The sequence below is a fragment of the Phacochoerus africanus genome, chromosome 9 (genome assembly GCF_016906955.1).
Source record: "Phacochoerus africanus isolate WHEZ1 chromosome 9, ROS_Pafr_v1, whole genome shotgun sequence".
Taxonomy (NCBI): Eukaryota; Metazoa; Chordata; class Mammalia; order Artiodactyla; family Suidae; genus Phacochoerus; species Phacochoerus africanus.
In genome coordinates, this window is record NC_062552.1 from 77018416 (window position 1) to 77251043 (window position 232628).

The following is a 232628-nucleotide window of genomic DNA, read 5'->3' on the forward strand; positions in this document are numbered from 1 at the left end:
AGGCTGGCGGCTACAGCTCTGCTTGGACCCCTAGCCTGGGAACCTCCATATGCCGCAGGAGCGGCCCAAGAAATGGCAAAAAAGACAGAAAAAAAAAAAAAAGATGCTGCTGCTGCTCCTCCTGTTGGAGGGGCTGCTCCCCCTGGAGGGGGGGTGCTGCTTCCCTGGGCGCTGCCACAAGCAAGTGTCTGCAGAAGGAGACACAGACATTCACAAATCTTCTCAGATGCCCCCCCTTTTCTCCCAACTCCCCCCAAACTTCCCCTCTTCCTCCATCACCTTCCCTGGTACCCATGATCCTCAACCCTAATGAATCCAAACCTGTATCTGAGATCCTGTCTCAGAGGGATCTCGGGACAGGAAATGGGGTGGGAGGGGGATGCGGAGCCTTGGCGGCTCCAGGGTGTCCTAGCAGGTGAGTGAGACAGCAGAAGGGGCAGAGCAGGCTAGGGCAGGAAGACCACACAGAAAAGGAGTGGGAACTCTAAGATACTGAGGTGAGGTGAAACTGACCTGTGGTCATGTTAAGTTTCTTCAACACAAGGACCTGAGTTGAGACCCTGCCCAGCACTGCCACGCTATCTGGGGAGTCCCAGATGCCCTAGACTATGCAGGTGAATTCATGTCATTGAGAGTGTTCCTCTTCAAAGTTACCCAGACCTGGCATCAGCTCACCTACAGGCATTCATTCTTGCCAGGTGCGGCCTCTTGAGCCTAGGGTACCAAGAAGAGAGTTGCTTCGGGGCAAAGGTAAGAACAGCTTCTCATATTTGGGGATCTGAATATCTCCAGCCTGCCAAGACCTCTACAAGACTATGAGCACATGCGATGGACTTAATTTTTGGTTTTTTAGGGTCACATCCACTGCATATGGAAGCTCCCAGGCTAGGGTTCGAATTGGAGCTGCAGCTGCTGGTCTATGCCACAGCCACAGCAATGCTGGATCCAAGCCTCGTCTGCGACCTACACCACAGCTCACCGAAATGCTGGATCCTTAACCCACTAAGTGAGGCCATGGATCGAACCTGTGTCCTCATGGTTACTAGTCAGATTTGTTTCCACTGAGCCACAACAGAAACTCCTTTTTTGTTTTGTTTTTTTTTTTTAGGGCTGCAGCTGTGGCAAATGGAAGTTGCCAGGCTAGACAGTTGAATCAGAGTTGCAGCTGCCAGCCTACACCACAGCCACAGCCATGCAGGATTCTTAACCCACTGAGCAAGGCCAGCGATCGAACCCACATCCTCATAGATACTAGTCCGGTTTGTAACCCTCTGAGCCACAGTGGCAACTCCCAGGAAGACTCTTCTGTGTTATCCTACTCCCCTCCTTCCCACCCCCTTCTTGTCCTGGCCCATCCACATTCCCCTATCATAGCCTACGCTGCCTGATGGACTCAGAAGACATGCCTCTCGCTGTTACCATTGTCTGCTATGCCCAACATCACACCAGTCCCAGCCTCAGCCAGAGTGACACCATCATGGTGACTGTGGCATGATGAATACAAAGAAGCAAACAGGTTGGAGGAGGGAGGCCAGGTTGCTCAGCTTCCTATGAAGTGAAAGGACCCACAGGGTGGAACAGAAGGTGCCTCAATCTCTACGAAGAGCTGATAGGGCAGAGAGGCAAGGGTGCTTGGTCCGTCCTACTGCTGTTCCCTCCTTCTGTGGTCATTTGTCCTTAGGACACACTCCATCCACACTCCATGAATTGTTCCATGCCCTGGCTTTCTTCAGACAGCCCTTCAAGAGGTAGAGGGGTTGGCCCTCAGGATCCAGTGCTAAATGAGAGGGGAGGGCTCCCCGCAATGTCAACAGAGGGAACCACTGCTATCTTATTTTTATTTTTTTTTTTTTGTCTTTTTGCCATTTCTTGGGCTGCTGCCATGGTATATGGAGATTCCCAGGCTAGGAGTCTAATCAGAGCTGTAGCTGCGTCTGCAACCTACACCAGATCCTTAACCAACTGAGGGAGGCCAGGGATCAAACCCGCAACCTCATGGTTCCTAGTCGGATTTGTTAACCACTGGGCCACGACGGGAACTTCTCCTCCAGGGTTTTATGACAACTGTTACCTTTGATGGCTCCCAGCGCACTTGACCCAATCAATCACTCTTGATGCCTTCAAAGATTCAGGCTGGTACCATGACCCACATCAGCTTGGGGCAAGTGAGAGAGGTTGGAAGGGACTATCTGCTGATAAAGTGTAACTGAAGCTGTAAGCACGGCTGGCCCTGAGGGATTTGTTCATTTGTTCTGTTTATCTTCCTTTCTCTCAAGCAGGGTCTGGCCTGGATTTGGCCTTGACATCCCTCCCACACTGCGGACTGGGCTGCCACTCTGCACCTGGACAAGGAAGCTCTCCTCAGACCACATGCTGGAAGGCTGCTCCACATATGGGCCCTTTGCCAGTGGGGTGGGTGGACTAGAGAATGGGCAATGAAACCAAGTAGGCCTGAAGAGGCATCTCCTTTTTTTTTTTTCCCCTCTTTTTAGGGCCACACCTATGGCATAGGGAAGTTCCCAGGCTAGGGGTCAAATTGGAGCTGCAGCTGCTAGCCTACACCACAGCCACAGCAATCAATGCTGGATCCCATTCATGCCGCATCCCACACCACAGCTCATGGCAACGCCAGAACCTTAACCCACTAAGCAGGACTGAGTGGGACCAGGGATCAAACCTGCATCCTCATGGATACTAGTGGGGTTTGTCAACCACTGAGCCACAATAAGACCTCCTAGGCATCTCCTTCTTTTTCTTCTTCTTTTTTGCTTTTTTAGGGTCTCGGTTCCCACCCAGGGCAGGGGTTCAATCGGAGCTACAGCTGCCAGCCTACACCACAGCTCCCGGCAACACCAGATCCTTAACCCACTGAGAGAGGCCAGGAATCGAACCTGCAACCTCATGGTTCCTAGTTGGATTTGTTTCTGCTGCGCCATGATGGGCACTCCCCTAGGTATCTCCTTCTGAGGCATCTGGACCAACACTATTTTACCTTCTGCTCTGCCCTTCAGAGTGAATGCTGGAAGAAGGGAAATGGATTCCTGCCTGGAGCGGAGAATCCCCGTGGGGAGATCTGCCATCCCTAGAGTTGTTGCTTCCTTGCCAACCTCACTTCACAGCTGCTTCCTGGGGACAAGGCATCCCTCTCAGAGCCCACACCTCAAGGAAGCAGAGGTCACTGTCTGCTGCTCCTTCTATCAAGGCACAGAGAGAGGAGCATACAAAGTGCAGGTGGAGGAAATCACCTTGGGTCCCATGCAGTCCAGGAAAAGCTATTCAAGTGGGTATCAGAAGTGGGATGGCTATAACAAGCTGGTAAAGTTTGAAAGTGCTCTTATGGTAGTATATCCAACGTGGGTTTGTTTGTTTTTTGTTTGTTTTTGGCTGCATCCATGGCATGCAGAAGTTCCCAGGCCAGGGATCAAACATATACCACAGTAGTGACCTCAGCCACAGCAGTGACAATACCAGATCCTTAACCCGCTAGACCACCAGGCAAGCCCCTATGCAACGTTTTGATGTTCATTCTTTATTGTTATTGAAGTATATTTATTTACAATGTTATATTAGCTTCAGGTGTACAGCAAAGTGATTCAGTATTTTTAGTTTATACTCCATTTAAAGTTATAAAATAATAGCTATATTCCTTGTGCTGTGCAATACATCCTTGTAGCTTATTTATTGATGTTCATTCACTTTTTACTAAGCACCCTATGAGTCCATGACTGACTTAGAAACTACATTTTCCTCAGAGGGAGGGCATGAGCAGGTAACAGGCTATACCTATACCCTGCTACCTAATTCCTTGTGGATACCTGAGTACAATGGTCGTCTCTTCCATCCCCAGGGTTGCTGTGTCAGACTAATGAAGGTACTCAAGCTATTTTTTTATTTTTTGCCTTTTTTTTAAGGGCTGCGCCTATAGCATATGGAGGTTCCCCAGGTAGGTGTTGAATCGGAGCTGTAGCTACTAGCCTACACAACAGCCACAGCAATGCCAGCCAGATCCAAGTGGGGTCTGCGACCTACACCGTAGCTCAGGGTAACACCGGATCCTTAACCCTACTGAGTGAGGCCAGGGATTGAACCCACGTCCTCGTGGATACTAATCAGGTTTTTTACTGCTGAGCCTCAACAGGAACTCCCACTCATGCTCTTACTTACCCACTTGTGACCTGTTATTCTAGCTGTCTTTAGGATTAGCTGGGCCCCCAGGCTACTCTCTGTGGAAAGAAGAGCAAGAAAATCCGACTGAAGCAGCGCTACAGGCTCTGGTGAGCAGAGAAGACACTGGCAGGTAAAGGGATGGCTCAGGCTAAGGACTTACACAGTGGGCTAAGGGAAATGCTTAAGTCCTTTACTTCATAGCTCTCCTCTGAAGACCTTCTGGCCATCCCACTCCTAAGACTGCACCTGTTTCATGAGCGAGGCTCTTCAAGGCACTCTACCTCCACTAAGAGATTCAGGTGTTCCCCATTCAGAACCTGCGTAGTGGCTATAATGATGTGGGTTCAATCCTTGGCCTCAGTCAGTGGGTTAAAGGATCTGGCCTTGCCACAAGCTGTGGTGTAGGTTGCAGATGAGGCTCAGACCGCATGTTGCTGTGGCTGTGGTGTAGGCCGGCAACTGCAGCTTTGATTTGACTCCTAGCCTGGGAACTTCTATATGCCATAGGTATGGCCCTAAAAGAAAAAAGAAATGGAAGAAAAAAAGAGATTCAAATGACTACTTAGGTGCTATTTCCACAGCCCCTTGATTAATAGTCCGGTGTTCACTGTGTATATGCGGAATTCCCCTGGCTGCCCAGGGTCTTCAGTTGGTTTGCTGCACAGGGCCCTGACCCCGACTCTCTGGAAGAAACCTCTAGAAGTTATTGTGGAGGAGCCACAGAATTACCGCAGACTACAGCAAGTAAGATATTCCAAGGAGTTTTCTTTCAAATTCCTGGAGTACAGATGTTTGGAATTATATTGATTAAACACTTATTCAGGAGTTCCCGTCATGGCTCAGCAGAAATGAATCTGATTAGTACCCACAAGGACACAGTTTTGATCCCTGGCCTCACAGTGAGCTGAGGTGTAGGTCACAGATGCAATTTGGATCTTTCGTGGCTGCGGTTAAGCTCTGATTCAACCCCTAGCCTGGAAACCTCCATGTGTCATGGGTGTGGCCCTAAAAAGACAAACCAACCCCCACCCCCAAACACTTATTCATATGTATAGTGTCCTATACAGGGCTAATATTTCAGAAAACAAGGACCCCTAACATGGCCACATGGGGCCTATCATCATGGGACACTTCTCCTCCCAGTCATCATGGACTTGCCCCTCTCTAGGACAAAGGGCTCCTAGTCCCTTTCTTAAGCACCACCCAGGCACCAGGCCTAAACACCACAGTCTCTAATTCCCTCCCAGGCCATTTCCCTCATCGCCAAGTTAGGTCTCCTTCCAACAATTTAGGATGCTGGATGTCTTGGACCTTGGTATTATTCCTTTCAGGTTCTATATCCCCTCTTATTGATTTCCTGTTTAGCTTATTATTGGGATGAGGAATGAATCCTATGTATTAAAAGAAAGGCAGGGCCCTTCACCATTTAAGCCTAAGCGTTATTCCAGGCCAGATATTACTGCTATGTTTCTAGGTTTTGTGATTACCTTGGATCATAATCCTTCCACGACCCATCTAGGCCTGCCAAAAGGACTCTGCCTAATGTTGCTTATCCCAGTGGGTGCACCGGAACTGTGGCCTATTCTTCAGGTGGGACCTTCTGCCCCTTACCATTCACCAGAGCTTCATGGCGCCACAGGGGGGGCCAGCTGAAGGAACAAGGGAGATGTGGTGCTACCCAGAGCATGATAAGGGTTAGGACAGAAATGATTTCCTAGAGAAAAATGGCTGGAAAGTCGATCTGTTGTCTACACATAAGTTCTACTCTTCTCAAAATGCCTCTTTCTGGAGTTCCCGTCGTGGCGCAGTGGTTAATAAATCCAACTAGGAACCATGATCCCTGGCCTTGCTCAGTGGGTTAAGGATCCGGCGTTGCCGTGAGCTGTGGTGCAGGTTGCAGACTCAGCTCGGATCCCGCGTTGCTGTGGCTCTGGCGTAGGCCAGTGGCTACAGCTCCAATTAGACCCCTAGCCTGGGAACCTCCATATGCTGCAGGTGCAGCCCTAGAAAAGGCAAAAAGACCAAAAAAAAAAAAAAAAAGCAGCCTCTTTCTCTATATCGTTACATTAGCCTTGCAATGAAAAAAAGGTAAAAGACTATGGTTCTGAAAATTCATTCTTTATTTTGATACAAAAAATAAACCCTTCAACCTGTAAGGAATGTCAAGTGTTTTCATATTCCTGTAGAGTAAACTTACAGAATAGGAATATATGCTACCAGCTTCAAGGATGTCACATACACATTAGAAAAAAGTCATTGCTATTTTGTTGGGGGGTTTGGCCACACCCATGGCATGTAAAAGTTCCTGGGCCTGGGATCAAACCAGCGCCATGGCAGCAACCCAAGTGGCTGCAGTGGCAACGCTGGGTCATTAACCTGCTATATCACAAGGGAACTCCAAAAGTCACTGCTTTTTGGGTTCTAAAAAACATCAGTGGAGGAAGGAGTAAGTACCTCCATCTCCTGATTTTTCCAAAATTCAAGCTTGTAGTTGAAATCTCACATAATTATGCCAGAAGCTGGTAGGAGTGGCGAAACCACCATCCGAATCCAGGTAAGTTATAAAAACGTGACCTTTTACAGCCCCTTTCTGGAATAGGAAGGCTCTACTTTATACCCCACAGGCCAGCAATGTGTATAATGTATAGATTCCTTTTGGTTATGGTTGCAAAAGTCTTTAAATTCTTTGAGGGTTTGACATGTCTTGGAACGAACCAAGCTAGGAGGCAGACTGATGATCTGGATTCGCTCCGATGGAGGACATTTACACATTTATCAGGAGTCCAGCTGATAGGCTGTTCACGTTGAAATCACCAGACCTGTACTTCAGCGAGTTCAGACAGCTGATTGGAATACCATCCCCATACCTTTAAGTAATACATGCGAAATTCTCATGGTAAAGTTGTGGCCTTGGCTCCAACACTTCTGGTTATCTTCTTTGATTTTAATGCCTGTCAGTCTTTACCAGCTGTAGCAGCCACTGCTTGGTAAAACTTTGCCACAAAGTCTGGCTCACTGATCTCCAGCTGCCTGACAAATTCATTGCGCTCCTGCTCAGCCCAACCTCGAAACCACTGATCCCAAAGACGTAGCTGGCACTCAAAGATACAAGGTGGTCGGTTTGCTCCAGACACACTAAGCTGCTCTAGACTTTCCAGCAGTGGCTGTAATTTTCCTGGTACTGCCTTAGCAACCAGGTCCTGTAGGAAACGTTCACGCTGAGGACCTGACCAGCTGGCAAACCAATGAAGAATACATTTCATCTCCTGGGAAGTGATGTAAGACATTGGAGGAGGGGAAGAGTCAGAAATATTGTCTGGTACCGAGGGTAAGGGAGAAGGGAAAGACAGTGGCATCGAAGAGGAAGATGATTCCAGTGGCATCCTGAAACATAAAAGCACTGTTACACACTCTCTACAAAGAGCAACCAAAATACAGCTTTCTAACAACATAGAATCTTATCACTCTCAATTGGTATCTACAAAGAAAATTACTTTCCACCTATCTAGTTTACAGAAAAACAACAGGGTCCTTTATTTAGGTTATTATCCAGCTACCTTAGCGAAGGCACCCAAGAATAACTGCATATCATATTTGCCAATTTTCCTCTCTCTCTCTCTTTTTTTTTTTTTTTGGTCTTTTCTATGGCTGCTCCTGCAGCATATGGATGTTCCCAGGCTAGGGGTCTAATCGGAGCTATAGCCGCTGGCCTACGCCACAGCCACAGCAACTTGGGATCCAAGCCTCGTCTGCGACCTACACCACAGCTCACGGCAACGCTGGATCCTTAACCCACTGAGCAAGGCCAGGGATCGAACCCTCAACCTCATGGTTCCTAGTCAGATTCGTTAACCTCTGTGCCATGACAGGAACTCCTTCCTCTCTCTTTTTCAAACCCACTGCCTCTCTCCATCATTCTTATAAACAATCTAAAAATAACCAAAACATTCCACATTCTGTGTTCATTCTTTCCCTTTTAATTCTATGTTCCAGGTTGAATAAAGACAAAAAATGATTCATATAGGTCCAACCAAAAAAGGGGGGAGTTCTCTGGTGGCCTAGGGGTTAAGGATCTGGCATGGGCACTGCTGGGGCACAGGTTCGATCCCTAGCCTGGGAGCTTCTGCATGCTGAGGAACCCCCTATCCCCCAAAATAAATATATAGGTCCAACACATCTTGCCTAAAATGAAAAAAAAGGTACACATTTTTAAATTTATCAAGCAGTTAGTTAAGGTCCAGGTGCTAATCATTCCAAAGCTATCACAGTGGGGGAAAAGAAGAAAGGAAAAACATCCTGTATGATGAAAGAGCCTTCTCTGCAATGTGCATGTAACCTCTGAAATATGCCAAGAACTTCATAACCCCCTTATTTTCCTCTATTTCCTGTAAAGCATCAGGAAAAATTAAAAAGCAGATTAAGTGAGGGCACCTTGCCCAAAATAAGATTAACAAAGTAAGAAAAACAGAAAAAGCCAAGTGGTTGTTTATTCAGGACTGAAAAAAGTCTAGTTGGTTTGGTGGTTTAGGGCTCTAACAAGTGTTCTACTGCTGTTGATGTGTGACAATTCATGTCTGAACAATTTTCTTTCATGTTTAATATAATATCTATTGATGCCTTGCCACTGATCCGCATCACTAATGCAACTGGAAGGTCAGCCAACTTGAATTGTTTTCAAATCTCAGTTTGAATCTCTAACAATGAAAACCTTAAAATACTTGTCTGTGACCTATTTACTGTTTGTATTTCTTCTGCTGTAAATTGGAGTATCTGCAGTGACAAAGAAAAGGAAGCCAGAAGCAATTTACGTCAGTTCAGTACCAAAACATTCCCAGTGAGGTTGCCTTTTTCACAGTGGCCCTACAAGAAGCAATTCTTCCTAAGGGAATTTTCTTCTCTATTTCGTGGAAAGGGAGAACTTTTTCCGAGTCTTGCGATATGGCTTTCACGGTAAACTCAAGTTCAATGATTATGAATTGGTTGACAAGCCGGGTCCAAAGACACGGTCAACTTTGGAGGCTACAGAGCCTAGCATTCCGAGGTCCCAAAAAGCAAGACAGCCTCAGCTGGGAGTGGCAGGGTTTCGGAGGGTGGGGGGGTGGCAGCTGTTTCCGTAGGGGAATGGGAAGCTTGCCCTACTGACTAGCCCGCAAACACCGAGTCTGACTCGGCCCAGGGAGGTACTTTTACCCCGCTTACCTCCCGTTTCCTCTCACAGAGGACCCGGAGACCGTCACAACAGCGCTATCCTACCATCGCCGCCGCTTCCCGGTTTCCTGAAAACCCTAAAGAGGGCCAGCCCGGAAACCCACGCACTTCCGGTCCCGGACCAGCCCCAAACACCCAAGTGCCTTAGCGCCTCATCCTTAGGTCCGGAGATAGCCGAATAACTCCGATTATGGGTATGCCAGAATCGAGAGCTTCCGAACAGACTCGATTCAAAGCCTCGGTAAGATGAAGCGAACCGAGCTCTGAAAGCAGCACGAGGGAGGGAGGAGCGGCTGGTAGGATGGAGAAAACCGATTGGTGCCGATGTGAAGACGGAAACACCCGAGCAGTTCCGAAGGAATTCGGGGAATTCTGAGTGGTAATCGCGGGGTTGACTCTAGCAGTGGGCGGGGTCAGCTCGGAACGTTCGAAGGGCGTTGGCGGAAATTACCGAAGATGCCCGAAGCCGTCGGGACGGACCCGAGTACCTCACGCAAGATGGCGGAGCTGGAGGAGGTGACTCTGGACGGGAAGCCTCTTCAGGCGCTGCGGGTGACCGACCTGAAGGCCGCACTGGAACAGCGAGGCCTAGCCAAGAGCGGGCAGAAGAGTGCCCTGGTCAAGCGGCTCAAAGGGGTGAGGAGACTGCGTTGCCGGCGTGTCGGAGGGGAGCAGACCCGGTAGAGCCGAGTCTCTGTCGCGGCGCAGGCGCAGTGTCCGGGCTCGGCGCGAGCGAGCTCAGGCCGCCAGCGCGAGCCTCCGGATCCGCGCGCACGGTGGTTGGCGAGGCTCGCTCTGGAGTGGAGATAGCGCCGGTTCCCGCCTTAACGGTAGCGGCGCGAGCCCAAAATGGGAGGGTGTGCGCTACTCTCCTAGAGTGTCTTAAGCTCCTTCCTCCTTCCCCCACCCCCTCCTTGTTTGTGTCTATGGTCTCGGCGCATGCGCTGCGGAAGGAGTTAAATCCCACTACAACCATCGGCGTTGCTGGCCTGAGGGGGGCGAGTTGGGCTGGGTCGGAGTTAGGGGTATAGTTGGGTGGAGGGGTTGATGGGGTTGGTATCCTTGTCCGAAAGAATAGAATTGGAGCGGTGGGGGGGGGGGGGAGTCTAGTTGATTAGATTAGGTGAAATGAAGAGAAACCTTGATTTGAAGGGACTTGCTTAGGGAGGAGTGTATACTTTATAGGGCTTCCAGAAGCAATTTGAGTGGATGAGAGTTTGGCGAATATTGATGAGAGAGGTGAGACAGGCTGGTTTTGTACATTAAGGTGGGATTGTCAAGAGGTAGGTGAATGGATTGATGTGTATAGGTTTGTAGACGCAGGGAAGGTGAGGATCTCGGTTTTAATTAGTGCTGGTTAGGGTACGTGGCCGAGTAGTACAAATTCGGGCTGTGTTGGCTCAGGGTTACGTTGGCAAACCGTTGCTTATACTGAAGCTGACAGTTTCGTATGTGTATTGGATCAGACCACAGTTTATGGAATCTTTGGTCATTTTGTTTGGTAGCCTCCTCTTTGAAATTCTTATAAATTTGGCAAATCTAGGAGCCACTCTCTTTGGAAACAATACAAGTTCACTCAAGTAGACCTGTTCCTGGGTAACTGACTAAGTAAGTAATTCATTCAGGCCAAAACCTTTTTGGTTTCATGTATTTTTGAATCTAATTTAATTATTTGAAGTGAAGGGCCAAATTTAGAAGGGACATTAGTCAGAAGTGCAGAAGATAATAGGGATTGTAGCACTGGTTCTGTCACTGATTTTATTGCCTAGCCAGGTCACTGATTTTCCCTATGTGCCTGCATTTCACACCTGTACATTTGGGAGCAGTGACCATGGCCATTTTTAGGGGTCTTGTGAAGATGAATGAGAACAATATTAGTAAAGGGCTTTTAGGTCCCTGGAAAAGGAGTACTGTTTAAGTGTGTATGATTGTTTTTAATGTCGAGATTGGGAGAAGGGTGTTTTTTGTTTTTGTTTTTATGGTTTCTGATTTTTGCCCTTCTTTATACCAGGCTCTAATGCTAGAAAATTTACAGAAACACTCAACACCCCATGCTGCATTCCAGCCAAATTCCCAGGTAAGAAAGAAGGTTTATTAGGAGTGGGCTCTTTGGGTGCACAGAGACATGGAACGACAAGATAATTGTATATTTGATGCTTAATTTATCACCAATATTTTCTTAAGTTCATGAGTTGGAAATATTTTCATACTAGGATGGTTGACTTCTAATAAATTCAGGAATCAGGAGCTGCTAGTTAATTTCTGATTCTTAAATGGTGTGTGCAGAATGAGTGGAGTACAAGGCTCTGAAGTCATTTATTTGCCATTAATTTGGGGAAAGTAGTTGATGTCTTTGAATGTAGATATGAAGTAGATAATCAGCAGAGCAGTTTAGGAAAATACTTGCTGATAAGGAATTATTGCGTTGAAATATATTTTCCCAGAATTCAGTCCTTTGGAAATCATCTACCATTACTAGTATTAATACTGACCATGCAGTTACTCCTAATCTTCAGTTGCTCTGTTATTTAGGACAAGAAATCTAATCTTTGAAGAACTCGGTTTCCTCGTATATAAGATGAGAAAAGGTTGGACTAGATCCGTAGTTTTATAATGGCTCTGCTGGAGTTTTGTAGAACTGCTTTTGGAGGCTTCCCAGAAAAATATCTTCTTCCCAGTTGACCAGGGGTTCACATTCACTTCCTAACCTAGATTAGATGTACTTCGGTTTGCTTTGTATATTGAGTTTCTGCATAAGATTTCTTTGGAAGAAATCATTCCCAGTTTTAAGAAAAAAATTCTTAGGAGTTCCCGTCGTAGCGCAGTGGTTAACGAATCTGACTAGGAACCATGAGGTTGTCGGTTCGATCCCTGGCCTTGCTCAGTGGGTTAAGGATCCAGCATTGCCATGAGCTGTGGTGTAGGTTGCAGACTTGGCTTGGATCCCACGTTGCTGTGGCTCTGGCTGTAGGCCAGTGGCTACAGCTCCGATTAGACCCCTAGCCTGGGAACCTCCATATGCTTCAGGAAGCGGCCCTAGAAAAGGCAAAAAAATACATATATATGTATAATAATTAAAAAAAATTCTTAGACTACATGGCCTCTTAAGATTCTTTTCCTCTTTTAACATCCCCTCATTATAGTCTGTCATGCACTTAAAGGAAAAATCCAGGTGTTTGTTAGTACAGTGGTGTGCAGCGCCAGTACTAGATGAAGTCCCAAGATACCGTGGAAAAACAAGAGAGCCTTCCTATTCCCTTGTTACTAGTTCATTAAGCTAAAAGAATCATAATCTAACTAGCTTACAGAAGTTTAGTTAAGTACTTTAACAAGCATAAGAAACTGCATAAGTTAATCGTTTGCCGTTCTATTTCTTTTGCCCATTACATTTTAGTCTTTGGAGTTTTGCTTTTATTAACATAGCCTTTTTGCAACAAATATATGTATTCTCTAGTACTTGCAACCCACACTTCTTCACTGTTCATGAAGTACCAAGAGACTAATTTCTTTTTTTTTTTTTTTTGCCATTTCTTGGGCCACTCCCACGGCATATGGAGGTTCCCAGGCTAGGGGTCTAATCGGAGCTGTAGCTGCCAGCCTATGCCAGAGCCACAGCAACGCAGGATCCGAGCCATGTCTGCAACCACAGCTCACGGCAACGCCGGATCGTCAACCCACTGAGCAAGGGCAGAGATCAAACCCGCAGCCTCATGGTTCCTAGTCAGATTCGTTAACCACTGCGCCATGACAGGAACTCCCTCTATTTTAGATGAATGTAAACATTAACCATGCTTATGGAAGATGACTAATGATATAGGAAAGTATTAAGATTTTTTTCATTTTTCTTTTCTGGATTTCTAATAGGTATTGCTAAGCAAGAAGGTTCTCGGGAGGAGTACTTGTGAAGAGAAGGCTAAAGGGCAGAGGGTGACACAGGAGTCTGTGTTGCAGAAAAAATGGGAAAAGGGGCTTAAGCTCCTGGATTTTAAATATTGTTACCAAAGATTTTTTTCTCACCCAAAGAAAATGGAGTTAGAGTTTTAAATGCTGAACGGACATCCCTTCTTAGTATCTTGCTTTTTTAAGTGCTTTAGTTGAATTTTGGAGATGTTTAACAAAATTTTCTTAGGTAAAGCTTGATCTTTTGTGGCAACGAAAGAAAGATGAATTAGCGTGAACTAGATTATTTTATTTGTTTGGTTTTTAACGGCCTCATCCTCAGCATATGGAAGTTCCTGAGTCAGGGTTAAATATGAGCTGCAGTTGTGTCCCATGCTGCAGCTGGGGCAACACCGGATCCATTAACCTACTGCTTATGGGCAAGGGGTCAAACGGGCACCTCTGCAGCAACCTGAACTGCAGCATTCAAATTCTTAACCCACTCTGTCATAGCCGGAACTCCAAGGAAATTTTAGATTATTTTTAGGTAATTTGAATTATCTAAAAATTTAGATTAAAAGGAATAGTTTTATAGGATTTTAAGTTATTTGTTCATCATTTTTTGTGAACTGAATGTTTTTAAAAGTTGCAAGAAGTTCCTATTGTGGCTCAGCATAACGAGCCAGACTAGTATCCATGAGGATGCAGGTTGGATCTCTAGCCTCGCTCAGTGGGTTAAGGATCTAGCGTTTCCATGAGCTTTGGTGTAGGTCACAGAAGCGGCTCAGATCGAATCTTGCATGGCTGTGGTTGTGGCTGTGGCGTAGGCCGAAGCTACAGCTCCCATTTGCTGCCTAGCCTGGGATCTTCCATATACCGTGGGTGCGGCCCTAAAAAGCAAATGAAGTAAAATTAAGAAGTTATATGTGCAGTTCCTTTTTTTGCCATCTTTTGTGAATCACAGGGCTGTATTTCAGTCCTCAACCTAGGAGTAACTTAGAAAAGGGCCCTCCAACATTTTCATTATCTTTTTTAGGTTCAAATATAAGGGATAGAGCTTTGCTCCATGGAATTTACTTCCTTGCTTTTTCCTGGTTTGCTTTCCTAGACTGTCTTTTTCCATGTCCTCTATACAGATTGGCGAGGAAATGAGCCAGAACAGTTTCATAAAGCAGTATCTGGAAAAGCAACAGGAGCTGCTTAGGCAGCGTCTAGAACGTGAAGCTCGAGAAGCTGCAGAACTTGAAGGTAAGCCCAGACTGTCACTTCTTACAAGGAATTCTTCCTTCTTATTCCTGTCACTGAGTAGATGGGCTTGTTTCACTAGGCAGTTTCAGGAATATAAATCAGGCTGAGTCTGCTACTTTATTTGCTTTGGTAGTTTACAGAGCCAAGTGAGTTAGTTACTATTTACCTTTTGTCAGGAAAGAAGACACTTAATTTGACTCTCTTGATAGAGGAGGATTCCTGCTAACAGATTAAGCTACCCTTTGGAGGAACTAGAGGCCTGATTCTAGGGAGTTTTCTCTATGTACAGTGCTCTTTTTAGTATATACTCTGTATCCATGACTTTGCCTGACCTCCTTCACTCTTCTACATATTCCCACATGCTGAGCCCTTAACACCCTCCCTGCCCCGACCCAATCTGTACTTTGCAGAAGCTTCAGCTGAGTCGGAGGACGAGATGATCCATCCCGAGGGAGTGGCTTCCCTGCTGCCTCCTGACTTTCAGAGCAGCCTGGAGAGACCAGAGCTGGAGCTCAGCAGACATTCACCCAGTATGTATCTCCCTCCCCACTGCACTGTTTTGTCAATCTTCCGTAGTTGGTGGGGGGAGGTAGTTACACCTCCTTTCATGCTAAGCCTCCATTCAGGTCCCAGGGCAATTCTGTGACTGTTATTTGACACCTGTTTTTCATGGAAATTACGTCCTTTTTGAAGTTTGCTTTCACCTCTATGTTGTGTTAACCTCTCAGAGTATTTCATAAGGCAGTATGATTTTTCTTCTCATTTCTGTATCTCTTTAACCTCCTCTACTTCTAAATTTAGCAACAGTCACAACTCTTTTTCATCTCTTCACTGGTTTTGTATATTGTGTGTTACACATCCAGTCATCTCTCCTCCATGGGCATCTGCTGCAGTTTATTGGTTCATTCAGCAAGTTTATACTGAGTGCCTATTGTATGCCAGGTGTGTGCTAAGCACTAGGAGTATATTAGAGAAGAAGACAAGTCTGCCATAATGAAACATACAGTCTAGTGTTTGATGGGTATTAAATAAATTATGTAATTACCTAGAGTTATGCCATGTATTATAAGAGGCAGTGCAGAATATTATATGAACATATCATAAGGAGCTCATACCTAGTGTCGGGAATTGGTTCAAGCAAGATTAATTTTTTTACGTTACTGTTACATAGTATCTCAAGCAAATACCTGTAAGTGCAGTCTTTGTGTTCTTAGGCAGGAACTACCTAAGACAGTATACCTCTAGAACATGCATATAAAACATGTGGATAGTAGGTAGATAAAGTAAACCAATATGTAAATTAATAAGTATTTTGAGGGCGTTCCCATCGTGGCTCAGTGGTTAACGAATCCGACTAGTAACCATGAGGTTGCAGGTTCCATCCCTGGCCTCGCTCAGTGGGTTAAGGATTTGGTGTCGCTGTGAACTGCGGTGTAGGTCGCAGACGTGGCTCGAATCTGGCGTTATTGTGGCTGTGGTGTAGGCCGGCAGCTACAGCTCTGATTCAACCCCTAGCCTGGGAACTTCCATATGCTGTGGGTGCAACCCTTAAAAAAAAAAAATTTGAGTGGTTATTAATGTTCGTGTTCATGGGAAAGATTATCACTCCATATTTAATACTTTTAGAATGTGTGGAAATTGCTGGCTCTTCTGGTTAACATAGAACTCCCTCCTGAAAATAGATTTTTAGGGTATATTTAATGATGGGAGAGAAATAAGTTCTTTTATTTATTTTTTATTTTTTTTTTTTTGTCTTTTTGCTATTTCTTGGGCCGCTCCCTTGGCATATGGAGGTTCCCAGGCTAGGGGTTGAATCGGAGCTGTAGCCACCGGCCTACGCCAGAGTCACAGCAACGCGGGATCTGAGCCACGTCTGCAACCTACACCACAGCTCACGGCAACGCCGGATCCTTAACCCACTGAGCAAGGGCAGGGACCGAACCTGCAACCTCATGGTTCCTAGTCGGATTCACTAACCACTGCGCCACGACGGGAACTCCATAAGTTCTTTTAGAGACCTCGTTTTCTTTCCAGATATGAAAATAGCAGACCATCAGTTGATCCGTTCTTGGCACTCTTTTTTTTTGCATGATTGTAAAGCCAGGAGGAAAGGGAAACTGTTTTATAAATTAGTTGTCAGTGTTTCTTCGCAAGTAAAAAAAAAGCCCCCCAAAATATATTGAATTCCTGCTAGGAATATACGTATCTTCATGCTAGAGTATATGGGGAGTCAGCACACTGTAAAACCTATTAGGGGGAGACAGTTGCAATAAAACAAATAATAAGAGATGATATATTTTAAGTTGCACACAAGAAGTAGAGACACACATACCATCGGGATTCAAAAGACTAAAATTTCTAGGAAGTTCCCTTGTGCAGCAGGTTAAGGATCCAGCATTGCCACAGCTGTGGTGTGGGTTCAGTCCCTAGCCTGGGAACTTCCACATGCCCAGGTGGAGCAAAAAAAAAAAAAAAAAAAAAAAAAAAACCCTGAAAGTTCTCTGAGGACCAGAGGGAGCCCCTTGAAGGAGGTATAGGTTTTGATCTGAGCCTTAGAAATAGGGAGGATTTGGTGTTCCCTTTGTGGCTCAGTGGTTAACGAATCTGACTAGGAACCATGAGGTTGTAGATTTGATCCCTGGCCTCTCTCAGTGGGTTAAGGATCCCGTGTTGCTGTGAGCTGTGGTGTATGTAGGTCGCAGACGCGGCTCGGATCCCACGTTGCTGTGGCTCTGGTGTAGGCCGGTAGCTGCAGCTCCGATTAGACCCCTTGCCTGGGAAACACTGTACGCTGTGGGAAGCAGCCTTAGAAAAGGCAAAAAGACAAAAAAAAAAAAGAAAAGAAATAGGATTTGAATTGGCACAGAGAAGAAAGGGTAATAGCATAGAGATGGGAATGAATAGGATGCTTAATTTAATTTTTTTTAATTCTATTTTTTATTATTATTTTTTTGTCTTTTTGCCATTTCTTAGGCGTCACCCGCGGCATATAGAGGTTGCCAGGCTAGGGGTTGAATCGGAGCTGTTAGCCGCTGGCCTACGCCACAGCCACAGCAACTCGGGATCCAAGCCGGATCTGCAACCTACACCAAAGCTCATGGCAACAGCAGATCCTTAACCCACTGAGCAAGGTCAGGGATCGAACCCACAACCTCATGGTTCCTAGTCTTATTTGTTAACCACTGTACCATGACAGGAACACCTCTCCAGGATGCTTAATTTTAATGGCAATGGTTGGGGGTGGGTGGTCCCATTGTGGCTCAGCAGGTTACAAACCTGACTAGTATCTACGAGGATGCAGGTTAGATCCCTGGCCTTGCTCACTGGGCTAAGAATCTGGCTTTGCAGTGGCTATGGGTAGGCTGGCAGCTGCAGCTCCATTTGGGTCCTTAGCCTGGGAACCTCCATATGCCACCAGTTGTACCCTAAAAAGCAAAAAAAAAGGAGGGGGGGATTTTAAAAAAATAAAGGTAATGGGGGAACCATTGAATATTCTTGACAGGAATATGATTTGATAAGGAACTCTCTTGAAAAACAGAGAACCTGTCTCTGTTCTAAATGTAATTTGAAATGAAAATGAGGAATGGATCCTGAAATAGAAGGTTTTTCAAAAGCAGAGATTTAGAGTGAAGGTGGCTGGTCTCATCAGTGCTTTGTGTCATCAGCAGGATTTTGTCTACTGGCTGTAATTGATGGTGGGGGTGGGGAGAAATAGGTGAAAGAAAAAGGTGAAAAAGAAATAAATGAATATAGTAAGTTGTAGAGTACAACTAACAATCATTGTGTCCTCTTCAACATACTCTATCCATTAATTTTCCTACCTTTAATCTTGGCTACAATATGAATTTCATTACAGATATGGCACACAATTTGTGCAGGGTCCTAAATGGAGTAGTAGTTTGGAGTTCTAGCATGCTCGGTTGAATTGGTAGTAATGCCTGGAGTTTACCCAGAAATTAGATTTTTTTCAGTTGTACAATATCAGTCTGCCATGGGCCAGTAAATCATTAGAATTCCAACTTATTTGTTAGCTTTGGATCTTTGAGGTTCCTTGTTTAGTAAGATTTTGATTAAAATAAGGTTTCTAGTAACATTTTGATAATCAGTAGTGACACTTGAGGACTCTTTTTAAAAAAAAAAAAAAAAATATGGATTCCGGAGTTCCCGTCATGGTGCAGGGGAAACGAATCTGACTAGGAACCATGAAGTTGCGAGTTCAGTCCCTGGCCTCGCTCAGTGGGTTAAGGATCCAGCGTTGCGTGAGCTGTGGTGTGGGTTGAAGACAAAGCTCAGATCCCGCGTTGCCGTGGCTGTGGTGTAGGCCAATTAGACCCTTAGCCTGGGAACTTCATGTGCTAAGGGTGCAGCCCTAAAAAGCAAATATAATAAAATAAAATAAATAAAAATATGGATTCCTGGGCCCTGTCCTAAGATCTTTTTTTTTTTTTTTTTGTCTTTTTAGGGCCGCACATGCAGCATATGGAGGTTCCCAGGCTAGGGGTCAAATCAGAGCTGTAGCTGATGGCCTATGCCACAGCCACAGCAACACAGGATCTGAGCTGAGTCTGCAACTCACACTGCAGCTCACGGCAATGCTGGATCCTTAACCTCCTGAGCAAGGCCAGGGATCAAACCTATGTCCTCATGGATGCTAGTCAGATTACTTTCCCCTGAGCCACGACGGGACTCCCTGGCGCTCCTTGACTTCTTATCTCTCCACCACTTTCTTCAGATTTTTCTAAGGTGTTAGGAGTCAGTATTCACCCTCTGTAGTTAGAAGTTGTCTGGATTCCCTTTTAGATCATGACTGGGTGTACAGAAATCCTCATTCAGTCAATTTTTCCAAAAAAAGCCCACCCTAGGAAAATAGGAAGAAATAAACATTAAAAAATGGATATTCAAAATACAGATTAATGACAATTTGGCTCCAGGGGATCTTAGCCAGCCTTTGGCTTACAAGAGCATGTAGCCCTCATTCCTGTTTCTTGTGTTAAATTTGGATGCTGAGATTCTAAAGAAATGCTAGATAAGTTACTTATAAGGTTAACATGAGTCAGATTTAGGTTTGGCATCACCCTGACTTGCTTTTTAACTCTTGAAATGCATTGATTAACCTGTTACCAGTATTTCCACCCTTTGCTAAAGGTGCTTAGTCTCTGCACAGATTAATATCTGGCTGAGGACACTCACGTGGCCATGGGCACATAACAGAAAATGGCAGCTTTCCCAGAACCTTGTGTGCATCACATCAGCCTCTTTCAAGGAGCTAGAAAAAATTCTCCAATTCTTACATTTTGTATTGCTTTCTAGGTTCTTGTTTCATGTTTCTACAAAGAATCTCTTCTGTTTCTACAGAGAATCTCTTCTTGTTTCACATTTCTACGGAGAATCTCTTCTGTAGGTTTTCCCTCTGAAGTAAAGGATTTTTTTTGGGGGGGAGGGGGGTCTTTTTAAGGCTGCACCTGTGGCATAAGGAAGTTCCCAGGCTAGGGATTGAATCAGAGCTTCAGCTGTTAGCCTACACCACAGCCACAGCAACATGGAATCCGAGCTTCATTTGCAATCTACACCATACCTCATGGCAGTGCCGGATCCTTAACCCACTGAGCAAGGCCTGGGATCGAGCCTGAATCCTCACAGATAACTCGTTGGGTTCATTACCGCTGAGCTATGATGGGAGCTCCCCGGAGTATAGGGTTTTATTTATTTTTTATTTTTATTTTTTTGTCTTTTTGCCATTTCTTGGGCCGCTCCCGCGGCATATGGAGGTTCCCAGGCTAGGGGTCTAATCGGAGCTGTAGCTGCCAGCCTACGCCAGAGCCACAGCAACGCTGGATCCGAGCCGCATCTGCGACCTACACCACAGCTCATGGCAACGCCGGATCCTTAACCCACTGAGCAAGGGCAGGGATCGAACCCACAACCTCATGGTTCCTAGTCGGATTCGTTAACCACTGCGCCACGACGGGAACTCCCGGGTTTTATATTTTAAAAAATGTTTAGGAGTTCCTGTTTTAGCTCAGCGGGTTAAGAACCCAAGTAGTATCCATGAGGATGAAGATTTGATCCCTGGCCTTGCTCAGTGGGTTAAAGATCTGGTGTTGCCACATTTGTGGCATAGGTCAAAGACAGGGCTTGGATCTGGCGTTGCTATGGCTGTGATGTAGACTGGCAGCTGCAGCTCCAATTGAACCCCTAGCCTGGGAACTTCCATATGCCATAAGTAGGGCCCTAAAAAAGGAAAAAAAATTAATGAAATAATGAAAATGTTTATTTTCTGGAGTTCCTACTGTGGCACAACAGGATCAGCGGCATCTCTGCAGCTCCAGGACTCAGGTTTGATCTCCAGCCCGGTACAGTGGGTTAAAGGAGCCAGCATTGCCACATGCGGTATAGGTCCCAAGTGTGGCTTGGAGCTGATCCCTGACTTAGGAATTTTATATGCCATGAGGTGGCCAAAAAAGAGAAAATATGTGTTTACTATATTTTATAAGAAGTAATATATATTCATTAGAAAATTTTTGGAAAAACTAGAAAAAACAGGTTTTTTAAGTCATCAAAAGTCCCACAAACTAAAATAACACAATTTATTATTTTGGTGTATAATTTTTTTTCGTTTTTGGCCTCCCAAAAGTTGCAACCTAAGACATAGCTGTGGCAACACTGGATTCTTTTTTTTTTTTTTTTTTAATAATTTTTTTATTTTCCCACTGTACAGCAAGGGGGTCAGGTTATCCTTACATGTATACATTACAATTACATTTTTTCCCCCACCCTTTGTTCTGTTGCAACATGAGTATCTAGACAGAGTTCTCAATGCTATTCAGCAGGATCTCCTTGTAAATCTATTCTAAGTTGTGTCGGATAAGCCCAAGCTCCCGATCCCTCCCACTCCCTCCCCCTCCCATCAGGCAGCCACAAGTCTCTTCTCCAAGTGCATGATTTTCTTTTCTGAGGAGATGTTCATTTGTGCTGGATATTAGATTCCAGTTATAAGTGATATCATATGGTATTTGTCTTTGTCTTTCTGAGTCATTTCACTCAGTATGAGAGTCTCTAGTTCCATCCATGTTGCTGCAAATGGCATTATGTCATTCTTTTTTATGGCTGAGTAGTAGTCCATTGTGTATATATACCACCTCTTCCGAATCCAATCATCTGTGGATGGACATTTGGGTTGTTTCCATGTCTTGGCTATTGTGAATAGTGCTGCAATGAACATGCGGGTGCACATGTCTCTTTTAAGTAGAGTTTTGTCCGGATAGATGCAACACTGGATTCTTAACCCACTGTGCAGGGCTGGGGATTGAACCTGCTTCCCAGTGTTCCCAAGATGCCACCAATCCTGGATCCTCTTGCACCACAGTGGGAACTCTGGTGTATAATTTTCTAGTTTTTTCTTTGTCTATATGTAAGTTTAAGATATCTGTAATATTCAAATCTTTACCTTCTCTCTCCAATCTGGTTAACTTCCCCCTTTTTTTTCCTTTTAATTCTTGAGCATCTGGGTAGTGACTTTTTTTTTGTCTTAGGGCTGCATCTGTGGCATATGGAGGTTCCCAGGCTAGGGGTCAAATTGGAGCTATAGCTGCCAGCCACAGCAGCATGGGATCTGAGCCACATGTGCAACCTACACCACAGCTTATGGCAACGCCGGATCCTTAACCCACTGAGCGGATCCTTAACCCACTGAGTAAGGCCAGGGATCGAACCTGAGTCCTCATGTATACTAGTTGGGTTCATTAACTGCTGAGCCACGATAGGAACTCTGATGGGAACTCTGACTTTTATTTATTTATTTTTTTTGTCTTTTTGCCATTTCTTGGGCCGCTCCCCTGGCACATGGAGGTTCCCAGGCTAGAGGTCCAATCGGAGCTGCAGCTGCCAGCATACGCCAGAGCCACAGCAACACGGAATCCGAGCCGAGTCTGCAACCTACACCACAGCTCACGGCAACGCCAGATCGTTAACCCACTGAGCAAGGGCAGGGATCAAACCCGCAACCTCATGGTTCCTAGTCGGATTCGTTAACTACCGTGCCACGACGGGAACTCCCCGGAACTCTGACTTTTAAAAAGACGTTAGTTTATCAGAGCAGTTTTAGGTTTGCAGCAAAATTGAAAGGTACAGAGATAATCTCATATGCCCTCTACCCATACATAAGCATAGTCTCTCTTATTAACATCTCCCACATTTCTTTGAAAAGGTAAACCCACATTGACTCATCATAATCACCTGAAGTCCATAGGTGACCTTAGGGTTCACTCCTGATGTTGTACATTCTGCAGGTTTGGACAAACATGTAATGACATATATCCATCATTGGAGTATCGTACCAGGGTATATTCCCTGCTCCAAAATGCCTTGTGCTCTCCTTTACTACAGTAAATCAGCTTCTTTCCCTTATACATGCAAAGGAGCTTTGCCTAAAATTCATGGAAAATGGTTTTTTGTTTTTTTGGTTTTACTCATCTTGTAATTTAATCTACTCCAGTTTTTTGGTTTTTTGTTTTTTTTTTTTGCCTTTTCTAGGGCTGCACCCCCAGCATATGGAGGTTCCCAGGCTAGGGGTCTAATCGGAGCTGCAGCTGCCAGCCTTCGCCAGAGCCATAGCAACACAGGATCCGAGTCGAGTCTGCAACCTACACCACAGCTCACAGCAACCCCGGATCGTTAACCCACTGAGCAAGGGCAGGGACCGAACCCGAAACCTCGTGGTTCCTAGTCCGATTCATTAACCACTGCGCCACGATGGCAACTCCCCTTACTCCATGTTTAAGTTATTAAATTAGGAGTTCCCGTCGTGGCGCAGTGGTTAACGAATCCGACTAGGAACCATGAGGTTGTGGGTTTGATCCCTGCCCTCGCTCAGTGGGTTAAGGATCAGGCATTGCCGTGAGCTGTGGTGTAGGTTCACAGACTTGGCTCAGATTCCGAGTTGCTGTGGTTGTGGTGTAGGCCAGCGGCTACAGCTCCGATTAGACCCCTAGCCTGGGAACCTCCATATGCCGTGGGAGCAGCCCAAGAAATGGCAAAAAGACAAAAAAAAAAAGTTAGTCTTCTACTTCATTTTGTATGTTTCTACTTTTTTTTTTTGTCTTTTGCTGTTGTTGTTATTGTTGTTGTTGCTATTTCTTGGGCCGCTCCCGCGGCATATGGAGGTTCCCAGGCTAGGGGTTGAATCGGAGCTGTAGCCACCGGCCTACACCAGAGCCACAGCAACTCGGGATCCGAGCCACGTCTGCAACCTACACCACAGCTCATGGCAACGCCGGATCGTTAACCCACTGAGCAAGGGCAGGGATCGAACCTGCAACCTCATGGTTCCTAGTCGGATTTGTTAACCACTGCGCCACGACGGGAACTTCTGTTTCTACTTTTAATTGCAGAAGCAAAGATCAGTTCATTGTAGATTGCTGAAATACAGAAATAAGAGAAAAGAACTTGGGTTAGAGCTCAAACCATCTGCTTATTTGCCCTAGTTTAAATACTATTAGTGTAGAACAGGTTTTAATGGATCATTTAAACCTTTTGTATGATATTGTATGTATCTGGAATATAATTGTCTAAACTGGTTTTCATCAATATTTGCATTGCTACTTGATAGTATTTTAATAGGAAAGTTAGAAATCTTCCAGTCCATCTCTTCCTTTTTTCTCATTGAAGACATTAAGATCCAAAGTATTTAAGTGACTTACCCAAATTTACCTTCCTTAGTGGAATGGAAGTGAAAAATTTTTTCCAGTTTTACATGAGGTTATTACTTAGGATGATCTAGATTGGTGGTTTGCAAGCTTGCTTTTTTTTTTTGTCTTTCTGTCTTTTTGCCTTTTCTAGGGCCGCTCCCGGGGCACATGGAGGTTCCCAGGCTAGGGGTCTAATTGGAGCTGTAGCCACCGGCCTATGCCAGAGCCACAGCAACACAGGATCCGAGCCGCGTCTGCAACCTTCACCACAGCTCACGGCAACACCTGGTCCTCAACCCACTGAGCAAGGCCAGGGTTCGAACCTGCATCCTCATGGTTCCTAGTCGGATTCGTTAACCACTGTGCCACAAGGGGAACTCCAAGCTTTCTTTTAACAGTAGAACTTATTTTCCACAAAAAAAAAAATCAACCTAAAAAGCGAAAAAAACCAAAAAATTAAAAAATTAAAAAAAAAAAACAAAACAATCTGTGGCGCAGCAGAAAATGAATCTGACTAGTAACCATGAGGTTTCGGGTTCAATCCCAGGCCTCACTCAGTGGGTTAAGGATCCAGTGTTCCCATAGCTGTGGTGTAGGTTGCAGACATGGCTTGGATCCTATGTTGCTGTGGCTGTGGTGTAGGCCAGCAGCTACAGCTCCCATTCGATCCCTACTTGGGAACCTCCATATGCTGAGGGTGCGGCCCTAAAAGGCAAAAAACAAACAAAAACAAGACATTGAACACTGTCTTGAGCGGTGATTCAGTGACAAAACACCTGACAGAAAATGCTAGACAATTTAAAGGCCCAAGTAGTTATTTTACATTTATTTGAGTTATTTATAATGTGAATTGGCTTTGAGGTATTAAAAATGTTCCAGGAGTTCCCATTGTGGCTCAGCAGAAACGAATCTGACTAGCATCCATGGGGACACAGTTTCAGTCCCTGGCCTCACTCAGTGGGTTAAGGATCTGGCATTGTGGTGAGTCATGGTGTAGGTTGCAGACACACTTTGGATCTGACATTGCTGTGGCTGTGGTTTAGGCCAGCAGCTACTCCTCCAATTTGACCCTTAGCCTGGGAACCTGCATATGCTTCGGGTATGGCCCTAAAAAGACAAAAAAAAAAAAAGTTCAAGAGGTGCCCAGCAGGAATTATCAACATGACCCTGACCCTTGTCTTAGTCTTTTCTTCCATATAGAAGTCAAAGAAATTAATACAGATATGTATTGACCAGCTTATGTGATGATAACCGATTGAATTTTGGTAAGCAGTCTTGCATGATGTTCATGTTATGAGTCTGACTTGGTTTTTTTTCACTTGATAGGAAAAAGTTCCTCTGTTTCTGAAGAGAAAGGTGAATCTGATGATGAGAAACCAAGGAAAGGAGAAAGACGATCACCTAGAGTTAGACAGGTAACTCAATTACTTATAAATATGCCCTTTACCTATTTGAGTAATGCTTTGGATAGCTCCTCCTTCTCTTTTTCCTCAAGCCATTTCAGAGTTTGTGTGTCGGGAATTCTGTACAGTCATCTTTCTCCTCTTTGTCATTTTTCTCATGGTTTATTTTTTTTTTATTTTTTGCTGCTCCCTTGACATGTGGAAGTTCCTGAGCCAGGGATCAAACCCTCACCACAGCAATGACCTGAGCCACAGCAGTGATAGTGCCGCTTCCTTAACCTGCTGAAACATCATGGAACTCCATTTTTCAAATTTTTTGTTTTATAATTTATATCTGCTCTGGCCTTCAGATTTCTAAATGAATATATATTAAAAAAACTTAACTGTGAAAGTTAATAGGCTGATCTTTATTCTAACGCAGCACATTATTAGAAACAATTAATTATTCAGTTAAAACCTTAAAGTTATATGGTATGAGGTTAAGTGAATAGCATAGAGTTTTTTGGTTTTTTTTTTGTCTTTTTGCCATTTTTTGGGCTGTTCCCGCAGCATATGGAGGTTCCCAGGCTAGGGGTCGAATCGGAGCTGTAGCCACCGGCCTACGCCAGAGCCACAGCAACTCGGGATCCGAGCTGAGTCTGCAACTTACACCACAGCTCACAGCAATGCTGGATCCTTAACCCACTGAGCAAGGCCAGGGATCGAACCTGCAACCTCATGGTTCCTGGTTGGATTCGTCAACCACTGAGCCACGACGGAAACTCCAACAGCAGAGTTTTTATGTAGTATAATTACAGCTGTGGAAAATAAACAGTGGGAGGGAGTTCCCATTGTGGCTCAGCAGAAATGAATCTGACTGGCATACATGAGGGCACAGATTCGATTCCTGGCTTTGTTCAGTGGTTAAGGATCTGGCGTTGTGGTGAGCTGTGGTGTAGGCTGCAGATGCTGCTTGGATCTTGCATTGCTGTGGCTGTGACATAGGCCAGCAGCTATAGCTCCCATTGGACTCCTAGCCTGGGAAACTCCATATACCATAGGTGCGGCCCTAAAAACATAAAAAACAAAAACAATGGGAGGAGTTCCCTGGTGGCTCAGTAGGTCAGGGACCAGATGTTGTCACTGTTGTGACACCGATTCAGTCTCTGGCCCCAAAACTTCTGCATGCTGTGGGCACGGCCAAAAAAAGAAAAGAAAGAAACAATGGGAAAAATGTAATATACCAAAATGATAAAAATAACTACATTTAGTGCACATACACACATTTTATAGATATTCCATTTATATTTATTTTCAAAGCTTGAAGCTAACAAACGAACTACTAGTTTCCTTTTGGTCAGTCTCTTGAATCCTGTAAGAGCCTGTATTAGTCATGCGTCATGTCTCCTGTAGCATTTGTTTTCTGTGTTGCTGAAAGCATTTACCCTTCCTGTGTGTGTCTTATGAGATACTTTTTCTCCTCTGTTGATGGTGAGCAAATATACTTGGAGCCATTGAATATCTTTTCTTTCAGGCAAGAGCAGCTAAACTCTCTGAGTGCAACCAGGCTGCTGAGGAAGAAGAGGATCAAGAAACACCTTCCAGAAGTCTGAGGGTCAGAGCAGATCGAAATTTGAAAACAGAGGAAGAAGAAGAGGAAGAGGAGGAGGAAGAGGAGGAGGAAGAGGAGGAAGATGATGATGAAGGACAAAAATCTAGGGATGCACCAGTCCTGAAACAGTTTAAGGAAGAAGAGGGGGAAGAGATACCCACAGTAAAAGCAGTGAATGTGATAGATGAGAGACCCCCTACTATAAGATCTCAGGAGCAGGAGGGTTTAGAGAGAGGAGGGAGAGTTACAAGGTCCCAGGAAGAGGCTAGAAGAAGTCACCTGGCCAGACATCAGCAGGAGAAAGACACAAAAACAGTTTCTCCTCTTGAGGATGAAGAAAGAGAAATAAAACCTTCAAAAGGCTTGGAGGAAAAATCAAAGTCCCCATCCCCTCCTCGACTGACTGAAGATCTGGGGAAGGCCCCTGTTGTGCTGCAGCCAGAACAGACTGCCAGTGAGGAGGAGACTCCCCCACCTTTACTTACCAAGGAAGCATCTTCCCCACCACCTAATACACAACTCCAGAGTGAAGAAGAAATAGAACCCATGGAAGGCCCAGCCCCTCCTGTACTCATTCAGTTATCTCCTCCTAATACAGATGCTGAGGCCAAGGAGCTCTTGCTATCTCAGCATACAGTGCAGTTGGTGGGAGGCCTGTCTCCTTTGTCAAGTCCTGCAGACACCAAAGCAGAATCTCCAGTCGAGAAAGTGCCAGAGGAGAATATTCTGCCTCTAACTCAAAAAAGCACAGTAGCTGAATCCTCAACTCAGAGGAGTCTTGAAACTGAATCAGAGAAATGTGCTCAGCCACTTCCTCTAAAAATTGAGGAGTTAGCACTGGCCAAAGGGATCACTGAGGAATCTTTGGAACAGAAGGAAGGCAGAAGGGCTTCTCATTCCCTTCTTCTAAGCCACAGATTGAAACGCTCAGCTGACTCATCCTCTAGCCGGTCCTCCTCATCTTCATCCTCCAGTTCTAGATCAAGATCTCGCTCTCCTGACAGCTCAGGCTCTCAGTCTCACTCACCTGCAAGATCCAAGCAGAGAGATGTATCTCGGGCACATACTCATGCCAATCCTCGTGGTAGATCCAAGACAGGCTCCAGATCAACCTCAGAGTCCAGGTCACGTTCCTGTTCTCGTTCACGTTCAGCATCAAGCAACAGCAGAAAAGTAAGTATGGGAGAATCCTGGGTGCATTGATGTTCTGGTCTGTACTCCAGTGTTTTTTTAACCCCTGGAGAACCTATCATTTCCAGCAGGAATAGGAAAAGCATCAGTTAGTCCCCCTTTCAGTGATTACTTTCCTCACTCTCACTCTTTTTTTTTTGGTCTTTTTGGGGCACATGAAGTTCCCCGGCTAGGAATCAAATCAGAGCTGCAGCTGCCAGCCTACACCTCAGTCACAGCAACACTGGATCCATGCTGCATGTGCAGCCTCTGCCACAGCTTGTGGCAACATCGGATCCTTAACCCACAGAGCGAGGCTAGGGATTGAACATACATCCTCAAGGATACTAATCAGGTTCTTAACCTGCTGAGCCACAGTGGGAACTCCTTTCACTTTAGAGTCTCATTTTTAATTCATTGATCTCTAAGGGTTCTTTTTCAATTTGAGTCCCTTTGATTGCTAAGAAAGTTGAATCCATTTACCCATTTCCTCCAATAGACTATAAGTTCCATGGGGTTATGGACATGTCTTTTTTCATGTGTTTCCCAGTACCCAGCACCTTGTTGAGACTTAGTAAACTATTTATTGAATAGTCATTGGATAATCTAGTCAGGGAGATCACTAAATCAAACAGGAATAAACCTAGAGTTAAAAATCCAAAGTATTAAAGTATTAAGTTGGAAAACTCAGCGACCTACTGAATATATACAGTATCAAATAATTTGCCTAATTGTTTCATTTCTTTAGTCTCTGAGCCCTGGAGTCTCCAGGGACAGCAGCACCAGCTACACTGAAACCAAAGATCCCTCTTCTGGTCAGGAGGTTGCAACTCCACCAGTGCCACAACTGCAGGTCCTTGAGCCAAAGGAGAGGACTTCCACCTCATCCTCTATCCGAGTGAGGCGTATGAGCCAACCTGAGCCAACTGGAAAGCACGTGACCCAGAGGTTACAGCCTGAGCGGGTAGGATATTATGCCCCCTTCCTAGAGGGAGATGGAGGGATAGTCATGGTTTTCCCTTTTGTCTTAGCTTTAAAACTGAATGCGCAGTCTGGATAAGGCCTGATAGGAAGGTAGAAAGTTGGGGATACCTGTTAGATTCTACTTTGATTTCCAAATCCCTGGCTGATGAAAGTTTTCCAGGAGGCTGAGCAGCAGGGTTCTCACCTTTTGGGCTCTCAGACTTCTTCCTAAGAACATCCCTTTTTTTCTGCCTGAAAGAAAAAGCCTTTTCTCATTTCTCTCGAAGACTCCTAATAAAATGATTACTGAGGAGTTCCCACTGTGGGGCAGTGGGTTATGATCCAGCGTTGCTGCAGCTGTGGCGTAGGTCATAGCTGTGGCTCAGATTTGATCCTTGGCCCCAGGAACTTCCATATACAATAGGTGCAGCTGAAAAAGAAAAAAAAAAAGATTTCTGGCATAGAAATTCCTTGGGCAATATTCCATTTTACTTTTTTTGTGTGTGCCCGCACCTGCAGCATGTGGAAGTTCCTAGGCCAGGGATTGAATCCAAGCCGCAACTGTGGCAGTGCTGAGTCCTTTAACCCACTGTGCTAGGCCAGGGACTGAACTCACTCCGCAATAGCCTGAGCTGCTGCAGTTAGGTTGTTAACCCACTGTGCCACAGTAGGAACTCCTCCATTCCACCTTTTTTTATTTTATTTTATTTTTTGGTCTTTTTAGGGCCACACCTGCGGCATATGGAGCTTCTGAGGCTAGGAGTCAAATTGGAGCTGTAGCCTCTGGCCTATGCCACAGCAATGCCAGATCCAAGCTGCATCTGTGACCTACACCACAGCTCACAGTGACACGGATCCTTAACACACTGAGCGAGGCCAGGGATCAAACCTACCTCCTCATGGATACTAGTCAGATTGGTTTCCACTGAGCCACGACGGGAACTCTAAAAACTTTATTATTATTATCATTATTTTGCTTTTTAGGGCCGCATGTGCAGCATATGAAAGTTCCCAGGTTAGGGGTCAGTCGGAGCTGCATCTGCTGGCCTACGCCACAGCAAAGTGAGATCCTCAACCCACTGAGCAAGGCCAGGAATCTGACCCGCATCCTCATGGATACCAAGTCAGGTGTCAGGTTCGTTACCACTGAGCTGCAGTGGGAACTCCCCATTCCACTTTTTAAAATGAAATAATGAAGATATACAGGTCTATGTGTGGAGCTGGTACTGTATACGCCATGCTCTGCTTTATACCAGCTCCACATTAAAGAAAAGGAACCAGGCAGATTTAAGTATGTTGCTATGTTTGTTTTGCTTGTTTGTCCTAGCAGGGGAGCCCAAAGAAGTGCGAAGCTGAAGAGGCAGAGCCACCAGCTGCCATGCAGCCCCAAACCTCAGAGACTCAGACCTCTCACCTACCAGAATCTGAAAGGATTCATCTCACTGTGTAAGTGATAACTCTCAACTGGGGTATAACACTGCTAGTTTGTGGGGTAGTTCTTCGATCCCTAGGGTTCTTTGGCTGAGTCCTAGTTTCTTCTTAGAACATGAAGGCAGAGCTTTATTTGGACTAAGGCTAGACTTCAGTTACTGTGTTGAAAACTGCCACCAGAACCCTTAAGGTAGTCTGAAAAGTGGTAGTGAGAGCATAAGGAAACCCATTATCTGGGATCATTTAACCAAAATAGTTCCTTTAAGGAGGAGGCAGCAGAGGCTTCTGTTTGTAAATTCCAAGACAGTGTAAGGGAATTGACTAAGGCATTTTAACTGTTTTAATACTCTCAAATCAAATTAAATTTGTAGTTGAGCAGGTATGTTCTTCATTATTCTGAGCTAGGGATTGCAAATTAAACTATTGAGCCAAAATACTTAGCTTCAAAGTCTCATAGCAAATGAAAAAGAAAACCATTGTGGAAATAAGATTCTTAGCTTTTAGACATCAGGGATCCTGTACTGCTTTGGTGACTGTCCTGTGTGGACAGTTGGCCTTTGTTCCATGATTGTTTTAATGACATTTTAACACTAATACTGCCAATATGATTTTTCACTAGTCTAATAATTTTCATTCTTCTTAGAGCTTCAGACTGTCTTTTGCCTTTGATTTTGGAGGGTGGTGGTCAGTGACATGATTTATTATCTCATTTTCTTAAGATTGTAGTAATAGTTTCGTACTCATTACATAGCTTTAGCCTTGGGATATATTGCTACTGTCTATTCTAATATTTTTGACTCTGCTGCCATCTTGTGGCCATTATATTTTTAGTTTGAAAGCTAAAAGTTCACTCTGCTGCCTTTGAAAAAAGTTTTTGTTTTTCCCTTTTGGGATGATGGCTGCATTATCCTTTGGAAAAGGGTTTTTCTTCTAGGACCTTAAAGTGAAAATCCAGCGGATTCTGGAAGGTGTTCACGATTCCCCAGCTACACCATCGATGAGGAAATGGGGTGACACCTTCCCTTTCCTGAGCATCAATCAGAGATCATACCTGCCCTTTCCTTTCCCATCCTGTAGGAGTACACTATATCTTTTCTGTAATATCAGTTTCAAAGTAGGCGTTGACAGCCTGCTACTAATTCGGCCCAAGGAACTGCCTCCTGTACACCTTAAGAAGCAAGTAATTTTCTGAAAAGCTCCTTGATTGCCCTAAAATTCTGTGGGTTTCTGAGATCCTGGCAACAGAGCAGCAGGATCTGTTTATGCTGTTTTGAAGCACCTCTATTTTTGGATTTTTGCATGCAAGTCCAGGGCAAATGAACGTTGGAGTCATATACAGAGTTTTTCTCCTTAAGTAAAGATGGCTTTGATCTTCATTTTATGACTGAGGTCATCTAGTCACATTGATTCTAGCAAAGTGATAGCAAATGGCACCTTGAGTAAATAATGAGATTGTCCATTGTTGCCTAGGCAAGCTCCCTTGGGGCAGCCTATAGATTAGAAATGCTGTCTGAGCTCAGGAGTAGTTCACACACATCCCTTTTACCTGCTTTCCTTCTGCCTGCCTTCCAGATGGTCGATTCAGCGGGCCTAACACAATGACATACCCAAAGGCCTAAACCTGTAGGCTCTTCTGGCATTGGATTTGGTAAATGAGTCTTTGAGAAGTTTGCCTACATTTCTGGAGGCCCTACTAAATTGGTTCACGACATTCCTCCTGGCCTTTCACTCCCCTGGAGTGCTAGTGGTCAGCCTGGTGACCTCTGGACCCCTGGCCAGTCTTAAAAGTGGCATCAACAATGAGTGCTAAATGGAAAAGACCATTTGTGGCTTAACCTTGGTTTTTCTTTCTGTCTCAACAAGAACTCACATGACTTTTGAACAACAGCTAAGGTCTGTTGGTTCAGTAAAGTGTTAAAAAAAAATTAGACTTTACTTCAAGGACCTCTCACCACTTGGAAGAGATTGCCTTTTTTTTTTTTTGCTGTGCTTGGTTAAATCCATTCTGATTCTGATTGTGCCCTGAGGAATTCTAAATTTATGAGGTAAGGTCTCTTTTTCATTTCTTGGGGCAGGAATTTGTGAGTTGTCAGTCCTATTTCATTTGAGCTCTGTTCCATAATCCAATCCTCTGCCTGCTATAGATACAACAAAAATTTCCTCATATAGCAGAAAATAGTGGCATTCTCTTTTTAAATTAAAAAAATAGGGGGAAAAAGGGGAAAGAAAGAGCATAGTATGGGCAACTACATCATCCAACAGTAAATTTGAACCCCAGTTTTTCTAAATACAACCTTGTGTACACAAACCTTGCTGGCATTAACAGCATTGGGCTCTTGGCACTATGCTTATTTGTCCGTTTGACTGAGTAGGAGGAAGGAAATGGTCCTTTAGGCCAGTATGACAGTGTAATTGATACTCCCCATGGGACCTACAATGCCAGTTTGTCAAGTGATGGTAATTTTTTAGAAGTACAATTTGTTGTTATCACCAAGAGTTTGCTTATTGAGGAGTTGGTATCTAAGGACATACCCTCTAAAACCATACTGTCCTTAGTTATCTTGAAACTAGTATGCCTATCATGTTCCTGAGGGTATTATTTAAACCTCACTGCCTAAAAGTAGTCAGATCCCACTGCTTCTTACTAAATTGCACAGCATGTCCTCAGCTCCTTGTGATTTTTCTATAACAACTATGGTTCAAACCTAAATGTCTACAGAAATTTCCTTTCCATTTGTTTCTCTGAATCTCATTTGTATTCAGATATGAACTGTAATATGGTATTATTAGCCTCGAAGTAGTTCTTCTGAGCTGTAGATGTTTTGTGTGCTGTTTAATTATGAGTAGATATCACCCAACCCTAATCCCCATGCAACTTTACCTATTTTTCAAAGATACCAGAAACATTTGTATCAGAACTTAAATAGTGGGAAGAGAGTTGCCTTTTTTCTAAAAGGAATTACAAAGAAAAGCTCTGACATATAGCTAACAAGGCTTTGGGACTGGTCCTGCAAATAGATTGAGTAACCTTTTGGGACAATTTTGGGCTTCCTCTTTTTCTTATGAAAATAAAGTCTTAGGAATTCTTAGATCCCACAGATTTGATTGTGGGGAAATAGATAGCACAAACTTATTGTGTCTTAAGATGGTCAAGGGTAATGTAAAATTCTTATTTTTGAAAAAAATATTTCCATTAAAAGAAAATTCTTCCTCTAAGGAAGCCACTTTTGGAGAGGCATATTGGTCACCGAAAGCACTTTAGGTTAGTTGATAGACAGGGAATATGTACTTGAGGATATTTGAAGGTAACATTTCTTTATAGGGTAACAGTCTCTTTGGGAATTTTATCCAAAGTTACTTCTTAAGGAGAAAACTTTCAGTTTAGCAGCCATTTATTAAAGTATCCACTTGGCGTTCTTGTCGTGGTGCAGCAGAAACTGAATCTGACTAGGAACCATGAGGTTTCGGGTTCAATCCCTGGCCTTGCTCAGTGGGTTAAGGATCTGGCGTTGGCATGAGCTGTGGTGCAAGTCGCAGACACAGCTCAGATCTGATTGTTGCTGTGGCGTAGGCCGGTGGCTACAGCTCCTATTAGACTCCTAGCCTGGGAACCTCCATATGCCTGGGGTGCGGCCCCCAAAAAAAGACAAAAAAAAATTTTTTTTTTTTTTTTTAAATATCCACTGGGTATCCACAGTGACAGCCTTATTGGGAAATACTGAGCCTTCCTTTATGTTAGGCCCTGAGCTAGGGGTCAAAGGATGCAGTCTTTGAAACTGCAGCATGGGAGTGAGGGGCAAGAAAACTAGAGTTATTATAAGTGATGAGGGTGTGGCTGAGAACCTGTCGTACCATTTAGTGCCTTTACATCAGGGAATGGGCAGTTTCTCTTTGAGGACATTCCAAAAAAAAAAAAAATCTCCATAGGTGGCATTGAAAGAGATAATGGCCTATTTAAATGTACATGTGTTTTATGCATATCCTTACCTTGATTTGGGGTGTCTTCCAAGCCAGACTCTTCAGAGCCAGTCCTTATCACACAGTTTCATGAGATAAGTACTGTTATTACCCACACTTGACAGATTAAGAAACCGATACACAGAGAGGATCAGGAACTCACCCAGTATCACACTAGTGTGGGGGTGGGCTGGGGCCTGAATTGAGCCCTAACCAATTTGACACCAGAACTCTCAATCTCACTGCAGACAGGGACCACTAAGTGAAAAGAAACTTTAATGTGTGGTATAAACATTCCTTTAGCATGAAGTTGTGTAAATTTAAGATTTTAAGCAGCAGGGAGGAAACTTCAGTCCTGGTTAAAAGTTCTGGTATTACAAATAATAATACTAAGTTTTTGGTTAAAGCTTGTATTAGTGTTAAACCTTTACTGGCATTAGGATACTAAAGCAGCCAACAAATGAACATTTTTGGGCAAACTCGGAGTGCTTTTTTGAATGGGTAGAGTCAGCTTCCCCTTTTACATTTAGTAAGAAGATACCTGTAATTAATAATTTCCATTTAGTTCCCAGTCACTTTTTGCCCACCAGATCAACCCCCGTGCCCCCCGCCCCTAGCCCCAATAGCACTTCTCTCACTTCAGTTTCTTATCTGCTTCAGAGCCCTCACTTTGGAGCCCTTGCTCCAAGAAATGGCCTTTGTGCTTCAGCTATCCGAGGTCCCTTTGCCCTGTTTATCCTTTTCCTTTATGGCTCCAGCAGACCCTGGGGCAGGGTGACCTTATTAAAGACTCTGTGAAACAAGGTTGTCTGTCATCTCTTCGGAGACACCTCTCCCCTCCTCTGCTGCTAATTCTGAAAGGCACTCTGCTTATCCACTCCTTCCATCTCAAAGAAAGGACTGGTTGGAGTAGGAACACATGGCCATTGCTCCCATTGCTCGGGGTCAGCAACCGGTTACTGTATGGTGATTGGGTAGTGCCAAATCTCATCCCACCTCCCCGCCTTGAAGCAGCTGATCTTGTTTCAGTGTTCCATGCCTCCCCTCTTGGATAGAGGAAGGTGGGCATGTTAAAAATTGCTCATGGCCCTCCACTCTGTCTCTTTCCAACTTTGCCTTTGTTATCTTCCTTCCTAGCATTTTAAACTCACTCCCAGCTCGGCTGTTTCCTTTCCTTCTATTTTCGGGGTTCTTCCAAGCAAGCAGCTGTAACTTTGTCCTCTCCACCCAGCCCCCTCCCCTGCCCCCAGGGAAACAAGGAGAGAGTACCCTCTCCCTGTGGGGTTAGGCTTCGGTGGTTGTAACCCGAGAAAAGAAGGAAAAAGGCCAGGCCTATGAGCCAGCAGTGAGCTCAGAGCGGCCTGCCAGAGGCTGAGAACCTTGCTCACTCAGCGCCTCCCTCTTTTCTTTCCCCTCCCCTGCTGCAGCAGGGCCCTCCCCCATCCGCACACACGGGCTGCTGGGTAAGTGGCAAGATGGCTCCCCTGCATGTCTCCGGCTGATCGCCGCCGCTCCGCCAATACAATAGAGCCAGCCACTACCAGCAGCCTGGCCCTCTTCCTCCTCCTTCTCCGGAGAGACCAAGCCAGCTGAATTCGGGGTTTGCCGTGAGGACTTAACGCTTATCTCTTAAAAGCCAGATCTATTTTAACCTCCCCTCACCACCACCACCACCACCACCACCACCTCCCCTTCCATTTACCATTTTTTGGATCCCCAGTTGCTACATCTTGATTTTCTCTCTCTGGATCGGGTGGCTGGGGAGGAGGTGGTGGGATCTTGGGGCAAGGAAGGTGTTTTGTTTTTTTAATTTTTTGGGATTTTTTTGTTTGGTTTTTGTTATTTCTTCCATTCCAGAAAGGGATAAACAGCACTTCCAGGGGGAGAAAAAAAATCATGTTATCAGAAAGCAAAGAAGGGTGAGAGCTGCACATTTCCATGTATCCCTTTTCCCTACTGCTCTGGCCCACCCCATCTCCCTTCTCTTCCCCATGGCTTTCATTCTGTCTTTCGTTTTGGTTTGTTTTAATCATTCTGCTTTCCCCCTTTGTCCTTCCTGCTTGATTTCTAATTGGCCCCACTTGCCCTCTCTGTGTGGGAAATAGGTATTTTTTGGATAAGCTTTTTCTTTAGATTTAGGCAGTTGAATCTCGTGTTTCTGTGGGTGCCTATTAGCTGGGGGCACAGTTTCAATTTTGCCCTCCCCCCTTCCCGTGCATCCCTCCCTGCCTGCTCTGGGGAGGCTGTTCTGACCTCTGAGTGTCAGTCAGCCTGTCGAGAATGCCAAATTTTCTGTTGGTAGTTATCAACCTGGGGAGACTTGGTTTCTCCTCTCCTGAGATTTAGGCCCTTGATCATCTTGATTTGATCCCCCCACACAGTGTTTGGATGGCAATGGGGGTGAGATTGGAGATAGAAGTTAGGGATTTAGACAGAAAAAAAGAAAATGGGAAGATAGTTTATCTGAAGTGAACCTCTGGGATCTATTGCCTGCAGTGGGAGCTAACTTGTGTGATTCAGTGGGGTAGGGGAGTGGGTTCGGTGTTTGTGGGGGGAGATGCATGGTGTGGGGGAGGGTGTGTCCTGACTGGGAGGCCTGCTCTCTTTATCTTTTGGAAGTTGGAATGAGGGAGTGGGAGAAACTGGGCGAAAGCCGAATGTAAGAACAGTTCCTACACCTCTGAGCAGGTAAAAGTGGTCTGGTTCTTTGAGCTTTCATACTATGTCCGGCAGTTTTCATTTTTCCTTTTGGATTAGAGAGGGTCCTTGTTGAAGCTTGCCCCCTCACCAGCCCTGCTCTCCCTGCAGCCCTGCCCCCACCATTTCTCCATTCCTGGTGTGTCCAGATCCCGTTGGTCAGCAGACTTTACTTACTAAGCAGTTGATTAAACACAAGGTTGGGATCATTTGCCACAGCCCTCGTTGTTCTTTCTCGTCTTTTTAAGGAATCGGACTTCCCTTAGTTTCTCATGCAATTTGGTTAAATGAAGGTGCCTGTGGCCAAGGGCTAGGGAGGCCCTGGGGTTGTGGGCAAATCACAGTCACTTCTGAGGGACTGTTTTCAGAGAGATGTGTCTCTCCTCTTCATATAAGGGTACTCTGGCGAATTACCTCAGAACAGTTGGAGTCCCAACCCCACATGCCACAGCTTTATCCCATCTGTGCAGTGAGTGGATGTGGTTGCTGTGATCTGTGCTCTTTTCCTTAGGAAGATGGGGGCAAGGTCTCTAGTCTGATCTGAAAAGCAGCCCTCCCAATCCCACCCAAGTGATGAGGCATGGGAGTTTCCTTGACCTAAAACCTAACGTCTTGTTCTCTCTTCCCCTTGGTTCTTTCCTGCCCTTCCCTCTCAACCTCACCCCATACTGACAGTGAGGAGAAGGAGGAAGTGACCATGGACACAAGTGAAAACAGACCTGAAAATGAGGTTCCAGAGCCCCCCATGCCTATTGCAGACCAAGTCAGCAATGATGACCGCCCAGAGGGCAGTGCAGAGGATGAGGAGAAGAAAGAGGTAAATATTCAAGCCACCTGCTCGGGTGGGTGGGCAGGAGTGGACCTGGGGGAAAGAGTAGACCACTCTGGTGATCCCTCTTACACAGTGGGATAGCTTAAAGAAGGGACTAGGCAAAGACTTGGATCAGGATAGGGCCAAGGGAGAATTCGCTGGTTTAGTAAGGGAGACCCCTTGTGATGGGGACAGGGCTCATTCATTCCCCTTTCCTTGTTGGGAAAGTAATGCAGTGCAGAGTCTTGGAAGTTTGTAATCACTGGGAAAGTTAATGGCCCTTTATCTAAAACCCAGGCTCAGCTTTCCCTGCCACCTTTTCTAGCTTCTCCCTGTGTTAACCCCTCTAGCTTTCCCTCCTTTTTAAAAGTGTGTTGGAGCTCAACGCCATCTAGTGGGCTTTGGTGGTTCTCAGCTGACCACCATGCTGAGGAATTTTTGTTCCTCATCTGCCCCCCAGTGGTCTCGTTGCAGAGATGTAGCTACTTAGAAGCCACCACCTGAAGGCCCCTTCCCCATTTTTGTGACCCTTCTACTTTTTGGCGTATGTAGTGTGTCCTGCACCCAATTCAGGGGACTCCCCCCATCAGAGCCAGCGAAGTCTTCTTGGCTCTTAAAGTAATTAGAGAACGGATTAGCTGGGTTTGGGAGTAGGGTAACAGGGTGGGAGGGACTGTTGTGTGTGTAGCCTTTCTTTGGTGTGTGTTGCGGGGGTGGGGGCCGGTGAAAGTGATTTGATGTGCAGAATATTATTTATTACAAGGTCCTTCTTCCCCGTAAAACTTTGTCCAAGTACCTCATGTACGGTAATCCGCCCGTAAAATATAACCCTGCCCAACTGGCCAATCGCTGATGCCGCCTCTTCCTCTGGACCCACCCGCTGCTACTGAGCTGCCCAGTCAGAGCTGAGTCTGCTATCCAGGTGTCTTGGCCAGAGGGGGGCATGTGTATGGGATCCTGTGATGGGCCCCCTTTTGCCTCCCTGCCTTGCTTACATCAGGGGGCCAAGAAGAGCACTGTTCTGGAGAGACTTGTATTGAGAAAGCAAAAAGCATTTGGAAAGGGGTGGACTTGCATCATCTCCCTCTTTGGGACACCCCAAGAAGAGCTTGTGTCAGTGCTGGGGCGCCTGCTCATATGCCCTTGCCCTTTTGAGGACTGTGGGTTGCCTTGTTTGCTACAGACTGTTGGGATCCCCATCTAGGGCACCAAGACCTCCTAAAGAGTCAATCTTTGTGATCACAGTGCCATGCTGTAAAATACCGAGTGGGGCTCTCGGCTTAAGCTGTGACGACTAGGAACCCTGCAGAGAAGTCTAGGGTCTGAGCCCAGGGATTTAATGCTGATGACAGCCCAGCCATGTATCACCACTTGCTCATCAGATGGACTTTCCTTTGGTCCCTGTTGTCCATGGTGAAGGGCAGCATGTTGGTTGCTCCAGCTTCTCCTCCATCCCTGGAGGCAGGGGCTCATCCATCCACCTGACTGGAACCACTGTCTCAGCTGGAGTCCCTGAGGAGATGCCACACACCACTCTCAGAAGAAAAGTATTGTGACCTTGCTGCTGAATGTGTGCCAGGTCCTGGGGCTATCCACCTACTACCCCAGGCTGCCTTCAACAGCGGCTCCATGATTCCACTCGGTGAGAGGACCCCCTCCCCAAGTTACAGGCAGAGGAGAAAGGGACTCTGGAGTCATCACCTGGATTCCAAGTATTGGGTGGTGGTATTGCTGCAGCTTGGCCACTGGTGGACATAGGGTCCTGCCTGCCTCTCGCAATAAAAGGCCAGGACCATTCCTGCTACTCAGAGGCCATCTCATCAGGGACTGCAAGATGATGCCCCTACAGGGCCAGGACTGATGTCTCTGCCCCTTTTCCCCCCGTACCCCTCGCTGAGCCTGGCCACCGCCAGTGAACTGTCTTGACATCATGGAAACTGGGCAGCGTCCCCCCACACGTTTCCCTCCCGCCCCCCCTGCGCCCCTGGGAGGACTCTGGCTGTGCCGTGCTGACCACCACGCCGTGCGCCCACCTTTTTTGCCAACCCAACCCCCCACCAATTGCACAGCGCCTAGCAGGGAGGGCTCATTCTGATTGGACCGGCGGTTGACTAGATACAGTACACAGTGAGGTGCGATTGGCTGAACTGAAGATCCCAGGTGTGAGATGGTACCTGGAACATTTGTCATATTCCTAGTTTATTTTCCTCTTTATTTTCTTCTTTCCCTTCTTTTTAAAATCTTTTATTTTAATTTTTTTCTTTATCTTTTTTTTCTGATTTCTTTATTGGATTTATTTATTTATTTGGTTCATGTTTTTCCTGTTTTAATTAAAACTTTTTTTTTTTTTTCTCACTAACTTACCCATCGAGAGCGGCCCAGCTAGGGGTCAGGCTGGCCCTTAACGGAGACCAAGGAGACTTGGTTAGACGACACAAACGGGGCTGGGGGGTGGATGGGAGAAAGGGATTTCATTAAGAGGGTTCCTGCCCTTCCCTTTAGAAGGGTGGTAGGTCTTAGTTTTTCCAGAAATAAGCACTTAAGTCTAAAAATACTTTATTCCTCTTTTTGCTCTGTCTTCCCCTTTTTGCTCTGTCCACAGCCTTTCTCCCACTGAGTATTTGGGGCAGAAACTTGCTCAAAAGCAAGTTTGGAAGATTCTGGTCCTTGGCAGAGTCCCTAAGGCAAAAGCCCTGTTTGGAGAAGAAACAGGCTCTGCTTGAGCTCCATACAGTGGTTGAAAAGTCTGAAACTCCCTGGAGATGGATTACCCTGCATAAAGACCTATCTTTACCAAAGACACCTTTAAATTCTTTCTGCCAGCCCTTGGCTTAGGAGGCTCCTCTCCAGTGAATCTGGTGCTGCCCTTTTCTATAGTGTGGTGAGGATACAGCAGTTAGTCTGCTATCAAAGTCATTTTCAGTGGATATCAGGCTGGGTATTGAAAAAAGGAAGAGGGTTCCTTTTTGAAGTTGCCATCCCAAAGTTGGTTTTCCTTGTTTCCTCATCTTTTCCTTGAGTTAGCAAGAAAGACCTTTAGAAAGACTAGACCACCCAGTTCTGGGCACAGCTTGTTGGGCTTGGCTTCCTCTTGATCCATAGAGACAATGGAAGAGGGCATGGCCAGTGCCTTTAAAGGACTGGGAGGCTACTGAAATTCTTCTTCCAGCTTATTTCTGGTTAAGCTAATACATAGGTATGGTATGCACTAGATGACTTTTCCCTGCTGTGATGTTTGGTTTTATTTTTTTCTCTAACTTGCATTGATTCTGCTTCGTTTTTGCCGTTTGCCGCTTCTGTTTTGGTCTCTGTCTGTCTCTGTGTCTCTCTCTCTCTGTGTCTTTGGAGCCTATGCTAAGACTGCCCCGTCTAACCTCCTTCCCCCCTCTCTGTGGGGTGTGTCTCTTTCTCTTTTTTTTCCCCTTTTCTTCTCTATACAGAGTTCGCTGCCCAAATCATTCAAGAGGAAGATCTCCGTTGTCTGTAAGTCTAGCCCCAAATCCCTGATAAAGGTCTGGAATACCATAAAAATCAGAATTCATAGACAGATAGACACCTATTCTTTCTCAGTGGTGTTCTCGGTTCATCCCCCCTGCCATCCCACCACTCCACTCAGCAAATCTACATCTTTTTGGCATAGGTAGGGTTCCATTTTGAAATTCAGAACTTTTTAGAACATCTCTGTCCTTTTTTTTTCTGTCTTTTTTTGTCTTTTCTAGGGCTGCACCATGGCATATGGAGGTTCCCAGGCTAAGGGTCTAATTGGAGCTGTAGCCGCCAGCCTACGCCACAGCCACAGCAACATGGGATCTGCAGCCTACACCACAGCTCACGGCAATGCCGGATCCTTAACCCACTGAGCAAGGCCAGGGATCGAACCTACAACCTCATGGTTCCTAGTCGGATTCGTTAACCACTGAGCCACAACAGGAACTCTAATCCCCGTCATGTTTCCCCATTCACATTTTTTCTTAGGTTTTATTCCTTCCGTTATAGTTGATTTTTTTTTTGTTCACTTTTTTTTTAAAATCTTTTTTAGGGCCACACCCATGGCATATGGAGGTCGAATTGGAGCTGTAGTTGCTGGCCTACACCACAGCCACAGCAAAGCCAGATCCGAGCCACATCTGTGCCCCACACCGCAGGTCATGGCATCGCCGGATTCTTAACCCACTGATTGAGGTCAGGGATGGAACCTGCATCCTCATGGTTCCTGGTCAGATTCATTTCTGCTTCGCCACGATGGGAACTCCAATTATGGATTTTTTTGATGTCTGATACTGAAAAAGTTGTGGGAAACCTTTGTCTTCATGGATGCTAGTCAGATTAATTTCCGCTGAGCCACAACAGGAACTCCCTTTTTTTCACATTTCTTTTTTAACCCTAATGAGATAACTGTGAGCTCTCATCATTTCTTATCTAGTCCTCCCTGCTTTTATTCTTTCAGATACAAGTCTTCAGAGCCAGGAGTGGGTTTGAGGGATTAGTATAAAATGCTTACTGGTTTATGCATCTGAGAAAATCAGAGTGCCCACACCTCAAACAGTGACATTTGTAACATTTTACCCAATGAGGAACTCTAAGTTGACATAAGTGAAATAGATCTTTATGACTTAAATGTCAATCTGTATAGTATGAAAATTAACGTAAAGCATGACCAGATCACTCACATCTTGAGCTAAAATTAACATTTGCTTGGATTTCAATATCACATAGTCTTGTTTTTCTCATTCCCATGTTGTCCTCAGCCTGTCTTCCCCAGTACTTTAGATTTTCTACCACTAAAAGTTTTAAAACTGTTTACCAGCCTAGTTACCTCCCTGGTTGACTTCAGAGATCAGGAGTTTTCATCTTTCAGGAAGTGGCTCCAGGCCTTCTACTGTTTACTCTGAAGCATGGTTTTCCCCAGTCCTCCAAACGTGATTCTTTAAGTTAACTTTTTCCACTGAAATTCCAGTCGAAGGCTTTCTGTGGGTGTTGTGGTTTAAAACCAGCAGAGGGCCAGAGACCATCTAACTGTGGGGTCCTATTTCTTGGGGACAGCAGCTACCAAGGGGGTGCCAGCTGGAAACAGTGACACAGAGGGGGGCCAGCCTGGTCGGAAGCGGCGTTGGGGAGCCAGCACAGCCACCACACAGAAGAAACCCTCCATCAGTATCACCACCGAATCACTCAAGGTGAGGTGGGAGGGGCCGGGGAAGGGAGGAATGAGATACGTGAAGTGGGAGTAGACATGGGCCCAGTGTAACGGGGTGGGGGGTATCTGTGTCCCAGAGCCTCATCCCCGACATCAAACCCCTGGCGGGGCAGGAGGCTGTTGTGGATCTTCATGCTGACGACTCCAGAATCTCTGAGGATGAGACAGAGCGTAATGGTGACGATGGGACTCATGACAAGGGGCTGAAAATATGCCGGACCGTCACTCAGGTAAGGCACTTCATTGCTTGCACCCCATTGTTGCAGGAGGGGGGCCTTGGATGCAAAGTGGGCAGCTGAGTGAGAAGCTAAGGGAAATCTCCGATCTGTGAGAGGGTTGGGTTAATTGGCCCTTGTAGGGGTCAGCAGGCGACCACATCTAACCTGTTGCCTGTAATAAAGTTTTATTAGAACACAGTCACACCAGTTCATTGACTCTTCTCTGGCTGCTTAAGTGCTATAATGTCATAGTTGAAAGTTGCAGCTGTATGGCTCAAAAAGCTATCTTGCCCTATACAGAAAAAAATTTGCTGATTCCTATCTTAGTTTTCCTTGTGGCAGAGTTCAGGCATTAACAATCCCAGGATCTGGTGGAGGTGAACCTAATAATGAAATCTCCCACCATCTCTCCCTGGGAAACCTGAGGTTGAACGTGCCAATATGGTATTTAAGAATACTTCTCTTACCTGATAACTTGCAGGTAGTACCTGCCGAGGGCCAGGAGAACGGGCAGAGGGAAGAGGAGGAAGAAGAGAAGGAGCCTGAAGCAGAAGCCCCTGTACCTCCCCAGGTCTCAGTAGAAGTGGCTTTGCCCCCACCTGTGGAGCATGAAGTAAAGAAAGGTGGGTGCAGTGTTACAAGTGAAACATGCAGCTCCCTGAGTTCCCAGAACACTTTCTTTGGACCTCTTTTTAAAGCATTGAATGTTTTCTGCCTTGTGTTATAGTGTTTTACACATCTGTCTTATCTTCTCCTCCTAGTTATCAAGCTACTTGAGGGCTAGGTTCGACTCTTTAATCTTTGCGTCTCCATAATGAGGAGATCAGCCTGGACAGTACCTTGCACAGTGCAGGTGCTCGGCACATTTAGATGGAAGAGTGACTGGTAGGGAATTACAAAGTCCTGCTGGAGGTGAAAGAGCCAGCATTGCTCGCTGCTGAAAACCATTCGTGTGCTCTATTTGATAGTGACTTTAGGAGATACCTTAACTCGACGTTCCATTAGCCAGCAGAAGTCTGGAGTTTCCATTACAATTGATGACCCAGTCCGGACTGCTCAAGTGCCCTCCCCACCCCGGGGCAAGATCAGTAACATCGTCCACATCTCCAATTTGGTAAGTCATTGTTTCTTATGGTGCAGTTTGGTTTAGAGTCTGAGCTTTGGACTTGAGTTTCTTAGGTTCAGCTCCTAGATCTGCCACTTATTGACTAGAGTGAGTTTCTTAACCTCACACCCTGTCTCATCTGAAAAATGGGAAGAAAAAAGTATCACGCCACAGGGTTGTCTTGGGGATTTGTGGATGTCTTAGTCAGTGTTACCACTCTTCTCATGTTCCTGCTAGAGGATGCCTGGCCTCACCCAAACCTTGAAGCTGTTCTCCTGTGACAGTGATGTGGGAAATTTTCAGACTAGACACATGAGGGTTTTTAGTTTCATTTCCCACACCTGCGACATGAGGAAGTTCCCAGGCCAGGGACCAAACCCGTGCCACAGCAGTGAAAACAACGCCAGATCCTTAACTACTAGACCACCAGGGAACTCCAGACTATATATATATATGAGTCTTGTTCTTGCCTTCTTCAAGACCCTGAGATTCCATTTTCATTGGCAGGTTCGTCCCTTCACTTTAGGCCAACTGAAGGAATTGTTGGGACGTACGGGAACTCTGGTAGAAGAGGCTTTCTGGATTGACAAGATCAAATCTCATTGCTTTGTAACGGTGAGGAAAAGGAGCTGATTCTCTAAGTTGTGGCGTATATTTTCTCTTGTGACCAACGTTTGCAGGCGTTGGGAAGTGGGAAGGATTAAAGGCCTGTCGTGACCCTCTGCCTTCTCCCTTTTTTCATCAGTACTCAACAGTAGAGGAAGCAGTTGCCACCCGTACAGCTCTACATGGGGTCAAATGGCCTCAGTCCAATCCCAAATTCCTTTGTGCTGACTATGCTGAGCAAGATGAGGTAAGAAACCAAGGGAAAGGAAGCGGGGGGAGGGGGCAGGGGAGGCCATTATCTGCTAGATTCCAGCTGAGATCCTGGCCGCACTGCAGTCACAGCTTCTTTCTCCCCTTGGTTCCTTTAGCTGAACTATGGGGCTTCAAAGTCTGTTCACTGGTACCCGGGCTCCTTCGTTGGGAGAGATGTCATCTCCGTCCTGATTGTCCTTGTCCCTCTACCCACAGCTGGATTATCACCGAGGCCTCTTGGTAGACCGACCGTCTGAAACGAAAACAGAGGAGCAGGGGGTTCCACGGCCGCTGCACCCCCCGCCCCCACCCCCAGCCCAGCCACCACAGCACCCCAGGGCAGAGCAGCGGGAACAGGAGCGGGCGGTGCGGGAGCAGTGGGCAGAGCGGGAACGGGAAATGGAGCGGCGAGAACGAACTCGATCTGAGCGTGAATGGGATCGGGATAAAGTTCGAGAAGGACCCCGGTCCCGGTCCCGGTCCCGTGACCGCCGCCGCAAGGAACGTGCAAAGTCTAAAGAAAAAAAGAGTGAGAAGAAAGGTACTTAGCAGTGGGGGTACACAGACCCACAAGTAGGTGGGGAAGGGGCCTAAATGGGATGGGGCACAGGGTTGTGTGCATCAAGTCTGACTCACTTTCTTCCACCTCAGAGAAAGCTCAGGAAGAGCCACCTGCCAAGCTGCTGGACGACCTTTTCCGTAAGACCAAGGCAGCTCCCTGCATCTATTGGCTCCCACTGACTGACAGCCAGGTGAGCGCCTGCTTTCTTGCCCTGCTCAGAGCAGCATCAAGGCTAGGGAGCCCAAGCAGGTGGAGAGTCATGTGACTATGAGAGTGAATAGGCCCAGGTTTTGGCTTAGGATAATAAGGCAGAGACTAAGCCTCAGAGAAAGGCAGTTTTACAACCCAGTTGATTGAGTATGTCATAGAGAAGCCAGACCCCTGAAGGCACAGAGAAACACGTTGGTCGGAACTTTACGTCCCAGGAAGTTGGCTGTGCCAGTCACGCGTCTTAGAAATTGATTTTAGTTAGCTAAGAAATCTGTGTTTTATAAACTCATCCGTTTCTCTTCTTTTTAATGTCTGGGGATATTAGCCTTTTAAATTCAAGTTTCTTTGTGATGGGCCTTTTGCGAATTTTAGGCTTAGGCTACTCCACTAAAGAGAAGAGAGATTTGTTCACATCTAGGTAGCTTGGGAAGTACCAGAGGCGAGGCACGGATGGTGCCACTACCTGTCGTGGGCATAAAAGGTGAAAACTAGGAGGGCTTGGGGCTCTGAGACAAGGACAGGTGTGACTGAGGAGTGCTCCCTCTTCTTCTGTAACAGCGAGGCTGACAGGGACCCCAGGCTAGGAGTGCAGGGTCCTGGGGCAGGGAGGTGGGGTGGGACTGCTGTGAGTGGGGCTGAGGTGCCTCCCTCTGCCTTCCCTGCCTGCTACAGATTGTTCAGAAGGAGGCAGAGCGGGCTGAACGGGCCAAGGAGCGGGAGAAGCGGCGAAAGGAGCAAGAAGAAGAGGAGCAGAAGGAGCGGGAGAAGGAGGCGGAGCGGGAACGGACCCGACAGCTGGAAAGGGAGAAGCGGCGAGAGCACAGCCGGGAGAGGGACAGGGAGAGAGACAGGGACAGGGAACGGGACAGGGGGGATCGAGATCGGGAGAGGGAGAGGGATCGGGAACGAGGCAGGGAGAGGGACCGCAGGGACACCAAGCGCCACAGCAGGAGCCGGAGTCGGAGCACACCTGTGCGGGACCGGGGTGGGCGCCGCTAGCCAGAAAACACTAGGGAGAGCTGCAGGCGTCAGCCACCCTGCCCCAGGGGGTTCAAAGCCACAGAGGGATAGGTACAATCTCCACCACCCTGGAACCAGGGGTCTTTCACATCTTTTGCCCAGTGATGAAGTATGGCTGCCACCTGTCCCCACATACCAAATGGAGCAGTGGCCATCTTCCCCACCACCACCCCTGTAATCTATCTCTTGGGACTTAGCCCTCTCCTCTCTCTCATTTCCCATTAAGTCTGTGAGAGGGAAGAACTAGGTGAAGGAGGGAGGTGGTTGGCCCAGAGGTCGGGAGCAGCCAGGAGCCCCAAGCCTCTTGTTTTTCCTCCATCCTGCTCACCACCTCCTTTGGTACTCGCACCCACTTCTTGGGAACAGCTGGGGCCAGGACTGGGTCACCTATGAGCTGAATCAGCATCTCCTCCTGAGTCCCAGGGCCCCTGCAGTTCCCAGTCTCTTCAGTCCTGCAGCCCTTGCCTCCTGCCCACCGGTTCCACTTTATATCCACCTTTTCCTTTTGTTCAATTTTTATTTTTATTTTTTTTTATTATTAAATGATGTGGTCTATGGAAAATAATAAATCTGACTTAGTTTTAACTAGTGTGTGAGTGAGTGGCTTTCCTTGGACAGGGCCTGGGTGAGAGCCAAATTGAAGAGAAAGCTTGAGTATGCAGTGCAGCCGTGTTGCTGGCATTCCCTACACTTAACTTAGCCTCCTGCTTCCCGGAGCAGGGACTCACCACCCTCCCTCCATCCCTGCCACCGCAACTGCAGATCTTCCTCTCGAGGGTAGAGGAGAAGACCCCCCGGGAAGAGAGGGATCCTTTCAGGGCTTCTCAGCCCTGTGCTAGAGGCGTTCGGTCACCTGCTTGGCACCTTGAAGTTGCCTCCCACAACTGCCACCAGGGGGCGGCAGCCGCTCGCTCTGTAGGCTCCTGTAAATGAGCTTCCCCAAGAGGCTCCGCTCCCCACCTCCGTGCCTTCCCGCCGAGGCTGTGCCTTGATTCCTGACCTGTTCCCTGAGCCCAGCCCGAGGACTCCCTGGACCCTTACGCCGCGCTTAGGGTCCCCAGTCGGCTCGCTACGCTGCCCTGCACGGGCTCCCAAAATGCCACCGCCTCATGGCCGGGGTGTACAGCAGCTCCCAAGGCCGGACCGGGAACGAGGAGCGGGGAGCAGGGCCTCCGCAGTGGGCTCTCGACTCCCCGCCTCGCCGCACGATCGCCCTTCACCTGGCTACTGGGGGCGTGCGGGCCGCTTTGCGCTCCTGGGTGCGCCCTCCCCACTAGCTCTTCGGAAACGGCCTGGCGCCGTGGCCTGGGTGCCCTTCTGCCCTCCTGCCCCTCCGGGCGCTGCGGACCCGGGCCGAAAAGGGAGCCGCATCTGTATGCGCCCGGCGGCCGGCAGCGCCGAGGGGGCGGGCACCAACCCCGCCCCCGCCCCCGCCGCGCGGCCCGGGCTGGGCAGGGGAGGGTCGAAGGCTGGGCTCTCCTCTCCCGCGCGGCGCGGAGCCGCCTCGCTCCTCCGCAGGCGGAGCCTCCTTCCCCCGCCCCCTCCGTCTCGCTCCCTTGTTCTCAGCCGGGGCCGCTCAGACCTGCAGCGGAGCCGCGGCGCCCGCTCCGATCGGCTCGGGGCTGTGCTCCCCTGGGACCCGGCGGCTGGGGCCGGCGGGGACCGTCCCCGCCGGGCTGGGCCCCTCGGCACTGCCAGGTAAGGGCTTCTGCTCCGGAGCCCGCGGTCGGGAATCCGCGCAGGGGCAGCAGGGGGCCCGCAGCCTGCGGGTATCTTCAGAGCGGTGAGCGGTGCGCTCCGCGGCTGGGAGCCCACTGCCGGCTCCCTTCTCCCGCGCTCTCCCGCTTTCCCTTCTTCCCTCGCACCTCTCTCCCTCTTTTAACCATTTTCCTCTCCCTCGATCTCTCTTCACCCAGCCTTCTCTCTGCCTGTTTGCCTTCTCTGCCCCTTCCCTCTGTCTCCCCCAACCCTTCTCTCTCCTTCTTACCCTGTCTTGCTCCATCTCCTCTTCCTCTTTGCCGTTTTCTTCCTCCACCTCTCTCTCCTTTCCCGTCTCTTCCTTTTCCCGCTCTCCTTTCCTTCCCCTGTTCCTTCTCTCTCCTCTCCTCTCCCCTTCCCACTCCTCTCTCCCTTTCCTTCTCCCTCCTCGTCCCGCCTCCCTCTCCGGTCGCCGGCTCGCCTCCGGCTTCCCTCTTCCCTCGGGAAGGAAAGGACTGTCAGGTGTGTGTCTGCTCTGGGGGAGGAGAGGCGCAGCCACAGCCACCTGAGGGGACCCCCTAGGAGGAGAGGGAGAAGACAGTGGTGGGAAGGGTCCTCTCTCTAGCTTCCATTCCACAGCCCCTCCTGGCTGCCCCCTCTCCCAGAATGAAGTTCTCCTCCAGGGTGGCCTGGTCTAACCCCCTCAGCTGAAGCTGCCCCTTCCTGTCCATCACACATACTGAAAGCCCCTCTGCCCTCTCAGCCACCCATTCTCTAGCCTAGTACCCATATGACTCCTCTCTGCTTTTCAGACACCCAGGCTGCCACCTTGGGTCTCTTTCCTTCTGTTTCTTGCTGCCATTCTGTCTCTGTCTCTGCAGCCAGTCCCTGAGTCTTGGTCTCAACCTCAGTCACTCTGTGTCTCTAGCCTCTGGGTCTGCCTCTGCTCCCCCTCCCCGGTCTCCTGGCCTCTGCCACCCCTCTTCTTCCAGCTCTGGCCCCTACAATGCCTCATGAGTCCAGGTCTCCCTTCAAGGACTTCAGCTAGCAGTGTGTTAGGGTCAGTTTCTGGAGAGGCGGGGTTCTCTGTGGAGGAGGGACTTTCACAGGCTTTCAACCCTGTTTGAGGCTGCACTCCTTGTCCTCCCACCCTGACCCTAGGCACTCTCAGATCACACCTCCAGGAGTCCAGATCCCTTTATTTTAAGCCCTTTCCCTGGTAGCCCCCATTTCCTCCAGCCCCCAGCTGCATGCCCACCCTGGGAGAACAGGAGCCAGATTTGAGGTTCCCAGCCCTCCCAGCATACCCTCTCCTGTTTTCTCCCCAAGCTTCTCTACTCACTTGACTGGCCGGAGATTTATCAGCTTGGAGGGCTGGAGGTGAATACAGGCAGAGCCTGGGTGGAGGGAAAGATCAGACTGCTCTCTGTCTTAGTCTGGTTTCTGGTCACTGGTGTTTCTGGTTCCTCGGAGGTCTGATCTTGAGCATCTAACTTTGGAGGGGGGAGGGTTAGGGGTTTCCTTGACCCTGAACAGCTACCTCTCCTGCAGGTGTGGATCCATGGGGTAGCCCCAAAGCATCTGCTCCTCTGCCCCAGGCAGCTCATGCCTCAACACCCAGGGGCAGTGAACAGAGCCCTGGCTGGTGCCCAAACATGTGGGGCCTGGTGAGGCTCCTGCTGGCCTGGCTGGGTGGCTGGGGCTGCATGGGGCGCCTGGCAGCCCAGCCCGGGCTTGGGCAGGGTCCCGGGGAGGCCCAGGACCAGCACTGCTTCGGACCCGAAGGAGCTGGGTGTGGAACCAATTCTTTGTCATTGAGGAATATGCTGGACCAGAGCCCGTCCTTATTGGCAAGGTAAGGATCAAGCCTCCCATGTCTACCCTGACTCTCAAGGCTCTGCCCTGCAACTTCACTTCTGCAATGACCTTGGTCCCTCAGAACTCCCAACACTCCACCGAGGCCCAGACTTAGACTCTTTAACTTTCTGTCCCTGCACTTGGAACCCGCTGCCATCTTTCCCTGACCCGTACAGCTACACTCGGACGTGGACAGGGGTGAGGGCCGCACCAAGTACCTGCTGACGGGAGAGGGGGCAGGCACCGTATTTGTGATCGATGAGACCACAGGCAATATCCATGTCACCAAGAGCCTGGACCGGGAGGAGAAGGCCCAGTATGTGCTACTGGCCCAAGCTGTGGACCGAGCCTCCAACCGCCCCCTGGAGCCCCCATCAGAGTTCATCATCAAGGTGCAAGACATTAATGACAATCCACCCATCTTTCCCCTCGGGCCATACCACGCCACAGTGCCCGAGATGTCCAACGTCGGTGAGTATCCCGAGTCCGGACATCGTGGATCCCACCTCCTAGAGCGCCCTCCCTCACCTCTCCCTCCCCCACCCCTTTCTGCCCCGGAAGCCACCTCCCTCAGTTCAGCCCCACTCATGTCTGGGTCCCGATCGTCTGCTGTTCTTCCCTACTTGGCTCTGCCCCTGCTGAGTGGGGTGCCGGGATCCCCCACAGGGACTTCAGTGATCCAGGTGACTGCTCATGATGCTGATGACCCCAGCTACGGGAACAGCGCCAAGCTGGTGTACACCGTGCTGGATGGACTGCCTTTCTTCTCTGTGGACCCCCAGACTGGTGAGGCTAGAGCTCAGGAGCCAGGTGGGGCTGCCTTGGGACCAGGCACCCTCTGATCCATCATCTCCCCCTAGGAGTGGTGCGGACCGCCATCCCCAACATGGACCGTGAGACGCAGGAGGAGTTCTTGGTGGTGATTCAGGCCAAGGACATGGGTGGCCACATGGGGGGGCTGTCGGGCAGCACTACAGTGACGGTCACCCTCAGCGATGTCAACGACAACCCCCCCAAGTTCCCGCAGAGTAAGGGGCCAGTGCTGTCGCCTGAGCCATCTTTTAAGCACCCCACCCCTTGCAGCCTCTTGAGAAACCTGCCCTCCCACCCCTCCCCGAGCCAGGCCTGGGAGAAGGACGTGCCGGGAGAGGGAGGAGGGCTGGAGACCTCTCTAAGATCGTCTCCCTCCATCCTCCCCAAGGCCTGTACCAGTTCTCCGTGGTGGAGACCGCTGGGCTGGGCACCCTGGTGGGCCGGCTGCAGGCCCAGGACCCAGACCTGGGGGACAACGCCCTCATGGCATACAGCATCCTGGACGGGGAGGGGTCCGAGGCCTTCAGCATCAGCACAGACTCCCAGGGTCGAGATGGGCTCCTCACTGTCCGCAAGGTTAGCCTCCTGTCTCATGCCACAGACCCACTCATAACTGCCTCCTGCCCCAGGGGTCATGCCTCTAACTGGTCTAGAACAGACTCAGGATCCCTGTGTGGGAGCTTGGAGATCATGGTCACCTCATCCTTCAGATGAGGGCCTGGGGCACTTCACGGGGAAGTGACTGGTTGAAGACTTTGCATAGAGCAAGTCTGTGATGGAACTGGGGGCAGACCTAGAGTTCTGCCCACCGAGGCCACCACCCCTCTGGTGCCCTCCTCCCTGGTCTCCATCTGCCGCAGTCACTCCATCTCCCTCCCCACAGCCCCTGGACTTCGAGACCCGTCGCTCCTACTCCTTCCGTGTGGAGGCCACCAACACGCTCATCGACCCAGCCTACCTGCGGCGAGGGCCCTTCAAGGATGTGGCCTCAGTGCGCGTGGCTGTGCAGGACGCCCCAGAGCCACCTGCCTTCTCCCAGGCTGCCTACCACCTGTCGGTGCCCGAAAACAAGGCTCCCGGGACCCTGGTGGGCCAGGTGTCAGCCTCTGACCTGGACTCCCCAGCCAGTCCAATCAGGTGAGCAGGGGTGCCGGCCAGGCTGGGCGGGCCTCGGGGAAGGGGCCCAGCAACAGGCTCTTCTCACCTGAGGATGAGCCTCCTTGACTGCAGGCGACATTCACCTCCTGGTAGAAGTCTCCCTGCAGGCCTGGGTACCAGGGGAGAGCCAGAGGACCTGGCTAACCGCTCCCAGACTCGCCACCTGTCCCTCCGGGTGGATGATAGTGGTGCCTCCTAGAGGCAGGGCAGACAGATGGACTCTCATCCAATGATTGCAATGGATCAGTTGACGGCTATGGCTATTTCTCACTCCTTTCAGCGCTTCGCATTTTACCCACTTGATAACATTTCACTCTCACAACAATGTGTGTAGTAGTAGCCTTAACATCACCCGTTGCTTTAGCAGCTTGGCTGAGTAACCTGCCCGAGGTCTCGCAGTCAGTAAGTAGCAGCGCTGGAATTCAGATCCGGACTTGTCAGCCTCCAGGAGACCCACTCTTTCCACCTCCCCAGCCAGCATCCCTGGCACAGCACAGAAGGAGGTGCTGGTGTCATTCCCATTTTATAGTTGAGGAAACAGGTTAAAAGATTTGCCCAAGGCCCACAGCTGGTCTGAGACAGAGCAGGGCTAGAACTCAGGTCCCTCATCCCCAGAACACAGCCCAGAAGTTGAAAAGATAAGCGGTATTTACCTTGTATCCACCTCTTTCTCCCTTTCTCCATGAAACCCAGTCCCCCGAGTGTCAGGACAGGTGGGTTTTGTTTGTTTGTTTGTTTGTTTGTTTTGCTTTTTAGGGCTGCACCTGCGGCATATGGAAGTTCCCAGGCTAGGGGTCTAATCGGAGCTACAGCTGCTGGCCTATACCACAGCCACAGCAACACTGTGGGATCTGAGCCATGTCTGTGACCTACACCACAGCTCACAGCAACGTCAGATCCTTAGCCCACTGAGCAAGGCCAAGGGACTAAACCCGATTCCTCATGGGTACTTGTCGGGTTCAGTTACCACTGAGCCACAATGGTAACTCCAGGACAGGTGTTTAATGTTGATGACTCCCCAGGGATATTTGTCTTTTGAGGGGCCCCTAACATGAATTATGGCTCAGGGTGCACGGGGCAGGCTCTGCCCCACAATCTCGGACCCTCTGCCCGGATGAACCATGAGGCCCAGCAAGGCAAGCTGAAGCTGCAAACTCCAGCCCTGCCCCAGATCAGCCCCCAGCCCGGCTCCCTCTCCCCAGGTACTCCATCCTCCCCCACTCGGACCCGGAGCGCTGCTTCTCCATTGAGCCTGAAGACGGCACCATCCGCACGGCAGTGCCCCTGGACCGCGAGGCTCGTGTCTGGCACAACCTCACAGTGCTGGCCACAGAGCTCGGTGAGGAGTCCTGGGCCCCCAGGAACCCCAGGGGAAGGCAGCAGCCTCCTGGCAGAGGGACCATCCCTGAACGTGGGGGTGGGGAAGAGTGGTTAGTACCACGCACCCTCACGTAGCCACAGCCACCGGCTCCCCAGCCTGGATCATCACCACCAGGCAGGCCTCCTGGTCTCCGGGGCTGGGCTGAGCACAGTGGGTCTGCCCAAGCATTTCCCCTCACCTTAAATTTGCTCCCATACCTGTCTTCCCCCAACCTGAAATTAAACCTAACCTCAAACAGCTCCCAACCCCTAAACGAACCCCAACCTGTACCCTGGGAGACACTGCCCTGCCCACTTTCTGCTGCAGGCTGAAGTTGCGGGGCAGGGAAGGGCTGGGCCCCACCTCTGGGAGCTAACTGGGGACTCCAGCAGCCCTTCCCCGGGAAGCCTCCCTTGGAGCCCTCAAGGGAGGGGAGAGGGTCCAGCTCAGTGTGCTGCCCTTCAGTCGCCAGTCACCAGCAGCGTGGCTCAGCCGCCTCTAGGCAGCCATGGCTCATAGAGGCAGGGAGACCTCCCTCCCTTCTGTGACCCTCCCCTTGCCACCCCTGCTCACACCCCAGGGTCTCCTACGTTCACTGTCTGTGTCCTGTCTGTGGGAGTTGTCACTGTGCATACATATTTACACTTGTCAGTGAAGAGCTATATGTATGTGCACATGTGAGTGTGTATAATTCCGTGTGTGTGAAAAATACATACATATACATGTATAGTTGTGAGTGTGTGTCTGTAACTGGATATATGTGTATATAGAGTTGAGTTATAGAATTACATTTATATTATCTGTACATATGTGTAATGAGATGTGAATGGTGATAGATACAAGTAGCTGTTTGGCTCTATTGTTTTGGGTACTTGAGTGTTCATGGACAGATTGTAATAATTTACTACTTATCATGGAGCAGACACTGTTCTTAGTACCAAATATGGATTAATGTATTTAATCATCACCACAAATTTAGGAGGGAAGTATGATGATTTCCCCATTTGAAAAGGGGGCATTCCCGTCGTGGCTCAGTGGAAACGAACCTGACTTGTACCCATGAGGATGCGGGTTCGATCCCTGGCCTCGTTCGGTGGGTTAAGGATCCGGCATTGCCATGAGCTGTGGTGTAGGTTTCAGACGTGGCTCAGATCTGGCGTGCCTGTGCCTGTGGCTGTGCCTTAGGGCAGCAGCTACAGCTTCAAACTGACCCCTAGCCTGGGAACTTCCATATGTTGCACCTGCAGCACTTAAAAGAAAGTAATGGGAAAGGGAAAAAAGAAAAAGGAAAAACAGAGTTCCCATCATGGCTTATCAGGTAACGAACCCAACTAGCATCTATGAGGATGTGGATTCAATCCCCGGCCTTGCTCAGTGGGTTAAGGATCCGGTGTTGCCGTGAGCTGTGGTGTAGATCACAGATGTGGCTCAGATCTTGTGTAGCCGTGGCGTAGGCTGGCAGTTGCAGCTCCAGTTGGACCCCTAGCCTGGGAACCTCCATGTGCTATGGGTGCAGCCCTAAAAGACAAAAAATAATAATAATAAAGGAAAGGAAAAGGAGGAAGCTCAGGCAAAGAGAAGTTCAGTAACTTCCCAAGGTCACACAGACATTAAGCGGTGGAATCCTCAGTCCCAGGCAGGCTGCAGAGTCTCAGCTGTTACCTCCTCCACCATCCTGCCTCTCAAATGTGTTGAATTGTGGGTGGATAGGTTTATATCTGTGTCCATTCAGCTGTGTGTTACAAGGCAGCGCATGCGGGTCTGTGAACATCCCTGTATGTATTTGTGATGTATATAATGTGTTTGTGGCTGCTCTGTATACACAGCCATGTGTGTGTTGTACCCCTCACTATCTTCTCACCTACTGACAAATCCTGCCTCCTGCTTCCTGTCAAACCCTGCTATTGACTAGCAGACCCTGGGACCTTACTGCAGCAAAGGAATGGACCCCAGCCCTGTCCCGTCTCAGGGTACCCCAGGCCCTGTAGCCAGGCAGTCCATTCCTCGGCCCGGGCTGCGATCTCAGCCCCTGCTCCAGAGCCAGCCAGCTCTGCCTCGACTTGGGGGAAAGACTGAAGGAACCAAGAGGCTTAGCCGGGGTGGGCAGGAATGCACACTTTCCATTCTCTCATGGAGGCCATTGGCAGTGAGGAGCCAGGTAGGGTAATGGTAGAAGCCCCCCAATGGTGACGCTGTGTCTGGCTTTGGGGCCCAGGCTGGCCTGGCTCTGCGTCTGCGTATCACATAGCTCTTCCCTCCCCAAGGTCAGGTCTAAGTGATACTCATTGATACTACAACCTCCCAGACCTCTGATGGGGTGTGTGTGTGTATGTGTGTGTGTGTGTGTGTGTGTGTGTGTGTGTGTGTGTGTGTGTGTGTGTGTGTCCCCATCCATCCCACCGGTTTTGTGCATGTATATGCATTCTCTGGGTCCTGGGGGGTGGTGATACTATAATATCCAATATCTATTTCATGTGTGTTGCCTTTGTTTTAAATGCTGAATGTATACCACATACATGGTATAAATGTGTACATATCTTTCTTGGCTATTGTCTGTGTGCATCCTCTGTCTACATTTCGTTTGTGATGCATGTGTCCTATGTCTGGGTTATTCTATGTGTATGTCACGGGTGCTACCGTCTGGTCGAATGTGTGTGGTGTATGTATTGCACATATCTTGGGTACCACATGGATGTTGTATGCACTTGCTCCATTCATTTCACAACATTGTTTGATATTTGCATATCACATGCCTATCTCATGCGTCACACGTGCATGCTCTGTGCTGCATTGGCATCCATGCCCACAAACCATGTGTGCTGTACGTAACTGCGTTGTGTGTGCTTGCGTGGGGTGCTTGTGTTCGTGTTCTGGCTTCAGACAGCTCCGCACAGGCGTCCCGTGTGCAAGTGGCCATCCAGACCCTGGATGAGAATGACAATGCTCCCCAGCTGGCTGAGCCCTACGACACCTTTGTGTGTGATTCTGCAGCCCCAGGCCAGGTGAGCCGCTGAGGCAGAGGGGTTGGGACCCTAAGACCTCTAGCTGCCCACTCCATACAAGGCTTCTCTTCTTCCTCTCAGTTGATTCAGGTCATCCGGGCCCTGGACAGAGATGAAGTTGGCAACAGTAGCCGTGTCTCCCTTCAAGGTCCTCTGGGTCCTGATGCCAACTTCACCGTCCGGGACAACCGAGGTGGGTGGCCTCTAGCAACCGTGGCCAGGTCTGTCTCCCTCCTGTCCTCCTCCACCACCCCAGCCCTGCCTGCCTACCTGAGCCCCCACCCAACAGAAGGTGAATGTGGATTTGCTCTTTGCAAACCTTCCCCACGGAAAGCTGTCTCCATGGACTGCACCGATCCCCCTGGGAAGGTGTCCCAGGAGGTGCCCCAACACCTTCCTCTCCTCCAGATGGCTCCGCCAGCCTGCTGCTGCCCTCTCGCCCCGCTCCGCCCCGCCAGGCCCCCTACCTGGTTCCCATAGAACTGTGGGACTGGGGGCAGCCAGCACTGAGCAGCACTGCCACGGTGACTGTCAGTGTGTGCCGCTGCCGGCCCGATGGCTCCGTGGCATCCTGCCGGCCCGAAGCTCAGCTCTCACCCACTGGGCTCAGCACCGGGGCCCTGCTTGCCATCATCACCTGTGTGGGCACCTTGCTTGGTGAGTCAAGCCTGAGGGGGACAGAGATATGGGATTCAGGCCTGTAGGGGATATGGAGAGGAGCCAGGACCCTGGACAGAGGGCTTGAAGGAACCCTTGTGCCTGGGTTTTCCCACTGCTTAGTGCATCCAAGAGAAAAGCTCTGGCCTCATATCCCTGACCTGCCAATCTGGAATGACAGTAACGAGCCATAAAAATTGTTTATTGAGCCCAGACTCTGGGCCAAGTATGGCACTTGGCACATCCCTTGATATTTCATTTCATCCTTTCAACAACCCTAAGGGGTAAATATGTTTTCCCTCTTTTCCATGCAAGCGATCTAAGGGCCAAAGAGGTTCAGAGAAGTTAAGCAACTTTCCATAGTCACACAGCGAGTAAACGGTTGAAATCAGGATTCAAACACGCCTTGCTAGATGTCAGTCCCAGGGCTTGCCACCCCTAAACCGTTCCAATTTGAAACCAGGCTGCCCCGTGCCAGGCAGGGCTCTGCTGGCTCAGCAGCCTGTGTGCATCTCTCGCCCAGCCCTGGTGGTGCTCTTTGTGGCCCTGCGGCGCCAGAAGCAGGAAGCCCTGATGGTGCTGGAGGAGGAGGACGTGCGTGAAAACATTATCACCTACGACGACGAGGGCGGCGGCGAGGAGGACACGGAGGCCTTCGACATCAGCGCCCTGCAGAACCCGGACGGGGCGGCGCCACCGGCACCTGGTCCACCCGCGCGCCGTGACGTGCTGCCCTGGGCCCGGGCGCCACGTCAGCCCCGGCCCCCGGGCCCCGCCGACGTGGCGCAGCTGCTGGCCCTGCGGCTGCGCGAGGCCGACGACGACCCCAGCGTGCCGCCCTACGACTCGGTGCAGGTGTACGGCTACGAGGGACGGGGGTCCTCCTGCGGCTCCCTCAGCTCCCTGGGCTCCGGCAGCGAGATCGGCGGTGCCCCGGGCCCCGCTGAGCCGCTGGACGACTGGGGGCCGCTCTTCCGCACCCTGGCCGAGCTGTACGGGGCCAAGGAGCCCCCGGCCCCCTGAGAGCCGGCCTGGCCCTGCCTGTCTCGGCGGAGCGGCGCACAGGCCCTCTGAGTGAGCCCCCGGGGGTCCAGGCAGGCGGCAGCAGCCCAGGGGCCCGCAGGCCTCCCAGTCCCCGTGGTCCTCCTCCCCACTTCCCCAGGGCAACCTCTTCCCCTCTGAGTTGTCTCTTCGTCTCTCTGCAGGGATCTCTTTCTGTCTCTGTCTCTGACACTCTCCCCATCTGGGTCTGGGCTGTGTGGCTCCGGCTCAGTCTCTCTGTTTTCTCACTGTGATCCCACTTTGAGATCTCACTTTGTCGTGCGTGGCTCTGTTTTCGTCTTCCCTATTCTAAATCTGTCACACATGGCTCTCTCTGTCCCCCTGGCCCACACACATGCTCTCTGTCTCCTGCCCACATCTGCCCACATTCTCTGTGGGTCCCTGTGACTAGCTTTTTGTTTTTTTTCCGTTGTCCATCCTAAAAGCAAGAGAAAGTTCCAGCCACTGCTGCCCACCCTCCTACAGGGGATGTTCTGCCCCAGGTCAGTGCCCCTAAACTACACGGGGCACAGGGGTGGCCCCAAGCCCTCCCCTACTCACCAGCTCTAACTCAGGCCCTCCTGTCTTATAGACCTGCCCGCATGGTTCCATCCATCACTCATGGCCTCATCCTGGCTCCACTGGCCTCCACCAGAGAGAGGGAGCCAGCCAACCTCCCAGGGCGAGAGCTCCAGCCCCCCGCGTGGCTGCCTCCCTGGAGCTCTGCCCAGCTGTCAGCCAGCCCTGGGCATCCTCTGCTCTGGGCATTGTCTTGTGTGCTTCCCAGGCCCCAGGGGGCGGGGAAGGGAAGGAGAGAGGGATGCAGCTGGGGAAAGGGAAAGAGGGAGGAAGGGGAGGGGCCTCCATCTCTAATTTCATAATAAACAAACACTTTATTTTGTAAAGCTGGAGCCCTGCTTTCCTTTCTGCAATCAAGTTCCTGTGCAGAGTTTCCGTGGGCCAAAGGGCTGGGGGAGAGGCCTGAGCCCACCCACTCCAGCTCATCCTCCTTTCTCCTTTGGGGGCCAGTTCACTTCAAGTCCCTTTAACAGAAGAGGATTTGGGCTAATTCTAGTCAGAGACTAAGGAGATAACGACTTGTGCCCCCACCTCCACCACCTCTGTGTTCCCTGTTGTCTCCAATTGTCCAAGGAAATTCAGATGTGGGGATTGGGAGTTCCTGTCATGGAGCAGCAGAAACACATCTGACTAGGAACCATGAGGTTGCAGGTTCAATCCCTGGCCTCACTCAGTGGGTTAAGGATCCGGCATTGCCCTGAGCTGTAGTGTAGGCTGAAGACAAGGCTTGGGTCTGGTGTTGCTGTGGCTGTGGTGTATGTAGGCTGGCAGCTATAGCTCCAATTAGACCCCTAGCCTGGGAACCTCCATATACTGAGGATACAGCCCTAAAAAGCGAAAAAAAAAAAAAAAAAAAGATGTGGGGATTGGCTGGAAGGGAGGGTGAGAAGGGGAAGTGTGAGCAAGGGCTTCCAAGAAAAGGAGATGTAAAGACTAAGAAGAGAGGAAGAAGGTTCTAGACTAGGAAAAAGTGAGGGTGGGGGACAGCAGAGGGAGGCAAGCCAGTGCTTCCTGGGGCCTGTGATGCCAACTGGGGGACATGCAGGTGGCACAGTCACAGTGGAACTGGGCCTGCTGCCCCCACCTTTAATTCTTCCCAGCCTATGGCCTTACTTCGTGAAGCACAAAGGAGGAAGGAGAGGGACCAGGGAGGAGGCTGTTAGAGGGGCTGGGTCAAAGTCAACTGGGGTGGGAGCCCAGCATCTCTCACTGCGCACTCGCTGAGCAGAGAAAGGGTCCACCCAGCAAGCCGAATTAGCACCCAGGTCTGCTAACTTCAGACGGGGCTCCTGGGGATGCGATGGGTTAGAACAGGGTTAGGAGGGGTTAGGACAGGCCCTTGTGAACCTCCCCTCTAAACGTAGGATACTAGCAATTGAGGAAGGCTGCTCCAATGGGAAGGTGCCTTCTCGTACCTTCCGTGCTTGCTTGGTTAGGGCACCCAGGGGCAGGAGAACAAGTACCTTGCTCTAGTGATGGAACCAGCCCCTTGCCTGCTCTAAGAGCCTGTGCAAGAGCAGGCTGCCTGGCCCTGAGGCAGATGATTAGGAGGCAGCACCCAGAGCAGGTGGTCAGAGGGCTGAGTCTTCCAGGTCAGGGCAGGAAAGCCCAGATCTCTGCCCTCTTTGGTCTCAGCCTGAGGTGTGCATCAAGCCTTCAGGAATAAGTACAGAAAAGGAGAGACTGACTCATGAGCCATCCCTGGGTGGTGAGGGGTGCATTGAAGTGGGATGTGGGCCTTTGCCTGCTCCCCCCAGCCCACCTTAACACCCTCCTCAGGTCCTCCCCAACTCATTAAACTTCAAAGAAGGATTTCCTGTCATAGCTCAGTAGTAATGAACCTGACTAGGATCCATGAGGTCGCAGGTTCAATCCCTGGCCTCGCTCAGTGGGTTAAGGATCCAGCATTGCCATGAGCTGTGGTGTAGGTCACACACCAGCTCGGATCTGGCATTGCTGTGGCTGTGGTGTAGGTCAGCAGCTACAGCTCCAATTTGACTCCTAGCCTGGGAACCTCCATCTGCCACCAGTGCGGCACTAAAAAAAAAAAAAAAAAAATAACCTTCAAGGAAAACAGCAGGGCTTAGGGAAACAGGCTTGTCGGCAAGACCCTTGGGCTTATCTCTGGTCTTAAATACCTCACCATTGGAAAGACAGAACATGTCAAAGGGAGTCAAGAGTGCAGGACAGTGGGAAGCAAAGAGAAGAGAAAGAGGTGATATGAGAAGGAGACACAAGAAGAGGGGGCTCCGCTCCTGTTCTGCTGTCTTTATCTGGGTTCGATCCTCCTTCCCAGATTAATGAGAAGGTGAGGGGTGCAGAGCATTCCAGGGGCCCATAGTTCCCAGCAAGCCTCTGGCTGGCTTCAGGTGGCAACCCCAGGCTAGGCCTCCTGCCTCTCACTGCCTGCCTTTTCTCACTCACAGCCACAGCAACTCAGGATCTGAGCCATGTCTGCGACCTACACCATAGCTCAAGGCAACGCCAGATCCTTAACCCACTGAGCGAGGCCAGGGATTGAACCCACAACCTCATGGTTCGTAGTTGGATTTTCTTCCACTGTACCATGTCAGGAACTCCCAACTCTGGACCATTTTCCCAAAAGAAGTGGAAGGGCCTGTCTCTCTCAGGGATCAGGGGCCTCCCTCCTGCCCCAGGTGGTGCTCTTTCTGTTCCAGCCCTTTTCCTGTCTCTGCACGCTGGAACCACACATGCATCGCCTATGCTGCATCGCTCACATACAGAGGAGCACAGAGCCACACTCCTCTCTGCAGGTGGAAATGCACCCTCTTATGCCTGAGTCAAACACTTGAACCCTGGGCAGAAGCTGCCCTTCATCCTGTGTCCTCTAGGATTAGGCTGGCCCAGGCGTCCCTGATCTCCATTAGCATTCCCAGAGTACTTCCCCTCTTCCCCTGAAGCTGAGGCATGGGCAAGGGGTGGAGAGTGGCTGTGGAGGCCACCGGCCAGATTCCTGGACCCAGTGAGAAGGCTGGTCCTCTGGTACTGAGCATCTTTCGGACGCCCCCCTCCCCCACTTGCTGCCCCCCTCCCCCCCTGCCCACCACTGCTTCCCTTAGATTTCCTCGCTCCTCCCCTCATCCCTTGAAAGCAGAGCCTGGAGGGCTCCTGTGTCTGGCCAGATCCTGCCTGGAGCAATTGTCAGCCGGCAGTGCAGGGTCAGAGCTCAGGACTGGGCTGGCGGCAGGGAGGGGGGCCTGTCCCCTAGGAGGGAGGAAATGTGCTGTTCATCTTGGGACTGGGAGCTGTAGGAGTGTGATAGAGAAAGAAGGTTCAGGACCCTTCTTTCAGGTCCCATGTCCTAGGTCAACCATGCTTTTCTCCCTCACTTGGCCTGGTGAGGTAAGGGTGGGGTGGCGTCCCTCCTGGAGCTGTCAGCCTGCATCACTGCCAAGTCAGGGCTCACAAGGGGGTGGCAGGGGGACAGGAGGGTGACATGCTAACCCAGCAATTCCCATTCGCACACCACCTCCTTCTTTTCTTCATGCCCAGAGGGAGCTACTGGAAGGAAAGGAGGAGAAGTCTGGCAGCAGCCATGACAGGCCCAAAAGCCAGAGCGCAGGCGGGCTGCGGTGATGGCACCAGCCCTGTGAAGTGGGACCAGAAGGGACGGGGGGGCGGAGGGGGGAAGCAGCTTTCTGGGCTCAGCCCTCCAGGCCCTCGGCCTCCTCTGGGTTCCTTCTTCCCTGGCCACCAGGCAGGGGCACAGCCCAGCTGCTCTCCCCCCACATCACTCCCCAGGCACCAGGCAGGAAAAGGCCCTGGGAGAGAAGCTGTGTGCCAAAGAGCAGCTGTGGAGTGGCGGGCGGGGATCCCAGCCTCACCTCTGCACTGACTGTATGACCTTGGACAAGTCCGTTAACCCTGTGAACCTGTTTCCTCTTCTGTCAAGAGAGTGTCCCTTTTACCTCAAAGAGTTCTCGTGAAAACTGCATTCAGTAAAGGAGTCAGTGTCATAGTCATTAGGGTGGGCGGGCGGCAGAGGAGGGAAGCCCATCACCAGCCTCAGGTGTCTATACTGCTGGACCTCCCCTGCTCCTCCCAGCCTGGGCCCTCTGGGGTACTATCCGCACTTCAGTGCCCTCCTGCCATCCCCTCCTCGCCAAGGTGAGAAAGTGGCAAAGACTCTGAAGCTGAGCTGAGGACCAAACTGGGAGCAAGAAGAGAGACTGGGGATAGGGTGGGAAAAAGCAGAAAGGAGGGTGGCAGGAAAAGAGGGTCTGGCACCTAGCACAGCATCTGGCGAGCAGCCGGCATGCAGTAAGTTATTTGCTGAAAGAAGGACTCTGTGCCGAGATGGAGGTTGGATCAATCTATTGGACGCCAACCGGAACACATCGGACAGAGCCATCAATAGCTCCACGAGGAGAAAGGGATGGAGACTTGGAACAAATGAAGCCAGCAACACCAAAGAGCAGGAGCCAGATGCTGTAAGTCTGCTCCCCCTGTGGTCCCATCTCCCACCCACTCCCTGGGCTGGGTTCCCCAGGTCCTGCCGCTGCTCACAGCCTCTTCATTTCTGAAGGCATCCTCAAGTCTCCCGGGGCCGGTCCCACAGATGGTTCTCCGCCTGGGCCGGCTCTCTCGGAGGTGGCCTCCTCCTCCCCTTCCTTCTCTAGCCCAGAGAGCTTCTGCAGTTCAGAATACAGCACCCAGGCATCGTTGCGGGACACGTGCTCCCAACCACTTTCCCGCACGTGGAAGAGGTCTACGGAACCCCCCGAGTAGGCGTCGCGGTGGGTGGCGTGAGCCACAGCGCGGCGGGCCAGGGCGTAGGCTTCCTGGGTGCTCATGTCGTAGCGGTAGCCGCGATCCAGCACACCATAGGCGTAGGGAGATCCAGAGCCCACCGAGAAGATGTCCCCCTGCAGGAGGGTGCCGTCGCTGTAGACGTAGAAGAGGGCAGGCCCGGAGCGGTCCCAGCCGCACAGGGCGGTGGCCACGCATAGATCCAGTCCCCGGTAGCGCGACATCATGCCAGATAAGAGTTTGGCGGCGCCGGCCACACTGGGCAGCTGACCCTCCCTCAGCTCGCGTAGCCGCAGCTCCCTCCGCAGCACCCGGTACCAGGTGGTGCAGTCGGCTGAGGTGCCAGAGGTGGTGCCCAGGAGGTGCTGGTGCACAGGGATGACCTTGCGCGAGGCTGGACACGCCACGTAGTTGCCGCAGGAGGAGCGAGTGTCAGCCGCAGCAATGACTCCATCACGGAAGCGGAAGGCCAAGGTGGTGGTGCCATGGGCCAGCCTGGGGCCGTGGGTCTGTAGGAAGGTCTGAGGGTCCCAGCCCCGGGGCACAGCCCAAGCACCAGCCTGAGGCAGGTGAGGAGAGGCTCCCTGGGGGTCCAGGGCTTGCCACTGGCACACATCCTGCAGAGCCATCCCTGGGGCTGAGTGAGAGTGGGGAAGAGCAAGGCAGGGATTTGTGAGCCAGTCGGGTGGGGGAAGAGAGACAGTAAAGAGGAGCTGGGCTGCAGCCAGAACCAGCGTGGAAGGCGTGGGATCTGTGGCTTCACTTCTCCCTAACCCCAGATCAGGCTTTGGGACTGGCTGATGGAGCAGCACCCCCCACTGCCAGAAGACTGGTGAGGGATGACAGGAGGAAGCCAGTAGAGTCTCCAGCGTTGGAGGGACGCTGCCCATGACACACCTGAGCGTCCCCCAAGGAGTCTGCTGTCTGTCATCCTCCAAGCACCTGGAGTTGGGTGGGGCCTGGGTAACAGAAGGAAAGGGGGTGCCAGTGGAAGGAGCAGAGCTGGTTCCTCTTGTTTTTTCCCCTGGGGGCACTGGTCACCCAAAAATAAATAAGGCTTGGGAGTTCCTGCTGTGGCGCACTGGGTTAACGATCGGGCTTGTCTCTGTGGAGGTACGGGTTAAATCCCCTCCCAGCTTAGTGGGTTATGGATACAGCATTGCTAAGTGGCATAGGTTACAGCTCCAGCTTGGATTTGATCCCTGGCCCCGGAACTTCCATATGCTTCAGGGGTAGCAGGAAAAAAAAAAAAAAAAAAAAGGCCCTGTTCTTGCCCTGAAAGGGCTCCCAGTCTAGGGAAATGTAAGGGCAAGGCAGAGCAGTCAGTGCAATGGTGCCACAGAGTCCCTGGTGCTGATTCTCTCTCCAGGGGTACGAGGCCAGTGAGCTACGATGCTCAGCTCACACTTTCACTTCATGGTCAAGGTGGGGAAAGAGAAATGGACTGGGACAAGGACAAAAGAGAAAAGGACAAGTGAGTCATTGTACGGGGGTGCCAGATATCTTCAGAAAGGCAGGGTACTTCAGGGCCAGGTAAAGGGGAACTAGAATTTGGACACCCTCCACTTTGGGGGTGACCTTGAACTTTCATTTGCATACAAGGTGGCACTCCTGACAGTTCTCCCGCAGTCTAGCTTTTCTGTATTAAAGTTCTGAGGATGTAGCTGAGAGGATCTGGTGGCCTTCTCTTTCCTGGTCCCCTTTCTGCCCAACAGTTCCCAATTGCAAGAGGCTGCTTTATAGTTTTCAAGGCAAGGGAAACAACTGACTTTGATACCATGATGCTGAGTCTAAGCCTTAGACCAACCAGGGGTGGACCCTGACAGCTGGCCCTTCAGAAAGACAAAGCAGATTGAGGCAGAGTGACAAGCTACGACTAGTGCCAGCACCATATGGAGTATATTTACTAAATATGACAGCATAAAGGGGTTCTGTGGGAAGGGGTTTATTGAAAGAAACAGACCTACATGCAAAGGAAAGAGCCCGGATCCTCTAGACATCATAATGTTGGGGCTGTGGCATCACAGTTTCCTAGAGTCTCAGTAGTAAGGGCAAGGGTACGTCATGGGAAGACTGGAGAAACCAAGAGGTGACACTAAGGTCCAACCAATCCTTCTTCCTTCTTTTGTGTAGGACCACACGGGAATCTTACTCAACGACAAGAATGTCTCTTCTTCTTCTTCTTTTTTTTTTAAATTTATTTATTATTTATTTTTGTCTTTTTGCCTTTTCTAGGGCCACTCCCTTGGCATATGGAGGTTCCCAGGGGTCTAATTGGAGCTGTAGCCACTGGCCTACACCACAGCCACAGCAACACGGATCTGAGCCGCGTCTGCGACCCACACCACAGCTCACAGCAATGCTGGATCCTTAACGCACTGAGCAAGGCCAGGGATCGAACCCACAACCTCATGGTTCCTAGTCGGATTCTTTAACCACCTTGCCACGATGGGAACTCCATTCTTCTTTTTTTAAATTGAAATACAGATGATCTACAATATTGTGTTAGTTTCAGGTATACAAAAAACTGATTCAGTTGTACATATATATGTCTGCCTATCTATCTATTCTTTATTTTACTTTTTGTTTAGGGCCACACCTGAGACATATGAAAGTTCCCAGACTAGGGGTGGAATCGGAGCTACAGCTGCCACAGACACAGCAACACTGGATCTGAGCTGCGTCTTCAACCTACACCACAGCTCATGGCAAAGCCGGATCCTTAACCCACTGAGCAAGGCCAGGGATCGAACCCGCATCCTCCTGGATGCTAGTTGGGTTCATTATCACTGAGCCACAACGGGAACTCCCTATCTATCTCTTCTTTTTCAGGTTCTTTCCCTTATAGGTTTTTACAAATATTGAATATAGTTCCCTGTGCTATACAGTAGATCCTTGTTGATTATCTGTTTTATACATAGTAGTGTGTATATGTTAATCCCAAATTCCTAATTTGTCCTATCTGCTCCCTTCCATTTCCTATTTCTAACAACTCAGTCTTAGACTCTTTTTTTTTTTTTTTTAATTTTATGACTGCACCTGCAGCATATGGAAGTTTCTGGGCCAGGAACTGCATCCAAGCCACAGCTGCAATCCAAGCCACAGCTGCGGCAATGCCTGATTCGATAACCTACTGTGCCAGGCCAAGGATCAAACCCATGACCTAGCCACTGCAGTTGGATTCAACTCTTAGATTCTTTATATATGGCAGGACTGCCACCTCCCTAGGTCAGGTCATTATTAAGTCAAATCTGGATAGTTGAGTGACCTAGTAATTGGCCACCCTCCAGCCCTCCAGTCTCCCCCTCTAATCTTTTTCTTTTTTCTTCTTTAGAGCTGCACTTGTGGCATACAGAAGTTCCCAGGCTAGGGGATGAATCAGAGCTACAGCTGCTGACCACAGCCACAGCCACAGCACCTTGGGATCCGAGCTGCGTCTGCAACCTACACCACAGCTCACGGCAATGCTGGATCCTTAACCCACTGATCGGGGCCAGGGTTTGAAACCCAAATCCTCATGGATCCTAGTCAGGTTCATTAATTGCTGAGCCACAAAGGGAACTCTCTCTCTTTTTTTTTTTTTTTGGTGGGGGGGTGAGGAAGTTCCTGGGCTAGGGATCAAACCCAAGATAAGCGGTGACATCAGATCCTTAACCCACTAGGCCACCAGGGAACTCCCTATCCCTCTAATCTTATCCTCCACACTGCCATGGTTTCCTAAGTTGTCACTCAAATCCCATGTCTCCTCTACTAAGAAATCTTGAAGGGCTACAAGATCAAATCCAATTGATCTTCTCCAGGCTGGCATCTAAGGCCCACCATGGTCCAGTCCTGATCCATCCACCACAACCTCTTTTTACACTATTCCTAACACATCACCTACTTCCTCTTATCTTTTTGAATCCTATCCTTCCAAGCCTGGCTTAAGTACCACCTATTCTGAAAATCCTACCCAGTATGGACTGAGAGAGGAGAGGTTGTAGGTTTGAGGGGCGGTGGGATCCAAGTGGTATTTAAGCAAATGAACCCCCACCTCCTTGACAAAGCATTCCTGGAGGCCCAACCTCACCCCAAGCTCTACTAACCTCCTCTCCCACTTCTGAACTACAGCACTTATCATTGTTTTGTTCCCCCAACCCCTGCTTTATTGAGATATAACTGATGTATAATATTATATAAGCTTATTAAGGTATACAATGTGATGATCTGATACCTCTGTATGTGTGTCTGTGTGTGTATTGCAAAATGTTTATGCAATAAGGTTAGTTAACAAATCCTTCACCTCACAAAATTACTATTTTTATTGCTGTTATGGTAAGAACAGTTAAGAGCTACTCTCCTAGCAACTTTCAAGTGTATCAAATAGTATTGTTAATTATAGTTGTCATAGTGTACATTAGATTCCCACAACTTATTCCTCTTACAACTGGAAGTTTGTTCACTTTTCTTTCTTTCTTTCTTTCTTTTTTTTTTTTTTTTGGTCTTTTTAGGGCCGTACCTTCCGCATATGGAGGTTCCCAGGCGGGGGGTTGAATCGGAGCTGTAGCCACCAGCCTATGCCACAGCCACAGCCATGCCAGATCCAAGCCTCGTCTGTGACCTACACCACAGCTCACGGCACCACCAGATCCTTAACCCACTGAGTGAGTACAGGGATCGAACCTGTGTCCTCATGGATGCTAGTCAGATTCTTTTGTGTGTGTGTGTGTGTGTGTGTGTGTGTGTGTGTGTGTGTGTGTGTTTGCCTTTCCTAGGGCCGCTCCTGCAGCATACAGAGGTTCCCAGGCAAGGGGTATAACCGAAGCTGTAGCTGCCGGCCTACACCAGAGCCACAGCAACTCGGGATCTGAGCCACGTCTGTGACCTACACTACAGCTCACGGCAACGCCAGATCCTTAACCCACTGAGAAAGGCCAGGGATCGAACCTGCAACCTCATGATTCCTAGTTGGATTCGTCAACCACTGCGCCACAATGGGAAAACCCCCAGATTCTTTTTTGCTGAACCACGATGGGAACTCTGGAAGTTTGTACACTTTTGACCAATATCTCCCACCTGCCCCTGGTAACCACCAATGTTCTCTCTGTTTCTGAGAGTTCGGCTTTGTTAAAGTCTACCTATATGTAAGATTATATGGTATTTGTCTTTCTATGTCTGACTTCTTTCACTTAGCATACTTCCCTTACGTTTTATCCACATTGTTACAAATGGCAGAATTGCCTTCTTTTTATGGTTGAATAATATTCCATGACATATATAACACTTTCTTTATCCGTTCATCCGTTGATGATGGATGTTGTTTCCATGTTGTGGCCGTTGTGAATAATGCTGCAGTGGACATGAGGGTGCAGCTATCTCTATGAGATAATGATTTCATTTCCTTTAGATTAAATACCCAAATATCAGATTACTAGATCAATCTTCTATTTTTATTATTATTACTTTTGTCTTTTCTAGGGCCACACCCATGGCATATGGAGGGTCCCAGGCTAGGGGTCGAATTGGAGCTGTAGCCACTGGCCTACGCCAGGGCCACAGCAACTCAGGATCCAAGCTGCATCTGCAACCTACACCACAGCTCTTGGCAACGCTGGATCCTTAACCCACTGAGCAAGGCGAGGGATTGAACCCGCAACCTCATGGTTCCTAGTTGGATTTGTTAACCACTGAGCCATGATGGGAACTCCTATTGTTAATTTTTTGAGGAACCTCCATATTATTCTCCATAGTGGGCTGCACCAATTTCTATTCCCACCAACAACAGCACTTATCATTTGTACCTCTCCTTGTTGAGGGCTCCCTGAGCAGGGACCTTAGAGCAGAGGACTAATGTAAAGTGAATTGGGAACAGATTATGGAAAGCCTTGAATGCCATGCTGAGTAGCTGAAACTTTACAGACCATTTTTAAACAGCCAAGTGATACGATCAAGATGGTGCTTTGGAAATCAATCTGGTGCTGTGCAGAATAAACTAGAGAGTACACCTTGGACCCAGAGAAAAGAGTTAGGAGAATATTTCAGGAGTAATTCAGGGGTGAAGAGATAAAAAGCTAAAGGTGGTATCAGTTGCAATGAAAACGAATGTGAGAAGCATTGTAGAGGAAGATGCCACAGGTCTTGGCAACTTAGTGGATGTGGAGAAAGGAAGGGGAGTTGTTGAAGATGAGCTGGGGCTTCAGGCTTCTGTGATGGGAAGAAACACTGTTGTCATTCTTTCATGCATTCATTTAGCTAAAATGTCTTAAGCACTTGGCTCAGGGATGGATAGTAGAGAAATGCTTGTCTTTGTCTTTTTTTTTTTTTTGCCATTTCTTCGGCCGCTCCCGAGGCATATGGAGGTTCCAAGGCTAGGGGTTGAATTGGAGCTGTTACTGCCAGCCTACACCAGGGCCACAGCAATGCAGGATCCGAGCTGCGTCTTCGACCTACACCACAGCTCATGGCAACACCGGATCCTTAACCCACTGAGCAAGGCCTGGGATCAAACCCGCAACCTCATGGTTCCTAGTGGGATTCATTAACCACTGAGCCACGACGGGAACTCCGAGAAATGCTTGTCTTTAAAAGCTCACTATGGGAGTCCCGTCGTGATGCAGCGGAAACGAAACTGACTAAGAACCACAAGGTGTAGATCACAGACGCGGCTCAGATCTGGCATTGCTATGGATCTGGTGTTGCTGTGGCTGTGTTGTAGGCTGGAGGCTACAACTCCAATCAGACCCCTAGCCTGGGAACCTCCATATGCTGCAGATGCGGCCCTGAAAAGACAAAAACAAAAACAAAAACAAAAACAAAAAAACTCACAATGGAAGCTCCAGTGGGAGATAAATGTATTACCAGGTAAAATGCGAAAGTACCTTAAGAGAGATACAAATGCCATTAGTAGCAGAGTGAAAGAACCACTGAGAGAAGTCAGAAGGATTAGCTGCATTGCAGGAGTGACCACAAAAATAATATGTGCTCAATAAACAGAAGCACTCTGCATTTCCCACACCATCCAAGTGTGAGACTCACATAAAGATCGTCTGCTTCATTACATTCTGATGGTTGGGCTTGGAAAGGGTTGCCAAATTTCAGCATTAAAAATACAACACATACAGAGTCTGCTGGGAAGAGGAGGGGCTGAGTTGGGCAGCAAAGGGAAGTAGAATTTAGATACTGATGGATGTTGCTGCTGGAATCCAACAAGGAAGGCCAGACACTGACTTCATAGAACTATAAAGCAGGAGGAGACATTTCTTACATTTGCCCACTTCCTTGATTGTTATGGTTCCCCAAAGGGTTGAACAGTGAAGGTGGGCGGAGAGATGAAGAGACTATGAGATACAGCACACTCCTGAATAAGAGCTTGTCTTAGCAAGCTTAAGTCAGAAAACCTCTTGGTACATCCTTATGAAGCCTCAGCTCTCCCCCAGGCTCTGGGATGGTAAATTACTCTGACTCAGTTATTCGGGAGCTGAACTGAAAATCCAGTTTGTGGATTAACTGGGCCTTTGCTTTTCCTTCTTTATTATTCTGCGTTTTTGGCCATTCATTGCTTATTAGAATTTCCGCCAGAGGGAGAGAGTAAAGACAACATTGAATCTTTTTTTTTTTTTTTGGTCTTTGGTCTTTTTAGGGCAGCACCTATGGCATATGGAGGTTCCCAGGCTGGGGGTCGAATTGGAGCTGGAACTGCCGGCCACAGCCACAGCCACAGCCACAGCAATGAGGGATCTGACCTGATGTGTTTGCGACCTACACCACAGCTCACGGCAATGCCAGATCCTTAACCCACTGAGCCAGGCCAGGGATCGAACCGCGTCCTCATGTATACTAGTCAGGTTCGTTAACCACTGAGCCATGAGTGGAACTCCAACATTGGATCTTAAAAATTGATTACTGTTAGAGATGTGGCTAGTGTGGTGACTGATGCTATCCAACAAGAGTAAAAGCATTCTTTTTTTTTTTTTTTTTTGTCTTTTTGCCATTTCTTAGGCCGCTCCTGCGGCATATGGAGGTTCCCAGGCCAGGGGTCCAATCAGATGTAGCCGCCAGCCTACGGGATCCGAGCCTTGTCTGCAGCCTACACCACAGCTCACAGTAATGCTGGTTCCTTAACCTACTGAGCAAGGGCAGGGATCGAACCGGAAACCTCATGGTTCCTAGTCAGATTCGTTAACCACTGAGCCACGACGGGAACTCCTAAATGCATTCTTATTTGGGGGAAAATGGCCTCAGAATAGATCATTATTTCACCTGGTATCAGAGATTGCCCTTAAACAAAATGGCAACTTCAGTCGCGTTAATAGAGCGCTGAAGCACTAAAGATGTAAAGTGCAGCTTGGACACCAGGCGGGGCGGGGCTGATTTACAGCTACCGGTTTAGAACAGATTTTCAACCAGTCACGCCCTTCTCAAAGATGGCCGGTCCCCCTTCACTCCTTCAACTTGGACATTTTCCATTGCTCCCTATGGAATTTGAGGTTAATCTAACCTCATGCTGACTGCGTGGCCGAAATCAAGATGGAAGCCACATCCCTTTATCATTTAAGGGAAGTGAAGCTATTTATTTTTCCTTCCTCGGGGAAAATAATCACTTGCGTCTGGCTCTTGTTTTTGGAGGCGTGGTTGCCAGGAGTTAAAATGGCTCCTCCTTGGAATAGATTTACTAGCGAGTGAAGCCGGGAGGGCGTGGCGTTGCCCGGCCGCTCTTTACTAGGTGTTCTGGCGGGTAGTTCCGTTTCCCTTACTAGATATGGCGCTGGCCAGCGTGTTAGAGAGGCCGCTGGCCGTGAATCGGCGCGGGTTTTTCGGATTTGGGGGTCGTGCGGATCTGCTGGACCTGGGTCCGGGGAGCCCTGGCGATGGGCTGAGCCTGGTCGCGCCCAGCTGGGGTGTCCCAGAGGAGCCAAGAATCGAAATGCTTCACGGTACCACCACTCTGGCCTTCAAGGTGCGGACCCAGTCGCCGCGCCGCCCTGAGTCCCGCGTCCTTCCCGGCCTCCCAGCCGGAACGGAACCCGGGGTGGCTGCGGCCACGAAACCCGAGTGGAGGCTTGAGCTAATCGCCCCCGACCCCAGTGGTTTCGTTGTCTCATTGCTGAGGGAGGCCTGGGCTTTCGCTCTAGCCGGAGAAGGGGTTGGGAGGCGTGGGGCTGGGGGTAATGGGGCAAGGAGCCCGAGGCTGCTTGGGTTAATTCATGCTTAAGTGACTCCAGGTGGGTCCTATCCAGGGAAGCGGAGGCCGCAGCAGTGAACACTGGCAGAAGGAGGGCTGTTGTAACCACCAAAGGTTTTGGAAACTGAGTGGCGCTGATAGACCAGAGCAACTGAAACCGCTGTGGCTTGAGGGGGAAGGTTGGTGGGAGGGAGCACTGTACTAGGAGCCAGACATTTGGGATTGCTGGTCCAGCTCTGCAATAACAAGCTGTATGATCTTGGGTAAGTCGTTCCATCTCATTGAGCCCATTTCCTCAGCCATAAAGTGAAGGGTAACACTGAAGGTAATCCCACGTCAAGGGATTGATGTGAAGCTCTAGGGACATTAATATGTGGGAAAGTATGTCGTGAAGTATAAAATGGCAGAGACAGAGATGTTCCGGGCTTGCATTGATGCGTAAAGAAATGTCAAGATTGGAGTTCCCGTCGTGGCTCAGTGGTTAACGAATCCCACTAGGAACCATGAGGTTGTGGGTTTGATCCCTGGCCTTGCTCAGTGGGTTAGGGATCCGGCATTGCCGTGAGCTGTGGTGTAGATTGCCGACATGGCTCGGATCCCCGAGTTGCTGTGGCTCTGGCGTAGGCTGGTGGCTACAGCTCCGATTGGACCCCTGGCCTGGGAACCTCCATATGCCGCAGGAGCGGCCCAAGAAATGGCAAAAAGACAAAAAAAAAAAAAGAAATGTCAAGATGATATTTTTTTTCTGATGTGGCCTAGTCTGTTTTGTGTTTCCTCTGATCTTAACAGTTTCTCCATGGAGTCATTGTTGCAGCAGACTCCCGGGCCACAGCAGGTGCCTACATTGCCTCCCAGACAGTAAAGAAAGTGATAGAGATCAACCCGTACCTGCTGGGCACCATGGCTGGGGGTGCAGCGGATTGCAGCTTCTGGGAGCGGCTCTTGGCTCGGCAGTGTCGAATCTATGAGCTTCGAAACAAGGAACGAATTTCGGTAGCAGCTGCCTCCAAGCTGCTTGCCAACATGGTGTATCAGTACAAAGGCATGGGGCTGTCCATGGGCACCATGATCTGTGGCTGGGATAAGAGAGGCCCTGGTGAGTTAACCTACAATCACGTGATTCTTGGGCTGACACTACAGAGAGAATGGTGTTGGATGAACAGGTGAATGAAAGAGCTTATGTGAGTGCTGAGGATGTGTTGATTAGTTTTCAGTTCTTCCTTTGTTTGAGGAAGGACTAGTGTAGGAAAGGGCACAGAGGTAGATCAGCTGTGTCATTGGCCACCCTTGTGACCTTAGGTAGGTTGCTTATTTTCTCAGCCTGTTTCATCATCTGTTACATAGATTCCATGAGGTAATACATGTCAAGTATATAGTGTCTGGCACATAAGACCTGCAAAGGATTGCATTGAGATTTTTTTGTTTGTTTGTTTGTTTTAGGGCTGCATTCACGGCTTATGGAAGTTCTCAGGCTAGGGGTCGAATTGGAGCTGCAGCTGCCGGCTTATGCCACAACCACAACAGTGCCAGATCTGAGCCATGTCTGCAACCTACGCAGCTTTGACAATGCAGATCCTTAATCCACTGAGTGAAGCCAGGGATCGAACCTGCATCCTCATGGATACAAGTCGGATTCTTAAACCATTGAGCCACAATGGGAACTCCTGTATTGAGAATTCAATTGGGTGATAGACATGAAAACTCTATAGTCAGTGCAATCTGATAGAATTATAATGTGAGCCAAACATGTCATTTTAAATTGTCTAATGGAATATTTAAAAAATGGAAAGAGGAGTTCCCAGGTGGCTTAACAGATTAAGGATCAGGCATTGTCACTGCTGTGGCGTACATTTGAACCCAGGAATTTCTGCATGCCACAGGCATGGTCCGAAAAAAAAAACTAAAAAGAAATGGATGTCACAACATTGTAAATCAACTACACTTTAATTTTTTTAAAAAAAGGGGAGTTCCTATTATGGCTCAGTGGGTTAGTATCCATGAGGATGTGGGTTCGATCCCTCTCCTTGCTCAATGGATTAAGGATCTGGTGTTGCCATGAGCTGTGGTGTAGCTTGGCAGCTGCACTCCAGTTGAAATCCTAGCCTTGGAACTTCCATATGCCATGGAATTAAATTAAAAAATAAAAAGCCTTGCCAGGAAATTGTCTTGTATACGATGTCAGTTCCTCTTCTGCTAGTTAGGTAGGTGTTTTTTTTGTTTTGTTTTTGTTTTTGTTGTTGTTGTTTTTGTCTTTTTAGGGCCACACCTGAGGCATATGGAGGTTCTCAGGCTAGGAATACTAGTTGGGTTCGTTTTCACTGCGTTAAACTGGGAATCCTGGTAGTTTGTTTGTTTTTTAATTGAAATATGGTTGATTTACCATATTTCAATGGTATGTTTCTGGAATATAGCAAAGTGTTATGTTTTTGGTATATAGCAAAGTGATTTAGTTTTATATCTAATATCTATATAACTATATTTTATGTATATTCTTTTTCATTGAAGTTTCTTATGGGGTATAAGTTTAAACTATGAATATAGTTTCCTGTGCTATACAGTAGGACCTTGTGTGCCTATTTTTTCTTTTTTTGCCTATTTTATATGTAGCAGTTTGTATCTGCTAATCCCAAACTCCTGCTTTATCCCTCCCCCACCCCCTTTCCTCTTTGGTAACCATAAGTTTATTTTCTGTGTCTGTGGGTCTGTTTCTGTTTTGTAAGTTAGTTCATTTGTGCCATATTTTAGATTCCACATATAAGTGATACCATATTTGTCTTTCTCTTTCTCACTTAATTCAATTAGTGTGATAATTTCTAGTTCCATCCATGTTGCTGCAATGGCATAATTTTGTTCTTTTTTAATGGCTTAGTATTCCATTGTGTGTAATCTATATGCCGTATTTTCTTTATCCATTCATCTATTGATGGACACTTAGGTTGCTTCCACATCTTGCTCTTGAGCCAGTTTTGAATGTCCCCTTAGTCAAGCTGGAATATAGCTAGTCATTTTCTGTGTAACTTTCTCCCTTGGAGAGTTCCCGTCATGGCTCAGTGGTTAATGAACCTGACTAGTATCATGAGGACTCAGGTTTGATCCCTGGCCTCACTCAGTGGGTTAAGGATCCAGCATTCCTGTGAGCTGTGGCGTAGGCTGGCAGCTACAGCTCCTATTTGGCCCCTAGCCTGGGAACCTCCATATGCTGCAAGAAAAATTTTCTCCTTTGATACTTGAAAATAGTTAATCTTTCCCTCAGCATCTTAGGTGGTCTAGAGAAGCATTTTGGAAATGTTGCTTTGAACTTTTAGCTATTGGATTGACCCCAGGTGGTGGAAGCAGTGTAAGAGAATACGGAAACCAGCTAGCAAGGAAAACCCAGGAAGCTAGAGCGTAAGGTAATCATACCATCCTCCAGAAGCTTTCCTGAAAAGCCATCCCACTCAGGATGAGTCAGCCCCTGGCCTCAAGAAACAGACTCAGAAAAGATCACAGATTATTTAATGCAAGGCTCATGAGATGAGTACCACTTTAAAAAGAACCAGGAGTTCCTATTGTGGCTCAGTGGGTTAAGGACCCAGCGTCTCTGAGGATGCAGGTTCCATCCCTGGCCTTGCTTGGTGGATTAAGGATCCAGTGTTGCTATAAGCTGCACCTCTGATTTGACCCCTAGCCTGGGAACTTCTGTGTGCCACAGGTGTGGCTGTAAAATAAAGAAAAGAACCAGGAGTTCCCACTCTGATGCAGTGGGTTAAGGATTTGGTGTTGCTGAAGCTGTGGCCTAAGTTGTATCACTGTGGTTCCATTATAAACTTCCATATGCTGTGGATGTGGCCAAATAAATTTTTTTTAAAAAAGGAATTTCGAGGAGCTGGGGGCAGGGAGGTTGCTTCTGGTGGTAGGAATTGGGGAAGATTTCATAGGATAGATGGCAGTTGTCCTGGATGTGAAAATGAGAGAAAGGAAACATGAACAAAAGAAGAAAGGGCAGAAGCATGAGGTTTTGGGGGAAGTAACTGGAAGTCCAGTTGAATTGGAACTAAAGGTGTGTGATGCAGAGTAGTGAGCCAGAAAAGAAAGTTGGAACCCGATGGTGAGCCAGCTAGCAAAGGTCGTGGCCTGGGGGCTGAGGAGGGCCTTCACTGGGGTAGATGCAAGAACCATCAGAACCTGAAAACCGATAAGGGGCAGTGCTTTTCAACCTGGCTTACATCATAATCACCTGCAGAACTTAAAAAACAAGCCCATGCTTGTCCCTCACCCAGACCAATTGAAAAAGAATACCTGGTGTATTTTTTTTTTTTTAATTTGAAATTTTTGTTTAGGGCCACACCTGCAGCATATGGAGGCTCCCAGGCTAGGGATCGAATTGGAGCTACAGCTGCCGGCCTAGGCCACAGCCACAGCAACACCAGATCCAAGCCACGTCTGCAACCTACACCACAGCTCAGAGCAACACCGATCCTTAACCCACTAAAAGCAGGACCAGGGATCGAACCTGCACCCTCAGGGATTCTAGTCGGGTTCGTTTCTGCTGAACCACAACAGGAACTCTCCTAGGCATCTTTTTTAAAAGCTTCTGGGATGATTCTGATGCATAGTGAGTGTTGAGAGCCCCTGAACTAGGAAAAAGATTAGTGATGTGTTGGCAGAATTTGAAGTGGATTGGGGAGGACCAGAGAGATGAGTTTAGTAGGTAATGGAGAACCACTGGAAGTATTTGAAGACAGGAAGTTTAAAGATGAATTTGGTGACAAAGGTATCTAGTTGGTGAGGTCCAGCAGGCAGTTGGAATTGATAAAAATTTTATTAAAATCGTCATCTCAATTTTTATCTATACCAGAGCTTGGCTAACTTTTTCATAAAGGGCCAAAGAATAAGTATTTTAGGCTTGCAGCCTATATGATTTTGTCTCACCTACATATGGCTGTGTTCCAGTAAAACTTTACAAAACTGGGCAGTTGGCCTGGCCAACCCTTGGTCTATACCAGTATTCTCCAATAGACATATGATGTGAGCCATACATATAATTTAAAATGTTACAGTAGCTACATTTTTAAACTTAAAAGAGAAAAAGTAATTATCATAGTTTTCTTTAACCCAGTACATCCAAAATATTATTATTGCCGCATGTGATACTAGCTTCATTTCAAATGCTCAGTAGTCACATGGGCAGTGTGATTTAGGACTCCAGCCTCTATTCTCCTACCTGTGATGTATGCTTTGTCCCCCACATAGTCTAAACTCTGAGGGTTAGGATTGTCTTATTAAACATTATCTCCCACAGTACCTGAAGTCACTGGAATTATACTTGCCTTTTGGTTGTGCAAAGAAGATAGACAAAGCAGTTATTATAATATGAGGTGAGATAGGGTGGTATGTATAGAATCCTGAAGTCGTAATATTAATTTGTTTTCTTCACCTTTTAAAAGGTTTATTTATTTATTGGCTGCACCCATAGCATGTGGAAGTTCGAAGGGCTGGGGAACCCACACCTCAGTTGCAACCTATGCTATAGCTGTAGCAATGCCAGATCCTTAACCTGCTGTACTATAAGAGAACGTCCACCTTATTTTTTTTTAAGTAATTATTTTGTAGAAGTTCAGTTTTCTTTTCTGCAGCATATGGAGGTTCCCAGACTAGGGGTCAAATCAGAGCTACTCTGCCCGCCTACACCACAGCCATAGCAACTTGGGATCTGAGCCATGTCTTCGACCTACACTAGAGCTCATGGCAACACCAGATCCTTAACTCACTGAGCAAGGCCAGGGATCGAACCTGCATCCTCATGGATAGTAGTCAGATTCGTTTCCACTGCACCACAATGGGAACTCGCAGAAGTGCAGTTTTCTTATATTTCTGTTGGTCTCCCCTGGGTTTCAAGAGGAATGGAGGACTCTTGCCTTGGAGGGTGACTTAGATGTCAAAAGGGGTGGTCACCTTTTCCCCACTAACCCCCATCTCTCTTTTCAGGCCTCTACTACGTGGACAGTGAAGGAAACCGGATCTCAGGGGCCACCTTCTCTGTAGGTTCTGGCTCTGTGTATGCCTATGGTGTCATGGATCGGGGTTACTCCTATGACCTGGAGGTGGAACAGGCTTATGATCTGGCCCGTCGAGCCATCTACCAAGCCACCTACAGAGATGCCTACTCAGGAGGCTCTGTCAACCTCTACCATGTCCGGGAGGATGGCTGGATCCGTGTCTCCAGTGACAATGTAGCTGATCTACACGACAAGTATAGTGAACCTACCCCCTGAAAGAGGGAGGATGTGGCTGCTTGCATTTCTTGGGGTGACTGTTGGTAATTTGGCAATACAGCTCGCCATACTCTAATGGCAGGGTCCCCGATTGTATCCATCGTTTTTTTTTTTAAGCTCTGGTGCATTGACCTCCATGTGTTACCAGTTGTTAATGAGCTGCTGCAGAGGTAATTATTTGTTTTACTTTCTTGGATGTTAACATTACACTACTCAGCCTCAGCCTGTGTTGTGTCTTTTGTCCACCCTGTCCCTCCTCCAAGCACTTTACAGTCAAATAAGCCAGGACAGTGGGAGGGAAGTGACTGTAATTACAGGAAACGGTGGTGTGAAGACATTGTCTAGTGAATACATTAACGTCCCCACTCATGAAGCTAATAACAAAGGAGAAGGAGAGAGAGGTGGGGAGGAGGGAGAGCTTCCCGATTCCGTTTGCAAAGAGATGAAAAGTTGATGAGGTGGAAAGATGCACAGGGCTGTACCAGGCAGAGCTGCACAGGGAAAAGCTCATCCCCTGTGGTGGGGGAGGGGAGGCTGATGCTACATGCAGAGCCCAAAGGTGAAGACCCAAAGGGTAAACCGGTGGGAAAGGGAAGGCTTTGACCCTGGGAAAAGGGAGGACCCAGAGGTGTGTGTAAAAGCAGCAGTGACCATCTGCCTGTGACCCCTGTCTTTCTGGCCCTCCAGTATGTGTCTCTGTGGGAGACAGGGGGATGATGGTGGACTTAGAACCTCCTGGGCAGGAAGCAGCGCAAAGTTGTCACTGGAACATGTGGGTGTGGAAAAGGCCCTGCTGAGAGCAGAGAGATGGCTGATTTATCACCACAGCACTGAGGGGCTTCCCAAGCTACGGGGGCAGCAGATGGCAAGGCCTTCTGTTAAAGAGACAGACAGACATAGGGGAGATAGAGGAGGTTGATGGAAGAAACCTTTAAAAAATGGGGGAGGAGGGGATAAACAACACTGCTCTGTATCAGTTAGCAAGATGGAAGAAGGTGGTTGGTGAGGGTGACGGCAGTGTGTTTTAAGGCCAAGGGATTGGGAGGGGTCTTCCATAGAAACAGGGGTAAAGCTTCTCCCCCACACTTCCCTTCTTGCACCTTCCCTCCCCCCTCAGCCTTGCACAGTCTCCGTATTGATTGATGAGGGCTGTCAGCCAGGAACTGATCGAGGCTTGTTAATTGCATTTGTCAAATGCAGGGAAATTGGGAATTAGTGAGACCGGAGAAGGGAATTTGGAAAACAAATGACTCTCGTGCCTAAGGAGATTCATTTTGCTGAAAAGTGCCTCTGGAGCCCCTGGAGTCAGGGAGCTGCCAACGTGGACCTGGACCTACTCTACAGTCAAAGCAGGCAGGAGCCATGCTGCAGCTCCCTTCTCCGCAGCTGTCAACAGGTGTCAGCAGCTGTGAGGGCACAGCCACAGTCATCTTCCTCACTTAGGACAGTGGTTTGCAGACCTTTTGCAAAATTAGAACTCTTTTTTAAAAAAATGAACTCTTAGGAGAAATCCCAGCCCCTCAAAGAAGTCAGATTGAAGTAGAGTTGAGGGGTCCATCCCCTCACCATTGAGCTTCCCCCTCCAGCCACTTCCCACACACTGCCATCCACATATACGGCCTCTCCTGATGCTTCTTGGAACCCCCCCAGGAACATGATTTGAAAATAACTGCCCTGGGGAGTTCCCGTCGTGGCGCAGTGGTTAACGAATCCGACTGGGAACCATGAGGTTGCGGGTTCGATCCCTGCCCTTGCTCAGTGGGTTAGGGATCCGGCATTGCTGTGAGCTGTGGTGTAGGTTGCAGACGCAGCTCGGATCCCGTGTTGCTGTGGCTCTGGCGTAGGCCGGTGGCTACAGCTCCGATTCAACCCCTAGCCTGGGAACCTCCATATGCCAAGGGAGCGGCCCAAGAAATAGCAAAAAGACAAAAAAAAAAAAAAGAAAAGAAAATAACTGCCCTGGGAAATAGCCTTGAGCATGAAAAGAGAGGTGAAGATTGGAATTCTTTTACATTGACCTCAGAGAGCCTAAGACTTCCTGGGCTCCTGGTCCATGAAGGAAAATACAACCTGGAGAGAAGAGATAATCTTGAAGCGATGCTGCCTTTGCCCTGTTGCACCTGGCCTTGCAGTGGTCTAGCTGTTTAATGTAAACACCTTCTCTGCATTGACTAAGTCCTTATGTTCAGGAAAAAACTTATCCAACAGTACCATGTTCTGGCATATCTCTGTTTCTCTGCCTTCCTGGATCTTGGATAAAAAGACTCGCTTGGTGGAAAAGATCAATTTGTGGTCGGTTTTCTGGAAAGAAAGTAGAGCAGAGGTAGAGGAAAACTGCAAGTCTCTAGGCCCAGGAATATCCACTCTGCAGTGGTGGCTCCCTGCTGCTGGGACTGGTGGGGAGTTGGCTTTGCAGTGATGTTGTGTGTCTCCGCTTGTGTGGGGATGATGGATGCTGCATAGCATCAGAGATGCTGCTGAGTGGAGTGTACCAGTTCAGGGACTCCCATCAGATTCATTTCCCAGTGCAGTCCTCTTGACAAAGGATGATGGAAAAGAAATTGCCTTAAATAGCTGGAAGATTAATTTCTCTTGGCAGTTCCCAGGCGTCCAAGGGCCAGGGCTTTTTAAGTGATGTCTGACAATTTCTCCTCCTTCCACAGATAGCTCAGTAACACCAAAATCTGACTCCTCAGGGTAGGTGATAGGACTAATCTGATTAAATAGGGAGCAAAACACTCCTAGAGGTCCGGTGCTTTCTCTTGCTGGCAGGGGAGGCCGTGGGGTTGAAGGCAGATGTGCCTTATAGTATCTCCACACCAGACAAGGGAGATCTGGGGGAGCAGTGGTGCCCCTTGGGGGTGAGTAGAATGTTCATGAAGGAAGGTGAAAAGGTAGCCAAGGACATGGGGAGGAGGGAGGGCGGGCTCAGTTAAAGCAAATCAGGGACCGAAGCATAATAGTTACCGAGTGTTCCCTCTTTAGGCAAAACCAGAAGGTCAATGTCTCTTGATATCCTCCTCAGCTAGCAAATGAGAAAACTGTCAAAGCCATTTGGGGAGTGGAAAGTTACATCCTTTGAGGAGAAATAAAACAACTGATTTATTCTGGTCCATGGGTTCTATGTGGTCTGTCAGTGGAGAGAAAAGGGAATAAGGTAAAAAGAAGGTGAAGGGAAACTGAAGGGACATTTCCTTAGTCTCAGAAAGGATGGTTGGAGTTCCCATCGTGGCGCGGCAGAAACAAATCCGACTAGGAACCATGAGGTTGTGGGTTCGATCCCTGGCCTCGCTCAGTGGGTTAAGGATCCAGCGTTGCCCTGAGCTGTGGTGTAGGTTGCAGTCAAGGCTCGGATCTGGCATTGCTGCGGTTGTGGTGTAGGCCAGCAGCTGCAGCTCTGATTCAACCCCTAGCCTGGGAACCTCCATATGCCGTGGGTGCAGCCCTCAAAAGACAAGAGACAAAAAAAAAAAAAAGGGATGGTTGAGTCATTGACATGAGCGTATCTAATTCAGTGAGTACAGTTAGGTATTTAATTTTCTGTTAGTTTTGTTAAGAGTGCCTCCCGCCAGGGCTCTAGTAGTAGAATAGGTGTTTTGAAACTGACCAGCAGCAGTGACCTCAAGACAAGATTGAGAGCATTATGATTTAAAACATGTATATTGCAACCAAGCATCTCTCCTGTTTTGGGGGTTTTTTCTTGTTTGTTTTTTTTTTTTTGTCTTTTGTCTTTTGTCTTTTTTGTTGTTGCTGTTGTTGTTGTTGTTGCTATTTCTTGGGCCGCTCCCGCGGCATATGGAGGTTCCCAGGCTAGGGGTTGAATCGGAGCTGTAGCCACCGGCCTACGCCAGAGCCACAGCAACTCGGGATCCGAGCCGCGTCTGCAACCTACACCACAGCTCACGGCAACGCCAGATTGTTAACCCACTGAGCAAGGGCAGGGACCGAACCCGCAACCTCATGGTTCCTAGTCGGATTCGTTAACCACTGCGCCACGACGGGAACTCCTGTTTGTTTTTTTTAAGTTCTAGTTTCCCTTTAGGAAGCCAGAATCATGTTGGGAAAATTGCAGCAGGCAAGAGGAGAGAGCAAACACAGCAATCAGAACTGCCCTGATCAGCAGCTACTGCCACCTCCTGCCTGACTCAGGCTGCCCCCCCACCCACCCATTAGCCAATGGTCCACATGCCTGCATTGCACCCCAAGCCTGGCCTCAGAGCCACGTTCTTGCTTCCAGGGGCTATGCCCCACTGAAACATTTCAATAAAAGCCATTTCTAAAATGTCCCATTGGGTGTTGTTAATGGGTCAGGCAGAAGAAATTCTACCCACGTCAGCCTCTTGAGTTTATTTAACCCAACTCATCTCTCCCCGAAGCTGTGCCTCTGAGTTAGGTGCCAAGCCTAACTTGATGCTTAACCTTTTATAATCCAGACTCAGCTGTCATCAGCCATGAATATCTGACTCATTATCCTCTATTTGAAAGGAAATATGACTGCGGGTTCAACCTCTTCTGATGTCCCCCTGCCCCATCCTCTCAGGCTGCCCCTTCTTTCTGTTCTCTCTTTGCTTGATTTCATGTTTTCTCACTTTATAAAAATTCTCTTTTTTTTCCTCTGCAGAATTTAAGTAAAAGCCAATCAATCAATAAACCAAGTGCTGCTTATGGACTTTAATGTAACAAGGAAAGGTTATCACTAGCTGCAGGGTACCCCAAAAGCTGGCATTCCAGAGGGGAAAGTGAGAAAGTGAGCTAGAGAGAACAAGAGACAAATGAGAGACAGAAACACAAAAGTGACTCCTGGACAGCAGGAGTGAGATTGAGCAAAGAGGAGAGGGAGACGTGGACGTGGCAGAGAAGATGGATGGAGACATTGATGGGCAGAGCTGGACTGGGAACGGGGGGGGGGGGGGGGAGGGAGACTCAGAAGGACAGTGATAGAGAGAGTGGGCAGAGAAATAGGGAGGAAGGAAGCAGCGAGAAGCTAATGCACAGTGAAACATGTCCCCCTGGAGACAGATAATTTCCCCAGCCATACATAATGAACACGTGCCTCTCTGTGTGCTGCCCCTGTACTGTCACAGTCACTTACATTCTGCAAGAATCTCTCCCGGTCTACACTGCTTGGGCAAGGTTGAGAAGAAGGTTTGAGCTCTTTCAGAACCACCTTCTCAACCCGGCTGGGAAGACAGAAAAGTAGAAACCTCTCTCGTTAAGAGGAGCAGGATAGGGAGTTGCTGTTGTGGCTCGCTGGGTTAAGAACTCCACATAGTAACCAGAAGGATGGGGGTTTGAACCCTGGTCTCTCGCTCAGTGGGTTAAGGATCTGGCGCGTCACTGTAGCGTAGGTCACTGATGTGGCTCAGATCTAGTGTTGCTGCTGCTATGGTGTAATCCAGCAGCTTCAGGTCCTATTTGACCCCCAGCTCAGGATCTTCCATGTGGCCCTAAAAAGGGGGAAACAAAACAAAACAAAAAAAAACCAGGATAAGTTGAGCAGGATCACAGATTTGGTGCCTTTAAACATTTTATTTTTAGCTTCACAAAGAGGTCCTTTCCCCTCAACTTCATACACCCTGGCTACACACCTCACACATACGTGCCCACAGGTCAAGGCTAAGGCTGGTGAGAGGGGGGCCAGGAGCTCCCAGGGAGGCAGGAAAGGCAGATGCTTCCTTGAGGAAGGAAATAAGTGGGCCCACGTAGGAAAGTGTGTAGCCTACGAGGGACCAAAGTCAAAAGGAGATTTTTGCACTTACTGCAGCTGTTTTCCCAGCCCAGCTCACTATCACTATCCCAGGGACATCAGACATTCTAAGCTTCCCCATGCATCCGGAGTGTCACGTAATACATAGGCCCTTTTCTCGTGGCCACTCATCTGGAGTGATTATGTGCAGTGTTGTCTGATTAGAGGCAATGCACTGAGAACCAGGGTTCGGTGAAAGGGGTCATAATCACCCCGTTTCCCTTGAGTCTTGAGGCTGCACTCACAGTTTAATCTTTAGAAGAGAAAGCAATGGAGCATTTTAAACCAGAACAACAGATTAAGCACAGTCCCACATCTCTAAGTACCTTCCAAAGGGGAAAAATGCAATAGAGCCCAGATATGATCTTTGGCGGCATGTGCTACATTCAAGAGCATCTATGTAAAGCCTCCGGTTTTTTCATGATGTCTGTCTTCCTTTTCAGTTAAACACTTACAATTTTGTTTATTACCCAATGTCTAGTGTGGTGCAAGCTACTCAGTAGAGAAAATATAGGAGTTCCCGTTGTAGCTCAGTGGTTAACAAATCCAACTAGGAATCATGAGCTTGCGAGTTCGATCCCTGGCCTTGCTCAGTGGGTTAAGGATCTGGCGTTGTTGTGAGCTGTGGTGTAGGTCTCAGACTCAGCTTGGATCTGATGTTGCTGTGGCTCTGGCGTAGGCTGGCAGCTTCAGCTCTGATTAGACCCCTAGCCTGGGAACCTCCATATGCTGCGGGAGCAGCCCTAGAAAAGGCAAAAAGACATACACACAAAAAAAGAAAATATAGCAAATTTTCTTTTTGGCCACACCCACAGCATACAGAAATTCCCAGGCTAGGGATCGAACCCATGCCACTGCAGTAACCAGAGCCACTGCACTGACAATGCCAGATCCTTAACACATTAAGCCACAAGGGAACTCCATGATCATATTTTTTAATGTCCTGTTCAAACACAAATTCCCCAACTGTCTCAATAATGTCCATTATACTTTTTTTTTTCGGTCTTTTTGTCTTTTTAGGGCCGAACCCACAGCATATGGAAGTTCCCAGGGTGGAGGTCTAATCAGAGCTATAGCTGCTGGGCTACCCTACAGCCACAGCAACTCGGGATCCAAGCCGTGTCTTCAACCTACACCACAGCTCACAGTAATGCCAGATCCTTAACCCACTGAGCAAGGCCAGGGACTGAACCGGCAACTTCATGGTTCCTAGTCTGATTTGTTTCTTCTGTGCCATGACGGGAACTTGGAGAAATTTATTTATTTTTGTATCTGTCTTTTACGACATTTATACTTTGAAGAACAACAGACCATCATTTGTCCTGGGCAATTTGGATTCTTCCCTCATGATCCGATTCAGGTTAAACGTTTTTAGCAAGACTATCTCCCAGGTGATATTGTATACTTCCCACTGCAGTGGTGCTGGAGGCTCATAATGTCATTTTGTTACATTATCGGTGATACTGAAGTTTGCCTGCTAGGTTTCTCCATTATAAAGGTATGTTTGCCCTTTGTAATTAATTAGTAAACTAATAATAAGTAGAGTGATTATTTGAGATCATGGGAATATCCTGGACTCCCACAATCTTGCATCTATTGGCTTTAGCATCCACTGATGAGCCCTCCTAAAGCAATTTTTACATGGGTGGCTGCAAATGTTGGCTTTCAAATTCTGTCATTTCTTCTACCCATATTAGCTGGGATCTACCTTTCTTCTCCTATTCTTCTCCTTTCTTTTTCTTTGTTTATCTTTAATTTTTCATTTTATTGCATTTTAGAGTTTTTGTATTTCTTTTTACTTATTTTCAAAGAAAGACTTCCCAGTTGTTTATTCAATTTATTTTGCATTTAATAATTCATCAAGGAGTTCCCACTGTGGCTCAGCAGAAACAAATCTGACTAGTAACTATAGGGACACAGGTTCAATCCCTTGCCTCGCTCAGTGGGTTAAGGATCTAGCATTGCCATGAGCTGTGGTGTAGGCCACAGAGGTGGCTCGGATCCCATGTTGTTGTGGCTGTGGTAAAGGCTGGCAGCTACAGCTCTCACTCGACACCCTAGCCTGGGAACTTCATATGTTATGGGTGTGGCCCTAAAAAGATTCATCAAATTCAGGGTTCTCTTGCGGCGCAACAGGTTAGGGATCCAGTGCTGTTATTGCAGCGGTCCAATACACTGCTAGGACTTGGGGCTGTGGTACACTGCTATGGCACACAGGTTCATTCCCTGGCCCAGGAACTTCCACATGCCTTGGGCACAGTCAAAAATAAAATCTCATCTGCTCTCACTCCTGCTACAACATAAATTACTCACCCTTTCTTGAGTACTATTCCCTCCTGCCTGCCTGTCTTCCTTCTCTTTTCCTTTGCATGTAAATGTAGATCAGCCTTGACTCAGTAGAGCCCAGGTAGGATCCTTGGTGGCATGTGCTATCTTCCACCTTTCTGTAATGTCTTTCCTTTCTCCAAATCCCAGCTCTCTCAGACAGTTCCCTCTCCAGTGTCTCCGAGGACACTGTCCAGACTGGCTCTGGGATTTCCTTCCACTACTATTCTAAAACGCTCTCAGGTGTGCTCAAGAATGACTGTCAGGAGTTCCCATCGTGGTGCAGCAGAAATGAATCCAACTAGGAACCATGAGGTTGCGGGTTCAATCCCTGGCCTTGCTCAGTGGTTTAAGGATCTGGTGTTGTCGTGAGCTGTGGTGTAGGTCAAAGATGAGGCTTGGATCCTGCGTTGCTGTGGCTGTGGTGTAGGCTGGCAGCTATAGCTCCAATTAGACCCCTAGCCTGGGAACCTTCATATGCCATGGGTGTAGCCCTAAAAAGACAAAAGACAAAAAAAAAAAAAGAATGACTGTAGGAAAGAGCTTCCCTGGGAGTTCCTGTTGTGGCTTAGCGGAAATGAATCCGACTAGTATCCATGAGGACTCTGGTTCGATCCCAGGCCTCACTCAGTGGCTTAAGGATCTGGCGTCGTGGTGAGCTGTTGTGGTCACAGATGTGGCTTAGATCCAGAGTTGCTGTGGCTGTGGTGTAGGCTGGTAGCTGTAGCTCCAATTCAAGCCCTAGCCTGGGAACCTACACACGCTGCAGGTATGGCCCTAAAAAGCAAAAAAGCAAAACAACAACAACAAAAAAGAAACAGCTTCCTGGCCTCATGCCAGAGGAAGTTAGATTTTACCATAGGGAGAAGAGAAACAGATTTTTTTTTTTTTTTTTTAGGGCTGCACTCACGGCATATAGAGTTTCCCAGGCTAGGGGTTGAATCGGAGCTACTGCTATTAGCCTACACCACAGCCATAGCAACTCTGGATCTGAGCCACGTCTGCAACCTACACCACAGTTCACAGCAATGCCGGATCCTTAACCCACCAAGCAAGGCCAGTAATTGAACCCGCCACCTCATAGTTCCTATTCAGATTCATTTCTGCTGCGCCACAACAGGAACTCCTGTCCTAGGATATTATCAAAAGTTAATGTTTTTCTGGCTGGCTTGTGTTATTTTTTTAATTAATGGAAAATTTGGGAAAGGAAACACAAAATCTATAACCCTTAAAAATATAAACGCTCCTGCCTCATTTCCATGTAACAGGCAAAGCTGTTGCTTGGGTTGCCACATAAGCCAGGGTGATGCTAGGGTGAAAACTCTTGGAGGCAACAGGACTTTCTACTGAGAATGAGATCCTACCAAGAATGTCCTAGACTTTGAGAACCAACAAGTGAATGGAGGAGGCCTGAGTGACAGCTAGTGCTGAAATGTTGGGGATGCTGAATAAGACAGCTGGCTTGAGGTTCCGGGTGGGCAATCTATTAGCTATGAGACCTTGTAGAACCTCTCTCTGATCCTCTGTTTTCTATAAAATGGGGATGCCGATAACCTGTCTGCTTTATCCTGATCTAATTATGTTATATAATTTCATATATTTCACTTATCATATTGAATTTTCCCCAATTAGCCTGGTAAAAGTCCATTACACTTTTTTTCCTGAACCACATTCAATCAGAGATCATATTTCGAATTTAGTGGTTATATCTTTTTATTGTCCTTTAATTTAAAACAGTCCCCTCACCTTTGTGTGTGGCTTCATTACACTGATATCTTAGAAGCATTCAGGCCATTTGTCTTGTGGAATGTGTGAGGATGAAATCAGATAGCAATAGTTTTTTAAAGCTGTGCTGTTGAGCCAGTGAGGCACAGCAGTTAAGAACTGGGGCTATGAAGGAGTTCTTTTGCGGCTCAGTGGGTTAAAAACCCAAAGTTGTCTCTGTGAGGATCCAGGTTCGATCCCTGGCCTCACTCAGTTGGTTAAGGATCTGGTATGTTGCCGAGAGCTGCTGTGTTGGTTGCTGATGCTCCTCGGATCTGGCATTGCTATGGTTGTGGCGTAGGCCTCAGCTGCAGCTCCAATTCGACCCCTAGCCTGGGAACTTCCATATGCTGTGGTTGCATAAAGAAAAAAAAAAGAACTTGGGCTATGAAGCTAGATTTTCTGGGTTCAAGTTCCAAGCCTACCTCTTACTAGCTCTGTGACCTTAGTCAAATTATTATACCTCTCTGTGCCTCAGTCTAATCTATAAAGTGAGGATAATGATAGTACCTCCCCACTACTACAGAGATTATTAAATAAGTCAATACGTGTAAAGTGTTCAGAGCAATCCTTGAACATTAAGTGTTCATGAACTGTTACTATAGAAGACAAATACTTGTGGGATCTGAGTTTCAAAATCTTAGCTAGAAAAAAAAATCCACTCATTTAATTATATATGATTTTTTTTCAGTGCTTACTAAATGTCCATAATTATGCCAGCTGCTGCAGTAAGGATAAAAAAAAGAAAAAAGTTCCTGAAGGGAGTTCCCACCATGGCTCAGTGGAAACAAATCCGACTAGGATCCAAGAGGATGCGGGTTCGATCCCTGGCTTTGCTCAGTGGGTTAAGGATATGATGTTGTCATGAGCTGTGCCATAGGTCACAGAAGCTGCTTGGATCTGATATTGTTGCCCCTCGAATCTGTGGTGTAGGCTGGCAGCTTCAGCTCCTATTCAACCCCTAGCCTGGGAACCTCCATATGCCATGGGTGTGGTCCTAAAAAAGAACCCCCCCCCAAAAGTTCCTGAATGGATGAAAGTTTAAGATATATAATCTCTGGGAGTTCCCTTTGTGGCACAGTGATTAACGAATCCGACTAGGAACCATGAGGTTGTGGGTTCGATCCCTGGCCTTGCTCAGTGGGTTGAGGATCCAGTGTTGCCGTGCGTGAGCTGTGGTGTGGGTTGCAGATGCAGTTTGGATCCCACGTTGCTGTGGCTGTGGCTGTGGCTGTGGCTGGCAGCTACAGCTCTGTCTGATTAGACCCCCTAGCCTGGGAACCTCCATATGCCACAGGAGCGGCCCTAGAAAAGGCAAAAAAGACCAAAAAAAAAAAAAATCTCTGATCTCAGTTTACTAGGGTGAAATTACTAAAACATTTGAAACAATCAAGGTAGAATTAAGCACAGCTAACTTGAGTAAGCATGAAGTTCACGCTGATAAAGGAGAGAAGGAAGTGGTCTGCGTTGACTGAAACAGCTTAAGAATGGATAAAAACTGACTAGTCAGAGAAGACAGGCATTATTTACTGCAGACAGATGAGACCACTTGAGCAAAGGAATAATACCAATAATACCGGAGTGAAGAGGTGAGGGCAGTGGGACCCAAGTACAAACAGAGGCCTGGGGCCAGACTATGGGTGGTTTAAAATCCAAGTGTAAACAATTGGGTCTTCATGCAGGAGGTAAACGGAGACCATTTTAGGTTCTTGAGAATGCAGTATTAGCCAAATAGAGGAAAAACTGGGAACGAAGGCTGAGCAAAATCCACGCCCAAAGTAAGACTACTTTATTTTTCACCTGAAGGACATCACATACTTGTAGGAATGTTCACTTAAAGGTGGGAGCGTTAAGCAACAGACGTGACCCAGAGACATTCCACCTGGAAATCATGAACTCTGGCCCAAGGACCAAGTGCTTGATGCATAACCCCAGTTTAGAAATTTTACTGACTAGTTAACTAAGTTTGGCAAGTTGTCGGAAGGTGCTCACTCACTGGATTGTTATTTATGCTGATGACGAGGGCCTGGATTCACAGAGGAAAAAAACAACATGGGAAAGGGTGAGAGGGGGGTGAGAAAGTGAAAGGAAGGGGAAAGAAGTAGGGAAGGGCACAGGTGTCAGTCATGGCGCCAGAGACCGAGCTGCAGAGGTCGGGGGTCTGGGGTCTGGGGTCGGGGGTCGGGTGGCCCTTAGGAGTGCCCCCTCCCCCCGGGGCACCGTCCTCAGGCGCCGCGCGTGTGCTCGCGGGCGGGGCACCCCGCGGCCGCTGGCGGCCAATCCGGGCGGGCGTCCGGGGAGGGGCGGGGCTTGCCGGCTCCGGCTCCGCGAGTCCTCCTTTTTGCACACACACGAATACAAAGAGCCATACGACCTTCGGGTATCCTTTTTCCATTTTTTTTCCTCCTTAATCTTGTGTGTGTTTTCAAATTTTTTAAAAATAGAGATCTGTGGCAGTGCTGGGGTGAGGAAACTGTTGCTAAGGGGAATGTGCGCTTTCCCCCATTTCTTTTTCTGTCTCTCTTCCTCTTTCTTTTTCCTGGTCAAGGTTTTAAATATACCAAGAAGTTGAGAAGCAGGATGGCCGTGTACAACTGTTTCCAGCCAAATTTATATTTTTTCTTTTTGCTATCACATTTTAAGAACTGGTAAATTTTTATGGTCAAGGGATTTTTTTAAAAAATTTGGCCTCTTGGGAAGTATAGATTTCTTTTTTTTAAGCGGGCTCGAAGGGATAATGTAAATTTCTGCCACAGGCAACGTCGAAGGAAGCGGAGATTTGAGACTCCCTCACAAAGCTGTTTGCGTGCGTTTTACACACCCTCCCCCCAGAACCAAAACTAAGTGGCTTGAATGTGGCAATTGTCCAAGGCCAAGAGGCTAAAAATGTTTAGATATTCTTAATTGTAACACTCATTTCCCTGGGGAGGGGGGAGTCAAAGCCCTTCTTACAGTGTGTCTTACAAACATTTTTCATGAGAACCTTGTGTGTGTGTGTGTGTTTCCTGAAGCAAATAATTTCGTAAAGATTTATCTTGGGGTTTTGTGCTTTGTGTATATGTACAGTATGTGTATATGTGCCATATCAGATTTTATTTTCAAAAGTGACTGCCTTTGGTTTTATGTGTGCAAAGTAGCCCCTAGGGTGTGTTTTTTTTTTTTTTTTTTCCTGTTGTGTTCCCAAATGTGATCCAGACAGGAGTTTATGTGCAAATTAAACCTGAGAAGAAATCCCATGCATAAAATACTTAGGCACTTTCATTCTATGTGCATTTGATATTTTTTTTGCTCTACTTCTAAAGTATCAGATTAAATTGCCAGGGAATATGTAGTCCATGTGGCAAATGAGGATACGCAATTTATTGAGTCTGTGGTTAAAGCCTTCTTTAGTGACTGTTTTGCCTTAGTGGTTTTGGTTTTTATTGTCTCACGTTCTTAAATGTACAGCTGTGTATATTTTGGCCTTTATGTGTGGTTTGGTTGGTGTGTTCAGAAGGGAAGTTCTCTCTTGGCTTTTTGACAAAATGGTCGTTTATAGGTTGGGATTTGTTTCAAAAGCTCCACAGCTGGCAAAGTATCAGGAAAATAATTTAGTCAAGTCCAATTCTCAGAAACTGTTCATAGTGGTGGTGATGATGGAGGAGGGGCCAAGAGGAAGCAAAGGCCAATAATATATATGCAGGATAAGAAATGCATTTTGGTTATCATGTTGCATTTTTGGAATGAAAATGCTTAAAGTCACAGAGAGAAGTGTGTGTATGAATTGAGAGGGCTGAGAGCAGTGTCTCCCTGTACAGGAGCTGTATTCTCACTTCACTCTTTCAGAACCACTGTCTCCTATTAGGAGTCCTACAGAAAATATTTACATTCAAATCTGTATTTGCAGATTGGGGTGAAAGCATAGGAAGCATATGGGCTGATGAGGGAGAAACTGGAATGTCACAAGTGAAGTAGCAACCAGGAGATAAAAAAAGGATCTATGGTAGAGTTCAAATTTCACAACAAAACCCCAGTATGACGATGGCAGTACATTCCCATTCCCCAGCCAGCAACCCAGTCAGTTTCAAACAGTATTTAGGATGCCTAACAAATGCGATAAAATTATCTGTACAGGTCTTTACATTCACTATAAGGTGGCCCTCTTCGGACCCTCTGGATTTCTTACCTGTACTGAGTGCATTTTTATTCCCTAATAAGTCAGATCAGTGCTTAATAAATGTCTCAAATGTGGATCATTCCACAAATTTAGACCTGCATGTCTTTGGAATCCAGTCAGTCTAGTGACCTTTGTGATGGCAGCAGTGCTGAGAATTTTAATGGAGTTTTGCTCTTTCTTACTCTTTCCCACTTCACTGCAGGTCATCACATATACTTTCTACCTTTTCAGAAAACAGAAAGCTCTTCCTAGAGCAGTACACAGCCCAAGCCCCTGTCTTCCTAGACTACTTGATTTTTGCTAGGAATTTAGGCTCACAGCCAACGTCCTTGCTTTGAGTTTCTTCGTAAGAAAGAGAATTCCTCCTACGAATGTATCGCTGGCTTGGCCCTCCTACCAAAGCAAATAAAGCTAAACTCGGTTTAGCTTGGGAATCGGCGAGGTCCCTCAAGATGAAAACTTTGAACTAAGGGCAACTAATACCTTGTTAGTGGTATCTGAAAAATCTGTAACTGAGGCCGGCAGGAACTAAAAGCTTGTCACTACCAAATGTAAGAGACCAATTTGTGGTCACTGTACCTACGACCGTGTACACGCAGCTTTCCGGGCAGCAGAGAACAAAAGCGAGTAAACAAAACAAAAAAGCCACCTAAAGATGGCGTCTGACGGCCTTGAAAAAGGCTCCAGTCGTATCTCTCCCTGAAGAGGCCCCTCCCCTCCCTGGCTCTTTGAGTGATTGTGGACTGTGGCCAATAACGTTCTCGACCCTACTCCGCCTAGTGGTCCATCTACCAATCACCGGGGGCCCAGGGACTGGTGGGGCGGGGCTTCACCGCGTGCGCGCGCCGGACGGGTATACGCGCCGGCGCCGCGGTCTTCCCCAGTTGTCCGCGCGCGCCCGCCTCAAAACAGTGGAGTCAGCTGCCGCTAGGCGCGGGGCACACGTGGTGGGACACCCGTAGGGCCGCCAAAGCGAGACCGCCACAGGAAGTCCCCTCAGTCTTCAGAGCTTTCTTACAAACATAGTCTGCTTAAGGTGACCCAGCAAGATCCCCAGCTGCGTCTGGGGCCAGTCTGCTCTTTGCGTCCTCTGCGGAGCACCCCTTTCCCGGAACCCTCAGGGCACAGTCTACCCGGGGGGGGGACCCAGTGGCAGGGCGCCCTGTCCCCTCGAGCTCTGCTACCCCTTGCGCCGCTGAGGTTGCCCTGCTTGCAGCTGAAACACACCTTCTCTTCGGAAATGGTTGTGTGTTCCTGGTGCCTACCTTGTCAACTTTGACTAATATTTAATCAGCTAACATTTACCGAGGGCTTCCTGGGCACACGATACAGCCTTAGGAGCTAGTTTCTCATTTTTCAGTTTCTTCATAAATGCAGGAATAGTCCTTTACGTCAGGTGCACGGATGCGAAAATCTTAAACTGGAAATTTTAATGTCACCAAGTTGCGTTTTAGCAGACGTAATTTTAAAAAGACGGTGCTACACTGGGTTAAACAAACTCATACTACTATACACACATACATGAAATTTTCGGATTACGTGGAATCCTTAGGACCTCATTCTGCCCTCTGGGACTACATCTCTTTCTAATCCCTAAAAGCGAGGTCTTAGATTTTCTTTGTAGATCTTTAGATGGGTCAGTCTTTCAAAATGTAGAAAAGTACTGTATTATAGTATTTGCTTACCTGCTTTTGTGTGATAAGAATTTCATTTCTGATAGAAATAGGTTTTGAGAGGACCTTCTAGCAGGTGATCCATTTGCAACTTCAAGTGGAGTGGGGGACTGACTGGCACAGCAGAAGCTTTAAGCGGCCGTTATCCTTTTTTATTTTTTAAAATGAAGATTATGGTATGAATTGCTGTGCTTTCAATAATCACATTTAAGGAAATCCATTGCTGGCACGACCCTGAATGAGTCAGAGGCCCATTATAAAAACATATATCATTGAGTGATACCATATCCTACACATCTATTAAATAGTGAGAAAACTTTTATTTTTCGTAGTTTAGAGGTGAACTCAGTCATGCAGAAAATTCAAACCCAGAATGAGTTGAAGCAAGCAAGGGAGCTGCCAAGAGTATGATATATTTAGCTCTAACAAAAATACATGTGACTTGGGAGGAAAGGGATAGTTAAGATTATGGACAGTCTCACCCTGAACTGTCTGTCTAAAGAAGATGAGTTTTCTTTCTTCTTTATCTAAATAGTTTTTTTTTTTTTTGGTCTTTTCTAGGGCTGCACCCACGGCATATGGAGGTTCCCAGTCTAGGGGTCTAATTGGAGCTATAGCTGCTGGCCTACACCACAGCCACAGCAACGCCAGATCCAAGCCACATCTGTGACCTACATCACAGCTCACAGCAATGCCTGACACTTAACCCACTGAGCAAGGCCAGGGATCGAACCCTCAACCTCATGATTCCTAGTTGGATTCATTAACCACTGAGCTACTACAGGAACTCCAATCTAAATAGTTTTGAAAAAATATCAAAATTACTGGTAAGTACAATTTCTAGGCTCCTTTCACAGGTATTAAAATTACACCAATACCAAATAAACCCCAAACACATAGATTTTATGCAAACTTAAGTTTGCCAGCTGCTGTCATTTCGTGTTGATATAATAGGACTGAATCTCCCTCCTTTTCTTAACATTCAATTCTAGATGTTGATAGCGTTTTGCAAAAGGCATGTGTATTTTTCTATGGTGGTCAATCTTAGTTTATTCCTATTTTTTCATTCTTCAACAAAAATGTGAACTCTTGATTTTAAAATCAGTAGGAGTTCCCAATGTGGCTCAGTGGCAACGAGTCTGACTAGCATCCATGAGGACGTGGGTTTGATCCCTGGCCTTGCTCAGTGGGTTAAGGATCTGGTGTTGCCGTGAGCTTCAGTGTGTATAGGTTGCAGATAAGGCTCAGATCTGGCATTGCTGTGGCTGTGGTGTAGACTGGCAGGTACAGCTCCAATTGGACCCCTGGCCTGGGAACTTCCTTATGCCATGGGTGTGGCAATATAATAAAGTAAAATAAGCAACCTGAAATTGCAAATTTTGACAGTATTAATAATAATGGTACAGATACTGCCTGGATAATTTGCCATTGTTTTGCCAAATGTTCCATGGATTGCTTCATGGGTTATTGTATTAAACAGTTATACATTGTGAGAGGTAAAATAAAGGTACCAGAATAAAGTTTAGGTATGTTAATAACTTTGGAAGGGTTAAATGGGATCTAGAACTTTAGTGATGGAAAAAATCGAGAATGATGAATTATGTTAGATCTGGAGTGTTAGAAAAGAATTTAACAGGTTTTAACAACAGATAATGCAGCACTATCTGTAATAAAGTTCTCTTATCAATTTGAATTATTCATACTGAGGAAATTCTGTCTCTAAAGTAAAGAGTGTCTCAGTAGCCTACATCTTGTCTTCCTCACTTCATGTCAATGAATCTTTGCTCCTACATTCATCTTTTTTTTTTTTTTTTTGGCTGTACCTGCAGCATGCAGAAATTCCCAGACCAGGGACTGAAACTGCACCCGGGCCACAGCAATGACAACACCAGATCTTTAACCCTCTGTACCACCAAGGAACTACTCTTGCTGCTTTTTAAATATACTGAAGCTTCTGACTTCCTTTCTTTCATATCTAAACTCCCTTTCAAAACTGAACTCTGGAAAACTGGACTTCGTGTCCTGCTTCCATTGTCTCCATCAATTCCTTTTATCTACTGCATAGTATTACTTTCACTACAAAAATTCCTCTCTGGTCATCACCAGTGACATCACAGACAAATAAAATGTACTTCCTGGTGGTCCTGTTGTGGCTCAATGGGTTAAGGACCCAACGTTTTCTCTGTGAGGATGTGGGTTCCATCCCTGGCCTCGCTCAGTGGGTTAAGGATCCAGCATTGCTGTGGCTATGGCATAGGCTGGCAGCTGCAGCTCTGATTTGAATTCCTAGCCCAGGAATTTCCATATGCTGCAGGTGTGGCAGTTAAAAAAAAAAAGTTTTCTTAATTTTCGTCTTTTTTAAACTTTCTGCTACACAGGTGGTTAGATCCCCTCCCTTCCTTCCATCCATCCTTTCTTCCTTCCTTCCCTCCTTTTCTTTTTAGGGCTGTGCTTGTGGCATATGGAAACTTCCAGGCTAGGGGTTGAATCAGAGCTGCAGTTGCCACCCCATGCCACAGCAACGGCAACCCCAGATCGGAGCAGCATCTGCAACCAATGCTGAATCCCAACTTTCCTCAATGCCAGATCCTTAACCCACTGAGTGAGGCCAGGGATCAAACCCAAACCCTCAGGGAAACTAGTCTGGTTTGTAACCTGCTGAGCCACAGCAGGAACTCCAGATCCAACTTCTTGATTCTACTTTGGCTTTCATAACACTGTTTTTCTCCCACCTTGCTGACCATTCTTCTTTTTTAATGAAGCATCTTCCATGGATTGGCTTGAAGTGTTGTCCTTGGCCTTTGCCAAGAACTTTATACTTACTCCTGGGAGAACTCATCCACTCTGAGGCTCAACTATAACCTCCTGCTAAACTTTTCAAATCTGCATTCCAGCCCCGAACTTCCTCTTGTTTTCGTCTTTCATTCCTAGACTGTTGCTTTCAGAACATTCCATTTAGGAGTTCCCCTCCTGGGCAGCGGAAACAAATCTGACTAGGAACTATGAGGTTGCGGGTTCGATCCCTGGCCTCGCTCAGTGGGTTAAGGATCCAGCCTTGCCATGAGCTGTGGTGTAGGTCATAGACTCGGCTCGGATTTGGCGTTGCTGTGGCCCTGGTGTAGGCTGGCGGCTACAGCTCCGATTAGACCCCTAGCCTGGGAACCTCCACATGCTGCAGATACGGCCCTAAAAAGACAAAAAGACAAAAAAAAAAAAAAAGAACATTCCATTTAAAGATACTGCCATCAGTTTGAAATTTAAGTTGATATATAAATGTACATCTTCTCAAACGCTCTTGTGTCTCCTCTCAGTGTACTCATTTCTATTATTCTGTTGGTGGTACCATCTTGTTATCCTTAGGTTTATAATCTCGACATTGTCTTTAACCAATATCTCTATCCTCTGTGCGTGTGTGTGTGTATATATATGTATTTTTAGTTATTATTTTTTGCCACATCTGTGGCATATGGAATTTCCTGGTTCAGGGAGGAAATCCGAGCCACAGGAACAACCTATGCCACAGCTGTGGCAACACCAGATCTTTAATCCACTGTGCCACAGTGGGAACTCCCCTTCTCTCTATATATTTTTGTTTGTTTTTTGGCTGCCTTGCAGCATATGAATTTCCTGGGCCAGGAATCAAATTCGAGCTGTGACCTAAGCTGGAGCTGTGGCAACACAGGATCCTTAACCCACTGAGCTCAGCTGGGAATGGAACCTGCGTCCCAGGGCTCCCAAGACCCCTCCAATTCCATTGTGCCACAGTGGGAACTCCATCCCCCAGTATATATATTTTTTCCTTTTTTTTTTCTTTTTAGGGCCACACCTATAGTACATGGAAGTTCCCAGGCTAGGGGTTGAGTTGCAGTTGAATTGGAGCTGCAGCTGCTGGCCTATACCACAGCCACAGCAACCCCAGGTCCGAGCTGCATCTGTGACCTACCCTGCAGCTTTCAGCAACGCTGGATCTTTAACCAGGGATCAAAACCAGGGATCAAACCTGCATCCTCATGGGTAATAGTTGGCTTCTTAACCTGCTGAGCCCCAGTGGGAATTCCACCCACCTCCCTGTATTTTTTTTTGTGTGTGCCTTTGTCCTTTTTAAGAGTTATTATTAGTCCTTCCTCCAGGGTGTTGAACTTTAATATCCACAACGCTCATTCTTATCAACTCTCTCCAGGATTAAACATCTCCTAGTTGCTAACTCTTCTACTCTAGGTATCTAAAACAGGGGTCAGCAAACTATAGCCCATGGGCTAAGGTCTGGCCTGCCACCTGTTTTTGTATGGCCCATGAGCTAAGAGTGGCTCTTCTATTTTTTAATGTAAATATTAAATGTAGTATTTTGTGACATTTCTGTGTCCATAAAGTTTAGTTGGGACACAGCCATGCTCTTTGTTTATGTATTGTCCATGGCTGTTTTGTGCTGCAGTGGCAGAGTTGAGTAGTTGTGACAGAAACTATAACTATTTAATCCTTTACAGGAGTTTCCTGTTGACTCTGTGGGTTAAGGTCGTGGTGTGTTCACTACTTTGGGGAGGGTTCATCCCTGGCCTGGGAACCTTTGTGTGCTGGGGGCATGGCTAAAAAAAAAAAAAAATCTTTTAAAAAGAAAGGTTTGCTGCCCACCCCCGCGTGAGTTTCCTTAACTTGATTTTCAAAGTCTTCTGTCAGTCCGTACCTTTTATATAGGCCCTTTTGCTCTGACCTCTCACATGTACCCTGTTAATTCTGTAATTTTTTTTCTTTCATTGATTATGTCTTCCTACCACCCTATGAGTTTATCCTGTACCTGCTCAAGACTCAGTTGGAGGTTTTTCTTCTATAAGACCTCTTTCTCAGAGTTCCCGTCTTGACACTGTGGAAATGAATCAACTAGGAACCATGAGATTGCGCGTTTGATCCCTGGCCTCAATTAGTGGGTTAAGGATCTGGCACTGCTCCAAGCTGTGGTGTAGGTCGCAGACGCGGCTTGGATCTGGTTTTGCTGTGGCTCTGGTGTAGGTTGGCAGCTGTAACTCTGATTCAACCGTGAGCCTGGGAACTTCCATATGCCTTGGATGCGACCCAAAAAAGAAAAAAAGAAAAGGAAAGGAAAAAAAAAGACCACTTTCTCACATGATTTCATTCTGTTGATCTTTCCATCATTTTGAACTAACTCCTCCAGATTATTTTTAGTCTGTACCATATTTTTAGGCACTTTATATTTTGCCTTGTTGGGTAGACATTCTATTCTCACAGGCACTGTAAGCTCCTTGCCTGTAGGGACTTCACTTGAATACTTGGAGGTGGCAGTCCATTTGGTAACTCATTCTTTAGCACGCCCTAGCGTATAAAGAATTTTTAGAAACTTTTTTTTAAAACTTGCTCATGTTCTCTAACAAGAGATATGTATACCTAATAAAATTAGTGTTTGTTTTTAATCACTTATCTAGCTTTAAGTTGGTTAGGATATATTGGGGTTTTTTAAAATGATTTTTATTTTTTCCATCATAGCTGGTTTACCGTGTTCTGTCAATTTTCTATGGTACAGCAAAGTGACCCAGACACACATACATATATACATTCTTTTTCTCACATTATCATGCTCCATCATAAGTGACTAGATAGAGTTCCCAGTGCTATACAGCATCATCTCATTGCTTTGGTTAAGAAATATTGTAATGTGACCCTGCTGTATAGCACTGAGAATGCTATCTAGTCACTTATGATGGAGCATGATGGAGGATAATGTGAGAAAAAGAATGTATATATGTATGCATGACTGGGTCACTGCTGCATAGTTGAAAATTGACAGAACACTCTAAATCAGCTATAATGGAAAAAATAAAATCATTTATTTAAAAAAAGTATAACCCGTAGTTCCTGTTGTGGCGCAGTGGTTAACGAATCCGACTAGGAACCATGAGGTTGCGGGTTCGGTCCCTGCCCTTGCTCAGTGGGTTAACGATCCGGCGTTGCCGTGAGCTGTGGTGCAGGTTGCAGACGCTGCTCGGATCCTACGTTGCTATGGCTCTGGCTTAGGCCGGTGGCTACAGCTCCGATTCAACCCCTAGCCTGGGAATCTCCATATGCCGCGGGAGCGGCCCAAGAAATGGCAAAAAAGACCAAAAAAAAAAAAAAGTAGGACCCTAAAAAAAAAAAGGAAATATTGTAATGTGAAATGTTCCTTTTAAACACCTGACTACCCCAGTTTCCTCATCTTTTTATTTCAGGGTCTTAGAGCTTCTGTGAGAGACCATAGCAAGAGCCAGGGAGACTGAGTCAGGAATAACATCCACCAAAACCCCAAAAGAGGTATTTGAATGCCCATTGTGCTGCAATACACAGTCCCAGGTTTTTATAGACAGATTCATTCTAGAAAACTCCTATTTGTTGCCCTGAATGTGATATTCTAAAATGAACATAGTCAGGTAATACACAAAGTCAAAAAAGCAGAAATTGAGGAACAGAATTCCTGTTGTATCTCCATGATAACAAACCCGACTAGTATCTATGAGGACTTGGGTCCCTGGCCTCGATCCAGCATTGCCATGAGCTGCAGTGTAGCTTGTAGAAGTGGCTTGGATCCTGTGTTGCTGAGGCTGTGGCATAAGGCAGGAAGCTGCAGCTCCAAATTGATCCCTAGCCTGGGAACTTCCATATGCTGCAGGTGAGGCCCTAAACAGACCAAAATAAAAAAAGAAAGAGAAAAAAAAAGAAATTGAGGAACAAAATTTTAGAGCAGGTAGTTTCATGATATTTTATGTCAATACAAATATGAAAATATATTTAGCATTAAAAACAAGCAGAGTGGGAATTCTCTTGTGGCATAGTGGGTTAAGGATCTGGTGTCACTGCAGCAGCTCTGGTTGCTGCTGTGGCACGGGTTTGGCCAAAAAAGAAAAACAAAAATGAGCAGAGTTCACTATTATCCTTACTCTAAAGCCAAGTCATGATAGTAAGTAAACTACAAATACTGTTTTTTTCAATCACCTTTCTAAATTTGCATCATAGAAGGTTTTGTACAGCTAAGATAAATGCATCTTGGTAGACTTGAAGTAATTTTTTCCTAGAAACTTGATATTAAATTTAGGGGGAAAATGGCCCGAATTCTATTTCAAGCCATTGCATTTTTTTCAAGATTAGGATATTAGGTTGGGAACACAAAAGTTTTCAGAAGTAATCTTAATGTCATTCAGCTTCTGGAGCACTGACTGTGCGGGCACTCTGCACTCTGTAGGTGCCTTTTGTATGTTATGTAAAAGCTTCAAAAAAACACTCAAAGCGGGCAGAGATGAGAATGCTGTGGAAAGGGAAACATTTGCCCAAGTGGACACAGCCCTTAAGTGATGCAATAGAGAGAGAACTTTTTTTTGTCTTTGTTAAACGCCCAGTTCACTGTCATTTTGGAAAGATGACCTAGGGTCAAATCATAGCTGCAGGAGTTCCTGTCGTGGCGCAGTGGTTAACGAATCTGACTAGGAACCATGAGGTTTCCGGTTCGATCCCTGCCCTTGCTCAGTGGGTTAACGATCTGGCATTGCCGTGAGCTATGGTGTAGGTTGCAGATGCGGCTCAGATCCCGAGTTGCTGTGGCTCTGGCATAGGCCAGTGGCTACAGCTCCGATTTGACCCCTAGCCTGGGAACCTCCATATGCTGAGGGAGCGGCCCAAAGAAATGGCAAAAAGACAAAAAAAAAAAAAAATCATAGCTGCAGCTGCCATCTACAGTCACAGCAATACCAGATCCAAGCTGCATCTGTGACCTGCACTGTAGCTGGTGGCAACTCCAGATCCTTAACGTACTGAGCAAGGCCAGGGGTTGGGTCACATCCTCATGGATACTAGTCAAGTTTGTTAACCACTGAGCCATGACGGGTACTCCGCATCTTTGTTTTTCTTTTTTCTTTTTGGTCTTTTTGTCTTTTAGGGCTGCACTTGTAGTATATGGAGGTTCCCAGGCTAGGGGTCCAGTCGGAACTGTAGCTGCCGGCCTATATCCGAGCCATGTTTGCGACCTACACCACAGCTCACGGCAATGCCAGATCCTTAACCCTTTGAGTGAGGCCAGGGATCAAACCCCAGTCATCATGGATGCTAGTCGCTGACTGCTGAGCCACGACGGAAACTCCAAGGAACTCCTCATCTTAATTTCTTATTTTACAAATCCTGAACCAAAGTGGGAAGCATTTGTATGTTATCATCTTCATAACTTTATTTTTTTCTCAGAACATCCAAGTTTCACATTAAACTCCTTGAATGATGTTGGTTGGAAAAAAAAATTAAAAACCTCACAGGAGCATGTAGGCCCTTAGTTAGGAAGGGAAAGATAGAGAAATGATTCATCCATAAATGGACCTGGGAATCACTTAGTGCTTTCCTTTGACCTTTAGTTTTAATTTGGCTTCAACCTTTAGTTTTTTAGGTTTAGCTGTGCCTTCCAGTGAGTCTAATGACAGAGAAGCAGTAAATGGACTTGAGTTAACTTCTTACAAGAAGTGACTATCTAGCATAGAAAAGCATTTCTCCCATATAAAGGTGAGAAAGAGCAAATTAAAGACTATTCTTTAATAACTAAATGTAATTAAAATGCATTGTTGGATTTAATTATAGTATCTTAGAGGCATTGATATTGCCTGTTTCTGAAATGAGATTGCTGATTCAAAAAAACCCTTCAAAATCTCAATATATAGAAAATTCTCCTAACCTCCTTCTCTCCTTTTAATTGTGACGTTATGATATAATTTACAAGGTAAGACAGAAATGTATCTCTTGAAGAAACTGTAACATACTTAAGATCTTGTCACTTAGGGAGCTTCAGGCAGGAAGATTCTTTTTTTCTGTAATCAATTGTCATTTAGAAAAAGACAACATGAAATTCCTTGGAGTGTTCTCAGTGGTACAAACCAACTCTCCCACATCTTTTTTACTTTTTCTCCTGGAGTAGTTTAGTTGCTTAACTACAGTGATTCAAAAGAGAGGCAGTTTGGTTTATCATTGATATTCTGGTCTCTCCTTTTGGGGGCTGGTTGTGTGAGCAGAGTGGCAGCATGTGGCTACTTAGACACTCTCATTCAGCTCTGCCTGTCCCTTAAGCAGCATGAGAAGTGGAGATGAGGGGCCCCAGAGGTGATTTCTCTGGGCTACCAGCTGGAGGATGCAGAACTGCGTGTTTCCTTTGCAGAGGCCAGAGGCCCAGGTGTACAAAATGGGAGAGTAGGGGGCTGTGCCGCCCTGGTTTCCGTAACTCAACTTTCCCAGCTTTTCCTTTCATTTCCCTGCTCATCCCCAAAGCATTGATGATATAATAGTGTGAGGTTGGCAACGTGCTGGGGGCTGCATCGATTGGCCTTTTCCTTGTTTAGGAGTCTTACTCTGAATGCATCTGTATGAAAATTATCGAGAGGGTAGACTCATGATTCTGTATGTCAACAAAAAGCGGTATCAGTTAAAAAAAAATAAATGCTAGATTGAAAGTAGCAATAACTGGATTCTGCTGTCTTCCTCTGACCTTGAAAAAGATATGTAAGTTCTCTGTCTCTTCTCTAGACCTGGGTTAATATGTGTTTCCTAGATGCTAATATGTGTTGTGCAGATGAGATTAACCTACTGAAGAGTTCTGAACTCCTTAAGGAACGGTGTCAAAGCAATAAAATGCCATACTGTTATTACAGCCAAGATAGAGAGGCGGAGAAGACAGAGCTACATTTTCTTCCTTAATCTTCTCACCTTTCCAGATGCTCCTGTTTCCTTTGGAGCCCCCTCTGTTCCTTAGCTTGGAGCTGTGGGGACTGTGCCTGGGGGCAGGAAGAATGCCTTCCGCTCTCTGAAACTGTGTTGCTGGGGAAGGCCTTTGTAGGCCCATCCTTTCGGGAACCAGTCAGCGTGTCTCTGGGTGTGCTGAGCGAGGGCAGCACAGGATCTGCACATAGAAGGCCCTCTGCTCCGCAGGCCCAGGGGAGGCAGCCATGGACCCTGTGCTTCTTCACGGCTTGCCCACTCCTCCTTCACAGAACCCACCCCAGGGTGCCCAGGCTCCTCCGACCACCCTCCATGAGGGAGGAAAGTGAATCCCAAGAGGCCAACACTTCCTGCCGTCCAGTCGACTGGGGACACTTTCTGAGCAGTCCAGGAGTGTGAGCGAGGAACTTCCTGCCTTGGCCACCATGTCCTTCAGTGCCACCATTCTCTTCTCCCCTCCTGGTGGCAGTGGTGGAGGCGAGACCAGGTGCTGCTGCTGTGCCTGTAAGAGCGAGACTAGTGGGGGCAGCACAGGCTGTCAGGGCGGGAATCCTCCTTCCAGCACCCCGATCACAGTGACTGGACACGGCCTGGCCGTCCAGAGTTCAGAGCAGCTCCTGCATATTATCTACCAGCGGGTGGAGAAGGCAGTGGGTCTGGCTGAGGCTGCGCTGGGGCTCGCCCGGGCCAACAACGAATTGTTAAAACGTCTCCAGGAGGAAGTGGGTGAGCTGAGGCAGGGGAAGGTGCCGGCCCCCGATGAAGATGGGGAAAGCCGGCCACACGGCTCACCGCCAGAGGAGCCGGGACCCCTCAAGGAGAGCCCCGGGGAGGCCGGCAGGGCCGTGTCCACTGTGGAAGAGGAGTGTGACAGTGTGGGCAGCGGTGTGCAAGTGGTGATCGAGGAACTGCGGCAGCTGGGAGCGGCCTCGGCCGGGGGCCCTGGGCCCTTGAGCTTCCCGGCTTCCCAGAGAGATGTGCGGCTCCCGGGATGCACCCTGGCTGCTGGCGATGGGCCCCCGATGCTCAACCCCGTAAGTACAGCCACCATGCAGGGCATGCGTGGGGCTGCACTTCTGTGCTTTTCCCGCCCTCTCCTCTCTCTCTCTCTCTCCTTTCCAGCCGTCAACCTTTCTTTTGGTTGCATTTGCGATAAAACAGCGCCGTACCAAGTTTCCTTTGCCTTCAGGGAGAGTCAGCCCTGTTGCTTTTTTTCCCCTGCGTCAGCGCCTCTTGGCGGAAGGTCACAGCTGGCCTGAGTGAGGGGACTGCCCAGCCCTCCCGACCTGTCACTCTGCATGGCACCTTCTCCACAGCTGCCTCGGCTGCTTCACGGGCTCTGCTTCTCCTGGCGAGGATGCCTGCCGTGCACAGACGGCTCATTCATATTTTATCACGGGCCCTCTGCTTGCCAAGAGGAATTCAGGACTACCAGAGAGACGGGGACGTGGAGGAGAGAGAGGCAGAGGCGGGGAGAGAGGGAGAAGGGAAAGTGGGAGGGAGAGGACAAAGACAACAGCAGGCAGGTGTAGGGAGGGAAAGAGGTGGAAACCAAGGGTTGAGGAAGGAGGAAAAGTGGGAAAAAAAGAGCAGAGACAAAAGATGACCCTAAATGGAAGGAGAATGGATGCTCGAGAGAGGGAGTATGAGGTAAGGTGGGAGGGAGGTAGAGGAAAGGGAATAAATGAGGAAAAGAAATGGACAGCTGAGCATTAATAGTAAGAGGATAACACGGAGAGAGAAAAAGGGAAGCTAGGGGGCCTCTTATGAGCAGGAAAAGACATAGAAGTTCACTATGCTATTTCAGCTTCTTTCCTGCTCAGGGCCATACGAGCAGGAAAAATCCTGGCTGAGTAGAGTAAAAACTGCAGAATGTCACACATAGAAGTAGGAAAGGCGATGGAGCAACTCTAGAGATCACAGAGATGGGAAACTAACAGATGCGTTGCCACTTGAGAGACAGTGGGAGGTCTGTGAGCTCTCCTCCCCCGAGTCCTCCCTCTGCCCTGTCTCTTTTCCTCCTCCCCCCTCGACGAGGCCCAGGCACCCAGGCAAGAGTAGGGCAGCAGAACACACAGGGTCACCAGGAGGGAGGAGACTCCCAGCCCATCTGCTGGATCTGAGGAATGAAAGTCCCCCTCTGGTGTCACGGTGCAGCTAGTCACTGCTCCCCGAAGGCCTGGCCACGTGCGTGGGTGATGGCCTCACATTTTGTCCCAGCCTGTGCCCCATCCCCACCCCACCCGACTATGGAGGAGGAGGAGCTGGGAAGGAGAGGAGGCGGGAGGTGCCAGGCCAGGCAGTGCCCTGAGCTGTGGTTCTTTCAGGCAGGGAAGGCTTCCAAGCCGACAGGATGGAATTAGATTTCGCAGCACAGAAAGCAGCTCACAGGTCTATAAATCTCAGCCACCTCCCCCGCTTCTTTCTGTGTCGTCCCCCCCCCTCACTGTTTTGTTTTCCTGGCTGCAGAAATCCCCCCTCCTTTCTTCTTCTCTCTCTCTCTGCCTTCCTCCCTCCTTCCTTCCCCTGCCCTGTGTGTCCTTGAGTGAGGGCACAGGCAGGCAAGCAGATGTAAGGGCAGCAACAGTCAGATGTGGCCAGGACAGGATCAAGGTGAGGGCACACGCTGGCCTCACAAAGGGAAAAGGGGCACGGGGGAGGCAGTGCCAGCCTCTCTAGAGGTTTCTGACTTTATAGCTCCCTCCTTTGCTCCCATTTTTCTCCCGTTTCTCCTCTTTACTGTTGTTCTTTTCTTTTCTTTCTTTCTTTCTTTTTTTTTCCTTCTTCTTCTTCTTTTTTTTTTTTGTCTTTTTAGGGCCACACCCATAGTATATGGAGGTTCCCAGGCTAGGGGTCAAATCTGCGCTACAGCTACCCGCCTACACCACAGCCACAGCAACTCAGGATCCAAGTCGCCTCTGTGACCTACACCATAGCTCATGGTGTAGCTGTGTAAGCCAGATCCTTAACCCACTGAGCGAGGCCAGGGATCGAACCCGAGTCCTCATGGATACTAGTTAGGTTCGCTAACTGCTGAGCCACGACAGGAACTCCTGTTATTTTATTTTCTTGCTCCTTCTCTTGCTTGGTTTTTCTTTCTCGTCATCATTTCCTCCTTCAACCCCTTTCAGACAAAACACGTACCTTGCTACCTTTCCTGAACTCAGGAGCAAAGCAACTACTTTAATAGAGCATCGGAGACATCCTTGTTCTTATAATCAGTCTTATGGTAACAACCCAACACGAGGGGCCCTTACCCACAGGAAGTGTCTGCCCCACACTCCCACTGGAGTCTCAGAGAAACAAGCCATGGACCACCACCGACTGGGCTAGATTCCCCCTGCTTCCCACTCCCTGTTCACTATACTTGGCCCAAGAATGATGGCTAGCCGTCTTCCCCTACCCCTGGATGGCTAATAGGCTGTTCTTTTTTATGTTCTTAGCTGGTGGATGATTATGTGGCCTCTGAGGGTGCAGTGCAGCGGGTGCTGGTCCCTGCTTACGCCAAGCAGCTTTCACCAGCCACACAACTGGCTATCCAGAGGGCCACCTCAGAGGCAGGGCCGGAAAATGGAAGCAAGCTGCCACCACCCCGTCCCGAAGACATGCTCAGTGCCGCCGCGGCCCTGGAAGGTGCCTTGGAAGAGCCAGGCCCTGCAGCAACTGGGGAGCTGAGACACTCTCTAGGGTTTACCCCCTCCCCATGCAGGACCAGAGGGAGTGGGCAGAAGAACTCCAGGCGCAAGCGGGATCTGGTCCTCTCTGTGAGTGAGCTCCATTTCTCTAAGTTTTTCTTTCGTCTGGAAAGAGAAGTGAAGAGTGAAGTGGGGGTTGATTTTAAACATCCCCTATCAAATGAATGGTATCCTGAATCGCTCTGGAGTGGGAGGGGCGAGGAGACCAAGCCCCAGGGACAGATAGTCCCCTGCTATCTGCGGAACTTCTTTAGGTTTTTTTTTTTTTTTTTTAGATAGAATGATATCTTCCTTTCAAAGATAAGGGAATTATATCCCATCTCCTAGTGATCTCTGAATCCTGATGGGAAGAAATTTAAGGGGCTGAGCAGATTGACTACGGCAGGGTAGCCCTGGAAACTGCCTGCAGATTACCTACCAGTGCTCAGGGTGAGCAGCAAGGGGCCCCTTGGGCAGAAAGGCCAAAGTTTTCTGAGGTGGTCCCACCCCCCCAAAGATGCAGAGGGCTACCAAACACTCAGCTCGGCTATAAAGGTTTGGAGAGTCTAGTGATTCCTCTTTTTTTTTCTTTTTCTCTTTTTTCTTTTTACTGCTGCATGTGAGGCAAATGGAAGTTCCCAGATCCAGGGGTGGAATTGGAGCTGCAGCTGCAGCTTACACCACAGCCACAGCAACTCTGGATCTGATCCACATCTGCAACCTACACCACAGTTTTCGGCAACACTGGATCCCACTGAGCAAGGCCAGGGATCCAACCCTCATCCATATGGATGCTATGTTGGGTTCTCAACCTGCTGAGCCATGATGGGAACTCCCAATTCTAGTGATTCTAAGAGCTGTTGGTACCAGGGAAGTTTCTGCCTTTGAAACTTTTCAGTGGCTTGGAGTCCTAGGAACATCGCTAATCCTGTGGGGTGAACGGGATGCTGCCCCCACCCCACCACAGTTATCCAGCCTAAAATGTCAATAGTGCCTAGGTTGAGGAACCCTGCCCTAGGGTGATCACAGACCTTTGGATCAGCTTTGTCTCCCCAAACATCTTTCTGATGTAACCATGGGAGTGTTCTTTAGCCATGTAACATTCATATTGACTGTAATGGGTTTCCATTCTCTGGATAGATGCTGAGGCAGTAACTTGAGTATTCTGGTTAGGAGTGGAGGTTACCACTGGCATCCAGCTAAATCTCATCACAGTATGTGTAGCTCATTTCTTCTTGTTACAGTCTTAGTAAAGATTGAAAATGGCTGATTACCACTTGAATCCTTTATTTATATTACTTCTTCCTTTTTTAAAAGTTTTGTTGAAGTACAGTTGATTTATAATGTTGTGTTACTTTCAGATATACATGTATACACACGTGTGTGTGTATATATATATATATATTTTTAATATTCTGTTCCATTATAGGTTATTGCATGATACTGAGTATAGTCCTTGTTGGTTATCTATTTTATATATAGTAATATGTATATTTTAATCCTAACTTTCTTCCTTTTCCTGAAAGATCTCTCCCTTTCATTTGATTTTTTTTTTTTTTTTTTTTTTTTTTGCTTCTTAGCACTATACCCATGGCATATTGAGGTTCCCAGGCTAGGGGTCCAATCAGAGCTACAGCTGCTGGCCTATGCTGCTGTGCCTATGCCACAGCCACAGCAACGCAGGATCCGAGCCGCATCTGCAACCTACACCACAGCTCATGGCAATGTCAGATCCTTAACCCACTGAGTGAGGCAAGGGATCAAACCAGCAACCTCATGGTTCCTAGTTGGATTCATTTCCACTGTGCCATGACGGGAACTCCTGATTTGTTTTTATATTGATGTACTCCCCCACTTCCCCCAGCCCCGGGAGGGAAGGCACCATTCATAATCAGTATCAACTGGTTTCTAACTTTTTTTTTTTGTCTTCTAGGGTCGCACCCGTGACATATGGAGGTTCCCAGGCTAGGAGTCTAATTGGAGGTATAGCTGCCGGCCTACACCACAGCCACAGCAATGCCATATCCTTAATCCAACCGAGCGAGGCCAGGGATCAAACCCCCAACCTCATGGTTCCTAGTAGGATTCGTTAACCACTAAGCCACGATGGGAACTCCCTGGTTTCAAACTTTCACTTCAGATGTTGGTTATGTTCAGGGATCTTCACTTATCAAGAACAGCAAATAGGTGTAGTTTCTCTGTTATGGATTTCCAGCCCAAGAGGGCACTCTTGTTGTCGGTGATAGAAATGGAGGCCTATACCTAAAATACATTTCAAAGGACTCCCCCCAAATTTGTAGAGTTTCAATTGTGAATAAATGTGTGATAATTATATTTGGCATAAAATCAGGGATTTTGATCACTTGCATTCCTCTCGTGCCTACTGCCTCCAGCGAGAGGTCTGGTGATGAGGCTTGGCTTTTTCCTGACCTTCGCAGGACTCAGTGGAACTGGGGGCCTTCTGGAGGACAGCATGCCCAGTCATCATGCTCTCTATTACAGCTCGTGAAGAGGACCAGTCAGGGAATCTCGCTACCCATCACAGAGAAAGATATAAAATGTTCTTGAGGAGAATTCCCGTTGTGGTGCAGTGGAAATGAATCTGACTAATATCCGTGAGGATGCAGGTTCAATCCTTGGCCTCGCTCAGTGGGTTAGGGATCTGTCATTGCCATGAGCTGTGGTGTAGGTTGCAGATGTGGCTTGGTTCTGGCGTTGCTGTGGCTGTGGTGTAGGCCAGCAGCTGTAGCTCCGATTTGGCCCCTAGCCTGGGAACTTCCATATGCCCTGGGTGCGGTCTAAAAAAAAAAAAAGGTTATTGTCTTAGTCTGTGGGTTTAGAGGGAGAGGGAGAATTACAGACTTCACTATTCCAACCTTTAGCTCTGGGAAGGAATCAGAGAGGTATCTCTAATCTGCTGAGGCTGCTGGGTTGCTGCTAGGGATCCAAAAGGACTAAATCAGAATTTTTTTTTTTTTTTTGGCTTTTTAGGGCCGCACTTGCAGCATATGGACGTTCCTAGGCTAGGGGTCGAATTGGAACTGCAGCTGCTGGCCCACACCACAGCCACAGACATGCCTCATCTGAGCCACGTCTGCGACTTGCACCATAGCTCATGGCAACACTGGATCCTTAATCCACTGAGCAAGGCCAGGGATCAAACCCACATCCTCATGGATACTAGCTGGGTGCATTACTGCTGAGCCACAGTGGGAACTCCCAAATCAGAATCTTAATTCCTTGGACTGCTGCAGATCCCAGCCACCTATTGGGGAAATTATTTATTTTTAGCTCACTCAGGGGGTAGGTTAGCCAGCAGCCTTTACAGTCTTAACACTTATTGTCTAGAGTATTTTCCCTTTCCACTTCAAACCTGGTTTGATTTTTATCAGCTGATCTTTTCCAAGCCACTTGAATTGGAACCTATGCAACTCCTCCCTCCTTTTTCTTTTCTTTTCTTTCTTTCTTTCCTTTTTTTTTTCCTTTTTTTGAAACACTTTCAAATTCTTTCTGAAGCATTCACCCATCCTCTTGTGACTTCTCAAGTTTGGACCTCTAAGAGGTAAAGTGACTATCAAATATGAAGCTAGTACTATAACAGTCTTTTTTATAGAGTGGAGACCCTAGCCATAAAGAGGTAACAGTAATTTCCTAAGTTAATATGGTCAGTCAGCCGTTGGGGTAGGAGGGTAAATTGGGCATTTCTGAATTTGAAGCTGAAGTCCTGAGATCAGGATCACATCAATTTGGGACTTGGCAGTTTCCATTGACTGGAGGACCTTGGAATAAAAACATCATCAGAAGCAACAAAACTGGAGTTCCCATTGTGGCGCAGCGGATACGACTCCAACTAGGAACCATGAGGTTGTGGGTTCCAACCCTGGCCTTGCTCAGTGGGTTAAGGATCCGGCATTGCCGTGAGCTGTGGTGTAGGTCGCAGCTGAGGCTCGGATCTGGTGTTGCTGTGGCTGTGGCATAGGCTGGCGGCTACAGCTCCAATTAGACCCCTAGCCTGGGAACCTCCATGTGCTGCGGGTGTGGCCCTAAAAAAGACAAAAGACAAAAAAAAAGAAAGAAAAAGAAACAACAAAACTAAATTTAATAGGGATAAATGTAAAATCCTGCATTAAAGTAAAAAAATAAAAACAAAAACAAAACCCACTTGCAGAATGGTGGAGATAATAATCCATGTGAAAAATGGATGTGGGTTGACTATAGTGGACTTGGGCTGACTTCAAGCTCACTATGAGTGAACCTCGAAACACTGAGTACAGATGCGCTTGCTAAGAAAGGTAACAGCATCTTGGATTTCATTCCTAGAAGTACAGAGTTCTGCTAGGGGAAGTAATACTCCCCTTGGCCAGACCTCAGCGGATGAGTTAGATTCGGTTCCAGGTGTCACGTTGTAAGAGAGACACTGGCAAATCAAAGAGGCTCACAGTTTCATGAGGAGTCCAGCTGGAAAGTGGGTTGTGAGGAATGGATGAGGGACTTGGTGTTTGCACCAGATAAGAGACGACGTGGGGCATACATGAAAGCAGTCTTCAAATATTTCAGGTGCTGTTATGGGAAAACGGGTCAGATTTTGGAGCATCTAAGGCAAAGTTTCTTAACAATTAGAGATGTTCAGGAGTTCCCATCGTGTCTCAGCAGTAATGAGTCCAACTAGTATCTATGAGGACTTGGGTTCGATCCCTGGCTCTGCTCGGTAGGTTAAATAAAGATCCAGCATTGCTGTGAGCTGTGGTGTAGGTCGAAGATGTAGCAATGGATCAGGTGTTGCTGTGGCTGTGGTGTAGGCTGGCAGCTACAACTCCAATTTGACTCCTAGCCTGGGAATCTCCATATGGGTGTGGCCCTAAAAAACAAAAACAAAAGGTGTTCCCATCATAGCAAAGCAGAAATGAATCCGACCAGGAACTATGAGGTTGTGGGTTCGATCCCTGGGTTAAGGATCCAGCGTTGCCGTGAGCTGTGGTGTAGGTCAAAGATGCGGCTTGGATCCTGTATTGCTCTGGCTATGGTGTAGGCTGGCAGCTGTATTTCTGATTCGACCCCTAGCCTGGGAACCTCCATATGCCGCGGGTGTTGCCTTAAAAAGCAAAAACAAAAACAAAAAAACAATTAGAGATGTTCATTAGTGGAATAAGCTGAGTCAAAAACTCATGAGAAGACATCATTAAGGGTATATAAGCAAAGCTGAAAGACAGCCAGTCCCTGTCGTGGCTCAGTGGTTAACGAATCCGACTAGGAACCATGAGGTTTCGGGTTCGATCCCTGGCCTCACTTAGTGGGTTAAGGATCCAGCATTGCCGTGAGCTGTGGTGTAGGTCAAAGACACGGCTCAGATCCAGCATTACTGGCGTAGGCCAAGGCTACAGCTCTGATTAGACACCTAGCCTGGGAACCTCCATGTGCAACAGGTGCAGCCTTAGAAAAGACCAAAAAAAAAAAAAAAGCCTGTTTAATGATGTGAAAGAGGTTGCATGATCAAGTCTCCAAGTTCCTTTCCCATTTCCCATTTCTGTTATTTCAGAGCTGTGCTTTTTGGACCATGATGTGGGGGCCCATGGGCTCTGTGGTAACGTGCAGAGGGAGATACCTGGGCCATTTTCCTGGGTCACCAATTTTACTAGAGGATTTTGGAAGACACTTTCATGTTAAGAGAAATACAGATACAGTGTGAAGAAAGTTTTAAAACTTCCAAGAGCACAGGGCTGCAGAAAATGCCCACCTGCAGTAGCCCTGGTGTGTATATTTGCTCTCTCCTTGCTTTAGGAGTCTGTCTGTGGAAACGTCTGAAACCCTCTGCTCTAGTGATTGTATTCCCCAGGAGTGGTAAGACAGGGATAATCTTGGAGGCTCCACATAAATTAAATGAAAAGGAAAAAGGAGGGGGGACTCCATTAGAAATACTAACTTGGATAGGCTCTCTGGTTAAGAAAAGTCATCGCATTGGGGATCTGGAGTTGCCGCGAGCTGTGGTGTAGGTCATAAACACAGCTTGGATCCTGCATTGCTGTGGCTATAGTGCCAGCCAATGGCTGCAGCTCCGATTCGACTCCTAGCCTGGGAACTTCCATATGCTGAGGGTGTGGCCCCCCCAGAAAAGGAAAGAAAGGACGTCGACAGAAATGGTACCTAAACTACAGGCAGGATTCTGGCAGAGGACCCCGTGGAGACAGCGCCTAGGGATCAGGGGAGAGTTTCATCATATTTGCTCCTGGCTTGATTCTGTTTGTTTGTTTCCCCTAGAAATTGGTCCACAATGTGCATAACCACATCACCAATGACAAGAGATTCAATGGGTCTGAAAGGTATGATCTTCTTGAGGGAAAAGAATCGTAAGGAACTTCTCCAAGGAGCGGAGAGGAGAGGGGGCTGCTCCAGTATAACAGTGAGGCTACAGCTTCCATTTCACCATTGCTGCTCGAATCCTGTCTCAGGCGGTGGAGGAATTTATGACCAAGTTGATCAGGGATGGGAACCTCTTTGTCCAGCTTGTAAGATGCTCACTGCCTTACTCACTCTTTTCTCTTGTGGCAGCATCAAGTCCTCTTGGAATATTTCAGTAGTGAAGTTCCTTCTGGAAAAGCTCAAGCAGGAGCTGGTAACCAGTCCCCATAATTACACTGACAAGGAGCTGAAAGGTAAGAAAACATGAGTGAACGCCCATCCCATCCTTCCTCCATCCCCTGTTCCTGGCCAAAGGAGAAGAGGCATGGAGATGATTTAGGTGGTTTTGAAAATCGCAGACTTTAAAAAATTGGTTTTGGCTCTTCTTCTCGCCTACATTATACACAGGATTTTTCTCTAATTGCCTTTTCATTGCTCTATTCAGTTGGAAATGAACATGGGAGAAAGAAAGGGCTAGAACACCATTGTGTTTTAGGCTCACGTAGGGCCTAAATCTAGGGTATTAGGAAAAGGAGGTCAAAATCCAGGCCTGCCCTTCTGTCCCTAAATATTACGTCCTGGGTTATTTATTTTATTTATTTATTTATTTATTTATTTATTTATTTATGTTTGTTTGTTTGCTTGTTTTTTTGGCTGCACCCACAGTATATGGAAGTTCCCTGGCCAGGGATAGAATTTGAGCTGCAGTTGTGACCTATACCACAGCTGCAGCAATGCCAGATCCTTAATCCACTATACCAGGCTGGATATCAGACCCACGCTGCACAGAGACAACGCCAGATCCTTAACCTGCTGCACCACAGTGGGAACTCCTAGCCTGGGTTTTCTACTTTCTTGCTTTTCTTTGTCTGTAGCATTAAGAAAGCTTTTGCAGGAGCTCCCATTGTGGCTTAGAAGGTTAAGAATCCAACTAGTGTCCATGAGGATGTGGATTCGATCCCTGGCCTCCCTCAGTAGGTTAAGGATCCAGCATTGCCACAAGCTGTGGCATAGGTCACAGTTGTGGCTCAGAGCTGGCATTGCTGTGGCTGTGGTGTGCAGCTGCGGCTCTGATTTGACCCCTAGCCGGGGAATTTCCACCATATGTTGTAAGTGCAGTTCTTAAAGAAAAAAAAAAAAAAAGAAAAAGAAAGAAAACTTCTGCTGGAGTTCCCTGGTGGCTCAGTGGGTTAAGGATCCAGTGCTGCTGGGAAGAAGCTTCAAGCCCTGGCCCCCAGGAACTTCCATGTTCGTATGGCCAAAGGAAAAAAAAAAAAAGAAGGAAAGAAAGAAAAAGAGAAAAGAAAAGAAAGCTTCTGCTGAAAAAGAACTTGTAATTTGCTGTTAGCCAAGTAGAATGGGGGTAGGTTTAACTGCAGGTGGGGGAAGGGAGTTACTGAAGCATTGGAGTTGTCTTTTTCTAGTGGGAGGAGTTTGTGTTGGAGATGGAGGGGATAGAGAGAGCTAAACCTGAGAGGAATGAATGGATGCCGAGAAACCCATCTTCTAAAAGGTGGTTCTCAGAGTTCCCGTCGTGGCTTAGTAGCGAACCTGACTAGGATCCATGAGGATGTGAGTTCAATCCCTAGCCTCACTCAGTGGGTTACGGACCCGGCGTTGCTGTGAGCTGTGGTGTAGGTCACAGATACGGCTTGGATCTGGCGTTCCTGTGGCTATAGTCTAGGCCAACAGCTGCAGCTCCAGATTTGACCCCTAGCCTGGGAACTTCCATATGCTGTGGGTATAGCCCTTACAAAAAGTAAACAAAACAAAACAAACAAAAAAACCCTACAAAAACAAAAGGTGGTTCTCACCCCCTCCATCCAGTAGTGTTAGAGCAAAAACAAACAAGCAAGCAAAACCACAGCTGAGGACCCTGCTTTCCGCTGCCTCCCTTCTCCCTCCCCACTAGGAGCCTGTGTCGCTTACTTCCTTACTAAGAGGCGTGAGTACCGCAACTCCTTGAACCCCTTTAAAGGCCTGAAAGAAAAAGAGGAGAAGAAACTTCGAAGTCGTAGATATCGGGTAGGTTTCTATTCTTTTCCTTTCAAGATATTGAACTCTAAACCCTAATGAGCCACAGTGGGAAGGGCCAGAGGACGTGGCATCTAAGAGCAGGGTTGAGATCCAGGAATAGAGTGGAGGAGGAGGAGGAGGAGGAGGAGGAGAGGAGCCAGTTCTAGGATGTGACCCAGGTTCTCTTGGGCACAGATTTTTACACAGCCTTCCTCCTACCCGAATCCCTTCCCCAAACCTGTCGCCCTTGCTAATCTCTGTCCTGGGCTCCTACCTCAGCTTTTCGCCAACCGATCCAGCATCATGAGGCATTTTGGCCCTGAGGACCAGCGCCTGTGGAAGGATGTGACAGAGGAGCTGATGTCTGATGAAGAGGACAGCCTTAATGAGCCAGGTGTCTGGGTGGCCCGGCCTCCCCGTTTCCGGGCCCAGCGCCTCACGCAGCTCTGCTACCACCTGGACGCCAACTCGAAGCATGGCACCAAAGCCAACCGAGTGTATGGGCCTCCCTCGGACCGCTTACCTTCTGCGGAGGCCCAGCTCCTTCCACCAGAACTTTACAATCCTAATTTCCAAGATGAGGAGGATGAGGGAGGTGATGAAAATGGACCTGTCTCCCCATCTTTTGACCAACCCCACAAAACCTGCTGTCCTGACTTGAACTCATTCATTGAAATCAAGGTGGAAAAGGATGAGTGAAATCTGTACCCAAGACTAACTCTGGCATCTGCCTCTCCCCTGTCCCTGAAACAGGTGGCCACAGGGCATCCCAGAATAATGAGATGTGTTCAGCAGTCTGAGAAAGCAAATCTGCCTCTCTTCTTAACACGGTCTCCACTGGAAGTGGAAGCTGGCAGCTCTGTTGGGATAAAAGGATTTATCTCCAAGGGGGGGAAATTACCCCCACTGTGAATGGCAAGCCAGAAATGCTTATTCCTAAGCATGAACAGTGCCTCGGACGAGACTGGGATGAGAAAAGGAGAAGGATGGGTGGGTCAAAGAAACATAAGGCCTTCTTGACATATGTACCCTGGTCTCAGTTGATTCCCCCCTCCCCAGTTTCACTCAAAGCCCTGGGAAAGCAACCCTGGTCACACCTTCTATGGCCCAACTGCTGGTCTTGCTCTGCAGTGGCAGCCGCACAGGACCAGGTCAGGGTCATACTGCCACCTGGTGGACAGTTTCAGTCATGGGCTTGATTTTTCTGAGCAGAACACAGGCTCCATCCCTTTTTGGGAATTGGGATCTAGGTGTAATAGCTATTGTTTATTGAATTATATAAGGAAGCTTTTATTATTCCCATCTTACACATGAGAAAATTAAGACTTAAGGAGGTCCCCCATCTCACCAACAGCTGCTTTTCCACCATGTGGCTAAGCAGTATACATGGCTTGGTAGCTATTTTTTAGTCCTGTCAGCCAAGCTGTATTTTGAAGAAGTGGGGTGTGTGTGTGTGTGTGTGTGTGCGCGCACACGAGTGCGCATGCAGAATGCACACACATTCACGTACGAAATGTGTGCGTTTTGGGTGGATTGAGAAGTAAACCAGCTTTCTATTAATTCTACTTACTAGGGGTCTGATGGTACCATCTAGGAGCTATGGACATACTGTTGATAGGGTTAGATGTTGATCAGAAGTTTTACTGTCTAGTCAGGAAGCCAGGTATTTAAAAAGGCAATAAAGTGAAAATTGTGACAGGGTGATGGGGGAGTGTAGGGTGCCATGGCTCTGTATTGCAGGGGTAGCTAACCTGCTCTGGTGGTCTGGGAAGGCTTCTCAGAGAGAGCGGTACTTAAATTGATACCTGGGAGTTCCCATCATGGCTCAATGGAAACGAATCTGACTAGTATCCATGAGGGCGCAGGTTCGATCCCTGGCCTCACTCAAGTGGGTTAAGGATCCAGTGCTGCCATGAGCTGTGGTATAGGCTGCAGACACAGCTTGGATCTGGCATTGCTGTGGCTGTGACATAGGCCAGTGGTTACAGCTCTGATTTGACATCTATCCTGGGAACCTCCGTATGCCCTGGGTGCAGCCCTAAAAAGAAAAAAAAAGGAATTTCTGTCATGGCTCAGCAGTTAACAAACCCAACTAGCATCCATGACGATGTGGGTTCAGTCCCTGGCCTCGCATAGTGGGTTAAGGATCTGACATTGCCATGAGCTATGGTGTAGGTCACAGATGTAGCTTGGATCTGGCGTTGCTGTGGCTGTGGTATAGGCCAGCGGCTACAGCTCCAGTTGGACCCCTAGCCTGGGAACCTCCATATGCAGTGGGTGCAGCCCTAAAAAAAACCAAAAAAAAAAAAATTTAATTGATACCTAAAGTGGTATTTAAACCAGAAGGGAAGGAGAGATCAAGAGAGTTTTCCAAACCTAGGGAACTGCAGGTACAAAAGTCCACAGGCAAGAGGGAGCACAGACAAGGTGCAATTCTACTGCAGAGCTGTTTGGGGAGGTGGGGGGGGGGGGGTGATGCTGAGAGAAGAGACTGGAGAGGTAGAGAGACCCTGTGAAATACTTTAAAAGTATAGACTCTAATTCAAGGGCAGTGAGCAATCACTGACAGGTTTTAAACAGGGAAATATGATCCGCAGGGTATGAGATGGATGGGAGGGAGAAAGCTTCAGCAGGGAGACTTTTGCAGTGGTCCAGGAGAGAAGAGATGGTGGTGTGTGTGTGTGTGCGTGCGTGCGTGCATGCATGTGTGTGTGTGTGTGTATGTGTAGTGATGATGAGGGAAGGACAGATTTGAAAGATATTTTGGAAGCAGAATTGACAGGACTTGGTGATAGGCCTTGGTGATAGGATTTGAGGTTAAGGGAGGGGGACATAAGGTCAATATTCAGGTTTCTGGCTTAAGTCGCTAGGTGGTTAATGGCGCCATTTGCTCAGGAAATGCTGGAGGAGCCAGTTTTGGGAGGCAGGGAAGGTGAGGTCAGTTTAGGGTGTTGTGTACCTTTGAGACAACCAAGTAGAGGTGCTAGTCGTCAGCTGAGTTTTTAAGTCCAAGAGAGTCTAGGCTAGAGATACGGACTGAGGAGTCATCTGTGTATATAGAGCCTAAAGTCCTGGGGAGGGAGAATAGGGCCTGTGGAGCTCCTGGCTCTAGTTCAGCCTATAGAGTGGTTACCCCGAGGTCATGAGCACTGCTGGCACCTGCCCTATCAGAGTGTCCCCCTTTCACTTGTGTCTGCTTCCTGTCATCCCCTGAACACCCAAGTTCTTGATCCCAACTGTGCCTACTACTGCCACTACCAGCTCCTGGATGGGCCTACTTTAATGGCATCTCAACTTTCATAAGATTTACTCTCCCATTCTAACGCCAAAGGAGCAAAGCTCCCAAATGTTAGAAAATGTAGGTAATTGGAAGGAAGCATCCAGGTTCTCCTTCCCCATGGGGAGACAGGAAAGGAGGGAGAAGCTTATGGCTGATTCTGAAGATGGCACGCAACAGCAGGTTCTGGATGCAACCTGAGAGCTCCCCTGGGTTACTAATGCTTTCAGTCCTCCCTGCTTCCACCCTAAGAGTAAACTCTCCTCTGGATCAGAGAGATGCTGTAGCCCTGACCAGGGAAAGAGGCTGATTCTTAGGAGAGATGAGGGCAGGGAGACAATGCAGCTAGGGCAGAGAAGCCAAACAGTTTGTGCCAAATTAATTTCCCCAAAGATATTAACCTCCTTTCCTTCCCCATTCCCTAAGGCCACACTAAGATTGTAAAAGGTGTTCAAAATGTTGAGGTGAAAATAATATGCATGATTTGTTTGCATATAATTTTCATACTAATTTACTATCCAAATGCAAAGGAGTTATTTTCCCCCACACCCCACCCCATGCCCCTGATATGCTGGTCTGGGCAAAATCCGTTGGCTGATATTTAATCAGGTATGTTCAGCTTCAGCCAGGGCTTCCTCTTTTCCTTATTATTGAGCCTCCTAGTATGGTCAAGATTGGCCTCTTTTCCTTTTCCACCTTGATCATTTTCACTTGATATCTCTTCTAAAGAACATATTTTTTCTTCTGCTTAAGTTGATACTTACTCTTTATCACCAATCTCCTGTGGGCCAACCAAGGGCGAGGCCTTTGCTACCCCTAAAAACCAGGCCTTCTATCCCCAGTCACCAGAAATAGTTGCTAAAAATCTCATTTCCCAACACCAGGGGGTGTCTATCGATCCCTCTATCAGCCCTACCCTGAAGGTAGAGATTAGTCCCAAGCCTTTTCCTCTCTCCTTTCACACACACACACACACACACACTAAAATTCCCTCCCTCCAACTGCAGAGTTTTGGATTCAGAAAGTTGTCTTTGCATTGCAGCTTATCTGTTTGTCTCTCATTCTCTCTGGATTCGCACAAATTTGTCTTTTTCTTGGCCTATTCAGCCTTGGTCTCTGCAACACCCGCGATCGATCCCCTTTGGTCTGCTCTCTTTCTTTCCATACCTGTCTTCCACCACCTCTCTATAAGGGCTTCCTCGCTCTGAACCTCTCTATGTATCTACATTTCTTTTCTCTCCCTGTCTCACTATTTTTGTATCAGTCCCTCCTCATCTCTCCAGCAGTCCTCATACTAGGAACAAAGTCACGGTGTTTGCGCAGAACAAGCCTCGCGTCGCCGGGTCCCGGGCCGCGACATTCCACGGTGCCCCTCCGCGCATTCCAACTACAAACAAAGAGTTCCCCTCCCATCCCCCACTTTTTCCTGTCCCAATTCTTGAGTGGTGTAGTAGCTATTGCCCAAACTGCCCCTCGCCCTTTTTTAGCCGCCAATCGGCGGATCTCCAGTTCCAGGACAGTTGGCACCAGGACCCGCTCTCCCCTCCTCCGGCGCACCAGATTCCTGCGCCGACACCCCTGTTTCTTTCGCACTCAGCGCCCCGCCCCTCCAGGAAAGTAGATCCGGCCAGGCAGACAAAAGTTTGGGAGAGAAGTTGGGTCCGTGCTGAGTGTGAGAGCGAGGGGGGCGGGGGCCGGGGAGAGTGGGGCTGCCGGGTGAGTCGGCTCGTGAACAGATAGACCTGCGGAAGGCACAGCCACGGCCGTCTAGCCTTGCTTAACCCCTGATGCGCGGGGGGACGCAACCCCTGTCGCTGGGGGATGCTGCGGGATTCTTGGCGCGGGGCATCCAGGCCACCCGCTAAATCCCGGTGCCTATCCTGTGCCCCCGGGGAACCCGAGTCCAGCCGCAGGGAGAGAGAAGCGGCCACCGAGACGCTGCAGGGTGCCGGGCGGGGAGGGGGCTGGAGTCCCCAGGCCCGAGGGCATGGAGCGATTAGGGGAGAAAGCCAGTCGCCTGCTAGAGAAGTTAAGACTCTCGGACTCCGGCAGCGCCAAGTTCGGCCGCAGAAAGGGTGAATCTAGCCGGTCTGGGTCTGATGGGACCCCCGGGCCGGGAAAGGGGCGTCAGAGTGGATTAGGGGGACCTAGGAAATCAGGGCCCCGTGGAGCTACTGGGGGACTTGGGGATGAGCCGTTGGAGCCAGCCCGGGAGCAAGGCCCCCTGGATGCTGAGCGGAACCCCCGCGGCTCCTTTGAGGCGCAGCGCTACGAAGCCTCCTTTCCCGGGGTGCCACCTCCCACCCGGGCCTTGCCTCTACCTCAGTCATTGCCCCCTGACTTTCGGCTGGAGACCACGGCCCCAGCCCTAAGCCCCCCGCTCCAGTTTTGCCAGTAGCTCAGCCAGCGACGCGAGCAAGCCGTCCAGCCCCCGGGGCAGTCTGCTGCTGGACGGGGCGGGGGCTGGTGGAGCCGGAGGTAGCCGACCCTGCAGCAATCGTACCAGCGGCATCAGCATGGGCTATGACCAGCGCCACGGCAGTCCTCTGCCTGCCGGGCCTTGCCTGTTTGGCCCACCCCTGGCTGGGGTTCCGGCAGGCTATTCCTCCGGAGGGGTGCCGTCCGCCTACCCCGAGCTCCACGCTGCCCTGGACCGACTGTGCGCTCATCGGCCGGCCGGGTTCGGCTGCCAGGAAAGCCGCCACTCATATCCCCCGGCCCTGGGCAGCCCGGGAGCTCTTGCCGGAGCTGGAGTAGGAGCGGCTGGGCCCTTGGAGAGACGAGGGGCGCAACCCGGACGACACTCGGTGACTGGCTACGGGGACTGCGCCGCTGGCGCCCGATACCAGGATGAGCTAACAGCGTTGCTGCGCCTGACAGGGGGCACAGGTGGGCGAGAAGCCGGCGCCCGCGGGGAACCCTCGGGAATTGAGCCGTCGGGTCTTGAGGAGCCGCCGGGTGCGTTCGTTCAGGAGGCTGCCCGGACCCGGATGCGGGAGCCGGAGTCCAGAGAAGACTACTTTGGTGAGTGAGAGAAGTGGTGAGGGACGGGGAGGGACCCGTCACCGCATTTGGTTCCCCTCTGCCCCGACGGCCAAAACTGCCGGCGCCAGGAGGTCGGAGGCAGAGACTCGGGGCTAGGAAAGAGGCAAGAGAAGAATTCCCTTCCCACTGGGTTTCAGATGGACCACAGGCACCCTATTCCTGCTAAATTCACCCCCTCCCTGTGTGATCTCCAGTTCCTCAAGCTTTAGAGCCTGGGTTTTTCTCGGTAGGAGGCCTCGTAGGGAGGGGACCAAGTGGGGCCGTGAGAGCATCCCCCATCTTGCTACCCCCTCGGCGGTGGTGCCCCTGCAGGCTCCTGCGCGCCGCGCCCCCACCCGGGCCCAGGCTCCGCCCGCAGGAATTCGGGGAATGCGCGGGTGGGGGGCGGGGCGGGCGGGCAGCGTGCGTGCCGGCTCCTGCCCGGGCGCTCCAGGTGCCCGCGGGCGGGGCCGGTCGCGCGGCGCAGGGCGGAGGTGAGGTGCAGGGGGTGGGGGAGCTGCCTCCTAACACGCGCGGAGCTGTGGCTGCCGCGGTCGGGGATATGGAGCCCGAGGAAAGAATGTAAGCCCTGGGACGAAAAGCAGGGACCCTACTGCTGACCGGCCCCGGACCTGCTGGACCTGCTGGCCGGGTGCCTGCGTGGGCATTTAAGAGCTGGTGGCTTCAGCTTCTATTTTCCCCATCCTCCGGAAGTCAGGGCAGAAGTCTTGGCCACCCGGACAGCATCACCCGTGGATGGTTGACGAATGTGTAAAATTGCCAGAAATAACCTGGCCTTCGCATCTGGTCATAACCCGCTCAGAATTCAGGCACAAAGTAGCCCCTTAGTTCCTGCTGCTAAAGAAACTTGACCGATCCCTTTCGCCCCCACGCAGTTACCTTCCAGAAGTATTAATTGATCATATGTCTCAGCTATGGAGGGAGGCTGGAGGCAGGGGGATCTTGAACCATCTTTCAGCCAAGACCCACAAGAACCACATCACCATATTAAAACAACCAGCTAATCTGATTGTGACAGGAAGTACAGGAAGTAGAGGCCTCACCCCCAGGGCAGTGGGTCTCTAAAGTGTTCGCATCTTCTCACCTTTCTCACCATCCATGTTCCTGCCCTGGGCCCCATGTTCTAGAACTCTGTGGCTAGAAATATAAATAGGGAGAGGAACCCAGCCAGGGAAGGAAAGTTGGAGAAGAGGTTCAGAGGTAACAGGGCTGCCAACTGGAAGGGCCTACCAAGTTCAACTCCATCCCCCCACCACCACTCCACCCCCACCCGAAAGGGACAGCCCAGAGCAGATGATGCCTTGGTCAAGGGAGACTAAGTGACAGGATCCTTTTAGAAGTTTCCTTTTGAGGCCCTGGAGAAGTGGCTGATGGGTGGAAAGATGTTTCAACTAAGCCATCAGAACCAAAAGGGAGGATCTGGGAGAAAGTGCAGTAAAATGGCAGGTAGAGCCTAGGTGTGGATATGCTGGGTTAGAGGAGGTGATCGGACACGCCTGAGCAGTTGGCTTGCCCAAGATGTCCAAGGCTTTCCAAAGAAATGGCTCTGGGAGTTCCCATCATGCTCAGTGGTTAACGAACCTAACTGGTATCCATGAGGACGCGGGTTAGAGCCCTGGCCTTACTCAGTGGGTTAAGGATCCTGCGTTGCCATAAGCTGTGATGTAATTTGCAGATGTGGCTCAGATCCTTTGTGGCTGTGGCTGTGGCTGTGGTGTGGGCTGGCAGATACAACTCTGATTGGACCCCTAGCCTGGGAACCTCCATATGCCACGGGTGCGGCCCTAAAAAGACAAAAAGAAAAAAAAAAGAAAGAAAAAAGAAATGGCTCTGACAGGGCCCCCTGCATGGCAGTCTTGGGGCAGAGCTCCCTTCCCCTGGGGAAGCCACATTTTGACCCTGGTGTGTGTGTCTATGGGGGGCTCCTCTCCCTGGGGGCCAGGTGGCCTCCTCTGATAGGAGCCTCAGCCTGACTGTACCCTCCTCCTCCTGCCCCTAGTAGGGGCCCTCTTCCTTGGCTGCAGCCTTGCCCAGCTGCCAGAGGGCGGGAGCAGGACAGGCCTGGGCCCATCAGCCGCTGCAGCTGCCGCACGGGCTCCCAAGCCCCTGGGCAAAGACTGGGATGGGCCCCAACAGGCAAGGAGTGTGGCAGTGTGCCGAGGGGGGGAGAGGTGGGGCGGCGGGGTGAGTCGGGCCCGTTGGGATCTGCTCCCCAAAGACAGGCTCTAGCCCTCACTCATGGGCCTGGAATTGGGGAGTGGAGGGAGGGAGGAACACACCCAGGAAAGGCGGGCGCCACAGCCAGGTGTTGCGTATTTTAGGGGGGATGTCAGGGAAGACTGTTTGGACTCTGTTCCTCCTGTGGTAGAAGATGGCAGCGAGACATTAGGGGTTCTGCTGCCCTTCCCCCCTCCTCTGCCACCCTCAGTCCCTGGAACACACCCTGCATTCTCAGCAGTCACCTCCCTAGAGGAGTCACACACACTCGGTCCCCTCTGCACAGGGCTCTCTGCTGAGCCAGATCCTACTTTCCATCTTTGGAAGCCTAGAGGTACAGAAAGGTCGTTCTGTGGCTGAATAGCCGCAGTCGATTTTACAGATGGGGAAACTGAGGACCCCGGGAGGCTCTCTGGGCCTGACCTGCTTTCTCTAGGAGGTTTTTTTCCAGTCTGCCACTGGGCCCTTACGGACTCATCTCTCTGACTGTCCCACACAGTGCAGCTGGGATCACAGGGCTCCCAGGCAAGGGTCTGTTTAGTCTTTTCTCCTCAACATAAACCAAGTATCTGAAGTCCAGGGATCATATCTTTGACTTTCTCCAATTTTCCTCAGTATGGGCACTATGTTTTTGCTAGGCATTAAATAGATATTCAGAAAAGACCTGTTAATGGAATTCCCATTGTGGTGCAGCAAAAACAAATCCGACTAGTAACCATGAGGTTGTGAGTTTGAAACCGGCCCTCGCTCAGTAGGTTAAGGATCTGGCGTTGCCGTGAGCTGTGGTGTTAGGTCGCAGATGCAGCTCGGATCCTGTGTTGCTGTGGCTGTGGTGTAGTCTGGCAGCTGTAGCTCCAATTCGACCCCTAGCCTGGGAACCTCCATATGCTGTGGGTGTGGCCCTAAAAAAGAATAGGGAAAAAAAAAAAAACCTGTTGATTAGCCAGTAAACAAGTATACGTTGGCCCAGCCAAGACCACGATACATCTCATCTCCTCTCTCTTCCCAGAAGGGAGCCCATCAAAAGGAGGCTGCAACGGGTGGTCCTCTGCCATCAGGAACCATGAAAACTCCCTGGTTTTGAGCAAGGGGAGCGGGGTGTGATGCTCACAACTTCTTCTCTCCTCTCAGGCACCTGCATCAAGTGCAACAAAGGCATCTACGGGCAGAGCAACGCCTGCCAGGCCTTGGACAGCCTCTACCACACCCAGTGCTTTGTCTGCTGCTCCTGCGGTGAGTGAAGGCCCCGGACCTGACCGGACTTTCGAGACCAGGGCCTGAGGCCCCAAGCCCTCCCCGCACATTCGCACTCCCAAGTGCCCAGGGCAAGCAGGGCTTGTGCCTCTTCATTTGCTAGCCTGGTCCCCACCTTCTCTCTTGTGGCCCTTCTCTGTGCTCTACCTGGCTCTCCCGCCCACTCCCCTGTGTTGGGTCAGCCTGTTGGAGTCAGCCCTCCCTTTTAGCCTCTTCCCTCCGCTCTGTTCCTCCCTCTTTCTTCTGCCTTCCTGCTTGCCCAGCCTGGACTCCCTCCCAGCCCTCCGGCCTCTCCTTCGTGGGGTTGGTCTTGGGCAGTTGCCTGGGGCGACAGTGAAAGACTGGAATGTGGGAAGGGCGGGGTGGGCTGGGGGAGTGGGGTAGCTGTGGGGTGGGGGTGCGGAGAGGGGGGTTTTCTCTTGGCTGGTCAGAGTTCAGCCACCTCGCTGGAGTGCAGGCCACCGGGCCATGCCAAGCTGATGACATCACGCTCCAGGAATGCCTGCTGCTGTTAGCTCAGGAGGCCCGCCTGGAGAGGGGGTGCTCCCAGCCCTTCCCTCACCTCCCTCATTTGCCCCCCCCCTTCCCCACTGCCTACCCACTCCGATTCCTTTGCTGAACCTTTAATCTCCTATCTCTGCCTGACTCCAGCACTCAGCTTTTCTCTCCCTGCCACTCCCAGAGTGTTAGGTTCATCTCTCTGTTTGCCCTTCTGTTTATAGGGCCTCTCCTGGGAATGTCTCTTTCCTTCCCTCTGCTCCCCTGTGTCTCATGAGTTTTTAAGTCAGCTTTACTAAACCCCTGGGCAGAGCTGGAAGTGGGGATTTGGATGAGAAGAGGGCAGAGGTGGGAAACGTGCCCATTCTCCACCCTGGTCTCATTCCTCCTCATACCTGATAATTTAGACACCCTGGAGCAGTTCCTGGGTGTTGGTTTCACGGGGAAGCTCCCGCCTTGTCTGCCTACAGAAGATCCTGGACTGCTTCTGACCCCCGAGACACTGGGTTCCTCTGAGCTTGGGGAAGCAGCCTAGTGCAGCAGGAAAGGGGACCGACTTGGCTCCCAAACAAAGCGCTTTGTCCCCAGCAGCAGTTCCACTATGTCCTGACCTCCATGGAGCCCATCCCTGGGAGACAGGCAGCGCTAGGAGAACAGGATCGCTGTGTTCAGGCAAAGGGACTCCTGGGGTGAAAGGTCCCAGAGGGCAAAGTCCCTGACAGTGTGATTGTCTCTGAGCACATCGTATGGCACCTTAGAGCTCCTTGATCTTGTCCTCCAGCCTGTGGTTGGCTCTGCTTCCCAGGCGGCTCTGTGAATGAGCGTGGGCACCGGAGAGGAAGGCACTCATTGAAAGCAGGGTGATAAAAAACAATAATAATAATAAAAAGTAAAGCAGGGTCAGAGAAAACTGTTGAGGAGGCAGGGGCTGGAGGAGCAGCAAGCGGGGGAGAGAGGAATTGACAGGCTGAGATCAAAGCAAAGGGGAATTGCATCAGGCGGAGTATTTGCTTGGGGAGACGGGACAGACAGCAGGAGGACAAGCACTAAAGTCCAGATTTAAATGCATCATGCCTTGTGTGGGACACCCCATGCCTGGACCCTGGGAGAGGCTCCAGCCCCTTCTCTACTGCTTCTAGGGCGAACTTTGCGATGCAAGGCTTTCTACAGTGTCAACGGCTCGGTGTACTGTGAGGAAGATTATCTGGTGAGTGAGTGGTCCCTGGTCCTGGAATTGGCTTCCGCCCCCTTCTTGGTGGTCCTCTGGGGTTCTATCCATCAGGTCATTCTCAGCCTGTTAACATCCTCTCTTGATCTCCTCCTAGTTTTCAGGGTTTCAGGAGGCAGCTGAGAAATGCTGTGTCTGTGGTCACTTGATTTTGGAGAAGGTAAGAAAAGCGTCTTCAGCTGAGACTGCGAGGCTCAGGGGCCAAGGGGAGAATCAGGAGCTAAATGGATACTGAGAAAAGGCTGGGGGAGGAAACCTCCCAGCAATCACTTGCATCCATTCCTCTCAGAACAGCTGTTCATGGTGGCTTCTTTCTGCCTGTGAGATCAGGTCTGGACTCCTCAGCCTGCCGCCCCCAGGCTTCTATGATCCGGCTCCTCCCTAACTCTGCAGCCATAGCCAGGTCGAGTGCCTAAGCTAGGAGTATGGGGTCCTGGGTCTTAATCACCTTTCTGTTACTGACTGGGATCAGCTGGAACTCAGTTATCTGTTCTCTAAGGAGGGATTGGGTTGGCGTGGTGCTTCACAGCTCTGGCAGCCTAGCAGATCACCTGGGAAGAAGTAAAGAAAAATACCGACGCTGGGCATTACCAGAGACTGTGATGAATACTTCTGGGTGGGACCCAAGCATTGATGGGCTTAAAACCTCCCTGGGTGACCCTGATATGCTGCCAGGGCTGAGAAACACTGGCCTGGATGCTCTCCAAGACCTTTTTCAGGGCTTCTGCCTCCATTTGAAGACCCTTGGTCCTCCCAGATTACATAGCAGTGTTCTGGGAGGAGAGCAGCGGCTCCGATGGGGTTGGCAAGAACAGCAGGGAACGTCATTGGTAGCCGGTAGCCAGAGAGTGGAGACTGATTCTGCTTCCCCCCTGGGCCAGATCCTCCAGGCAATGGGAAAGTCCTACCACCCAGGCTGCTTCCGATGCGTCGTTTGCAACAAGTGCCTGGACGGCATCCCCTTCACTGTGGACTTCTCTAACCAGGTGTACTGTGTCACTGACTACCACAAGTGAGTCCACCCCTTGGGGTGTGGTGTGGAACTGGGCTCAGGGATTTCCCCCTCCTCAGCTCATCTCCATCCTCTCTCTTTCAGAAATTATGCTCCTAAGTGTGCGGCCTGTGGCCAACCCATCCTCCCCTCAGAGGTCAGTATGTCTGGGTCCTCCCGCAGGGCAGCCAGTGCTGCGGCCGCTGGGGAGGGGCTGGGGACATGCTGCCTGGCCTCCCATGGGAGGCAGTGGTGCTGAGGAATGTACTCTGAGAAGATTCCCGTGTGACTCTGCTCTAGGGGTCACCACCCTGACCCCAACATCCGGGCCTGGACTTGTCTGACAGCCTCACTGGGCCCAGCCTCCATCTTTTTGCTCCCAGGCCAGAGAAATAGACTTTCTTTGAGGTCAAGGTCACCAGCTCCCAGATTAGGGGCTAGAAAAAGGTGGGGAAAATCCTCAGGGCCGGTAGGAGGGGGTCAGAAGTGATTTCTGCCATGTGTGCCAAAAGTGAGTCTAGGGAGCCAAGCCAAAAGCCCATGAGGAACCAGACCCTGTTGAGCTTCCCCGCCCCCGGCTTAGCCTGCTTATGCGGCCTGCCCCTTCCTTCCCCTTTGCTTCCCCCGCAAATGGGAGAGGTAGGTAAGGCCCGAGCCCCTGGACAGAGGGAAGGCTCTGTGAGGGGACAGGCCCTCTTGGAGGCAGCACCAAGGAAGGAGAGGTGGGACGTTCGGTAGGATTTGCAAAGGTCGTCAAAGCTACAGATGATGGAATTCCTGTTGTGGCACAGCTGAAATGAATTGGACTAAGAACCATGAGGTTGTGGGCTTGATCCCTGGCCTTGCTCAGTGGATTAAGGATCCAGCTTTGCCATGAGCTGTGGTGTAGGTTGCAGACGTGGCTTGGATCCCATGTTGCTGTGGCTGTAGTGTAGGCCAGCAGCTATAGCTCCGATTAGACCCCTAGCCTGGGAACCTCCATATGCTTTGGGTGTGGCCCTAAAAAAAAAAAAGAAAAAAAAGCTACAGACAATGGCAGAGAGGCTCTGGAGGCCTCTGTGTGATCTCCCCATTTGGGTGGGGGCGGCGGTGGCGGGGAGTTCTGGTCATGCTGCTCCTGTGCCCATGGGCGTGTGCGTTATTTCAGGGCTGTGAGGACATTGTGAGGGTGATATCCATGGACCGAGATTACCACTTTGAGTGCTACCACTGTGAGGTGAGTGTTGGGGGCCCCAGGCTCCCAGAGGAGAGTTGGAATGGGGTTAGGGGAGTGGAGTCTGTAGGAGAGATACAGGGCCCAGGAAACCAGGAAGGTACTCTGACCCATCGCCAGCCTCTTCCTCATCTGTCCTTCAGCCACTGTCTCTGGGCCTGGTTGTTTAGTCCTTTCTAAATCTGGCTTCTCCAGAGTCAAGACTTCTAAAACTAGGGACTTTCCTGGTAGCAGCTGGAAGTGGGAGCCCATCTCATTATTTCTGCTGTAGCAGCGACACCTGGTGTCCAGCTGAGGTATTTTCTCGGGTTTCTCTTCTGGGAGTCCATCCCCTCCCACCCCCCCACCCCCCTTCTTCTAGTCATTAGGAGTCTGGTGTTAAGCAGGGCAGACTCCCAAGATGTCCCCGGTGCCTGGGCCGAGGCGAACTAGGCATCCTTCTCCCCTAGGACTGCCGGATGCAGCTGAGTGATGAGGAAGGCTGCTGCTGCTTCCCTCTGGATGGGCACTTGCTCTGCCACGGCTGTCACATGCAGCGGCTCAATGCCAGACAGCCCCCTGCCAACTACATCTGAGTTGCAGTCACCGCTGCCGCCACCACGACCACTGCTGACAAATTCCTCTGGCCAGTGGGCCCCTCTGAGGCCAGGTGGGGCAATCAGTGCACTCTGCAGGCCTGGCAGAAGAGTCCTCCAGGGAGGGCCCCAAGGGCCAGCGACCCAAAGATCAAGACATTCCAAATGGATTGTGGAGGAGGAGCCCTCCAGTTGCTAGAGTGACTGGCCTTTTTTCCACGTGTGCAGCCTGTGCCGTAACATATAATTCAGGCACACACACAGGCGGGTTCCAGTACCTTCTAAAGGAGTTCTCTTGTGGCACAGTGGAGTAAGGATCCGGCATCATCACGGCAGCAGCTTAGGTTGCTGCTGTGGCACGGGTACGATCCCTGGCCCAGAAACTTCCATATGCTGCGGGTGCGGCCAAAAAAAATAAATAAAAATTTTTTTAAAAAGGGCCTGATGCTAGTCTGTATCTCCAGTATACATTTGTGTATGAGTCAGTGTTTGGATTCTGGTTTATAGGAAGAGAGGACAGCATGGGAGCTCCTTTTTGTATTTTTAGGGTCACAACTGCAGGATATGGAGGTTCCCAGGCTAGGGGTCGAATCAGAGCTGTAGCTGCTGGCCTACAGCAAAGCCACAGCCACACCAGATCCAGGCCACATCTATGACCTACACCACAGCTCATGGCAACCCCAGATCCTTAACCCACTGAGGGAGGCCAGGGATCGAACCTGTGTCCTCATGGATACTAGTTGGATTCATTTCTGCTGAGCCACAAAGGAAACTCCTCTCCTCACTATTTTATACCCTGCACATGGGGCCAGTCATGTTCTTCCTGCGGTATCTTTTTTGTTTGTTTGTTTGTTTTCTAGGGGTGTACCTGTGGCATATGGAGGTTCCCAGACTAGAGGTCAAATCGGAGCTGTAGCCGCTGGCCTACACCACAGCCAGAGCAACGCAGGATCCAAGCCTCATCTGTGACCTACACCACAGCTCACAGCAATGCCAGATCCTTAACCCACTGAGCAAGGCCAGGGATTGAACCTTCACCCTCATGGATGCTAGTCAGAGTCCTTAACCACTGAGCCACGACAGGAACACCTATGGTATCATTTGATGAGGTGGAAACTGGACATTGAGTTACTTCTTGGTCACCACCACCCCCCTTTTTTTTTTCTTTTTCGACTGCACCCACCTCATATGGAAGTTCCCAGACCAGGGATTGAATCCTAGCCTGAGCTGTGACCTAGGCTACAGCTGTGGCAACGCCGGATGCTTCACCTGATGTGCTATGCACGGGGGATGGAACAGTGCCTCCGCAGAGATAAGCTATATCATTAACCCACTGCGCCATGGGAAACTCCACTGGCCTGCTTCTGTCTGTGGACTAGGAGAGCTCTTTACCCTCCCGATGGGAATGGGAGCCAGCTCTGGGCAGGCCTATTACCTGTAGTTCCTGTTTCTCAGGGACACATGTGGGCCTGGGGAGGCTCGGTGGCTGCCTGTATGTGGTTCTTCTTCCCCTCAGCAGGGGGAGGTAAGGACTGGGCCTCTGGTGTGGAGTTGCTGGGTAAGATGTCTAGGTAACCTCTAGTCACACTGTGTACACCTCTCAAGCCCATTGTGTGCATATATGGGCACACACACTCTCTCTCTCTTCTCAGGTCACTCTTACGCTTGGTTCATTACACTTGGTCTCCAGACCTGCTGCCTTCTCAGAGGGAACCAGGATTCTATCCACTGCAGTTCCCAAAATCTGAGACTCCGGGAGCCCAAGGGACAAAACACTGCACTTGGCTCTAGTCAGTTTGGTTAGACCTCTTAAAATCAATTCACTGAAAACTTACTTGTTTAAAACTCACTTCACTTAATGACCATTTTGCCAAAAGCTCAGACCTCTTCTGGGCATTTTTATAGCCATTTAGTTGTCTATTCTTTTTTGTCATGCTTATGACAAAAGCATGAATTATTAGCACCATAAGTTTATCAAATTTGCAGCACTTTGTAAATGATGAGGTTGCTTCCTACCTTTATGGATATCTTTTTCTGCTTTACCTAATTTTCAAGCACTTTTTTTAAAAATTCAGTTTCTAGCAGAGTTCCCGTCATGGCGCAGTGGTTAATGAATCCGACTAGGAACCATGAGGTTGTGGGTTTGATCCCTGGCCTCACTCAGCGGGTTAAAGATCTGGTGTTGCTGTGAGCTGTGGTGTAGGTTGCAGACGCGGCTTGGATCCTGCACTGCTGTGGCTGTGGCGTAGGCCGGCAGCTACAGCTCTGATTAGACCCCTAGTCTGGGAATTTCCATATGCCGTGGGTGTGCCCCCCCCCCCAAAAAAAAATTCAGTTTCTAGGAGTTCTTGCTGTGGTGCTGTGGTTTAAGGATCTGGCATTGTCTCTGAGATGGTGTGGGTTCAATCCCCAGCCTGGCACAGTGGGGTAAGGATATAGCTGCAGCTGTGGTGTAGGTCATAGCTGTGGCTCAGATTCCATCCCTAGCCTAGGAAATTCTATATGCTATTAGCATGGCTGAGAAAGAAAAAAAAAAAAAAATAGGGGAAGGAAACTAATAGGACTGAGATAAAAGGATTGGGGAAAAAACGGTGAGCTAAAGTATTTTTATTTTGTTTTGTTTTTAGAAGGCCCCCTAGTCCAGAGCTGGCCTGGGGGCATTCAGAGCCCTAATGGTGAGACTCCGCAACAAGGACAAGGGTCTAACCCACCTAAGTCCTCTCCATCCTCGTCTCCTTTGCAGCAAAGAAGACCTAAGACTGGGTCTTTGCTGTTGCCAGTTGCTTGTGTAGCGCCCTTGGAGTGTCCACGCTTGGTCCTGGTCGCAAAGTAGGCCCTATGGTTTGACCTTGGAAATCTGAGCAGACTGTTACCGAGATGTATAGATGAGACCAGTCTAACCGTGATGGTAGGAGAGTCATCAGAGACAAATGCCATCCACCGTGGGTATTATTTCACCTGATCTTAGAATGGATAGTGTTGACCCATGTGAAGGGAGCCAAGGCACTGTCCAAGCAGGGAGAGATGGGTTTGAAGGAACATCTACCAACACCTGTTAGTAGTGGTTAGGCTTGTATCCTGGAGAGTTAGAGCCAAGTGCGCTGTGAGTTTAGAGATAACCTAGTCATCTCCTTTTACTGAATGAAGAAATAGAAATTCTGAGTGCGCCATATGGAAATTCCCAGGCTGGGGGTTGAATCCAAGCCACAGCTTTGAACTACTCCACAGTTGCAGCAATGCAGGGTCCTTAACCCAATGTGCCACAGCAGGAACTCCAAACTTTTGAAGACTAATAAACAGCTTATCATCAGTAGTCTGCTCTTCCCCACCCCCATCACGAGGACTCCTTGGCATGAGGAAACTGTAAATGAGATGAGCACTTCATTATGATGGATAAATAGGGCAAGTTTTAGTGGGAAATTAAAAGGAACACAAGAGACAATAATGAAAACATTGGGTTTTGTTTGTTTGTTTGTTTGTTTTTGCTTTTTAGGGCCACACCTGCAGCATATGGAAGTTCCTAGGCTAGGGGTTGAATTGGAGCTACAAGCTGCCTGCCTACGCCACAGCCACAGCAGCACAGGAACTGAGCCGCGTCTGTGACCTACACTACAGCTCACAGCAACGCCAGATCCTTAACCCACTGAGAGAGGCCAGGGATTGAACCCACATCCTCATGGATACTAGTCAGTTCATTACCACTGAGCCATGAGAGGAACTCCAAACTTTCAGTTTTTACTGGTGCTTTTTTATTAATTAGATCTAGCAGTCAGGAAAATACCTTTAAAAGCACAAGAGGCGAAGCAAAGGAAATATACTGCAGGAGAGTCCCTGTCCTTGAGGAGGTCACAGTCTAGCCAGGGAGATAAATGCACACATAAAATGTGGTGAGAAGATTACAAGCAACCTGTCAACAAGTGCAAAGAAATTGAGTGTTACAAACAGAAGACCTAATGTGCAGGGTACAAATGACAGTGGTGAGACTTGGTCTGACTTAGAGTGTAAATCAGAAGGTGGCAGCCCATAGGGTAAATCCTGCTCCCAAATGTGTTGAGTTTGGCCCACTGGGAGTTTTTTTTAATAGTATTAACTTGAACCCTGGTTGAAGAGGGGAAAATGCCAGCCAATAAATGTAGAAAGAATGACAGCATTGGAAAAAAACAGCATTTTGTGAACTTTAATGAAATTATTGATGCTGCCAAAGATTATTTTTGTTTGTTTTGTTTTTGTCTTTTTGCCTTTTCTGGGGCCGCTCCCGCAGCATATGAAGGTTCCCAGGCTAGGGGTCTAATCGGAGCTACAGCTGCTGGCCTACGCCAGAGCCACAGCAGCACGGGATCCAAGCTGCGTCTATGACCTACACCACAGCTCACGGCAATGCTGGATCCTTAACCCACTGAGCAAGGCCAAGAATCAAACCTGCGACCTCATGGTTCCTAGTTGGATTCATTAACCACTGAGCCACAATGGGAACTCTTGGCAAAGATTATTAATTGGTGTTAAAAACCATAGGTGAAATGATTGGTGGACTACTGCACGTTCTTACAGCGCCAAGTGACACTATCAGTTTACCATATGGAGGCCAAAAATGTAACTGTGTGTTGGAGGGATCAGATTGTCATCACTCGTTTCCTGGAATCAGTCTTGGTATCACTAACCAGTAGACCAGTTCAGGTGTGAGGCAAACACATAACCTAACCTGGCATATAGCCTAGCTGCTCCACCCCTACAAAAGCCCCATTAGAGGAGTTCCCATGTGGCACAGCAGAAATGAATCTGACTAGGAACCATGATGTTGCGGGTTCGATCTCTGGCCTCACTCAGTGGGTTAAGGATCCAGCATTGCCCTGAGCTATGGTGTATGTCGCAGTCGCCTCTTGAATCCCGCATTGCTGTGGCTGTGGCATAGGCTGGCAGCCATAGCTCCAATTAGACCCCTAGCCTGGGAACCTCCACATGTCGCAGGTGCGGTCTTAAAAATACTTTTTTTTGGTCTTTTTGCCTTTTCTAGGGCTGCACCTTCAGCATATGGAGGTTCCCAGGCTAGGGGTTTAATTGGAGCTGTAGCCACCGTCCTACTCCAGAGCCACAGCAACGTAGGATCTGAGCTGTCTACGACCTACACCACAGCTCACGGCAATGCCGGATCCTTAATCCACTGAGCAAGGCCAGGGATCGAACTCGAAACCTCCTAGTTCCTAGTTGGATTCGTTAACCACCGAGCCACGATGGGAACTCCTAAATACATTTTTAAAAAAGAAGTATTAGTTATAGCTTGCAGTTTATAGGAAATATTGGGGATAGAAAAGCAAAGGACACTAGGAGGAAGCAAGGAGACAAGTCTAGGAGGTGACACATGCTGCAGGGCAACTCAGCAGCTCTCTTTAGCAAATCAGTATAATTTTGGGGGGGGGGGTCAAAACTGCTAGATTAAAGAGACTTAAGTTATATAATAACAACACAACACATGGTCCTGGGATCCCTATTGGTTTAAACAAGTTGCTATAAAAGATGTTTGGGGTCTACATCTGGAAATGTTTCAATATGGACAGAGAATTAGATGGAGTAAAAATCTACTCAGAAAGGTCAAAATCATTAACAAAATACCAGTTCCAAAACAGGGTAATCATATTTTTCTTTTTTTCTTTTCTTTTTAGGGCTGCACTTGAGGCCTATGGAAGTTACCCAGGCTAGGGATTGAATCAGAGCTGCAGCTGCCAGCCACAGCCACAGCCACAGCCACAGCCACAGCCAGATCTGAGCCACAGCTTGCAGCAAGACTGGGTCCTTTAACTCACTGAGTGAGGCCAGGGATCAAAACTGCATCCTCATGGATACTAGTCAGATTCTTAACCCACAGAGCCAGAACGGGAACTCCATGTTTTGCTTTTAAAATGTCTATATATTTATGAATACAAAATCTGAAAGTATATGCACAAGGTGATCTCAGAGTGGTGAGAATAGGTTTTGTGATTGTCAGCCTATGTCTTTTTTCTTTCTTTTTTTTTCACCCCCAGCTATGCTATGCCTGTGGCATGTAGAAGTCCTCAGGCCAGGGATCAAACCTGTGCCACAGCAGTGAAAAAGCTGAATTCTTAACCCAATAGGCCACCAGGGAACTCCGTACATTTTCTATTTTTATACAACATGTGCGTACTGCCTCTGTAATAGTAATAAGCTGTTACAAATAACTGGCTGCCAACATTTGTAAATTTGGGAGATTTCACATAAAAATATGAAGAAAGTTATAGGAAGTTCCCACTGTGGCTCAGTGGTAACAAGCCTGACTGGTATCCATGAGGATGCAGGTTCAATCCCTGGCCTTACTCAGGGGATTAAGGATCCAGTGTTGCCATTGCCGTGGCTGTGGTGTAAACCTGCAACTGCAGCTCTGACTTGACCCCTAGCCTGGGAACTTCCATATGTCACAGGTGCAACCCTAAAAAAAAAAAAAAAAAAAATCTGGAAATTACATATGAAGAGCTGGGTTTCTAAAGTTTTTTGAGCTTCCAGATCTGTCATCCCTGAGCTTCCATTCCCACATGGCAGCAATTGGGCAGAACTGATGGCTGCTCTTTTATTTGGTGTATTCTCTCCTTAGTCTGTCATTGTCCCCACCACTCTTTAGTCTGTGCCCTTCCCACATTAATTACCTGCCTGGCTCCCATAGACTTTTGAGTCAGTAACCCTTGCTTTGAATGATCAAGGGCTGCCTATCCATAGAGCCTCCCATTATTAATAATTTGAAAATACCAATAAATTAGCTTTGAAATGCTGCCCAAGAAAAGCACACATTCCAGAAATATCTATGCCCGGATTTTTAGAAGGCAACCCAGTCATGGGAAACCCAGATGTAATACTTAATCTACTTAGCTACCATGGTTGAATACTGTAGATTAGTTTGGAAAAATTTCTCTTTGGGGAGTTCCCATTGTGGCACAGCAGAAAAGAATTTGATTAGCATCCATGAGGATAAGGGTTTGACCCCTGACTTTGATCAGTGGGTCAGGAATCCGGTGTTGCCACGATCTGCAGTCTAGGTGGAAGATGCAGCTGGGATCCCCCGTGGCTGTGGCTGTGGCGTAGGCCGGCAGCTGTAGTTCCAATTCTTGGACCCCTAGCCTGGGAACTTCCATATGCCATGGGTGTGGCCCTAAGAAAAAAAATTCTCTTTGGTAAATGGAATATAGAAAGTATACTAAATTGCTAACTTCCTCAAGGTTTTTCTTTTTTCTTTTTTTTGTCATGGCACCTTTATCATAGGAGTCGTGTGAAATTTTACAGTGTGTGTTCTTCCCAAGCATGAAACTCCAAATGCCCTTTGGTAGGTAGGTCTGTTTCTCCCACTGGTTCTGACATAATTTTGAAAGGAGAAAATCTCTTTCCTATGCAGCTCAGTATGAGACAGTGTCATCATCAGTTTAAAATCTGGGGAAATACTTTATCAGCCTGGCACGTGTTGGTGCATTACAGCAGCACATTCCATCAGTTATAACAAGAACTGAACACGCTGTGCTTCACTTCTAGCTTTTCAGAATGATACAAGTCTTCTTCTGAATCAATTTCCTTTAACTGTCTCATATTCCTTTGGCAAAAATGGTTTCAATCTGTCCCATTTTTTGAGCCAAATTTCTCAGCTTTTCTTTGAATCCAAAATTTCCTATCAGTCCTTTTTCATATCTTCACAATAGCATCTCAAGGTAAAACCAGGCTCATTCCTGTTTGTATGACAAAAGTTTCTGTGAACAGTCAGGCAACCTTTGAAGCCACAAGGACTGGGTTTGACCTCCCCTTGGAAGTGTTAAGCAATTGCAAAAAATGGCACATTATGAACATTTGTTCTAAAATTTTCATTCGATGTCATAGGTTGATTACATATTTTCTTTATCCACTTGCTTTCTCCTTAATCATGTACTTACAAGGGGCATGAAATTTTCTAGCTTAATCATCAATAGTTGTGGCTCTGAATACCTTCATTTTCCAGTGAACACCCTTGAAAATAATTCTGAAATCTCTTGACTGCCTGTGAAATTTTTATTCCTAAAACTAGCTTCTGAGTCCATAATACCATAATAAATTTCTGCTACTTGTCTTCAGATACATTCAAAGTTGTATGGCTTAAAAAAATTTTTTTTTTATAAACAATTGCTCAGTTAAGTGTGGTTCCATAATCCAATGGCTATTTTAATATCTTAGCTTTGAAACTTGTTAGTTAACCAAATTTTCAGTGGGAGAAAATATTCTACTCAAAGCTTTCCATCAGTTTGATAAGTAGAACACTAAATGCTCCCCTGGAATCTCTAACTTTGGAGCACCATTCTGTTTACTGGCTTGAGTATGGGAGGCAGAGTGCCTGTGAGGTTCTCAGCAAATCTCCATTCTTCACTGTAATTCTAAACAATGCAGCAAAGGAATGGTCTGAAACGTTAGGCAGACTTTTTCTCAGACTCCCATTTACATTTATTATCAAGGTAAAAACCTATACATGAAACAGTTCCCTTGTGGCACAGGGGGTTGTTACTATAGCTGGTGCTGTGGCGTGGGTTTGATCCCTAGGCCTGGGACTTCCACATGCTGCAAGTGCAGAAAAACAAAATCCCCATGTACATGAATTTTTTTTTTTTTTTTTTTGCACTTTAGGGCCTCACTTGTGGCATATGGAGGTTCCCAGGCTAGGGGTCGAATTGGGACTACAGCTGCTGGCCTGCCACAGCAATGCAGGATCTGAGCCATGTCTAACGACCTACACCACAACTCATGGCAATACCAGATCCTTAACCCACTGAGCAAGGCCAGGGATCGAACCCACAACTTCATGTTTGCTAGTCGGATTTATTTCCATTGAGCCATGATGGGAACTCCCATGAATATTTTTTGAATATTTGATTCAAAAGCAATGCTTCAAGAAGGGTAGAGCTAGATTGTGGGAGGAGTTATGCCTAATTTATCTTTCTACACCACCCCCTTCACACTCCCTACCAGAGTCTAGCTCGAGAATACTTGAGCATATTCTTGGCTTGATCATTAAAGAACATGTAAGAAGTGAGTGATTGTATTTGCATATGGTTTAGCAGAAGGTGAGATGAAAAACACCGATGAAGAGACAGGCCTATAAAGGCCAAACATTCAATGGAACAAATAAAACTATATAAGGTGTTAGCACTGTGGGGGTGGCAAAAAATTCATCCTTTCAACAAATAAGTGCCTCTGTGTGCCAAGCACCCACATAGGTACCGTGGGGTCATGCAGAAAGCTTCTCCTTAAATACAAACCCAAACAAATGAAGATTTTTAAAGAGGATTCTGTAGTATTTCTCAACAATAAAAAGACATGGGGAGTTCCCGTCGTGGCGCAGTGGCTAACGAATCCGACTAGGAACCATGAGGTTGCGGATTCGGTCCCTGCCCTTGCTCAGTGGGTTGACGATCCGGCGTTGCCGTGAGCTGTGGTGTAGGTCGCAGACGCAGCTCGGATCCCGCGTTGCTGTGGCCCTGGCGTAGGCTGGTGGCTACAGCTCCGATTCAACCCCTAGCCTGGGAACCTCCATATGCCGTGGGAGCGGCCGGAGAAATAGCAACAACAACAACTAAAAAAAAAAAAAAAAAAAAAAAAGACATGAACTGAAAAAGTGAATATTGAGACGAGCAACAACATGTATGAAACTCAAAATTAACTATGCTGGGTGAAATAAGCCAGACAAAAGAGAGAACCTCTTTATTTGATTCCATCTATATAAAATACTAGAAAGTGCCAACTAATCTACAGGGACAGAAAGCAGATCAGTGGCTGGGAGGGAATCACAAAGGGGCACAAATAATCACAGACAGAGTGATGCCTACGTTCACTATGTTGATTTCGGTGATAGTTTCACAGATGTACAGTTATGTCAAAACTTAATTAACTGTACACTTTAAATATTGCATGCCAAAATACCTCAATAAAGCTGGTTTTTTTTTTTTTTTCTTGTAAATCCAGGACAAAGAGAGAGGGAGGGAGGGGGAGAGAGAAAGAGAATGAATTCTACGGCCTCTCTTGCAATTCTTTCTTGCTCAAGGACCCCAGATGATGTCAATTGTAAGATCCTTTTTCAGTACTTGCTGCAGTTTTAACTGGCAGGGGGGCCTATAGGCTCCATTTTCTCATCTTATGCAGAACTGGCCCGTGAAGTCTTTCGCTTCACCTGGTCTGGTCTCCTTTTGGACCCAGAACGCACCTGTCTCTGCCTCCACTTGCTGGGATGTTTCCTTCCTTCTAAATGATCCAAATTTCCTCTCCCTTCAGGGTCGGCTAAGATAAGATTTATTTTATAGTCTTTCCTATCCATTCCTGCAAAAAGAGTTCTGTACCTTCCTCAAGATTCTCTAGTATTTATAATCTAAACTGCTCTTTTGACACCTTTTTCTGCTTTGTATTATTTGCTTTTCATGTGTATGCCTTATCTTCTCAACTGGATTATGAGCTTCTTCAGGGCTGAGACTGGATCCTATTTATCTTTGTGTCTCTCCCAAGGCACTTAATAAGTGCTTAATCAGTGTCAATTTTAAAACATCTCACTTTGATAGTCCTTCCAAAACACTTTCTCAGCCATTATCTCAGGTGATCATTACATCAACACCACAAGACTGGAGGAGCTAGAAATATGTTAGTTCCTCCTTTTGACAGATAAGGAACCTGAAACCCAAGGTCACATAGTTTGTTAGAGACAGAGATGGAACAGATAATTGCATATAAAAGTTCGATCTAATCCAGGCTTCCCACGGCACTCCCCCTCTCCCCTCCTACCTGGAAACAGACCTCTGCACCCTTCACCTCGTCATTCCCCAAGTGCTTTAGAGCTGCCCAGCCAAAGCTTTGTAGTACCATTTTAGAAAATTTGGCAAATATGAGACATGAAATTTCAGTAGATTTCTGATCAGCTCTGAGTCACCAAAGCATGCTTGCTATTTTGTTCCAAGTGCCGTTTGTTAGGGACATTATGCCTGATATTTAATGATGCTGCACTACAGAACTAAGCAAGCATAAATGATTCTTAAAAGCCTTAGAAAATGACAGCACTTTAATATTAAGCATGAAAGGTGGCAGGTGACAAGACGACCAAGGATATAAAATTTCTGCACTGGATCACACTATTGCTCTATGTATTGCTGGCAAGAATTCTCTAGTTGGTACTAAAAGAAAAGGTTAAATTCTCTGCCACCCAGCACACCTAGCCCTGAGATTCCTTCTCCACTACCTCAGACTCTGCTTCTCTCATGCAATTTACTTACTATTAAATATTTTTAAAATAATTCATCTAGGAGTTCCAGCTGTGGCTCAGCGGAAACAAACCCGACTAGTATCCATGAGGATGAGGGTACAATCTCTGGCGCCACTCAGTGAGTTAAGGATCCAGTGTTGCCATGAGCTGCGGTGTAGGTTGCAGATGCAGCTAGGATCTGGCGTTGCTGTGGCTGTGGCATAGTCTGGCAGCTGTAGCTCCCATTCAACCCCTTGCCAGGGAACTTCATATGCTGCACCCATGGCACTAAAAAATAATAATAATACTGATAATTCATCTAATGACTGGATTCCGGTTTGACTTTGCAAAAAGGATGGGGTGAAGTTAACCCAGAGAGAGGTAGGGGGACCCCCTTGACAGGTGTGATGACATTTGGTCAAAGTCCATAGTCAGCCTGAGGTCAAGCCCAGAGAGGAAGTCAGGGACAAGGAAACTGTCTTCCTCCCATCACTGTTTTCTCTCCTTCCCACCTCCTGCTGAGATTCCCCCATTGTCTGAACCCAGTCAGGGAACATGAGAACTCTAAACTTCCTAGGTAGTCCTTCCTTTCCACATAGGGTGTTGAAGAGCAGATGTGGATCTGGGGGGCCAAATAGAAGACATCCTGCTCATTGGTCTAGAGGTGGGCAGGTGACCCAGTCAGGCCAATGAGAGGTATGGGCAAGCCTGCTGGGTGCTTCCGGGAAAGACTTTCTTCCCTGTCATAGAAGAAGGCTCTTCTTCTTACTGCCTGTTTGGGATGCTGTTGAGATCATGTACTTCTGGGACTTCTGAAGCCACTTTGTGACCATGAGGGGATTGCAAAGAGACCTGCAAACAACTTTGATAAAAGGTTGCTACTAAAAAGGCTTAGGACCCCCCCCCTCTGCACTTCTTGTTAAGCAAACAATAAACGTCTATACTGACTTTTTTTTTTTTTTTTTTTGCCATTTCTTGGGTGGCTCCCGCAGCATATGGAGGTTCCCAGGCTAGGGCTCCAATTGGAGCTGTAGCTGCCCGCCTACGCCAGAGCCACAGCAACGCGGGATCCGAGCCGCGGTCTACAACCTACACCACAGCTCACGGCAATGCTGGATCCTTAATCCACTGAGCAAGGCCAGGGATTGAACCTGCAACCTAGTGGTTCCTAGTTGGATTCGTTAACCACTGAGCCGCGATGGGAACTCCATATATTTTTTAAAAAGACATTTTTAATGAAAGAGACGTAAAGGAGAGGGCAGAGGAGAAGCATGAGGGAAGAAATTGGAGAGGAAGCCCGCCCAAGTAGAAGGGCTGGCAGCATCTGAGCAAGAGACCTGCAGGCAGGCTTGGAATGGGCGGCCGGTCTGGGAAAATTCAGAGGGCCCTTGGGTCAGGTTTACATTCTGCCAGCTGCGACCTTGAACATGCCTCCTAACCTCTTTGCGCCTTAGTTTTCCCCTCTGTAAAATGGGTATGAAAGTGACTTTCTCATAGACGCTGTTAAGAACTAAACGGGGGCGGGGCGAGGCGAGGCAAGTCAAAGGCTTGACATAGTGTCTGACTCATCGTGGGCCCTCAATAAGAGCTAGCAATTATTACCAGCTTCTCAGCGTTTGCCCTCGACCTGGGGACGGTACCCGGAGAAGAAGCAAAGACGTCTTGCTTCAAAACTGGTCACAGGCGGTTGGGGTCTAAGGGGTTGCACGCCCGGCGAGGGGCGGGGCCTGCCGTTCCCGCCTAGAGCGTGGCCCCGCCCCTCCGACGCGCTTTCGGCATTATCCCCGCCCCCGACGGTCCCGCGAGGTCCTCCGGTGCCTAGCTCCCAGCCTCTGCGCTGGGCCGCAGGGAGAGGTTCCGGACCCCGGGCGTGGGCGGGGGGCTGGTGTTGCCACCACTGGCCTGCCCACTCCAGCCCCCTCGGCATCGCCTCGGGAGCTTCAGCTGCCGCATGCTGTGCAGGTTTGCCTCGGAGGGTCAGCGGGCGGCGCTGCGGGGAGGAGGAACGCTGGGAGGGTCAATCCAGCCAGTCCGCAGTCTCCGGCCACCGAGACCGCGCTCGCCCTTGGGAATCCTTGGCCGCCCAGACGGAAGAAAAGTAGGCGCCAGAGAGCCCGCTCCGCATTTTGATTCATCTCGGGCCCTTTAAGGGTCACATCTTGTGAAAATACCTGTAAAATCAATTTAACGTTCAGTGCAGCGTGTAAAGACAGCTCTAAGAATTTAAAAGACGCCTGAGTCAGAACATTTAAATGCTTAGGTCCTTGCAGCAGCATTTTCACATGTCTGAGTGCAAAGGGTGGAGAATGGAGCCTGATTGCCGCCACCGTTCCCGCCCTGTAACACTTTAAAAGGGTAAAGAAAAGTACCCTAAAAAACCCCAAGTGGGCAGTTCCCCTAGGGAGGGAAGAACAGCTAGCGTTTTTGAAATTTGAGTTGGTCCTCATTTCCGTGGATGAAGTTTGCCTGCAAAATTTACTTGCAGGCTTAGATCCGTGATAAACAGAATTGCTAAAACACTGAGCTTAACTAAGTAGTGGCTTTTGTTGACAAGTCGATTGTTATTAATTCTTAATGTCTCATCCAAGGCAGGAATCGTTATCTCAGTTTTGCAGGTGGGGAAAATTTGGCACAAAAAAAGCATTTCCCTTAAATTCACACAGAAGCAACAGCTGAGCTGCAAATTAAGTCCTTGCGTTCTGCCTCCTCAGCTGCGTCCCCCTCTGGACCATGTTACAAAACAAATGAGTCCTTACTTTGATGTTACTCATAAAACGAGGGAGTAAACCAAATGTTCTGTGAACATGAAGTGTTAAATCATAATAACCTGTGTCTGTTCTGCTTTGGGAGGCTCAGCTGCCCTTTGGGATTTGATACTTTACAGAGAGGCGGGGTGGAGCCAAAAAAAGGTGGGGGGAGTCATGTCAAGGGAAGAATTTTGCCTCAGGGGTCCACCCTCTGACCATCTTTACTGCCCCTTTGTGTTGATGTCACTCTTAAGTGTTCTCCGTGTTCTGGCAAAACGCCAACAGCGCATGTCCACCTGGCCAGGCTCAGCCGCATTATTATTATTATTATTATTTTTTTTGTCTTTTTGCTATTTCTTTGGGCCGCTCCCGCGGCATATGGAGGTTCCCAGGCTAGGGGTCCAATCGGAGCTGTAGCCACCGGCCTACGCCAGAGCCACAGCAACGCGGGATCCGAGCCGCGTCTGCAACCTACACCACAGCTCACGGCAGCGCCGGATCGTTAACCCACTGAATAAGGGCAGGGACGGAACCCGCAACCTCAGGGTTCCTAGTCGGATTCGTTAACCATTGCGCCACGACGGGAAATCCTCAGCCGCATTATTAATACATCTTTGCCTTACTCCTTTTGGCACTGACCTCCCTGTAAGTCTTCCTGTCCTGTATTTTCCTCTAGGTGCTCTTTACCAATGCTGTTATGTGAAAACCAGTTGTTTTTGTTCAGGTGTGGAATGATTTGTCACTGCTGAAGGATATTTCTAGAGTTAATGATCAAAAACTACTGACAAATCTCAGATGAAAGCACAGGTTAAAGAAGTGTTAGAAACTATTGAGGAATCTGATAGCTGAGTTATTTGACTGGAGAAAAATGGACTTTTTTCCTTTTCCACATTTCCCAATTCACTCAAAAGGAGAACGCAACGGCTGAGTTTTAACCTTAGACATAATGGTGGGGCAGGGGAGCACCCTCCTGTTTATCTTATTTTATTTTGCTTTTTAGGCCTGCAACTGGCATATGGAGGTTCCCAGGCTAGGGGTCAAATTGGAGTTAACAGCTGCTGGCCTACACCACAGCAACTTGGGATCCCCAGCTGAGTGAGGCCAGGGATGGAACCTGAGTCCTCAGGGATAGTAGTCAGATTTGTTTCCGCTGTGCTGCAGTGGGAATTTCCACCCTCCTGTTTAAACTAATGAATTGGAAACTTGTCTTTCCCAAGGAGGCCCTCTTTTCAGACAGGACCCAGGGTGTATGATATTTTCCCTCCCAAGGAGGCCTCTTTTCAGACAGGACCCAGGATGTATGATATTTTTCCCTCTCTGAAAGAGGGTTCCTCCTCCCAGGCTTGTTGATAATGGAAATTTTAACCCAAGTTAAAGGTAGTTTTCTCTCTGGAGCAGCCAGACAGTTTATTTTTTTGTTTTCTTTTACTCCGTTCCACAGATAAGAATCCCAAGAAACGCAGATGGCATCTGGGGATTTCTGCTCACCTGGAGAAGGGATGGAACTACTCCAACAAGGTAAGGGTAGCCAATTGCAAGAGGCTTGAGCACTTATCCAGAGAGGTCTTGCCTTCTATAATAAAAAGGATTTATAATGTTCCCAGGTATGGTTTCTCTTCACAGAAGCCTGAGTTTCTGAGGTAACTAGAAGACTTGAAGATTTTTAAACACTGTCTTATTGGAAGACAGATTACACCAACTCCTACTCAGTATCTGCTTCTGCAGTAGCCTGAAATTTCAAGGGAGTTCCCCTCATGGTTCAGTGATAACAAACCAGACTAGTATCCTTGAGGACAAGGGTTCCATCCCCGGCCTCACTCAGTGGGTTAAGGATCTGGCCTTGCCATGAACGGTGTGATGTAGGTCAAAGGCACGGTTCAGATCCAGTGTGGCTGTGGCGTAGGCCAATGAGTACAGCTCCGATTTGACTCCTAGCCTGGGAACTTCCATGTATCGTGGATGCATCCCCAAAAGACAAAATAATAAATTCATAAATAAAAATTCAAGATGCTCCTGTGCTATGTTAGCAAGCATATCCTGAAGACAAGGGTGGCCAGTGAACTTTTGAAGGCTGCCTTCCTATGTCTTGAATTTTCTTGTATGTTCTCCAGAATCTCAGATCCTTCTACATCTTGCATTCTTTCCATATCTCAAATCACTTCTATATTTTGAATTCTTTGAAAACTTGAGCCTTCTGTGCTTTGATCATTTCCATATTGATCTTTCAGTGCCTTGGGGAGGGGAAAGAGTTATTTCTTTTTTTCTTTTTTTTTTTTTGTCTTTTTAGGACCGCACCCGCGGCTTGTGGAGGTTCCCAGGCTAGGGGTCTAATCGAAGCTGTTGCTGCTGGTCTACACCACAGCCACAGCAACGCCAGATCTGAGCTGCGTCTGCGACCTACACCACAGCTCACAGCAATGCCGGATCCTTAACCTACTGAGCGAGGACAGGGATTGAACCTGAAACCTCATGGTTCCTAGTTGGATTTGTTTCTGTTGCACCATGATAGGAACTTGGAGAAATTTCTTTATTTTTGGTCTTTTAAATTTTTTTAGGGCTCTACCTGCAGCATATGGAGGTTCCCAGGCTAGGGGTCGAATCAGAGCTGTAGCTGCCAGGCTACACTACAGCTGCAGGAACGCTGGATCTGAGCTGCATCTGCGACCTATGTCACAGCTCACGGCAACACCAGATCCTTAACCCACTGATTGAGGCCAGGGATTGAACCTGCACCCCATGGATGCTAGTCAGATTTGTTTCCGCTGAGCCACGATGGGAACTCTGGAAGAGAAATTTCTTATTCTCTAAAAGGACTTTGGTGTGATGATCATTCGGAATGATGGTCCAAGAATGGAAATGCAAGTGGTAGGTGGGAGTAAAACAGAAGACCCCAGCAGAAGGCACGTGGGAAAAGGTGGAGAAAAAGCCCCGTGAGCATATGGAATAACCAGCGGATCCTGGTTTCTTGCAGTTTTTCTTATGCATGTGCTGTTCTGCACCCACATGAGTTACTCACCTCTACTTACAATGAGGATAATTTGGTTATTTAAATTGTGTAGTTACTCTTAAGAATATATCTGGAGTGCCCATTGTGATACAGCAGAAGCGAATCCAACTAGGAACCATGAGGTGGTGGGTTCAATCCCTGGCCTCACTCAGTGGGCCAAGGATCCAGCGTTGCCATGAGCTGTGGTGTAGGTCGAAGATGGGGCTCAGATCCTGAGTTGCTGTGGCCGATTGGACCCCTAGCCTGGGAACCTCCATATGCCATGGGTGCAGCCCTGAAAAGACAAAAAGTCAAAAAAAAAAAGAAAAACAAATATATATCTTTTCTCAGTCTTTTTTTTTTTTTGTCTTTTTGCTATTTCTTTGGGCCGCTCCCACGGCATATGGAGGTTTCCAGGCTAGGGGTCCAATCGGAGCTGTAGCCCCCAGCCTATGCCAGAGCCACAGCAACGTGGGATCTGAGCCGCATCTGCAACCTACACCACAGCTCATGGCAACGCCGGATCGTTAACCCACTGAGCAAGGGCAGGGACTGAACCCACAACCTCATGGTTCCTAGTCGGAATCGTTAACCACTGCGCCACGATGGGAACTCCTTTTCTCAGTCTTTTTATGCAGCTAGAGATCATATCCAAAGTTGGAATTTTACATGTTTTTCCCCTTCCTAAGGAACTCTAGTTATTCTGTGTGAATGAGACATCTTAGGTACAGTAGTGATTCCTACCAAAGGGTCCCTTATTCTTTTTTCTTTTTTTTTTTTTAAGTTTATTTTTTTTGTGTGCACCTGCAGGATGTGGAAGTTCCCCCACCAGGGATCAAACCTATGCCACAACAGCAACCACAGCCACAGCAGTGACAGCACCGGGTCCTTAATCCACTATGCCACTAGGGAATTCCAAAGGTCCCTTTTTCTTGATTCTCTTTGTCTAATATATATATAATTTTTTTAATTTTTTTTTTTTTTGCTTTTTAGGGTCACACCTGTGGCATATGGAAGTTCCCAGGGTAGAGGTTGAATTGGAGCTGCAGCCACCGGCCTGTGCCACAGCAACATGGAATCTGAGCCATGTCTATGACCACAGCTCATGGCAATGCCCGATTCCCAACCCGCTGAGTGAGGCTAGGGATTGAACCAAAGTCCTCATGGATACTAGTCTGGTTCATTTCCACTGAGCAACAACTGGAACTCCTCTTTGTCTAATATTTTCCCACTGTATTTCCTCTTTATAAGATCTTAGGTTTTTGTTTTTATATGCCACACCTGCAGCATATGGAAGTTCCTGGACCAGGGATTGAATCCGAGCTGCAGCTGTGGCAACACTGGATCCTTTAACTCACTGCACTGGGGATCAAAACACACCTCGGCAGCAACCAGAGCCACTGTGGTTGAGTTCTTAACCCGCTGTGCCAAACCCACTGTGCCACAGTGGGAACGCCACTAAGACCTTAGTTTTTTGTTCTTTGTTTTTTTTGTTTTTTTGTTTTTTTTTTTTTTTTTGCTTTTTAGGACCGCACCCGAGGCATATGGAGTTCCCAGGATAGGGGTTGATTAGCGCTACAGCTGCCCGGATCCAACCCAGTGGCTACACTATAGCCACAGCAAATCAGGATCTGAGCCGCGTCTACCACCTACACCACAGCTCATGGCAACACCAGATCCCCGACCCACTGAGAGAGGCCGGGGATTGAACCCAAATCCTCATGGATACTAGTTGGATTTGTTTCCCCTGTGCCACAGTGGGAACTCTGACTTTAGTTTTTTTAAAGAGACTCGTTACCTATCCCTAATTTTTTTTTTTTCTTTTTGGTCTTTTTAGGGCAAAACCTGCGGCATATAGAAGTTTCCAGGCTAGGGGTCTAACTGGAGCTTCTGCTGCCAGCCTAAGCCACAGCCACAGCAGTGTGGGAATTGAGCTGCATCTGTGACCTATGCTGCAGCTTGTGGCAACCTGAATCCTTAACCCACTGAGTGAGGCCAGAGATCGGGAACCCACATCTTCAAGGATAGTAGTCGGGGTTTTGTTTTTCTTTTTGTGTTTTGCTCTTTACAGCTGCACTCGTGACATATGGAGGTTCCCAGGCTAGGGGTCCAGTCAGAGCTACAGCTGCCAGCCTACACCACAGATGCAGCAACATGGGATCTGAGCCATGTCTGCGACCTACACCATAGGTCATGGCAATGCCAGATCCTTAACCCACTGAGCAAGGCCAGGGATTGAACCGGCAACCTTGTGGTTCCTAGTCAGATTCATTTCCACTGCGCCACGACGGGAACTCCGCAGTCAGATTCTTAGCATGCTGAGCCACAAGGGACCTCCACGGTCCCTAATTCTTAATGAATAGCCTTCTATATAGTATAAATTCTTGTTACTTTGAGTATTGTCTCTAGTTTATTTGTGGGGTTTTTTTTTTAATTCAATCAATTTAAAACGCTTCCCTACCAAAATCTAGGGGTTTTTTTGGATGTGAATATTAAGCTAATACAACTACAAATGTAATTCATTGAGTAATAAAAAAAATAAAATTATTTCAACAATGAAAAAAATATTAAGCTAAGACTTATGCTCAGTTATATAAATTAAGAGTCTGTACCTTTCTTGTCTTTGCCTTTGGTCCTTGTGGGGGATGGCCCATTAAGTGTGCAGCAAACAGCTTCCTCCTTGTCACCTGAGGGAAGAGGACCTGTTACAGAACCCACACTTCAGCAAACTACTTCTGAGTCTCTCTCAACACATGGATGAGAGTGGCTTAAGCCTCATCCTGGCAAAAGAGCAGACTCAGGTAAGGGCCCTGGGAGAAGGGGCTGATAGGGAGGAAGAGGTGGGTCCCTACCTGAGACATTTTTCGGTTTTCCAGGCATGGAAGGAAGTTCGACTGCACAAGACAACATGGTTGAGGTTTGAGATTTTGCATAGAGTGATTCAAGAGCTGCTTGTTGACGACTATGTAAAGATACAAGACACAAATTTAACTTCTGAGGACAAAAAGGTGAGGCAGGAGAGATGACTTGGGTGTTGGTAGCAGCTGTAGGAATGATCAGGCCAGCTGTGGCTTCCACTGATCTGGGGGAAATGGCTTTGAGGAATGGTTATCAAAAAAGAAAAGGACCTTAGTTATGGGGAAAGAGGTGGCTATGTTGTCAGGGTTTTGAAAAGAAAGATTGACAGAAGGTGCCGGCAGCTGAGAAGTGATCTGAAGGGGATGACACACTTGAGGACTTGAAGATGTGTGAAGAACTGGTTCATGAGGAGGAGGTGGAGTAGGAGAAGGTTTTTGTTTTGGGGTTTTTTTTGTCCTTTTTTTTTTTTTTCCCCCGCTTTTTATGGCCATGCCTGTGGCATGTGGAGGTTCCCAGTCTGAGGGTCAAATCGGAGCTACAGCTGCCAGCCACAGCCACGCAAGGTCTGAGCTGCATCTGTGACCTATACCACACCTCACGGCAAGGCCGGATCCTTAACCCACTGAGCAAGGCAGGGATTGAACCTGCGTCCTCATGGATGCTAGTCAGATTCATTAACCACTGAGCCATGACAGGAACTCCGAGGAGGTAGAGTAGAAGTTTTATAGTAACCTCTGTCTTTTTTTATTCTCTCCCTCAGTTTCATGAGACCCTTGAACAGCGACTGCTTGTGACTGAGCTGACACAGCTCTTGGGCCCCAGACAAGAGACAGAGGTGCCTTCACTGCTAGGGCTGGAGAAATCGGACCTTCTGGAGCTCATGCCACCCTCAGAGGTTGGGGTTGGGCAGATATTGGGATCAAAGAAATGAAATGGCGTAATTTCTCCCACATATTCAACGTCTTTTGGTTAAGGCTTATTGTTTCTGTAAAAATGATATATGCAGGAGTTCCCATTGAGGCTCAGCAATAACGACCCTGACTAGTATCCATGAGGCCTAGGGTTCAATCCCTGGCCTCACTCACTGGGTTGAGGATCAGCGTTGCTGTGACCTGTGGGGTAGGTTGCAGATGAGGCTCAGATATGGCATTGTAGTGACTGTGGTGTAGGCCAGCAGCTGCAGCTCCATTTTGATCCCTAGCCTGGAAACTTCTATATGCTGCAGGTACAGTCCTGAAAAAGCAAAAAAAAAAAAAAACGCTTGTGGTGGTCAAACTCAAATGAATAAGAAAGATGTTAGAAGGAAGAAAGTAAAAGCTGAAAACTACATCTAGAAACAAATGCAGTATTATTATATTACAGCTTGACATAAATAGTATGTGGAGAATATAATCTGTTTCCACTTAATATATTTTAAATTTTTTTCAAGTATATTAGTATTTTCAGGTATACATTTTTTTTTCAAATAATTATAAGATGATACCTCCTAAAGCATCTTTTTTTTTTTTTAATTAAAGTATAGTTGATTTAGTAGTTCCCTTCATGTCTCAGCAGAAATGATTCTGACTAGTATCCATGAGTGGCTGTGGTGTAGGCCAGTGGCTACAGCTCGGATTCAGCCCCTAGCCTGGGAACCTCCATATGCCTTGGGTGCAGCCCTAAAAAACCAAAAAAAAAAAAAGTATAGTTGATTTACAGTGTCGTGTTAGTCTTCAGGTGTATATATAGCATAGTGGTTCAGTTATACAGATATTTATAATCTATTCTTTGTCATTTTCTTTTCCATTATAGGTTTTTGCAAAATATTGAGTATTGTACCCTGTGCTCTACAGTGGGTCCTTGGTGGTTATCTATTTTATATATAGTAGTGTGTATACGTTTTTGTTGTTGTTTTGCTTTTTAGGGCTGCACCTGTGGCATATGCAAGTTCCCAGGCGAGGGGTCAAATCAAAGCTATAGCTGCTGGCCTATGCTACAGCCACAGAAACGCCAGATCTGAGCCATGTCTGTAACCTATCCCACGGCTCATGGCAATGCTGGATCCTTCACCCACGGGGCAAGACCAGGGATCCATCCTATATCCTCATGGATCCTAGTCGAGTTCATTAACCGCTGACCCATGAAGGGGAACTCCCTAGTAGTGTGTATATGTTAATTCCAGCCTCCTAATTTATCCCTCCCCCACCTCCTAAAGCACTTTTAGCACAGTGTCCAGGCACATACTTAGTGCTCAGTGTCCCTATTATGTCATCGTTTAAATCACAGATAGGATTCCATTATATGGATTTAATACAGTTTTCTTAACCTTATTGATAACCTTATCCTTATTTCTTAACCTTAACCTTATCAATATTAATTTAAGTTTGTTTTCCACATTTTTACCATTGGAAACCACACTGATAAGGAGTTCCCTAGTGGCTCAGTGAGTTAAGGATCCAGCATTGTCATTTTCTGGCTCAGATCGCTGCTGTGGGATAGGTTAGATCCCTGGCCCGGGAATTTCTGTGTGCCTCGAGCACAGCCAAAAAAAAGAAAGAAAGAGAGAAAAAGAAACCACCCTGATGTGAACATGCTAGTTCATAGGTATCTTTGTATGATTATTTCCCAAGTGTAAGTGGGATTCCTGGGTCAGAGGATACACATGTAGAACACAGTGGTACGTATTGCCAAACCGCTCTCCAAAGCAGTGCTCCCAGTGCCCCAGGTCCCCACCTTCAAATCAGCATGGCATCTTGACAGTCATTGTATTCTTTGCTAACTTGATAGACTATTAATCTCCCTGATGTCTCTTGATGCGTTTTCTTTGGCTCTCAAGCATCGTGTATTCATTGACTGGCTCTTCCTAGTGCTAACAGCCCACCTGCAAGTCTCTTTTCACTTCTGTGGCTATAGGATTGTGTGTGGATGAGAGCCCGGCTTGCACTGGAAGTGGAGGAGCTGCTCAAGAAGAAATGTTTCACTCTGCTCTGCTACCACAATCCCGATTCAGGTGCCTGCTGGCCCTTGGCGTTCTGTTCATGGCTGGCCTCCAGGGCTCCTGGTCTGCTCTTTGGGGAATAATGCATTTGAATTTTAGATTCGGGATGGAAGCTGGGAAGCATTGGACATGTTTGTTTCCTTGCTGATAACATAAAAGCGAGGAATTTGGTAAGGACTCTTTTCATTGGGCGAGGTGCTGAGCGACAGTGACCTCTTGCTGCAGGAAAGGATGAGATTGTTCTCAAGGAAATCAGAATGAAATAGGAAAGTTTAGGCCAACAGGTGTTCTTGTCTTTACTTCTGTGATTTAAGAATTGAGGGGTGTTCTTGTTGTGTCTCTGGTTAATGAACCCGACTAGTATATGAGGATGCAGGTTCGATCCCTGGCCTCTCTCAGTGGGTTAAGGATCTGGCACTGCCATGAGCTGTGGTGTAGGTTGCATATGCGGCTCGGATCTGGCGTTGCTGTGGCTGTGGTGCAGGCCGGCAGCTGTAGCTCCCATTCAGCCCCTAGCCTGGGAACTTCCATATGCCATGGGTGTGGTCCTAAAAAGACCAGAAAAGGAGGGGGGGCAAATCTGGAGTCAAAAGTAAGAGTAGAGAAAACTTAATTATGATAACTGGGCCATCAGAAGAAAAGCTGTCCAGAAGACAGAATTTGTGGGGCTAAATGTAGGATAGGAGCATTTAGGGCTTTTGCGTTCAGCGCGCTGTCTCTTTGCCCAGATTCAGACAGTGAAACCCGGAAGGCCGAAAAGGTGGGGAAGCTTGCAGAGGTCCTGATGGATGAGAAGCAGCAGTGCCAGGATGCCAAGAGCCAGCAGAAGGAGCAGATGGTGCTACTGGAGAAGAAGAGTGCCACCTACTCCCAGGTCTGGCAGGGCACTGGGATGGCTTCCTTTCTCTTTTACCCTGGCCCCAGGGGCACCTCTGGGGAAGCCAGGGATTTCTGACCTGCCTTCTATGGTTGTTTGTGCCCACCTTCTTCTTCCTGCCTTAGGTGCTTCTCCGCTGCCTGGCATTGCTGCAGAGGCTACTTCAGGAACACCGGCTGAAGGCTCAGTCAGAGCTGGACCGCAGCAATGCCCAGTACCTGGAGATCAAGTGCAGCACCCTGATCCTGAAGCTGCGGTGAGCTGTGACCCCTGTGGATCTGAAGGGGTCTGTCTAACATGCCACCCGCTCTGACCCTCACCCTCATTTCTCTTTTCTCTCCACCTGCCGGGCACCCTGTGGGTATTGAGTAGATGTCACATAGCCTTTGGGTTACCCTAAAGCCTTCAACGTTCTTGGGTCTTTTATTCTAAAGCATCTGAAATGGGTGCTAGACTGCCCAGGAATTCAGAATGACCTTGTTTACCCTGTTACTGCCTAGCTCATGTCTTGACCACAGGCAGGTCCTGGGTCCCAATCCTAACTCTGCTGCTGTGAGGGATCCTCAGATTGACATTTCTTTCTTCCCTTGGTCAGGATGGAAGAGCTAAAGATTTTGTCTGACACTTACACTGCTGAGAAAGTGGAAGTTCATCGTCTCATTAGGTGAGAACTCCCAGGAGCTTGGTAGTTCAGGCTCCTCAGAGCTGGTCCCCACACCCTCCAGACTCATTGGTTTTATTTTACTTGTTCTTATTTTGCGTTTATTTTTTGGCCATGCCCATGGCATGGGGAACTTCTTGGGGCAAGAATCAAAGCCACACCACAGAAGGGACAACACTGGATCCTAAAGCCACCGTGCCACCAAGGAACTCCAGACTCATTCATTTTATTTATTTATCTATTTTTAATTTTACCACCCTACCTGTGGCATATGGAAGTTCCCTGGCCCTTATGCCACAGCAACACTGGACCAGAGATATAGCAACGCACCGGCTCCATAACCCACTGAGTGAGACCAGGGATCGAACCCGCATCCTCACAGACACAACGTTGTGTCCTTAACCCACTGGGCCACAACAGGAACTCTGAGACTCATTCATTTTAACACCTTCCCATTCTTGTCTGCTTTTTGGGGAACCGGATCCTTATTTTGTATCTTCTGGGCCTGAATTCTTAGGGACCGTTTGGAGGGGGCCATTCACCTACAAGAGCAGGACATGGAGAAGTCCCGACAGGTCCTGAACACCTATGAGGTCCTTGGAGAGGAGTTTGATAGGCTGGTGAAAGAGTACACCCAACTCAAGCAGGCAACTGAGAACAAGCGCTGGGCCCTCCAGGAGTTCGACAAGGCCTACCGCTGAGCATCGTTGGGGTCAGGAGGCCCAGCTTCTGCTTAGGGGCTGCCTCCTCCTCTCCGGTAAGAAGACCACCTCTACTTGAGGCCACCTTTACTCAAGGGAGTGTGAGGACACTTGCTCAAAACACTAGTCCTTTTGGGACCACCGGGTTTTTCTTCCTTTTTTACAATGACTGAGTCTCTTCTGGAAAATGTAACAGATTTGTATAATTTTATGTACAGCTATTTGTAAGTGTCAGCCCTGTATCATATTTGATTATCTCCTGAATAAAGTGATGATATGGTGTCTAGGACTTTAGTCATTTTTCTTTGGGCAAAGATAAAAAAAGAATATCAAAAACTATATGGAGGAGTTCCCGTCGTGGCACAGTGGAAACAAATCTGACTAGGAACCATGAGGTTTCGGTTCGATCCCTGGCCTCGCTCAGTGGGTTAAGGATCCGCTGTTGCCATGAGCTGTGTTGTAGGTCACAGACATGGCTCGGATCTGGCATTGCTGTGGCTCTGGCACAGGCCGACAGCTACAGCTCTGATTAGACCCCTAGCCTGGGAACCTCCATATGCCACAGGTGTGGCCCTAAAAAAAGGACAAAAGACAAAAAAAAAAAAAAAGAATCATTGAGCTTGAAGACTTCAATAGAAACCTCCCAAGCTAAATTGCAGAGAGAGAAAAAAAACTACATGGTTACGGAGGGGAACTGAGTAGGTCCAAAGAGATCCATAATGTTTGTGCAAAGGGTGGGAGGGTAGCAGGGCCAGCCTGCCCCTGTGGAGTTCAAGAGGCTTCATTCCTAGAGAGCAGGAGTGGATTAAAATGAGGCTTGCTCTTGGAGCTGCAGCTGCCAGCCTGTATTACAGCCATAGCAGCACGGGAGCTGAGCCGTACCTGTGACCTATGCTGCGGCTTGTGGCAACACGATCCCTAACCCACTAAGCCAGGCCAGGGATCAAACCTGCATCTTCACGGGGACTACATTGAATCCTTAACCTGCTGAGCCACAGCAGGAACTCCTGGGCTTGCTCTTGAAGAACTATAGTTTCCAGAGGAGTGCTAGATGCTCAGGTGGGTAGGAGACTGTTCTGCCACTGTGGTTCTTGGTGGAGTGGGTGAAATAAAGCACCTAGGTATCCAGCTTGGTTGTAGGAAAGGACTCAAGCCTCTTGTGCTCCTGCTTCCCTCTGGTGTGGTTTGAGGGTTACTTCTTTCTCCAAAAGCAGAGGGTGGGAGGGGATCACTCTGAGGAAGCAAGTTCCACGGTCTACTTAGTTTAGGGATCAAACTCATGCCACAACAATGATAATGCCAGATCCTTAACCTGCTGAGCCACCAAGGAACTCCTTCCTTCTTTTCCACTATAGGTTATTACAAGATATCGAATATAGTTCCCTGTGTCATACAGTAGGTCCCTGATGTTTATCCCTCTTATACCTAGGAGCGTGTTTATGTTAATCCCAAACTCCTCATTTATCTCCCTCCCCCTCCCCTTTGGTAACCATAAGATTGTTTTCTGGGGTTCCTGTAGTGGCTCAGTGGTGACAAACCTGACCGGTATCCATGAGGATGCAGGTTTGGTCCCTGGCCTTGCTCAGTAGGTTAAGGATATGGTGTTGGCATGAGCTGTGAAGCATGTGGCAGATGCGCCTCAGATCCTGTGTGGCTGTGGCTGTGGCTGTGGCTGTGGTGTAGCTTGGCAGCCGTGGCTCTAATTCGACCCCTAGCCCGGGAACTTCCATATGCAAGGGTGTGGCCCTAAGAAGACCAAAAAAAGATTGTTTTCTATGTCTGTGAGTTTCTGTTTTGTAAATAAGTTCATTTGCATCATTTTTTAAGATTCCACAAATAAGCAATATCATATGTTTGTCTTTCTCTATCCAACCTACTTCACTTATTACAATAATCTAGGTCTGTTCATGTTGTTGCAAATGGCATTATTTATTATATGCCGTATTTTCTTTATCCATTCATCTGTCAGTGGACATTTAGGTTGTTTTCATGTCTTTGCTATTGTATATAGTGCTACTCTGAACTCTGAGGTGCATATATTTTTTCAATTTATGGTTTACTCTAGATATTGGCCCAGGATTGGCATAGCGGGATCATGTGGTAACTCTATTTTTTTCTTTTTGTTTTTTGTTTTTTTTGGCTGTGCCTAAACCATGTTGAAGTTCCCATGACCAGTCATCAAACCCATGCCACAGCAGCAACCCTGGGCCCAGCAGTGACAATACAGGTCCTTAACCCACTGAGCCAACAGGGAACTCCTACTTCTAGATTTTTTTAAAGAAAACTCCATACTGGCTGCACCAATTTACATTCCCACTAAAAGTGTAGGGAGGGGGAGTTCCCGTCGTGGTGCAGTGGTTAACGAATCCGACTAGGAACCATGAGGTTGTGGGTTCAGTCCCTGCCCTTGCTCAGTGGGTTAACGATCCGGCATTGCAGTGAGCTGTGGTGTGGGTCACAGACGTGGCTCGGATCCTGCGTTGCTGTGGCTCTGGTGTAGGCCGGTGGCTACAGCTCCCATTAGACCCCTAGCCTGGGAACCTCCATATGCCACTCAAGAAAAGACAAAAAAAAAAGTGTAGGGAGGGTTCCCTTTTCTCCACACCCTCTTCCAGCTTTTATTATCTGCAGAGCGTTTTTTTTTTTTTTTTTTTGGTCTTCAGGGCGATGGGTGAGGCATGTGGAGGCTTCCAGGCTAGGGGTCCAATCAGAGCTACAGCTGCTGGCCACAGCCACAGCAAATGTGGAATCTGAACCACATCTGTAACCTACACCACATACCTCATGGCAATGCTGGATCCCAGACCCACTGAATGAAGCCAGGGATCAAACCCACATCCTAATGGATAGTAGTCAGATTCGTTTCCACTGCGCCATGATGGGAACTCCCCTGTAGACCTTTTTTTTTTGGTCTTTTTTTAGGGCTGCACCCACAGCATGTGAAGTTGAAGTGGAGCTTTAGCTGCCAGCCTGCACCATACCCACAGCAACTCAGGATCCAAGCTGTGTCTGCAACCTACACCACAGCTCTTGGAAACACTGGATCCTTAACATCCTGAGTGAGGTCAGAAGTCAAACCTGTATCCCCAAGGATATTAGTTGGGTTTGTTAAGGGTTTGTTAACGACTGAGCCAAGACTGGAACTACTTTTTTTTTTTTTTCCCTGTAGACTGTTTTGTTTTGTTTTGTCTTTTTGCCTTTTCTAGGGCCGCTTCTGTGGCATATGGAGGTTCCCAGGCTAGGGGACCAATCGAAGCTGTAGCCACTGGCCTATGCCACAGCCACAGCAACATGGGATCTGAGCCACATCTGCAACCTACACCACAGCTCACGGCAATGCCGGATCCTTAACCCACTGAGCAAGGCCAGGGATTGAACCAGCAACCTCATGGTTCCTAGTCAGATTCACTAACCACTGAGCCATGATGGGAACTCCCCCTGTAGACTTTTTGATGATGGTCACTACGACTGCTGTGAGGTGATACCTCATTGTAGTTTTGATTTGCATTTATCTGATAATTAGTAGATATCAAACTAGCACCACCACAGAGACAGCCCCAACCATTAATCCACTGTGCCACAGTGGGAACTCCTTTTTTTATTTTAAAATTTTATTTATTTATATTTTGGCTGTGCTCACAGCATATAGAAATTCCCAGGCCAGGGGTCAAACCTGTGCCATGGCAGCAACCAGAGCTGCTGCAATGAAAACTCCAGATCCTTAATCCACTGGGCCACAAGGGAACGCCTCGCTTTTTTTTTGTTTTTTGTTTTTTGTTTTTAATGAAATAGACTTTCTGAAAAATCCAGGCTGGTTACTGTGTAGAATGTCCCATGGTCTAATTGTTTCATGCGGTGGTGAATTTGTACCTCTCCTGTCCAGTATAGCAGATACTATAAAGTTAAATTTTAAAGTTAAATTCAAAGTTAAGTTCCCTTGTGGCACAATGGGTTAAGGATCCAAAGTTGCCAAAGCTGTGGCTCAGGTCACTGCTGTAGTATGGGTTCCATCCCTGGCCCAGGAACTTCCATATGCTGCAGGTGCTGCCAAAAAAATTTTTTTAAGTTAATTGAAATGAAATAAAATTAAACTTTCAATAGGTTGGTGGTTATGTATGAGTCCAGACACGTAACATTTATATCACTGTAGAAGTTTCTATTGGACAGGGCTGTAAGTTTAAGTTTCCTGTAAAGTGGAAGTAGGTCTTCAGGCTATATTAGATTCAGGTTAAACATTCTTGCAAAGAATACTTAATAGGTGACATTATGTACTTCACATTACATCACCTTAGAGCCACATCAGGTCCGAATGTCTCACCACAGTAACTTATGCTGAGTTTGATTTCTTGGCTAAGGTGGCAACTGCCAGATCTCTCTCATATATAAAGCACATTTTCCTTTTGTAGTTAGTGGCATCTGGAAGTGAACGTCCATAATCTCAAAACAGTTCTTCCTGATATTTATGGTGACATTCAGCATTTCCTCAATTAGGTGTTCATCTTGAACCATACTAGATTTTGGTATTTGAAATAATAAAGATAATAATGAAAAAAGAATGGACCCTGTCCTCCACATAAAAAAAAAATCTAAGAATATCAGGTGACAGGATGTGCAAATGAATGTGACTGAAAACCAAGAGAAGTGAATCAAGAATCACAAGGTAGGAATTCCCTGGTGGCCTAATGGTTAAGGATCCAGCATTGTCACAGCTGTGGCTTGGGTTGCTGCTGTGGTGATGGCTTGACCCCTGGCCAGGGAACTTGCGCATGCTGCAGGTCTGGCAAAAAAAGGAAGAAAAGAAAATCATGGGAGTTCCCTTCATGGCTCGGTGGTTGACAAACCCGACTGGCATCCATGAGGATGCAGGTTCAATCCCTGGCCTCGCCCAGTGGGTTAAGGATCTGGTGTTGCCTTGAGCTGTGGTGTAGGTCACAGACTCGGCTTGGATCCCAAGTTGCTGTGGCTGTGGTGTAGGCTGGAAGCCGCAGCTCCAATTGGACCCCCAGCCTGGGAATTTCCACGTGCCGCTGGTGGGGCCCTAAAAAAAAAAAAAAAATTGTTGAGAATAAATCCTAAGAATTCTCATCCCAAGGAGAAACATTTTTTTCTTTTTTCTTCTTTCTTTTCTTTTTATTGCATCTGTAAGATGGATGTTAGCCAAACCTATTGTAGTAATCGTTCTATAATATATGTAAATCAAACCATCATGCTGTATGCCTTAAACTTACAGTGATGTGTGTCAATTGTTTCTCAGTAAAACTAGAAAAAAAAAAACCAAAAAAAAAAGCAAAACAACCCTGCAAAAAAGCAGAAATACCAGGGAGAGATCACAGGTTTTATACATATTTTTTCAAAAAGTTTTCCATATCATACAAACATGCTTATGATAGAAAATTTGGAAAATGCATTTCCCCTGCACATATTGAAGTCATTCTCTATGTGCAATTTGTTATCTGTGTCACTTAATGGCACATCAGGAGCATTTCTCCATGTTATTAAATTTTCTCTGACAACATTGATTTTAATGGCTGCTTAAGATTTCATTGCATGGATGATTTATTTGACCATACCCCTATAGGATATCCAACTCGTTTTACATTTTTTGTAATCATAAAAAAATGCTACACTAAGCATTTCTCTTAATGAATCTTTGCCCTAGTTTGTGAACATTGTCTAGGATAGCTTTTGAAAAGGAAAATTATAGGTGATATTTTTTAAAGTTAAGATCAAAGACTCTGGAGTCAGTCAGCCTAGGTCTGTACCCCATCTAAATTCCTTCTCCCGGGCAGAGGCGGGGGGCATGTAACTTAACCTCCTTAAGACTGAGTTCCTTCACCCATAGATGAGTAATATTTCCTGCCTCACTAGGTTCTTGTGAAGATTCGGGGTTCTTGCAAACCTAATGTTTTTTTTTTTTTGTCTTTTGTCTTTTTTAGGGCCACACCTGCAGCATATGGAGGTTCCCAATGTGAGCTATAGCTGCTGGCCTATACCACAGCCATAGCAACACAGGATCCAAGCAGTGTGTGCAACCCACACCACAGCTCATGGCAACACCAGATCCTTAACCCACTGAGCAAGGCCAGGGATTGAACCTGTGTTCTCATGGATGCTAGTTAGATTCATTTCTGCTGAGCCATGACGAAAACTCTGTGAACGTAGTTTCTTTCATAGAACTTGACATAAAATAAGGGCTCAATAAATGTTTTTTGTTATTATTATCACAAATTGAATTCATATATTTAATCATACAGGGGTACACAAACAACTGGTCTGCTACCGAGCTCTTAGTTTAGCCTTTTTAATTTGTCTATACTTGTACCGACTGCACATTATAGCCTTTTATTTATTTATACATCGCTTGCTTCATAAAGGGTTTGCAGTAACAGGCTAAAGATATAGAGCAAATTCCTCCTTCGTCTTCCTTTTTAAAAAAAATTTTTCAGAGTTCCTGTCATGGCTCAGTGGGTAACGAATCTGACTAGGAACCATGAGGTCGCAGGTTCAATTCCTGGCCTTGCTCAGTGGGTTAAGGATCCAGCATTGCCGTGAGCTGTGGTGTAGGTCGCAGACGCGGCCCGCATTGCTGTGTCTCTAGAGTAGGCTGGACCAAAAAAATTTTTTTTTCTTTGCTTTTTTTGTCTGCTTTTTATTGCAAATGAATGGTAGAATGATTTTATCAAGTAACAAAAGATTCCATTAGAATTGTGATTGAGGAGTTTCCGTTGTGGCACAGCAGAAAGAAATCTGACTAGGAACCATGAGGTTATGGGTTTGATTCCTGACCTCGCTTAGTGGGCTAAGAATCCAGTGTTGCTGTGAGCTGTAGTGTAGGTCACAGACGCGGCTCAGATCTGGAGTTGCTGTGGCTGTGCTGTAGGCCCACAGCTACAGCTCCTATTGGACCCCTAACCTGGGAACCTCCATATGCCGTGGGTAGGTGAAAAAAAAAAAAAAAAGAATTGTGATCCAACGTTGGAAAAGTGAAGTGAAAAATTAATTTGGTAAGAATTGACATCTTTTTTTTTTGTCTTTTGTTGTTGTTGTTGCTATTTCTTGGGCCCGCTCCCGCGGCATGTGGAGGTTCCCAGGCTAGGGGTTGAATCGGAGCTGTAGCCACCGGCCTACGCTAGAGCCACAGCAACTCGGGATCCGAGCCGCGTCTGCAACCTACACCACAGCTCACGGCAACGCCGGATCATTAACCCACTGAGCAAGGGCAGGGACCGAACCCGCAACCTCATGGTTCCTAGTCGGATTCGTTAACCACTGCGCCACGACGGGAACTCCCAGAATTGGCATCTTTATAAGATTCATTTTTCCTCAGAACATGGCTAATTCTTTTTTTTTTTTTTTTTTTGTCTTTTTAGGGCTGAGCCCGTGACATATAGAAGTTCCCAGGTTAGGGGTCAAATTGGAGCTACAGCCGCCACTTTATGCCACAGCCACAGCAATGTCAGATCTGAGCCAGATCTGTGACCTACACCACAGCTCACTTTAACCCACTGAGAGAGCCCAGGGATCAAACCTGTATCCTCATGGATACTAGGTGGATTTATTACCACTGAGCCACAACAGGAACTCCTCTCCATTTTTTTCAGTCTTTATATCGCTCAGGAATATTTTATGCTTTTCTCTATATAGGTTCCTCATATTTTCCAGTAAGGTTATAGCTAACTCTTTTATGGTGGTGTTATTTTTACCCCCTTGTTAATGGGGAAAAACTAATCACAATAGCTAATGTATATTGAATGCTTACTATGTGCAAGATAGGTTGTAAATGCTTTACTATATTAACTAATTTAATCCTCATAACAGCTTTATAAATTAAGAACTATTATTTACATTCCCATTTTGTGGATGAGGAAACTGAGGCCATTTATCCATATGGTAAGTAAGTGGATAAATAGGGCTTTAAGCTCTTGTCATCTTGCTTCACTGTCCATGATCTTAACTACCATGTTACCGGGATATTTTTATTAATTATATCTTTCTTTCTTTCTTTTTTTATTTAACAGCTGCATCTGTAGCATATGGAAGTTCCCAGGCTAGGGTCAAATCATAACTGTAGCTACTGGCCAACACTACAGCTGAATCTGTACACTACAATGCTGAATCTGAGCTGCATCTGCAACCTATCCTATAGCTTTGCTGGATCTTTAACCCACTGAGTGAAGCCAGGGATCAAACCTGCATCCTCATGGACACCAGGTCAGGTTCTTGATCCACTGAGCCATAATGGGAACTCCTAATATGTCTTCTAACTGGTTATTCTTAGTTTATAAGAAGGCTACAATATGTTTTATGTTTGTCTTGCTTCAAGTGATGTCCCTGAATTCTATTATTAATTCTTATCATTTTAGAATTGATTTTCATGGATTTTCTATGTATATAATCATATTATCTGCAAACAATGATACATTTGCCTCTCTCTTTCCAAAAACCATAATTCTTTTTTAAAAATTTCCAGTCTTACTGTATTGGATTTTTCAGAATAATATTAAACAACACAGTGATAAGAGATTCTTGTTTTGTTTTATCTTTACATAAATTGTTGACTTCATATATACAAGTGTTTATGTGTAAAGAATATTAAGGCTATTAAGAATATTTAGGATCCTGTCATGGATCAGTGGAAAGGAATCTGATTAGCATCCACGAGGATGGAGATTCAATCCCTGGCCTCACTCAGTGGTGTTGTGGTGAACTGAGGTGTAGGTTGCAGATGCAGCTTGGATCCTGTGTAGGCCAGCAGCTGCAGCTCCGATTCAATCCCTAGCCTGGGAACTTCCATATCCCGTGGGTGCAGCTCTAAAAAGACAAAAAATAATGTTTAAGAAAATGGAATTGAGGAGTTCCCTTCATGGCTCAGTGGTTAACAATCCCAACTAGGATCCCTGAGGATGTGGGATTGATCCCTGTCCTAGCTCAGTGGGTTAAGGATCTGGCATGGCTGTGGCTGTGGCTGTGGCTGTGGCACAGGCCAGCAGCTGCAGCTCAGATTCGACTCCCAGTCTGGGAATTTCCATGTGCTGCTAGTGCGGCCCTAAAAAAAAAAAAAAAAAGAAAAGAAAAGAAAATGGAATTGATTCACCACATTCTCTCATTGATGACTATTAAAAATGATCAAATATTTTTCCTATCTTTGATCTTTATATAAATAAATGTCCTAATACCTTACTTTGTGTTAATTCTTGAGATAAACCCTAACTGATTCTGGCATATTATTATTGTGTTAATATACTCATGGCTTTTATTGTTAATATTAAATATTTTAGGATTTTTACATTTATATCCATAGCGAGATAGGTCTATAGGGTTTTTTTTTTTTGAGAGGGTGCTATTTCCGACAGTTTTTGGTATTAGGTATATTCTGGGTTCATAAACAAATCGGGTAGTTTTCCATCTTTTTCTATGTTCCAGAGCAGTTTCTACTTTCAATTCATTTTGACAGATAAATACTGTATAATAGAGATGACAAGGAAGAGAATGCAAATTGGCACAGATTATTTTGCCTCAGTAACTCTGCCACTTTTGTAGCTCGAGGACAGCCTTGATTGTGAAGAAGCAATTTGGAGCAGTAGGAGGGTCAAACGGGCCATTATTTTGGTGTTGAAGAGTGCGGCTGGCTGGGCAGGCACAGAGGTGAGTGAAGGTGACGCTGGGGAGGGAGGCAAGTGCTGAGGGAGGAGGGGAGCCCAAGAGAAGGTGAAAGGAGGGTTTACAATGGACTGGCAGTGTTGAAACAAGGACATACAACCAGGAGCAGGTAGAACAACTGGGTCTGAAGGTGAGGAATGCTGGGCGTGGGTACTCCTTTCCTTCCAGAAAAGTTTCCAATGCTCCCGCCTGTTGGTCACCGGCTTTTGTTGGAGAAAATAACATTATTTCTTACCCATCATCTCCCTGTCTTCATCTCAGCAAAGGCCTGCATTCTATAATATAACAGTGGTGGACGTACTTTGGAGCACAAGAGTTCAGCATGAAGAGCAGAGCGGAGAGAAACAGAGCATAAGACAGACTCTACCAACTCTGGCTTTATGTCTAGGGCTAAGTCCTATAACAGGTTCTTTATTTCTTTTTCAGTCCTTCCCTCTGCTCGTCTGTAGCTCATATAGACAGACCCACAGTCCATGCTGTTCTTTAAGGCAAAGGAACATGCAATAGGACAGGTAGGGTGTGATGTGGTATGGAATTTCTCTGTTCAGCATCACGCTTGCCACACAGTGGAGGCCATTTTGAATGAAAAAACAAAGACATCCCAGACAAATGAAATTCAGCCCATCCAACTTATTTTAAAGTCAGTTAGAAATTCTAGGCTCTTTTTACACAAATTCTTTTGAAAATTATTTTACTGATGGCAAAACTGACATTACCATTTCATAGATTTTCCTCTCTCCCTTTCATCCATGGATGGGTTAGTTAACAACCAACAGAGCAGCCACCAGCTTGACATTAGGAGGAAGATGCCAGGAGCACAGATGGTCCACAGCCCAGATAATTAGCTTCTGAAGACGAAACAACATCTAATAAGTCTTCTGTGAATGTGGAGTTTGGTTGGGCACAGTTGGGGGAGAGAAAAAGCAGGCCTGCCCAACAACTCTTTTTCTTCTTAAAATGTCAGAAGAGCACTCACCCACTTCCTGTTAAGTCCCTACTCATGAGACCTGCCGGGAAGAATTCAAATAAATATCGTAGACACTCCGCCTCAAAGGAGGCGAAGAATAACTCCCCACTCCTACGTGTGGAATGCACATAATGACTTCCTTCCAAAGAGTACAGGATGGAAAGGGGGAAGGCGTGTAATTTTTCCAGTGGAGAGAACTGATAAACACTAGTTCTACCAGGTGATAAAGGTCAACATCAACAGTCATAAATCATGTTGATGGTATGTATTCTTGATATGACATGATGAAAATGGCACTTGAGCTCTGTGATCTTCCTCCCCCAAAACCATAACCTGAGTCTAATCATGAGAAAACCATCAGACAAATTCCAATAGAGGGCTGTCTTGCAGTAAACCTGACCAATACTACTCAAAACTATTAAGGTTGTCAAAAACAAGGAACATTTGGTAGTTCCTGCTGTGGCACATCAGAAACGAATCCAACTAGTATCCATGAGGATGCAGGTTCGAACCCTAGCCTTGCCCACTGGGTTGGGGATTCGCCGTTACCCTGAGCTGTGGTGTAGGATGCAGCTGGGGTTCAGATCCCGTGTTGCTGAGGCTGTGGCGTAGGCCAGCAGCTGTAACTTCGATTCATCCCCTAGCCTGGGAGCTTCCATATGCCATGCCCCTAAAAAGCAAAAAACAAGGAACATTTGAGAAACTGTCATAGCCAAGAGGAGCCTAAGCAGACATGAGCAGATATGACAACTATATGTAACATGGTACCCTGGATGGGATCATGGAACAGAAAGAAGACATTAGGTAAAAATTAGGGAAATCTGAATAAACTATGGACTTCAGTTAATAATGATCAATAATAACGTATCAAGAGTTCCCTAGTGGCTCAGCAGGTAAATGTACCATACTAACGTTAAGATGTTAATAATAGAGAAAGATGGGGGGGGGGTGGAATGTGAGAACTCCTGTACTATCTCTGCAATTTTTCTGCAAATCTAAAACTTTTAATAATAGAGAAAGATGGGGGGGGGTGGAATGTGAGAACTCCTGTACTATCTCTGCAATTTTTCTGCAAATCTAAAACTAGATTTAGATTTAGGAGGTGCCACTGTGGTACAGTGGGTTAAGAATCCAACTGCAGCGGTTCTGGTCACTGCAGAGGCATGGGCTGGATACCTGGCCTGGGAGGGAACTTCCATATACCTTTTTTTTTTTTTTCCCATTAAAAAGAAAAGAAAAAAAGATGTAAATTCTAGTAATAGTAAGATGAGAAACAAGCACCTCCAACTCTTTTAGGCTTCATAGGCATTTTCGTAGTTCTCTGACTTTCTGACTTTCATCCTTTTGGGGCGCTTACAATGTACCCAGGGCTCCTTATAGCTTAGCCTATACACACACATTCCGTGTTTCTCAGGACTCTGTCGTCCACTGCGGCGATCTCATTCGGTCTCCTGGCTTCAGTCACTGTTTCTCTTCTGGCGATTTGCAAATCTTGTCTGGTTCAGATCACTGTTCATACAACTCTCTATTACACAGCGCCCCCTAGACGTCCAAGTCAGCATTTCCAAACCCCAGCCTCGATTCTCCCTAAACCAGCTTCTATCATTTGTCTCGCTCAAAGAGGCCAGAACTCTGGGCATCACCCCCAGACTTCCCTTTCTCAGGCTCCCTGTCAGTCGGTCTCTAAATTCTGTCAAGGCCTCCTGCCTAGGGCCTTTTGTATTGGTTCTCTTTTCCGTTCCCCGCTGCCAAGGCCGCAACACCTTGGGCTTCCTGCCTTCAGGTATTTCTCCTGCCTAGATCTTTTTTGCTTCATTCCTTTCCTTCTTTTCCATCCCTCTAGCAAGCATGGAAAAGAAAAATGTAGAGATTCTTTCCTGTCTCTGCCAGTCAATTCATAACTTCTCTCCACTGTAGTCTCTCACCATGAATTCCTTTATCTTCAGTGGTGTGTGTGTTTCAGTGTTTGCTTTTTGTATTTGAGATACCGAATCACAAGGAATTTGTGGCTGAATTGCCACAATCTGTTTAAAAATATACTAAGGCCCATTCAAAGTCCATTTTAAGAGCACCAGCCATTAACTCAGTTTTCTTGGTGCATTTGGATGCACCAAGGCAGGGACACAAGAACCATCTTTGAACTAGGTATTATTAAACGCTGGCATGAAAAAGTTGCAGAATGCAATAACATTAAGACCTGAAAATGCGAGCGAGAGGGGATAGCGAAGAAATTTTAAAAGGGGGCATTAAAGTGTTGCAGGGGATGCACCAAAAGCATTAGCCCCACCGAGCCAGCCAGGAGTCGAACCTGGAATCTTCTGATCCGTAGTCAGACGCGTTATCCATTGCGCCACTGGCCCTGAGACGACTTCTTCGGTCTCAATGATGACACTTCAAGCTTATACTGCAGGGTTTCATGGGACGTGTAGTCTCTTACCGGAATTTTACCAGTACATGAAGCATTATGGGAGATCGAAGTATGTCGAGAACCGGACCCTGAGATTGGTGACTCTTCCGGAGCCGTGCCCTACGTCACTGTGCAGCCTGCGGATTGGCAGGAAGAGCCACTCCCCACCCCTCCTCCACTTGCTCGGGACCCTGGGAGACGCTTTGGTTGTCAGGGAGACTCGTCCCGCCTTCCGGGGGCTTTTTTCGGCTTTGTGATTGGCTGCCAGTGTCAGGGAATCTCGGCGTGGACTGCGCGAGGGAAAAGATGGCGGCGATGGCGGTCGGAGGTGCCGGTGGAAGCCGCGTGTCCAGCGGGAGGGACCTGAATTGCGTCCCCGAAATAGCTGACACACTGGGGGCTGTGGCCAAGCAGGGGTGAGGGCCTGGACCTCCGCGAACAGAATGCGGGGTCGGAACTCGGGGACTGAGAGGGGCAGACCAGTCATCCCTGGGAAGCAGGGGTGAGGGGGTCGGAGTGGGTAAGATTAGGGTGGGAGAAACCGCTAGTCCAAGATTAGGGTGGGAGAAAACCGCTAGTCCATGAAGCCTCCGGCCCTGGAGCGTAAGAGAAAGAGAAAGACTTATTGGGAACGTGTGGTCCCTGAACCCCAAAGTCGAGAGAGTTATCAGGTAAACTCAAAAAGAGGGCGTACGACCTCCAGGGCCCTGGAGAGCGAGGTTCTTGTCTCAGAGTGGGAGGAAGTGTTAGGGGGCTAGGGAGAGGAGAGATGAACCTTGAGGGCTGAAGCCTGGGTAGTACTGGAGCAGATCTGGATATGACAGTCTTGGAAAATCAGTGACAACAGAGTAGAAAGTCCACGTGGCGTGGATTTTCATCTTTTCTCTTTTCTCATCTTTTCCATGGCTCTGTTCTGGCAAGAAATTGAGGCACAACGCAGTGGAAGTGATATTCCCTAAAATGGGCCGAATTCAGCAGCCCATTCGAGTGACTGACTAATGGCAGCTGAAAGGGTTGTGCAGAATGGAGATAGCCTAGTCCAATTGCTTGGATCTCTGGGCACTGCTACTCTCTTTACATGACGATTCTGGGTCTGTCGTGGTTGTAGGTTTGATTTCCTCTGCATGCCTGTCTTCCACCCGCGTTTCAAGAGGGAGTTCACTCAGGAACCTGCTAAGAATCGGCCGGGTCCCCAGACACGATCAGACCTACTGCTGTCAGGAAGGGGTAGGGACCATCCCACATGCCCCTTAATTATTAGAGGCAGTAACAACTTATGTTTTATCAGTGCCTTCTTCCTCTTCCTTTCTTGACCTGGATGTATTGGTTCAACCCTGGGATATGGATAACTCTTGTTCTCTCCTTGCTTACTGCTCAAAGCCTTAGTTTCCTATTCTGCATCAGGCTTTCCTGTATCTATGATAGAAAAAGCCTTTTGTCTCTCATCTCTACTATTCCCTGTTAAGAAATAGAAATTGAATGCATAAAGTGCTGAACCTCACTCAGTCTTTGTCTTTCTTGGGTTGGGGAGTGCAGACTGGAATACACTAATTGTGGGCAAGCTTTCCCCATGGATTCGTCCAGACTCAAAAGTGGAGAAGATCCGCAGGAACTCTGAGGCGGTAAGACTGACATCTTCACCGAATCTTTCTAAAGATCAGATCTGTAAACAACCTGGATGGGGAGAACAGATTTTTCCCCTCCATAACTTAGTAAATCTGATGTAATGCACTTAAAGCTGTTTGAGGAGTTCCCGTTGTGGCTTAGTGGTTAATGAATCAAACTAGCATCCATGAGGATGAGGACAAGGGTTCAATCCCTGGCCTTGCTCAGCGGGTGAAGGATCCGGCATTGCCGTGAGCTGTGGTGTAGGTTGCAAACATGGCTCAGGTCCTGAGTTGCTGTGGCTGTGGCGTTGGCCGGCGGCTTCAGCTCTGATTGGACCCCCAGCCTGGATACCTCCATATGCCGTGGGTGCAGCCCTAAAGAGACAAAAAAAAAAAAAGGTTGTTTGAGTTGCTAGCTCTTAACTTTTGCCTCTTGTTCTCCATTCTAGGCTATGTTACAGGAGCTGAATTTTGGGGCCTATCTGGGTCTTCCAGCTTTCCTGCTGCCCCTAAATCAGGAAGATAACACAAACTTGGCAAGAGTTTTGACTAACCACATCCACACTGGCCACCACTCCTCCATGGTATGGCTGAGGGCCTCCTTTCCTGCTGGACATTATGGTAGTCAGGCTGTGCTAAATATCTTCTTTTCCTAGCCATTCAGTAAAGGGTGCATTAGGCAGAATTTAAATGTCAGTCCTGCCTACCCGCAACTAAAAGTGTAAGCAGAGACTTATAAAATACATAGCATATTCTATTTTCTCCAGAAACTTATAATAAAGTAAAAGACAGGGCAGATACTTACATAAGGATGTACACGAGGTACGTGTGCACATACATACAATCACAATTGGGAAAAGCATGTAAGGGGATTAAGTTGAAATCTAGATCAAGATCTTTTATTTATTTATTTATTTATGTTTAATCTTTTTTTTTTGTCTTTTCAGGGCTGCACCTGTGGCACATGGAGGTTCCCAGGCTAGGAGTCAAATCAGAGCTGTAGCTGCCAGCCTACACCATAGCCACAGCAACGCCACATCTGAGCCTCATCTGCGACCTACACCACAGCTCATGGCAACATCAGGTCCTTAACCCACTGAGGGAGGCCAGGGATCAAACCCACAACCTTAGTTCTTAGTGGTTCTTAGTCGGATTCGTTTCCCCTGTGCCATGACAGGAACTCCTGGATCAAGATCTTTTTAATTGAAGGAAGCTTCTGGACCCAATGAGTTCAAAATAGAGTTCTAAATAGGACAGAGAGAGGTGTTTTCTTGTGGTGCAGTGGGTTAGGAATCTGGTGTTGTCACTGTTGCAGCTTGGGTTATTGCTGTGGTGGGGTTTGATCCCCAGCCTGGACACTTCCACATGCCAAGGGCACGGCCAAAAATAAATAAATAAATTAATTAATTAATTAAGGTACAGAAGCTATTTATTGTTCATGTGCAGTTCTGGATGCGGGTGCCATTGGTGGCACCAGAGGATCTAAGAGATGATATAATCGAGAATGCACCAGCATCACACACAGAGGAGTACAGCGGAGAGGAGAAGACGTGGATGTGGTATGTCTCCTTCTGCTGCTGTGCCAGGGCAAAGCGTAGGGTGAGAGGAAGTACAGGGTGGGCCCTGCAGGAGGGTCTCCTTGAGGTATGGTGGTTGGTGGGCCATATATATTTGACTGTATTTTCCTGTATTTGACTCTGGACAGGTGGCACAACTTCCGAACCTTGTGTGACTATAGCAAAAGGATTGCGGTGGGTAAGTCCATGAAGGTCCTGGGATAGGTTGTCCTTTGACCTTCTGTGATGAAGAATCAATCGGGAATTTCATGTATATGTGCTTGCTCCTTTCCCTGTGCCTCAGTCTGCCTTGTCTTGAGAAAATAGTCAGATCTTGCACAAAAGAGCAAGGAGAGACTTCTGGCTTATCAGTGACTGACAGATATTTTCCCTTGTGTAGCTCTTGAAATTGGTGCTGACCTTCCATCTAATCATGTCATTGATCGTTGGCTTGGGGAGCCCATCAAAGCAGCCATTCTCCCCACCAGCATTTTCCTGACCAATAAGAAGGGATTTCCTGTTCTTTCTAAGATGCATCAGAGGCTGATCTTCCGACTCCTCAAGGTGTGTAGTAGAAAGGTTCTAAACGCGCTCCAGCTACTTTTCTTGCTACCTTATTCACACATATGTGTATGATGGATTTTTTTTTTTTTTTTCTCTCTCTGTGGGGCTAACTCTTTTCCTTTCTAATTTCTGGAGAGCAATTTCAGCAAAGTTGGGGGTCTTGAGAGCAAAAAGACAAATAGCAGTAGGAGTCCCAGAAATATTTCAAAAGGAACCAGGTCTCATGAGAACTTTGCAGAAAGTTTCATTTAAGAAGTTACAACAAGGAGCCATGGGCCAGGATGATGCTTATGTGGCATAGGAGGGTTTGTGCTGCTTTTGTTGTTATTTGGAGGTATTTGTTGGACCGGAGAACTGCTGATCTGGGCCATATTTTATGCTAGAGCTCTTCGCCCACAAACCATAATAATATCCTCTTGGTTTAAAGATTGTGTCTGATGGTCTGACTTATCCTCACAGTTGGAGGTGCAGTTCATCATTACAGGCACCAACCACCACTCAGAGAAGGAGTTCTGCTCCTACCTCCAATACTTAGAATACTTGAGCCAGAACCGACCTCCACCCAATGCCTATGAACTCTTTGCCAAGGGCTATGAAGACTATCTGCAGTCCCCACTCCAGGTGGGTCTGGAGTGCACTGAGAGGAGGGAGGTGGGGGAAGGAAATGTCTCCTGAGAGCAGGTGCCTGAAAATCCTGACAAAGCTCAGGAAGCAGTGGGAAGGCTCAGGAAGTACTCTGGTGCACTGTCCTTGCTAGAAACTGGCTCACTTACATTCTCTTTTTCCTTTCATTTCATCAGCCACTGATGGATAATCTGGAATCTCAAACATATGAAGTGTTTGAAAAGGACCCCATCAAATACTCTCAATACCAGCAGGTATAGTGTGGATTTCAGATTGGGTCAAGCACAGGGCTAGGATGACCTGGGTGAGGATGGCATTACAACCATGAGGTCTTTTCTCTTCCCCCAGGCCATCTATAAATGTCTATTAGACCGAGTGCCAGAGGAGGAGAAGGACACCAATGTCCAGTGAGTGCTCTCCCCATGAGCCCAGAGCTTTGCATGCCTGTGTCTCTATATGCCGAGTCAGCTTGACTCCTCTCTCTTTCATAGAGTGCTCATGGTGCTGGGAGCAGGCCGGGGGCCTCTGGTGAACGCCTCCCTGCGGGCAGCCAAGCAGGCTGACCGGCGGATAAAGCTGTACGCTGTGGAGAAGAACCCAAATGCTGTGGTGACGTGAGTAGCAACCTCCTTGTTGGCAAGTTTGTCCCCAGTGCCAGTTTTTCTTAGCTGTGTCCTCACTTGTATCATCTCTGTTTTAGGCTGGAGAATTGGCAGTTTGAAGAATGGGGAAGCCAGGTGACAGTAGTCTCCTCGGACATGCGGGAATGGGTGGCTCCAGAGAAAGCGGATATCATTGTCAGTGAGCTTCTGGGGTCCTTCGCTGACAATGAGCTGTCACCCGAGTGCCTGGATGGAGCCCAGCACTTCTTAAAAGGTGCCTCTAGGCTGGGGTGTATTGCATAAGGGGACCGGATTATCAGCTGGGAAGGTGGGGGCAGGTTGGGGAGGGATGGGTGTGGCAGTAGCCTAGAGGAAGCTGCAAGGTTTAGGGGAAGCGGGGAAGGCGGGTAGACTTGGGGCAGGAGCCTTAGCAAATGAAGCAGTCTCTCTGAACCTAAGTGTTCACGTCTGTAAGATGAGGGGAGGACCAGAGCAAAGACTCAATCTGAGGTCTGTGAACTCCCTGAGCTGACACGATATGTACCTCGGGCTTAGCTTTCATCAGGATCTCAGAGGACTTTGTATTAAGAGAGTTAAGAACCTCTAGACTAGAAGACCTTGGGTTCCTTCCAGCTTTACTCTTGTGTGACTGTAAATTAACCTAGAAGTGGAATCCCCCAGGACAAGGAGTAGGGAGCAGGTCGGCCTGAGAATGTGACAACACGAAACTGCTTGAGTCTTTTGATGTGGGAGGTCTGGGCCTTCACTAAGTACAGGTACACTATTTCTAGCCCTTGGGAAGTAATGTGACCTTCTGCTCTGCAGATGATGGTGTGAGCATCCCTGGGGAATACACCTCCTTTCTAGCTCCCATCTCCTCCTCCAAGTTGTACAATGAGGTTCGAGCCTGTCGGGAAAAAGACCGTGACCCTGAGGTGAGGCCACTCTCTTCTTCTTCTTCTTCTTCTTCTTTTTTTTTGGCCACACCTGCAGCATGCAGAAGTTTTCAGGCCAGGGATCAAAATGAAGCCACAGCGGTGACATTGCTAGATCCTTAATCCACTGAGCCAACAGGGAGCCGTTCTCTCCTGGAGGACTCTTCTCTCTTTAGTCCCTTTCTTTTTCTATATTAGCATACTGTTTTCTTCCACTGGAGAAGATGAAGAGGTGAAGGAAGAGTTGGGGATGTGGGAAAATGGTGGAAGTGAAACTATGTTGTGATCTTTAGTCCCTGAAGCTGGAGCTGTAGTCCCTGAGGTAATGAGTAGCCCTTGCCTGTCTTCTCCAGCTCTTGCTCTCTCTCTTGGGACAGGCCCAGTTTGAGATGCCTTATGTGGTACGGCTGCACAACTTCCACCAGCTGTCTGCTCCCCAGCCCTGTTTTACCTTCAGCCACCCCAACAGAGGTGGGTTCCTACATGGCTGTCCTCTGATGGGAAGGGTGAGAGGTTGCCCTCCTGGTTTCTTCCCTTGCTGTCCTGGGTCTGCTCTATCCGGCCTCTATCTAGGCTTCCTTTCCTGATCCTGCTCATGCTTTACCGAGAGGTCTATGGCATCTGGCCCCTCCTCACCCACACAGCTCTTCCCTGACAGATCCTATGGTTGACAACAACCGGTACTGCACCTTGGAGTTCCCTGTGGAGGTGAACACAGTGCTGCATGGCTTTGCAGGCTACTTTGAGACGGTGCTTTATCAGGACATCACTCTGAGTGAGTGTCTAGGGCAGTGGATGGGGTATGAGGGTATGCTACCTGGGCAGCTTATGTACACGTTTCTTTAAGAGTAATAGGAATCAGTGAATAGGGATCTTTGATTATTTGTTCTGTGTTCACAGAAGACACTTCTCCTCAGCCAAGGCAAAAAGCAGAGTCACAGAGATCTCAATTTTTAAAATGACTTTATCCACTTAGGTATCCGTCCAGAGACTCACTCCCCTGGGATGTTCTCATGGTTTCCCATCCTCTTCCCCATTAAGGTAAGAATCACTTTTAAGGCTCCTTGGTTAAAGGGTAACTGCTGTCTTTGGTGTTTTGCTCCTTCCTTTCTGCCAGAACGATGCTTGACCATGACCCTTGTTCTGTTGCTCTCGTGCTCTTGGATCCTGTTGCAGATGTTGGGCTATCTGCAATGGCCTTCCACCTGGCTTTCCCACATCTGCTCTGGCTATTTTTCTCTCTGTTCTCCACCTCAGGAAAGAGTCAGTCTTTTTAAAAAAGTGAATCTGATCATATCTGTCTCTTTTTTTTTTCTTTTTGTCTTTTTGCCTTTTCTAGGGCCACTCCTGTGGCATATGGAGATTCCCAGGCTAGGAGTCTAATTGGAGCTGTAGCCACCCGCCTACACCAGAGCCACAGCAACATGGGATCTGAGCCGTGTCTGTAACCCATACCACAGCTCATGGCAACACCGGATCCTTAACCCCCTGAGCAAGGCCAGGGATCGAACCTGCAACCTCATGGTTCCTAGTTGGATTCGTTAACTACTGTGCCACGACAGGAACTCCATCTGTCTCCTATTTTAAAACCTTTCAATATCTTCTGCACTGATCTGAAGATAAAGGTCTTACATCCTTGGGAGTTCCCATTGTGGCTCAGTGGTAATGAACCTGACTAGTATCCATGAGGACATGTGTTTGATTCCTGGACTCACTCAGTGGTTTAAGGATCTGGCATTGCTGTGAGCTGTGGTGTAGGTCAGATGCAGCTCAGGTCCTGCATTGCTGTGGCTGTGGCGTGGGCTGGCAGCTACACCTCCGATTCAACCCCTAGCCTAGGCCCTAGCAGATGCAGCCCTAAAAGGAGGGGGGGGGGCAAAAAAAAAATCCCAGTAAAACCTGTATATTATAGAGTAACCATTTTTTTAAAAAACAGTCTTAAATCCTTATTAGATGGTGTGCTCTAGTTTTTGCCTGCCTTTTCAGTTATTGTCCCCTTGATTACATTGCTTCAGTCCTATGGACCTTCTTTTAGTTCCTCTAATACTCCATGTTCTTTCCTGCTTCAGGTTTCACACCTTTGTCCTTTGCCTATAAAGTTTTTTGTTCATTTCTTGACCCAGCTAATGTATCTTCCAGGTCTCATGAAACATTCCTGTTGTCAGATAACTTTCCCTGATTTTCTAGACTAGGTTAGCGCTACCTTTCATAGATGCCTTTATAGCACCCCATCCCTGTTCACAGCATTCATCCCACTTTTGATTATTTGTTCAGTGTCTGATTGTTCAGTTCTGATTATTTGTTCTGATAGACCTCAAATAAACCTCATGAGGGTTGGAACATCACGTTTGATCATTTTCTCTCCACACCTAGCTCGCTACATTGCCACATAAAATTGATTAGCTCCACCCTGAACTCCCCTGTCTTTCTTCTTACAGCAGCCTATTACAGTGCGTGAAGGCCAGACCATCTGTGTCCGTTTCTGGCGATGCAGCAATTCCAAGAAGGTGTGGTATGAGTGGGCTGTGACAGCACCTGTCTGTTCTGCTATTCACAACCCCACAGGCCGCTCCTACACCATTGGCCTCTAGCCCTGCCTGCAAGTGTCTAAAACCTTAGAAGCAGCTTCAGGTTCTACTCCTGTAGCACAGAAGGTGCAGTACACCATGGGTTCTGATTTGCCTTGCCCGTCAGAGAGGAGCATTTCAGTCAGCTTTCCTACCTTAGGCCATGGGCAAAGGGTGAGAATTGCAGGGCTTGCGCTACCAACCTGTGAAGACCTCTGGCCAGGGCATGAGGAGTTTGTGCTGGATCTGAGGCTGCTCCAACAGGCACTCAGCCTCAAGTGCTCCCTGGAATAGCCCTGAGAACATGTGGATTGAACAAATTTTCAGCCTTTTTCCCTGCCCATCTCTGTTCCTGTTTTGGTGGTTTTGTGTAAGGAGGAAATACAAATAAAGTGAAGTTATGGCCTTTCCTGCTCCAACCCTGTTGCCCCCTGCCTGTTTCTCCACCCCTTACTTACACAAATTCAGACCTGTGCTCTTTTCCAAGACACAAAGGGACCTTGCTTTATTTCCTATTTAAGAAGCTTAGTGGTGACTCTTGGACTCCCAGGTCCAGCTACAGTGCGGTCTTATCCATTAGGACCTGTGATAAGGCTCTTGTCTGGGGACAGGGCAGGGTGCTGCCATGAAGAAAGATGGGGTAGTGAGGGAAGCCAGCCACCCTTTCACCTTCCTGAGCTGCTGCACTGCCAGCTCCTTTGTTACTTCTTGGGAGAAATACTGGAAGTTACCCAGACTCCTGCAGCCAGAAGCCGCATATTGTGTTTGAATAAAATCACAGGGTTAAAGTTGGAAATCCTCAGACATAATCCAGTTCTACATTTACAGAGGAAGGATTTGAAATTGGTACAATGATATAAAGTTAATATACCAAATCAGGACTGAACATGATTCCTCTCACTTCGTGGCCCTCTCCATGTTTTAACCAGCTGCGTTTCTGGCAGCTGAAGTCTTAGGGCTCTGGAAGCCCTTGGGTCATGAGTGTGGACAACAATTCCTTCTCTTTATGGTTAGAGGGCTGAGTATTGTTGCACCCAAAGAGTCACTTGCGAAACTCTTCTTGTGGTTTCAAGGTGTGTGGGGCACTGATTTGAACTGAAGGTATGTGAGCTGTAGGACCAGGCAGAATGTGGAAGAAGACTAATCTGACCGACTAATCAGGTCCAAGCGCTGAGGACAGGAGGCGGCGGCTAGGAGGGAATGTAGACAGAATGAGGATGTGGAGCCCAGCATTCCGCCCCACGTGAAGCAAATGCAGTTGCTCTCTATAAAGCCGTCCAGGATAAGCCTAAGGAGACCCCGTCTTGCCAAAATAGAATAGGGACGGGCAAGGACGTCACTGTACCTCCCTGTTGGCTCCGCCCACAGCGTTGACCTAGCCTCAGGAGTGCGGGGGAGCTGGGCAGGCGAGTCCTTGCTGCGTCTGCGCCGGGTTTCCCCGCCCTGTCGCAAGCCATTTAACCAATGAGAGCGATGGGCGGATGTCTAAAGAAGCTTCTGCTTTTCCCCAGTCTCGGAAAGGTTAGCCAATCAATGGGAATTTGATGGTTGCTAAGAGACCTTTGAGCTAGGCTCCACCCTTGCTTAGGATTTTAGCCAATGAAAATCTGTACTTTGGACTGTTGCCGCTAAACCGGAGAGGTTCGTTCTGCCGCCTGAATGTTTTCGCGCCTGCGCAGATCGGGGAAGGTTCTGGAAGACGGTAGAGCTGCCGCCATTTTGCGGGAAGTGGAGCAGCTCCGGTTGCCGTGGTGCTTTTATTGCTGAGTGTCTGGAAGAGAGACGTACTTAGCACCCTCCGACACACCCAGAGGAACCGAAGGAACCGGGATCCCCCTGCGGGGACCCGGAACTGGTAAGAAACCCCGAAACCGGTCCCCCCCTCGCGACGTCACCTATGCGTGACGTTGCCGCACGGCCCCTCCCCCTTACGTCACAGGCAGAAAATGGCGTTAAGAGCAGAATGGGGCAAACTTTTAAAATAAATTTTTTTTGGCTTTCTTTGATCTGGAAGTGTTCGCTACGTAATTGTTGTCCACTGGCACTGTATTAGTGATCGGCAGCCTCGTGGCTGTGTCTACCGATGAAAGACTGTTTCAAGGATCCCGTGACTGATCCCTTTCCATGTTCCCACATTGCTGATGTTTAGAGCCCCACGTACTGTGGAGGGACAGTCTCAGAGGACACTTGGGATCGGTTTTCAGGCCCTAGTGGCACTACTCAGAGAGATGAGGGAATTGAGATTTATTCCTCAGTGTCTGGAAGTTTCACGTTCCGTGTTTGGTCACTGCTCACACATTCCGTGGCGGCGGTAGAGGAATATAGTGAGGCCACAGACGAGGTTTTAGCATCAGGACACCGGCGCTCGCAGAGATGCTGCCCGTCGGTTACTTGTAGGTCCGTGTTTTGAAATGTGGCCTTGGCTTGTTACACAGCGTGGGGAATGTTTTTATCTTTTTCATTGTTGCTGTACTTAATTAAGCTGTCTTGTGCCCAGCTCAGTGACCGGACCCAGGAGATGGCGCTACCATCACCCCTGGAACTTCAGCGTTTGGTGAATTATGCCCAATCCAGGCCAACCGCGGTTCTTCATTCTCCTCTGCCCCCCGCAGCAGTGGGACCCAAGCGCTGACGTGGGTCTTGACTGTGTGGCATGACAGGGTCCATGCAGCGCCATGATTGTGGAACCCTAATGCAATTTTTCAGAGCAGGGTTGGAGGAAAGCAAAGTTTTAATGGATGGGATTGAATGGACTTTGACCAGTAATTAGGACTTAATTTGAAAACTTCCAACCAGAAAACTCATAGTATTTTTAGAACATTTAGAAAGATAGATTAGACCCAGTGAGATTTCAAGTTTCAGAGTGTGCTGGTGTTATATATATATGTGTGATTAAATAGATTCATTCGTTTCTGAAGTCTGAAAACTTTATTCCATAGGTAGGGGTTCACTTGTTGACTTATCTGAAGGTTTTCGTTTTTGGTAAGTTATTCTTATCCTCTACTAGCCACTCAACAGTTAAGAGCAGTTCTTGAAATCAGAAAGCATTTTATTTGGAGGGTTAAAGGCAGACTGTAAAAAATGAAGAACATTACGACGATTTGAAAATTTGTATTCCAGCCAATAGGACTGAAAGGAACAGTCAGTAGATGAAAAACTTACTTTTAGAACTATTTTCCCACAGTAGTCTGGGTAGCATATATTAAAATCAGCCTGGTTCCGGATATATTGAAGCATATACTGTTACCGAATATCTGTAAGCCACACAATAAGGTGTGACTAATGGGACTGATTCTTTTGATAAACCTATCAGAACATTAATTCTCCAGATAAGTATATATTTAAAAGTAGATATCTTGGTATGCTGTGTGCTTCTCTTTTTGAAGTTTCCTTTGAGGTTAAGTTATAAACTGCATGATAGAGAGGTAACCTAGACTAAGGGTCAGAAGATTTCTTTTTATTTATTTTTTTGTCTTTTTGCCATTTCTTGGGCCACTCCCATGGCATGTGGAGGTTCCCAGGCTAGGGGTCGAATCGGAGCTGTAGCCACTGGCCTACACCAGAGCCACAGCAACGCGGGATCCGAGACGGGTCTGCAACCTACACCACAGCTCATGGCAATGCCGGATCCTTAACCCACCGAGTGAGGCCAGGAATCGAACCCACAACCTCATGGTTCCTAGTCAGATTAGTTAACCACTGAGCCATGACAGGAACTCCGAGAGTCAGAAGATTTCTGATCAAGGTCAGCTCCTCCTTTTGAGGTGTATGACTGGGCAGTTCACAAAACCTTAGTTCGTTTCTTGTTTTTTTGGTCCGTTGAGGGCCAAGCCTGTGGCGTATGGAAGATCTCAGGCTGGAGGTCGAATCAGAGCTGCAGCTGCTGGCCTACACCACAGACACAGCAGTACCAGATCTGCACCTCATCCGAGACCGATACTACAGCTTGCGGCAACACTGGATCCTTAACCCACTGAGCGAGGCCGTGGATTAAACCTGCATCCTTGTGGATACTAGTTGGGTTCTTAACACTCTTAAGCTGCAAAGGGAGCTCTAAACCTTAGTTTTTTCATCTATGCATCAGATTCAGTATCTCTCTGTAGCATATGTTACAACTGATTGCTAAATAAATGTAAGGTGTTATAAGAGATTGAGTTCATTGGTTTTTATTTTTTTTAATTTTTTTCATGCATTTTGTTTTATTTTATTTTATTTTATTTTTTTGTCTTTTTGCTATTTCTTTGGGCCGCTTCTGTGGCATATGGAGGTTCCCAGGCTAGGGGTCCAATCGGAGCTGCTACGCCAGAGCCACAGCAACGCGGGATCCGAGCCACGTCTGCAACCTACACCACAGCTCACGGCAACACCAGATCGTTAACCCACTGAGCAAGGGCAGGGACCGAACCCGCAACCTCATGGTTCCTAGTCGGATTCGTTAACCACTGCGCCATGACGGGAACTCCAGTTCATTGGTTTTTAGACACACCTATTTGGTTTTGGTTTGTTTTCCATTTTAATCCTTAAATTTGGGAGTTCCCTGGTGGTTTAGAGATTAAGGGTCCAGCATTATCACTACAGTGTACTGCTGTGGTGTGGGTTTGATCCCTGGCCCGGGAACTTCTGCATGCCACAGGCATGGCCAAAATAAATAAAATCCTTGAATTTGGCTCCAAGTCAGTTTTATTGTTTGGCTCTTGTCAAGAATCTTATCTTTGTAACATGTTTAGCACAGTGCCTAGCAACATTAGATAGAAAAATGATAGATATGATTGCTCTAATTCAGTCATCAAAATAGGGTGGCCTAGGGCAACCAAGACAGCATGATTGGATGATGCATTAGCTGCTTTAAAGAAGACACAGCTCTTCTGGATGTGGAAAGTCTGATTATGGTTACCCTCCATACATAGAAGTTCTTCAGATTTGTGTATTTTTTCCAGCTTTATTAAGAGATAAATCACATGAAATAAAACTACACATTAAAGTATACAGTTTGATGAATTTTGATGTCTTTTGATATGTGTTAACTAACACCCATGAAACCATTGCCCCTAAAATTTCCAAAGTGCCCTTTTGTAATCCTTTCCTTCTGGCCCCTTCCCACCGTTTCCTATTCCTAGGTAACCAGCGATATCTAGTTTCTGCTTTGTGTCACTACAGAAGTTTTATGGAATTTTATGTAAATTCCTGTGATTTTATGTAAATATAATCATACAATATATATATCTTTAAACATATTTTCTTACACTTAGCATAATTATTTTGAGATTCATCCATGCTATGTACATTGATGATTGCAGGCTAGTTAATTTTTGAATAATTTATTCTGTTGATTTGTTTGGTGTCTTCTGTTTTTCTTATTTGACAGAGCTGTGGTGGACAGACTTGGGAAAGACGATTGCTAGATGTCAAAGCTTGGGGTAGGCGAGATGAGAAGTCTTACCTTGCCTGCCTAGACAGAAAATCTTCAAAGTGGGACTGGTTAAGCCTATCTTAGTCAGAGTCTTTCTGAATTACTTAAACTCAGAGTTGGTATTATACAGAAAATGTCTAATGATAAATCCTCTCATTTTTGGTGTTTGGGTGGGGCATGTGGGGAAGAGCTTAGGGCAAGTCTGCATTATTCTGGTATTGCTTTGTCTTGCTCCCAATTTTTAGTTTTGCCTTCTTACCTTTTTTGGAAATACGTGCTGATTTAAGTTTAAATCAGTTATTTATTCAGAGTTTTGAACAGTAGAATGGAGACTAAGTGTCTATTGTAAGGTGAATAGTAATTTTGAGTGCCAACATTTTCTCTTCATAGGACAGGGTCTATATTGTATTTTGTCTCTGCCTAGATATTCACTTTCCTTTTAGACCCCTGACCTTTCTAAGCCACAAAGCAGAACTAGTTCAGATCTGTAAGATGCAAAAATAAACCTAGGGTAAGCAACAGCTGGTAAGATCTCTGGAGTTCAAGGAACAGAACTATGTATCCTGAAGTCTGTTTCTTGGAGTGGGGAGGGAATGTGCTGGAAGGGGAGGAAGAATATAAGTGAACTTCTTATGTATTGATGTTCTCTCCTCAGATCTGCTACAATGGCATCCGATGACTTTGATATAGTGATTGAGGCCATGCTGGAGGCTCCCTATAAAAAAGAGGAGGTAATGTTCCCCACCTTACCCTTGGAATTGGGGTGGTAAGAAAAAGCAGTTGTGGGTCATCAGTTTCAACATTTTGTGAATCTTTTTTTCCTGTTTGTTTATTTAGGTACAGTGGCTATTCATAAAAAGCATAGTCTTTTAGTAAGTTCTACTGGAATCCAATACTCAAAGGCCATGGTTTCATAAAGGACTCCAAAACCTGGGAGCAGGCAACATACCTTTGTGGTGGGAACGAGTGCCTTGCTCACAGGGCTCAGTGACAGAGTAGAAAAACTGTATGTCAGATGTAGCTAATTTCCCACTCTCCTGGGAAATAGATGTCAATGAACAGATGTTGAGTAGCTGAAGTGTTAACATCAAAATCTGTCACACTGATCTCTTCTTTTTGGGTACTTCCCTTCTTTTCATTCCATTTGCAGGGAGATCCAGGTGCACAGAAACTGTTTAGATGATTGAAAGCTTTGATTTCATAAGTTTTCTTCCTTGTCCACTTTTGTTCTTTCTTTGCCCAATGGATTCTGTGTGTCTGCCAACTGGCACCTGTGTCATTTTTCTGGCGAACCCCTCAGGACGAGCAGCAGAGGAAAGAGATCAACGAGGAGAGCCCTAACACCACCACCAACAGCACCAGCAGCACCAGCAACAGTGGCAGTGGTACCAGTGGGAGCAGCGCCAGTGGGGAGGCAAGCAAGTGAGTGTGGTGTGAGGAAGATGGGTTGGCAACTTGGGGAAGGGAAACAACTGTGTCTGTGATAGAAACAGCCAAAACAGTGAGGTGGTTACCCATTAGATTTCTGACTTTTCGTAATGGCTTCACTGGGTCATGGGAATAATGGTGACTTGGTTTAATGATCTCCCAGTGTTCACTTTCCAGTGCACATTTGTGGATCAGTCCTAGCAGCAGCGTATTTCCTTTGAATAAAGTAGCAAGAGGAGAGTTCCTTCATGGCTCAGCAAGTTAAGAATCTGGTGTTGTCACTGCTGTGGCTCAGTTTTGATTCCTGGCTTTGGGACTTCCATGTGCCACGGGTGCAGCCAAAAAAAAAAAAAAAATTAGCACGAAAACCTCTGATTTGTGAACACCAGCTTTTGCTTGATTTTGTTGGGGGGAGATGGCCATTTCACATACCTGACAGCATTCGGGGCTGTGTGTGAATTGGTGTCATGCCATTGTTGTGAAGTACTGCTAGATTGTCTTCTAGGCTTTGGTCTTTTTTTTTTTTTTTCTTTTTGTCTTTTTGCCATTTCTAGGGCCACTCCCGCAGCATATGGAGGTTCCCAGGCTAGGGGTCCAATCGGAGCTGTAGCCTCCGGCCTACGCCAGAGCCACAGCAACGAAGGATCCGAGCCGTGTCTGCAACCTACACCACAGCCCATGGCAACGCCAGATCGTTAACCCACTGAGCAAGGGCAGGGACCGAACCCGCAACCTCATGGTTCCTAGTCGGATTCGTTAACCACTGCGCCACGACGGGAACTCCTAGGCTTTGGTCTTTTATTGCTTTCTGTTTCACTCTGGCTTGGCTGTTATTCCTTTCTCTTGGGAGAGATAGTGAAACCTCAGCAGTAAGAATTTATACTTTTTTTCACAGGAAAAAGAGGAGTCGGAGCCATAGTAAAAGCAGGGATAGAAAACACAGGTCAGTTATTCTGGGGACCCTTGGGTTTTGAGAATTATAAATGGAAAGATACCAGGGAGAGATACAGAATAAAGGACAGAGAAGGTTGGCTTGTTCTTTAAGGAACCTAACAGTCATTTCTGTCCATAGTCGTAGTCGAGACCGAGACCGAGACCGGGATCGTCACAGGCGGAGAGGCAGTCGGAGCCGAAGTCGAGATCGGCAGCGTCGTCACCGCAGCCGCAGCTGGGATCGTCGACACAGTGAGTCACGAAGTCGAGACCGGCGTCGTGAGGATCGTGTGCACTACAGGAGTCCACCGCTTGCCACTGGGTATCACCTTTTGTTCTTAAGCTCCCCTTTGTGTCTTAATCTGGGTAAAGCAAGTGCACTGCGTTCCCTGCCTGAGGGTGCTTATAACCCATTGTGATGGGCAGGAGCCCCAGGTCCTGGAGGGGTGATGCTAGAATTCATGTATGTGATGAGGTGCTGTAGTCTTCGCATGGTGGAAGACCCAGCAAGCACTAGGCCAATGTGAGTAAAGTTGGGTGACACGGTTTCAGTTTTTGTTCTCTGTTCCCTAGGCGTAGGTATGGACACAGTAAGAGTCCTCATTTCAGAGAGAAGAGCCCGGTCAGGTGAGTTGATGATGAGCACTCTTTTAGGGATTGTTAATTATGAATAAAAAGTGGTTTGAGCCAAACCACAGGAATGTGTAGTACCTGAGGGTAGCTGAAGAACTATGCCCGAGTAGTGGGAGGGCAGGTCTGAATAAATTTTGCTCACTCTTTAGGGAGCCTGTTGATAATCTGAGTCCCGAGGAGCGTGATGCCCGCACAGTGTTCTGTATGCAGTTAGCTGCGCGCATTCGGCCCCGAGACCTAGAGGACTTTTTCTCTGCTGTTGGCAAGGTAACCTTTAGTTTTCTCTGAGAAGTACATCTTCTCTCCATCCCCCTTTATGCTCAACTCAGAATTTCCTTCTCGCCCCAATAGGTTCGAGACGTACGTATCATCTCAGATCGGAACTCACGTCGTTCTAAGGGCATCGCCTACGTGGAATTCTGTGAGATCCAGTCTGTGCCACTGGCCATTGGGCTAACCGGGCAGCGGCTGCTGGGAGTGCCTATCATTGTACAGGCCTCACAGGTGAGTAGGCTGAGACCTGACCTGAGAAGATGGAGTTGAATGTGGTACATGTGGGATGTGACCCACCATTTTCTCCTCCTGCAGGCTGAGAAAAACCGACTGGCAGCCATGGCCAACAACCTGCAGAAGGGCAGTGGGGGACCAATGCGTCTCTATGTGGGCTCCCTGCACTTCAATATCACCGAGGACATGCTCCGTGGCATCTTTGAGCCCTTTGGCAAAGTGAGTAGAAAGTGAAGGAAAGTCCTCTAAAGGGAACTGGGAAAAGTAGGCCTGGGGAGTATATCTCTTCATTTCATCTGACCTTGATTAACCCACTGCATGTTTCATAATGGCCGTATGGGTCCATGCTGGGAAAGTTGGGCTCCTTCTCTGAATTCACACTGCTCAGGGGACAAAATGGGCACCATGAAATCAAATAATGGGGTCCAGGAGTGCCCATCGTGGCTCAGTGATTGGCGAATCCGACTGGGAACCATGAGGTTGCGGGTTCAATCCCTGGCCTTGCTCAGTGGGTTAAGGATTTGGCCTTGCTGTGGCTGTGGTGTGGGCCAGCGGCTATAGCTCTGATTGGACCCCTAGCCTGGGAGCCTCCATGTGCAGTGGATGCGGCCCTAAAACAAAAGACAAAAATAATAATAATAATAACGGGGTCCAGATTAAGTAAGATGAGTCAGAAAAACTGCTGTGGAAAAAGATTGCCTTTGTCTCCTGTGTAAACAGTTTGGAGAGATGTAATGGGTTGGCTAGAAAATTAGAGGTATTTAGAACAGTCTCAGGAAAGATCAGAGGTAGGGGTTAACCAAAAGATTATTAATTATTTCTCCCTGTTTTGCAGATCGATAATATTGTCCTAATGAAGGACTCAGATACAGGCCGCTCTAAAGGTTATGGTTTTATCACGGTGAGTCTCTAGTCTTTAACTTTTTAATTTTAGGTTGGGTTTATCCACTTGTCTGATTTTGCAGCTTAGCTTCATCCTCCTCCCATAGGAACTGTCTAAATGACCCATAAACCTTGGTGCCTGAAGCTTGGACTAGCCTTCTGCCCCTTGAGATGAGTGCATTGCTTGAGATCTTGGCTTTGCTCCTACACTCTGTCAGTGGCACTGATGTGGGGTGTCCAGGAGTTCAACCAGCTTCCCTGGTGCTACAGCTTTCTCTTTGGGTAATAGTAACTGTTCCAGGCCGCAGCTAAGAGGTTGGGGGCATGAGGGAGGTTAGATATGGGCTTTTATAGACCTGCTTTATAGAATTGGTATATCTTAATGATCGGGTGGGAGTAAGAAGTTACATACTGAGGTCTGGGGCTACCCTTTTTGAAGCAGTTTCTTCAACTGAGAAATACCTTTGTATTTAAATACGATTATAGGGAAAATAGGCCACCTGATAGTGGGCAAGTCTCACCTTTTCCTGACACTCCAACAAAATTGTTTCCAATTCCCATTAACTGGTTCTTCCAGCCCCATGTGACTCCAGGCTGAGGACTGGCTGCCAGCCACAAAGTCTCATAGAAGCTGATATTTTCTGGGCTCAATCCAGGCAGCACACACCCCCACAGTTGCCTGCAGGGCAGAGGGGAGGTAGGTTGTGTTCTACCATGGGAATTGCTCATCTCAGAAGTATCCGGTAAAGGCAAGCCACCTTACACCACCTGTATAGGAACTGTCAATACCACGTGCCAGCCCTAGGGCAGGTAATATCAGAGTAAATAAAGCCAGCTGTGGTGTTCCTGGTGGCAGGTACTTTTTCTAGCTCCATGTGTGTCTCAGACTCAGAAAGACTCCTGTGGGGCCTTTTTGCCCTTGTGTTGCTGCCTCTTAGGTTAACACCTTTGACACATAAACAGCAGACTGGGAATCCTCTTTATGCCAGGCTGCTGCTGATGCCTGAAAGGGACTGGAGAGTAAGAGAGTAGAGGCCTCTGGCCAGCAGGTCAGAGTCAGCAGTGTTGGGGTGGGGTGGAGTTGGGGGTGTAGTGTTGTGTCCTCCTGAGGGTGAACTCTTGAGTTCCACATTCCTAGTTCTAGAATGAGGACTGCTGCTTATTGGCCCCAAGGGCTGAAATAAAAGCTCAAGAGCCTTGGATCTCAGTCTGTCTTACTTCCATTTGATATGCCCCTTTGTAAAACAGCCTGAAGGGCTAGGCTCCCTACAGATAATGCATTCTTAGGTTCTCAGTGGAGCTGGAAGATTGAAAAGTGATTGCCCTTGAGTCAGCTGGGAAAGGTCCTTTTCAGAGAACCATTTGAGGGGATGGGGATCTTAGATCACATTCCCTGCGAAAGGAAAGTTTAAGCCACAGTGAGCATGTGATTTTTCTGGGATAGTAGGACTAGGGAGTGTTACTGGGGCTTTAAGAGGGTGTCTGTGGCCAGGAGGTACCTGATAATGGCCTGGGTTTCTTGTAGTTCTCTGACTCTGAGTGTGCCCGACGGGCCCTGGAACAGTTGAATGGCTTTGAGCTTGCTGGTCGACCTATGAGGGTTGGCCATGTGACTGAGCGGCTGGATGGTAGCACAGACATCACCTTTCCTGATGGAGACCAGGAGCTGGACCTGGGATCAGCAGGTGGACGTCTGCAGCTCATGGCCAAGTTGGCAGAAGGTAGGGTTTCTCTGCAGAGTGAAGAACATGAATTTTAGGAGTTCCCGTCATGGCTCAATGGTTAAGGAATCCAACTAGGAACCATGAGGTTGTGGGTTCGATCCCTGGCCTTGCTCAGTGGGTTAAGGATCCGGCGTTGCCGTGAGCCGTGGTGTAGGTTGCAGATGCGGCTCAGATCTGGTGTTGCGGTGGCTGTGGTTTAGGCCAGCAGCTACAACTCCAATTAGGCCCCTAGCCTGGGAACCTCCACAGGCCACAGGAGCAGCCCTAGAAAAAAGCAAAAAAAAAAAAAAAACATGAATTTTACGTCATGGGTTGAGACTTAACCCCACCTTTTCTTGCCCTTTTAGGCTCTGGAATCCAGCTGCCAACCACTGCTGCCGCTGCCCAAGCTGCTGCCTTGCAGCTGAATGGAGCAGTTCCTTTGGGGGCCCTGAACCCAGCAGCTCTGACTGGTAGACTTGGACTTGGGAAAGGGAGAGAAGGGTTGGGCCTGGAAGGTAGTACTGCTCCGTGCTAACTGCCTGTGCCTCTCTTTGTTCCAGCTCTGAGTCCGGCCCTGAACCTGGCCTCCCAGGCAATCGCCTCCCAATGCTTCCAGCTTTCCAGCCTCTTTACCCCCCAAACCATGTGAGTCTTAGGGTCCAGCTTGTTTTAGTGTTTGTATTTACTCTTTCCTTTGGCTTGTGGTTGACGTCTTCTCCTTGTCACAGGTAAACCAGTGGCGAGGTCCGCTCCCTCGCTGTGCCTCTGGGTCCTGCTACTCCCTTCTCCACATCTACCCTTCCACGTCCCCTTCTATCCATTTTGTGGACCAAGCCATCCTGAGGGCATGAACATTGATGGTGGGGGAACTGGGGCCCCCCCTTAGACACCAAGAAGAGCTCCTGCCCATGGCCCCACTGGGAATGGACTCTGCTGAGCAAAGCTGCTGTTTGAAGAGAACAGAATCTACACTTGGGGTTGAACATCTGTTTCTCTGTACTTATCATCTCCTGGGATGTCCATTGTGCTTTCTAGCCACCTTAGTGATTCCTTGATTCCTCCCCCGTTGGGAAGGCCATAGGGCATTAACTGAAGGAACTAACCGCTCTCTTCCTATACCTTTACCCTACATTCTGTCACAGAAAACCCTTAAGACCTCTGGTCTCTGAGGGCTTTGGACTTTGAGGGGGTGAACCTCAAAGGTGCTGACGGGCCTTGAAGTCTAGTGCAGACGTGTCCGTTGGGCAGCCTGCCTTAGACCTTGGCTTGGGGCCAGAGCTGCTACTGGGGGCTTAGCATCTTGCTGGGATGTGTGGGAATGATCTGTCCTGCCAGCCGGTTTGGATGTCTTAGGGGCATTCAGGAGCTGAGTGAAAGGTGAGGTGCCTTTCCAGTATCTTCCACCTTCCTTTGTGTAGTTGTCCTTCCTTTTGGCCCAGGGTGGGAGGATAGACTGGAGGCTGCTTCTCTCCACCACTTCCATGTGCCTCTGGAGATTGTGGGCTCAAGCCCAGCTGTTAAAGCCACTCCTGTCCCCTAGGTGGGCACACGTGAGCCCTTTTCACTTCTCACTGGATTTTATACCCTGTGTCTGTGTACATAAATATATATATATATATAAACTTTGTACAAAAGGCAAGTCTCACTGTTGTGCCAGCTGCTGCCCATATGTGTGGTCTCAGTTGTTGGTGTGTCTGTCTGATGTTCACTTCTCCTGAGCCAAAACCTCAGATGGTTCTAGGGATATAAAACATTTGTAGTTTTCTTTCCTTCATTTAATTTTATCTGATCTTTTTTTCTTTGTCTTTTCATCTTTTTTTTTCTTTATGTATGTAATGATTTTTATTTTTTTCCATTATAGCTGGTTTACAGTGCTCTGTCAGTTTTCTACTATACAGCATGGAGACCCACTTATACATGTATACATTTTTTTGGTCCATCTTTTTAACTGTCTCCAAACCTACCTGCCCATCGGACAGCCTTCCAGGCTCATCTCAGTGCCTGGGGACAGATCTTGTCTTTCCACCAGATGGCAGTGTGACAGTAGCATGTTCTGCACCTTTTTTTAGGTGCAGATCTAGTTGTATGATCTTGAGGAGTTTAAGAGCCTCCTAAGCTCACATTCTTATCCTGTTAATCTCCACGCCACCTTTGCGCTCTTTGTGGTAGAGATCCAGTCTAACATCCAGAGGGGTTTGGGCATTATACAAAATTCCTCCGCAGGCCTTCTATCTGCAGTTTTCCTGCTCTCAGCACCCTCAACTCTTGCTCTCTGTATGTTCCTGCCTGGGACCGATTGATGAATTCCAGGGAGCAGAATATTCCAGGCATGGCGCTGCCAAAGGTGAGGTACACCTTCCTTTGCCTGCTTTGTGAGGTTTAGAATAAGGGGCCATCCCAGAGCCTGGCTCATCCAAGTAGGGACCAATTGAAAGACGGTCTGAGGTTCAGGGACAAGGCTTCCATTTTTTACTGGTCTCTATGGCAACAGGATGTTAAGGCTTTATTGTCATGCTAAAAATATGGATAATTGCTGTTAGGTTTTAATTTGTCAGTTTAGGTTTCTAAGCAGAGGGATGGTTTTTAAGTGATGTTAACTTCTGAGGTTGATTTTTACACTCAAGTATTAAGTACTTGAAACTTACTTGTGGCATGAAAGGCCACTGGGGGAGTCCCCTGATGGTGTGGTGGGTTGAGGATCTGTTGTCACTGCTGTGGTCAACTGTGATAGGGTTCATTCCCTGGCCTGGGAATTTCCACATGCCATAGGCAAGGCCAAAAAGAAAAAAAGCCACTGGAACTTTGAACCAACTCCTGAACCTTCTAAGCTGCTGCAGTCTTACTCGCTGTCACTCCTACCCCTTCCCTAGCCTAATTTGCTCTCTGGCCCCGGGGGAGGGGAAAGGGTGCGTTATGTTTAGGTAGGAGCAGCTGGCTGCGGCCCAGTCCCTCTGTGGTTATTGATTCTCAGCTGCTAATGCATCCTGAGCTCAGTGCAGACCATTGTTTTCATCATCCTGAACCTACTCATGGCCATCTTGAACTCCACACTATAAATACCCACAGGCCTTGCATCCTGCCCTCCTCAGTTTCCTTGTATCCCCATCCCTAGCTACTTTGGCCTTCCTGCATGTTGGGTTCTCCTATCTTGGTTCTTCCTTGCTGCCTGTTCTTAGTTCCTCTCATAGCATTTTGCTGGGAGAGAGACAAGGGGGAAGTAAGGGAACATCTAAGACAACTTCTGCTCTCTAGTCTTAACCCATATAAGGTGACGTCTAGTGTGTGACAGCCCATGTCACTGCATGTGACTCAGTGCCTTCTTGTTACTCATCCCTTTATAGGGGGGTGGTTGGAGTGGAGAGAGAAGGGGGCAGTAAAGAGCCCCTGGGCTCAGCCTATGTAAAGAAAGAAGCCTTCCTCAACCTCGTGAGGAGGGAGTAGAGGTGAGACTTAACCAGATCCTTTAGAATTTCCCCTACTGTCCTCAATTCTAAATAGGATTTTTCTTTTTCTTTTGTTTGGCTGCAACCGCTGCATGTGGAAGTTCTCAGGCCAGGAGACTGGCACCTAAATTGCAGCCTGCAGCAATGCTGAATCCTTAATCCACTGTACCATACTGGAACCTCCCTAAGTGGGATTTTCACCTGACCTTTGGTTTATAATCTCTGTCTTCTCTAAGACAGTGGCATCTCCTCCCTGTTCTTTAAACTGTTGTGATCTTGACACTGGGACTCTGCCTACATCTTTCTTAGGCTCCAACAAACCCTTAGATGTGAGCTATGAGTAGAAGGTTCATAGGTAAGGATTTGACCTACCGACGTTTTTCAGTGCTTATGAGGAAGGGAAACTTGAAGGGAGGGCTTCTGTCACAGCCCTTCTTTTCTTTCACCAGGAAAGAGTCTGATGTGAATCGGAGTATTAACTTGGACAGTGAGAAGAGGCTATCCTGGCTCCAAAAAGTGAGGTGGTAGGAGGTGGTTAACGATGAATAATGAGAATTTATATTTATGCAGGATTTATGTGGGTTAGGCATTGTTCTAATCATTTGAAATGGATTGAATCATTTAATCCTGACAATGACCCTCTGAAGTAGATTCTTTTATTATCTTTACTTTGTAAATGAGGTTAAATAACTTGTTCCCCAATTATGCATTTAGCAAGTATGGGTTTCCAGTCCAGGCAGTCTAGCTTCAGATCCCTTAATCTTCATATTAAACTGCCTCTCGGAATTCCCGTTGTGGCTCAGTGGTTAACAAATCCGACTAGGAACCCTGAGGTTGTGGGTTCGATCCCTGGCCTTGCTCAGTGGGTTAAGGATCTGGCGTTGCCATGAGCCGTGGTATAGGTTGCAGACTCGTCTCGGATCCCGTGTTGCTGTGGCTCTGGTGTAGGCCAGCGGCTACAGCTCTGATTCGACCCCTATCCTGGGAACCTCCATATGCTGCGGGAGCAGCCCAAGAAATGGCAAACAAACAAATAAATAAATAAACTACCTCTCAGCAGCACTGTGGAAGCCAAGGCCTTGGCATCATGGGGAAGTGTCACTTTTTCTGTCTCGATAGCCTTAGTTCTCAGTATATCCTGAATTTTTCCACTTCCATGTCCACTCATCTTGTTCTCTCTTCCTTCCCCTCTTTTGCTAGTCAAAATATGTTAAGACTCTGATGATTTCCTTGTTGGAGTTAATTTTCCTTTTCAGTATTCTTGGTTCTATTATAGGTCTTATTCTGATTTTATTTACAGTGCTTTGTAAGCTCTGTGATTAGATGGTTATAGCTTGATGAAACCAGCCATAGATGTGTCTTTTTCTTTATTGCTTTGCTTCACACATATTTACTATGTATTGAGTTGAAATCTCTGTTTAAGTCAGAGCCAAGCTTTTCAGAGGCTTTCCTTTCTAGCCTGCTTTTCCTGGAAGCCTTGTCCATTTCTCTACCCCTCCAAGAGAGGAGGCAGCTTTACTCTTTTTGGTGTTAACCATGGTAGCCTGTGATACTGTCTAAAGTGCTGCTGCCACCACCAGAGACTGATGTTTCCATGGCAGCTAGGTGAAGTCAGTAGTCATGAGATGGATGCAAGAAAGGAATTCTGCTCTGAGAAGTTGTGTATCTGAATCTTCTGGCTTGAAATACCCGCCCCCACCCCCATTTTTGCACCCTGTATCCAAAACCAGTTGCTCTCAAAATGTGTACTTAGTTGAGAGATCTCGGTGAGGTGAAGCAGACCCATCAACTTAGATCATGGAGATAGATGGAGGCAAAGGAAAGAACAGATCACAAGATCACTTTTAAAAATTGGATGAGTTCTGCTGTCTCTCCCAGATGATCTGCTCTCAATAGCCCTTAAGGAGTTGGCTGGAGTTACTGGAGAGCCATTAAGCAGTTATTTTTGAGGGCAGTGGGTGCATGAGATGCCTAAAGATTGGGGAAGGAGCCAGTCAGTGCTGGATTGTGGAGAAAGGGAAACAATGACCTTGGAAATCAGAGACTTGTCAGACTGTTACCAATATTCCAGAAAGGATGGGAGCTCAGCTTTCAAGCATCCTGAAGCCTTCTTGTTTAGAATGAGTGGTGCTGAGGAGCTTGTTTCCTGATGGCCTAGCAGTAAAGGATTTGGCATTGTCACTGCTGTGGCTCGGGTTTGATCCTTGGCCTAGGAACTTCTGTATCCTGGGGGCACAGCCCCACCACCACCAAAAAAAAAAAAAAAAATGAGTGGTGCTAAGGATGAACCTCCTCACCTCCTGGACCCAACCAAGCCAGGGGACCTCCACCCTGTAGCAGGAAAATCACACTCTGGATCAACACCACATGGTTCAGATCACTCTTCTACAAACTAGCTGAGTAAGCTTGGGTGTTAACTTCTCTAACGCAGACTCCTCACCTCTAGAGGGCTTAGAACTTGTTAGCTTGTCATTACTTCTGTCATCATTATTCCCATTCCTCTGGATGCCTACACACTTGATTTCCTACCTAACCCCATTCTCCTCCCCAACTTCAGAGAATGATCAGAGATTTTTGGGAGTTGGGGTGGGGAGATTGATGTCAGGGCAATGGTGAAAATAAACCATAATTTTTCCTGGGCCCCAGGCTCACAAGGTCCTGAGTCTCATGCAATCAGCCTAGCTTGCAGGAAAAGAAATCCACTGGCTCAAACTCTTTTTATGCTGAAACTCTATAATCAAGTTACAACCAGATGACTTTGGAAAATTAAGGTGAGCCCCTTAGTTATCTTCAAGATATCTAGTGCTCCAGAGTTCCTGTCGAGGCTCAGTGGAAACAAATCTGACTAGTATCCATGAGGATGCAGGTTCGATCCCTGGCCCTGCTCGGCACATTAAGGATCTGGTGTTGCCATGAGCTGTGGTGTAGGCCAGCAGCTGCAGCTCGGATTTGACTCCTGGCCTAAGAACTTCCATATGCTGTGGGTGAGGCCCTAAAAAGTTAAAAAAAAAAAAAGGATACCTAGTGCTCTTTGCTTGATCTGGTTGGGGAAAACCCCAGAGCATTCTGTGTTACAGCCCTTTGCAAACATTCCACCTAACCTCCCCCAAGCATTCCTATACTATTGCTTTTGTTGGTCTCCAGAGCTTAGCTCTACCTACTCTGGCAATTTCCTTTCAGAAGAAGTATTTTATTGTTATTTTTTTCTTTTTGGGCTACACCAATGACATATGGAAGTTCTCAGGCCAGGGATCAAATTTGAGTCGCAGCTGCGACCTACACCACAGTTACGGCAACGTCAGATCCTTAACCCACTGCACTGGGCCAGGGATCAAGCCCATGTCCCTGCAAAGACACTGCCAGATCCTTAACCTGCTATGCCACAGCAGGAACTCCCAGAATATGTATTTAAATCAGCACAAGTCCTCTGCCTAAATTTGAACAAAAAATGGGAAACTGTAGTATAATACCATTCTTAGCCTTCAGCTGCCAATCTCTCCCCAATACTCCTCAAACAAGAAATCCAATAATTGGTTACCTGTGAGTCCAGTGGGAGGCATGTGGCCCACAGTTAAATCTGTATCTCCAGAGTGGTGCTGTGTTGGGAGTTCCTATTGTGGCGCAGCAGAAACGAAGCCAAGTAGTATCCATGAGGACACAGATTCCATCCCCTGCCCTTTCTCAGTGGGTTGGGGATCCAGCATTGCCTTGAGCCGTGGTGTAGGTCACAGACCCGGCTCAGATCCCAAGTTGCTGTGGCTGTGGTGTAGGCCGGCAGCTGTAGCTCTAATTCGACCCCTAGCCTGGGAACTTCTTTAGGCCGTGAGTGTGGCCCTAAAAAAAAAAAAAAAAAGCAGAGTGGTGCTGTGCTTTGAGAGGTTAGCAAGCTGCCTAGTCAAGGCACCAGACACAGGTTAAAAAAAAAAAAGCACTACTTCCACTGCTCATTTGTATAATTACAAAAATATTGGCATTTTATCTAGTCCTCGTAAGTATCCTGCAATGTTGGTATTATTTATCTTCATTTTATAATTAGGAGAGCTGCGACTCAGAAAGACAAGGGAGGTTAAGAGTAACCCTCTGTTGACTTCCACTCAGGAAATAGTGGGCCAAGTGCTAGCTTTAAGGCTTGAAGGCCCCATTGGCTTTGTTTTTCGTGAAAGTTCCCAGGACAGGGGTCGAATTGGAGCCATAGCTGAGGCCTCTGCCACACCCATGGCAACACTGGATACAAGCCACATTTGTGACTTACACTGCAACAGGATCCCTAACCCACTGAATGAGGCCAAGGATTGACTCACATCCTCTTGGAGACAACATCAGGTCCCTAACCCACTGAGCCACCGTGGGAATTCTCCAAGGCCCCATTGACTTTGTATTCACACTTTGAGTTTACAAGCTGTGAAGGCATGACATTAAGATCCAAATTCCTTGTATTATCCATTAGAGAACCACCAAGAGATAAAGGAGGATCTGCTTTATCCAAGAAGCAGGATGCTCTTGCCTAGTTTGGGGGCCCCTTGATGGCTGGGCTTCACCATCCCCCCCCCCACCCCGATGTTCCTGCCTTCTATATAGGAGGGAGGGTTTTTACCTCATCATGAGGCTGCCCACCATTTCTCCTGTACATTTGCTCATGTGGTTTCACCACAAGGCCTTTCTTTTGACCTTCTTTCCCCCATCTATATATAGCCTACATATATAGACTTAAAGACTCAGTTCCTAGAATATATCTTCTAAATTTTCTGTTTCTTCCATTCAAACTTCTTAGTGCACGATGTAGCTTGCAGTTGGATAGTCAGAATGTGGAATAGTTTGCTACTGCTTTGGCCCACAGTAGCACTGCTGCGACGTTTTCCTGTCTCTCCAGTTCAGTTGTAAGCTACTTGTGGGCAGGGATAGTGTCTTATATGTATTTGTTTTCTCCATAGGGCCCAGCACAGTGGTGGCACATGGCAGTACTTGAGTGGAACAACAGGCATTTGTGGATGAAAGATTAATACATCCAGGGAAATTTTTCTTAGAATGATGTGGATTGGAATTATGTTAGATTAAAAAAAGGATGTATGTACAGGTGGACTTTCTGGGAGTGAGGGTTTAACCCAGAGGACTGGCAGCCTTTCAGAAGAGGAGAGCCCTGCTCCAGTTTCTCTGGAGAGGGTTAAGTGCCACAGGGCAGAAGGGCCCCATTGTGAGCAGAGGCCCAAGACAGAGGGAGGCCTTCTAAGACAGGCCTGGCCTCACCTCTGTCCTCTCAAGGTAGAGACCACTGTATGCCTGCACAAATGAGGCTTGGTGGGCCAGGGGGCATAGCGTTAGTAGAGGTTGGTCAGGGGCTGAGCTGACAAGGGAGCACAGAACCCAAGATGAAATTGCAGTGTCTGGAGTTCCCGTCGTGACGCAGTGGTTAACGAATCCGACTAGGAACCATGAGGTCGTGGGTTCGATCCCTGCCCTTGCTCAGTGGGTTAACGATCCGGCGTTGCCGTGAGCTGTGGTGTAGGTTGCAGACGTGGCTCGGATCCCGCGTTGCTGTGGCTCTGGTGTAGGCCGGGGGCTGCAGCTCCGATTCGACCCCTAGCCTGGGAACCTCCATATGCCGCGGGAGCGGCCCAAAGAAATAGCAAAAAAAAAAAAAAAAAAATTGCAGTGTTTAAGATGAGCATGGGGGCAGTGAAGACCTTCCCTGGCCCAGGCAGCTCAGTCCTGGGCTTCTTTGGCTGGCCTCTTATGCCAGCACAGATCGGCAGCCTGGCCCTACTTTGCCTTGATTGGAGGGAGGGAAGTGAGTGTCCAGGCTTTCAGAAAAGACCCCATCTCCCAAGTCTGGCGGGAGTTGGGCTTCAGCTTCCGTCTGTTCTGAGCTCTTTCCTGTAGGCGTCTGAAGGGAACACACAGATGGGTCGGGCTGCTGGAACTGGCTGAGTTGTGGGGAGGGAAGCTCGTGGCGTGTGTGGCTCCCCTCATGGAGGAGGAGGTCCTGCCATCATCATCTTTACACTTCTGCTGCAGCAAAGGCACTGGCCTCTCCTCCTGTCGCATTTGACCACTGGTGGTTTTCTTCCTCTAGGAAACTCTCCTCCCTGGGCGGTAGCCACTACATGCTCAATCTTAGTTTTTTCACAACCACCTCTTTGGGGGCTGCATCTCCACTGTCTTCACCTGTCTATCCCCAGGATTCTCTCTTTGGTCTCCCTTCTTTCCCTGGAACCCAAAGCTTTGTTTTAAATTATTTGGTTCTGGTGGGGTTTTTTTTTTGGGGGGGGTGGGTTTGTGGTTTGTGTGTGTGTGTGTGTGTGTGTGTTTTAACAGCCACGTGTTTAGCATATGGAAGTTATGGAAGTTTTCAAGGGCTAGGGGGTCAAATTGGATCTGCAGCTGCAGTCTACACTACAGCCACAGCAACACCAGGTCTGAGCTGCATTTGCAACCTACACTGCAGCTTACAGCAAGGCCGGATCCCTAACCCATTGAGTGAGGCCAGGGATAGAATCTTCATCCTCCCAGAGACATCAGATCTTCCTACCACTGAGCCACAATGGGAACTCCCTAAATTAGTTTTTGAACGGATAATGTACACCATAGATAAAAACTCAAAAGGTAGAAGTTCCCTGGTGGCTCATCAGGTTGAGGGTTCAGTATCATCATTGTTGTGGCTCAGGTTGCTACTGTGGCTCAGGTTGCTACTGTGGCTCAGGTTCAATCCATGACCAGGGAGTTCTATAAGCCTTGGGCATGGGCAAAAAAACCCCAAAAACCAAACCAAAACAAACAAAAAAGAATCTTAGAAGGTAGAAAAAAGGCATACAATGAAAAGCAAACCTCCCACACCTGTCCTCCACCTACCTAATTCTCCTCCTCAGCAGCAATTAGTACTATCCTGGCTCATGATTTGTTGGGTCTCAGAAACTTCTGGAAATTTGATGAAATTTGTGTACCTGTTCTTAGACAAATGAACAACTGCACAAATACATCAGATTAGATCCCGGCCTGTGTTGCACCCTCTCTCAGTATAATTTGTAGGTCCCTGTGCAAAATGAAAATTTAGGGCTCCTTGCTCAAGTGACAGCAAAGCGTTAAGCTAAGCAAGGGGCCCTGTGTGACTGTCCTGCATCTCATCCTTTCCTCTGGCTTTTCTATTACCATTGTTTGTTTGTTTGCCATTTTCTTGGGCTGCTCCTGTGGCATATGGAGGTTCCCAGGCTAGGGGTTGAATCGGAGCTGTAGCCACCGGCCTACGCCAGAGCCACAGCAACGCGGGATCCGAGCTGAGTCTGCGACCTACAGCACAGCTCATGGCAACGCCGGATCGTTAACCCGCTGAGCAAGGGCAGGGATCGAACCCACAACCTCATGGTTCCTAGTCGGATTCGTTAACCACTGAGCCACGATGGAAATTCCTCTATTACCATCTTAATGGCAATTATTCTCATATCTGTGTCTCTTGCCCTAACCTGAACCTCAGACTCTGTGGAGCTGCCGGAACTCTCCATATGGATATTTTTCTTATTTATTTTTTCCGCTGTACAGCATGGGGAGCAAGTTACACATACATGTATACATATTTTTACCTCCTATTGCTGTGTCGCAATATAAGCATCTAGACATAGTTTTCAATGCTGTACAGTAGGATCTCATTGTAAATCCATTCCAAGAGCAATAGTTTGCATCCGTTAATGGATATTTTTCCTCAGTATCTCAAACTCTAAAGGGTTTCCAAAATGGAGCCATTTACTGGCTACCTCCTTTGCCCCCTAACTCCCAATTCCTCACCATCCTCCACATCACTTGCAACTCCTCCCTCTCCCAGCCACTCAGTTTCCATGTCCCATCAATTCTGACTCTAAAATCCACACAACCTCTCCTTTCCCACTGCCATCTCCCTCAGGATGGTTCTTCATTACCCTCCACATTGTCCCCTAAACTCAGCTCTTCAGGCCCTGCCTCTGCTGCCTGAAGTCCATGTACACCTCTCCCAGCCTCTCCCCAAAGGACCAGCCTCATCATGTCACTTACACACTCAAAGCCCTTCAGTGACTCTCACTGCCTGCTGAATTGGGCACAAACTCCTTTTCCTGGCATTTAAGGTCCTTTGCAATAGGGCTTCAGACCTTCAGTGCTCATCTCTTACCCCTCCTCTTCATGTCCCTGAGGTTTCAACCCAACTGTAGAACCATCTGGTCCCTTAATGGGCCCAGTGTGTTTTCCTGCATTTTCCTGCATTTTCCTGCCTCTGTTTCTAGTCCTTCCAGGGGAGGTGCAGGCCAACCCCATCACACCCCATCTGATGGTCCCCAGAGTTTGGAGCTGGCTTACTCCACTTTAGCCATGGAATTTCTCTGGCCCTTTCACCATACCCACTGCCCATGGCTTCTGTCCAGAGTGTCCCCACCATTTCTTCTGCTGTCCCTCTCTCCCTCATCCTTATTGAAAGGGGAACTTCAGATGCAAGCTGGATAAAATTACCATTAAGTATCAAACAGACATGAGTGCAATTCCAGCTTTATATTTTATTCATCTCAGGCAAGTTACTTAAACTTTGTTGTTGTTGTTGTTGTTGTTTTCCTTTTTGGACACCCCATGGCATACAGAAGTTCCCTGGCCAGGGATCAAATCTGAACCAGAGTTACCACTTAGGCCACAGCTCCAGCAACGCTGGATCCTTAACCTCCTGCATCCGGCCAAGGATCAGCCCACATCCCTGCCGCTGCAGAGACTCCATCCATCCCGCTGCACCACGGTGGGAACTCCTTAAATTTTGCTTCTTCCACTGTAAAAGAGATAGTAACATCTTATGTAGGGGTTAAAGAATTAACAGATAATGTGAATAAAATCCTATGGATAGTGCCATTATTCATATTATCATCTCACCACCCTTGCTGGGTTGGACCGCCTTGGCTCCTCCCTAGCTGCAAGAACTCAGGAGCACCTCATCCCTCTTTCCATGAGTTCTGGGAAACTGGGTGGGTTGGAGTGGAGGCCCGGCCCTCATGTGCTCAGGTAGCTGTATGTCTAGGGGTGAGGGGAGCTGCTGCCTCTGCTCTCTTTGTTCAGATTCATGGCTCAGGCAGCAGCAGGCGTGGGCGTCCCCAGGGGAGGCACTGACAGCTTCAGTTCTCACACAGGCCTTGCAGGTGACAGCTGGGGTGGCAGGGCTCTGTCAGGGGAGGTGCAGGCCAACCCCATCACACCCCATCTGATGGGCCTCCCTGTTGGATTTGGCCCCACCTTGAAGTAGGCCAGGGCACAGCTGAATGTAACTCTGGGCACAAAATACAGTCTCCAGCCACTCCTTGCAGGATAAGGTGAGGTAAGAAAGTGGGGACTTGGAGTTCCTGTGGTGGTGCAGTGGTTAACGAATCCGACTAGGAAACATGAGGTTGCGGGTTCGATCCCTGGCCTTGCTCAGCGGGTTAACGATCCGGCGTTGCAGTGAGCTGTGGTTGTAGGTCGCAGTTGCGACTCGGATCCCACGTTGCTGTGGCTCTGGTGTAGGTCGGTGGCTACAACTCCGATTGGACCCCTAGTTTGGGAACCTTCATATGCCGCGGAGAGCGGCCCTAAAAAAGACCAAAAAAAAAAAAAGAAAGAAAGTGGGGACTTGATCCCAACCTTGTCTCTGAGTTACTAATTAGTGCTTCCCTGCTCCTCTCCGGTCCTGGTTTTTGTTGTTGTTTTTGTTGTCGTCAGCAAAGGGATAAGTTGGACCAGATTAGCTTTGGGGGTCTTTTGCCTCCTAATCATGGAGTACTCTAAGACTAAGTTCGTTCCGAGCCTCCCTAGAACTGTTAACAAAACTGTTACAGAGGCGGAAGGAACCTATCCACCCATCCCTTCGGTGGGGGCTTTGAGAACAGAGAGTCAAAGTGAGCGAGTACAGTAGAAAAATTCTTTATTGAAAAGGGAAGAGTGGCCCCCTTGCTAGTGCCTCCCGGGCTCTGGCCAAAGGGGAGTAGCCACCGCTCAGCTCTTCACGCTGGCACCTGAAGGCAAAAGTTTGTGCACACCTACCTTTAATAACCTTAAAGGGGAAGTGCCATGGTGTAACGGTAAATTCCAGAATCAATTCCGAAGAACAGGGCTTCCAGGCCCTTGCCTTTAAGAACTTCTTAAAGGCAAAGTGGACAAGTGCAGCAGATTAGAGCCAGGGCGCTTTAGGAAAGTCTCAAAAGACGCGGCTCTGTGTCTTTACCTTTAAGAATCTCTTAAAAGTTGAGGCGTATTCGCGCAGAGTACAAAGGTGGAAAACTGTATAGGAGTCTACAAAGCACTTTTCTAGTTCTTGCTTTTAGCATCTCTTTACAGGAAAGGTGGTCAAGCGCGAATTAATAAAAAACAGAATACCTGGCAGAACTACTTTCTTCCCCGCCCTCCTGAACCCGCCCCGCCCATCGGCTGCGGCACGCCCCCCGCGGGTCCGCGTCGTCCTTGCCTTCCTGGAGCCCTGGGGCCCGAAGGTAATGCGAGAGCGCGGGGAGCGGTTGGGGCGACGCCCGCTGGCGTCTAGGGGCTAGGGGGGTGAGGTGGGTCCCGCCTCCCGGGGTCGTACCAGGGCGTCCGGGGAATTTTTGGTTTCCTAGACGGTCTTCACAAAGGAAGCCGGAGGGGGCGGGGCGGGGCGAGGGGGGCGAGCTGAGAGCTCCGTGACCATGGCGACCGCGGTGACCATGGCGACCGCGGCTCAGAGCACGGAGAGGTCGTGACACGACCTGGAGCGCTGCTTGAAGAACTTGGCGTTGCGCGGCACCAAGTTGGCAAGGAAGCGCTTGGCCTTCTTGGTGAGGCTCTCGCGGCGCGCGGGCGGCGCGGGGCCCTCGGGGCCGCCCCACTCGGGCCTTGGGCCTCCGGTGCGGTTCCGGCCCCGCCGCAGCCGGATCTGGCGCACTGCACCCTCGAAGAGCTCCTGCGTGTTGTGGTGCAACGCGGCCGACGTCTCGATGTGCTTGCAGCTCAGTGTCCCTGCCAGATGGCGGCCCTCTGTAGGAAGGGACCTGTTCAGGCGCCTGCCCGCCAGGCTGCACAGGGTCCCGGGCTGGGCGAGGGTGAGGCTGGGTTGGGGGTCCTGGGCGTGCAGTGGAAAGGGATTGGGACAAGTGCATCTCTTCCAACTGAGAGAACAAGTCAGGGATCAAGTGGAGGGTGGTGGTGGTGGTGTGGAGGGGGAGGGAGAGAGGGGCCTAGAGAAGAAGGGAGGGCAAGTGAAGAGAAGGGAGTCTCAAGGCCCTAGGTGAGGGCATTGAGAGTCTGCCCTTAGCCTGGGGCTAACTGCAGTTTTGTGCACCCACGTGGGTCAAAGGACCTTACAGAGAAGAGGTGACCTAGAAGGGAGAGGATCCCCCCTGAGATTGCAAATATAGATGAGGTTCAGGGTACCCACCCTCCAGTGACACCTCCCGGGATCGCGCCAGGTCACTCTTGTTTCCAACGAGGATGACAGGCAGGTCGTGGTGGGGCCTCCCAGCCCTGAGCCGTAGTAGGGTCTCTGGAACTTTGGAGAAGCTTCGTCGGTCGGTGACTGAGAAGACGATGAGAAAGGCATCCCCCGTCTGAAGGCAGTGGTCCTGTAGCCACCCCCCAGCATCCCCCTACAGATGGGCAGAGATTTGTGGAATGTCAGGGCTGGAGGTATAGGAGCACTTGTCCAGCACCTACACCTTGAGGATGAGGAACTAGGATGTGAGGGAGAAGCCGCCTGCCTAGGACAGCAGAGTTAGCTAATGGCAGACTCTCCATACTCAGAGTGCATTTCGTGGAGGAGGGAGAAGTTTGTAATGTGAGCCCCACATGGGCGAATGGGGGACATAGGATCCTAGACTAGGGTAGCCCATCCTACTTTCTTATGCTTAAGCTCTTAAAAAATGAATGCTATTCAAGTATATATAATCTGGCCTCTCATTTCTGCAGAGTAAGCATTTACGTCCAAAGAGTTACAAATCCTCACTTTATTTCCCCTTCCCTGACATTTCAGAGCCCTGAGCCCTTGTCCTGTCAGATCAGACTCTTTGAGGCTGAAAAATGTATGGAGGGGGATCCATTTCAGGGTGTTCAGCCTGACTTGCAGTTGCAGAGTTTGTCAAGTTCAGATCCTAACTTTCCTCTGGGTCAGAAGATCCTGGAACCAGACAAAGGCTCTCAGTGCTGCACACATTGGTATGGGCCTTTGGTCTCTGAGACAATACATAGGAAAGGTCAGGATCCACTACATGTTAAAATCAAGGCCTGCAGTCCCACCAGCTGTCAGTTCTCCCAGGGTTCATCACCTACTTGCAGCCACATCATAGTTCTCACCTGTTCCCAGATGTCATAAACAACTAGAGTCACTTCCTCCTTATCCACCATGATGCGTCTCTCATAGGTGTCCTCTGTTGAAAAATAAGGACAGGGAATAGAGTCCATTAGGAGGCTCCCCAACACCTGTCGAACCTGGTAACCAGGGATACCATAGATCCAGGACCAGGGACCCGCTCCAGAGGGGTTGCCACAGAAAACATTGAACAATTTTTATGGGTCCTGACCTCCAGAACTGCTCATGCCTTGAGCTCTCCTGTCCCTGACTAGGGCTCCAGAGGTGCCCTCAACCCTTGCAGGACTCCCCCAAATACCTGGATTCTCTGGCTCATGCGCACTGTCTCCCTGGAGACCACCGAAAGTGCCTGCTAGGGTGCTCTTGCCCACGCCACTCTCCCCCACCAGCATGACCTTGAAAATGCCATTGTCTTGGATGGGGGCTGCTTCCCCTGAGCCCAGGGAGTCAGAGGAGCCCGAGGATGAGGCTTGAGGTGGCCAGTCAAGTTCATCTACAGCCTGGGCCCGCCGCAGCTGGTGCTTGTAGGGGACAGGCATACTGCCTCTTCGTCTGGGGGCTCCCAGAGCAGGGGGTGCCCCGCCTCGGTCCAACCCTGCCAACAGTTTCTCTGGCTTCTTCAGCAGTGTGACATCTGCTTCTGGGGGGTACAAAGAGAAGGACACTATGAGTGGGATGGGCCTAGCCATCTGCAGAGGACTCAGTCCTGACTGCTCTGGCCTCAAATGTCCAGTTGAGGACCATGACCCAGAAGGAGCTGAGAATCTTGTTCCAACCTCTTCCACTGAACTCCCCCAGAAGCCTGACGTGGTGGGGCTCCAAGGAGCTGACCTGAAGGCTTGCCCAGCATGGTTCCAGCCACAACCTGTTCAAAACATGCCCCATGCAGGGGAGGCACCTGTGCGCAGGCTCGCACACCCACTCACACTTCATACTGACACACAGGCACACCCCCAGACTAGGCCTCTGGCCGGGGGCTGCTCCTCCTTCCACCAAAAGCCCTACCACCTCCTGCTTCCTGCGCGTGTAATCCCCATGCTGGAGACGGACCCAGGGGGTGAGAAGCTGACCCTGTTGCCCAGGTTCTGAGGGTGGGTACTGATGGAGTCAAAAACTTTGTGGGGAGCCTGTGCCCCGGGAAGGGCCTTTCTTTTTGCAATGTGTATCTTGGGTCTCCATGAGTGTGTGAAAGGAGCTGCCTCTTCCTGTGGCCCCGTAGGTAAGCATCCCTCTCCACCCCCCATGCATGGCCGTGTGTGAGAACCCATCTGCACCCCTGGCTGCCCCTATGGGTCTGAGAGAAAATATTACGTTCATGGGAGGGGTGAAGAAAGGAGGGAGAGAGGAGAGAAATAGCGAGAGAGAGCGGGAGCAGGGAGAGTGACAAGGCATGGGTCAGGGTAACTGGAGGAGGACGGACAGACACAACAAAGGGGGATGATAGAAAAAGGCTGGAAATAGCTCAGGATCAATACTTGGCTGACAGCCAGGGCCTCCAGGGGCTGGAGAAACCCCTACAACAGGTCCCCAGGGCAGCCCCCTGCCCGTGATTCCCCTTCCCTCCGGCCCGTCCCAGCCTCTTGGGAATGAGGCAGACCTAGAGGCTAAGCATCATTCCCCCCAGCGAAGCCCCCGGGTGCTAGGTGAGGGGACATTTAGGCAGCTACCCTCTGCCCCCCACCTCAGCCCAGCCCCAGTCCTAGCCTGGGCAGGAGGCATCTCTACTTCCTGAGTTGCTCTTCCCCTCTTGCTGTTGGGGTTCAAGCTCCTTTAATCCCTAGTTCTGACCTCCCCACTAAGGCTTCAGCTCCCACCCCCATGGTTTCAGCCAGAACGTGCCAGTTGAGTCCTCACCTGGTGTGGGCGTTTCTGGCGGGGAGGCCCGGTGCCTGCCGGAGGGGCAGAGTGCTGTGGTTTCTGTGTCTGTGTCCATGTCGGTGTCGAGATCCGTGTGCATCGTGTGCATTGACGGTGTGTGCAGCCTGGTGGCTGGCAGCACCCGCTCCCTCACTCAGTAGCACTGTCAGCTTTTCCCTTTAAATACCACCCCCAAGCCCTCCCCCTAGACACCTGGGGAAATAACCCCGCCCCCTGATGAAGTCACACATGCTAATGAGCATGATGTCAGCGGGATTCCCTCCTTTCCCGTCCCCCCCCCCTTCCTTTGTGTAGCTTCCCTCTGGGAGCACACCCACTGCAGAGTCTGGTTAAGATGTGAACAGCACAGAGTCAGAGGTGCAGAAGAGACAGGGGTTCAGAGAAGTGGAGAAGGGATCAGTGGATAAGGAGGATGGCAGGAGGCCAGGACCCAGGGCTCAGGAGGTCTTTCTCCAGGAGCCAGGGCTCTGTGTTATTTGTCTCGTATCCCAGCCCCCTGGCCCAGTGTCCAACCCAGAGTGAGTGCTCAGTGGCTAAATGGAGGCGCTAGAGGCAGAAACCAAAAGAAACAGGGGCAGGAGGACAGCCACCCTGCTACTAAGCTTCCCTGCCATCCTCTCTTTCCTGATACCAGCCCTTCTGGGCTAAGACCCACAAAATCACTGGTTTCCCAGCCCAGCCCCTAGGCAGATGGGGGCTTTAAGGAGACATGGCTGCTTTGGGCAGCTTCATTTTCTTTACTAGGTTCCAGTGGGTACAAATCACTGTAGTACATCCTACCATTTCCCTCTCCCTGCCAGGCCAACCTTGTGTTAATCAGAGCACGAAAAGGGGGGAGGGACAGCTAACCCTCTCGAAAAACTTCCCAGTCTCAAGTGGAGGTGGGGAGTTCCGGCTCCCCTCGGCAGGCACTCAAGAGCAGCCCCAGGCCCTCTGAGCCACACTGGGCAAGTAACGGCAAGTATACAACACCGGCCGGGCTCCTTTACTGCTCCTTTTCTGCCTGGTCCCCTTTGCTTCAGGCTTGCAGTCTTGTCTTCCTTCCTGATACCCACAAACACCCAAATGCACATTCCAACTTCCTGGCCCCCTTCTTACTCCATTTTTGCCAAGCGCTGTGCTAAGCACCTTCCTGCATTATCTTCTTTCATCCTCCTGATCCTGAGGCTCAGAGTGGTAGGTGATTGGCCTGTCCCCCAAATCAATCATGCAGCTGGAAAGTGGGGACACCAGGCTTCCCACCCATGCCAAAGACTGTTTTTCATCTCTACGCTATGCTGGTTTCCTTGTCTTAAATGTCCCCAGTGACTCCTATTATTGGGAACGATCTATATTGTGGTTGTCAGTGGACTTTTCCAATCAAAGAAGCAGGGAGTGATCTTGGGATAACAAGCAGAGTGACACTTCATTTATGTGGAGGTCAACGACAGGGCAACATCAGGGGGTCTAGAGGGAGCAGAAAGAACTCTTAGCTTCAATCCACATGCACTTCACCCATTGCACAGACTCTATCACAGCCTATTTATCCTGACTTTATGTATAATTTTGATGTGTCCATGTGTGTTCTTGTGCTCGAAGATTAGAAGCACATTTAGAGCAGCTAGTGACTTCTGATAGCTTCAGAGAAAGGGAAGCAACATCACAGAAAACTTTTAAAGCAGTCATAATCATTTTAAAAGTGGTCTTGGCAGAGTCTTCTTGCCTGCCCGCTTGCATCTCTCACAGGCATCTTAATTCTCTTTCTTGCCTGTCAAAAAATAAAATAAAAAGTGGTCTAAGGTCATTTGGCATTAAGGCAGATAAGCTTCCCTGACTCTTACAGCTTCTGAAAACACTGCTGCAGAGCCCTTTGGTTTCTATGAATCATCCTCAGCTGTCCTGAAAGATTTATATTACACTGCAGATGTGCTGAAGATGAGCGTAACGTTTTAAAATGATTTTCTTCCAAAATGAGATTTTAAAAAATTTCAAAGTGTAGGAGTTCCCATCGTGGCTCAGTGGTTAATGAATCCAACCAGGAATCATGAGGTTTTGGGTTCGATCCCTGGCCTCGCTCAGAGGGTTAAGGATCTGGCATTGCCATGAGCTGTGGTGTAGGTTGTAGATGAGGCTCAGATCTGGTGTTGCTGTGGCTGTGGCATAGGCCAGCAGCTGTAGCTCCAGTTAGATCCCTAGCCTGGGATCCTCCATATGCCATGGGTGCCACCCTAAAGAAAGCAAAAAAAAAAAAATTCAAATTGTAAAGGGATGAGCTTTATGTATCTGGAAAACTCATTTAGGTGGTAGAATTCATTTCCATGCTAATGACAAAAATGTCGGGGGCTACAGATCCCCTGGAGGAGTCTTTTTTTTTTTTTAGGGCCGCATCCGTGGCATGTGGAGGTTCCCAGGCTAGGGGTCCATTCGGAGCTGTAGCCGCCAGCCTATGCCACAGCCACAACAATGTGGGATCCGAGCTGTGCCTGCGATTTTCACCACAGCTCATGGCAACGCCAGATGCTTAACCCACTGATTGAGGCCAGGGATTGAACCCACATCCTCATGGATGCTAGTCAGGTTCATTAATCACTGAGCCACAATGGGAACTCCTAGAGGATTCTTGACCATGGCCTCTGCCTGCCATCAATCCAGCCTTAGGCCACAGAGGCAGCCTGGGTTTCAGCATACACCACCATCTCTCTTGTCCCACTGGTAAGAGGCTGTGCATTTGCCCAGTTCTAGGCTCCCTCAGGAATGGGCGGTCGTGTGGAATACTGGGACAAGCTGAGATTTGGAACTGAGCCAATCCCGGTTTAATGCTGCCTCTCAGTAGAGACTGGACCAGTCTTGTAATTCCTCTGAAGCTGCTCCCTGAGCCAGTGAACTGGGTGTGTTACCCGTGGCACAGCCTTGCTGTGAGGACTAGCTGCGTGTGATAAAAGGATCTGGTACTCAGCAGGTTGCCCAACCATTTGGTGCTCCCACAGCCTCAGGCAATGTGGCTGGCGGGTGGGGGGGGGATGTCCCTCTCCCTGCCCAGTGTGGCCTGGAGCTTGGTCAGGCCCAGATTCTGCTCCTTAAGGACTAAACTCTGGGATCTGCTCAGATTATGTCAGATTCTCAGCCTAATCCCAAATCATGACTGGGATCACCTCCCTCCTCCCTGCCAAGGGCCTTTGCATGAGTCCTACACCCCTGCTACTGGCCACCTTGGATAGTGGTGTCTATCCTCATAGGACCTGAAATTGCCTCATTTCTTGTTCCTTGGGCCATGGTGCAAATAAACTGGGGTGATTTATTTGGTCAAGATCAATCCCCTCTTCCTGCCACCTGGGGCTTCACTGTGCCCGACAAAAGTGGTGTATGGCTGCTTGTGCCTCCTAGAGTGCACACCCAGCACCTAGAGAAACTTCTTTCATGAATCTATATGCGCAGGCCTCTAATGACTTCCGCTCTCCAGCATTCCAAAGCATTCCACCTGAGGAGTGTTCTTTAACCTTATATCTTCATCTCCTTTCAGGTTTCAAATACCTCCTTCAAAGGAGGCAAAAGGTCTGGAGCAGGAGGAGGATGAGGTTGTCAGGCTAAAGGTTTTGAGGTGACTACAGCGGAAGAGAGGAGCATGGGAGAGGCAGAGATCAGTGGGTGGAGGGGGGGGGGTGGAAATCCGCACTCCCTGCCTCACTGTTTTCACTGGGCCTGACACTGGTGGGACCTGGGGATTTTTTTTTCCCGTCTTTTGAGGGTCGCACTTGACGGCACATGGAAATTCCCAGGCTAGGGGGTCAAACCCCCAGGGATTGTTTATGTGTGCTTTTTTTGGAGGGAGAACAGCAAGCAAGGATAAAGATCTCTGGAGAGGGTGTGAAGATAACTTGAGTCTTCCCCAGGCCAAGATGCCAGCATCCCAGGTCTGCAGCATTTGCTGTCTCTGCCACTCCCCTAGGCTGTGGCTTGCTGGGAGAGGAAACATTATGCAATTAGAGCTGGGTGTGAGGATGTTGACAGGGTGTAATCAACAGGGCCCTTCCACCAGACAGTGTGGGGACAGGCCAGGCCAGGCAGGAAGGTTAAGGGTGAGCCTAAGGGGGATCCTGTTTCTCTGGGGACTGGGTCAGCTGGGGAATGCCTCAGCTCCACTTCTGAGGGCTTCACACCCACCCCCACAGGTCCTTTCTAAAGCCTTTTTCTGATTGATTTTCCTTTTCAACTCTAGGACAGCTGTTACCTTGCTTACTGAAGGCTGAGTCCCAACAATTCTCACAAATTCCATCACCCTCTCCAGCTCTTCGGCTCTGGCCACAGCTTATGCTCCTGCCCCCATTTCTCAGGAAGTCTAGGGTCCTTCCTACAGCCCTAGCTAGTCCTGTCTGCTTAGTTTGCTTGTCCTTTCGACTCACCCTGACTAAAATTCAGTTCTATTCCAACTCCTGATAGCATTCTTGAGCATCTAGTTTGGGTCCTCTTCCAGGAAGACTTCTTGGATTTGGCCAACATGATGGTACCAGCTTCACACCCCGAAGATTTTTGGCTTTTCTTTGGATGTATCTTTGTCTGCTTTGAGGCATCCTGGCTAAGAACTTATCTGTCTTGCCTAGGAGAGACTGAAAATGCCTGGCGGTATGAAGGATGGAGGGTGGGAGTCATGGCTCCTCTCTTCCACCATGGACAGTCTGCTTCTGTGATAAGTGCTCTGGGAGTACTTCCCAGTCCAGGGCCGGCCTGACTTCCAGCCTGGCAATGACGAAAGAGGCTTGGTGCTCACCCCTGGTGTCAGTCATGATAGAGCTGGGCTTCGGGCGGTGAGTAGAGATGGAGTTAGTCTTAGGGTTCCTAGAAATTTCTTACCCTCTGAGTATAAAATCCAAGAGTGGGTGTTTGGAAGAGAAATAGGAAAAGGGCAGGAGGTGGAGAGCAGAGCAAGGGCCTTCCTAGTGAGGAGCAAAGCTGAGTGGGTGCGAGGCAGGACTCAGGCTCACGGCTCATTTACAAAAATCTTAAATTTCTGATTCCTTTATTTTCAACCTTGGCTTCCTGGGCAATGACCTAGCTATGGGACAAAAGCATTTGTTGTGCTCTTTTTATGAGCCAGGCCTTCTGGGAGGGATCCCTGTAGGCAAAACCTCAGGCCCTGCCCAAATCCTCCCCTTGGGAGCTGGAAGTCCCAGCCAATTGGCATTCTGGTGCTTAAGGCCACTTTTGGGTGGCGGTTTGGCAAGGATGGAGTGTCCAGGCCTATGACCCTTTAAGAACTTTACCTTTTAAAATCAGCCACCCAAATGGTGGTGGTGGTGGCCTGTGGTCTCTGGCCATGTGCAGAAGGGGCTCTGTGTGAGCCCTCTCCCTGCCTGAGGGACACCTAACTTTAACGCAGCTACCTGTCATCAATGGAAAGCCCATCATGTCCCCTCAGACTGAGGAACAAGGAGGGAAGTAGTAGAAGGGAAGCTGAGCTGCCCTCTAAAGGCTTGTTGTCACTCTGAATAGAGCAACAGGGGAGTCAGGTCACCTCAGGCAAGCAGTGGCTCATCCTCCGCTTCAACCACCCAGACCCCCGGCTCAGCCAGTGGCACCAAGAGCACATCATCCTCATCCTCTGGGGATAGGACTGTTGTGTGGGGTCCAGGTGGGTCCCGGGTTGGTCCTGGGGGCCGCAGGCTGGGCAGGAGGCGGCCTCGCAGGGCCTGTACTACTCCAGACAGCAGTGATGGCTCCAGGGATGCTGCGGGCAGTGGCCCCGGGGCCTCAGAGACAGTAGGAAAGGCTGCAGATGTGCTGGCAGGTGGCAGTGGGGCCTTGACAGGCAGCGGGGGTGCCTGTTCCCCATCCTGTCCGCCCACTGCCCCGCCCTCACCAGCCAGACCTGTGCTGCCATCTAAGGTCTCGGGGGGAGCAGCAGAAGGTGTGACCTGGGATCTGGTCTCAGGGGTCCGGGCCGGGGGGTTGGTTCGAGGAAGCAGGCCCCAGCGGCGGAGACGACGCACCAGGCGGCGCATAGAACGGCCCCGCTGGCGGCGGCGGGCACCCGTGGCCCCCCCTGGAGTCATGTCCTGGCGCAAGATCTGCAGCAGAGAGCGCAGGTTTCCCAGCACTGAGTTCTGTAAGGAGAGGAGGAGGACACCAGAGTCAGGGGGTGGGGACGGCTATGAGATTGAACAAGAAGGGCATGGAAGGCCCCAGCTGGGCGGGGAGAGGGAGGTGGGCCAGCTGGGGCAGGTCACTCACATCATTGGGGTTCTCTGTAGGGAAGTCCTCTACAGGTGGGATGGCGCCCTGGGCAATGAGCTGCCCATAGGAGGGAGGCGCCTGCTGCTGCACAATTTCAGCCTCCATCCGGGAGAGGGGGGCAAAGATGCTGGAAGGGATAAGGGCTACTTAGTCACAAGTGCTCCTGGCCAGAGCAGCCTGCCCAGCCAGGACGGGCCTTTTACCTCCACACCCAGGCCAGGACACCTGGAGCTATGGCATGGCTTTCCCAAGTCATCCAAGGTCCCCCTCCTTCCTTGAGAGGACTTTCAGGATCTAAGACAGGTCCCTCCCTGGGGGCAAGAGGAGCACCCTTGCCCCCAAGCTGGACGACCCCAGGAGCCAAGCCATAAGCTGGTCACTGGAACCTGCCCCCAGCATGGGCCCCTTCAGGTCTCCTGTAGCTGCACAGGCCCTTTCTCTCCCTCAGTCCCCACTCCGTTACTGCCAGCAGCACTCCCACTGACCTGTACTCCTGGGTGCGAATGGCATAGAGCTTGCAGGTGCAGCCCAGGGCAATGACCAGCAGCAAGCCACACACGAGGCTGCCAATGACGGCGGCAGTAATGACTTTGCGGGGCAGGGCATAGGAGCAGTCCCACTCGTCGCTGCCATCAGCACAGTCAGGCTGCCCATCGCACACCCATGTCTCATACACGCACTTCTCATCCCGGCATCGAAAGTTGCCAGGCTGGCAGTGCCGACAGCGTCTCTCGTCTGCTCCATCAGCACAGAAGGTCTGGTAGTTGCAGCGGTCAGCAGGCAGGTAGCAGGCTGTGGCACCAGGGGTGCCGGCAGCCCCACAGGGGTAGTGTCCAGGTGGGCAGCTGGGACAGTTCTCCTCGTCTGTGCCATCGGCACAGTCCCAGGAGCCATCGCAGCGCTGTGCCTCACTGTAGCAGCGCTCGCTGAGGCCCTCACTAGCCCCTAAGCCAGAGCCTAAGCCACATGGTCGGTCCCAAGGCAAGCAGTAGCCCCGCACGTGGTAGGTGGCATTGAAGCCCCGACCACTGCTCCAGGCGACTGTGTGGTAGTCCACGGTGGCCTGGCCAGACAGTGTCTCCACAGTGACAGCTTTGCCATTGCTGAAGTGGGTGAGGCTGCGCAGCAGCCGGAGGGTCTCGGGGGGGCCCCGTGCCATCATACACATGCACGGCATCTCCATAGCCCAGGTCCAGGGCTGTGAATCGCACTGCCAGGCGCCGGCCATCATGGGGGTCCAGCAGCCAGAGGCAGGACTGGGGGTGGGAGACTGAGGCCAGGTGTGAGTATCCAAGGGAAGAGAAGACCCCATAGAAGTCTTCCAGGGTGTGATTGCAGGGTGGGGTGGGGACAGGGACTGGGGTCAGTTCAGGGAAGGGATCTGAGCTGCAACCTGCCTCATCAGAGCCATCGCCACAGGCATCAAACCCATTGCAGCGCTGGGCTAAGGGCACACAGCGGTGGTTCAGGCACTGGAACTCTTCCTGCAGGCACATCAGCCAATCTGCAGAGGTACCATGGAGAGGGGCTGTGAAGCACTGGAGCTGGTAGGATTCCCCACCCCCTCCCTGGGGCTTGCACTGCCTGTTCCAGCAGCCCCCTGGACAGCCCTGTCCAGCTCACCTTGGCTGTAGGAGAGCAGGAAGCCCTGGCCCATGGGTGCTCTGGCCCCAGCATAGCTGTAGGTGATGGTGACGTTGCCTCCAGGCAGCTGCAGAGGGCTGGCAGGTGCCTCACATAGGGAGAGCTGTGGCTGGAAGGGGGAGCGCAGGATTAAGCGCTCTGAGCCACAGGCCAGGTGTAGTTTTTGGAACCTACAGGGGTGAAAGAGAGCAGGATGTAAGGTATTCTTGACCGCTAGTCTTCTTCCTCGATGTTGCCAGGCCCCTTCTAGCCCAAGAAGCACAAACACCCACTTATTCATAATCCAAATAGCCAGATTTAGAAAGTGAGTTAGCCAAATTCCTTTGTAATTAATGGTGATAGCCCTAACAGAGGCCTATGGCACCATGAGACCAGGAATGCATCCTACAGCCCCTTGGAAAAAGTGACTTGAGTTTTGCATGGAGTTAGAACAGATTCATTACTTCCCTGTTGTTGCAGCACTGTCACCCAAGTATGGTGCTGGCAGTAACCACACAGCTTGGTTAACAAGAACTCACCATCCCCTCGCAATGCCCATGGTGAGACCTGAGATCACCATGGTATTCTGATGCCTCTGTCCCACACTCTCCTCTGGATTGCCCCTCCCTTCACCGACCTCTTTCTGGGTGAATTCATGGCAAGTGAACTGTGTGAAGCCAAGAGCCAGGTACTTAACATGGGCCCTACCTCACGGCCCAAGGTCGGAGAAGCCCGGGGAGACCTGGACTGTTTAAAAAATCTGGGGAGGCTGAGGAAGGTTCTAAGCTGGTGAAGGAACGGCTTTGAATCCCAGGCAAGGATGTGCAGTGGGTTGAAGGACTCCTCAAAGCAGCCGTATTGGAGCCCAAGGACTGTTTATAGAGTGACTGTTGTCCTTCAGAGACAACAGGACCCAAGCTAGGTGTCCAGTCCAACCCAATTCACTGTCCAGCCCAGAACATGCCAGGCTTTTAGGGCAGATTAGGCCAAATTTAATTTCATTCTTCTCCCAGTTGACAGGGATGGAAATACCATGGAGAAGTGACCCCTGAAGGGTTTTCCTCGGTAGAGGAAGAAGGGTGAGGAAAGGAATAGGGTCTTGCCCCGCTTCTCACCTGATGGTTACAGTCTGCTCCTTGCTGCCCAGGATGAGCCAGGTGCAGTTGGCAGGGGAGATGCGGCTGTCCCGGCCCAGAGGCCTCTGTATGGTGCCCTGCACTTCCAAAAGCACTGCTGGGGGCTCCTCACAGGCTGGAGAGAGGAAGGTAAGGACATAGGTTGCGAGCCTCTTACCATGCCACTCCTCCCCAGGCTTCATGCTTCCAAGGGCCTGGGCTCTTCAGGAAGGAGCACAGAAACTCCCCCTTCCCAGCCACACACACTCTGGAGGCAGAGTCATCAGTGGGCCCCCTTCTCACCACACTCATCGTTTTTTCACCTTAGGTATCAATACCACAAACAAAATGAGGTCTGCTTTGTGCCAACCACTGGGCCAGGAGGAACGGGAAATACGATCTCTATCCTCAAGGAGATTACATTTTGGCGAGGCAAATCAAAGATGGATTTTGGGGGGGCAAATAGTACATAACTACCAAGTGAGGGCCCACGCTGGGTTTCAGTTTCTCTGTCTGTAAAACAGAGGATGGCTGATCTCCACTCGAAAACTATGGAAGGTACCAGAGGAAGTCAAGTAAGAGAGTCTTTCTCTAGGGTCCTCTCTCATTACCAAGCCCATGGGACCCCAGAGGCATCCTCTACTTACCAGGATTTGGGAAAAGGATCCGGTCTTGGTGGGCCAGAGCGCCTCCTAGAGGAAGAGCGAGAAAGGGCAAGAGTCACACTTCGGAGTTTTCTCCACCTGAGCTTCTCAAGGAGGAAAGGGAACCGTCGGCGGCTTCCGGGTAGTTTACGAGAAGGGTGGTGGAACAGGGGGAGGCAGCGGTGTGTGACCTCGAAGGAAGGTCCGCCAGTGCGGCTTGTAGGATGGGTACGGTGATCTAAGGAAGCCAGAGCGAGTATGAGGGCCGAAGGGAGCGACTGTAGATTTCCCGAGGGTTGGAGCAGGCAGCGACCAAGGCGACGGCAGGGGCCGCGGGGCACGGGAGGACAGGGTAGGGGTGAGAGGCCCCATAGGGGGAAGGGAGCTAGAGGACCTGGGCGCGGTGACAGCCCTGGGAGCGGGGTCCCGGGCGAGTAGTCTCGTTTCGATTTCTTACCCAGGAGGAGGAGAAGGATGGCCGGTAGCATCGTGAGCCGTCCCGAGGTGCAGGAAGAGTCCCGGAGCTTCGGTCGTCTACCCAGTGGGGAGGCGTCGCCACTCCGGGTATCCTGGCTCCTCAGTGCCGCCTCCCCGAGGGGGCTCCATGGCCCAGATTCCTCGACCGAGGCTCCGGACGCCAGGGCTGGGGGCTGGTGGGGGGCGGCGGCGGCCCGGGAACCGGGGCGGTGCCTCTCGCCAACTTTGGAGTTGTTCTCCCCGGCCGCCGCAGCGCTCTCTCCAGAGGCTGACCCCCGAAGCCCAGGGAATTGGCTCGAAGTCCAGCGCTGGAGCGCGCCCTCGTTTAGAGCCCGCCGGCAGGCCGCGAACGTCCGGGTCCAGGCCTGGCCGCCACCTGCCGAGGCTTGAGGCCACTTCCTCTTCGGGCCAAACTTTGCCGACTGTCAGCGCCCAGAGCCCGCCCGGACGCTGCCCAACTTCTCCAGCGCCTCCAGCCCCGGAACGTGGGTAGAGGAGCGGGGGAGGAGGAGACTGGCGACTCGGCCCAGCGCTCGAGCCCTCGCCCTGGCTGTACCCCAGCCAGCCCAGGGGTTGGAGGAACCCGGGTGGAGGAGGGGGAGGGTGACGAGCCTGGCCCCACCCCTGCCAATCAACGCTTGTCACGCCCACCTTCCCATCTTAACCCCTTTCAGGTCCTGCCGTGTCTTGTCCCTCGGGCTCTCAGGGCGCTCAGCCTCCACTTGTAACTCTGCTTTGTTTAGTACTTCCCGTGTAACACATGGGTTACAGGACACGTTTGTCAGAAGACAATTGCATATTCCATAATTGTTATGTCTTTCCTTTGGCCTCTTAAGCTCTCAGTACTTTTCTTGTCCCAGTGTCTGATATCCGGTAACACTTTTTGTCGTGAGCCTCTATTACAGCAATTACTACGCGGTGTTATAAATATTTGTTTACTCGTCTTTCCCGCCCCCGCCCCGCCCCTTCTGTGGAAACTGAAACTTCCTGTAGGTTGAGGCCTAGACTGTTTACCTTTGCACCCACAAGGCTTCTCTCCTGCTGAGACACAGTAACTCAATAAACGAATAATTGTACCTTGGCTATTTGCAGGCTATGTGACCTTGAGAAAATCATTTCACCTCTCTGTGCTTCTCAATTGTTAAATGGAGTTAATAATGGCACAATACTTCTTAAGGTTGTTGTCATCCTTTAGGGAGATGATGTAAGTTGAGCATCTAGGAAGTGCTTCATACCTGCTTACAATGATTATTATTAGTTACAGGAGTTATTTCTGATTTAGGTGGGCTTGGGGTTACCGATTCCCTGTGGCACTTATAGGTAATAATAGTAAACAACAATAATAGCAAATACTTTTTGAGCTTTTTTTCACATTTCAGGCATAAATCTAAGCACTTTTCAAATATTTGCTCTTTTACTTCTCTCCACCATCTTGTGAGGTAGTTATTATTGTTACTCATATGTTACAGATAAGGAAACTTAGGCACAGAGAAGTTTAGTATTGCCCAAGATCATGGATCTAGTAAATGTTGAAACAGAGAGAGCTAGAGAACCTGGGTGATCTGACTCTGGACAGAGTTCATTCAGAGCCTTACCACTCTCTCCTCTCTAAACACAGTTTTCTGTTCATGACATTTGTTGTTGCCATCAGTTTTGATGTGTTCAAAACTGGGATCTCAGCAGGGCCATAGATTTGGCCATAAAAAGGCTCTTCTTTCACTTGGCCCTCAGTCCCATGCCAAGGAAACTTGGTTCCTGGGTCTCTATGCTTCCTACTGCAGCCCTTGAGATTGACAAGAGGAGAAACAGAACCCTAAATATGGGAGGGGGATGTTGAATAAAGGAAGTAGGACAAAGAGGTTGGGGAAATTAAAAATATTTACGTCCCGAAAGCAATCATGGAGTTTTTAGTTGAGTGGTGGCAGTATCCTCTATGCTGCGTACTGGGACTTGGAGGATGCCTGGAACTCTTACGACTTCATTTTAGCTTCAAGGAGCTTACAGTCTAGTTGGAAAAAGAGGTTAGATACATAAATTTAAAAAGTCAGGCAGGAGTTCCTGTCATGGCTCAGTGGTTAACGAATCTAACTAGGAACCATGAAGTTGTAGTTTTGATCCCTGGCCTTGCTCAGTGGGTTAAGGATCTGGCGTTGCCATGAGCTGTGGTGTAGGTCTCACACGCGGCTCGGATCCCGCGTTGCTGCGGCCGTGGTGTAGGCTGGCCGCTACAGTACCAATTAGACCCCTAGCCTGGAAACCTCCATATGCCGAGGTTGTGGCCCTAGAAAAGACAAAAAGACAAAATAAATGAATAAATAAAAAGTCAGATAACCATGAGGAATACTCATGGGAGAGATCTTGTGGAGGGTTTAGAAATAAATTTAGAAATGAGCAAGAGGAGTTCCTGTTGTGGTGCAGCGAAAACGAATCCGACTAGGAACCATGAGGTTGTGGGTTCCATCCCTGGCCTCACTCAGTGGGCTAAGTATCCTGAAAAATTAAGATCTGGAAAAAAATAAATAAATAAAGATCTAGCTGTTGGGAGGAATCATCCAGAAGAAATGGCACCAGAGTAGAACAAACTTTCATTCTATAAATGTTTATTAGAGTGCCTTCCAAGTGCAAGGTACTGTGTTAGACACAGGGATTAATATTTAAGAGTGAATTCGATCCTGCTGTATAGCACTGGGAACTATATCCAGTCACTTATGATGGAGCATGATAATGTGAGAAAAAAGAATATATATGTGTTTGTGTGACTGGGTCATCTTGCTGTACAGTAGAAAACTGACAGAACACTGTAAACCAGATATAATGGAAAAAAATAAAAAATCATTATTTAAAAAAAAAAAAAAGAGTGAATTTTAGCCAAAAGAAGCTAGGAAGAAATTGAAGAGGACCTAGGTGTTTATAATGAGTTTAAGCTTTAATTAGTTTAGTGAATTTAAGTGTCCAGGCCCATATAATCACACCATAGACCAAATCAAGTACATTTAGAGATGGTGATCTAATGTGGCAATGTTCTTGGAAATCTTTGAGGAAGTGTGAGAAATATTGGAAGTAGTGGAAAATGGGCAGATATTTATTTTTCAAAATGATAGTTTCTAGAGTACTCCCATATGCTTGGCACTCTTCTGAGCACTGCATATAGATCATCTCATTTAATCCTCACCACACCTCCGGGAAGTAGGTGTTATTTTTGTCCTCATTTTACAATTGAGGAAACTGAGTCATAGGTAGGTTAGATAACTTGCTCAAGGTCCAACCACTGGCATGTGCAGGAGCCAAGCTGCTTTGGTCTGAATGTTTGCGTGTTGCCCCCCTCCCAGTTTTGGTCTGAATGTTTGCGTGTCGTCCCCTCTCCCATTCGTGTTTGATTTCCTAAGCTCCAAAGATGATAGCTCTGAAGATGATATATTAGGAGGTAGGCCTTTGGGAGATAAGTTGTGAGGTGGAGTCCACAGACTAAAGCCTAATAAAGGACTAAAACCTAATAAAAAAGGCTCTAGAGGTTTTATAAATAATATTTAACCTGGAGTTCCCATTGTGGCGCAATGGTTAATGAATCCAACTAGGAACCATGAGGTTGTGGGTTCGATCCCTGGCCTTGATCAGTGGGTTAAGGATCCGGCGTTGCCATGAGCTATGGGGCACGTTGTAGACGTGGCTTGGATTCGGCGTTGCTGTGGCCCTGATGTAGGCCAGCAGCTACAGCTCTGATTCGACCCCTATTCTGGGAACCTCCATATGCAGCAGGAGCAACCCTAGAAAAGGCAAAAAGACAAAAAAAAAATTAGCCATAATTAAACATTAGGCAAAGTCAGATCCAGGGACATTCTACAAAAGACTTGGCCAGTCTGCTTCAGAAGTCTCAAAGTCATGAAAAACAAGGAAACGGTTGTGGTTTGGAGGAAACTGGAATGACAAGTAAAGGCAGCAGAGTGTCCTGGGCGATATCACGCAACATCGAAAGTGTTAAGGAAAACTCTGGGGAAACAGAACGGAGTCTGTAATTCATTACAATGGTGTGCTAGTATTAATATTTTACCTTTGATACATATACCATGTTTATATAAGATGTTAACATTAGAGAAAGCTAAGGGAAAGTTTTACGGAACTCAGTATTTTCTTTTTTTTTGTCTTTTTGTTGTTGTTGTTGTTGTTGCTGCTATTTCTTGGGCCGCTCCCACGGCATATGGAGGTTCCCAGGCTAGGGGTTGAATCGGAGCTGTAGCCCCCGGCCTACGCCAGAGCCACAGCAACGCGGGATCCGAGCCGCGTCTGCAACCTACACCACAGCTCACGGCAACACCGGATCGTTAACCCACTGAGCAAGGGCAGGGACCGAACCCGCAACCTCATGGTTCCTAGTCGGATTCGTTAACCACTGCGCTGCGACGGGAACTCCTCAGTATTTTCTTTGTTACTCCTCTGGAGTAAAAATTTCTTCATCAAAAAAATGAAAATGAAAGTTTACAAAAGTAAAAAGAAAAAAAGAAGAAGCTCTAGAGAGCTTTCTAGCCTTCCCCACCATATGAGGGTACAGAAAGTGCTGACTGTGAACCAGGAAGAGGAAGGGGACTCTCACCTGAAGGTGACTTTGCTGGCACCTTGATCTTGGGTCTCTCAGCTTCCAGAACTGTAAGCAGTGAATTTCTATTGTTTATAAGCCACTCAGTTGGTTGTATTTTGTTATAGCAGGCTAAGTGAACTAAGATAGATACTTGGTACTGAGAAGTTAGGGTGCTGCTGTAATAAAAACTTAAGGAGGAGTTCCCATCGTGGCTCAGTGGTAACAAACCTGACTGGTACCCACGAGGACTCGGGTTTGATCCCTGGTCTTTTTCAGTGGGTTAAGGATCCCACGTTGCTGTGAGCTGTGGTGTAGGTTGCAGACATGTCTCAGATCTGGCGTTGCTGTGGCTGAGGTGTAGGCTGGCAGCTACAGCTCCAATTTGACCCCTAGCCTGGGAACCTCCACATCCAATGGGTTTGGCCCTAAAAAGACAAAAGTAAAGTTAAATTAAAAAAAAAAAAAAAACCCACAGTACATAAATGTATGGAAGCAGCTTTAAAATGAGGCTGGAAGTCTTTGGAGTTGCATACTAGGGGAAGCCTGAATTGCTCTGAGGATGGTTAGGGGTGATTCTTTGAGAGTTCAGAAGGAGAGGGCTCAGGAGAGAGCCTCCTCTCTTAGAGAATACCTAAATGAACAGGATGTCAGTGGAACTATGGGTGGTAGAGGTTATCTGATGAGGTCTCAGGTGGAGATGAGGAAACAGTGTTGGAAACTGGAGGAAAGGTCATCTTTGTTATAAAAGGGCAAAGAGCTAGTGTTTGGTGGAAGGTAGAACTCGTGAGGAATGAAATTGGATGTTTGGCTGAAGAAATTTCTGAGCAAAGTGTTGAAGAAGCAGTCTGGTTTCTCCTGAATGCTTATAGTAAGAGAAAAAAGTGATTTAAAGGTGGAACTTAAAAAAATTTATTGAAGTATAGTTGATTTATAATGTTATTTTCTCCTGTACAGCAAAGTGATTCTATATATATATATATATATATAAAACCTTGGGGTTTTTTGTTTGTTTGTTTTTTGTCATTTTAGGGCTGTACCTGAGGCATATGGAGGTTCCCAGGCTAGGGGTCAAATCAGAGCTGTAGCTGCAGCCTACACCACAGCCACAGCAACACCAGATCCAAGCTGCGTCTGTGACCTACACCACAGCTCATGGCAATGCTGGATCCTTAACCCCCACTGATGCAGGAATCGAACCTGCATCCTCATGGATACTAGTCAGATTCTCTTCTGCTAAGCCATGACGGGAACTCCAGGACCTTGTTGTTTATGCATCCTTTATATACTAGTTTATATCTGCTAACCCCAAACCCCTAATCCTTCCCTCTCCTATTCCTCTTCCTCCTTGACACCACAGACCTGTTCTCTATATCTGTGAATCTGTTTTTGTTTCATAGATATGCCGATTTATGTTGTATTTTATTTTATTTTTTTGCTTTTTAGAGCCGCACCCACGGCATATGGAAGTTTCCAGGCTAGGGGTCGAATAGGAGCTGTAGCTGCCCCCTACCTACACCGCATCCACAGAAACTCGGGATCCAAGCCATGTCTGTGACCTACATCGCAGCTCATGGCAACGCCGGATTCTTAACCCACTAAGCAAGGCCAAGGATAGAACCTGCATCCCCATGGATACTAGTCAGATTTGTTCTGGCTGAGCCATGATGGGAACTCCCTATATTGTATTTTAGATTCTGCCTATAAATGATCTCATCTGATATTTGTCTTTCTCTGTCTGACTTACTTCACTTAGTATAATAATCTCTTGGTCTATCCATTTACTGCAAATGACATTCTATTTCTTTTTTGGCTGCAGCATGCAGTGGCCTTATGTGGGATCTCAGCTTCCAGACTAGGGACTGAATTCAGGCCTCAGTGATGAAAGTGTTGACTCCTAACCACTAGGCCACCGGGGAACTCCCTATTTCATTCTTTTTATGGCTGAGTAATATTCCGTTGTGTATATGTACCACATCTTTATTCATTCATCTGTCAATATACATCCAGGTTGTTTCTGTGTCTTAGCTATTGCAAATAGTGCTGTATGAACACAGAGAAGCATGTATTTTTTGGGGGGGGTCTATACCTATGCCATCCAGAAATCATTGAGCCAGAGAGCAAACCCGAGCCACAGCAGAGGGAATGATGGATCCTTAATTGCTAGGCCATCAGGGAATTCCTCTATCTTTTCGAATTGTAATTTTATCTAGATATATGCTCAGGAGTGGAATTGTAGGATCATATGGCAACTGTCTTTTTAGTTACTTTGAGGAATTTCCATTCTGTTTTCCATAGTGGCTGCACCAATTTACAATTCCACCAACAGTGTAGAAGGGTTCCTAAAGGTGGAATTGTTAATCAAAAAGAACTTAAGGAGTTCCTGTTGTGGCTCAGTGGGTTAAGAACCTGACAGTGTCCATGAGGATTAGGGTTCGATCCCTGGCCTCACTCAGTGGGTTAAAGATCTGGTGTTGCTGCAAGTTGCAGCATATGTCACAGATGCAGCTTGGATCCTGTGTTCCTGTGGTTGTCATATAGGCCGGCAGCTGCAGCTCCAATTCAACCCCTAGCCTGCAGGTGCAGCACCTCCCCCAAAAAACTTAAAAATTTGGAAAATTCTTATCACTATCTAAGATACTATATTTTACTCATTTATCATGTCTATTCTCTGCTCTACTCACAAGAATATAAATTCCGTGGGGGCAAGGATTTAGTTGTTTATTAGTCAATACCCAGGGCCAAAAGCAATGTCTGGCACAAAGTATGTATTCAATAAATATTTGTTGGAGTTCTCTGGTGGCTCAATGAGTTAAGGATGCAGTGTTGTCACTACTGTGGTGCGGGTTCAATCCCTGGCCAGGAACTTCTGCTTGCCACAGGTATGGTGGGCCCAGCCAAAAAAAAAAAAAAAATTGTTGAATGAATGAATGGATGAGTGAATGAATCCATGACTGCCATTCATAGGCAACATTGTGTCTTTTAATCCATTCAACTACCCTTTGAATTAATAGCCCATTTTAGTCCATTTTATTTTATTTTATTGTTTTTTTTTTGCCATTTCTAGGCCACTGCCGCGGCATGTGGAGATTCCCAGGCTAGGGGTCTAATTGGAGCTGTAGCAGCCGGCCTACACCACAGCCACAGCCACGCAGGATCCAAGCTGAGTCTGCAACCTACACCACAGCTCATGGCAATGCCGGATCCTTAACCCACTGAGCAAGGCCGGGGATCGAACCCTCAACCTCATGGTTCCTAGTCAGATTCATTAACCACTGCGCCACGATGGGAACTTCAGTCCATTTTAAAAATGAGGAAATTGAAGTTCCGAGACAAGACATCACTTGCTGAAGATCACCCCACCAGTAAATCATAAAGGCTGGATTTGAACAAGACTGTGGAACTCTAGAGTCCTTGTCTTAACCACTGTGTGTTACTGCTTCTGTGTGTATGGGAAGCTACATTTTACAAGACTTAAAAGATTTAATCCAGAGGAGGGTGATAGGAATGGTGGTGGTGGGGTCTCTAAGCCACTTCATATGATAAGCTGTTTGTGGAATGAGAAAAGCTTTTTTCACCTAAAAGAAGCTTAACTTTAGTGAGGGATTGTATAGATGAAAACTAGACCCAAGGGAGTTCCCGTCGTGGCTCAGCGGAAACTAATCCAACTAGGAACCATGAGGTTGCGGGTTCTATCCCTGGCCTCCATCATTGAGTTAAGGATCTGGCGTTGCAGTGAGCTGTGGTATGGATCGCAGACGCAGCTCAGATCCTGTGTTGCTGTGGCTGTGGTGTAGGCCAGCAGCTATAGCTCCGATTAGATCCTAGCCTGGGAACCTCCATATGCCAAGAGTGTGGCCCTGAAAAGTGGGAAAAAAAAAACAAAAATAAAACCAGGAGTTCCCGTCGCAGCGCAGTGGTTAACGAATCCGACTAGGAACCATGAGGTTGCGGGTTCGGTCCCTGCCCTTGCTCAGTGGGTTAACGATCCGGTGTTGCCGGGAGCTGTGGTGTAGGTTGCAGACGCGGCTCGGATCCCGCGTTGCTGTGGCTCTGGCGTAGGCCGGGGGCTACAGCTCCGATTCAACCCCTAGCCTGGGAACCTCCATATGCCATGGGAGCAGCCCAAGAAATAGCAACAACAACAACAACAACAATAACAACAACAAAAGACAAAAAATAAAATAAAATAATAATAATAAAAAATAAAATAAAATAAAACCGGACCCAAATATCTGAAGAGTTGTACTATGGAACAAGAATTTATCTATTCTGTACAGTCTGAAGGGCAGAAACTGGAATTAATGAAACAAATAAAGGCACTCCTCGCTCTAGGTACAGAAGCTGAGGGCACAAATAGGGTTGATGCAGAGGGACTCCAGTCCTGGGCCTTCAGGGCTCTTGCTAACTCTGTGACTTGTGGATTACAGGACGGCAGAACTTCCCAGAAGACAAGGGCAAAGGAGCTTCTCGAACCACCTTGTGTTAGATGCTAACATGAGGCCAAAGAAAGTGAAAGCAGAGAAGACACCTTGAGGTGGAAAGAGTGGTTTCAGGGAGTGGTTTCAGTAAATGCCTGGTTGGGATACAGATGTAGAGGGCTGGGTTAAAAAGAAATGACTGGGAGTTCCCATCGTTGTGCAGGAGAAATGAATCCAACTAGGAACCATGAGGTTGTGGGTTAGATCCCTGGCCTTGCTCAGTGGGTTAAGGATCTGGCATTTCCGTGAGCTGTGGTGTAGGTCGCAGATGAGGCTTGGATCTGGCACTGCTGTGGCTCTGGCACAGGCCGGTGGCTACAACTCTGATTAGACCCCTAGCCTGGGAACCTCCATGTGCTGTGGGTGCAGCCCTAAAAAGATTAAAAAAAAAAAAGAAAAAAAGAAAGAAGGAAAGAAATGACAGGGGAAGGAATGCAGACAGCTTTTGAAAAACCTTGGCTTGAGAGAAAAGTGGAAAATGAGAAAAAACCATTCAAGACTGCAGCAGCATCCAGGAGAGCTTTTCAAGATGGGGAAACCTCTGTGTTTGAAGGGAATGGGGATTGAAGACTCTACCATATGGCACGGGAGCAAGTTTCCTTGTGCTTTGGAAAGAATGAGATGTGGGTCAGGGACACCCCTTGGAGGTTTGAGAGCAACTGCAATCACATCCATTTTGGGGGCTTCTGGCATGTTAAAAAATTAATACTGAGAAGGTTTTGAAAATATTTGGTGTATTTTAACTGTTTGTATTTAAGAAATGAAAACTTTTAGCATATACAGGCAATAGTATAATGTATTCACAAGACAGCTATAGGCCTTTTTTTGAATTATGAAAATTTAAGACTTCAGAGTTCCCCTAGTGGCTCAGCAGGTTAAGAACCCAGCTAGTGGGAGTTCCTGTCCTGACTCAGTGGTAATGAACTCAACTAGTATCCATGAGGTTGAGGGTTTGATTCCTGGCCTCTATCAGTGGGTGAAGGATCCGGCATTGCCATGAGCTGTGGTGTAGGTCACAGACAGGACTCGGATCCCACATTGCTGTGGCTCCGATTCAACTCAGCCTGAGAGCTTTCATATGCCTCGGATGCGGACCTAAAAAGACAAAAAAGAAAAAAAAAGAACCCAAGTTGTATCCATGAGTATGTGGGTTTGACGCCTGGCCTCAACCAGTGGGTTAAGGATCTGGCACTTCTGTGGCTTTAGCGCAGGCCAGCAGCTGCGACTCGCATTCGACCCCTAGCCTGGGAACTTCGTGGCCCTAAAACGAAAAAAAGAAAAAAAAAGAGACAGAGGAAAAAAAAGAAAAAAATTTAAGACCCCAGCCCCAGGGTGCTTATGAGGTTAGGAGGATGGGTGCAGGTTAGAGGCCCCCCCCAAGAGGCTTGGACATGACCTCCAAAGGTCTCAGAGAAGTAACACAGAAATGTCCCACTCTTAGAGTCACCGAAGCCTGCCTGTCTTGGCCAGAGGGAGTTGTGTCATAGCATTCTGAGGTCCAGGACTGCAGACCCATCTGGACCACTGACCCTGAAGAGCCCAGGGGACTGGCCTCCTGGAGGGATCGGTGCCTGAGGCGTCCACAGGAGGGCAGTGTGGCAGCTCAGAGGAACTCTGAGGACCGGGCTCCAGAGCCTCCATTACTTCGTCCCGCAGACCTTCTGTCCTGAATCCCCTCCACTCCCTCTTCCTTCCTGGAGTTATTCGAGGGCTGTTCACTAACCCCCCGCACAGGGACAGCTGGCGGAAACTCTGACTTTTCCCCCTTTGCAGCTGGAAGACTCAGGCTTGTCATCCTGTCGCGCCCAGAGCCCCACCCCTTTAAGTACAGGTGCTCTGGGTGCAAGCATGGAAAGTCGAAAAGGGGAAGGGTCAGACGGGTGATATCCTTGGCCCTGGACGTTTGCTAGCTTTGCCCTTGCCTCTCAGTTCTCCGGGTTTGGTTTGCAGTGCCAACACCCAGCACGAGGGGGCGCTACAGCCCCGCGAACCTGCCCAGCTGGTCGGCTGCGGTGGGGGCGCGGGGGGGGGGGGGCGGCCAGAAAGAACGGAGAGGGCGTTCCTCTGGGCCCCTTCTCCAGCGTTTCTCCACCTAGAACTTATGCGCATTTTTGTGCAGGAGCGGCATGGGGGTGGGGATGCCTCTGGAGCGCAGGCCCGTAGAGTGGCGGAAAGACCTCTGGGGACACCTGGCATGGAGCTTAGAGGGGTGTAGGGAAGAGAGACCTTCTTGCTGGGTGCTTGAGAGTCCAGGTGCAGGCTGCAAAGGGAATGCAGTTTGGAGAACTGGTAATTCCAGAAGAGCTGGATGGACATAGCCTAGTATCAACCACTATAGGGACAAAGCAGTTGTTCTGGAGTTAAGAACCGCTTTACCTCGATATATTTTCTGTCTTCCTTCCTTCTTTCCTTCCTTCCTCCCTCCCTTCCATTCTTCCTTCTTCTTTCTTTCATCCTTTTGAAGATTGAGGTGAAGAAGTTCTATAGCACAGTGGGGGTTAAGGATCCGGCATTGCCACGGCTGCGGCACAGGTTGCAAGTGCGGCAGGGGTTCGCTCCCCCAGCCGGGGGAACTTCCACATGCCACGGGTGCAGCCAAAAGAAAAAAAAAAAAAAGATTGGGTGAAATATATAGTAAAATTCAAAATATTCTAAACTTAAATATACAGCTCAATTTTTTTAGCTTTTCAGGGTCACACCTGTAGCATATGGAAGTTCCCAGGCTAGGGGCCGAATTGAGTTACAGCTGCTGGCCTGCACCACAGCAACACCAGATCTTAGCTGCATCTTTTACCTACACCACCGCTCACGGCAATTCGGGATCCTGAACCTACTGAGCGAGGCCAGGGATCAAACCTGCGCCCTCATGGATCCTAGTTGGATTCGCTGAGCCACAGTGAGAACTCCCTGATTTTTTACCTTATGTATTTATTATGTATACAAATACTTATTACATGTAGGTACAATGCTTATGTATTCACAACTATAGCTCTTTACATATCATGGCTCACACTGGCAATTCAAGCCAAATTTTTATTAAGGGGCTCCTGTGTGACCAGCACCATCCTTACTCTTTTGTAAGGAAGTGAGGACAGAACATTTGTCTGGTGGCTGTGATAGGGTTGGCATTATTCTGAATCATAATCACTCCTCGACAGAACGATACCACCCGTGCATTGGAAGGCAACCGCTGGCTGTGTGACCTACCTGCAGTGGCCATATTTTTGGAGTCTGAAGTGGGACGAGTTGTCTGCTGTGTCTGAATATACACACTCACGGAACCTCAGGAAGATATTATTGGATCCAGGATATTCGGTCAAGGCAGCCACGCTTCTAGCACAGAGCCAGGCGTGGAGTGGCCAAGGAGGGCGTTTTTTTGGGGAATTGATCTTGCTCTCTGGCCTGGGGCTGCATGTCTCTGGAAGCTGGATGAAGGGTGACGTCTTTGACCACAGGCTGGATCAAAATGAGCTGGAGCCTGTCGCGTGTGTGTGAATCCGTTGGGCCCTTCCAAGGCACCCGTCTCTCCCCAGCTTTGTGGTCAGCCTGGCCTTGCCCCACCCAGACCCCATCCTGCCCCAAATCAGGGAAGTGCTCTAGCGGGAAATCAAGTGAGTGGGCAGGATGTGACCCATGGTGAGGCAGCTCCCAGATCTGGCCTGGCCCCTGAGTCAATGAGCTACTTCGGGCTCTTTAAGGAAGCCCTTCCGCCAAGTCACTGCAGTGTGGATACCTCTTCTTTTCCCTCGGCTGTTCCTCCCCATCCAGGTGTGGGTCTTTGGGGGCGGGAAGCTGGTCTCCTCCTCCTTTAAGCCACGAAGGGCCCAAAGAGCCGAAGGGCCATTTGGAAGAATAAGGGACACCAAGAGACCTGGACTCAGCCTGGGGGCAGAGGAAGCTGCTCCCTTGGGGGTTTGGTGACAGCCCTGGCCTGGGGGCCTGGTCTTTGGTGGAACCCTGGGGTCCAGGCCTGGTGAGGGACTGGGGAGGATAGAGGGGGCTGGGCCTGGCTGGGGAAGGCTGGCCTGGAAGGCACCCAGCCACGGCCCTGGGCCAGGGTGGAAAGTATGTGTGTGAGCTCATTTGGAAGGTGGCTTCTGGCCAGTCAGGCCCTGCCTCCTTTCCAGGCCCTGGCTGCCCAGCCCCCTCGAAGAAGGCTGCCTCTGGGTCTCCCCAGTCTCCTAAGACTGTCTGAAGGAGGAAGGCTGAGACCCCCCTAGCCTAGGTGACAGAAGTTGATCTCCTAAAGGAGGTGAATTCAGATTTGGGGGAGGCAGAGTTCCCCTTGTGGCTCAGTGGGTTAAGAACCTGACTAGTATCCATGAGGATGCAGGTTCAGTCCCTGACCTTGTTCAGTGGGTTAAGCTGTGGTGTAGCTCGAGGATGTGGCTCGGGTCTGGCATTGCTCTGATTCGACCCCTAGCCCGGGAACTTCCATGTGCCGTGGGTACGGCCCGGCCCTAAAGAGACAAAACAGGAGTTCCCGTTGTGACGCAGTGATTAACGAATCCGACTAGGAACCATGAGGTGGCGGGTTCAATCCCTGGCCTTGGTCAGTGGGTTAAGGACCTGGCATTGCCGTGAGCTGTGGTGTAGGTTGCAGATGCGGCTGGGATCTGGGATGTGGCTGTGGCGTAGGCCAGTGGCTACAGCTCTGATTAGACCCCTACCCTGGGAACCTTCATATGCTGTGGGTGCGGCCCTAAAAGGACAAAAAAAAACCCAAATCCAGATTTTGGGGGGTGGGTCCTATGGGGGTCCAGGGACTGCAGAACAATGGAGAAAACTAGCCTGAGGTTCCCCTAAAGCTTTAGGGAATGGGCCCTGAAGGCTCCCAACACCCCCCCCCACTCCCTCCTAGGCCCTGCCTCAGACCTTCAGGACCCCATCCCTCCCCCAACTACTGCCATTGTCCCATTCAGTTCCTTTGGTCTCTAAGTCCTGCTGCCTCCTCCCCTCCCTCAGAATACCTGTTTCTGCCCCCAAGAAGGAAGGTGACTCCTGGCCAAGTGGATTCCTGAGGAAGAGCCCTTCTCCCTGTGCTCCTGCTACACAGCACAACAGGTAGGCACGCATATGCTGACAGATTCCACAGAACACACACTGCCCCACAGACACCCAGCTACACACAGGCCACACTGAAAGAGACACTCAAGAGATGTGGTTGGAACGTGTGGAAGAAAAAGTCCGACAGACCTGGGTTTTTAATTTGAATGAGCGATGAGCTTGAGCAAGTCTCCTCTGGGCCTCAGTTTACACATCTGTAAAATGGGGGCCATGTTGGTGCCTGTGTCCTTGAGTGTTGTGAGGACCTCTGCGGATGCTGGTTTCCTTCCACCTCCCCTTCGCTGGAAAGGGAAGTAGACACAGCAGATACAGAGAGGCCTGGGAAGCCTACCAGACTGTGGGGAGACAGAGCCTGGGGGGAGGGACAGTGAGTGTGCGTGGGGGTCGCTCTGCTCAGTCTTCTCTCCTCTAGGGAGCCTAGCTCCTCTGAGATCTTCCCTTCCCTTCTCATCCCGCTGACCCAGCACCTGGCTGGCAGCCTTGGAGGGGTGGGCCCTGCTGGTGGCAGGAGCCCCGAGAAAGGAGGTGATGACAAGGGAGTCCGGAGCTCCCTCTCCAAATGTGTGGGGTGCAGTGGTGGGCAGAGTACAGCCTCTGCTCAGCGCTCGCCCCCGGTCCAGGCTCCTTAGCGCCAGCTTCCCTGGGTTCTGCCCAAACCTCTTCGCAGATTCCCCTTGGCTCCCTCCTGGCTGCTCTAACTCACATGTGCTGCTTTCGAATAAAGGAACTTGGAACCATAGAAACTGGGTCAGGCCCAATGGACAAAGCAGGGTAGGGCCAGCGAAAGCAGTGTTTGCAGGTCTCTCGGGAGCCCCAGGGCCCTCTGATCGCCCCTCGCCCCAGCCTGACCTGCTGATTTGCTCAGCTGGGGCCCAGCGGGGTCCTGGGGCAGTTTCCCTGGGCTGGATCCCTCAGGCCTGAGGCTCGTCAAAAGCACGGGACCTTGCAGCCTCCACCCCGCAATTCTCTCTGCTTGGGAAGCCTCTTCTACCTCTTCCCCCTTTGTCTCTGGTCCTCCATTCCCATCTCTCCCCCTTGGCTTCAGAGAGCATCTTGTGATTCCAGAATCAGGGCCAAACAATTTCCTCGTGATGGGGAAACCACACTCCAGCCGCGGGAGCCCTAGGCTCCCCCTCTTCTCCCCTCTGGCGGTCCCCCCTCCCCATGCTCCTCCGCTGGCTCCAGCTGTGTTTTGCAGAACTCCCACTGGATAACATCTGTAATTGCCTCCAGATGTGGGCCACAAAAACACAAAGGGGCCATGAGCTCATCTTCGAGCTCCTTGC

The 232628-nt window shown here is 48.3% G+C and overlaps 13 protein-coding genes and 1 non-coding gene across 24 annotated transcripts; 9 read left to right on the top strand and 5 right to left on the bottom strand.

The window, feature by feature from the left end:
- Positions 1-226: 226 nt before the first annotated feature.
- Positions 227-5866, top strand: CIROP (ciliated left-right organizer metallopeptidase). Its single transcript, XM_053743529.1, is given in 16 exon segments — positions 227-445; positions 530-681; positions 1375-1481; positions 1694-1748; positions 2048-2091; positions 2094-2136; positions 2352-2412; positions 3012-3133; positions 3135-3237; positions 3239-3279; positions 3811-3848; positions 3851-3866; positions 4139-4297; positions 4734-4907; positions 5616-5724; positions 5789-5866. Coding segments are annotated over 16 exon segments (1521 nt in total).
- A 403-nt stretch (positions 5867-6269) lies between these two features.
- C9H14orf119 (chromosome 9 C14orf119 homolog) lies at positions 6270-9772 on the bottom strand. The gene is made up of 2 exons (XM_047797331.1): positions 9367-9772; positions 6270-7551 (listed from the first exon to the last, which is right to left on the bottom strand). Exon 2 carries the CDS (start codon positions 7548-7550, stop codon positions 7122-7124), a length of 429 nt encoding a protein of 142 aa, XP_047653287.1. The 5' UTR covers position 7551; positions 9367-9772; the 3' UTR covers positions 6270-7121.
- Positions 9700-47970, top strand: ACIN1 (apoptotic chromatin condensation inducer 1). The gene is given in 19 exon segments (XM_047797330.1): positions 9700-10011; positions 11387-11452; positions 14391-14502; positions 14913-15032; positions 25515-25603; positions 27105-28355; positions 29101-29316; positions 30646-30761; positions 38076-38217; positions 41652-41694; positions 43255-43388; positions 43486-43638; positions 44108-44249; positions 44595-44740; positions 45239-45346; positions 45477-45584; positions 45806-46130; positions 46241-46341; positions 47034-47970. Coding segments are annotated over 19 exon segments (4011 nt in total). The 3' UTR covers positions 47361-47970.
- A 967-nt stretch (positions 47971-48937) lies between these two features.
- On the top strand, positions 48938-59872 carry CDH24 (cadherin 24). Its single transcript, XM_047795993.1, is given in 14 exon segments — positions 48938-49079; positions 50631-50798; positions 50801-50934; positions 51113-51407; positions 51603-51722; positions 51797-51964; positions 52138-52325; positions 52633-52886; positions 54110-54246; positions 57148-57269; positions 57351-57462; positions 57678-57926; positions 58450-59470; positions 59560-59872. Coding segments are annotated over 12 exon segments (2343 nt in total). The 5' UTR covers positions 48938-49079; positions 50631-50734; the 3' UTR covers positions 58950-59470; positions 59560-59872.
- Positions 59873-63864: 3992 nt separating this feature from the next.
- On the bottom strand, positions 63865-65039 carry PSMB11 (proteasome subunit beta 11). Its single transcript, XM_047797797.1, has one exon. It carries the CDS (start codon positions 64943-64945, stop codon positions 64070-64072), a length of 876 nt encoding a protein of 291 aa, XP_047653753.1. The 5' UTR covers positions 64946-65039; the 3' UTR covers positions 63865-64069.
- A 7660-nt stretch (positions 65040-72699) lies between these two features.
- Positions 72700-79952, top strand: PSMB5 (proteasome 20S subunit beta 5). Its single transcript, XM_047796350.1, has 3 exons — positions 72700-73251; positions 74266-74572; positions 79444-79952. Exons 1-3 carry the CDS (start codon positions 73054-73056, stop codon positions 79728-79730), a joined length of 792 nt encoding a protein of 263 aa, XP_047652306.1. The 5' UTR covers positions 72700-73053; the 3' UTR covers positions 79731-79952.
- An 11963-nt stretch (positions 79953-91915) lies between these two features.
- C9H14orf93 (chromosome 9 C14orf93 homolog) lies at positions 91916-118229 on the top strand. The gene is made up of 7 exons (XM_047796277.1): positions 91916-91945; positions 105114-106151; positions 108561-108881; positions 115047-115108; positions 115338-115441; positions 117100-117212; positions 117483-118229. Exons 2-7 carry the CDS (start codon positions 105543-105545, stop codon positions 117900-117902), a joined length of 1629 nt encoding a protein of 542 aa, XP_047652233.1. The 5' UTR covers positions 91916-91945; positions 105114-105542; the 3' UTR covers positions 117903-118229.
- Positions 118230-122143: 3914 nt separating this feature from the next.
- AJUBA (ajuba LIM protein) lies at positions 122144-131856 on the top strand. Its single transcript, XM_047796020.1, is given in 9 exon segments — positions 122144-122854; positions 122856-123504; positions 126874-126975; positions 128634-128701; positions 128820-128882; positions 129604-129734; positions 129819-129870; positions 130861-130929; positions 131376-131856. Coding segments are annotated over 9 exon segments (1647 nt in total). The 5' UTR covers positions 122144-122467; the 3' UTR covers positions 131502-131856.
- A 12487-nt stretch (positions 131857-144343) lies between these two features.
- Positions 144344-156827, top strand: HAUS4 (HAUS augmin like complex subunit 4). 2 transcript variants are annotated; one of them, XM_047796572.1, is made up of 10 exons: positions 144344-144699; positions 146926-147002; positions 151129-151271; positions 151347-151478; positions 152090-152224; positions 154222-154318; positions 155035-155180; positions 155309-155439; positions 155779-155847; positions 156362-156827. In XM_047796572.1, the coding sequence occupies exons 2-10, from the start codon at positions 146948-146950 to the stop codon at positions 156543-156545; spliced, it is 1092 nt and encodes a 363-aa protein (XP_047652528.1). In that variant the 5' UTR covers positions 144344-144699; positions 146926-146947; the 3' UTR covers positions 156546-156827. The 2 variants fall into 2 exon arrangements, with proteins under 2 accessions (XP_047652528.1, XP_047652527.1); XM_047796571.1 differs by lacking the exon at positions 144344-144699 and adding an exon at positions 144818-144835.
- Positions 156828-169459: 12632 nt separating this feature from the next.
- On the bottom strand, positions 169460-169532 carry TRNAR-ACG (transfer RNA arginine (anticodon ACG)). Its single transcript has one exon. It is a non-coding gene; the product is annotated as a tRNA-Arg (tRNA).
- Positions 169533-169744: 212 nt separating this feature from the next.
- PRMT5 (protein arginine methyltransferase 5) lies at positions 169745-178453 on the top strand. 5 transcript variants are annotated; one of them, XM_047794446.1, is made up of 17 exons: positions 169745-169995; positions 170688-170806; positions 171116-171201; positions 171636-171770; positions 172633-172745; positions 172892-172941; positions 173143-173306; positions 173766-173927; positions 174107-174184; positions 174279-174337; positions 174422-174544; positions 174631-174806; positions 175358-175467; positions 175845-175938; positions 176126-176242; positions 176444-176508; positions 177906-178453. In XM_047794446.1, exons 1-17 carry the CDS (start codon positions 169886-169888, stop codon positions 178056-178058), a joined length of 1914 nt encoding a protein of 637 aa, XP_047650402.1. In that variant the 5' UTR covers positions 169745-169885; the 3' UTR covers positions 178059-178453. The 5 variants fall into 5 exon arrangements, with proteins under 5 accessions (XP_047650402.1, XP_047650404.1, XP_047650406.1 ...); XM_047794450.1 differs by lacking the exon at positions 169745-169995 and adding an exon at positions 170002-170081; XM_047794447.1 differs by lacking the exon at positions 169745-169995 and adding an exon at positions 170040-170250.
- Positions 178454-179563: 1110 nt separating this feature from the next.
- RBM23 (RNA binding motif protein 23) lies at positions 179564-191178 on the top strand. Of its 6 annotated transcripts, XM_047794452.1 has the most exons (16): positions 179644-179889; positions 180974-181016; positions 183400-183451; positions 184100-184175; positions 184745-184866; positions 185768-185815; positions 185945-186127; positions 186379-186432; positions 186588-186705; positions 186790-186942; positions 187027-187164; positions 187781-187846; positions 189353-189548; positions 189899-190003; positions 190094-190178; positions 190262-191178. In XM_047794452.1, the coding sequence occupies exons 4-16, from the start codon at positions 184110-184112 to the stop codon at positions 190263-190265; spliced, it is 1338 nt and encodes a 445-aa protein (XP_047650408.1). In that variant the 5' UTR covers positions 179644-179889; positions 180974-181016; positions 183400-183451; positions 184100-184109; the 3' UTR covers positions 190266-191178. The 6 variants fall into 6 exon arrangements, with proteins under 6 accessions (XP_047650412.1, XP_047650411.1, XP_047650410.1 ...); XM_047794455.1 differs by lacking the exon at positions 185768-185815 and having other exon boundaries at positions 179631-179889; XM_047794454.1 differs by lacking the exon at positions 190262-191178 and having other exon boundaries at positions 179634-179889; positions 190094-190182.
- Positions 191179-202851: 11673 nt separating this feature from the next.
- On the bottom strand, positions 202852-209167 carry REM2 (RRAD and GEM like GTPase 2). Its single transcript, XM_047794873.1, has 5 exons — positions 207135-209167; positions 205579-205920; positions 205265-205338; positions 204354-204561; positions 202852-203953 (listed from the first exon to the last, which is right to left on the bottom strand). Exons 1-5 carry the CDS (start codon positions 207244-207246, stop codon positions 203658-203660), a joined length of 1032 nt encoding a protein of 343 aa, XP_047650829.1. The 5' UTR covers positions 207247-209167; the 3' UTR covers positions 202852-203657.
- Positions 209168-212134: 2967 nt separating this feature from the next.
- Positions 212135-217342, bottom strand: LRP10 (LDL receptor related protein 10). Its single transcript, XM_047794871.1, is given in 8 exon segments — positions 212135-213235; positions 213363-213492; positions 213851-214515; positions 214517-214869; positions 214989-215179; positions 216104-216239; positions 216751-216795; positions 217205-217342. Coding segments are annotated over 8 exon segments (2139 nt in total). The 5' UTR covers positions 217236-217342; the 3' UTR covers positions 212135-212647.
- Between the last annotated feature and the right edge of the window lie 15286 nt (positions 217343-232628).

Bases quoted from the DNA above. Each gene is read 5' to 3' on its own strand.
- HAUS4 (XM_047796572.1), top strand. From the start codon at position 146,948: ATGGCATCTGGGGATTTCTGCTCACCTGGAGAAGGGATGGAACTACTC. The intron at 155,181-155,308 runs GTCTGGCAGGGC...TTCCTGCCTTAG, and splicing joins AGAGTGCCACCTACTCCCAG to GTGCTTCTCCGCTGCCTGGC. The intron at 155,440-155,778 runs GTGAGCTGTGAC...TCCCTTGGTCAG, and splicing joins ACCCTGATCCTGAAGCTGCG to GATGGAAGAGCTAAAGATTT.
- REM2 (XM_047794873.1), bottom strand. From the start codon at position 207,246: ATGCACACGATGCACACGGATCTCGACACCGACATGGACACAGACACA. The intron at 205,921-207,134 runs GTGAGGACTCAA...TGTACCCCCCAG, and splicing joins GCCAGAAACGCCCACACCAG to AAGCAGATGTCACACTGCTG. The intron at 205,339-205,578 runs GTATTTGGGGGA...ATTTTTCAACAG, and splicing joins GCATGAGCCAGAGAATCCAG to AGGACACCTATGAGAGACGC.
- PSMB11 (XM_047797797.1), bottom strand. From the start codon at position 64,945: ATGGCTCTGCAGGATGTGTGCCAGTGGCAAGCCCTGGACCCCCAGGGA.
- C9H14orf93 (XM_047796277.1), top strand. From the start codon at position 105,543: ATGTCCTTCAGTGCCACCATTCTCTTCTCCCCTCCTGGTGGCAGTGGT. The intron at 106,152-108,560 runs GTAAGTACAGCC...TTATGTTCTTAG, and splicing joins GGCCCCCGATGCTCAACCCC to CTGGTGGATGATTATGTGGC. The intron at 108,882-115,046 runs GTGAGTGAGCTC...TGTTTCCCCTAG, and splicing joins AGCGGGATCTGGTCCTCTCT to AAATTGGTCCACAATGTGCA.
- PSMB5 (XM_047796350.1), top strand. From the start codon at position 73,054: ATGGCGCTGGCCAGCGTGTTAGAGAGGCCGCTGGCCGTGAATCGGCGC. The intron at 73,252-74,265 runs GTGCGGACCCAG...TGATCTTAACAG, and splicing joins CCACCACTCTGGCCTTCAAG to TTTCTCCATGGAGTCATTGT. The intron at 74,573-79,443 runs GTGAGTTAACCT...CTCTCTTTTCAG, and splicing joins CTGGGATAAGAGAGGCCCTG to GCCTCTACTACGTGGACAGT.
- C9H14orf119 (XM_047797331.1), bottom strand. From the start codon at position 7,550: ATGCCACTGGAATCATCTTCCTCTTCGATGCCACTGTCTTTCCCTTCT.
- RBM23 (XM_047794454.1), top strand. From the start codon at position 184,110: ATGGCATCCGATGACTTTGATATAGTGATTGAGGCCATGCTGGAGGCT. The intron at 186,433-186,587 runs GTGAGTTGATGA...CTCACTCTTTAG, and splicing joins AGAGAGAAGAGCCCGGTCAG to GGAGCCTGTTGATAATCTGA. The intron at 189,549-189,898 runs GTAGGGTTTCTC...TTGCCCTTTTAG, and splicing joins CATGGCCAAGTTGGCAGAAG to GCTCTGGAATCCAGCTGCCA.
- PRMT5 (XM_047794446.1), top strand. From the start codon at position 169,886: ATGGCGGCGATGGCGGTCGGAGGTGCCGGTGGAAGCCGCGTGTCCAGC. The intron at 171,771-172,632 runs GTATGGCTGAGG...GTTCATGTGCAG, and splicing joins CTGGCCACCACTCCTCCATG to TTCTGGATGCGGGTGCCATT. The intron at 174,185-174,278 runs GTATAGTGTGGA...CTCTTCCCCCAG, and splicing joins AATACTCTCAATACCAGCAG to GCCATCTATAAATGTCTATT.